The following is a 288,358-nucleotide window of genomic DNA, read 5'->3' on the forward strand; positions in this document are numbered from 1 at the left end:
ACATGTCAAATATAAAAGTCCTATCTCTTCTCAATCAAAAGTTATAAGGAAATATAACATATTTGAAAAGTAGGTTAAACTTCAAGGTCAATGTCACAGAGTCAAAAGTCATGATATATTTAGAAAGGTCTTGTCACAGGTAATATACATGTATAATATGAACGCCCTATCTTTTCTCTTTCAAAATGATCATTTGAAATAATGTTAAATTTTTTGAAAAGTAGGTCAAACTTCAAGGTCAAGGTCATGGGTTCAAAAATCATGGTATGTTTAGAAAGTTCTTGTAGGTAATGTACATGTGAAATATGAAATCCCTATCTCTTATTATTCAGAAGTTATGACCAAGGTTAAATTTATTGTGACAGACGGACAGACTGACAAACGGACAGACTGACAGACAAATGAGATTTAATGTCCCCTAGGTCCCTTTTGTGAAAACAGACGACAATAATGCCCTTGCTATTCATGAGAAGAAGATTTATGATGGAAAAAATCCCCTGCATTTTTCTATGTAAATCATTGGATCCCCATATGTGGCCCCATCCTACCCCAGTGGGTCATAATTTTAACAAATTTGAAGCTACACTGTCTATGTAAAGAAAATTTCAATTTTTTGGGCCCAGTCAGTGGTTCTTGATAAGACTTTTTTAAAATGATACCACCAAATTTTCACTAATTCTTGATTATCCCCCCTTGAAAGAGGGTGTGACCCTTCACTTGAACAAACTTGAATCCCCTTTACCCAAAGATGCTTTGTGGCTGGGTTGGTTGAAATTGGCCCGGCGGTTCTAGTGAAGAAGACAAAAATGTGAAAAGTTTACAGGCGGACAGATGAATGACAAACAAAATGTGATCAGAAAACCAGAAAAACTCAAGTGAGCTAAAAACTGATGATCACAAGTACTTGGAAAGAGTTACAGTATTTGAAAAGCAGTTTTTTTTTCATGCATTAATTGTTTTCAGAAGCTGAAAAGGTATGACTTGTATCCATGTTGAAAAAACTTCACATTTCAGAAAACAGTATGATTAAAAATAGTTAATCAAGGTGCTTTGAGTAGCAAAATAAGCTAAACTGGTATAGCTAATTCAACCACAGAGCTTAGTGAATTTTAAAATGCACAACCTTTTCAACTCTTAATCATTCTTAAAATATTTATATCATCATTTCTGATTCAAGGGAGAACTAGAGATATGATCAGAAGTATATCCATTGACTAATAAACATATGTACATGTATATTGTGTTTTTTAAGTCATTAATGTTTGTTTGTTGTTAAATGTCCCTCTTGGGAATTTTTCACTCATACGGAGACACCACCACTTAAAAATAATGAAGACGTACAAGTCGGATTTAAGGTTAACATTCATTTTAGGAATTTTCAACAATTAATTAAGACGTAAAGAGATAACTCCTTCCCCTTGCCCCTTCCCCTTCCCAGACCCCAGTTTGTTCATGTATGCAAACTAGTCTAATACTTTGGTTTGACATAAAAAAAATGTGAATACATACAAATAGTTTAATGGTCCATCTCTTTGAATGATTTTCATTCCTTATTCTAGGTTGACCCAAATTCATGAATGAAATGTCAAGTAATCTTATCATTGATGCACTTTTATTTAATTTGATGTAGTCATATTATGAACAAGAGAGTGGGGATGACCTCAAGGGTTCATAACCTTAAACCATTAGATGTACATAACATAATAACACAAGAAACAAAATTATGTCTAGTCAAATGGAAAAATTTTATTCTACTATTTAGGAGTCGCATGATCATTTGTCATTTCAGGGACAGGGAGCGGCTAGGGAGATTGGAACCCCCTCCCCCCCCCCCCTGGAATTTGCAGAGTTATTTAAATAGGACTATATACTGATTTACAGAAGCAAATAAAAAATGACTTTGGATGCCCTCCCCCTTTAAAAACATGGACCCCACCATCATTGTTTTTATTTTGTTTGTTTGTTTGTTTTTTTTTTTATTTTGCTCCTCAGGAAATTCTGGGCTGGAATTTTTTTGGACCGAGGTGTGGACCCCCCTCCCCCCCGGAAAAAAATTCCCGGATCTATGCCTGTAACTGAATGTAATGTCGACAACGGGAGATAACTCTTCAGAATGTGAAATTCGTCTATTGTGGCATCGATGATCCACTCTCTACGATCGGCTCATACATTCAGTGTCTGAGAGAGAAACGAACGACAACTCTGCATAGGAGATTGCCGATGATCTTTGATCCTTTTTAAACTTTAACCTAACCATTTGCATTTTGGTTTATTTTACCCCAATCTATACTTAAACTTGTACTTACCGACTGTCATAGGTCCTGTCAACTTCATGAAATATAATCCAATTAAAACACAAAATGAATTAATTTCCACTGATATACATGTAACACTGCACCATGTCACATGGCATGTGCAATCTAAAAATGATAATGGTAAAACTAGTACTAGTACTGGTAGGGTGACGCAAGCCCAATGTGATGTAGAAATTTTCAAAAAGGTGTTCACATACATGTACAGTACAAGAACAAATTTTAAATTATCATAACAAACGATGTTTTAACATAACTTTGCCATCTAGGCCTATTTCCAAAAACAGGCAAATTGTGTGTGTGTGTATTGGGGGGGGGGGGGGACACATATAAATTGATTGGGTATGGCTTTTCAAGGAGGTTTTTGCCTAATCAAATACTAAAAAAAGTTTGCACATTTTGATAAATTCATCAAAAACGCTTTGTACTAAAATAATATTATTTGTTGTTGAGAAGATAAATTTAATTTAAAAAGTTCCAATTATGGGCCAAAAATTTATATCCCCCCCCTTTTTATTAAAACCTAATTTACAACATTAATTAAATTCTGATATTTCAGACTGGTAATGAATTAAGTATATGAAATGCGTATAAGAGGTTCATGGGTCACATGGTCACCTGAGCATTTTATGCTCGATTTGACGAATACATGTACTGTGTAAATTATAGAATTATTTGGACTTTTTCCTTGGTAAGCCCAATATGAAGGAGTGTGCATTTAGAGGCAAACACCTTAGTGCGGGTATTACTGTCTCATGACAGCATCTAGTTTTATATTTATATTTAGTAAAACTATTTTTCTAAGGATTTTATAACCACGTGTCCGGTTTGGAGTTCATGCACACAGGTGTAGTTTCAAACCTTTATATGACTTGTACTTGCTTTGAATATTATTTTTTAAGTGAACCAACAGTGGTGTATGTACAACTCTCTTGTGATGAAAATGGAATATATGTACATATAGGTTTTAAATTATTTCTGTTTTCGAACGAGAGCCCCCCCCTCCCCCGATATTGTATCCTTCTGTTGTTTCAATAAATGGAAATGATGTATTCGTCCATATTAACTTCAATTGTACCAAATTGTAAATTATTTATCAATATTAAAATTATTCATGTGCCTGAATCATCTACAATGGTATCATCTACATTGGTATCAATCGTTTTGTTTTTATTCGAGGAAATGCGAACTGAAACTGTTTACAGTAAAAGATTTTCTCAATGGGGTGCAACCGTTGTATTAATTTCAGTAAATAAATTTTCACTGTTGATATTTACTTTAATTTGTATAAACTTTGGCTATCAGTTCTTGTGTTCCTTGCAACACACTATAAATGTATTTGTGTATTTGTGAGGGGGAAAAAACCCACAATTCTTCGGAAAACAGGATGAATAACTCAGCTAAGGGGAGGAAAGACATACACCTCTACATTTTTAGAGTTGTTTCTCTTTGATCAGTGATCTTCTAAAAACGGTTACTCTTTTTATCTTTTTTTTTCAAAGAAAAGAAAAGCAAGAAAATGTTTATTTTCGTAATATGATAATATTTAGACATACCGGTAATATTTATTCTCAATGTTATGCGGCCGATTGTAACGGGAAAAAGCAATGTAGAGTAGCAATAACATTTTTAGATTAAAACATTGCCTTTGTGTATATCATAAATACAATATTAAAGAATTAATTAACTAAGTTTAAATTAAAGAAATTTAAGGAACCTGTCTTTTTTATGGAGGGGGGGGGGGATTTATTGCAATTGTGCAAATGTTCAAGGATAGTATTTGGTATTCCTAAAGAAACCACAATAAAAACCTCTATATAATTTCTTTTTTTAAATTATTTACATCGGGATCGTATCGCTCGTCATTTTGACGCTTTGTTATTAACGTCAAATTTAACGTTATGTAAAACGTTTTGTTGAAATCGCAAGAGTTATCTCCCCCAGTGTGTTGTACGTCTTTAAGACTTTCAAAATAGGAACTTTATTATGCATTTTACTGGGTTATAAATTCAGGTCTAAATAAAATAAAAACGGGAATGGAAATCTGTAAAATTACGTTTCATTTGAATAAAAATTTTTCCAACGGATGTTCCATACTTTTTAATCATCACAAAAGTCAACATTCAGACGACAGACAGATAGTCCATCAACAAAAAGGATATGAGCTATATATCATAATTTTTGAAATATACTGCGATACAATGGAACCTGCGATATAATGAGAATTGAGGATACCTTACCTGTGACAATACTTTTCCAAAAATACGATGATTTTTTTTTACCTCATGACCTTGAAGTTTGACCTACTTTTCAAAATTTTAATATTACTTTTACCTTGGTCATAACTTTTTTGTTTAAAGAATATATTCATTCTCAATAACATACAAAAAAAATATTGAGGCAAAACTTTCGCAGAAGCCCTCTGTATTTTCCTCATCTGGGGTGCCAGGAGCTCCCTGGATCATTTTTTTTTTTTTCAGTATTTAATTTACAAAATTAAATACACTAGACGGAAAAAAAATTATCATTGTATTAATTGTGTATACGACACAATTGAATAAATCAAAAATAGTAATGATCAAAAAGATATATAAATTAATTTGTTTACATTTTTAGTTTAACGAATTCAACGTAAATACGACATTTCTGTAATCGGAGCGAAACATTTGGCACGAACCATCATGGAGCGAGACAGCGTAGGCGCGAACTATCTGAGGGCGAAACATGGCGCGAAACAGGCTGTCATCTTATTGCGGCTATTAGAGCACTCCGCGTTGTCATTTTGGAGTTTTACTGCTTTACTCTGCGACGGGCCACCATGGGAAAGATTTGGGTGTAAGTTTATCTGTTTTATGTTGTAGAAAACAAAGATTTATGCACACAAGCTAATTTTTAAGTCAATCATAGAACAGAATTACCATAAAAATGATCAACAGAAGTATAGGATTTTTTTTTAAATTATGCTTAGAGATGTTTCATTATTGTCTTTCGCACCGAATGTTAATATATTTGTATATTTTATTATTCGTATGATGTTTTTTTAAAAATTTATTTGATTACCCATGAAATCCTTAAGAGGTAAACCGTCAGTCTCTATATTGGTTCGATCGCAAGTCTTGCAGAACCGTTACCATTTTTTGACGGTCGTACTAATTAGATCTACAGCATGGGACTCCAACTCCATACCAACACTAGTTTGAACATATTTTATTGTATAAATAATATACAAACGGTTTGAACACAAGTTCTAACAACTTACGAGGTTCTCACCATAAATTGCTACAACTGTCAACAGGCCCGTAGGAAGCAATAATGAATTTCAGTTTGGGGGGGGCACAGCCATACATTTTCAGTTGAGGGGGCACTATCAACTGCCAAAAATTTCTTGACAAGCAAAAAAAAAAAGGTCATCAGACGTTTTTATGGAGGGGGCACAAGCATATAGTAGCTATGTTTTCTATTGTAATCTGTATATCGGCAAAATTATTGGGGGGGGGGCACAGCCCCCCGTGCCCCGCCCCCCGTGCCCCCCCCCCCGGTTCCTACAGCCATGGTCAAGGTCTATATATATATATATATATCATGTATATAGAAAAAAAATATTGATATACAAACATGTTTGTTTTAAACATACATTCATTACATGATAAATATATAACTAACTAGAGTTTTAGTGTAAGGCTGTAATAATTAATTGAATCTGCAAGAAATTGTACAGATTGAAAAATATATTTATTGATTTCAACACTGTCGCCGGGACATAAAAAATAAAATATATCATAAAAAATATAAAAACCTTAATGCTTAATTGTATATTTTTCAGTGAAAAATATTTAGTCAAAAAATGGACGTGAATTATATAGGTAATGCATGTCAAAGTCACTGGAAATGTATAGCAACTGCATGTGCATGAATCCTACAGAAAATCTGTAGAAAAATGAACTACTCTAGATCCACCATTGTAACATACCTGTACATGTCTCACTAAAGATGACAGATTTACAGTCTAAGAATAAACATATCAATTAGTGTTTTGATGTTTTATTAGGCTGTAGCATTGTTCTTAATTCATAAAAAATACAATGCAGGGTTCTCCACAAGGGGTTTTACCATGGCGGCCCGCCATGGTTAAATTTATGTGTGCCATGGTTAAACGAGCTGCGCCATGGTTAAAATCGGCGGCCGCCATGATTAATTTTTTATTGCATTTCAGTTTTGACACCTACTTTCCAACGACTTGAGTAGTTAATTGTGTTTATACTACGACTGCCATGCACCTCGCATACCTCGAGAGAAAGCGGACTGTGCTAAACAAACACGGTTGTTGATCAGCGAAGGTGCTGTGAAGCGTGACAATGGAGAGTCAATCAGTTGATGATTCAATTTTCTTGAGAGTTAATTTTCCTGTACACATGTAATTTCGGGAATTCAAACGTGTTCACTGTACGATTACAAATTTACAAAAGATGACATAACTAGCAGTAACAACATGATAATCGACAAGCATCCCATTCAAGTTTCTGTGCCCCCCAAAAAAATAACCCTTTCAAAATTTCCTATTCTTTGTATTTAATCAATTCCTCATGCTTGGTTTTTAAGTATTAAATTTTAATATCTTTCTGATAAAATGTACATAAGTGCCATTCGTCATCTTAGTTTTAGAGTTACCTCCCGTTTTTATGAAACGTCGCGTGGTGCTATTTTTAGCACTTGGGCACGTGGGGAAGTGAACAATGAAGGTAACTCGGCGAAAATGCAATATGTAAAAAAAAGAACGTTTAAAAAAAAAAAAAACAGAATAGAGGAAGCAAAATTACTGTTATGTCAAATATATGTTCCTGGTTATATTAAGTTACTTTTACCATGCATGCCATCAGTTAAGTTTTCATAGACCATGTAGTTAAAAAAAAACTTAGGACATCTGTTGGTAGGATTTCGGTGTTCGTTCGTCTGTTCGTTTGTGTATCTGTTAATTTTTTTTTCAAAATACTACCCATTTATCAGTTTTAGTCACATTTAAATAAAATGTTTCTTTTGGAATAATGTTGCCATGGTTACTCTATCAAAATATTTTTTTGAAATTCCTTCAAAATGTTCCTATAGTTTTTGGCCAATTTTGGTAAACATTTGTAAAGTAAGATACATTATCTTTTTTATTTTTATTTATATTTTTTAGCTTTAAAAAATATATTGGTTATTTCAACTTTTTGTGTTGCAGTGGTTTAGTTTTGTGAAATCAATCATTGATTAATGAAGGTTAGGAAGTCTAACACGCATTCGTGTTTTCGGTCACATTTCACCTTCGCGCAGCTTCCTCCATGGTCAAATTTTCAAATGTGGAGAACCCTGCAATGAACAATTTTAGCCGCAGATGGGCATTTGTGAAACTCTACACAACCAGTTGAGAAATATATGAAGAAATCAAGCTCAGAAGTCCATTGAAACAATACATATTGGGATTAGAGTTAACACAGACCTCTAAAAACATCGGAGGTGGGTTCAGGTGCCATGGAAGAGTAAGCATCCCCTGTGGACTGGTCATTTCTGCTGTGTGTTCCTGGTCGTGATCGGGAAAACCTAAATAACCATAGACAATTCAGTGTGAAAATTATGACCTAACAATTAGTATGAAAAATCTTAGTTGGCATTCGACCTTTTATTTGCAGACAAGGTCATTGTATCTACCATAGAACTTGCAAAATGATGACTTTAAACGAGACTTAGTATTCTTGTTTCATCAACTTGTTACTTGCCTTGTATTAGAAATTGTTTATTGGGTATTGCACGAAAGTGCAAATGTTTTATTGTAGCTGTGAGTGATTTATACTTTTACTATTAATTGTCCAAGTAAGAGTACATGATTTTGTGTCGTAAAAATAATATATTGTCCACTGTGCACGTTGGTTCTATTTTTAGATCGTACATACGATCTCACACATTGTATCAGTTATAAAATGCACAGAAGCAGAATGAAGTAAAAAAAAGTTTAAGAAGAAATGACAAATAGTCAGAAATAAAAATGATTAAATTTTATACTTCTTATCATGTAATGAAAAAACGAAAAGAAAAAAAACAATGATACAGGTTACAGCTTAAATACAAAGGTATAGTATTCGCTTCAGAAACGTTCCACGGTATAGACTTAATCAGTGATAATCGGACTATGCCATCTAACTTTCAAATATTTTCTGATAATTGCTTTTAACTGCAGTTGTGAAATCTGACCTGTTGTTGGCAACCTTATACCTGTTAAAATCGTTCATGCGTATCATTTAGCATGTGGATATGATGCAATCGGTCAAGTTTTGAATCAGATTATACTGAATAATTTAAAATAGTACATGTCCTTCTATAAATTTATTGCGTCCAGTGGGATGCACATTTATTGAAATAATGCATCCTTAGCAAAATTTGTGCGTAATTTACGCAGGACGCACACCAAAATGAATCACTGGACTCTCTAATCTGATTATGATAATTGACAAAATTTGACTAGCATATCATACACCATGGTAATATCAATGTGTACAATCATAAATAATTGAAATAAAAAAAAACTACCTACCTACCTACCAGCTTGATAATTGTGGGTCGGAGTCTAACAAAAAAATTGTTAATGATGGCCTTTTAACCCATAGGCCACCTTCTCTTTTTTGCAGGTAAAAACATGAACTATACAGTAAAACTCATTTAGTACAAACATACGAACATATACTGTATATAATCGCCTATAAGTCAGTTTTTTGGGAGTTAAATTTTGGTCCAAAACTATTTGTCCGACTTATAGGCGAGTCATAAAAAGATTAGTATTTTTCTGGATGGCGAAATGTAGTATTTTATAAACATTTCCCATGATTATCGTTGAACAAAGTCTGGATATATTATATCATTTATGTATTCTAAGTTTATACATAAAGTACAGGTATTTACTTATTTAAATAACTTTATTTTTATCTTAAGTGTGCATTATGTATATATTTCTTAATGATTTAAAATTCATTATTGGCGTCATTTCTAAAAATATTAATAAAAACCAGGTTAAAACATTAGAGTATTGATTTGAAATTGTCAACTGATTCTGGCAAAAAATTGTACTGGCTTATAAGTAGGTCAATGGCAAATCCCTCCAAAATAACCTCAAAAAATACAACCGACTTATAGGCGGACCGACTTATACGGGAGTATGTACGGTACAAAAAAACTTTTTGAATTGTCCAAGATAATTTTGTATTAGTTACTTCCCTGAACATGTTCCATAGTCATACTTGAGGAAAACATATATTTTAAAGACTTTGATATATGGATACAGCAAATTATATAACAATGTAACAATGTCACAGGTCCTTAGGACTTTGTTATAACCGAATTTTACTGTAGTGCTAAATTTGTTAAAAAAAAAAAAAAAAAAAAAAAGCGGATCATCTTTAGCTTTATTAGCTCACCTGAGCTGAAAGCTCAAGTGAGCTTTTCTGATCACCCATTGTCCGTCATCCGTCTGTCCATCCGTCTGTCTGTCCGTCTGTAAACTTTTCACATTTTTGACTTCTTCTCAAGAACCACTGGGCCAATTTTAACCAAACTTGGTACAAAGCATCCTTGGGTGTAGGAGAGTTTAAATTATAAAAATGAAGGGCAAAGTCCCCATCATAGGGGAGATAATCAAGATAATACAAAAATTGGGAGGGGTCATTAAAAAATCTTCTTCTCAAGAACCACTGGGCCAGAAAAGCTGAAACTTATGTGGAAGCATCCTGGGGTAGTGTAGATTCTAAATTGTTCAAATCATGACCCCCGGGGGTAGGGCAGGGCCACAATAGGGAATCCAAGTTTTACATTGAAATATGTAGTAAAATCTTTAAAAATCTTCTTCTCAAGAACCACTGGGCCAGAAAAGCTGAAACTTATGTGGAAGCATCCTTGGGTAGTGTAGATTCTAAATTGTTCAAATCATGACCCCCGGGGGTAGGGCGGGGCCACAATAGGGAATCCAAGTTTTACATTGAAATATGTAGTAAAAATCTTTAAAAATCTTCTTCTCAAGAACCACTGGGCCAGAAAAGCTGAAACTTATGTGGAAGCATCCTGGGGTAGTGTAGATTCTAAATTGTTCAAATCATGACCCTGGGGGTAGGGCGGGGCCACAATAGGGAATCCAAGTTTTACATTGAAATATGTAGTAAAAATCTTTAAAAATCTTCTTCTCAAGAACCACTGGGCCAGAAAAGCTGAAACTTACGTGGAAGCATCCTGGGGTAGTGTAGATTCTAAATTGTTCAAATCATGACCCCCGGGGGTAGGGCAGGGCCACAATAGGGAATCCAAGTTTTACATTGAAATATGTAGTAAAAATCTTTAAAAATCTTCTTCTCAAGAACCACTGGGCCAGGAAGGCTGAAACTTACGTGGAAGCATCCTGGGATAGTGTAGATTCTAATTAATCAAATCATGACCCCTAGGGTAGGGCGGGGCCACAATAAGTACTGGGGGGGGGGGGGGTTGAGAGAAATCAGGTGAAAAACAGCAAGGCCAAAGTTACTCAGGTGAGCGCTGTGGCCCACGGGCCTCTTGTTGATATCTTTAATGATGCACAGGTGACAAAAGCCTTGCTTGGAACACTCCAGTTAAATATTTGCTTCTTGGAGTTAATCTGCCATAGCTGCAACTACCCTTGCCCCCCTGTCACACAACATAAAAATCTAATATTTATTCCCATAAAAGTTTCAAAAGAGTTTCCACAAGGGAAGTAGTTAAAATGCTGCAAGGAATGCATTTTTAGTTACATTTAAATTCAATGGATAGGATCTGCTCCCACTTGCATTATTGTAAGCTCTTGAAAAGACAATGATGAAATGATGTTTGATTTCCAGAGAAAGAATTCCAGACGATACTTGGATTGGATGGTTCTGTGAACAGAGAGGACATGAATTCTTTGCCAAGGTGAAGTCTAACTTCATGATCTCAAACTCAGTGGGGCCAAGAAAAAAAACAGAGATAATTGAGGATGTTCATGGTTTGACAAAATTTTCTTTGATATATAAGTTAATATTAATGTCATGTAATCTACAATCTCGTAAATGTCAGGCTTCTCACAAGGACTGTGAAATTGAGGCCCAGTACTCAAGGTTTTTGAAAAGGTTGAGTCCCTGTTTAAGAAGATGGGCATATTTGGTGATCTGTAGAAATCATGTTTATGAAACATTTATGGTTTAATTGTCCATGATTTAGTCTGCTGACCACAGCTGGACACACTTTACAAAGTTACACACATAGGAAAACGTTACATTTACATTGAAATACCTTGTCAAATTGTAATATTTAAGTCCGCTGATCTTAAGCATGAACAATCTGAATCATTGTATTTTAATGGAGTCAAAGATTGGAACATGTTACCAGCAGAAATTAAAACTGTTTTAATTAAATACTGGAAATAATGTTGCTTTTAAAAGAAATGTCAAGAAATTTTTGTTAGATAGGGGAATTGCCTAGCATAAAAGTCGAGTCATATTTTATTAGTCTTAATTTTTATTGTTAGTTGATTACAATTATATTCATGTGAAGACTTGGTATATATACATATTAAAATTCATTTTTAATGATCTCTGTGTTATCAACTTGATCCCATCTTAATGTATAGTATTTTTTATTTAACATCTAGCATACTTGTATAACTATAAGGGCCCCATTGGAAATTAGCCCTTGGCTTTCATGGGTTATCCATGGAATACGAATGTAATATGTGTTATATTTATGTTTTTCAAAAAAACGACTGATTCCGATATATTTTAATTCTAATTCTAATGTTTAGTGTCAAACTTTTTATATATTTCTTAATTTTATCTTGTCAAAAATGTATTGTACCAACTTATGTAGTATACCAATAAATATCTATCTATCTATCTATCTATCTATCTATCTATCTATCTATCTATCTATCTATCTATCTATCTATCTTTCTTTCTTTCTTTCTTTCTTTCTTAATAGTAACAATAACATAGTAACACTTCACATAAATATTAAACATCAATAAGATAAACATGATAAAAGGATATAGCTAAATGCAAATATTGAAGTTTCAGTATGCTGGAAGAATTGCTTTCACTCACAGTGCAACTGAACCAAAATTTATCTATTTTAATAGATCCGTAAATAAAAACTGACAAACACTTCATTGTTTGTATAAAAAAAAAAAAAATAGACATTAAATGTGAGGATCAAACCAAAAAATTCTCAATTCCTGAATGCTCTAAACTAGAAACGTATATTGCATATCAGATATGAGATATTTATAAAACATTGACATTTTTCCATGTTAAACAGAAATGTTTTTGTTTTGGTACAGGTAGATAAAGCCTACATAGAGAACCTATGTAACCTGAAAGGACTTAAAAAACATGTTCCTCACTACCACGAGGCTTTAGACATGATTCTGGATGAAGGACCAGGTAAGTAGGAAGGAACTAACATGACAGGACTTCGAAAACGAGTCCCCCTTTACCCACAGGCTTTACACGTGATTCTGGATGAAGGACCAGGTAAGTAGGAAGGAACTAACATGACAGGACTTCAAAAACGAGTCCCCCTTTACCCACAGGCTTTACACGTGATTCTGGATGAAGGACCAGGGAAGTAGGAAGGAACTAACATGACAGGACTTCGAAAACGAGTCCCCCTTTACCCACAGGCTTTACACGTGATTCTGGACGAAGGACCAGGTGAGTAGGACGGAACTAACATGACAGGACTTCGAAAACGAGTCCCCCTTTACCCACAGGCTTTACACGTGATTCTGGATGAAGGACCAGGTGAGTAGGATGGAAATAACATGACAGAACTTGGACAACAGGTTCCTCACTACCGACAGGCTTTAGATGTGATTCTGGAGGAAGGACCTGGTGAGTAGGACGGAACTAAATGACAGAACTTAGAAAATGAGTCCCCCACTACCCACAGGCTTTAGACGTGATTCTGGACGAAGGACCAGGTAAGTGGTCATAGTGAAGGAAGCTAGCTCAAAATGAACGTTTTTGTAAAATGTTCCTGAATAAATGTCATGATGATCTTTAACATCTGTTACACATTTTAATAATAAACGAAAACTCTACTGCAGAGCTGTTTACTGTTACAGAAATTCTGTACTTGTCCTGGGTTTTAATTTCAAATACATATTTCGAGATTTACATCGAAATTATGCTTCCTGGTTATACACCAAGTTTTACTTTTAGCTCGATCACCTGAGTCTTTATGAGCTTTCCTGATCACATTTTGTCCAGCGTCCGTCTGTCTGTGAACTTTCACACTTTTGATTTCTTCTCAAGAGAATTATTAAAGATGCTATAGCTTCTGAGAAGGGCTGGATATCGGCTGGGAATTTTATATCGCAATATATTGGGATATTTTAAACTGTATTGCGATATGTATTACAATACAGTAAACATGCTCTTTTCTTAATTTATTAACCTCCATTTATAATCAGAGTGAATAAAACTACATGTGTATTATAGATTCGTTGCAGCCAAAAAAAGTTCTTGTCGATTTCACTTCAGTTCTGCAACGAAATACAACCATACAACAGCAACCTTTTTGCTTGGCATGGTATAAAGCTTTTCTGGCATCTTAAATTTCATATTTTACTTTAGGAATCCCAAGCTGAAGCAATTTACTAATACATGTATAGCGGTACTGGAAAAACGTATCTCAATACAATATTTTTTGTTAACGAATCGCACGCGATATACTGGAATATCGATATTATTGCGGTACAGGCAGGTAAATAGATTTAGTTTAATATTAGTTAAAGAGTACTAGACTATTATTTTTTTGATCCCTAATCATTATATTTCTCCAGGCAACTGTTTCAAAAGGGGAAGGGGGGGAGGGGGGGGAAGACTTCCCAAAATATCTGACAAGCAAAAACAACCTCTACTGACCAAAAAGTAGGGGGTGGGGGGCTTCCCAAAATAATCTGACAAGCAAATAAAGAAACTTGCTTAACTGTCCAAATCCTGGAATTTGCTGGTGTTTGGCCTTTCAGCAACAGAAAGTGGGAGGGGGGAGCAACCAGCATCTAAAGGAAAATTTATATCTATAGAAAAATACTATACCGGTTCTCAGAAAAAGTGGAGGGGGAAGGGGGTGGCTATACAGTGTTGTGTTATACTCAGCTGACCAATAAAATCCTTGGGTTTGTTTGTTTTTAGCTCTACTGGTCAGAGACCAGAAGAGCTTATGTAATAGTAAGGTGTCCGTCATCCGTCCGTCTGTCTGTCCATCCGTCTGTAAACAATTTCAAAATGCTACTCCTCCTACAGTTTTGGTCCGATTTCAGTTTAACTTGGCACACAAGTAGACTACACTAAGCTTCATAATTCTTTCAGTCAGTTTTTGATTTTGATGAATGGTGAATAGAAATTTTCTTAAAATACTTTCTAAATGCTACTTCTCCTACAGTTTTGGTCTGATTTCAACATAACTTGGCATACAAGTAGACTATACTGTTATACATGATTGTCTTCATTTTTTTTAGCTCACCTGAGCTGAGAGCTCAAGTGAGCTTTTCTGATCACATTTTGTCTGTAGTCCATCTGTCTGTCTGTCTGTCCGTCCGTCTGTCTGTCTGTAAACTTTTCACATTTTCGACTTCTCCAGAACCACTGGGCCAATTTCAACCAAACTTGCCACAATGTATCCTTGGGTGAAGGGGGTTCAAGTTTGTTCAATGAAGGGCCATGCCTTCTTCCAAGAGCTGATAATTAAGAATTGGTGAAAATTTGGTGTCATCTTTTAAAAATCTTCTCAAGAACCACTGGGCCAGAAAAGTTGAAACTTATGTGAAACCTTCATTACATAGTGTAGATTCAAGTTTGATCCAAATCATGACCCCAGGGGATAGGGTGGGGCCACAATGGGGGATCAAAGTTTTACATAGGAATATATAAAAGAAATCTTTAAAATTTTTCTTCTCAAGAACAACAAAGCCATGATTAGTCATATTGATATGGAATCATCAACTCAGGTAGTGTAGATTAAAGTTTGTTCAAATTATGACCCCCGGGGGTAGGGTGGGGCCACAATGGGGGATCAAAGTTTTATATAGGAATATATAGGAAAAGTCTCTGAAAACCTTTTAAAGAATAGGAAAGTCATGATTAGTTATATTGATATGGAAGCATTCCCAGGTATTGTAGATTCAAGTTTGTTCAAGGCATCCTCCAGTAGTAGGGTGGGGCTATAATGGGGGATGAAGTTATACAAAAGAACATTTATAGGAAACATCTTTAAAAATCTTTTTCCCAAGAACAACAAAGCCATGATTATTCATATTGATATGGAAGCATCTTCAGGTAGTGTAGATTCAAGTTTGTTGAAATCATGACATCTCCCCCCTACCCCCATTGCTAGGGTGGCAGACATCCTTAAAATTAGTTATATGAATATAGATGCATCCTCAAAAAGTTAAAGTTCAATTTTATCCAAAGCATGGCACCTTGGGGTAGGGTATACCTAGAACAGGGGATCAAAGCTTTACATATGAATACATGTAGATAGGAGAAGAAATCTGCTGACAAAGAACAGCAGGGCGATATTGACTCAGGTGAGCGTTGTGGCCCATGGGCCTCTTGTTTGATTTTGTTAAATGATGTTGCCATGCATTTCAGTAGAGGAAATATTAAACTTACAAAAAGGTACAGTATCAAACTGCAAAGGTTTTAAATGAAAATTAAAAAAAAAAAAACGACAGGAAACCCTTAGGCTATTTTTTTTAATCAAATGTGACACAAATAAGTAAATGAATTAACTTACATATCTAGATGCTTATCAGATTAGTGCATTTTAGGTGTGGACATAGACTATGAAATCAAAATTTCTGTAAAATTCTTTTAAAAGGTGACTCCTCCTACAGTTTTAGCCTGATTGCAATCTTACCACAAAAAGAGACTTAATCATGGATCATTATTCATTGCTTTTGCAAAGTTTGAAGGCCATGTCCTTTGTTAAACCAGTAGAGCTACAGTCTTGACAGAGACTTCTGGTTTTTTTTTTCAAATTGTGGACCTTGGTTTTGGGCTATTAATTATTGGGCATCAAAGGTTACATAATTTATATATACAGGAAGGATGTTTTTTTAATGCCCCCGTATCGAAGATTCGGGGGTATATAGTTTTTGCCCTGTCCGTCCTGTTTATCTGTTTGTCTGCAAAAACTTTAACCTTGTCCATACCTTTTGATTGGTTGGAGCTATGGATTTCATATTTCACATGTGTATTCCTTGTGACAAGACCTTTCTTTGGGTACCAGCATATTTGACCTTTTGACCTTGACCTTGGAGTTTGACACAGTTTTGCAAAATTTTACCAAACTTTAACCTTGGCCATAACTTTTGAATGGTTGGTGCTAGGGCTTTCATACTTCACATGTGTAATCTTTGTGACAAGACCTTCCTTTGGATACCAACAACTTTGACCTATGACCTTGACCTTGGAGTTTGACCTACTTTTGGAAATATTTAACCTTGGCCATAACTTTTGAAAAGTTGGTGCTAAGGCTTTCATATATACTTCACATATTTAATTCTTGTGAGAAGAACTTTCTTTGCATATCAACAACTTTGACCCTTTGACCTTGACCTTGGAGTTTGACCTACTTTTGGAAAACTTTAACCTTGGTCATAACTTTTGAACGATTAGTGTTTTGGATTATATATTTCACCTGTGTATTTCTTGGGAGAAGACCTTTCCTTTGGCACCATTAATTTTTAGCTCACCTGAGCTGAAAGCTCAAGTGAGCTTTTCTGATCACATTTTGTCCGGCGTCCGTCTGTCTGTCCGTCTGTCTGTCTGTCCATCTGTCTGTCTGTCTGTCTGTAAACTTTTCACATTTTCGACTTCTTCTCAAGAACCACTGGGCCAATTTCAACCAAACTTGCCACAAAGTATCCTTGGGTAAAGGGGATTCAAGTTTGTTCAAATGAAGGGCCACGCCCTCTTTCAAGGGGAGATAATTAGAAATTAGTGAAAAAATAATGGCAACATTTAAAAATCTTCTTCTCAAGAACCATAGGGCCAGGAAAGATGAAACTCATGTGGAAGCATCCTCAAGTAGTGTACATTCAAGTTTGTTCAAATCATGACCCCCGGGGGTAGGGCGGGGCCACAATGGAGGATCAAAGTTTTACATAGAAATATATAGGAAAAATCTTTAAAAATCTTCTTCTCAAGAACAGCAAAGCCATGATGAGTCATATTTATATGGAAGCATCCTCAGGTAGTGTAGATTCAAGTTTGTTCAAACCATGACCCCCGGGGGTAGGGCGGGGCCACAATGGAGGATCAAAGTTTTACATAGAAATATATAGGAAAAATCTTTAAAAATCTTCTTCTCAAGAACAGCAAAGTCATGATGAGTCATATTTATATGGGAGCATCCTCAGGTATTGTAGATTCAAGTTTGTTCAAACCATGACCCCCGGGGGTAGGGCGGGGCCACAATGGAGGATCAAAGTTTTACATAGAAATATTTAGGAAAAATCTTCTTCTCAAGAACAGCAAAGTCATGATGAGTAATATTTATATGGAAGCATCTTCGGGTAGTGTAGATTCAAGTTTGTTCAAATCATGACCCCCAGGGGTAGGGCGGGGCCACAATGGAGGATCAAAGTTTTATATAGAAATAATATATAGGAAAAATCTTTAAAAATCTTCTTCTCAAGAAAAGCAAAGCCATGATGAGTCATATTTACATGGAAGCGTTCTCAGGTAGTGTAGATTCAAGTTTGTTCAAATCATGACCACCGGGGGTAGGGCAGGGCTGCAATGGACTATCAAAGTTGTACATAGAAATATATAGGAGAAATCTTCTTCCCAGGAACAGCAAAGCCCAGATTGTTCATATTTATATGGAAACATCCACAGGTAGTGTAGATTCAAATTTATTCAAATCATGACCCCCGGGGGTAGGGCGGGGCCACAATGGAGGATCAAGGTTTTACATAGAAATGTATAGGAAAAATTTTAAAAATCTTCTTCTCAGAAACAGCAAAGCCCTTATTGATCATATTTATATGGAAGCATCCTCAGGTAGTGTAGATTCTATTTTGTTCAAATCATGACCCCCGTGGGTAGGATGGGGCCACAATGGAGGATCAAAGTCTTAAGTAGAAATATATAGGGAAATATCTTCTTCTGAAGAACTGCAAACCATGATTAGTCATTTTGATATGGAAGCATCCTCAGGTAGTGTAGATTCAATTTTGTTCAAATGATGACCCCCAGGGGTTGGATGGGGTCCATTGGGGGATCGAAAGTTTTACATAAGAACATATAGAGAAAATATTTATTCTCAAGTACAGGAAAGCTATGTTTAGTCATATTGATATGGAAGCATCCTCAGGTAGTGTAGATTCAAGTTCAAATGATGACCCCGGAGAGAGGGAGGAGCCACAATGGAGGATCAAATTTTTACAAAGGAATATATGGGAAAATTTTTTAAAAATCTTTACAAGTACAATAAAGCCATTTGTTATATTGACATGGAAGCATCATCAGGTAGTTTAAAATTCAAGCCCCCCCTCCCCCCCAAACCCCAGGTAATCTTTTCAATACTGAACTGATTTGTGCTTTTGCCTAGCCAATGTGCTCAGGTGAGCGATGTGGCCCATGGGCCTCTTGTTACCATTTGATCTTGACCTTGATGTTTGACATACTTTTGAAAAACTTAAACCTTTTCCATATCTTTTCAATGGTTGCTGCTAGAGCTTTCATATTTTACAGGTTTATTCCTTGAGACAAGACCTTATTTGGGTACCAACATATTTGATTTGCATTTGAGAAAGTTTAACCATTGCTATTAGTTGCCATACGGGGGCATCAGTGTTTCACAAACACATCTTGTTTGTCTTTAAAACAGCAAGGCCACATTGGTCATATAACTCGTATTGAAGCATTTCCATGTTGTGTGGATTCAAGTTCAGTTAAATTATCCCTTTGAGCTAGGGTGAGTCCACAATACAGATTCAGAATTTTTCATGAGAATATAGGGAGAAAAATTCTTCATATATTTTTATGGGAATAAAGAGGGAAAAAACCTTTTTTATCTTACGTGAGCTTTTCTGATCACCCGTTGTCCGTCGTCCGTCCGTCTGTCCGTCAGTCTGTAAACTTTTCACATTTTCAACTTCTTCTCAAGAATCACTGGGCCAATTTTAACCAAACTTGGTACAAAACATCCTTGGGTGAAGGAGAGTTTAAATTGTTAAAATGAAGGGCCAATCCCCCTTCAAAGGGGAGATGATCAAGAAAGACAAAAATTGGGTGGGGTCATTAAAAATTCTTCTTCTCAAGAACCACTTGGCCAGAAAAGCTGAAACTTATGTGGAAGCATCCTGGGGTAGTGTAGATTCTAAATTGTTCAAATCATGACCCCCCGGGGTAGGGCAGGGCCACAATAGGGAATCCAAGTTTTACACTGAAATATGTAGAAAATATCATTAAAAATCTTCTTCTCAAGAACCACTGGGCCAGAAAAGCTGAAACTTATGTGGAAGCATCCTTGGGTAGTGTAGATTCTAAATTGTTCAAATCATGACCCCTGGTGGTAGGTCGGGGCCACAATAGGGAATCCAAGTTTTACGTTGAAATATATAGGAAAATTCTTCTTCTCAAGAACCACTGGGCCAGAAAAGCTGAAATTTATGTTGAAGCATCCTGGGGAAGTGTAGATTCTAAACTGTTCATATCATGACCACGGGGGGGGGGGGGGGGGGGGGCACAAAAGGTATAACAACATAGGAAATCAGGTGAAGAACAGCAGGGCCAAATTACTCAGGTGAGCGTTGTGGTCCATGGGCCTCTTGTTAAAATTCTCTGAAGAACAGCAGGATTAAGGTGATTCAGGTATGCTTTGTGGCCTATGGGCCTCTCATCACCTGAGACCATAGTTACAGGTCTAGGTTGGGCTAATGTAGTTACTGCTTGAGAAACTTCCATGGGTTTCTTGTTTAACTATATTTATATACAGTGACTTTCTATTGGCGACAGAATCTGATTCTGAGAATTCCTGCCAAAATGTTCTGATTGAAGAAGCAGCTGAGAGGTTATATGGTTTAATTCATGCTAGGTTCATCTTGACAAAAAGAGGAATACATCAAATGGTGCGTATTAAACAATGAATTCTTCAATTGACCAATGATAGCAGTAAAAAATAGTAAAGGATTATATGACATCAGCTGACCACTGCATGATTGATTGAATCTGACTCTTTAGATATACAAATGGAAGAAGGGAGTATTCGGTACCTGTCCACGACAGTATTGTGAGAGACAAGGCATGATTCCAATCGGTAAATTAAGATAAAAGATATAGAAGTTTGCTTTAAACTTTCTGCTAGAAAACTGTTTAAAGTGATCGGTAATCAAGTCAAAGGGTATTATTGTTGCTTCTCATTGATGACAGGATTGTCTGATGTCCCTGGAGAGGCGGTGGTTAAGGTGTACTGTCCCAGATGTCAGGATGTGTATACCCCTAAATCCCGCAGCCATCATCACATAGATGGTGCTTACTTTGGAACAGGTTTCCCTCAGCTATTGTTAATGGTTCATCCAGGGTGCAGACCCAAAAGTCCACCCATTCTGTATGTACCAAGGTAGGAACACTTAGAATGTAAACCAGTCAAACTGTTGCAAGGTCATGTATCCTCTATCATGCATTTATTCAAATTTTGTCCCCCATTTTCACTTTAATTATACCCCTGCAAACGAAGTTTAGGGGGGGTATATTGGAATCACCATGTCCGTTTGTCTGTCCGTCTGTCTGTAGACAAGATTTCTTGGAAACTATTGCGTAGATTTGTCTGAAAATTTGTATACTTATTATTCACCATATGAAGGTGTGCACCTGGAATTTTCATCTTGATTGAATAATTTTTCTGCATTTTACAGGTGTTTTTTGCTTTTTTATTATGTGGTTTTGTCCTGACCTTTGCTCAAAGACTATTTCATAGAATTATATGAAAATTTGTACACTCAGGCCAAAAATAAAATTAGCTTTGTTTGGCGTTGCCGGCCGACTCACATAAATCAGTGCGGTCCGAAGAAATTTTTTTCAACCGATAGGATTCATATTTTTTTTTCTTGTTATATTCATCTGGATTTAGGATATGTAGGTTTGAGTAATATACAGGATGGGAAAGAATCATGTAAACGCTTGACTAATTGAACAGTTTTCATTTACAAGCATCTATGTGATGTTGAATAAAATGCGCATCATGAATCCAAGCAATGGCTGTCGACTCAGTATAACAGAATTTGATGGCATAACTCTATGGTAATGTGTTTCTAAAAGGCAAAGGTATACTGACAGACAAATATACCAGTTCGAAATAGAAATTTCATGGTACAATGTCCTGACCGATTTGCTAGATGAAACTAGCGGCCATGCTTGGATTCGTGCAAGTGATCATAAGGTCTGTGTGCTAATTTAATGTCGGAGATTTTTTAATATCATGTATAAGGGTAAAAACTAATAGGGCTTTTAAATCACTGACAAAAATGGGAATAAATTCGGACGGCGGGAAAACCCATGACTCTTGGATACTGGTACTTGTGCCATTTTTGAAATTGAAAGAGTTTTATCTGCTCTACTGTCATAAAATCTAGTCAAATTTGATATACAGATAGAATCTTTTTTATTGAATCTTACATTTCTATGGAATTTTCTTCTGTATATTTTCTAGAATATTGTTTGATTTGTTTTGTATATTTTATTTTGTTTTTGCGTCAAAAATATGGCAAATTTACTGAGTTATGTTCTGAAATAATTTTATAAAAATGGTAACTTAAAGTTTTTGTGAATATCAGTTATGTTAGATTAAATGTAATGCCATTTCCTGCTCAGAAAACAGGAATCAAATCTCAGTTCATCTTGCTTTATTCTTGTCAATGTATGAAACTGTATTAGTTGTCTGTATGATATTGTGTGAAATTTCCTCTCTGTTTTGACATATAGGAGTTGTTTGTTAACTTAAATTACAAAATACAATGATATAAAACATTTAATTTAACGGCATTAGTTTTTGTATCAGCGAAAAAAAAATATTTTCCCTACCTACCGACCCAACCGTTTAAAGACCTAGTCGGCAACGCCAAACCAACAATATTTTAATTGTGGCCTCATTATTTACCATATGAAGATGTACACCTGGTATTTTTAACATTATTTGATAATTTTTCTGCATTTTACAGATTTATTATTATTTTTTTATTTTTATTGACTTAGTCATTTTGGGTTTATTTCTAAGGTTTGAGACATAGAATCTAGAACATCTGTACAAAAATGTGAACTACAGCTTAAAACTATTCATTAAAACAAAAACAAAATCACCAAGTATTAAAAACAATTTTTACATTACACAGCAGATAGTGTAAATCCATTTGTCCCTTGGGAGTAATGAGTGGACATCATCCAGTTAGAGATAAATTAGTGAGGTCAGTGTGGGAAGTTGTTAGGGCATCTCTGATCAAGCATGTGTTATCTATATCTCCTGGGAATTTAAAGATCTCTGTTCTTTAATTCTCTTAATTGTAATTTATTGTCTGTCATAGTACATAGTTACTGGATGACCAGCCTTTCATTTTTAAAATGAATTTGATATAAAGTTATCAAGATTAATTTGATTTTGTAATTAATTGATTTTTTTTTCAACAATCAATTTGCAGAATGTCATGTCTCAAAAAGATGACAGATAGTTGCAATTTATTTTTTCAATGTATTAAAAAAACAATGTATTGGTATTGATGTTTTATTAGGTTGTTCCTTGGTTTCATTCATAAAAAAAAATATAATGAGCAATTATTTTTTCACTCTAAATGTTGATAAGAAAATTGTGAACACCTCTTAGTTCCATAAAATATTAGTGTTTGGCACCTCTGAAAAACCCAGCAGGGGGTATTTGTCCTTTTTGGACAGTTCTAGTTTGGGTCTGTCCCTCCGTAGGTTTGTCTATCTGTTATTCTGTCTGTGTGTAGGACTTTGTTTCTGGACAATATCTCAAAAAGCCTTTGAGCTTTTGCAATGAAATTTTATATCACAACTCTTTATGGCCGAAAGAAAATCCCTATTGTTATTGAGGTCCAAAAGTCAAGAACATAAATTCATACATTCTGTCTGTAATACTTTTGTTTTTCAGATGATATTTTAAAAAGAGCTTTTGCAATGAAATTTTACATCACATCTCCTTATGGTCTAAGGAACAGCCCTATTGATTTTGAGGTCAAAAGCTCAGAAATTCATACCGTATTTGGCTGAATATAATACGCACTTTTTTTCCAGAATATTTATTTGTGAGAAAGGGGTGTGTATTTTACACCACTATAGGATTTTGACCTGTTTTTTTCTTCCAGGGGAAACTGCAGAATTACGGTTAACCAGAGACATAGCCTATATATAGATCGCTTTGTTGTTGCTTACCGTTATATTTAAACCTTAGGAAATTATCTGCATTGTCGGATTGTATAATTGAAGGAAATAATTTACTTATAATGTATTGATAGTTATATTATTTTAAGGATGGATTCTTCTCATATTTCTTATAATGGCAGAATCTTGATTTTCTGAATACTCAACATTCAGACTGTTTACACTATTTTAACATCCAAAAACTTTGGTGTTATCGGCCTTGATTTTCAGTCAAGGTCATTTGAAAGTCAGTCCTAAAAATAGTACTTTTACACAGAGAAGTTTTGAAATTTATGCATATGAATAAATTTTGCTGACTGAAAAAATATCTTTCACCATAAAATTAAAGTTGTTACTTATTTTTGATGACTAATTCATATGAAATGAGCTGGTGAAAAGATAACATGAAATCCTTTATATTCAATAAATACATTTAATCCGAATTTCCTCGATATTTTTTCAAAATTCTCAGTTTTCATGAATTCACATGAAATTTCATCTCAATTTTTACAATTGACCATATAATGTCAAATATTTAGATTTTTGTCTGATGAATATTCAAAGGTTCAAGATTAATTTACAAGTTAAAAAACATATAGTAATCAGGCAAATTATCGAGAAAAAATAAGCCCAAATTTGCTCTATACTTTCTGAAATCTTCAATTTACATAGTGTTTTAATGTCTATAAGAAAGATTTTTAATCCCCAAAAATATATCAATTTGGTGTAATTGTGACATAAATACATTCATTTCTACCAGTTATACATTCTATTTTTATGGTATTTTACACTAATGATATTCAAAATATTCATTTCGAATTTCCTCTGTCATTTTTATGACGTCGAGCTCTTGGAGCTCGAACGTCATCTAGGGATCGGCCAAGTGAAATCGCCAAGGGATGTACGCGACCGAATGTGTCAGTGGATGCATCCGCAATAGAAAATAGCAATAGCTATAAACCAATTTCTTTTAAAACGCTCACAATGAATAATTATAGCTTGAAAATGAAATTGCATCAATTGTATCTACAATTAATTCTTTTACAAAATAACGATATTATGTTTTATTTTCACACAATATAAACGTGATGGTTGTTGCGGATGAATTTCTACAGAAAGGTGCGTCGAATGACATGAATAACATTTTGGAACGATAACCGTGGAACACAAACAACCCAACAGGCGGTTAAATAATTTACAAAATTACATAAACACGAATACTATAAGACTGAAAAGATTGAATTTGTAAATCTTAGCTTTACGTTTACAATCTTCTGACCAACTTTATCCTAAAAACCGATGATGTTGACCAGTATTACTGTATTTCTCTATTTCCTCCATTTCCCAGTATACCGTATACCACGCCTGATCGTAACTCGATCGTAATTGTAACAGAACAGTCTTGGTTGTAGTTTAGATGCAATCACTAATACAACGCTTTGACATTGGCAATAAGAAAAAATATTATATAAAATTATGAAATCCTTCATAGTTCTTCAACTGACTGAAAAGAATTTAGCATGAAACATGTTCGACGGTGTCTGGTCAATTCGAACCCTGCTCCATTCGGACCATGACATAAGGCCCCAGACTGTAATTGTGATATTTTGTTTAAAACTATTTTTTTTTATTATTTCTCCTGAGTCACTCACTTGACTTATTGCTATCTTCAAATTCAAAATGATCTTTTGAAATTGTTTTTCTTCTTCGACGTCATTGAAGCCTTTCAGGCTTTTGATATTCTTATGAATGTTATGTTTGACAATTTTATAAAATACATCAATTTTCTAGTGGCAATTACAGAAAAATTATCAAATACATTCTTCACATGCACAGGACTAATTCAAAGCAACTTAACCTTCAATATAACCAGGAATAAATAATAAACCTTCCAAAAAGTTATGAGAAAAATCATACATAAAATTTTCATAAACTAGAAAAGATTTCAATACATTATTTATGACATAAACATGAAATCAATATACATGTATAGTGAACATGCCATTCAATGCTTAATATATGAATATCAGAGGGACTAATATACATGCCTATACATGTATATGTAGTTATATACATATAGGTCCCTGGTATTATGTTATTATTGGATATTCTACAGTTGTAAACTGAGTTTTGAAAACAAGCGAATTCAAAGAATTGTGGTCCCCCGCTTTCGATGTCTTAGTGGATGGGATGCCATTATTTATGGCATATTGTAACTCTCTTGTTCATTTGTCCTGTCTTATCTGTGCATCATACAAAAAGACATAAATTATTGAATTAATAACAGTTATGGCAAAGACTATAGCTTCTCAAAACTACATCAAACTTCAAGATCAAGGTCATGAGGTCAAATATCATAATAAAATCCAAAAGATCTTCTCACAAGTGATGCACATATAAAAAAAATATCAGAAACCAGGTAATGCACATGTAAATGTAAATACCATATCTTCTCTCAATCAAATGTTATTAGCAATGATAAACTTTTTAAAAATTAGGTCAAACTTTAAGGTCAAGGTCATGGGATTAAAAATCATAGTACATTTGGAAATGCTTGTCACAGGTAATGCACTTGTCAAATATGAATGCCCTATCCTTGCTCCTTCAAAAGTTAGCAAACTGATGAAATGTTTGAAAATTAGGTCAAACTGGAAGGTCAAGGTCACGGGAATATCATAGCATATTCAGAAACATTTTGACACAGGTAATGCACTTGTCAAATATGAACACCCTACCATATGTCATTCAAAAGTAATCACCAAATATATAATTTTTGAAATTTAGGTCAAACACGAAGGTCAAGGTAAAGGGGTCAAAAATTATAGCATGCTCGGACACTTTGTTACTACTAATGCCCATGTCAAATATGAAAGCCCTAACTATTCTAAATCAAAAGTTATAAGCAAAGATAAAAATTTTGAAAAGTAGGTCAAACTTCAAGGTAATGGTCATGGGGTCAAAAATCATAGTACATTTAGAAAGGTATTCTTACAGGTAATGTTCATATTTAATATGAAAGCCCTATCTTTTCTCATTTAAATTTAATGACCAATTAAAAGAAATGTTAATTTTTTGAAAAGTAGGTCAAACTTCAATGTCAAGGTCAAAAATCATAGTATAATTTCAAAAGGTCTTGTCACAGGTAATGAACAGGCGTAATATGAAAGTCCTATCTTTTCTCATTCAAAAGTTATGACCAATTTAAGGTAATGTTAATTTTTTTGAAAAGTAGGTCAAACTTCAAGGCCATGGGGTCTAAATTCACAGTATATTTGGAAAGGTCTTGTTACAGGTAATGTACATGTGAAATACAAAAACCCAATCTCTTCTCACTCAAAAGTTATGGCCAAGGTTAAAGTTTTTGTGACAGACCGACCGACAGACAAATGAGATTTAATGTCCCCTCTTTTTCGCTAAAGCGAGGGACAGTAAATACCTACACACATTTATAAGTATATAGTTTGTTCAGCACCAATAAATATAACTCCTCAATGTGATCATATATTGCATAAAATTTGCTGGAGTTTTAAGATAACAAAAAAGCCATCTATGACAATCAAATGCCTTTTGACATCTTTGCCTGAAAATGACATCCTTGAACTTTGTAACAATAATATGCATGCAGCTATCAAACTTAATTTCACATTTAGATGCAAAATACTTATTCAAGGATGAAATTTCTTTTTGAGAATTTGTAGCACAAACATTTATTGATCAGTGTCAATAACTTGTATTGAAATTGAATTAAAAATTACCTCTTGAGGGTTTCTACTGCAAGTACATGTATATGTAGTTCATTTGTAAAAATCTAAATTTTAACCCGGCCACTACCAGCAATTTTGTTCGGCATGCTCTTGGCTTAAAATCACCCTTTAACTAAATGATCTAAAGCAGGCACATTTTATGCATTCCAGAACTGTATTTTAAGATTTTAACTGTATTTGAAAATGTAAAGCAACTGAATACATAGAGCTAGGTATATATCATTTACAAGTTGTTGTAATGCCAGTACATGTAAATCTTCACATTGTAATCTAATGAAAGATAATGCTTGAAAAATTCACTCTGGGAGTAAGATTTCAAATCTGAATCAAAGATTTTGTAAAGTAATCACATTCTACAAAGCGTGCACTGTATCGGGTACTTGAGACAAATAATTAAACATTATATAATTATAAATAAAACTATTTTTGACTGAAAGTTTCTGAAAAAAATCAAGAATGGAATCATGCAACAAGCAGCAGTGACTTTGATAACATGCATTGACTTCCACATTTCTACAAAAACATTTCTTTGATCAGATAAATATGTAATTCCTGCTTCTGACATGATATATTCTGAGAAAATCTCTTTTCCACAGACAGCCATCATTCATTTGATGTTAGAATTTCTTGCTGAACATGTGTCCACCTGGTGAAAGTCCAAATTTTTTGTTGACCTATAATTTTTAAAAAAGTAATATATTTTACATAGCAGCACAGATGCTGCATTACATGATAGTTAGATAAAGTTGTATCCATATTTCTTATACATGTACCTCAATAGTCAATCTGCCAGCACTCCTTGCTCAATCATCCTGCATTCTGACCTCCAGTCTTTTTTCTAGTCTAGGGTAAAGTAGGGTTGTTTTTCTCCTAAGAATTAAACATGAACATCTCTTAGACTATTTTTTTAAATTAATGGAATTTGATTATAAGATTAAACAACTTATCTCATCTGTATTTTATTTATTGATTTAAATGAATGAAGATATTTTAATAGATTCTACCACATGTATAACGTCTTATATTATAGTGTATTGGATCTAAATAAATAGACATTTTTTATCCTTACAGTACAGAAAAGTAAAAAAAAAAAAAAAAAAACAATAATATAAATAGTTTTTTAACAATAATGTTTCATTTTGCCCTATTTATTAGACAACTGTGTGTTTCAATATTATTTCCACATACAATATCAAGTTATTTTTCCGTTTGATTTGTGCCCAAGCGGGACACCTTACTTTTCTAATAACTTGATGATTGTTGTGTCTTGAACATAGTACCTAGTTAAAAATATAAAATTTGTTGTAATCATATACAAAAAATGCTATTTTTGTGAATTATTATTCATAAACCTGACGAACACACGAAATATATCCTCTTCAAATGCTGACAAGTCACGGGAATAAGCAGACGAAATATTGATAACAGATCTATAATTTCCGTGCGAATTCCCATAAATCAATACAAACCAGCATGTAATTGAATTCAATACCAAAATTATAAAAATCTTCAGACATATATAACTAACTTACATGCTCACGACATGACATCAGACGAGGCAACGTGGATCTGCAATCTTGCACATGTTTGTTACCTTCAAGTTCAAGCTTCCCTTTTGGCTGATCGGAATGCCTCGGGCATAAATAACTATGATTTAATGTGTCATAACTGTCCCTGGGCTTCTGCAATGCTTCAATAATGTTCACAGTTTGTAGATTTTACAAAACAACCCTCTCGGGGTTTTCTACGGAAAATGATCTGTACATGTTGACATTCGCTACCGAACTGCGAATATTATGGCGATTGTCGCAAATCAAAGAAAATATTACGAAAAATTTATTAATTTCAAAAGAAATAGATTCAACATTACTTAAACTGACAAATTAACTAATAGTTTTTCCTTCAGTTTAATTTAAATATGAATTTTGCATTTTACGACTTGCATAATTTATGGAGACCCATTGACGACGTAAAATGCTGACAAGAATCCATCCTTAATGCTTTAAAAATCTTCTTCTCTGCTCCTGGGTATTATTTAAACAAACTAAGTACATTAATTGTTATGATACGCAAGGATGCCTCTTCCAAAATTGTGAATTTCATGGCCCCAGGGTCAAGGGTTCTGGTGAAAAGGTGGGGGGAGAGGGGCTCTATTGATTTTATAGTGAAAAAGCAAAATTTCTTTGAAAATATTATTTTCTGCTTCTGGTTAAAAAGCAAAGAAGCTAAGTGTATAGTTATGATGAGCAAGAGTGCTTCTGCCAGAGTAGTAAATTTCATGACCCCTGGGTCAGATGTGCTGGTGTAAGGGTGGGGCTCTTGATAATATAGCGAAAATGCATTAATTCTCAGACTATTACATAATCCTGTCTGCTCCTTAGTGTTAAGCAGATAAACAAAGTGATTACTTATAATGAGCAAACTTCTGGTCCCAGGGTGAGAGGCTCTGGTGTTTCTCGCTGGGGAGGGGGGCTCTATTAATAATAGTGAATCTGTAGTAAAAATGTGTTATTTCTTTAAAAATTTTCTCTGCACCTGGGCATATCAGAGGCAAAAAGAGTAAAAGTTTTAATAAGGAAGGGTATTTTTACCAGATGTTTGAACATCTGGACCATTTGGTCAAGTGTTCTGGTACTGGCCAGGGTTCTATTAATTTGTACTAGATGAACCCCCGCACAAGCGCGGGGTCCAGGAATTGAATTTATACCACTACCGACAGAAAAAAATCCAATAATATACATAGACATCGGAACCGGGGGAGGGGGGGGGTGCTTAGCCCCCCACTTTTTCTGCAAAGATAGACATAATATAGGCATTGAAAATTAGGGCTTAACTTTTTTCGTTGGTTTAGCCCCCCACTTTCAATTAGCCACCCCACTTTCAATTTGCTTCCGACGCCTATAATATATAAATATATTTTAGTTTCTACTGACAGCCTACAGGCTTATAGCAGGAAGAAATACTTTGTTCAAAATCCCGCATGAAGTAGAAGTATGTTTCCACCCCACCCCACCCCACCCCCACCTCCTTTGTAAAACTTGATAACAATTTTATTAATTGACGTTTATTGTGAAACCTGTTATATACTATGTTATTGATATTGAATATACTATGTTATGGATATTGTACTTCAGATACTTTTATTTCATTTCCATCAAGAAATGCACATTTTACTGAGATACTGACTTTTTTTTTTTGGTAAAAATTCACAGGTACTTCGGTCTTGGTTTATAACTATGTATGTACCTTATTGATATGTAAAAAGTGTACCTTACCTTTTTTAGCTCACCTGAGCTGAAAGCTCAAGTGAGCTTTTCTGATCACCCGTTGTCCGTCGTCCGTCCGTCCGTCCGTCTGTCCGTCCGTCTGTAAACTTTTCACATTTTCAACTTCTTCTCAAGAACCACTGGGCCAATTTTAACCAAACTTAGTACAAAGTATCCTTGGGTGAAGGGGATGTAAATTGTTAAAATAAAGGGCCATGTCCCCTTACAAGGGGAGGTAATCAAGAAAAGACAAAAATATGGTGGGGTCATTAAAAAATCTTCTTCTTAAGAACCACTGGGCCAGAAAAGCTGAAACTTACGTGGAAGCATCCTGGGGTAGCGTAGATTCTAAATTGTTCAAATCATGACCCCCGGGGGTAGGGCGGGGCCACAATAGGGAATCCAAGTTTTACATTGAAATATATAGGAATAATCTTAAAAAATCTTCTTCGCAAGAACCACTGGGACAGATAAGCTGAAACTTATATGGAAGCATCCTCAGGTAGTGTAGATTCTAAATTGTTCAAATCATGACCCATGGGGGTAGGGCGGGGCCACAATAGGGAATACAAGTTACACATTGAAATATATAGGAAAAATCTTTTAAAATCTTCTTCTCAAGAACCACTGGGCCAGAAAAGCTGAGACTTAAGTGAAAGCATCCTCGGGTAGTGTAGATTTTAAATTGTTCAAATCATGACCCCCGGGGGTAGGGCGGGGCCACAATAGGGAATTTAAGTTTTACATTGAAATATATAAGAAAAATCTTTAAAAATCTTCTTCACAAGAACCACTGGGCCAGAAAAGCTGAAACTTATATGGAAGCATCCTGGGGTAGTGTAGAATCTAAATTGTTCAAATCATAACCCCGGGGTAGGGCGGGGCCACAATAGGGAATCCAAGTTTTACATTGAAATATATAAGAAAAATCTTTAAAAATCTTCTTCTTAAGAACCACTGGGCCAGAAAAGCTGAAACTTATATGGAAGCATCCTTGGGTAGTGTAGAATCTAATTGTTCAAATCATGACACTGGGGGTAGGGCGGGGCCACAATAGGGAATCCAAGTTTTACATTGAAATATATAAGAAAAATCTTAAAAAATCTTCTTCTTAAGAACCACTGGGCCAGAAAAGCTGAAACTTATATGGAAGCATCCTGGGGTAGTGTAGATTCTAAATTGTTCAAATCATGACCCCTGGGGGTAGGGCGGGACCACAATAGGGAATCAAAGTTATACATTGAAATAGATAGGAAAAATCTTTTAAAATCTTTTTCTCAAGAACCACTTGGCCAGAAAAGCTGAGACTTAAGTGGAAGCATCCTGGGGTAGTGTAGATTTTAAATTGTTCAAATCATGACCCCCGGGGGTAGGGCGGGGCCACAATAGGTAATCCAAGTTCTACATTGAAATATATAAGAAAAATCTTTAAAAATCTTCTTCTCAAGAACCACTGGGCCAGAAAAGCTGAAACTTATATGGAAGCATCCTGGGGTAGTGTAGATTTTAAATTTTTCAAATCATGACCCCTAGGGGTAGGGCGGGGCCACAATAGGGAATACAAGTTACACATTGAAATATATAGGAAAAATCTTTTAAAATCTTCTTCTCAAGAACCACTGGCCGAGAAAAACTGAAACTTAAGTGGAAGCATCCATTGTTGAAATCATGACCCCCAGGGGTAGGGCGGAACACAATAGGGAATCCAACTTTAACATTGAAATATAAGAAAATCTTTAAAAATCTTCTTTTCAAGAACCGCTGGACTAGAAAAGTTGAAACTTATTTTGAAGCATCCTGGGGTAATGTAGATTCTAAATTGTTCAAATCATGACCCCAGGGGGTAGGGCGGGGCCACAATAGGTATTACAAGGGGGGAAATTTGGTAAAGAACAGCATGGCCAAAGTTACTCAGGTGAGAGATGTGGCCCATGGGCCTCTTGTTTTTTTTTTTTTAACATATCAATAAGGTACATACATATTTATAATCCAAGACCCAAGTTTCTGTGTAAAAATTGGCTTTTATATAACCAAGTTGTACTTCGGGTTCGTTGCCACGATGCTCTCAGTGAGGAATATATACAAATTTTACCGATAAAGAGCAAAGAGCCACTTAGGGCCTTTTTTGGCCCTGTGAATTTCTGAAAATTCAAAACTGTATAGTTTAGGTCAACAAGGCAATAAATATTACTTGAGCACTTGGTGAATGAATATCTACTGAAAATGACGTAATTTTCTTTCTAGTCAATGCATTATGACGTCAAGAATAGCGTCATTATTCACATATCCTGAATATTTCTTCACAAATTGCTAAAATATGATGCCATTTTTCAATATTTCGTATACAGCACAACCTCCGATCCAAAATAAGTAAATATATTATAAAAGAACTGTTAATGAACATTACAAAACATATTTTAATTTTTGGATCGAGGGGTGTGCTCATATTTTTAGGTCACCTGAGTCACTCAGGTGACCTATTGCTATCTGTTTTTGTCCGTCGTGCGTTAACTTTTGAACATTTTTAACTTCTTCTCTAAAACCGCGCAACCAATTTCAACCAAATTTGGTATATAGCATCTATGGGTGAAGGGGAACATAAATTGTGAATTTCATGATCCCTGCCCCCCTGGGGCCTGAGGGGTGGGGCTAAAACCACCAAAATTAATGCAATCTTTAAAAATCTTCTTCTTTACTCCTGGACATCAAGTAGTCAAACTGTTGGCATCATTGTAATAAGCATGGAGCCCTCTACCAAAATTGTGAAATTCATGGCCCCAGGGTCAGGGGTTCTGGCCCCAGGGTGGGGCTATATAGATCATATAGTGAAAGTGCATTATTTCTTTGAAAATCTTCTTCTCTGCTCCTGGGTATTAAATAAAGTTACTAAGTACATAGTTATGATGAGCAAGAGTGCCTCTTCCAAAATTGTGAAATTCATGGCCCCAGGGTCAGGGGTTCTGGTGTTAGGGCGGGGCTCTATAGATTATATAGTGAAAAAGCATTAATTCTTTGAAAATCTTCTTCTTTGCTCCTGGGTATTAAATAAAGTAACTAAGTACATAGTTATGATGAGCAAAAATGCCTTTTCAAAAATTGTGAATTTCATGGCCCCAGGGTCAGGGGTTCTGGTGTTAGGGCGGGGCTCTATAGATTATATAGTGAAAATGCATTAATTCTTTGAAAATCTTCTTCTCTGCTTCTGGATATTAAGTAAAGTAACTAAGTACATAGTTATGATGAGCAAGAGTACCTCTTCCAAAATTGTGAATTTCATGGCCCCAGGGTCAGGGGTTCTGGTGTAAGGGCGGGGCTCTATCGACTATATGGTGAAAATGCATTAATTCTTTGAAAATCTTCTCCTCTGCTCCTGGGCATTAAGGTGATAAACTAAGTACATAGTTAAGATGAGGAGGTGGGCCTCTTCCAGAATTGTGAAAGCCATGGCCCCTGGGACAGGGGTTCTGGTGTTAGGGCGGGGCTCTATTGATTATATAGTGAAAATGCTTTAATTCTTTGAAAATCTTCTTCTCTGCTCCTGGGTATTATTTAAACAAACTAAGTACATGGTTATGATGCATAAGGATGCCTTTTCAAAAATTGTGAATTTCTTGGCCCCAGGGTCAGGGGTTCTGGTGTTAGGGCGGGGCTCTATTGATTATATAGTGAAAATGCATTGATTCTTTGAGAATCTTCTTCTCTGCTACTGGAGATTATTTAAACAAACTAAGTGCATGGTTATGATGCATAAGGATGCCTTTTCAAAAATTGTGAATTTCATGGCCCCAGGGTCAGGGGTTCTGGTGTTAGGGCGGGGCTCTATAGATTATATAGTGAAAATGCATTGATTCTTTGAAAATCTTCTTCTCTGCTACTGGAGATTATATAAACAAACTAAGTGCATGAATATGATAGACAAGGATGCCTCTTCCAAAATTTTTAAATATATGGCCTCAGTTTTTGGGGTTCTTGAGGAGGGGGGGGGGGGCTCTATTGATTATAAAGTGAAAAAGCATTAATTCTATTAATCATTAATTAATCCTGTCTGCTCCTTAGTGTTGAGCTGATAAATAAATTGCTTAGCTATGATGAAAATGGGAGCTTCGAACAGAATTTTTAAATCTTGTGGTCCTAGGGTCAGGGGTTCTGACATAACGAGGGGGGGGGGGGGGGCTTTTGATAATATAGTGGAAAAGTGTTAATTCTTTGAAGTCCATAGTTATGATGATGAGGGTAACTCTTCCAAATTTGTAAATTTCTTGACCCTTGGTCTTGGGTTCTGGTGTTAGGGTAAGGCTTTGTTGAATCTGTAGTGAAAATGCATTGTACCTGTGAAATTCTTCTCTGCTTCTGGGCATATTGGAAGCAAACTGAGTAAAAGTTTAAATGATATGAGTAAGCATATTTCTACCAGATTTTTAAACATCTGGACCATTGGTCTAAGCATTCTGGTCCTGGGCAGGGCTCTATTAATTTGTATTCTACTGAGAGAAGTTATTCCCCTTTTCCATTCACCTTTGATAATTAATCACTGTAAATAATGTATTTGAAAGGTTAATAGAATAAGATAATTATGCAAGAATGTTTATCGTATAATTAAAAAAGTACTTTCTTAGTTTTAATAAACAGGTAGACCTGTAAGTAATAGATAAATAAAAATGAGACATAAACAACTTATCTTATTAAAAGTTCTTCAAAGACCATAAGAGAGGTCAATGCTAGAGGTCTTAATATGGGTTTAAAAATAGTACAGAAGCACTAATAGTTTGTTAATAGTCTGCATAGTGTTAAGTGGGGGACAGATTAGAACTTAATTTATGAGTTGATACTGAATACTAGACTAATTATTTTGTTGATCCTGATCTTCCTACTTCTCTTGCTTTAGGGCAACAAAGCTTCAACTATCAGTGTATTTAACTTCTGAATTGTTGTATTATACTCAGGTGACCGTTAAGGCCCTTGGGCCTCTTGTTATTCTTTGCTGAAGGTTCTCTAAAACACTGTTTTCTGCAAAATTCAATAACATTGCAGTTTCAACCAACCTGTTTTTCAATGCCTGGACTCTTCAAAGGAAATTCTGTTGTATAAACTGAAAGCACTAAGTCTCTACTTTATAATAATGTTGAAAATGGTACACGGGGTATTAGTCAATAAATTGGTATATCTACAGGGCCATTTTATGCATAAAGTGAACCTAGCTCTTTATTAGGAAAACCTACTAAATATATGTAATAGTCTTTCGATATACAGGGTGTTTCATAATAAATGTTACATTTTGAATCTTCTATTTAACAAACACAAGAAAAAGATACACACAAGTGTTTTTATCAACTTGATGCATATATCCATAAGATTCATTATGTACAATTACCAACTAAAATATTAAATTTGGACGAAATCTCAAACATTAATGAAAATTAGTGAAATTTCTAAATTACGTCATTTTTGTAACGTTGAATTTCAAAACGTCAAAAGTCCACGTTACATGTTCGTAATGACCTCCACTATTACACCTACAAATGAAAGTTGCTTCTCGAAATTTGTATAACCTTGTCACACATTTTTGCTTAGACACTCCTCATTTGAAGGTTTGTTTCTTTTGAGCTCATTCAGTATCTGTTGTCTAGTATTGTAGACCCTGTTCCTAAAGACACCCCCCCCCCCCCGAAAAAAGCCCAAAGATTGAGATTGGCGAATGCAGAGAGCAAACTCTTTTCTTGGGGTATTGCATTATTGAAAATTTGTACGCTGATAACTTCATATCATATTTCAAAGTTCAATATATGATGGAAATGCTGATATTAACAGCATAAATTTCTGAAAACATCCGTCTGACAGTTTTCTCAGGAGTTTGCTAAACAATCTAAGAGTCTCCACTTCACCAATTAAATCTTCGGCTCTTGAAGTCCTTAGGCTTTCTGGAGTTATTGTGTCATTTATCGCATATTACCCGTCCCTGTCCTTTAACCTTGTCTAGCCTTCTGATAAGCATCCTGAAGAGCTTCCATTCTTTTGGAATATTTCCTTAATCAACTTCTGAATGAATATTGGCGACATGTATTGAAAAAAAAAACAGCTTTACAATTCAGCAATATGTTGATAAGTTAAGTCCATTTTGAAAAATATTCAAATTATGACATCGGCGTTTATGTCACAATTAATCATTGTATTACCATGATTTCCTTGACTTTTTCACGTGGAATAAAAATGCAGGATTTGATGTAAAAAATGATATATAGTTTGTAATAGAAATATGATAGGTAAGAAAAATAATTAGATTTAAAAATGTAACATATATTATGAAACACCCTGTATAAATATATTCACAACTTACAGTGTTATCAATGATTTACCATTATTTCAATGACCATTCACACGAAAGCTTTTTTTAGTTTAAAGCAGCTATTTTCTTTTTAACATCGGGCTCGATGCTATATGATGTTCTAGAAGCTTCCGTCAATATTACAATCGGTGAATGATGAAAATAATTTGCACATTTTCCTTTTTAATCGCTTATCACAACTTATTTCTTTAATATCATTTAAATCAAGTTTTGATTGAATAATTCAGTAATGACGTTTAATGAAATAAAAAAACGATTGCTTGTTACCAGTTTCATTAAAAATTGCCAGTAACTTAGATCCGCCAACTGGAAACGCCACCGTACTCACTTTTTTGCGATTTCGTGGCTGTTCATAGAAAATAAAAGTAGACTTTTAATTAATGTACGATACTTACAATGCAAGTGAAATCTAAATATAGTTTACGGACATCATCTTGTATCTAGTGTATTCACAGAGGAGTTGGTAACAACCCTGGTGCATTCGTTTCGGAGTTTATTTGCAAAATTTCTTAATTTATAAGTATAGATTCTACTGAGAGGAGTTATTCCCCTTTGCCATTTACTTTTGATAATTAATAACAGTAAATAGTGTATTTTAAAGGTTAATAGAATAAGAGAATTATGCAAGAATTTTTATTGTATAATACAAAAAGTACTTTCATAGTTTAAATGATCAGGTAGACTTGTAAGTAATAGATAAATAAAAATGAGACAAAATAACTTGTCTTATTAAAAGTTCATCAAAGACCAAGAGAGGGCAATGTAAGAGATATCAACAAGGAATTAAAATAGTGCAGAAGCACTGATAGTTTGTTAATACAGTGGCTTCCATTTTATCGGATAGCGGTTTAACGAATATTTCGGCTATTTCAATATAATATCAGAGCACAAAACCATTTCTTATATATTTATTAATAATTTCACCTGATATTCTGATGAGAAAATATTGGAATTTCATTTTATCCGATACAAAAATTTTGACTATCATAGTGTTTTTTGATAATCAGCACCTTGTTCACACCTCCAACTTCGTATGTGAAGCCTTTGTTTACACAGTTTGACACCAATTACCTTGACTGACTTGAGTACGACAATGAGGGGATTAGTTACGGCTGGACGCACACAGGCACCTTACCTGTGTCAATAGTGGGCATAGTAAATAGATATGTTTTGATTACAGTTGTGGTGATCAGCTTGGGTTCAATGATGCACTTGTTAATTATGACAATTATTTGTAATTTTTTCAGCGTGAAATTTTAATTATTGAACTGATTAGCTTGTGTATGACAATTTGCTTGGATAATGAAATAAGCCTATTCAATCGTTTAACTTGGTCAATTGGCTTAATATTTATTCACTTTTCAGTGCAAAATTTATAGTAAAAATCACAAATGGCCCATTCTATAAGAATACGTCTCAAAATTCACACCTGTCCATCTTTCTCCACATGGCTCTCAAAATTTCTCTTGCAGACAAGAACGAGACTGGTAAACTCACACACAGTATAAAATACGTAACCGTATTAAAGAAACAAATAAAAACGAAACAATTACATATATTTAATATTTTTGTTTATTTTTAATTTACAATCTATCCAGGAAAAATAGTTTACGGTTATTAGTCAAGCATTAAGTCTACTTCCGTTTCCAAAATGGCGACTATCGAAGAAGGAATGTAAACATGTGCTGAAGAAAGATGGCAATAACTATCAAAGAATATATTCTATACGTCAATTTATTTGAAAAAAAAATTCATATTCAATTCATAAGTAAGTGAAATGAATTATTTTTAGTAAAGTCATTTAGTAAACATGTCAAAAGAAAACGAAAGTGCAAGCTTGAAATTTGCTACGATGTATTATCAATACATGTAGCTCTATACATCTATCTTTGGACTCGGTATGGAGCAATCGGCTATTCTAACATTCGGCTATTCAGATAAAACTAGGCTGACAACTTGACTATTCGATAAAACGGGAACCACTGTATACTGTATGGTGAGAGTGATAAAAGGGGAACAGATTATAAACTGTTAATGAATACTAGACTTATTATTTTGTTGATCCTGATCACCCTATTTTTCTTGCTTTTGGGCAACAAAGCTTCACCTTTCAGTTCATTTTATACTCTATGGATTCTCTAAATTGTTGTATTATACTCAGGTGACCATGAAGGCCCTTGGGCCTCTTGTTTGGTATAAGTATACAATGTATTTAACAGAGACTATAGTTCTTCTACACTTTCCGCAAAAATGACCATGTCATCAGCATACAAAAGAACAAAAAGATTTAATTCTAATATTTGTAATGGAATATTACCCTTTGTTAAAAATTCCATTTTAAAATCATTCACATCCGTAATAAAATCATCTTTAGTGGAGGTTCTGGCATTTGTATCTCCCAATATAATAACTTTACCTTTTGGCATAAAATGGCTTATTTCTGTCTCTAATTCCAAAAAAATATCACACTCATACTGACGGTAAAATGTAGAATTATTAGGAGGAATGTAAACAATCCTCTATATATGTCGTCTCCTACATTATAAAATATATCCTGGATTTTTAACCATAAAATTGAGTCGCACTGGTTTTTAACAGAAATAACATTTTAATGGAATTTTTTCTTGACCAAAATCACTGACCCCCCCTCCCTGTATACTTCTACTCTTTTGTCTAGGAAAGTAATAGGAATCAAAACCTTCAATAGAACCATGGTAATCTTTTTCTAACCAACATTCGGTCAAAAGCACAATATCATAAGTAAGAATGAAATTTTTGAAACTCTTATCCTTAATTTTTTATGAAAATCCACCATTATATTCCATGAAATTATTTTCAAGTTGTCACAATGTTCATTTTCATGTCTGTCCTATCCATTATTTGCTGTGTCAACAGGTTCCGGAATATATTCCACACCATCTATGTACAGTTTGTCTCTTATCAGTGATGCTCTCTTTCGGTGACACCTTGCCTCATTCATTATGGGGAATAATTTACTTCTCACCTCTTGTATTTTTTTTTTTTTTTTTTGGAAACTGTTCTTGTATACTGAATGTGGTACCCACAAGTTTTGGAGCATGTTCCCGCACCTTTTCTCTCATTCTATAGGAGCTAAATTTTACTACAATTGGGCGTGGCTTCTCTCTCTCCTCATCCACTTTTCCTATTTTGTGCACCCTCTCAATACTTTCTCCAATGCACGGTAGATCCAGTTGTGTTTCACAGAAATCACTGTTTAAAGCAGCACAGTTCTCCCACCTGTCGCCTCTATATAGAACAACAGGTTTTCTCGCATGCTTCTACATTGTAGGTCAGTTATTGTATCTTCCATTGTTTTCTGCGCTTTCTCTAGTTCAAATACTTGACCTTTGACCTCGTCTGACGTTTTTTTCAGTAAGCCTATTGCCTTGCCCATATTTCCTGATGTTTTCTTAAGGTTAGCTAAATCAGCTTCAACTGTATGAACTTTCTATATGACTTTCTCAAGTTTGTCATTTATTTCGTTTATCTTGGAGAGTTTTTTTATCAATGATTGTGAGCTTTGTAAATATTTCCCTAACCCAAGTAGGTCACCCCTGTATGTTGTATGGGTTCGTGTTCGAATGGGCGGGTGGTGAATCTAATTTATTACACAACTGAATCAATGAATCATCACACTCACCACTGTCCGTATCTAGATCTGACTGTAGATGTATTTCCTCCTCCTCATTCTTGATATTTCCTTCTGAGTTAAGATCTTCTTCCATCATGTCAATGTTCATATCCACCACCTTGGGTAGCTCAGACTGCTCTGATCCTGGACTTTGGTATAGTTTGTATCTGACCTTTTTGTTTGGGTTACTGTTTTTCCGGGGTTTTTTTTTCGCACCATTGGTCTTAGTACCAGTCTGTTACATCAGTTTAAGGACGGTTTTCGCATTTAACATTATAAGAACTTACCAATATGAACTCACCCCACTACCACAAAAAGTTACATAGATGATATATCTAAGGATGCACACTACTGGACTTGCTTCAGATGCTGTATCTGACCTACATTTTCCTGATGAGTGACCAGCTGGTTAAAGTTTTTGGAGCAGGTCGATTGCCAAGAAACTATAAGGCCTATCTTAACCAAACATGCATGGATGATGCATCAAGGGATGAACACTCTCAAACTTGCTTCAGATGCTGAATTTGACATATTTACTGGATAAGTTCATTCCCAAATAACTGCAAGCCCTATTAGACCAAAATTGCATAAATGTTGCATCTAGGGATGCATACTACTAGATTATTATTTAGTGTGGGACTTTACCTTACTTTAAGGGTCCTCCACACACCCCCAACTTATGTTCTCATATTACTGAGCATTACTTTTAACAAGCATATCAACCTTTAAAAACTGGTCAACAATTGAAATATAATTTACACTGATTTTTTTAAAATTTAATTTCATAAGTTTTAAGATTTTTTCCCCACCGAGTTTCTATAAGTAGCACAACAAATTTTGTGTTCTCCTGGAATATATTATTAAGCCTAGAAAACAACCACAAAAACTTAATTTTATCACTGAGGATATTTTTTTTAAAAATTAATCAAAGCTATAAAAAATAAATATAACTCATTTACTCTAAAATTCATGGAGAAAAAATTATGGAAGATTCCTGATAGTATAGAAGAAACAATAATGAACTAAATTACAACAAAAAATTGAATCAAAATCAAATTTATTGAATAGGAAAAATTATTTTCAAAATCTGTGGTATCAAAGTTCCGTTTTGAGAGTTATCTTTCCTGTTACCCAGGACTCAAAAACTTTGGTAAGTCTCCGCATACGTCATCATACATGTATTCAGTAACTCGTTATTCACAACTGAACAGGACAGATATAAATGAGCAAAACTAGAAATGCACACTTTATCAATATTTATAAACACACAATGAGATAGGTATTATTGAAACGCACAAATCAGTGTACAATAATATCAACTTTTCACAAGAGTCTTGTTGACGATATTGCAATGGATTTATTAGCCTAAAAGTATAATAAACATTTTCGAGTAGATATACCTGTTATTTACGAATCATTATGCAACAAAATCTCAAATGTCTGCTGTTTTTTATTGAAAAAGATCGACACTTTTTCTTCTTTCGGTCACGGTGTGATCATGCCATGTGTTCATTGTTTATGTCATCAGGGTGTCGCTCTCGGTTGACTGCATACTCTTCCTTTGACAAAACCTTAATATCTAAAGCATTTGTAAGACTCTCTTACAGGCAGTGCCAGTCAAATCGTCAGTGCACAAACTATATAAAACCGGAAGTAAAAGTATTTTTTCTCGATATACGTCACAAGTCACGGGGTGTGGAGGACCCTTAAGACTACATTAATTTTGTTGAGGTGAGCTCTGTAATCTCTGATTACCTATGTTTTTTTCATGATATACTTTACAGCAATCTATAACAAATATAATGTTTCTTATGTGTCATTTACAAGAGATTATAGGGCTGTGTATTGAGCAAAAAATTTCGATACAATACGATATTTTATAAAGCGTTATGCGATATACTGTACGTGTACTTAAAAAAGTGGGCTTCATATTTTAGCGGCTTTTGCGCAGAGAACAATGCACTGAGTCACGAATACCGTTAATAAATCATTTATAAATACAATACGGCACGGATGTATGTAGTGCTAATTCATGATTACGCCAACCACTAATATCCTCGGATTACGCTAAATTTTGAATCCATCAATTTATGTACACACACAGTATTGGATTCTTTAAGAAGTCTATCAAAAAAGTCTTACCGTAAATCTGGAAATCTTTACTCTAGATTAATTTTTGCGCGAGCACTGCATTCGCAAAAATATTTTTTTTAAAAATAAATCAACAACAAAAAAGGTGAACAAAAATTTTGCTGACAGCTGGTGTTTATGCTTAACCCGATGAACAGGTGTTCGTAAGCAGTGGTCATTTTAAGAAATATTTTATACTACAAGCTTATTACCCATGATAATCTGTGCCTTAACTACATTCAATATCGTCCGATAGTTTGACAGGCAGTTGGTCTCTTAAATTATTTCTCCAAGAAAGAAAGGCCTGTTTTATCTAACAATGAATCCTTAGCACGACAGATTTTTAATAAAGAACTTACTCTCGTGTATAATGAAACCCCGACGAAAGAAAGGAGATTGCAAGTATATGCGTAATTCATTGTATGCACACACGTAACTTATAAACTGTTATGAAACGTTTAAGTGCTTTTTATTTTTAGCGCCAATGATAATTTGCAAAATTTTAAAACATAAAAATTAATCAACACCTTTTTGACCCAGATTCGCAAAAATATATCGACGTAAAAATTTCCAGATTTATGGTATAAGACGGTTAATGCATGAATTTCATAAAAACTAAGTGTTTTAAAACCCATCTCCAAGTTCTTGTTTCACTGTCATTACAAATTACACTTCAAATTCAAACTTTTAACGAATGTAAAATCAAAGATAAAGTTGTCTATGTATTTTGTAATAATTATTTAAGATGTGCTATTTCCATAAAGATTATATCATAATTGATCAGTTTAAATTCAAAACAGTAAAATATTATCTTTGATGATTGAAAATCCCAACTTTTTCACAGAATTATAAGAAAAACTGCCTGCCCAATACGTATTGGAAGTTATTTTTTTTTTTTATATGATACATTCTTGAATATCAGTACATATCCATATATGGACACAGCCCTACAAGAGAAATTCCACTTTTCCCATGGGTGCAATTATCAAGCAATGGTCAAGGAGAATTTTGATAACAGAAAATTGCATGTCAAATTAGAGATTAATTAATGAGTTTAGTGTAAGGAGATTCTGGTAGAGCATCTCTGATCAAGCAGATGCTATATCTCTTGGGAATTGGGCAGTTGATAGATTAAATATTTCTTGTTGGCAAGCCATTACTTTCAAAATAAATTTGGTGTAAAGTAATTAAAATAATCTAATTTGATATTGTATCTTGCATTTTATTTTAATTTTTATATCTCTATAACAATTTGTTCAAATTATGACCCTGAGGGGTAGGGTGGGGCTACATCTATAAAAATAAGGACACCTGGGGGTGTGGTGGGGTCACAACAGGCAGCAAAGTCTTACATACAGGAATACATGATAGAAAAAAAATCTGATGATGAAGAACAGCAAGGCCATAATGACTCAGGTGAGTGATGTGGTCCATGGGCCTTTTGCTAAGGTATCGTCTGGAAATTAAAACGTTATGCACAGACAGATTAACAGACTCAAATTAATATCCCCTGCTTTAAGTAAAAAGGGGACAAAATCATCACAGTAACTGATAACTTTGTCTAAATCATTATTTGTGCTTCCACAACCTTTGAAAACTGATGATCTTTTCAGGTTATTTGGTTTCAAGATTCACCCTTCAGCGTACAATGTACGGAAAAGAGCATTAAAAAGTGAAAGCAGTTCTTCTTCAGAAAAAGCTAATCTTCCTGAAAAAAGTGATCAGAATCAAAAACACGAAAAAGAACTTTTGTCAGAAGAGGAAAATGGTCATCACAGTGGAAAATGCAAAAAAGAACTTTTGCCAGAAGAGGAAAATGGTCATCACAGTGGAAAATGCAAAAAAGGACTTTCCTTAAAAGAGGAAAATGATCATCACAGTGGAAAACGCAAAAAAGATCTTTCCTCAGAAGAGGAAAATGGTCATCACAGTAGAAAATGCAAAAAAGGAAAATTCAAAGAAGATTCCTCAGAAGAGGACCATTATTATCAGAAAACTAGGAATATAATGGCCTGGATGAATGACCAGAAACCAAGCTGATCAGGTGGAAAGTTATCATCACAATGGAAAATGCTAAAAAAAAGAAAAAAACAAAAAACTATTCTCAGAAGTGGAAAATGGTGACTATGAACATTAAACAACGTAACCATCATCAGATAGGATCATCTCTAAGTCCGGAAGTAGTTTTTAAGGAGAACAGCAATAAATTATTGTTTATTAATTTTTGGATTTTACCCAATTTATGTTTTATTTGTAAAGAATGAGTAAAAAAAATACTGAATAGTAAATAAATGGCCATGAAATTCAAAACAAATCTTTAAAAATCTTCAGTAGGGCTATAATAATCTTATAAATATGCAAGCATCCTCAGTGAATGCTGATTCAAAATTGTTCAATTCATGGCCTCAGGGGGCTAAATATATAAGAAAAAATCTGTTAAAATCTGAAGAACCACTGGACCATGATTAGTTGTATGCAAGTATCCTCAGATAGGGCAGAAACAGTGGGCTAAATATATAAGAAAAAATCTGGTTAAATCTGAAGAAGAATCACTGGACTATAATTAGTTGTATTCAAGAATCCTCAGATAGGGCAGAAACCAGTTTGTTCAAACCATTGCCCCAGGAGGTTAGTGTGGGACCACAATAGGAGCTAAAATGATAGGAAAAATTCTGTAAAAAATCTCATGTGCAAGCATCCCAATAAAATGTAGATTTAAGTTTGTTCAAATCTCTAGTAGGGGCTAAAATCATAGGAGAAATTCTATAAAAATCTCTGAGAGAGTGATTAGTCGTATTAATTAATATTCCAGCATCCCGATGTTGTGCAGATTCAGGTTTATTCTAATCATGGAATGGGGGGCTAGGAATAAGCTATTCTATCTATAATAATATGGCACAGGGGACTAGGAACAAGCTATTCTATCTATAATAATATGGCACGGGAGACTAGGAACAAGCTATCCTATCTATAGTAATATGGCACGGGGGACTAGGAACAAGCTATTCTATCTATAGTAATATAATGAATATTTTTTTAAATTACTAATAATCTTCTTTTCAAGACCTGAATAGTCATATTGTGTAAGTATTGACAATCAGTACAAGTTTGTTCATCATGGAATATACAGGAAATGTAGAAAGTATCTCTTGAAATTGATAGACTGGTATAAGCTATTGAGACTGGTACATGTATAAGCTTTTGATAGACTGGTATAAGCTTTTGATAGACTGTATAAGCTTTTGTGGGAAGTTGGACTATATAGCCCAGATACAAAAAAAAATCATGGAAATAGCTTTTTGTGGGAAGCTGGGCTTTACAGTTGTGAATATCAGTCGGGATATAATAAACTGATGATATAGGTTTTTGTGGGAAGGTGTGCTCTATATTGTTGTGGATATTGGCCAAGATACAAAAGACTGATATATCATATGAGCTTTTGTTGGAAGTTGGCCTTTTTACGTTTAGTGGATCTTGGCCTGAATATGAACTTTTAATTTGCATCGGATTGAAATGTCGCATTTCCATTGGTTTAAACATAACACGTGACTGGCGACTATATTTCTGTCCGGCAGGTGAAATTAATATTTGGCAATATGGCCGACGCGTTGCGACGATATTGGAAATCAAATTATAAAGGGAACCACTGTTCGTAATAGTTTCTCTTTGAAATTAGAGTAGCGGCCCTTTTAAGAAATGACGTCCGATTTTTTGTGTTTGCATCACAAGTGATTGTAGCGTCGAGATTCGTTCAAACGAGAGGGGGAAAACATTTAAAATTAGGCCTGAACAGAAACTTTAACAACAAAATGTCTTTCTTTGGTTGTTAGTGCGGGAATTAACGTCGCAGCTGTTGTAGAAAAAAAAAACATAACCCGCTTAGGTTGATTTTTTTTCTGCAATAGCTGCGACGTTAATTCCCGTACTAACAAACAAAGAAAGACATTTTATTGTTTACATTTGTTATCTGTGTATAAAAAAAAAAAAAAAAAAAAAAAAAATTCAAGTAAAATTAAATACATTAATTTATGAAGGAGCCGTTGCTCAAGAATTCTATGCAGGTGGCTTGCCTAGTGGCGTTTACTGACTGATAAATGGCAGTGTTTTTATAAGAAATAAAGGAAAAAATATTCAATGGATGTATTTTATATAAATTATTAAAAGTTGACAAAGGTGCCTCAAAGATTTTTCTAGATAACTTGACAGTACAGGCCCGTAGGAAGCAATTTCAGTTGAAGGGGGTGGGGGGCACAGCCATACATTTTCAGTTGGGGGGCACTATCAACTACCAAAAATCCCTTGACAAGCAAAAAAAAAAGGCAGACATTTTTATTGAGGGTGCACAAGCATATAGTACGTACGTGTTCTATAGTATTCTTGAGCCCCCCTCCCCCCCCCCCCCCAGATCATACGGCCATGCGATATCATAGAAGGTGAGATTGATCATTTTGAAGAGTTTGATTGTACATGTATGAAAAATTGGACGGGACTCGATAGTCGAAATGTTGGTATATCTAAATTAAGAGAATTAAAATATATTGTATTACATATATCTTGATCATCACTTCCAGCAGGCTCGTGGTACTAATTAAGGGGGTGGGTGGGGGCTCCAACTGTTTTATGATTTTTTCCTTTGCTGTAGATTCTATATATCCCCCCCCCCCCCCCATGTACAAACACACACTTTCTAAAAATTGTTTGCAAGTAGGGTGGAAGGTCTGGTCCGCTTCGCCGTCTACGATTTTCATCGTATGTAATTGATCAATCGGATATATTTCTTTAGACAGTCGGTAACAATCCTAATTTGTAGTGTTAGCGGTGTATCTACAAATTTTGACCCGACAATAAGCACTCATGCAAATCAAAACAATACTTCAAACGAAAGCACGTCTTAATGTGGAGGTATCCCATATTACCTGAAGGTGAAATATCCCTCTGTTCCAAATTTCACCATTTTTTTTTTTTTTAAATTCCCAACATTGATTTTCATCAACAACAGTAGCATTAGATTCAAATGGAAAATAGTTTGAATTATGAAGCGTTGCTTACTTTTTCAGAAATGAATATTATATCTAATCATGATATGAAGAAAATTTGACATGGTAAGTAGAAAGGTAAATATTTTTCTATATCACAATAAAAATATAATTTAAGGTATATATAAAAATTATATTTACTATCATACCTATCTAATTCGCTTTAGAAAACATAATGAAGCGTTGCTGTTTAAATCAGAATATCACATTGTTTCCTGTGCTTGTAAAATAAAATGCATCCATCTACAAGAGTTATCTTTCCGTTATCGTTCTTCAAAATATTTTTAGTGAAAAAAATGTTAATTAATTGATTATAAGAATTCTGCATCTGAAATTTCTGTAACAATAAAAAGAATTATATGTTAAAAGATAGAGACATCTCAATTTCCTTAGTTTAAAGGAACTGAGTATAAATGTTTTAGGTAAACTATTAAAAGTAATTAATAAAAATATTGGCAATAGAAACCAATATTTGTACGATTGATTAGACTTGAATGAGTTGACTATAAAATGGTCCTCATAACGAGGATTGTCCGGTAAAATCGTGGACAAGTTGTCTATATTGAAAAATAATCATCACTGTGTTCTAAAACTTTCGCTACTTTTTAGTACATTTTTCATCAATATATATAGCAAATTTCAAATAGATATATGCTCAAATAAACAAAATATGAGATTTTATGTACTCGTATGGTATCGCCTTACGGCGCACGGATGATAACGTCAGTCTCTAAAGCAGTGTCACGTTTCCTCTTTGCTAAATAAAAGTTGGATAAGCCCCACTTAAATTCGGGGATTTCATTGATGAACATACTTGATTTTCCCTTTATTCCCCTATAAACAGTCGAGGAACCAATCTCGCACACACCTGGGACCTTCTGAAGATTTATTAGTAAGTTATGGACAGTGCTCTCACTATCATTCAACTAAACAGGTTCTCCTATATCGACGGTCTAAAGTGACAGCGTCTTTTGCTATTGCCAGTAGCTGTTTGTCCGTATGTTTTGTTCTACATATACCCGGAGACCCGATCAAAAAGCTTCCGCTTAGAAAACTCCCATTTACTCGCGGATAATCCATGACACTCCGGGCACCAAAATGAATAGTAAAATTTTAAAAAGTTCATATTAAATTAACAGTTCCAGTGAAATAAAAAGCAAGTTCATAATCACTAAATTAAGAGGTCCATTCACGGATTCTTTCTTGTCAGAGGTCTTGACGACAAAATCGCCGAGGGTTTTTTCATTGACTTTAACGTTACCGCTTTATAAAAGTGTGTTCGAATCGGCTCTTAGCTGATCACCCCAAGTAAATTGAATTCCGTTTAGTCAGGTTGAATTAATTTAAAAAAAAACAAACAAAAATAAAAAACAATATACAATTCTCGTAGACAACTGGTTTCTTAAGATGAATGAACTACTGCGAAAAATATAAGAAGAGTTCAAGGAACAAGGTTTTTATAGAAAAAAGCCCCAAGGGTGAAAAGGAAAAGTACGAAACATCTACAAGACATGACCAATCATATTCCAAAAGATGATTTGGCTGTTTAAAAAAAAAAATATGAGGAGTTAAGGGAACCAGCATTTGTAGAAAAACGTCTTTTTTTTTTTACCTCCAACCGCCCATGGGGTGAACATCGAAATTCCGAAACCTTATTGCACGTGGACAGGACACTCTCAGAGGTCCGTGTTTGCTCTGCTCCCGAGATGTATATTGTTTAGATGGACTTTGAGCTTGAATACTGTTCTCCATATTTCATCTCAATCCTATTCCAAAATATGAATTAATAGACTATTGCGAAAAATGTAAGAGTTCTGGGAATTTTTTTTTGAAAAAAAAGTTTTTTAACCCCCATTTGGCTCCTAGGGTTAAAATGAAAATTTAAATACATGTATCTTTCTACACAAGTTCAAGGCACCTCCAAAAGAAGTGTTGGCTTCTGATTAAAATGTAAGATTGGTTTGAGGAAGAATAGAGTGTGACTTACGAACCAAGATAACAATATACCCGAACTTTTTGAAAAGTTCGGTATAAAAAAACATTTTGCTTTAGTGTATAGAAGAGGGTCATTAAGCTATCTACCGACTAGGAGAATTTAGCATTAAACGAATACATACCGTTTTCCTCTCGAATCGGCCGCCATCATGTAAGTATAGACCACCCCTGATCGGGTTCACGACAGTGAATAAATTAGATGCTGTCATAGACCAGCTATACCTGAACGTTAAGTGTTTGCCTCTGAATGTACGCTAGCTTCCTTATACTTGGTAGCAAAGAAGCCACATAAGTTATTCTATAAACATAAAATATGCACAGATCTATCAAATTGAGCATAAAATGCACAGGTGAGCATATGACAATGGGTTTCTTATGTCAAAATTCATTACCGGCCTGAAATTAAATGTAATGAAGTAAAACAATAAAATCTTTCTTTGGTTGTTAGTTTGGAAATTAAATGTTTTTGATATCATTGACAGCTGCTTTTTCAATAAAAATGGAACTCGTAAATTTACATACCTTGTCATTGGTCATTTGCAAAATTATTTTGTTAAAAAACATTCTGATTGTACTCACAAGTACTCTGAAGTTGAGACGAAAAAGATGCTCGAGTTTCTGATTGACAATATCTATGTGGTTTTTGGAGACAAGGTCTTCCAACAATCTATTGGAATTCCCATGGGTACCAATTGCGCCCCGTTATTAGCAGACCTTTTTTGTATTCATATGAAGCAGAATTTGTCCAAAATCTTATACGTGAAAAGAAGAAAACACTTGCTGTGGCCTTCAACTCGACATTTAGATATATAGACATTTAGATATATTAGGCAATATATGTATTGTCAATTAACAATGGTTATTTCCATTCTTATGTCGATACGATATATCCTGGTGAGCTTGAGAAAAGAAGATGCCACAGAGTCAGACACATCTGTTTCATATTTGGATATTCTACTTGAAAAAGACGTTAATGGTTATCTAACAACCAAGCTTTATGATCAACATAATGACTTTAACTTTTCAATCGTCAACTTCCCTTACTTATGCAGCAATATACCTTCATCACCTGCATACGGGGTTTATATCTCTCAGTTGATTCGATACGCAAGAGCATGCTCTACGTATGTACAATTTCTAAAACGAGGTAAATTATTGACAAACAAGTTGATGAAACAAGATTATCAGCAGTCTCGTTTAAAGTCATCATTTCGTAAGTTCTATGATCGATACAATGACCTTGTCAGCAAATATAATTTATCATTGAGTCAAATGCTGACTGACGTTTTTCATACTAATTGTTAGGCCATTATTAACACACTGAATTGTCGACGGATTTTTCCGTTATTTCCCGATCATGACACGGAGCACACGGCGGGTGTGACCGATCGGCAGGGGATGCTCACTCCTCCATGGCACCTGATCCCAACTCTGATGTTTTGGAGGTCCGTGTTTGCTCTGCTCCTATTTTTGTATTGTTTAATGGACTTTTGAGCTTGAATACTGTTCGTTATCTCCATATATTTCATGTTGCAGAAAAAATACATAACCCGCATATGCAAAGGCGGATCCAGGGCCGGCGCGCCGAGCCCCCCCCCCCCCCCCCCCCCGTTTGAATTTTTTGTATGTAGAACTTGTTTGTCCTTTATCCCAAAATCAAGGAAAAAACATCTCTTATTTGTAAGAATCAGCTGACTTTGCCCTAGACTCACTGGGGGCTTCAATGCAGCCTTCAGACACCCCCCCCCCCCCGCCTTCTACTGCCCCCCCCCCGTTCTGAAATTCCTGGTTCCGCCACTGGTAAGCGCTTTTCTGCAATAGCTGCAACGTTAATTCCCATACTAACAAGCAAAGACATTTTATTGTTTATATTTATATCTGTATAAATAACCATATAAAGTGAACTGAAGTCCGTTAAATATTGTATGTTTCTTTGATGGAAGAACCGCTGCTCAAGAAATCTGTTCAGGTTGCTTGCTGCTTAGCATTCAAGGTCAAAAGCTAAATATGTAGTACCCCAAAGAAAGGATACACATGTGAAATATGAAAGTCATAGCTCCAACTAAGGCCATTCCAAGTTTTTATGCCCCCGTATCGAAGATTCGGGGGTATATAGGTTTTGCCCTGTCCGTCCGTCTGTCTGTCTGTTTATCTGTTTGTCTGTTTGTCCGCAAAAACTTTAACATTGCCCATAACTTTTGATTGGTTGGAGCTATGGCTTTCATATTTCACATGTGTATGCCTTGTGACAAGACCTTTCTTTGGGTACCACCATATTTGACCTTTTGACATTAACCTTGGAGTTTGACCTAGTTTTACAAAATTTTACCCAACTTTAACCTTGCCCATAACTTTTGAACAGTTGGAGTTAGGGCTTTCGTACTTCACATGTGTAATCCTTTTGACAAGACCTTCCTTTGGATACCAACAACTTTGACACTTTGACCTTGACCTTGGAGTTTGACCTACTTTTAAACTTTACCCTTGGCCATAACTTGTGAACCGTTGGTGCTAGGGCTTTCATACTTCACATATGTAATCCTTGTGACGAGACCTTTGGATACCAACAACTTTGACCCCTTGACCTTGGAGTTTGACCTACTTTTAGAAAACTTTAACCTTGGCCATAACTTGTGAACCGTTGGTGCTAGGGCTTTCATACTTCACATATGTAATCCTTGTGACAAGACCTTCTTTGGATACCAACAACTTTGACCCCTTGACCTTGGAGTTTGACCTACTTTTGGAAAACTTTAACCTTGGCCATAACTTTTGAACCGTTGGTGCTAGGGCTTTCATACTTCACATATGTAATCCTTGTGACAAGACCTTTCTTTGGATACCAACAATTGTAATCCATTGACCTTGACCTTGGAGTTAGACGTACTTTTGGAAAACTTAAACCTTGGTAATAACTTTTGAAAGATTGGTGCTTCAGTTTTCATATTTCACCAGTATATTTCTTGTGAGGAGGCCTTTCCTTAGGCACCATTATTTTTTACCATTTGACCTTGACCTTGATGTTTGACTTCCTTTTGAAAAACTTTAACCTTTTCCATATCTTTTCAATGGTTGCTGCTAGGGCTTTCATATTTCACAGGTATATTCCTCGAGACAAGACCTTACTTTGGGTACCAACATATTTGATTTGCATTTGAGAAAGTTTAACCTTTGCTATAAGTTGCCATACGGGGGCATCAGTGTTTCACAAACACATCTTGTTTCTATGTTTAGCGTACGTTCGCGTGCGCCTTGGTTTTTTGAACCCAATATCAGAAAAAAAAACAAACAAAATCAGAAGACCCGAAATTGATTGTTCTGGTCGAAATCTTTGAATTCTATCATTTCCTGTAATGATCTGTCTCCAATTTTTCATATGTGGTATTTTAAGCATTTAGTACCTTGATTTTGTTAAAGTATAGATCTAGAAAGGAGAAAACATTTTTGAAATCAAATCATTTGATTGACGTTACTTTTATTACTACGAAGTCCGTTTTCTTTTCTTTTCTTTTTTTTTTTTTTTTTTTTTTTTTTTTTTTTTTTTTGCGAAAAGGTAGGTAGGTTTTTGAAAGATGGGTGGACGCTAATCATAGAAAAAAACTTGGAATGGCCTAATCAAAAGTTATGGGCAATGTTAAAGTATTTGCGTACAAACAGATAAACAAACAGATGGACGGACAAGGCAAAAACTATATACCCCCGAATCTTCGATTACAGGGGCATAAAAATGATTTAGCTACTGGGTAAAATGTATGAGGAGTTCCTGTAAAAACATCTTCGACCCCCTTTTGGCCACATGATGAAAACATTGTTCAAAACCTTATTGCACATGTACCGGAAAACACTTATCATGAACTGGTTGCTGCTTAAGGACCCTCTATACCACAGGCACTTGTTTCGTATACGGGGCACCCCCTACTTATTTTTACCAGTGAAGTAGGGGGTGCCCCATATACGAAACAAGTGCCTGTGGTATAGAGGGTCCGGTAAAAATAAGTAGGGGTGTCCCGTATACGAAACAAGTGCGTGTGCTCTATACACTTAAGAAAAAGTTTTTTTGGACATTGAGAAAATTATAGCATGTAAAGATATAGATATTGAGCTTATCTTTTAATTTTCAACACAAGGTACCTTGCATTTACCCCACAGGAGTTCGCATACCTATCAATTTTACCGAAATGTTCAGTATAGATAAAAGATATGTAGTACCTAGGTATTACGTATTTTTTATTTACTAAAAATGTCGGTAAAATTGATAGGTATGCGAACTCCTGTGATATTATTATAGGTGTTACGTATTTTTTTATTTACTAAAAATTTCGGTAAAATTGATAGGTATGCGAACTCTTTTGATTTACCCCCAGGAAAAATGTCCAAAGACAATGAAGTACTAATGAACAGAAATCACTGTTGTTTACTTGATTGGACAAAATACCTGCAAACGAAGTATTCAATCTATCCACCTTGGCCTATTAAAATGTTATGAATGCTTGATTTGATCACAAATTATAAGAAATACACTGTACATTTCAATTTATTTTACTCTAGAACAGAAGGCAGATTATATATTCTATCTGAATACCACAAATCAAAACTCTAGTGTGCAGTGTATAGAGGGTTCTTAAATTGTAAGAGGACCTAAATAAACAACTTTCTGTAGAAATAGCGGGTATGAAAATGTAAAGGATACAAGATTAGAAAAGAAAAAAATGTGAACACCTCCGACGGGACTCGAACCCGCAATCCCCGGCTTAGGAGGCCGGTGCCTTATCCATTAGGCCACGGAGGCTTTGTACTACTTAACAGAAAATAGGAATATATACCTTAAATGATATATTAGAGACCTTTTAATGAGATAAACTCTTTTAAATCATGTACATTCAACTTTAATGTCTCATATTGATATCTTGAGGGTCTGTCTAGGCTATAAAAGGAAAATTCGATCGTGCAGATCGCGTTAAACAGAGAAGAACTCTTGTGCAATGGGAGATAGGATTAGTCGTGTTATTGGAGTTCGGAAGTGAAATGAAACTCTGGATATTGCTTCTGATTTTTATACCGTCGTGTACGTATACTTTCTAATTGTTTGTATAAATTACTGTATTAAACATATGCTTGTAACAGTCCCAAGTATGAAAAAGATCCCTCTGCTCTGTGGCCGACTGTCGAATGCATACACTTTCGCAAGTGAATATGGTGGCGTTCCAATATAAATAGTGTAACGTTTTTACTAATACAAATGATTATGGGTTGAGTCCGCTTAGATTTCCTTCCTGGGAAGCACGCTTATATTAAAACAAAACAATCTTAAATAACTAAAAAATGGCACTTATAGAAAACAGACCGAAATGTGTAATGTAAACTTTTTCCTTGGTCCTATCTGGATAATGATTGTCAAACAAAGCAATAACGAATTATAACAAAAGAATCAACTATAATTAAACTAAATCAATGATGCCAACATAACTTTAAAACTTATCCCTGTAGCTGCAGACTGACAAACTAACAATTCTGTTGTTTCCTGACACAGTCTGCAAGTACCTGAAGCACGTACACCCTAAAAAGCCACTGAGACATCTTTATTATTTTAGAGTCTCCAAGACACTAAAGAACTAGATGTTTGAGCTGAGTGTTCTAATTTACAATTCTGTTGTTTCCCGACACAGCCCAAGAACCTAGCCCAGAAAGTGTTACTCAACCAATGAGAAACAACCAAGTAAACGAAAACTAGACGAGTGTCCATATTTATACTATTTAGCATCTGCTTCATTAGTATTGATTGGTTAATAACTGTAAACATTTGGTTGGCAGAAATGTCAGTGCTAATTGGCTATATATATTTAATGATTCGATTGGAATTCAATCCACTATGATTATTCTATATCATTACCATAGGAAAAGGCGTAGACATATAGCAAACAAAACAAACAGTTTCCGAGTGAGTTATCTGGCGACATTATAACATGTATTGGTGTTCTTCCAGGTGAAGCATTTGTTCGATGCTTTAGTTGTTCCACGACTTACGACACACGCTGTGGAGATGCCTTTGCTTTTACAACAACAGATGCATCCCAATGCCAGGGCACCTGTGTCAAAAGAAGGGGCACACGAGGTGATCTTTTTTTAAAACGTATATTCAGATCCCAAGTTTTAGATTGGGATAATCCTTATATTGGGTAATTTTGGCATTGGGAATATCTGGTAAAAAATCTTTCATCAAAAAGGAGTTGAATTGGCATTTTATATTTTGGCAGATTTTCAGTTTTAATACTCAGTTTCTGCAGGGTTTTTAAGGGTTGTAGGAGGCCTGTATTCTGTCCCATTCCCCCAAAAAGTGGTGTGTTTTTTTTCCCAATTTCTGGGTCTTGGGTCCTCTGTATGTGAGATTGATGCCAGATATTCAGTGTGGTCCATTGTCCTATACAGAAGAGAAACAGAAAAACTTGTTTATCAAAAGTTGTTGCTTTTTATATACTTTTATGTGCATTTACAACATTTACAGCTAAATAAATTATCTATTTATCTATCTATATGCAGTGTTAACTTGGGAAATGTTATCCCAAACAGGCTATTATATCCCATTTGGGAATTGGTCTTAAGTCTTAATCTGTGGAATACATGTACAATGTATGGCCTGTGGCCAGTTTTTTGGGGAGTTGATGTACACTTAAGTCTAACATAAAAACATGTTTATACATGTACTGTTTTTTTTAATATTGATATATACTATTCAGTACATGTAGTGCTAATGATAAACATTCTTTATCAATTGTGGTATTTGGACCATGACTTGTCTTTCTAAATATTTTGTCAGTTTCATATATATTGACCCAATTTTTATTTTTTCAGACATTAACGGAGTAAGGACAGTTGAGATTACTCGCGGTTGTATTCCACAGACCACTGATGACTGTCACGACGGGAACTATAATGGGATATCCGTCTACATCTGTACATGTAATTCAGACTATTGCAATAATGCTCAGGGATCAAAATCGTCTACAAGCCTTATTCTGTTGCTCACAGTGCTTCCTCTATTGTATAAAATCATGGAGAGATGGTAGTTTTCTGGGTCGGATGAATTTAATAATTCATGTCACATTCTTGTATATGTTGAACCAGTTAGGTTTATGCATTATTAAATATTAATTGTTTTATGAATATGAAGTCATAAGGAATGTGTTACATGATTATTCTTTTAATAATACATTTTATAAATATATATAAAATTAATTAAAACATCATGAGCAGGCCCAGGAATTTTTCCCTGGAGGGTTCACTCCCTCTCCAGAAAAAAAATCTTATTTTGAAAAAGTACTTCTTCCATCTGTACAAACTTGGCATGAATAACTCAGACTAGAGATTCAAAAGTATTTATATGTCTACAAGTCAAGATCTACTTATGACCAGGGCCTTTAATTTGTGAATTCCACATTTTAGAAGTTACAAGTGACAAGTCTTGTTAGATCACCTGAGCTATAAGCTCAAGTAAACTTTTCTACAATTAGGATTTTTGAATTCTTCAAATGAAGTCTACATACAAGCTCTTTTATGGGGAGATAACAAAAGGTGACAATTTGGTGGCATATTTTAAAAATCTTCTCATGAACCACTGGGGCAGAAAATACAAAACTTTAGTGAGATCTTTTTCTTAAAGTGTAGAATCAAAATTAATCAAATCATGCCGTCGAAAGAGGGGGGGGGGGGGGGTCAGGCCACAATAGTTGATCAATCCTCTACATGGGAATATATTGGAAAAAATCTTTGATAATTTTTTAAGAACAGCAGGGCCGTGATTATCATATTTATATGTGTGCATCATTAGGTAGTGCAGATTCATATCATGGATATGTAACAAATTTAAAAAATTTCAAGTCAGTAGCAGGGCCAGACTAATCTTTAAAGAATGCAAACCATTCCAGTTGTGTAGATTCTTTTTTTTTCTTCAAATTATGGACCCTGGGGTTAGGGTGGGGATAAAATCAGAGATCCAAATATATTACATGTATAGATTTGTCATTACCCTATTGAGCTACATGTATGATGGGTCATAATATGGGTCAAAATTTTTCATGGGAATAAGGAATGACAAAAAATCTGTTAAAGAATAGCAGGGCTACAACAGTGTGCATTGTGGCCCATAGGCCTATTTACTCTTTTTAGGTCACCTGAGTCACTCAGGTGACCTATTGCTATCTGGTTTTGTCCGTCGTGCGTCGTCAGTCGTCCGTCGGTCGTAAACTTTTGAACATTTTCAGCTTCTTCTCTTGAACCACTGAACCAATTTCAACCAATTTTGGCATATAGCATCAATGGGTGAAGGGGTACAAAAATTGTGAATTTCATGGTCCCTGCCCCCCTTAGGCCTGAGGGGTAGGGCTAAAACCATCAAAATTAGTGCTATCTTTAAAAATCTTCTTCTTTACTCCTGGACATCAAGCAGTCAAACTGTTGGCATGATTGTAATAAGCATTGAGCCCTCTACCAAAATTGTGAAATTCATGGCCCCAGTGTCAGGGGTTCTGGTGCTAGGGTGGGGCTATATAGATCATATAGTGAAAGTGCATTATTTCTTTGAAAATCTTCTTCTCTACTCCTGGGTATTATTTAAACAAATTAAATACATAGTTATGATAAGCAAGGGTGACTCTACCAAAATTGTGAAATTCATAGCCCCAGGGTCAGGGGTTCTGGTGCTAGGGTGGGGCTATATAGATCATATAGTGAAAGTGCATTATTTCTTTGAAAATCTTCTTCTCTACTCCTGGGTATTATTTAAACAAATTAAATACATAGTTATGGTAAGCAAGGATGCCTCTTCCAAAATTGTGAAATTCATGGTCCAAGGATCAAGGGTTCTGGTGTTAGGGTGGGGCTATATAGATCCTATACTGAAGGTGAATTATTTCTTTGAAAATCTTCTTCTTTGCCCCTGGGTATTATCTAAACAAATTAAATACATAGTTATGATAAGCAAGAGTGACTCTACCAAAATTGTGAAATTCATAGCCCCAGGGTCAGAGGTTCTGGTGCTAGAGTGGGGCTACATAGGTCATATAGTGAAAGTGCATTATTTCTTTGAAAATCTTCTTCTCTACTCCTGGGTATTATTTAAACAAATTAAATACATAGTTATGATAAACAAGGATGCCTCTTCCAAAATTGTGAAATTCATAGCCCAAGGATCAGGGGTTCTGGTGTTAGGGTGGGGCTATATAGATCTTATAGTGAAGGTGAATTATTTCTTTGAAAATCTTCTTCTCTGCCCTTGGGTATTATTTAAACAAATTAAGTACATTGTTATGATACGCAAGGATGCTTCTTCCAAAATTGTGAATTTCATGGCCCCAGGGTCAAGGGTTCTGGTGAAAAAAGGGGGGGGGGGCTCTATTGATTATATAGTGAAAAAGCAAAATTTCTTTGAAAATATTCTTTCCTGCTCCTGGTTAAAAAGCAAAGAAGCTAATTGTATAGTTATGATGAGCAAGAGTGCTTCTTCCAGAGTAGTGAATTGCGTGACCCCTGGGTCAGATGTGCTGGTGTAAGGGTGGGGCTCTTGATAATATAGTGAAAATGCATTAATTCTATTAAATAATCCTGTCTACTCTTAGTGTTAAGCAGATAAACAAAGTGATTACTTATGATGAGCAAACTTCTGGTCGCAGGGTGAGAGGATCTGGTGTTTCTCACTGGGGAGGGGGAGGGGGGGGGCTCTATTGATAATATAGTGAATCTGTAATAAAAATGCATCATTTCTTTAAAAATCTTCTCTGCACCTGGGCATATCAGAGGCAAAGAGAGTAAAAGTTTTAATAAGGAAGAGTATTTTTACCAGATTTTTGAACATCTGGACCATTTGGTCAAGTGTTCTGGTCCTGGCCAGGGCTCTATTAATTTGTATTCTACTGAGAGGAGTTATTCCCCTTTGCCATTTACTTTTGATAATTAATCACTGTAAATAATGTACTTGAAAGGTTAATAGAATAAGAGAATTATGCAAGAATTTTTATTGTATAATACAAAAAGTACTTCTATAGTTTTAATGATCAGGTGTACTTGTAAGTAATAGATAAATAAAAACGAGACAAAAATAACTTGTCTTTTTAAATGTTCATCAAAGAACCAAGAGAAGCCAATGTAAGAGATTTCAACAAGGAATTAAAGTTGTACAGAAGCACTGATAGTTTGCTAATATACTGTATGATGATAGTGATAAATGGGGAACAGATTAGAATCTAATTTATGAACTGTTAATGAATACTAGACTAATTATTTTGTTGATCCTGATCACCCTATTTTTCTTGCTTTTGGGCAACAAAGCTTCACCTTTCAGTTCATTTTATACTCTATGGATCCTCTAAATTGTTGTATTATACTCAGGTGACCGTTAAGGCCCTTGGGCCTCTTGTTTGACCTAGAGATTGTGAATGTGTTTGTCTGTGATGTCATGGATTTTTTCCATTGAATCCATTCTCTTTTACAATTATGAATCAATTTTTTTTCAATGTTATTTTACTCTCTGTGATAATTATTTATGATACAAATTACTGACAGAAATCATGTTTTTTTTTTAATTTTATTTTTTGGGACATTTTACAATTGAAAAATGTATAAATACATGCACACAGTTATTCATATAAAGGTTATCTCTAACTTGTGTAATTGACAAACACAGGGATATGTATCAAATCTGCTTTTATGGTGAATGTCTCTTTATAAAATATTGAGTATTTTAATGAGTATCTTTGTCATTTGGATACTAAAATTAAATAATGCATTTTTTAATAACGTGAAAAATATGATAAATACTAACAGTACAAAACCAGAAATGAATGCTGTACGTGATGTATATAGTTTTTCTTTGTACAGCGTATCATTATTAGTACATTGTAGGATCAAAAGTTTGTCAGCTTGGTTTACTTTGCTTTAAGATTCCACAATAAAACCTTTTATTAAAAAGTACATGTATATCTTATCCACAAACCAAGCTTATTACTTGTCTGTTCATCTAATATTCCATTTATTTCTGTTTTATAGTAAAACTCGGTTAAAGGGAAGTCTTGGGGACCTTTGAATTTACTTCACTGTACCTGTAATTTGTTATATCTGTATAACAAATTTGTTATAGTATATACAATGTATATAACGAATTCATTATAGTATTTATAGGGAAGTTGCAAAAAAGATTTTTTTTCCCCTTCAAGTATAACTACCAAATGTATTTTGGGAAGTATTGAACATAAGAGTTACCTTGGAGTTCAAAAATTTTCAGATGAATTAAATTTCATATTTAAAATACTTAATACAAAAATATTTTCAGTTCAATACTTTAAAAATGAAATCTTTGAAAATTCGCTATAAAAGATGTAAACTTTGTTATTTTTAACCTGTTTGGGACAAAGAATCAGTTTGCTATGTCTGTAAATTCGCTATATCTGAGTTCGTTGTATCCATAAAAATTTACAAGGATTAAGAATTTTTCCAGGGATACCAAAAAACTTTGCTATATATGTAAATTCGCTCTATCCATGTTCGTTTTAACGAGTTTTACTGTAGTCCTCACTTTTAAGCATGCAGTGTTGATTCTTACATGGTTATTTATGGTTGTGATTGAATATTTTTTTACATTAAAAATCAGTTTTCTGTCTCTTGGTTGATAACTCTGAATGTATTGTTCATGTAAAGTTCAGTCATGATTTATATTCAGCAATCTGTATATACAGTATCGGTATATCATATGTAGTTATGTTGACTAATTGGTACACATTTGGTATTTATGTAGTTAGTCATTTTGACTAATTGCTGTATTATTGGTATCTAGTAGATAATTACCCTCTAATGAGTCATGTATAAGTGAAGTTTGGTTTAGTGTGATGATTCAGGGATCCAAGTGTATAACTATCCCTCAATTTATGTGCAGGCTTTAGTAGTAGAACTCAAATTTGTGTCTGAATTTGTCACACAGTAAGTTGGATATGGAGTGAAAGTGATTGCGAGATTATGAAGACAGCTCGATTGGATGAAGGAGAAATTACATCCTAATAGACCACCTCAAGAAATTCCAAACATGCTGAATTAAGGATTGTATACGAGGTCTATTTAATAACTCTTGTTTATAATTGTTTATTCATCAACATATTTATTGAGACATGAATTTATAATCACTTGACTATGTCATGTATAACACTTTATCAGTTTCATTAATACATTTTGTATTCACAGCCTGAGGCACTTTATTATATAAAACTCATTGGCAAATAACATATCATTAAATTTTACAATATACAATTTATATATATATGCTGATAAATAAAGTTATTTTTCTACTATATTTGTTTTTGAAGTTTGTTTTCCGATATTGAAAAGAAGCCCAACATACAACTATAGTAGCCTATAGCAGATGGAATCTTGAGTAAACAGTTAAAGGCAAAATTGTCTGATTACTAATTAGACTAATTAGTCTGCATTTATCATTAGTCGAATGTAATTTAATTGAATTTTTCAAATATGGATGAAATGATTTTTATCAAGCTGTTTCATAAGTACATTACATCATAATCCACTACATAACATTATATATACAAAAAGTGGAGAATTTGTCCCTGTTTATTACAAAATTAATAATAGTTGAGCATAAATGGAGAAGTTTAAATTATCATTTAGAAATAATTTTCTGTTTTCTGCACATAGACATTGCAAAATAGGAGCAGTTATTTGATATATTATGAAATCTTTTTTGTTGAATATGGTATTTTCCTCTCTAGTCCTGACCATTATAAGATTTCTGACAAGACAAAACATTCCTAGATTTTGTCTGTCTGATTACTCTAGTCACACAGGCTGATGATATGATCAAAATCATTGGACATTCAGACTTTCTATTACTTTTGAAGGTACGACTTGTGGATTTGGACACTTTGGTAAGGTAATAAGGGGAGCCCTTATTCTCCGACAATTGAAAAAATACTTTGGGTGCACTTACAGGGGAATTGTTTCTGATTGAAATCATAAATAAAAGATAAATAAAAACAATTATTTACAAAACCTCCCCCCCCCCCCCCCCCCGGCCTTTTCAAAACAAAAAAAAAATGTGTGAAATCAAAGATTTCTAAGCTTACCTTAGATACCAAATTTGGTTGAAACTGGTTCAGGCATTCTGGAGAATAAGCTGAAATTGTTCATAAGTTTACAACCGAAGACCAGGTACAAGATGACGTACTATAGCAATAGAACACCTTAGTGACTCAGGTGACCTTAAATTGTAGGTCAGATCGAGTTTCCCAAGAGTGTATTAGAACACCCTAGTGACTCAGGTGACCTAAAATTGTAGCTCAGATCGAGTTTCCCAAGAGTGCATTTCTAGATGCATCTTCCATGTAAATTTGGTCCTAATAAACTTCATAGTTATAACGTGGTAGTTGACTTCCTCCAAAATTTTTAACATGGTTACTCATCTAGGAAATGTAGGTCAAATCCAGCATCTGAAGCAAGTGTGGTAGTGTGTCTCCCTAGATGCATCATCCATGCAAGTTTGGTCCAGGTAGGGCTTACAGTTACTGGGAATGGATATGCCATTAAAACTTTAACTGGGACCCTGATGCCACTGTCAAAGAAAAGGCTATTAATAGCACAAGTCATCTTGACTTCATGACTTCTCGACTTCATTGAGGTGAGCTAAACATCTACAGTATGTAAAACATGGTTACAAGCTTATAATAATACACATTTACAGCTAAATGGTTTTCATTTTCATTCCCAATAGTAATAAAATGTACTATTAACTTGGAGATATTTTGAATTATGTTAGCACTTCACTAATAGCTTGTTTTATTGTAGTTTCAAACAATAAATGTTTTATATATATCAAGTCACTTTATCCTTTTCTTTATGTAACTTCTCCGTATAACTCAACAAAACTAAAAAAAATACACCCTAAAACATCACAAAGAACACACAATTTTCAGATTTTAATTTACATTGTTCATCTAAAGAGATTCTTTTATCCAAACTTAACAATGAAGTGTCACATTCTCTTTTCATTACATCTGTATGTACAAAATAAGTGTTCTAAGTAAAAATGTCTCCATTCTGAACCTTTATTGCATCTACATGTAAACTCTGACAACCAAATATATAACAAATCAGGAGAAAAGGCAATTCATTTTTATATCTATAAAAGTATACTTTAATAATAAATATTCAAAAATAATTATCTCTCCGTACACAATATCACAATCTTAGTGGCCCCTCTCTCGGACAGCCACTGGATCTAGTATATTCTCTCCTTCACACAACCATCACATTAATGTCTTACAATTTCTACCAGTTAAGTTGGATTTAGGACACTGAGGGAATTATCTTGGAATTAAAGAGAACAATCTTATAAGGGGCACCTTGCATAATTATAAATACTGTGATTGGAGACATACTGTAATAACATTTCTACTGTGATAGATGGAGGGACTCCTCCCTTAAAGATACTTGTAGATGAGTTAATTCTAAATGTTGATAATAGTTGAATTTTAACAAAGCAGGGTAGGTCTCAAACAGTTATGATACGCCAATCAAGATATGTTCTCTCTGATGCTTTCCTTATCATCTGCATCAATTGCACCATGGATCAATTCTTGGAAGCCTCTACTATTTTTCATTACTTGAGTCTTTCCTTTGAAATGACTGGGGTAGAGGCTGTTCACTACATTTTGTATTGCATTGAATGGTTGCATAAGAGAAGTGGATACAATTTAACTGTATATGACATTCCAACCACGGGTCTCGCAAGGAAAGATGTCATGAGTTTCCATCAGAGGGCGTTTCTAAGGTGATGGTTTGAGTTGTGTCTGTTTTTGCCTTGGCAACAGGAGAGGAGATGGGGGAGACAGGTGCCCCTGCTGCGTTAGCCACAGAGATCAGTTTATTGACAGTCTGTAGTACACTCACAGCTGCCTGGGGCTGGGGAGAGTTGGACCCTGGGGCAGACTTCTGCCCTGGGGGAGGTGTTATTATTCTTGCATAAACAGGTGGTGTTTTCCCTGGGGCTGCCTTGGCTTTGGCAGAGCTCTGCAGCAATTGTCCTGTATGAATCACATTAGCATTTGATTGTAGAGTGGGTTGGGATATGAGAATTGTGGCTTGTCCCGGTTTCAGGTTGGCCTGTTGACCTAACACGGTACGTACCACTTGTATATTTTGTCCTGGTTTCCCTCCTCCACCACTTACCAACAATGGTACACCACCAGCAATGCCTGAAATGGTTAACAGAACATATTTTCTAGTCATCAATATATACCATAATACATCATATTATTTGCATCTAAATTAGATACAACTGAACTTCGTTATCTTGAACACCGATATCTTGACTGTCTGAATAATAGGGATTTGTCGTAGTGATTTTGAAGTCCCAACCACTCTTTCTGAATATTTCTTTTAACCTTGTTATCTCAAATTTCATAAATCTTGAAGTTTAATCTTGACCCGTTGAGTTCAAAATAGAAAGTTTGACTGTATACTGTAAACGAACTTTTATTCGTATGCGAGAAATATTCGCGAGTTTCACGACCTACTTTAACTCGGGAATATTAATCGCTGCAAACCATTTATTTTGGTTTGTATTTGTAGAGAATGTTTCCTCAGTCGCGAAAATTAATCGTCGCGGATTGATTTCAAACTGTCGAGTCTTGAATAAAAGTTGGTGCAAATAATAGTTGGTTTACAGAATTATCCAATACTGATAATTTCCACAGAAATATACTCGTACCCTAAAAGCTGAAGTTTGATTTTAAATTGGATAATTTCTCCGTTTTTTTTCGTAATGAAACATCAATACATGTATCTTGCTAATTTTGGGACCTACTTTGTGCATGTGTGGTGTTGGTTCCTGTCAGGACACCAGAGGACTGCATGATGATTTGTGATAGAAGCCCAGCCTGTCCACCTGCCTGACCCCCAGGTACCACCTTACCCTGATTGGAGACAGGTAGGTTACCGGGCCTTATAGTCAGACCTGGGGGTAGTTGTGTCACCACAATGCCCCCCTGAGAGGGCGTGACAACCTTGGGTTGAGATGTGGCGGATGCTGGATTTCCCTGAGAGGTACGGGTGATTGTTTGTACAGTAGGACTTCCAGCTGCCCTTGGTTCTGAGGGAACTGTAATGAAAACATCAAAGATATTTAAATCTCAACAGAACACAGAATTTTAAAACTTAAGAACATTTTAATTTTTAGGGGGCTAATTTTCAGGTGGTTGCTATAAATTTACAAATTTATGGGGATGTACACTGTAATTTTGTGGGCAAGCATATATGGAGTATCTACAAAACCTATGAAAACTGACCCCCCCACCCAAAAAAAAAAATACATTGATAATTCAACAGTTGTGGTTACAAAAATGTACATGTACCATAGCTGGAGAACAAAAAAATAATGATATTCATAACAAAATTTAGTTCAGGTAATATAGGGGATACTTTACCTGGTGGTGTCCTTGACTGACTAAGGGTCATGACCCCTGCAGCTCCCCCTCCCTGGGGGATGATGCTGATGGGTAAGGCACCTTGAGGAGTCTGTATCAGCTGCTGCCCTCCTTTACCTGTGATCTGTACCAGCTGACCCCGGGCCTGGGTCAGAGGTTTCCCTGCCAGCTGTAGGGGTTTACCTCCACCCACAGGCTGTAGCAAGTTACCCCCTGTTAAAAAGCAATGCATCATGTAGTGTTTTTCAAAAAAGTTGACTTAAAACTTTAATCAGGCCAGGAGAAAGTAAGTCATTAGTCTGTTGATCTAATGAAGATTGTCAGGTAATTCTTTTTTTTATCAGTTTAAAATTCACACATACATGTAAAATCTAAAATGCATTATACACCTGTTAAAGAAGACAGGCTAGTCAAATTTGATTCAGACTAGTAACAGTAATCCTCAAATAGCCAAACTAAAAGTATATTTTGAACAATGTCCAGTCTACTTTATTTTCTCTCATTTAATTTACTGCTAATACATGTGTATCTGACTGTAAGTATACTTTGTGACTCAATAGACATCATTACAGAATGAATATAAAAAACTTTCCTCTAATTATTTTGGTTTTTTTTGTTGACCATTTGTGATATTGTTTTGCAATTTGACTTTTTTTTGCCTTATTAAAGCGTTGATCTTACAAACATGATAAAAATTTGATACAAATCCCCCTACCCTGTATCTTCAGAGTGGTGGGTACATTTCCACGTGGCCCCTGGACCCGCTGAGCAGCCAGTAGGTTACTAACATTGACCATCTGATTCCCAGACACCTGTTGGACCAGACGTGTCACCAGCTGAGCACTAGGGGTGCTGGTCACTGTAGTAGTAGAAGGGGCTGCCACGCCCACTTTCTCTGTGACCTTGTTGACCATTGTAGCACTAACTGTAGAGGGAGGAGCAGGGCTGCCAGAATTCTTACGTTGTGCCAGTAGTTCCTGACGTAGAGCACTTGTGATGTTTTGGGTGATGTTGGGACTAGCTGCTCTCAGACTCTGTAGAAGTCCGAGAGGCACAGACTGGGGAAGTCCGTGTGGGGCCTCACCACGGGGAGATCCCAGGGTTACTGTGGGAGACTCTGGCTTGCCTACAAAGAAAACATAAGGTATTTCAGCCTTACATATATTTATATTTTCCTGAACATGATGTAAATGTTAATGACTTTTTTTAATTTATGATACAATGTAAAATGTATGTGTACTTAAAAAAGTGGGCTTCAAATTTAAGCGGCTTTGTTGTGGACAACGATGCGCTAAATCGCGAATACCTCTAAGAAATCATTTATAAATAAAATACACGTCATGGAAGTATGTAGCGCTAATTCATGACTACGCCAACAACTCTATAGTAAGTGATTGCTCTAAATCTTGAATATGCCAATTTATGTACACGTCCAGTAACCTTATAGTTTGTTTTTGTATTTGTTTGATATGATAATATAACCTTTAAGTTTGTTTTGATATGATAATATAACCTTTAAGTTTGTTTTGGTATGATGATATAACCTATAAGTTTGTTTTGGTATGATGATATAATCTATAAGTTTGTTTTGGTATGATGATATAACCTTTAAGTTTGTTTTGGTATGATGATATAACCTTTAAGTTTGTTTTGATATGATAATATAACCTTTAAGTTTGTTTTGGTATGATGATATAACCTATAAGTTTGTTTTGGTATGATGATATAACCTTAAAGTTTGTTTTGGTATGATGATATAACCTTTAAGTTTGTTTTAGTATGATGATATAACCTGTAGGTTTATTTAGGTATTATGATATAATGAGTAGATTTGTTTAGGTATTATGATAACCTGTAGGTTTGTCTGTGTATTGTGATATAATCTGTTTTATGATATCACTTGTAGAATTGTTTGATTATGATATAATGAGTAGGTTTATTTGGCATTATGATATAACCTGTAGGTCTGTTATGGTATTACAATAAAACCCGTAAGCTTGTTTAATAATATAACCTGTGGGTTTGTTTTATGAGGTGTAGGTTTGATTGTAGGTTTTTCAATGATATAACTTGTTGGTTTGTTTTGTTATGAAGTGTAGGTATGTTTTATGATATAATCTGTAGGTGTAGGTCTGTTTTATGATACAACCTGTGGGTGTAGGTCTGTTTTATGATACAACCTGTGGGTGTAAGTTTGTTTTATGATATAAACTGTGGGTGTGGGTTTGTTTTATGATATAACCTGTGAGTGTAGGTTTGTTTTATGATATAACCTGTGGGTGTAGGTTTGTTTTATGATATAATCTGTGGGTGTAGGTTTGTGATTTAACCTGTGGGTGTAGGTTTATGATCTAAACTGTGGGTGTTGGGTTGTTTTATGATATACTGCAAACAAACTTTTATTCGCGTGCAAGAAATTTTCACAAGGTTCGCAAGAACCTCTTTGCAAGAACCTCTTCATCACGAATATTTCTCGCCGCGAAACAGTCTTTAAAGTCTCTCTTTCTATTAACAACAGATAAAAAAAGGCTTGATTGCGAAAATTTATCATCGCGAACTAGTTTATCCCCAGTAAATCGCGAAATAAAGTTGTCGCGAATAAAAGTTGGTTTACAGTAACCTGTGGGTGTAGGTTTGTTTTATGATATAACCTGTGGGTGTAGGTTTTTTTATGATATAACCTGTGGGTGTAGGTTTGTGGGTGTAGGTTTGTGATATAACCTCAGGGGCTGACAAATAGATTTTTAGGCACTTGTTCAAGAGCAAGTGTATGGTGAAAATTCACTTGCCCTACCTGAATTTTTGCTTGCCCAACCATAAATTAATACTTTATTTATATATATTTCAAAAAAAAAAAGGAAGAAAAATACTGAGTAGAACATGCAATCCCTGTGCCAAATATTAAATCTATGACTTAAATATTATTTTATTTTTTTAAGTCACTTGCCCCTGGGCAATGGGATTTGTCAGCCCCTGAACCTGTGGGTGTAGGTTTGTGGGTGTAGGTTTGTTTTATGATATAACCTGTGGGTTTGTTGGGTGTACCAGGTACAGAGGCTGCTTTCTGCTGAAGCTGCTGTTGCTGTAGATGAAGACGTATGGTGGCCCCTGGTTGAGAGTGGGGAATATTTCCCTGGGAACCTGGGACAGTGCCTGCACTGACTGCATTCTTCAGGGCCGCTATAGTAGCCTGGTTCGCCGTGGATCTGGGACTGTTACTCGACAGGCCTCTAGGACTAACCTGCCCAACTAACGGACTGCTACCTAAGATGATAAAATCTGTTGAATACTCACTGGTACACACATGATGATATTAGTTTATGTATTAATTTAAAAAAGGACTTAAACAAAAGGCCAATGGGCCTTAAAGGCCACCTGAGTATTAATACATGTATTTCCCAATATTCCCACATTTTTTTCCACACATAAAATGCTATGTCATGTAAATATGTATGTCTGAGATGATAAAATCTGTTGAATACTTTCTTGTACAAACGTCATGATAATATTAGTTGATGTAATAACCACAAAAGGACTTTAACAAAAGGCCCATTGGCCTTAAAGGCCACCTGAGTATAAACAGTACCCAGTATTTCCATATTTTTTCAAAACAAAAAATTCCATGTCATGTATATGTTCCCCTGTCATGATTTCATACCTAAAACAAGAAATTAATTCTTCCTTTGAGACTTTAACTTTGTTAAAAGACTCACTAGATCTTGGACTTTGAGTTATACTTGGACTCGCTGGATTGAGTGACACACTGTCGTCTAGGTTGAGTGTGTCTGTGCTGAGAGCTGATTTTAGACTCGGACTCGATACTGAGGTAGATAAGCTCATGGTTGCATCCTTCACCTTGCCCTAAAAACACATTCGATTGATAATCTATGTTTGTTGAACCATTCAAACTTTGAGTATCCTCTGTAAAACCTATTAAAAGTTTAAGGCCATATAAAACTGACATTATTGTTTCTCAGGTCCAAGTGCATTCAGTTTGAGGTAGCCTCATGGCAAATTTTATCGTATATTTGATAAAATAAGAAGTTGGTAATGCAGAGACCAATCCAAAAAAAGCCTCCCTCCCTCATCTTTTTTGGAGAAAATTGGCCTGAGAACCAGAGAATTAATTTTGTGTAGCCAAAATTAACTTACTGATTTTGTGTCTTTGGATTCTGTAAGGACTTTTTGGCTAGATGTAAACTTACTGATTTTTGTGTCTTTGGTTTCTGTAAGGACTTTTTGGCTTTCTGTGCAGCTCCATGGGCCTGATGAATTTTCTCTGTGAGGGGAAAAATATACAGCAAAATAAAGTTACATAATTACAGATACCTTATCATGCTTATGCTATATGAGCTCTCCTTTCTTTAAATTTACTCTATTAATTCTGTGATTCAGTTATAAATTTAAGTAACTCCTCAGCTTTTGTAATAGATGTACATTCATATTAAACATGATGTATACATGTACATGGCATGCAAATAAATTTCTCAAAAAACATGAAAAACAGATCTGCATTTTACATATAAGAAATAATATGCTTTATATTAATGGTTTTTGTCAAAATGAGGACAGGGATAATGTCTGTGAAATACAAAGGATAAGCTCATCTGAAATCAACATTGAATTAAAGAAAAATTTAATTAAAGAAAAATTCTCAAGGATCAATATACTGTAAGATTTATATAAAAGTACAGTTAAAGATTTAACAGCACAAATAAGGTGGAATCCCAGAGTTAGGATGGCCTTGACCTGAGATATACATTTAACCCACTGCAGGTAAAGATATGTTACCTCTGAATTCTTCATTATATTTTTGCTCATGTTAACCAATGCATGTTTTTTTTTAATTTAAAAAATAGAATTCTCTTAAAGGTTTAATATCTACTACTCTCCATCAAGTATTTCCACTCAGTATCAACAAAATAAACCATTACCAAATTCCTCCTCGGAGCGGCTTCGGTGTAGGTATATCCACAGTTTGCGGTTGACATCATACTTCACACAAGGATCTTTCTCCGAGTGTAATCTGTCTAAAGCACCACTGACCACCACATTTATCTGATAGGAAAAAAGAACATCAGAAGTGTAACACTTATACCAAGATAGTGCCATATTATTACCATAGCATTATTATAGAATTACCATAGCATTAACATAGTATTACCATATCATTACCATATCATTATCATAGCATTACCATAGCATTAACATGGCATTATCATAGCATTACCATAGCATCATCATAGCATTATCATAGCATTACCATAGCATTAACATGGCATTATCATAGCATTACCATAGCATCATCATAGCATTATCATAGCATTCACAAAAGTAGCATAATGTGCTGACCTAGATTCAAGATCACAACACACTTATGGGGCAAGAGGAAATATACATGATTGAACTTATTAAGGTGTAAAGAAATTATGGATATTAATTGTTGTAGTTAAACAACCATAGCAATAGCGTATTCTGGGTTATAGTCATCCCCATTTCATTTTGCTTATTTCATCTCAATTTCATCAATTAAAGACTGGGCTACTACACATAATTTAAAAAAATACACATACATGTACATTAGATTCTAGCCTGGAAATGGCTTTGATAAATCTTATATCTTTGTCAAAAAATAATTCTTTGCTCATTTGATTAACAATATGATTAACAATATCCAAGGTAAAAAAAAATTCCAGGAGAGAAGACGATATAAAGATATGGAAACACTACAAGTCAAATTAGTTCTGCCTGTCAGACTATTAGAGCATGTCTGGAGAAATAACTTGGGGGTTAAATATTTACCTGAGCATCTGAAACCCCTGGAGCTAGAAACTGTGAGTCTTTGAGAAGCTCACATATATCCCCGCGAGTCCCTTCACCATTCGGAAGTCTGGCAGCCGAGTCTCTCACTGTGAAGTAGAGACAACAAAGTAAATCCAAAACAAATACCTGGATAATGAGGCTAGTTTCTCTGTTTTTTATTCCTGGAACAACAGATTTGAATTCCTTGATAATGCTTCAATAGAGATCATTACCCAGTGTAAGAATGGTGACAAATGAGGGTCTGTTAGACACAAGTAATGCATGTTCTCGTGCCTTGTTGTTGGAATTATCCTTTGTGTATACGCCCTTAACAGGGCCCACCACTGACTCATAGTCATGCATCCTGTACATAAAAGCTTTGTGGGGGTTCAAAAATCGACGCGCCTCCTGTTAAAATATCAATATTTTTATGTTTTCTCTGATGAAGAAGTGCACTCATATCTGTATATCATTTAATAGGTTATGAAGAGTCCATAAAATTACAATTTTTGTCATATACCATGACAAAGCGTTAAAAATACCTGTTCTCTGAACTGGGCCTTTTCTTCATCTGTTGTGGCCTTTACAACATAACCAGTTTTACTAGTAATAAAAAAGCAAAAAAAAAAAATTTTTTAAAAACTCTTCCAAGGTTTACCCCCTCAACACAATCTCCGACAGGTACACCTACCTCCTTGGTGGCGGGGTTGAACCTGGTCCTCCATCATACATGTCACGAGTTCCTTCTTTACGATTTGTGATAAAGTGCTTAAATAAGGCAGCCATATTGTCATCTGAATCACGTCCAGCACCAATCCACCTCCATTGCTGAGCGCGTTCCTTGTAGTCTACATATGGCACAAAGTTGGGAGGAGACACATCTTTAAATGAGAAAGCCACAAAGTCAGTGTGCCTCAGTTACAAATCAGTGTGAAATTAACAGTTTTATTTTGGAGATTCCACAGATGTTATGATAGATATACCTATGAGATCTCCTGCAAGAAACTTGAGTGACTGAAGAACACAGTCCACCCAGCTAGGAATCAAAGAAAACCAGACATTCTTTGGTGCTGAACCGGACTCCTGCCATTCTCGGACTTTCTCCTCAAGCTGGAAAACAAACAACATAGCAATTATGCCATTAATTGTTCCTCAATATAAATCATTGGTAAAGTTAAAGTCTTAATGCATTTCTTACCTTGGCTGTGGTGGCATGCATTTCTTACCTTGGCTGTGGTGGCATGCATTTCTTACCTTGGCAGTGGTGGCATGCATTTCTTACCTTGGCTGTGGTGGCATGCATTTCTTACCTTGGCTGTGGTGGCATGCATTTCTTACCTTGGCAGTGGTGGCATGCATTTCTTACCTTGGCAGTGGTGGTATGCATTTCTTACCTTGGCTGTGGTGGCATGCATTTCTTACCTTGGCAGTGGTGGCATGCATTTCTTACCTTGGCTGTGGTGGCATGCATTTCTTACCTTGGCAGTGGTGGTATGCATTTCTTACCTTGGCTGTGGTGGCTTTCCCGTCTTCAAAGTCTGTTACCATATCACGAAGTAAACTGAAGAAGTTTGTGTATAAACCATACGTGGCGGGAATCTTTGGTAAAGCATTACTGGAAATAATTTCATAGAAACAATTCATTCTTTCATGTTTGAAAAACTTGCAGCAAAGAAAGAAGATAGCAAAGAATAGGCAAACTTTTGTCTTGAGACAAAGTTTCCTACCGCATTAGTCCCCCCTCCCCTCCCACCACCAAATTATAACTAATTATTTTTTCTGAGCTGTAAACCCTTCCAAAAATATCTAATTGCTTTAACAAAACTTCACATGTACTGCTTATGTACATATACATGGATTTAACTATGTTTTCAGTACACATACATGTACTTGACAATGTATCAGTAATTTATCACAGACAACCAGTACAGAATCTTACTCTTGTTGGAATATGTCAGGGAGGGGCTCCTCTTTAATGTCCAGGTTAATGGGGGAGAGGGATTCCTCATCACTGTAGACCAGGGGCTGGGAGGAAAACTCCAGTCCTTCCTTCTTAATCTTCAGAACTTTCTTCAGTTTCTTCTCGGTTTTGTCCTTGAGTTTGACTTTCTTCTTCTTATTTACAGATAAATTAGAATCGGTGGACACTGTAAAATAATAAACTTTATCTCACACACTTCTGTCATCTTCAAAGCTGAAAGAGCATAGCCTACTGTGATATCATATTTTTCTGTGGAAGGATGTTTGTGGGCAATCAAAATTTTACTGTTTCACAAGGACAAAATTTTGTGGTTAACTTGTATTTAAGGAGGATTTCTTGAATCAATATGTTGACAAAGTTATCTTTCATGAGGATGTACATTAACGGGTAAAGGTGACCAACATTATCCACAAATATTGGTCCCCCAATGATGATTCCACAGCATACACCTATGTCTTTACCTATCTCTTTTGGGCTGCTTCTATTGGTGGCCTGACATCGTGACATGATATCTTGAAGTGTAATAGAATCTGTGTTTAATTCTGGGTGATCCTCCTTAAAATAAAATCAATACCAGGTACTTATTTATAGAAAAATATTTACCTTTACATGCAACTTTACAAGCACCGATTAGCACTGAGAAGTCTTGTATCTTACAGACACAGATCACATTAAAAATATAGTTTTTTTTCTCTTTTAAGTCCAGTTGGACTTCACATCTGGAAAGCCAGTATATCAAATACAAGGGATATGTTAAATACAAGGGATATGTTAAATACAAAGAATAAGTCAAATACAAAAAAATATGTCAAATACATAGAATTTGTCAAAGTGTTGCTAAAGTTCCAACTATTGTTTGAATTTCAACTTCATTTTCTCCAACAATCTCATATCTTTACTGTTTATGTCAGTCCTGTCTAGTTCCATATTTTAAACTGTAAAATGACAGCATTTATAGGTCTAGCTTCAGCAGATCTGTAGCTCACTGACAAGTCTAGCTTCAGTTGATCTGTAGCTCACTGACAAGTCTAGTTTCAGCAGATCTGTAGCTCACTGACAAGTCTAGTTTCAGCAGATCTGTAGCTCACTGACAAAACTAGTTTCAGCAGATCTGTAGCTCACTGACAAGTCTTGTTTCAGCAGATCTGTAGCTCACTGACAAGTCTAGCTTCAGCTGATCTGTAGCTCACTGACAAGATTAGTTTCAGCAGATCTGTAGCTCACTGACAAGTCCAGCTTCAGCAGATCTGTAGCTCACTGACAAGTCCTGTGGAGGAACTTACCTCTGATTCCAGCTTCTTCCTTTTGTGATTCCTCAGCAGATTTCTATAATCCTCCTCAGTCACCTCTACTGGGCTGAATGGACGCTGCCTCTTCTGCTGTCCCTCACCAAAGCCTGATGTTAAAAACAACCAATGTATAATGAACATAAAGTTACCTAGATACCAACTCCATTAACAGTAAAACTGAACTAAATAATTGTTGTGCATGTACGCTGAATACGAATGGTAACAATAAATAAGATACCGGTGATGTCTCCATTGACGACCACAGGTTTGGATGAGAAGGTGTGGACCACACTTGGTATGGTAGGCTCTGGGGATGGGAGGGGGTGCATTGACTTAAATAGCTGCTTCCTTGTCTTCTGTGTTGACACTGGATAAGAAACAAACTGGGTTTTTCTCAAATGATTTGAGCAGAAAGCTTATGTAACCACCAGTCTGTATTACTGACCAACAACCACTCAATACTAATGAGTAAACCACTCTGTACTACTGATTACTGACCACTATGTACTAATGACTAACGACCACTTTGTTCCACTGACTTAGCATAGACATACCTGAGGTGTCCTCTTCTTCAGACGAGGTATCCTCCATTCCACATTCCTGTCTGGCTTCCTTCATCAACCTACCACAACAATCAGGTACTGTGTATATATTACTTTATCTGACAATGATCAATTTAATTATGAAATCTGTACAGATGAATAAGAGCAGGGAAAATACACTTAAGTTTCATCTGACATACTTCTTCTTAGATCTGACCAGTTCAATAAGGAAATATGTACAGCGGAATAAAAGCAGGGAACTAAACATGATGCTTTGTCTCACCTGACATATTTCTTTTTGGATCTGTGCTCCACAGAACTACGTTTTGTATTAACTGGAGGATTGTGGGTAAATTCCAGTTGTCCACCAGGGGGTACTTTCTGAATTTCATCATAGGCCTTCTACAGTAAGTCAAATAAAAATTTTTAAATCCCCATAGTTTATCAAGGTTGGAAGCACTTTCAGATCATATCAAAGATCAATCAGGTGACAGAACCTCTTTGTTTGCTCTGTCAGACCTGTCTAGAGTTTTTTTTAAAATCTCATACCCACCTGATAGCAGCTGTTTTTCTTATCATACTGACCTGTCTTGAAAGCAGAATGTCCTTCAACAATGTGGAATAGTATCTCTGCTGTCTGTGTTTATACTCCCGATATTTAATGTTTCGGCATAAGCTTGAATACTTTGCAATGTCTGGCGAACAAAACCCATCTGTAATTAAAATTGTATATTTGTGTCTAAACATGAAAACATACGGTTAAATTTACTTTTACTTTTCATCTCAACTCTGTGTTAAATTTTTGGAACACCACTTTATACATGTACTTCTAAATGATATTTTAACTCTTGATGGAATCAACTGACAATAACTCTTAATGGAATCACCTGAAAATGAGAATTTAATAACTCACCTCTCATTTTTGTCTGAAGTTGAGAAAGAGGATTTCCAAACTTGAAATTTTCATTTCCAAATAATTTTCTGAAAACAAGATCTCAACAATACAATTGAGTAAATATACAGGCAATAATTCTCTTTTTACATGTGATATATTACTTTGATATATACACGTATAAACACATGGGATTCTTCATGCTACCATTGACTGCTCTCTTAATTTTCTAGATTAACATTCAATAAACTGAAAGATAAATCATTTATGTTTCCTGAAATTTAAAGATTTGAAGTATGTCACTAAGAAACTTTTATTTTACATAGAGAGGTTGACTTACATTCAGTTATCTACATTGAGAGATTGACTTGCATCACTAAGAAATTCTAATTTATAGTGGCTTACATTGAGAGGATGACTTAGTGATCTATATTTAGAGTGACTTGGTGACCTACTTTGATTGATTTGCATTACTTAAAAGTTCTTACCTGAGGGACTCCTCCTTTTCAGCCTCATCATTTGATGGAAATGTCGGTAAAAGAGTCTGAAACAGTCACATTAAATTATTAATATATAGGTAAAGCCAGGAGTCACTTCAAAAACAGAAATGATTATCTAGATATTTTTGTTTACAGTTAGTTTTTTAACAGTATGTCAGTGTACAATTTTTACCAGCCAAACATCATTCCTTCCTTTTGTGTAATTTGAGAAAAATTTTTCATATACAAGTAATAACCTTTAAGTGTGTCCTTTGTTCCTCTGTTAAAACATTTTTCCAGGTATCCATACTCAAGACATCTCGAAAGATGTGGCCCTGAAACATTTGTAGTAAACATTAAGAAGTAAATATATAGAGGTTGTGGCTAAATACGTCGTGGCTCCTTCCAAAATCTATTATGTAAGATCAATGAATTTTTGTAAGAGAATACGAAAATATCAATGTTTAACATCCCACAGCTTTGACAGAGCCTGGTCTGCCCCTTCCCCTGCTGATGTACCTGTTCTAACATGGATTCTGGAAGAAGGAGTTCCAGCTTTCCCAGAAGGCACCTTTCCATCCTGGGCCCCGAGGAGGGGGTTGGTAACCCCCAATTATCATCCTCACTCTCCTCACTGCTAGACATCAAGTCAGTCCTCACAAATCCTTAAAATAGGACACTCATATGAATGTACAAGATCTCAAAAAGTCAGACGTGATCATGCATAGGACCTAAGTAGAATCACATCAATAAACTCATCTGACTACGTATTACCTACACTTAAATGGGAAAATGCATTCATAAATAAAAAAAAAAAATCTTCAAATTTTCAAGGATTTGAATATTGCCATATATTAAAAGGTAAAGGCATAATGTTTCCAGTGGATTTTCAAACTTTGTATTAATATAATCCTGATCAACATGTAACTCTTTGACTATCTGAGCAAATATCATGAATATACCTGAGTATTTCAACAAAAAGCACTACTTGAAAACTCAATAGCAGCTCAATCAACTCCAATTGCCAAAAAGGTTGGAGTACTTCCTTACAAAGCACATCTCATTAATGTTCTTAAGTTCTTAAGTTCACGTTCTATGTCCCTGTATGTACATAGCATTTATTTAAATACACAGTAACAAAGGTATAATAAAACAACAATATTAAAATTTTATTAAAGGCATCGTGTACAAAAGGAGTTGAGTTCTATACCATTTTTTAAATTTTATCACAGTAACTGTAACAATAGGATAGCATAACCTTTCTAAATGTGAAAGTTGTCTACAGGAAAATGTACTACTTTCATTTTGATAATCCTTCAAAAAAGTAAAAATGCTGTCAGTTAAAATGACTCCAGATTTACAGGGCATAGTAAAATAAAAGAGTTTACATTTCTTTCATGACTAATAAATATATATTTTTAACAAACATTATAAAAATAAAAACTTTTTAAAAAATTGACAATTTTGAAAATGTAAACAAATTGGCATACATGTTGTTCTCACTTGATTAGAATATGAAAGCATGCTGAAAAATATTAAATAGTGAAATATTTTCTTGAAAAAAGTCCATTTTACTGGCTACATTTTTTCGACACAATTACTGACATTCACACTTTTATCAAACTCCATGTGGGGTGAGCATGTTTTGACTTTCTGCATGGAAACATACACTGACCAGTGCACATAATACGGTTGTCAATACCCAAAAGATATTCTACGGAATTTCTACAAACTTTTGCTTCCCGACAATGACCTCGAAAAAACGCGTTATCGCGCGCATGATTTTATGCATGGAAATGAAAATGAGTGATCTCCATACAGTGGCAACCGACTCTCCATCTTAATCATCACCTGGAAGTTCACTTCTGGTGTCACTTACCCTTAATCAAGACCTTGAATTTTTCATCAATCGAAATACATATGTTTTTCCTCTTGAATAGTCTCAAAACCCCCGAAAAATGAGTTCAAGAATGTTCGCTGTCTGGGTGAAAAATCCAAACCGGAAGTTCATGATAGCCATCGTGCTCCTTGTTTGGTAGAAGACATTTGCAGGTGGTTGGATAAAAATAATTTCAAAAAATCAATTTTGAATAAATCTATACTCTTTGCGATATCTTTAAGAAAAATTGCCCAAATAATGCATTTTAATTGTTTAATTATTTTTTATTTCTTTAATTATGTATTTATTTTAACCAATATCGGAGCAGCTTTTTCTATCCTTCACACATCCAAGATGGCAGGTAACCTCGTGTGCCGGGTTCATCCGGTGGTGCTTTTTAGCATAATTGAATCCTTTGAAAGAAGAAATGAAGACGCAAGAAGAGTAATTGGAACATTATTAGGTAGCTATGTTTTTGGGTAGTTTTTGATGAGGTACTTCAAAGTACATATAAGAATCCATGTTTATACCATCTAATGTCAACATATTGCTAATAGAAGAATCTAAATTCTAACTAATTCTTTAAAACAGGTTGGGAACAATTGCCAAAATGGAATGTAATAGGCCTTTTGATATATAATATCCCTAACGGAATATAATTTGCAGTGCTAAAAAGTAGCAAAAATTATTTTGGCTATGTTATAAATCCTCCTAAACAGGTTGGGAACAATCGCCGAAATGGGATATAATAACCCGTTTTGGGATATAATATCCCAAATAGGATATAAATTTACAGTGCAGAAAAATGAAAATTTTTACTTTGGCTATAAATATCATAAATCCGCATCAAAATACTTTAAACATGTTAAAAGGAATAACTTTTGGCAAGCAAGTTTTTCTGCAACCCTACGGGTTGTTAGATTGATCCCCAAGAAGTTTACGAACTTCCGAGGGATCAATCTCTTAAACAGTGGTCATACAGAAAAACTTGTTAACCAAAAGTTATTCCTTTACAAGTATCTTGATGCGAATTTATGATATTTATAGCCAAGATAAAAATTTTAATTTTTTGCATTGTAAATTTATATCCCATTTGGGCGATTGGTCCCAACCTGATAAATGTGAGTACAGTATTAAAATTTTGGCAAGCAAGTTTTTCTATACTTTACATAAAGATTGATCCCAAAGAAGTAAAGATCTTCTGAAGGATGTGGGATCAATCATTCAAATGTTGGGGATTCATGAAAACTTCAAACTTAATTTCTTTTCACAAGATTGTATGTAGCCAGACGTGTACATGTTATTCATGTCTCTACTGTAGCATATCAAAGTGATTTTAAAAAAATCTAAACTGTAAAGCATAATCTATGACATACGGGCATATTTTTTAAGATGCACTGGAACGACTTGACTTCACCATTCCCCAGAAGAATGTGCTAAAATTTATTATTATACTTTCATGTTAAATACTAAAATCTGATTGGTTTAGACGCATTTAACAATCCGTAATGTTACCCTCAGCGTTAGCAACACACTTGACAACGGGTAACATTACGAAAATATCACATGCGTTCAAATCATGCGCGTACGGTTCACCGTAGAATTCTCAAAACGTCGGTTGTGCGTTTGAAAGAAGGCGAATAAACGACGTCAATAAAAGCTTGCGTCCGATGTAGCTTACTTGAAAACAACAAACGACAGACGAAATATCCTTGCGAGTGCAAACTTTAGATGATAAAGGACTTTTTGACTAGCAAACAAACAATAGAGAGGTTGGTAAATCTTTTCCGAAGCTTTCTTATTGAGAAAAATAGAAGCGGGGAGTTTGAAAGCTTTCTAAGCGTGAACTTAACGACGATCTCCGAATTTTTTTTATGACATCCGAAATCAATAAGAGATTCAGTATAATAAAATAAATAGTGCACGTTTTTGAGGGTAACAGTTGAAATTGACACCCCTCGGAAAACCATTGTCAACCTCCGCTGACGCGTCGGTTGACAATGGTTTTCCTTGGGGTGTCAATTTCAACTGTTACCCTCAAAAACGTGCACTATTTATATAATGTTGCTATAGGCAAATTCAATATATATGAGATTGTGTAAGCGGTTGAAAAAATGAAAGAATGAGGTTTTTGGCCTTTTTGACCCCCAAATCGAATTTTGTGGTAAAAAACTTAATTTGAAGTTTTTAACATCAAACTTAATTTGAAGTTTTTAACCTCATTCTCTTAAATCATTTTTTTTATTTATACTGAAAGGAAAAGAGGGGTAGCTTGATTACTGTGCACTAAAATCGATGTTCAGAATTACTCATCCATGAAATGTATGATGTCACGTAGGGAAAGTGGTAAAAAGCCCAAAACACTAGTATTTTGATGATAACAGGTTTGTCTACACATCTCGTAGTACCACCTGATGCATTGGAAGTACACACATCTTGCAATCAGGGTACAACTGATGGGAAGTCCTAGGAAGTCTGGCTGTTGCATTGCCATAGTAAAGAAAAAGGCAACAATAAGTTGCTGTCCATTTTTCCACCATGGAACATATTATTCGTCATCAAAAGAACTTGAAAGGTTTCCAACCAACTGTGATGATGAAGTTCACATATAACAATGCAACATCAAAATTGGGCTATTCATCCTGCCACCTATGTAATCCCCACCTCACTACCAAAGAAACTGCTTTTAATACAGTAGGCAATCATAATTGTCAAATTCTCCCCAAATCTGAAAGAAATCCGTTGCGTGATTTTGGTTTGTGATCTCGCTTTTACTTTATGTCGGTGTTCCTCTCACTAGCCCACAGGTGCTTCATATGCCTTATTTTTCAGCATGTTAACTTCTGGCCAAATGTATCCACAGTTTATCAAGACTTTCTTTCAAAGAATCACATTACCCCACTCGACTAGCCTTCATAAAGTCCATCTTTTTCTCCAATCGAACATTTGTGGGTCTAACTGGATGGTAGAGTTTGAAGATATCGGAATGCTCAAGCTTCTCTTGACCAAATATGGGCTACCTTGTTGGAAGTTTGAATAATATCCCTATGGGAAAGATAAATGCACTGATGAACTCCATGCAGAGGAGAATCAAGGCTGTGACAGATGCATGAGGGAGGCATAGAAGATAATAAGAATACTTTATTTTTACATTTTGGGGGTACCAGCATATGAGTTTCAATAAGGCCAAATAAAAAAATATGTGTGGTTCCGGTTACCCGACCATCCCTATTTTATACCCCCGACCCTAAACTTTTTTTTGACAATTTTCATATTTTTTCCAGAATTTCCCCCGATTTCCATCAATGGATCCAGTTTAAGTTTTAGTTTCAGCAATGACAGCCTCCTTGCAAAACATAGTGCAAGTGTTTAATAGTGTTTTAAAATCCAAAGCAAGCTAGCATGTGGGTGTCCCCTACCAATATTGACTAGTATATTATCACACCACATCTAAATGCCATTTGCAAAGCAGTGATAGGTATTATTTAGAAAAATTAAGGAAATCATTTTGTTAAAAAAAAAAAAAAAAAAAAAAAAAAATCCCTACCTACCTACCCTAATTTTTTTGGAAGTGTAACCGGAACCACACATATTTTTTTGTTTGGCCTAACTCATGAATAATTGGTCAAAATCAAATGAGATTTTGACGACTTGTTGATTAAAGATGAGTTCAAATGTTACATAATAGTACTGGAAAAATAATTTTAAAGAAATACCATTCAATCACTTCCAAAGTTTACCCTGATTTGCGGTATGGTTACAAGTTGACATGTTGGGTTCGAGTTGACTAGGTTATGAGTCGGTCAGGTTACCAGTTGACTTGATATCCTTGTTCCCAGTGTGTAAAATACTGGAAGAATTTATTGGGGAAATAAAGTGAAAACAAAGGTTGAAGTAAGGAGGGGGTTCAAGGTGGTATCTTCCCCATGTGTTGTTTAAGTAGTTGGTATGATTTTTTTTTTTTAACGTAATGGGAGCAAGCCCTTGGGGTATGACCTGATCTCTCTACTTCTATGTATTTTAATGTTAAGTGTATGTGACTGGATTGCTGGTTTACTATCTATGTGACTGGTTTACTTTCTATGTTACTGGAGTGTTGGTTTACTTTCCATCTGACTGGAGTGTTGGTTTACTTTCTATGTGACTGGAGTGTTGGGTTACTTTCTATGTGACTGGAGTGTTGGTTTACTTTCCATCTGACTGGAGTGTTGGTTTACTTTCAGGGTCATGTGACAAGGGAGCGGTTGATGTGACAAACTGTTTTTGCGTACCTCACAACGAGTCCGAGGATGAGGTATGTATGTAGTAATCTCAACTTGGATGTAAATTATAACCAGTATAAATCCAGAAATCTGAGAATCATGACATTCACTGATGATTTTTCAGGTTGCAGCAGATCTGGAGTATGCCAGAAACATGTATGAACTCCACAGGAAGGTCAACCCAGCGGAGGTTATTGTAGGATGGTAAGTATTCTATGTAGAGAAGTGGACCGACATGGTCTTCATACACTTCCCTTCAATACAAACCTTCTTGTTTTGACTAGAAAATGTGTAAATGTTGGAACTAGTGACTACTGACATTTTGACTCGGACATGCCTGTAATTTTGTAATAAACCTGTTATTTTAAGGTTCACCGATACTCTGATAAGAGAGATAACTCTTAATGACATAAATGTCTATTAATATTACTTTTTAAAATTGACGAGTTGGTGTGTTTTTTGTCCAATTTTGCCCCGCAAGCTATGCTATAATTGTTTGTATTTTACTTATCTTACTAAATCATTTCTTTTGGAAAATCATAACAGTTAAGCAAAATCTTATGAGTGAGCAAGGGTTTATGAACCTAAGCAACAGTGCATTAGTCACAATAAAACCAACACATGCTGTTATTACCACAAGCTGATCCTAACTGTTATTTACATACACAGGTATTCTACAGGCGCTGATGTGTCGGAGCACTCCGTTCTCATCCATGAATACTACACCAGAGAAGCAAAGACCCCTGTCCACTTAACTGTAGACACTGGGCTGAAAGGATCCAAGATGGACATCAAGTGCTATGTCAGGTAGATGACACATTTCATTAAGAAATTTTGTTTTTATTTTTCATGAAGTGAATTGTTTTGATGTAAGTGTATCCATGATCTTAAACAGACAAGAGAAGTATAGACTGATTTTCACCTTTTAAGTAATGAATTGAGGAATTTAAACGAGGTTAGTGTTGCAAAATCAGACCAAACCTTTACTATCTATTATCAAACTCATTTGGCAGCGTACAATTTATTATATAATCAGTAGTTTGAACTGTCAAGGTTGCTATAAATAAAGTAAACCATGCAATATTCGTTCCGAGAAGCAGAGGAAAATAATTTAATATTGAGGCAAACTCATAAATATGTTTTATAGTTGAAAAGCTTGTCCACCATTTGCATGAGAAATGGAGTAATGTCCCCAGGTAATATTGAAAAATAAACCAGTTTGTTAAAAAAAATATTTACAGAATTATTAGACACTACCGATATAAAAAGTATCTATCCATTTTCATTGGTGTACTGCTTTTGTCAATGATTTTTCAATAATTGACCACTATCGTAACAACACTACTGAAGATTAACAGTACTGCGATATATAGATCCATTAGATAGTGAGTTGCTATGAGATGTTATCATATTGCCATTGTAGTATCATGGAAGTATTTTTGAATTTCTTTACTTCTTAAGTTTACAGTAATTTATTTGTATAATTTCCTCATTGCAGGATAGTTAGTTTTCAATAAGAACATGATTATAATGGATTTCTGCATGTTCTGTGTCTCATCTTTTTTTAGCTCTTCTGAGCCAAAGGCTCAAAGAGCTAATGCTATGGCCATTTGTGCGGTGTGCATAAACTTTTTAGAATATGGGCCATAACTCAAGAACCCCTTGGCCAATTATTGTCAAATTTGTCACAGGGTATCCTTGACCCAAGGGCTCCCTTTTATACTAAAACTGGGGTTGTGACCCTTTAACAAGGGGAGATAATTAGGAAAATAGAAAAAAAAGTACTGGTTGCTAAAAAATCTTCTTCTCAAGAACCACTGGGCAGATTATCACCAAACTTACACAAAAGGATGAGGATATGTTGTAGATTAAAATTTGCACGGGGATTTACCCTGGGGCAAAGGGCGTGGTCTCAAGGTCACTTCAAAGTTGACCAAAAATTACATTTTATTAAAATGTTGATATTTTGCTTACTATAAGGACTAGGATCATCAAATCTTGTCAGTTGGTGCATCTAAGGACCTCATATCATGTTGACTCAAAAGTAGGTCACGGTGACCTACTTTTTAAATTTTGCGACCATTCTTTTTCAAAATGATTTAGAGGCATATTTTGAACAATTTAAGGCCTATGATCATCAAACTTTGTCAGTTGATGCATCTTGGGTCCTCAAAGTACGTCAACTAAAAAGTAGGTCACCTTGACCTACTTTTTGAATTTTATGGCTAATCTTTTTTAAAACAATTAAGGTCATTAATTTGAATACGGGGAGGCTTAGAATCATTAAATCTTGTAAGATGATGCATCTTGGGGCCATAAAACATATTTATTAAAAAGTAGGTCACAGTGACCTACTTTTTGAACTTTGCAGGCATTCGATTTCAAAGTGTTTTAGAGGCATAATTTGGACATTTTAAGTCCTATGATCATAAAACTTTGTAAGTTGATGCATCTTGGGTCCTCAAAAAAGGTCAACTGAAAAGTAGGTCACCGTGACCTACTTTTCAATTTATATGACTATAATTAAATATTTCAGGTACTAATTGGCTTAGAATCATCAAACTTTGTCAGTTGATGCATCTTGGGTCTTCGGAGTAGGTCGACTAAAAAGTAGGTCACCGTGACCTACTTTTGAAAATTTGTGGCTTTAATTAGATATTTCGGATACTAATTGGCTTAGAATCATCAAACTTTGTCAGTAGATGCGTCATGGGTCTTCGGAGTAGGTCGACTAAAAAGTAGGTCACCGTGACCTACTTTTGGAAAATTTATGGCTTTAATAAAATATTTCGGGTACTAATTGGCTTAGAATCATAAAACTTTGTCAGTTTATGCGTCATGGGTCCTCGGAGTACAACAACTGAAAAGTAGGTCACAGTGACCTAGTTTTGAAAATTTATGGCTTTAATCAAATATTTCGGGTACTAATTGGCTTAGAATCATTAAACTTTGTCAGTTGATGCGTCTTGGGTCCTCGGAGTACAACAACTGAAAAGTAGGTCACGGTGACCTACTTTTGAAATTTTATGGCTGTATTTAATATTTTCAGGAATTATTTGGCTTAGAATCGTCAAAATTTGTCAGTTGATGCATCTTTGGTCCTCAGAGTAGGTTGACTGAAAAGTAGGTCACGGTGACCTACTTTTGAAAATTTATGGCTGTAATTAAATATTTTGGGTAATTTTTGGCTAGAATCATCAAACTTTGTCAGTTGATGCGTCATTGGTCTTTGGAGTAGGTCGACTAAAAAAGTAGGTCCCCGTGACCTACTTTCGGAAAATTTATGGCTTTAATAAAATATTTTCGGGTACTAATTGGCTTAGAATCATAAAACTTTGTCAGTTTATGCGTCATGGGTCCTCGGAGTACAACAACTGAAAAGTAGGTCACGGTGACCTACTTTTGAAAATTTATGGCTTTAATCAAATATTTCAGGTACTAATTGGCTTAGAATCATTAAACTTTGTCAGTTGATGCGTCTTGGGTCCTCGGAGTACAACAACTGAAAAGTAGGTCACGGTGACCTACTTTTGAAATTTTATGGCTGTATTTAATATTTTCAGGAATTATTTGGCTAAGAATCGTCAAAATTTGTCAGTTGATGCATCTTTGGTCCTCGGAGTAGGTTGACTGAAAAGTAGGTCACGGTGACCTACTTTTGAAAATTTATGGCTTTAATTAAATATTACAGGTACTAATTGGCCTAGAATCATCAAACTTTGTCAGTTGATGCATCTTGGGTCCCTGGAGTAAAACAATTGAAAAGTAGGTCACTTTGACCTACTTATAAAATTTTATGATTATAATTTTAAAAAACATTTTAGGTATTAATTGGCTTAGAATCATCAAACTTAGTTGATGGGTCCTCAGAGAATGACAAGTGATAAGTAGGTCACCATGACCAACTCTCAGGTACTAATTGGCATAGAATCAGCTTGGGTTCTCAGAGTGTGAATTGGAATTTCAAGGGTTTATGTAAATATACAGGATACTTCAAAGCTTCAAAAGAAGTGATAGGTTGTACAGTTTATCAGAAGAGCGATTCAAGGCCCATGGGCCTCTTGTTTATTTTTTGTTATGCTAAATAGTCTTTGTTACTTAAAATAAAAGAAGGGAAAAAGTGTTTAATAAATATATAAGCACATACTTGTATATGTATCATGATACTTGTGATATCGCCTATCAGTATTGTGACAAATGAGGTAACCAGTGATGCCTAAGCTAAATGTTGATTTCTGTCTTTGTTTAGTGCTAATATAGGTGTACCTGGAAGGACAATGGGCTGCATGTTTACACCTGTCCAAGTTGAGGTCAACACATATGAACCAGAAAAAGTTGGAGGTGGGACATAACATTTTTATCTTCCTAAAATACAATGTATATTTGAAAAATTGAAAGAATTTTATATATTACTTCTTGATTTCTCAAAGTTAGTCCCCATCCAGAGTGTTTTCTCTAAAAACAAACAAAGCAAATTAACTCCCAAATTCTTTGGAACTTCCTCTTCTTGAATCTCAAAAACTCTTAAAAGTATTTTTCCAGATCCTGTTTTGGAAGATTGCTCTATGTGTATTTATTTGAATCCTGAAAAGAAGATAGACAGTATGAAGAATATAGATTTTGACTTGATGCTTTTAAATGTAGATACATGTAGATGTATCTATTTCAGTGGACCTTATCCAGCAGGGGAAGTATAATAACAAGAGAACAGTCAGTATGGTCAGTGATCTGACACAGGTCGAGCGAGCATGTGCTAACCTTCAGGAGAAACTCGCACTAGTCTTGGACTATGTGGATGATGTTCTGGTAAGCCTCCACTTGACCTTATGTTGATTCAGTTGTAAAATGGATGGGGATACTTCAGAAAGGAACAACTGTCTCTTGATTTTTTAATTTTATCAAATCAAAATGATACCAAAATTTGTATACTGTAAACAGGGTTATTTTCACCTTGTGTACCGTAATTTTGGCCTTATTTTACATGCAAATGATGTTGCCTTAGTTCAAATTCTCCCAGACATTGTTGTATTACAAGAAATCACCTTGCCTTTGTTGAATTCACCCTGTTTGAAATTTGTTCACTTGGTGAAAAGGGAGAGAATAAAATGGGTTCAAAAATTTCCATGTATACAGTATTGTATTCTGAAGATATTATAAACCTACCTGTAATGCCATTTTGCATCTTCAGTTTATGGCCCATTGACCTAAATTAAGGACATATCCACAAACCTGACATTTTCAATTTTCTTCAGATTGGTATTCCTAAGAACAATGCTATGACTTGTGAAAGTACTTTGAAGTATTATTTTATGCACCTCTTGATACTGTTTACCTTTGATGCAGTTTCAGACCATTATAATACAACCAAAAAGGAGATGGGCGAACATAGCGTGCAGAAAGCCTATAGCTTCAGGAATATAAAAATCATGTTCAGTTTGTGAATTTAATATTTAGAGAAAAGTTCTCATTATTGAAATTTATGAAATTGTCATAAACAAAACTTTTCTGAGGAAAATTTTCTCGGCAAAATTTATTCTTTCATTAAAAAAATTACTGTGGTATTCACGGGGTTCAAACCCTAGCAATAAAAATCCTGAGTATCATTTTCTTTCGAGACTAGCACGCTAACCACTAGACTACCCAAGTCCTGACGACCATTGGCATTTAAATCATGTTTGTGATATGACCCTTGACTTAATGGACTTCAAGTATTTCTCGAAAAGATGCGAATGTTTTGTCATAAAAGTATATTTTTAAGGTATAGTGGGTCATTGCTCCATATTTTTGGTAACCAAAAAATGTATATTTTTATGCAAACTTTGAGGATTAACTTTCAAAAAGGTGGAGCGAAGACCCACTCATATCGAAAAATAGTGTTATAGTATGAGAAAGTGACTCTTTTTGCCCGCTTTAGTGTGTGTCTAATATTTCACAGGCAAATAATTTCAATCTTTGAGGGATTTTTGCAAATTGTAGAGATTTTACATAAAGTATATTTTAATGTTAGATGAAATATCAAGGAAAATTTTGATGTAATTGAAATTTAATTTTTCATCTTCATGTTTGTCACACTATAGGCTTATCGCTCGTCATGTTCACCCATCTCCTTTAGTGGTAAATTAAAATCTAGAAGTCATTGATTACAAATACATGTACTGTGATCCATTTTGTCGAGTTGTTCAGCAAACATCTTACAAGTAACATAAACACCGTTATGTTGGTCTAAGAGGAATGAGTATTTATTCCTGTGAAAGCAAGAACTCCTGCTAGCTGTTTAGACCCCCAGATCTATTTGTTCTTATGAAATATGTGAATATAAGTCTTATTGTAATCTTTTGTGTAATGTTGCTAAATTTTGCGTATTCAATTATTCAGGCCAATAAGATCCAACCAGATACAACTATTGGACGATTTCTACTAGATCTGGTTAATAATATCCCAAAAATAGAACCAGAGGAATTTGAAACCATGCTCAACTCAAATATGAAGGTAAGAATTCTCACCAGTTGCTGGTAAAACATGATACGTGTACATAATACCATTAGGCCTTGTGAAGACAATAAAATAAATCCTCTACATCCTTCCTTTCTGGACAAAATCGATCTCCTTCACAAGGTATTATTGTAAAAAACCAAAAAAAAAAAAAAAATTAAAAAAAACCCATTAAAATGTGAAGAATTCATCATGAACAATTAATGCTTGGAGGAGAGACTGATCTTTATACGAGGGGCATTTGAAAAGTTCTGATAACTCTTTGATAAAATATTAACCGTTTAACGGTAATCACTGAGTTTGGTATCATTGGACAGATCACAAAAATATACACATATTGTGATGTCACTTTGTAAATTTTATAATGTAATAACTCCAAAAATGATGTCAGAAACTCGAATGTCTAGCATACTGACCATAAAAATGACGCAACAAGAGACAAAATTTCAGTGAAGTAAAATTTTAAAGTCAACATTTATTCATTACTCGGATGCACGCTAACGGACACAACTACCAGTTGGAAGAATGTTTACAAAAACTACAGTCTATCAGATGGAGGTTATATTCAGGAGCTTCTATAGTTCTGAGGTGGTTTAAGAGTGTCAAACATAGCATGTTATTATCGAATCTCGCGCAAAATATTGGGTAAAAAAGATGCTGCTGCGAGAAAAACACAAAGATTACAATCACAGGAAAATAGTGGACGGTGTTACAGAAATTGCTGGCATTAATTCGTCAGGTGTTATAACTAATTATGCGGAAACGATTAAAACTCAAGAGAGGTTAAGCTAAGGATGTCCCATACTTTCTCGTAAAAACCAAAATGACGCCGGTGTAGTTTTAACCCCACCATAACTTGATATGTTCAAAAATTTCAAATCATGGAAAATAAATAAGATTGTACATGACAATGAAACTCGGATTTATTTTTTTGAGTCGAAAGTCAAAAGCAATAGTGAGTTTTGGATTGCCAAAGTTGAAATAATATGAAAAAATATGCACAAAAACTTATCCCGGGGAAGACTTTTGTACGTCTTATTCGTAAACGGTAAGAGTCCTGATACTTAAGATACATTTGTGGAAAACTGCATTATTACACTTCAGTTTTATACAGAATATATTTTGTTTTGTACAGTGGAGAGCTATATAATAGTCCGAAAATCCAGCTATATCATATAAAAAAAAATCTTTAATGAATGCCTAAGATAACATTACTGTGCTTATTAACCAAACAAAAAAATAAAATATGGAATTGCTGATTTACCGTACCATTCTTGTAGTCTTACACTACGTCCATGCAAATTTTCTTTGAAATATCTTTTCAAAGAAGCCTTTGACAGCACTTTTTCGATTTCTCATATGGACCAAAAACGCGACTTTTCAGTATGCTAAACATTCAAGATTCTGATGTCATTTTTGGAGTTATTTTGTCATAAATATAAGAAAATGACTTTCGTATAAGTGCAAATTTTCTAGCTCTTTTCAATGGTATCAAACTTATTAACTTCTGTGAAATGGTTAATATTTTAGCAAGCAGTTCTCAGAACTTTTCAAATGCCCCTCGTATAGTTGTAAAGTTTCTGATGAATGGTAGAGACAATTTGATGAATGGTAGAGGCAGTGTCTGATGAATGGTAGAGATAGTGTCTGATGAATGGTAGAGACAGTTTCTGATGAATGGTAGAGACAGTGTCTGATGAATGGTAGAGACAGTCTCTGATGAATGGTAGAGACAGTGTCTGATGAATTATTCTTTGTTCTTTCAGGACTTGTTAATGGTAGTGTACCTTGCCAATCTGACCAGAACACAGCTAGCTCTTAACGAAAAACTGCAAACCTTGACAATTTAAATCATCTTTAGTCCTGCGATTTTATGGTTATCTGCCGTCATTGGATGATGAAGAACGTGAACGATAACAAATTAAATAATAAAGTGACAATTATTTATTGTTTTGAGATGATCATTAATTTTCTAATTAAAATATGCAATACTAGAATTTCATCTGTTTGTCATGAATGTAGGATTCCATGGAAAAAATTACCAGTAAGTCTGTAGAATACCAAAACATTTGCATGTACCAGTATTCAAACTCATTTCTATCATGTCACATGGATAGCCAAAGGATACTGTGGAATCATTTAAATTTGTGGGGGTCAATGTTCGTGGGCAAGCAAAATTTTATTGGTTCAAGGGGATGTAATTTCGTGGGCAGCTTGTTTATTTGGTAGATTTAATTAATCAGTACGTTGACAAAAAAATTGTTCGTGGGGATGTAAATTTGTGGGTAAGGGTGACCCACGAAATCCACGAACATTGATCCGCAACGAACAATGATGATTCCACAGTAAGTAAAAGCCAGTTCCCTTAAAGCCTTTTCCTTGGGTTTGAACCCAGAACCCAAAGGATCATTTACAATTTTGGTTGTTTTCATTGCTTTGCAGCACAGTTAGGGCTACAAAAAGGAGGTGGGGCCTAATCTATATGGGAAATGTTTACTATGACATCACACAAAAATACCATTATTCAAATTACCACAAAATGAAATAATTTGCTATTTTAAACTATAACTATAAACTACAGGTCAAGCTATAAACTACATCAACACTTACTATTACATGCAGTTATGTTATTTGTTAAATCCCACATGGCAAGATGTAAACAATTTACTGATTGCAATGCACTTGTCAATGTGACGTCATATTGTAAAAATTTGACGCAGATTGTATGCAGTGAGAGGCGGATCAAGTTATATTTTATACAATGAAAAATGTATTTTGTAATCAAATATTATTTGCAGATATTTAAGAGGCCATTAAATTGGATGTTATGTCACATCGACGATGATGAAAATGATTAGCTGCAATAGGTCATTCAGGTGACTCTGGTGTACTGTAAAACATTTATGTGGGTCAAATTTTCATGATTAGAGGAAATAATACTGGTTCAAGGGCATTTAATTTCATGGTTAAAGAAGAACATTATACTGCAATATGAAATTTTAACATTTTGTTGAGGATATGAATTCATGGGTCTCTTCATACCACGAAAACAATGAAAATTAAACCCCCAGGAAAGTTAGTGATTTCACAGTATTTTGCAGTCACCAATTTGTATCTGTTAGTACATATAGTATCCTTCACTACATGTATATCCAATACAAATAATTTAGGAATATGAGATGGTCAAAGAAAGGTCAAGGTAACCTGTGTCTCAGTTTATTGCAATATAGTTCTCAACTACATGTAAATGATTCATAAGCCAAATACGTTGAAAACAACAAAGTCACATGACAGGTCAGTGTTGCAGTTGATTAGTTCTTACCAATTTGTAGCTCTGTCAAATCATGTAGATCAATGAAAATACTGTGAAGTTCTGAAAATAATGACTTAGACAGATTGAAAAGCAGGCATATCCTCTATAAATGGCAAGGCACAAGGACAATGTAGGATCAGAGTTTAGGCCACCAGAGTTCCATGCCCTACTGGCTCTGATCTCATTTTCAGGAATTCTGGTTATGGTTGTGTATACATGTATAATTTAATATACTAATGAAAATATATGTGAGAATGAAATTTTCATGAGCAGACCATCGTGCACAATTATGCGAAAATAAAGTTGTCTCGAAAAGTGATTACAGTGCATTTATGAAAGTTACTGGCCCTTGGAATTTGAAAATTGTTTAGTTTTTAGCTCACCTGAAAAATTGGCTCAAGGTATCTTTGGGTAAAGAGGATTTTAAATTGCTAAAATTCCAAAGGGAGATAATCAAGAAAAGGCAAAAATAAGGTTTGGTCATTAAAATTTTTTCCCCAAGAACCACTGGGCTAGAAGTGATGAATCTTATGTGAAAGCTTTCTGAGGTAGTATGAATTCTAAATTCTTCAAATCATTGCCCCCCAGGGATGGGGTGGGGCCACAAAAGGGGTCAAAGTTTAAATTGAAATACATAGAGAAAACACTTCAAAAATCTTCAAGAACCACTGGGCCAGAAGACATGAAAATTAGGTGGAAGCTGAGATAGTGTAGATTCTAAATTGTTAAAATCATGGCTGCCAGGGGGAGGGAGGGGCCACAATATGGGATCAAAGTTTTACATTGAAATACATTGTAAAAATTCTTTTAAAATCGTCTCAAGAACCACTGGGTCATGTTGGGGTCCTTACTGGCCTTAGACTTTCAAAATTAGAATTATTCACCGTTTTTGGACCCATTTTATTCCTTTGCTAGTAAGTGATCAATTGATCCCTATTTTACGCACCTTCAGTATGTTGTGTTATAGACCACTGATTCCAGAAAACAAAAGCAGCAGTGTGATATTTTTTAGGCCTATGTCATTTCCACCCATTTTTATTTTCACACTCTTGGACTTTCACATATTTAATACTTGTAAGTCAGTGGGGGCATTAGTGTCACCTTGACACATCTAGTTTATTTCTATCTTAATTACTTTGAGCTCAAATTCTCCAAACATAGCCCAAAGCACCAGTGGTTAAAAGGATTCAAATCTGCTTCAATGAATAGCTGTCTTCTTCATTGGGCAGATAACTTTAACTAGTAAACATTCAGCAGGTTATTTAAACATTTCAAGAAGAAAAAGCTTTAAACTTTGAACTTTTGTTATTAAAAATCAAACCAGATTTTTTTTTTTCATTTATTACTACATTTCAGTATTCACATTTTAACATTCACAGTTCACTCATGTAATACAGCACCATAGAAGCACTTGATAAATGTGGTCAGTCAGGCTGTCAAACATCTTCACGTTCACAGCTTGGTAAATCAACACACAGCCTCATAAATCAACTCATACCTCAAATCAACATTCACATCTCCCTAAATCTCTCAACATTCACATCCTTGTAAAACCTCTGTAGATCACATTCTCTGTCATACATGCCCACTTCCTCAGTCACTCAGCATGTCAACCAAACTAGAACTCATAATGGCAGAGGACTCTTTAAGAATTAGCATGCTCCAAATGTTTCTGATCAAATCGACTCTTGTAGTTCTTGGCCATGTAAATAAAATAGGTTAAGGCCTCTTTTTCAATCACTGGAATTGACTTGAAATGTCTTGCTACATGCTGCAATGAGAAAATAATATTCTGCATATCACTTTTTAAATGTATTAAGAATTTCTTGTATGAAAAAGATTAAAACTTTCTTTCTTTGAATATCAAAAACCATACTAGTATTTTCTCCATAATTTATGCATATCTTTTAGGAATTTGAGAAGACCTAAACTGTCAGTGTGTATTAATTAATATGTTTATGAAGTATAAATCTCTACACCCTAATTGCTACATTGATGGATACCTACATCAGCTAACTGAGCTTTGTTCATCCCTGGTCTGGTCAGTAACTTGAAGTGTCTTTTGTACCGCCTCAGTGTATTCACAGGCATTTGGAAAAAGTCAATCTAAAATTGGTAGAACTGTTCAGCACTAGCATACACTGATATCATTCAAGGGTAACAATGTATGTACATATATGTAAAAGGCATTTAAAGGATGGAAAGAAATTTTTTGAAATTATCTATACAACGAAGTAATGTATAACTAATTATTATGGCATCCATGTCAAATGCAATGTTTTTTCAGCATATAATTTTTTTTAATAAAAGTCCCCTAATGACAAGAGTTTGTTTCAGAGTTTGAGTGTCTTCCATTCTGTTTATAGGTAACTATGTGTGACCCACCTCGGGTAAGTCTTCAGAACCATCAAGTGAACCATTCTCATCTTCACTATCTTTCCTCTTCCTCTTTGTCCTCACGCTCTGAATAACGTTTTTATGATAGTCACAGATATAAATATGTGAGACCTAAAGGAAACAATTATACAAACAAACAAAAGTGTTAACAATTTGGCTTACTTTTGGATTTGGTGAAATTTCTTCGCATCTATCTTTTGACTAGCAAGATTAAATTCTAATTGTATTGAGTTGGTATAATTACCATTAAGCATTTTTTTCTACATACTGGGAATGGTACCAACACGGATTCAATTGAGAATATAACAAATTAGGAATTTTCTATCATTTCAACAAATGATATTATTCTAAAATTAACAACTACCAATCCATATTTTAAAGAATATTCAACAATAATTCATTGTTTTATAAATTAATATCTCTTGTTTTCATGTTTTAAAAGATGTCAATTATGTCAGACATTTGTAATATATGCCCTTTGACTCACATCTTGGCACATTTAGGCTACTTTTGATGTAAGAGGAAGAGTAAGAGGAAAACGAATTCATACGTTTCATACCAAGTGAATTATGATGTCATAGTGGTATATTACAAGGCAGTTGAATTGGGATTTTTTATCTCAAAATTGGGAAAATTAACATTTTTTGGCATTGGGAGTGGTACCATTTATCAGTGCCAGATAAATAAAGAAATATAAAGAAAAAATGAAGTTGTTTGATTTTTGCCTTTCTGACTGGTTGACAATTCTGCGTAATTAAAAAGACTACTCCTCAGTGTGACAGTTTTGAATCAGAAATATTTCTAATTTTGCCCGAACTTTCATTTTATAACACCATCAGAAATATTAAGAATTCACTTAAATTAATGAAAGAATACAATCTATACCCTATCATCTCGTGCTAGCTTGAGTTTCCTCTGTTGGACTGTTTTTTGGATTCTTTTGCTGTAGCTAGCATTCCCGGCATTGTTATTACATCGCTCACCATTATCAATTAGACAACAAATCTGGTCGTGTCCTTGACGACTGTCATCCTCTGTGCTGAAACCATTCACAGACATACTGTCCCTAAAAACATTAAAATTGGGACTAATCATTCAAGTGAAATATCTTCTGATTATAGCCAGACACAAACTTACCTTTTAATTCATCTAAGAGATGAGAAGTTACAGATCAGAGTGAATTTCTCATTAAATGCCCTCTAACCTTGACCTTAGAAAGAGACCTTGAGTCAAGATCATCATATACCTTCATGTGTAATTCATAATCATAATACAATATATATGGTTTGACTTCATTCTTAGCTGTAGTTCAAACATGATTTTAGCATATCTCTGCTTTGTAATGATCTTGGAGAAAATACCTGAATTTGAACAAAGATCTAGAGAGTCTTATAAGCTGTTGACAACAAAAATTGAGTTTAAATTCATCTCAATCAAATGTAATAATAAAAATAATGCAGTATTAAAGTTACGACAAGATTACAATAGATCTCTGTGCTATGTGGCCTTGACCTTAAGGTCGGGAGCTCAAGTCAGCACTGTGCCAATTCTAAATAAGTACTAGACTCAGTGAATTCAAGCTTTTAAAAGGTGCAAAGTAAAAGCCTGCTTAAGATCTATAACAGATGGACTGCTGTGACATATCCAGTATGTCTTATCCCTTATTTAAGGAAAGCATAATATTAAGGTATTAGGGGTGTAATGGTCATGACCTTGAATATGACTAAATTCAGTTTAGTTATAATGGACAACACTTCAGGCAATATTTCCCAAAGTTTCATGTAATTCTGTCCAAACATAATTTTTCTATACTTATTTTCATGCCTGTACCCTCTAACCACTGGTGCACCTTTAATAGACAAAAGGTACAGATGTAATTTTTACCTCTACTCTAGTTAGTCGCAAACAGTTGAATGTTTCATGTATTCAGCTGCAACACTAAGCAGTACAGACTGCATATATGCATTCTTTTTAGTTCAAATTCATCAGGTATGATATATGAATACTTGTAATCGAGAGAACTTGTTTACTTTGAGTGACAATTTTGGCGATTTTTTTCATAAAACCGTTTGTAATATTCTGTCAAAGAAAAATATGGTAGGAAAAATCAATAAAAGAACAATATCAATTTTGTGTAAGGTGTGTTTGTGATAATATAACAACAACAAAAATTTATTCCATCCACAATATTTATCTATATTTTGTATCATAGCGATGTACCCCTAAAAATTTAACCCATTTTTTTTTTGTAAATGTCATGGGATATGTGATAATTAAAGAAATGATGAGCATATATAAACAACAGGTTATTGTCTTATTGAATACACTTCACTTTAGTCAGATTCATTTGTTCAGAAGATTGACCTCGTCACAGTGACCTTGACCCAGACAAAGATTTGCAAAATGACCTACATTTTTGCAGCTTCCATGTGCATGAAGTTCTTTACGGATCAAAACATTACTATACAATGTAGACTAAAATATATACTGACAGAAACACTAATCAAAAGGTAAAAAAAAAAAAACTTAATTTGTTCCCACATGTATATAAAAAATATCAATAAAAAATATTCAAACCCCCCCCCCCCCTTCTAAACAGTAAACTTATGTAAAAGTAAATAAATAAATTAATGTAAATAAAATAACAAAAATCACCCTAACCCAACCCAGAATAAATCATTTATTCCCATATCAAATATTAATTTTTTTCTTCAATGTTGTAAACATATTTAACGTTACATTCTATTTTTTACTGATATAATTTGAACATCTCCGATATTTTACGTATGGACATTGAACGTCACTTATAAATTGCAATGCTACCTATTACGTACATTTTTTCCCCTCAAACGGTTTGCTGATATTGAGAAAATCACAAGAAATCGCGATGCGAATGTAAAGTTTTGAAGAAAGGTATACTTCGTTCGTTAGATTCGAAAATGCTGCTATTTTTAGAAGTTGGAAAAATCCATGAAGTGTGTATTTGAAGGTATCATCGTTTTGACTGCATATTTTGTCTAACAAAATATATTAACGTGTTTTCTATGTAATATCATATTTATTCTCTCCTCCGCTAAGTTATATTCCTTTCCTTTGGTGTATGTTTTATGTTAGCGTCCTAGGACGTCTTGACGACACGCCATTTCTGTTTACGAAGTACAGTGTTCCGAAAACTGACGATGTCAGACACCTCGGTAAATGCCATCATTTTTACCGGAAATGGCATATTACACCTCTAATACCTTAAAATAAAGTTATCTTTTACACCCACTTAGATATAATACACTGCATAATTAATAAAACCAGTTACTTTCCAAAATCAAGCATTCCATATAACCAATGCATTACTTTAATTTTCTAAATTTCTTACCTCCCTTGCCCCTCGTATGGAGATGTTGGTCTTGGGTTTCGCTGCTTAGGTCTGTGAAGCCAAAGATTTGTTTTCCTTCTTCTCTTCTTAGAAGCACCTTGAGTCTGAAAAATGAACATATATCATTCTATGTGTTACATATAAGGTGAATACTGGACACTGTCATTAGTCAGACAAAGATGGAAACTAATTAAAAATAACTCCTATTAATTTTTAAAATCTTTACGAATGACTTTGTGAATTTTACTCCAGAATACATTACATTCCATTTACTCTTCTGGGTTGATCTGCAAGTTACTAATATTAAGGAACAATTAGTACTTACATCTGTATTACTGTCTGTGTTTTGAAGCTTGTCGTCTACTCTCTGACACTGATTGGGTAAGGCTGAATAGCTGTGCAGGGACTGACCCCCAGCAAACATCAGAGTATCACACAGATCTAGAAAAATGCAAAGAAAAAAACATAACAAACAATAAAACCGCTCCTTGGTTAGCCAACACTTATCTCTCTGTCCTCTTCTCCATATAATCTTATGTGTTCCAAAGCTATTGATGAAAAGATCAAGTTAAGAAACCGATTCTTTACGCCCATCAGAATACTAACAGCATACTCTGTTTGCATCCAAATATTCAATGCGTTTTTTTTCTTTTTGAAGCTTATTGCTGTTAGTGTTACACTTGAATATGAAGCGATGTTCTCAGGAAAATCGACATCTCACATTGCCCCCCTTGTGGGATCATAAAATATCCGCACTATTCATACAGGTTTACTTACCATGAAGAGAAAAGAGCGTGCACACTTTCTAGCTTTTCCGCAGTGGAGCTAGTCCTCACTGTCCTGAAACTGTTTTGTCTGAAATATGGCGGCTCGTGTTTAGGCTAAAAAGGTCAAAGGTTATATGACGTTCCAGGCCACGCCCCTTGATATTCCATAGAACGAAAATCATGAATCTTGATTTACTTCGTCAGATATTTATAAGAAAGCTGGAGAATATATAAAACAACAAATGAATTTATATTATATTTTTGCTTCAAACAATTTTAGATGTATTTTCTTAGAGTGCTAATCTTGATCACGTGGTTAGTTTGTTTAATGACAAACCCCTCATTTACATAAACGTCACGAGTAACACCTGTTTTGATTGGTTACACGAGACACATTGCCGACAATACACCAATCATATCTGTTGAACGGCAAGCATAGCTTCTCGCATAGTGGTAGAAAGGTAGCGTGGGTCTTTATACATTGGAAAACTAGGCTAGGGTAGTGGTAAGTAAAAAATTACTGTAATTGTACATTTACGTTAAGACACTTTCTGTAATTTTTTTGCAAATGTTGAAATGTTTTTCTATCCGATGCACATTTTTATAAAGATGCCATAGAAATCGTAGACAATGCTATTCCGTTGAATGTTTGACGATCGCAGGCGTTGATCTGCCATTATGACTGCCATAATGGATGTAAATGGGGAAATGTAGGGTCTGTTTCGTCGTCGATTTTTCGAAGAATCTTGTATAACAAGTCGAACAGATGTTTTAAAGTGAAAGTTTAATCATTTTTCTACGTATCAGACCTTTTTATAAGCAAATTAAATAATATTTAGTAGTATTTTACCTCGACCGAAATGGACCTCCTTTGTTCCATAAAGGCCGTAATACGCCATACAAGCCACAGCGCTTCGTTCATGTACAATGTTCTATGCCTTACTGTATTAACCCTATACTGTAGTATAATGTATAGGAGATACTAAAACAAAGTAGAATCTTTCATAAATCAAAATATAACTTTATTTTTCTTAGAAAACCTTGAGGAAGGGTTAATTTTAGGTGGACTTTCATTCATGGTATTGGAATTTGACATTGCAGGGTGATTTTTGAGGTCGTTCTTTGTCGGCGAGCGTTCAGTCCGCCATGTCTGAACGTAGTGTATGCATAACAGTATAGGGCTATATGGGCTCTGTCCATAGTAATATACTAGGACATTAGAATGTACATTTCCTTGACTTACGTCAAAATACTAAAATGCCTTAAATTATTCTTAAATTTTTACAATATTTACTGACTTTGATTCTAAAAATATGCCACATTTGCATATTTTATCCATAAATTTCATTTACTGAAAAAATCTTGTTTTTGAAAAAAAAATGTTTTTAAAAAGATGAAAACGAATTTTTTACAATTTTTTTTGGTAGAATTTGCAGTTAAATGTTAATTAAATCCAAAGTAAAATGGGAGGAAAAAATACTTTAAAAACATTTAAAACCAATTGCTGAATATTCACATATTTTAAAAACTTTTTTAAAAAAAATTTTAAGGGAAAATCTTTTTTTTTTCTTGGAGTGATAATTTATATTTCAACAATAATGCATCTCATTACTTTCTTTCTTTCCTTAGAGCTGACACTGTAAATCAAAATGGGAAGAAAAGACGGAAAACCAAGAGGGCGCATGTCTTCTTATGCTTTCTTTGTACAGACATGCCGTGAGGAACACAAGAAAAAGTGTCCTGATGAAAATGTTGTGTTTGCTGAGTTTACCAAAAAGTGTGCACAGAAATGGAAAGTGAGTTGTGTGACATTTACTGACATGGTTTCCTCTCCAGTATTATATTAATATGTTATTGGTATAAAATATTTCATAAAATGATGATTGACAATTATTTGTGATGTTTCTTTTCTGTCTTCTCATTTGTCTCTTTTAAAATTAATAAAATACAATGCTTAATATGCTTAAGTCCCATTTGATGAGATTGTTCTCCATCACCCTACAGGAAATGAGTGCAAAGGAAAAGCGCAGATTTGAGGAAATGGCTGAGCGGGACAAATCTAGATATGAGAAAGAGATGGCCAGCTATGATCCCCCTGCCGGTGCCTCAGCTGGCAAGAAGAGGAAGCGATCAAAGGATCCAAATGCACCAAAGAGGGCTTTGTACGTGTCAAAAACTGCAATCATGTCAAAAAGTGCAACCGTGTCAAAAAGTGCAATTATGTCAAAAAGTGCAACCGTTTCAAAAACTGCAATTGCCTTTTGTTGACAATAGTTTTGGTTATATTTACTTCTTAGAATGAACTTATAATGTGAGTTGAAAAGAGATGATTTTATAGAATTTCAGGTACAGCTGTACCTGATCAGACATGTAATAAGAGTATTCTGGTGATTTATCTTTTCAGGTCGGCCTTCTTTTTCTTTTGTGCTGAGGAGCGCCCTGATGTTAGAGCTGCCCATCCCGAGTGGTCGGTAGCAGAAGTTGCTAAGGAACTCGGAAAACGTTGGGAGAAAATGAGCAATAGATCCAAGTATGAGGCCCAGGCCGAGGCAGACAAGAAGAGATATGCAAGGGTAGGTAACTCAGGGCACATTGAAATATGCAAGGGTAGGTGACTTGGGGCATATTAAAATATGCAAGGGTAGGTAACTCAAGGCACATTAAAATATTCAAGGGTAGGTAACTCAGGACACATTAAAATATGCTAGGGTAGGTAACTTAGGGCACATTAAAATATTCAAGGGTAGGTAACTCAGGGCACATTAAAATATGCTAGGGTAGGTAACTTAGGGCACATTAAAATATTCAAGGGTAGGTAACTCGGGTAAATTATCATAGACAAGGGAGGCAAAGGCCTGAGATAAGATATATGCAGAACAATTTCCAATGACACACCATGGTTAAAGCGAGATATACGAGATAAACATTACAAGCCAAAGTGTCTAATGTGAGGTTTGAAACATAGGCTTCCAAAGGTAAACTGAAGTGGCAAGAATTTGGATTTCTTTCCAAAAATTTGTTTGAACAATATAACCTTTTGCAAGCAAACCCTTCAGTAAATGTTTCTGATTTTAGTTTTTACATGTTGCTTGTGATGTAAAGTTCATTTTTACAATTGTAGGAAATGGAAGTATACAGATCTGGTGGAACTGTTCCCACTAAGTCAAGCTCTCCTGCCAAGAAAGCCAAGGCTCCAGCAAAGGAAAGTGATGAAGACGATGATGATGACGAAGACGATGATGATGAAGATGATGATGAGTAAAGACCAAAGGAAAGAGAACTCTCTTTCTCAAAATTTTATCCGGCAAACACCATTGTCTCATTTTGGAACAAATGACTGAAGCCTTTTACTTGTATATAGACCTAAGTCTTTTAAGAAAAGTGCATTGGTTTCCAATTTTTTTCTCATTTGTGTTAGGTATTTCTATGTCCTGTGCTATGACACAGATATTCTGTGTTCGACTAATGCTGAAATTACTCTAGCCTTACAGAGATGAGATTTCAACCATACACACATACCGTATGTGCCAATGTGGGCTAATAGGTTTATCATGACATATTGTTCTTGAAAAATCAAAAAATAATAGTGATGATCCATTAAAACTTGTTGTTGTTTTGTTTTTTTTTCTCACTACAAATTGACTTTTACAGGATCTCATGATTTCATTTAATTCATTAAATTTGTCATTCTTTTATGTTCTTTAAGCCATAGGTTACATGGAAACAGAATCATTGTCAGATATTATTCAATTTTTTGTGAAGTTGTATAAAATTAGAAAAAAACTATTTATATTTCTTACCTTGTTCTGTTTACTATTATTTTTTAAATATTGTAAAATAAATGCAATAAATATATGTATATCTTTAACTTCAAGTTTGTAATTATTTTTGGGTGTCTAACACTCTTCTTGTCACATGTAATTGCCATTAAAGAGGTAATTTTTTTTTTTAAATACATTCCACAACTACATGGTTTCTTCATTGAAACTTTTGACTGCTAGCAAGGGCAACTGAATAAAACTTGACTATGGGTTAGGGGTAAAAGCCACAATACAGTAAGATGGATATAGAGACTTGCCAGGGAATCACTGGAGTGATTTAAGATACCCATTTTAAAAGCTTTTTCTGGACATATATTGGAAAAATATGGGTTGCCATGTATACAGTATTTTCATATCTGTGCCATGTACAAGATTCATAATGTATGTCTTTAAGAAGAGATGCAAAAAGAATTCCGATCCATGACACATATACGTTTTAGCATAGGTCTATAGTATTTTATCAGGTCTGGTTAATTTTTGATTTGAGTAAAATTATTGACAGCAGTGCTGTCCTCGATCCGTACTGTCTTGATCATACTACTGATCTAAATGTCGCTGGTAAAATTCTTGAAACTTGTACACAGTAATTATTTGAGTGATAAAAGATGAAATACATGTAGACTGCTAGTATTTTAAAATTATTTAATAGGGCCCCGCAAGGATTTGCGGGTGCCCTATAGTAATCACTCTGTCTGTCTGTCTGTCCGTCTGTCATTCTTCCGTCCACAAATTTTCTGTTTTTTTCCTAATAACTTTTTTTAGGGTTGACCAATTAAGTTCAAAGAACAAGGTTCACTTAGGGCCTTTTTTGGCCCTGCGAATTTCAGAAAAACTGAAATTGCTTGGTTTTAGTTGACAATGCATTAAATATCATTTAGATCTTTGGTGACTGCATATCTATCAAAAAGATGTATTTTTCTGGCTAGTCAATGCATTATGACGTCATGAATTGCGTCATTTTCCTCATATCCTGAAAAATTCTACAAAAACAGCCAATTTTTAAAGCTATTTTTCGATATTTAATATAGAGCGCAACCTCTGATCTAAAATATGAAACTATTAAATGATAGAAATATTTCTGAGGATTACAAAACGTTTTATTTTTTAGATCAGAGGGTGCGCTCATATTATTTTTCGTCTATGAAAGTACTCAAATATACTTGTTTTCCTTAAAATTCAAGAACATTGCAATTCCATGAAGCCTGTTTTCCAAGACCTTGGCTTTAAGAAGAAAATTTTTAGTAGGAAATGAAAGTACTAAGTCTCTACTTTATCTTGATGTTTAAAATGGAACATAAAGTGTTAGTCAATAAATTGGTATATCTACAGGGCCATTTTATGCATAAAGTGAACCTAGCTCTTTGGTGTGTTGGTTGAATAGGCAGTAAGACATATTTTGATGCTAAGTTTGGTTCTCTATGTCATCCGTTTTGGAGCTGGGGTGGTCGGGTAGATTCCTTAACTTTATATAAGAGTGAATGGGCAAAGAGAGATAACTGCTTAGAATGTTCCGATTCTAACTGAAAGGCTGCAATGAGTCTCTTGGGATTAATTAACTTTCCTCTTGAAGAAAATCGAAAGCATTTATCTTTACCTGTCACATTGAGATTAATTAACACCTCTGTCTGCAAATGAAGTTTGTTTCGAAGTTAAGGTCAATTCTGAGTAATGTTTACATTCTCTGAAATGTGGATTTAAATAATGTTGATACTTTACTTTGGTAAAATACACAATGAGTTATGATTTTATTGAATTCTAAAAACAAGATATAGATAAAAATATCTTTATTATTATTTTTTTTCTTTTTCTTTTCTTTTTTTCTGCCCTGTGTAAATATAAGAATACCATTTATTTTAACAGATATTCAGATAATAACCTCATTCTATCATTGCTGGAAAAAGTTCTTATTGTAAGCTTAGAAGAAAAGGTTGAGAGAGCAGTATAATTAATCCCCTGGGATTGATTATCTTGCTGGTTGCAGAAAATTTTAGAGGGTTATCTTTCTGTCACTTTAAGATTAATTAACACCTTTGTCTGCAACTGATGTTTGTTTTGAAGTTAAGGTCAAGCCTGGGTGATATTTGCATTCACTGAAGGCTGGCATTTTAGAAAACACATGCTTCATTCTTCTTTAAATATACATCTAATTGAGTTATTATAGATACGATGTTTTTTACTGCCTTATGTAAATACAGGGATACTATTTACAGGTTGTTGGATATTTAGCAGTTGGTCTTGCTTATTTTTCTCTATATATTTTTAAATTTTTGTAATCAAGTAAAATTCTCATCCCCTAATCTGCACCCTTATATTTCTACCCCCCGGTGGAGCCCTTGCTGACTGGTCAGATTTCTAGTTTAGGCAGATATTTCCCAGATCTCTACTTGTAAGGAATAAAGCCAATATATCTGACACAGTTTATTTTCTTTCATCAATACAATCATAGCAGAAACATATCGCTTATCATATAGTTCTGGGTGCAGTATTCAATCATAAAGTCACAGTTTAATATGTATAAGTCATTAAGAAAGTTAAAAATCCCCTAGTATATCTAGACAAGACTGAACATCATTACATTACCCACACCTTTTTTTCTTTGACTTAGTGCAAAAGTCTTGAAATCTGACTGTGCATCTACTACATAATTTGTTTTAAGTATTTAAAATAGAAAAAAGTCCTACATAAGGATGATTAATTAACAATAATACTTGGAGACATAGTATATACATGTACAAATACTGGAATTTTCTGAATGATGAGCTGGATAAAAAACTTTGTTTTAACTAAATAACATTACGCAATGATACAGACTATGAGGATGATGTTTCCATTTCCACTATGCTCTAATTTTGTTCTAACTTATTAGTGAGGGAAGTTCTCATGACTATTCAATTAGGCCTACATCAAAAATTTAAACAGACAATACACAATTTTCAGACATCTAAATTAGTAGGACGTCAAATACCCCTAATTTGGTGTAAAAGGGAAAAAAAATGACCAGGAACTTAAACAACAGCAATTTAAAATCCTCACATAGTGCAACATTTCAACCTCTTGAGTGTAGAAGTTCCATTTCTAACTCTAAATGCTTTTGCAAGTATACCATTGTACATGCACTATATACATATAAATTACGGGCCTGTAGTATGGGGAGAGGCCCACCTTTCACTTTTTTGAAGAATTGTCTTTTGCTGTAGTTTTAATATATTTGTAGTATTGAAATTAAAATAAAATTGGAGGAGAAGGAGTAACACTTGGAAAATATTTTTAGACACAAATCGACAAATACATTCAGATGGCAGACACATCCATCTCCAACCAATAAAACTAAAAATCATCTTGGATCACTTCTCAAACTGCAGAGAATATATTAATTACTTGCTTTAAACTATATTAAACACAATGACTCTCTGATATTCCTACTGTCAGACTTACAAATGCTAAAAAGCATTATCATAAACAGCTTCACAACAAAACATAATTACATGATGCAAATTATCATTAACAAACTGCTAAAACCTGAAAATATTAACAATAAATAATCTCAATAAATCATTTCTACTGTGTAAAAATGTCACATTATCTTGGCTAAGACACCCTAATTCAGGGTATATAAACATGAACTTAGTAATACATGTACTTGGAAATAAAATGTCAAGTTTTCATCCTCTGTGAAAAAAAAAAACAAAACAAAAGTTTTCATTCACAATTTTAGAGAGTTGAACAATTATAGAATGATTATAAGAAAAACAATTCAGGATTTGATTATACATGTACTAATACACAAAAAATGTCAATATACCAGAACAAGAACTAATACACTGACAATGTTCAATGAATATGTACTAATATACAACATCAGTATGTACTACTATGCTGACAATGTTATATATAAATAAACTAACAGACAATGTCAGTATAAATATACTGTAAAATGATTTACATGAAGAATGATCTTTTATAATCTAATTATGCACTCATTCAATATTGCACTTCTGTTTACATAAAGACATTAAGAAAATGAAAGTGTCCACGGAGTGGAAAATGTTTATTAGAAGTCTCGTACAGAATTCAGGAATGTGTAGTCAGTACATGTAATCAAGGAAAGATGATGAAAATGTATTGCACATGGTCCCTCAAAAGAGTTCCAAAGACCAGACACTGTAGACAATGGACCCACTTCACAGTGGATACTCCTAGAGGCTGTAGACACTTCACAGTGGATACTCCTAGAGGCTGTAGACACTTCACAGTGGATACTCCTACACACTGTAGACACCACACTGGACACTACTCCCCATAGCCGAGTCACTAAGGACCTCTTACAGCCCCTCTGGCTTACTCTTTGTTGAATCATAAACTCGTATCAGCTGAGCCTATTAAGTAATCAAATTATCATGTATACTATTTAGAATACATATAAGCTAACGTCACTCCTTAAAAAATCTAATGTCCCTACTTTGATCTTCTTATACATGCACACACTTTATCATGAATGTAAATTTATAATTTTCATGTACAATGCAAAGTATAGACCGATGGTTTTGTGAAAATGAAGGGGAGAGCACCTTACTCAAAATCCTGATATTTCAGTACATGTATTATACATGTAAAACTCAGCATTGTTGTCACTTTTTATGCAGCTGTCTTCTGATATGAGTATATATGAATCAATCCCTAACATCATAGTTTTATGTCAATGTATACATAATGATAGATATTGGCCTGGGTAGCGCAGTTGGTAGAGCACCTGTCTAGTGATGTAGGGTTCCCAGGTTCAATTCCCCTGATCTTTGCAGTACTTCAGCATGGTCTATATAAACTTGGCAGCTATTGGTACAAATCCATTAGAATATTAAGTCATGCACGGATTGGGGGGGTGGACCCCACCATCACCACCATGAAATAGGTGTTTTTCATGTTGAGAAATGGATTTTAGGCTCGTTTTTTTTTTTTTTTGCTTATTAAGAAATTTTCTGGGTTTAATATGCTTGGGAAGGGAATTAAATTTTTTTTGGGGGGGGGGGGGGGGGGGCTTGTCAAGAAATTTTTAGGTTGGAAATTTTTTTTTTTGATCACCCTCCCTTCCCCTTTGAAAAAGTTCCTGGATCCGCACCTATTACTTCATCAATTAATTAAGCAGAACTTTATTTGAGGCATCAAGAAGTCTTTTGAGGATATTTTCACATTGTATTTTTAAAATATCATGAATTATCCCCCTTACCTGAGTAAGAACTCCATGTTCTTCCTGAGAAAATGCAAACCCATCTGTAAAAAAAAAAGCAGAGATGATGAGAATTCATGTTAATCATGGAGATTAAAAAAAAAAAAGACTGATTTTATTAGATACTTTGTCAAAACCATACACAGAAATATGAATATTTATTTAGAGCATGTAATAAATGATTGAGACAAGATATTATTAGTCAAAATGATATGGTGGTGCAGGTAAAAATGTGAATAATCACAAAAAAGGCAAATAATTTGCAATTTCATATTCTGATAAAAGATTCCTTAATGCATATTATACTCTACATTGCTTAATCAAAGTGCAACAAACATACTTGTAATATTTATACTTGTTCATTCAATTAGTACAGTTATTTTAACAATTTTTTTTCTAAAATTTAAAAATCATTTTTTATTCCTTAAGATATTTTTTTAACTCTGAAATCATTGTTCATTCTGAATTTCCAATTTATTTTTTGACCTTCATTAAAACATAACCTACATTAAAAATAATGGAATGGCCAGATATAGTGCAGCAGTAAGTGACAATAAGTATATATACATAAAAGCAAAGTGATAATTTACAGTAAAATGTATTTCCAAAAATTTCAAAGATTAAGAATGGTTCATTCATTGTAAGGTGCAATTGTATTTCATGCATAATTGCACAGCAAAGTTCCAAATAATTCAGAATCTTCAATGTTTAGAGAATTTTTACAAACTGGAAGATACATATATTACAAATGATCATAGGAAGAGGAAAGCATCAAGTCAAAATATACTAGCTTCTAACACAAATTTGCAAGTTCTTGTGTAAGATTAATGCTGTATGCAATTAGCAATGATTGACTGGATTTTAGTTGGATAAGCTTAATTATTTTGATTGGATAATATGATTTGTGGGTGGGGGTTAGTGATCTCTGGTAAGGACTATGAATGCTGCAATACAAAGTCTGTTTAGAGATACTCCATTCCTCTAGGGGGATTTTTCAGGAGTCAGTTATCCCCCTTCAGTACATGCTATTAATTTCATTTTATATCATTATACAGTATTACCATCTGTTCTCCTGTAACTTCCTCTTACTAAAGTAACAACAAACATTTTTTTTTTTGACAATAAACATTTTCCATCTCCCATACATGTACCTCATACCATATACACAAAAATACATAGTAACACTGCAATTCATTTGGATAAAGCAGGTATAAATTGACTTCATCCACCATGATTCAGCAAATTCATGACACCCAGAATGTAAAAAATAATTGAATACAAATATTTACAAAGTTTGCAAATGAGAAAAAAATAATTTATCATTTGTGATGCATTTAACACAATTAATTTCATGCTCCTCTGCATAAAATACTAAAGAAGGTGATTGTTACCATTTTGTATCGAAAATGGAAAACCTAAATGCATAAAAAAGACTAGTAAAAGACACCAGTCTATGTTGAATTACTCTACTTGAAAATTATGTGAAGATTGGACAATAAAATGAAATCTGATGTTATTTTACAAAATTTTGTATGGTAAGCCTATACATGGAATATTAAATAAAAGCAGTGTTGACTGAATATATTTTTATTTCTTCACTTGAGAGTTTATATGTACATACAGTGTAAGTCACATCTATCCCCCCCCCCCCCCCCATCCACATTACTCTGAGACCCAGTTTGTTAGTAACAGCATGCACACCTAACTAACTGTTTACAATCCAGTAATTCTACCTAATTTATCTATAAAATCAGAAATAACTCTGCTATTGGCACAAACTTTATACTAAAAATAACTGCAGTCAAAATTCAGACAATAGTATACTTTTAATAAATCTTAATTTTTTGGACCCAGAAATCATCATATCATTGTTATTGAAAATATCAAAATCCCACAGTACACACTAACGTGTACATGTACATGGAATATTTTTATTATTGCCTTTATTAATGAAAGGTAGCCTGCCAAAGCACATGGTATTTTCTGAGTTGTGTCAGAAATGTTCCTCTGTCAGGAAAATCCCTGATACCACATACAGAGTGATTGATATGCTTACGTGACGGGGTGGGGGAGGGAGCTGTCATTGTAAGGAGTTTTATAGTGTGATTGAGTGGTCATTATTTTATAAGATTCTTACTTCTATTTCTTACTGCTAAATAATACATGATATAAAATCATTTTTGATGAAATAAATGATATTACAATAATTATAAAGAAGTGATGAACAATGAACACAGACAAGATTAAGCATCTCATAAAAATGCATTGAAAATGAAATACAAAATTACAACAAGACACTATATGAGAGCATTTCTTTATATCAATGAAGAATTTATGAGTGAACAGAGGATAAACTTACGAGGTTGTTCTGCGGCTGACTGCATCCTCGTGGACGATCGTGTAAACACATTTCTCAACAGGCGAGCTGTTTCTGTCAACCTGATAAAGGGAAATACTCCCTCATTCAATGTCTTTCATACAATTATGCTTTGTATGAACATTTATTTATTTTAGCTTTCAATGAATGTTAGAAGAAAAAAAATATCTTGTCTTGAGAAATGTTTCCTCTGTAATTAAATTGTTTACTTTCTCCCTCTGAAGTACAAGTAACATTGGAGAAAAAAGAAACTCCTTCTATGGCTACACAAGTATGAACATGTAGTCAAGTTTCTCACTCTTTCCTGCTCCTTTTAGACTCAGTAATGAAGTATTTGTACCTTTTCTTGGTCAGTCGGATGACGACAGGAGTCGGGTCCTCATGAAGCTTCTCTTTCTCCTGAACCTCCTCCTTCAGAGTTTTGTGCATCGTCCTCTTGTACCTGAATCAACAACAAAAAATAAAATATAACTTAATCGTCCTCTTGTACCTGAATCAACAACAAAAAATAAAATATAACTTAATCCTCATGTACCTGAATCAACGACAAAAAAATAAAACTTAATCATCCTCTTGTACCTGAACCAACGACAAAAAATAAAACTTACTCGTCCTCTTGTACCTGAACCAACGACAACAAATAAAACTTAATCGTCCTCTTGTACCTGAACCAATGACAAAAAATAAAACTTAATCGTCCTCTTGTACCTTAATCAACAACAGAAAATATAGCTTAATAGTCCTCTTGTACCTGAACCAACGACAACAAATAAAACTTAATCGTCCTCTTGTACCTGAACCAATGACAAAAAATAAAACTTAATCGTCCTCTTGTACCTTAATCAACAACAGAATATATAACTTAATCAACCTTTTGTACTGATTCAAAGACAGAAAATAAAGCTTAATTATTCATGGAATTTGATTTCATACAACAAACCAAAGTCAAATTTTGACAATGAAAACTACAGATATTGTACATGTATATTCTTACATCAGCAGTAATTTTTTGGGGGTGGGGGGGAGGGGGGGGGTGCTACAAATTTATTATTTTCTTTTCTTTAATAGCATTGTACTGAAATATTATCTGTATTAATATTGGTAAGTGAAGTCACTCTGGTAACAATATATCACAGAACATATCATTCTTTGTCTCCTATGGAAGGCTGACTTTTGACTTACGCTTTCCAGGCCACATCACGTATGAGGCAAATAAACGGAATCAGAATCAATCCCATCCAAAAGATGGAGCAGGTAAATATTATGTCCTGAAATAAATAACAGACAATCACATTATACTGAAGCTTTCCATAATTAACAAAATTACATGGTACAATTTGAGTGATTTATTGTAAGAATTAAGTATGAGGTAAGACTCAGTGTATGTACGACTTACCATCCCCAGCATTTCTGGAGCTAGGTCTACTATCATGTAAATATGACTGTACACTAGCAGAAAGAGGAACCAGCTGGCTATACTGCCCCATATAGCCAGGTGTGTCAGCTACAAATCACAATATCAAAGGTAAAACTCAAAGGTGCCAGTCAAAGGAGAGAAAATGTTATAGAATTCCATTTTTTCTAAGAAGGAGTCAAATAATTTAATGAGCATGTAAGATATAAACTAATTGATAATTTTTGCTTTCAAATTTACATAAATATGAATTATTCATGAGATTCAAATATGATACTGTAATTTTTGGAAATCTGAATTCTTACCCAGGTCCAAGCACTTGTCTCAAGACCAGCCTTTAAACATACTGTTACTACAACATACTGAAATAGGAAACAAAATGAGCAAAAATATTCTCCTTATCTACACATACATGTATGTGTAGATACATGTATATGATATTTTGTACCTTAGACTTATATGTAAAGCTTAAATTATGTTTGTTTTTTTCAATATATTCAGGTTTTGTTATGGAGTAAGTTAATGCAGCTAAATAAACTTCAGAAATTACACATATACATGAACAGTTTCACTCATTAAATGCATCACAGCCTCTTAATAATCAATTAACATGTACTTAGATTTTGTACAATATTTTACACAATGCCTTATATTTATTTGAATTCCCGATGTTAACAGTACAAATGTATATATACATGTATACAGTTTCCTAATACTTGAGTGAAAATACAAAGTTCTAAATATTTTACTGTACATCCATGTACAAGTTACTGTGCATACTTATAGTAAATACAAAGTTTCCTAATACTTTAATGTACATCCATGTACAAGTTACTGTACATACTTACAGTATATACAAAGTTCCCTTAAACTTTAATGTACATCCATGTACAAGTTACTGTACATACCTACAGTATATATAAAGATCTCTAATACTTTAGTGTACATCATATACAAGAGTTACAGTACATACTTACAGTATATACAAAGTTTCCTAGGAAGAGGTAACCCCCTGATTGTCCATTGGAAAACGCAATATCTGAAAGAAAAGGTCATTTTTGAAACACCTTTTTACATCGGATCATAGTGACAAAGCCCAACAAAGTATTCCCAACACTCTCCGTTATGATTCTATTATCATTTTTGACTCCTAGTTAACCACTAAAATGTTTTAATTTGAAAATTGATAATTTCTTCTTTAATCAGACTGGGAATTGCAATTTACCTGACATGTATAATTATGAAGTGATACCTGACATGTACATTTATATTTATGTTGCTATATCTGACATGTATAATTATGTTGCTAAACCTGACATGTATTATTATGTTGCTATATCTGACATGTATAATTATGTTGCTATATCTGACATGTATAATTATGTTGCTATATCTGACATGTATAATTATGGAGTTTCATCTGACATGTATTATTATGTTGCTAAACTTGACATGTATAATTATGTTGCTATACCTGACATGTATAATTATATTGCTATATCTGACATGTAAAATTATGTTGCTATACCTGACATGTATAATTATGTTGCTATATCTGACATGTAAAATTGTTGCTATACCTGACATGTATAATTATGTTGCTATTTCTGACATGTATAATTATGTTGCTATATCTGACATGTATAATTATGTTACTATACCTGACATGTATAATTATGTTATAACTGACATGTATTATTATGTTGCTACATGTATATCTGACATGTATAATTATGTTGCTATATCTGACATGTATAATTATGGAGTTTCAGCTGACATGTATTATTATGTTGCTATACCTGACATGTATAATTATGTTGCTATACCTGACATGTATAATTATATTGCTATATCTGACATGTATAATGATGTTGCTATATCTGACATGTATAATTATGTTGCTATATCTGACATGTATAATTATGTTGCTATACCTGACATGTATAATAATATAGCTTTCTTGATCTGTATAATAATATAGCTTTCTTGATATGTATACCTTACAGAGTTATATAACAGCTTACCTTGTCGAAGAGCACACACAGGAAGCCAGAAAAGAATAATTGAATGAAACAAAGAATTAAATATCCACATCCAGAATACCTAAAAAACAATATAAACACTTAAATCCACATTCAGAATACCTGCAATATAAACACTTAAATCAACATCCAGTATACATACAATAATTTGCATTCACAAAAATTAATAATTATACATATAGTATTATTATGAGAACATTTTAAATAAGAATACTGTAACATAACTGAGATTGTTCTGTACTTACCTTGGCATTGAAAAGCTCCGCATTCTGTGATGCCTTGTAGAGAGCTGGAAACTTCATCATACTCTCAGCACTACAAATACGATCAAACAGACCCATAGCTAGGGGAGGGGCTGCCGTGAATATCTGTATATCAAACAACAACACAATTATAGTCTCCATCAACACTACAAATACGATCAAACAGACCCATGGCTAAGGGAGGGGCTGCCGTGAATATCTGTATATCAAACAACAACACAATTATAGTCTCTATCAACACTACAAATACAATCAAACAGACACATAGCTAGGGGAGGGGCTGCCGTGAATATCTGTATATCAAACAACAACACAATTATAGTCTCCATCAACACTACAAATACGATCAAACAGACCCATGGCTAAGGGAGGGGCTGCCGTGAATATCTGTATATCAAACAACAACACAATTATAGTCTCCATCAACACTACAAATACGATCAAACAGACCCATGGCTAAGGGAGGGGCTGCCGTAAATATCTGTATATCAAACAACAACACAATTATAGTCTCCATCAACACTACAAATACGATCAAACAGACCCATAGCTAAGGGAGGGGCTGCCGTGAATATCTGTATATCAAACAACAACACAATTATAGTCTCCATCAACACTACAAATACGATCAAACAGACCCATGGCTAGGGGAGGGGCTGCCGTGAATATCTGTATATCAAACAACAACACAATTATAGTCTCTATCAACACTACAAATACGATCAAACAGACCCATGGCTAGGGGAGGGGCTGCCGTGAATATCTGTATATCAAACAACAACACAATTATAGTCTCTATCAACACTACAAATACAATCAAACAGACCCATAGCTAGGGGAGGGGCTGTCGTGAATATCTGTAACACAATTATAGTCTCCATCAACACTACAAATACGATCAAACAGACCCATAGCTAAGGGAAGGGCTGTCGTGAATATCTGTATATCAAACACAACAACACAATCATAGTCTCTATCAACACTACAAATACGATCAAACAGACCCATAGCTAGGGGAGGGACTGCTGTGAATATCTGTATATCAAACAACAACAACACAATTATAGTCTCTATCAACACTACAAATATGATCAAACAGACCCATAGCTAGGGGAGGGGCTGCCGTGAATATCTGTATATCAAATACAACAACACAATTATAGTCTCTATCAACACTACAAATACGATCAAACAGACCCATGGCTAGGGGAGGGACTGCCTTGAATATCTGTATATCAAACACAACAACACAATTATAGTCTCAATCAACACTACAAATACGATCAAACACAAACAGACCCATGGCTAGGGGAGGGGCTGTCATGAATATCTGTATATCAAACACAACAACACAATTATAGTCTCTATCAACACTACAAATACGATCAAACAGACCCATGGCTAGGGGAGGGGCTGCCGTGAATATCTGTATATCAAACACAACAACACAATTATAGTCTCTATCAACACTACAAATACGATCAAACAGACCCATGGCTAGGGGAGGGGCTGCCGTGAATATCTGTAACACAATTATAGTCTCCTTCAACACTACAAATACGATCAAACAGACCCATAGCTAAGGGAGGGGCTGTCGTGAATATCTGTATATCAAACACAACAACACAATTATAGTTTCTATCAACACTACAAATACGATCAAACAGACCCATAGCCAGGGGAGGGACTGCCTTGAATATCTGTATATCAAACAATTTGTAGATAACAACATAATTTCATACTTGACAAGCTTTCTTCTTATAATAAATAAAAGTTGTCTCAGTTGATTATTAATTACTGGAATTCAGTGTAGTAGATAAGAGAAGCAATTACTTTACATTTACATGTACTTTCTCTTTCTCCTTGCATCCAAACTTACCACATTGTAAAAACCTATACTCCATCTTTCAAACAGAATCTGTCCTGAGAAACCATTCATAATAGCAAACCAGAACTGAAAAAAGAAATGAGTAAAATTATTAATACCCCAAATGTCACAATTAATATGGATATGTATTAGTATTTATGGTTAAATTCATGTTCCTTTTCCAGGAAAACAATTAATTTTAATACCAATAAAAAATATGACAGATCCTTACCTCTATGACATAGAGACAGATATTCTTATAGAAGGAGTAGAGGATTAGTTTACAAAGGCGTGAATAACTCCAGGCTCCGTGGATCAGAAGCAACTTATTCAGAAAACGAAACTACAAGAAAACAATCATTCTGAAAGTCACCGATTTGTATGTATAAATGCTCACAATTTAAAAAGATTCATAAACATGTAAATAGTACATGAGATTTAATCAGATTTGATTTTTTTTTTTTACCTGAGCGATTGCGTAATCTGAAGCACATGCTGCCTGTAGTCCTTCTACTCCACTGATCCCTACCCCCACATGTGCTGCCTGGAAACACAAATACAGTGAACTCCTTAGACATGTAAATGTATACATCATAAAAAAGGAGATCACAGATACATGTATAACATACAGAAATATAGATAATACTATGTATATACACAAAAAAGATAAATATATATGTTAATCTGTTTCTTGGATATACCTGAATCATCCCTACATCATTAGCACCATCACCAATGGCCAGTGTGATTTTTTTGACAGAGTCTTTGACCAAGTCGACTATTTCTGCCTTTTGTAGAGGAGATACCCTGGAATTGATAATGTTTGACTTAGTGAACCTTTACATTCTAAAAACAATTAATGACACTGTAAATTTACTAATGAAATAAACACAAGAATAACGGCTCTGATTTCAATAGTTAGTCAAATTTTGTTAAAATTACAGAGAGCCTTAAGAAATACAAGAGGCTCAGGGGCCTTAACGGTCACCTGAGTACAATACAACTATTTAGAGGATCCATAAACTGATAAATGAAGCTTTGTTGCCCAAAAGCAAGAAAAATAGTATGATTAGCATCAACAAAATAATTGGTCTAGTATCTGTCTGTCCCCCATTTATCACTATTATCATGCAGAATATTAACAAAATGTCTTATTTTAAACCCCATATTATTACTTCTCATATTGGCCTCTCTTGGCCTTTGAAGATATTAAGTTATTTTTGTCTTGTTTTTATTCATCTATTATTTCCCATTCTACCTGATCATTAAAACTATGAAAGTACTTTTTGTATTATACAATAAATATTCTTGGCTGCATAATTCTCTTATTCTATTAACCTTTCAAATACATTGTTTACAGTGATTAATTATCAAAGGTGAATGGCAAAGGGGAATAACTTTGCTCAGCAGAATACAAGTTAATAGAGCCCTGGCCAGGACCAGAACACTTGACTAAATGGTCCTGGTGTTCAAAATTCTAGTAAAAATACCTTTGCATATTAAAACTTTTACACTGTTTGCCTCGAATATGCCCAGAAGCATAGAAGATTTCCAAAGAAATGCATTTTCACTATATTATTAAATAAATAAAGCCCCAAGTCTTACACCAGAACATCTGACCCAGGGGCCATAAACTCACAATTCTGGAAGAAGCACCCTTGCTCATCATAACTAAACACTTGTTTCTTTGCTTTATAACCAGTAGTAGAAAAAAACATTTTGAAAGAAATTATGCATTTTCACTATATAATCAATAGAGTCCCCCCCCCCCCCCTTCACCAGAACCCCTGACCCAGTCACCATGAATTTCACAATTTTGGAAGAGGCATTCTTCCTTATCATAACCATGCACTTCCTTTGTTTGAATAATACCCAGGAGCAGATTTTCAAAGAATTAATGCAATTTTACTATGTAATCAATAGAGCCCCGTCCTAACACCTGAAACCCTGACCCAGGGGCCATAAAATTCACAATTTCTGAAAAGGCAGTCATACTCATCATAACTATGTTCTAAGTTTATTTAATACCCAGGAGCAGAGAAGAAGATTTTCAAAGAATTAATGCATTTTCACTATATAATCAATAGAGCCCCACCCTAACACCAGAACCCCTGACCCAGGGGCCATGAAATTCACAATTTTGGAAGAGGCACTCTTGCTCATCATAACTATGTACTTAGTTACTTTACTTAATACCCAGGAGCAGAGAAGAAGATTTCGAAGAATTAATGCATTTTCACTATATAATCAATAGAGCGCTGCCCTAACACCAGAACCCCTGACCCAGGGGCCATGAAATTCACAATTTTGGAAGAGGCACTCTTGCTCATCATAACTATGTACTTTGTTACTTTATTTTATACCCAGGAGCAAAGAAGAAGATTTTCAAAGAATTAATGCATTTTCACTATATAATCAATAGAGCGCTGCCCTAACACCAGAACCCCTGACCCAGGGGCCATGAAATTCACAATTTTGGAAGAGGCACTCTTGCTCATCATAACTATGTACTTAGTTACTTTATTTAATACCCAGGAGCAGAGAAGAAGATTTTCAAATGAATAATGCACTTTTACTATATGATCTATATAGCCCCACCCTAGCACCAGAACCCCTTACCCTGTGGCCATGAATTTCACAATTTTGGTGGAAGGCTCAATACTTATTACAATCATGCCAACAGTTTGACTGCTTGTTGTCTGGGAGTAAAGAAGAATATTTTTAAAGATTGCATTAATTTTGGTGGTTTTAGCCCCACCCCTCAGGCCCCAGGGGGGCAGGGACCATGAAATTCACAAATTTTTGTTCCCCTTCACCCATAGATGCTAAATGCCAAATTTGGTTGAAATTGGTTCAGCGGTTTCAGAGAAGAAGCTAAAAATGTTCATATGTTAACGCACGACGACGGACGAAAACAGATAGCAATAGGTCACCTGAGTGATTTATAACCTAGTAATTAGTGTATGTAGCCTTCTAATATTTATTTTAATAGACTAAAATTAAAATCACAAATCACATGATCATCACATGACTTGATCTACATGTTGTACTCACCTACAACAGATGACAGCTTTACAGGAGATTGCTAAATCTAGGAAGTCTTTTCTGCAGTCACAAGACAGGCCATACTTCAATGTCTGTAAACACACAGAGGATTAAAGATTGGAAGAAAACAAGTGTAGCATTGTCCCTAAATCACATACATTAAAAAGAATTTTTAAAAAAATATCCTGAATATTGTAGAATGTTTATAATAAGAAAAAAATATGATTCCAACTTTTTCTCTGTTTACAAAAGTAAATATGCACCATAAATAAAAATAAGAATCTGGCAGAGAGTATGAAGATATCAGAATTCCTAGGATAACCCAATGTACTTCTGATGGTAATTAAATAAATATATGACTCTATGATGCAAAGGGTTGTCCCCCTTTCAAGCTCTATCTACATTAGAGCCTACTAGATTTGTATTCATCTAAAAAGTTTACATGGGCACAAATATGTAATGGTGAGAAATTGAATTAACATACATGATTAAATCTTACTCTAAGTCACATTTTGTCTAATGTGACTCTTACTATGAAAATAAGCTATACAACAGAGGAACAAAGCAGTCGGGCAACAACAGATTACCCCCCCCCCTCCCCTCCCCCAACCCCCAACATGCAAAAAACAATTGTTTCCTATCTCGACTTTATAACTTGAACATTAGACATTGCAATGACATTCTTCTTGTCTTTTTTCTTTTCTTATTTAGAATTGCCCTCCCCCCCCAACCCCCACACTTTAATCCCCAAATAAAAATTCCAATCTGAATCAACCTGTTTGTTGTTTAATATGGTTTATTTTATGGACTAACCATCAAAAATTTATATACTTTTTTAAACCAAGAAACTCCACTCTCCAAGTTAAATTAGTACAAATACTTCTGTCAATATTGCTAAATAATATATTTTATACCAATAAACAACAAAAATACACATTATCATGGGAATTCATGCAAATATTAGAAATTAGTATTGTCAACATGTTAAAGTTGATTGGTTAATATACTGTTTTTAACTACTGCTCCATTTTTGTATTATTAACAGTAAGATGATTGGGAAATCCTCCACCTATAATTGGTGTGAGTTGATTCATAATTTAACATTTATTTTTTATTGTGTACTTTTTGGTCTAATTTTGACCTGTGTCTCCCTCCTAATTATAATTAATGACCTCTCACATGTACTGTTTGACTACCTTTCCCTTCTTCTTTATACATCGCACTAAACAGTAATTCTCGAGGAAAATTTTTCTACCCAAGATGCTGACATGCAATGTAAAAACTTTAAGCTTGCAAAAATGTCCTCTGCATTAAACAAATGGCTGTTGTTAAACAAATGCAATTCAAAATCAGATTAATCAAGGACAAAATTCAATACATTTCAGAATTCCATCTGCCAGTGAAAAGGTAAAGGGAATCTAGGATGTAGCTGGTACATGTAACAGTTCTGCATAATGCACAAGACATTGTAAACAAACACTGAAAAAACCTTTTTTCTTCCTAGCCGCTTTTTGATTGGCTTTTTAAGGCATTCATGTGACGGAAATATAAAGTCCAGAGTCTGAAGAGGCAAATAAAAATGGAGACAATTCAAACTGTGTCAAGAAAGCAAGTGCTTGTAGAAGTCAGTAAATGATTAATTAATCCATTAAAATACAGAGCTTTAATATGGCTTCTGAGTTAATACTGATTATTTCTGTTAAATAAACATATCAAAACAATTTATATTAAGTTAAGAAATATGAATTAAAAAGAAATCTCCTGATAAATATCATCTATAATTAATGAGAATCAGTGCTTAAATGACATTAATTAACATGATTACACCTACTTAGTACATGTATAGAAATTAGAAAAAGTTTACAAAATAAAAAAAAAGGTCTGACATGAACATTTGAGAAAATTACCTTGATATTGTATGTAGTATGTACCTGGTGAGTAACTGTACCCAATATGCAAGATTTTATGCTAATATTAAGCTCTTTTAAAAATGGAACCAAATTTGTTGTACACATGTTTAACACAAAACACACAACAAAGCTGCTAGTGCATGTGGTAGTTATAAACAAGATGCATACTGGTCAACTAAACACTGCACACTTATAGGTCAGGGTCAAAGGTCACTTACCTGTCCATCAATAATAAGGCCTACATCATTCTCCTTACAGAGCAGGTCCCCAAAATCCTGGACATGCTTCCTCAGGGTCTCACGTGTCCCCTACATTTATAAAATAGGTTATAAAATTAATTATCCAAACTTTAATAATGCAAATAAAACATACATGTATATCCTTACAATTTTCCTCTGTAAAATTTGTAGCAACTTTGCCTCATTCTACCGTATAAGCAGAATTTTTAAGGAAGGATTTAATTTTGGCATCATTAGCGAGGGTTTTGAGATCGCTAAAATTGAATACCGCTAAAAATTCATTCCATATCAGTTGTTATAGATATCTTTCTTGACATTATAAAATCGCTAAAATTACTTCTCGCTAAAAATATATACCCATTTTTTTTTTTTATAAATCGTTAAATTTGCGTCTCGCTAAAAGTCCACTTATACGGTATATTGTGTAAGTGTATACTTACGTCCAGACTGTGTTCATTAATAATCAGGAGTGGCATCCCTTGTGTTAACAACTGGCAAGAGTATCCTACAAAATATCACAACTTATCAACATTACAATCATATGACAACTGGCAAGAATATCCTACAAAATATCACAACTTATCAACATACACAATCATAGAACAACCTACAAAATATCACAACTTATCAACATACACAATCATGTAACAACTGGCAAGAGTATCCTACAAAATATCACAACTTATCAACATACACAATCATAGAACAACCTACAAAATATCACAACTTATCAACATACACAATCATGTAACAACTGGCAAGAGTATCCTACAAAATATCACAACTTATCAACATACACAATCATATGCCAACTGGCAAGAGTATCCTACGAAGTATCACAACTTATCAACATACACAATCATAGAACATTCATTCTACTAAGATTATTGCAAAGATCAGAGAAATGCAGGTGCCATTATTCTCCAATAAATCACAAATGCCATCAACAAATTATCAGTAGATTTAAATCTTTTGACTGCTCACTAGAAAAAGGATCAAAGTATTTCTTGATTGTGCCAAATATTGGTGGGAAAAAGTTTACTTGAGTTTCAGATTACATCACACTTTTTCGAAAGTGTGAAGTGCAAATGAATGAGGAGTAGCATTCAACTGTGACTTCATAAGACACTTCTGTTGACCCTGAAATCTAGCTTCTCCATTTCTCTATAAAGGAAACTACAAATTTGCCATAGCAGATACAAATAACTCCCTTGTTGTTGGCATTGTTGGAGAATATACCCCTCGGTCTCAAGATTTTGTTGGAAATTAAATTATCATTATAATAATTTTCCACATTTACTTTGCAAAGAAAATAGTGATGATATACTGACAGCAAAACAAGACTGGGATTTAAAGCCAATCTTTCCTGTTGTTTATGACTGTGATTTATAACCAGTCTTTATTGATATTAATGACAGATTTATAAGCAGTCTTTACCTATATTTATGGCTGTTTCTTGTTTGTCCCCAGTAAGGACCCAGATTTTAATATCTGCTTTGGCCAGATTGGAGATAGTTTCTGGAACACCCTGTATTACAAACATTTGTAAATTAAATACTGTGAAATCATTAATTTTCATGTGGTTAATTTTTCACTGTTTTTGTGGAAGTAAGGGACCCACAAATTCATGTCCTCCACAGAATGTAAAAATTTCTAATATGCTACAACTCGACATGTTTTCATCCACCAAATCAATTCCCTACAAATCAATATAATTATTTTTCTCAAACCACGATAATTTGACCACATGAAAATAAGTGACTTTACCTCATATACTAGAATCACTATGTAAGAAAATGAATTTCGTTTTAAAGTCATCAGAATCAAATGAATCTTCTTGTACAAATTACATGCAGTATGCTTGACTTAACTAGCTTCAAAGTCTAGAACAAAATCTTCAATATTGTATCCATATACCATATCCAGATACAAACCTCCTGAAGTTTATCTTCAATGGCTGTAGCACCCAGAAGATGGAGATTCTGAAAGAAGAAAATTTAATATTTTACAGCAATTTTCATGTTTTTTAATTCTACCTAGTTAACAAATACTAAAGTAACCTATGCAATGGGCCATTCTTGTAACACTGTACATATTACTGTACCCTCTCTATAAGTATTGAGGTAACCCATGCAGTGGGCCATTCTTGTAACACAATACACATTACCGTACCCTCTCTATAAGTTCTGCTGCCTCCTCGAGTTTTTTGTCTCGGTTCTGTAGTGAGGTACTGGCTTTGTAATATGTGTGCTTCCATTCATCATAGAATTCCTCTGTCACATCAGTTGAGGCTATACATAATGTGCGTAGACCTGAAAATAAATCAATTTACAAGTACTGTACAATCTGGCAAATGTCAAATGCTTCCCAGTTTATAAAGTGTAAACTGCCCTAACCCAGTTTATACCGTATAAACAAAAGTTCTACAGCAAGATTTTGGTATAAAGTTATACTGAAATACACAAACATTTACTTATGAAAATTTGAACAAAAAATATTACAAATAAAAATATGAACAAACCTAAGGATGCAAACTCCTCTAGGTGTTGTATAGTAATATCTCTGTACATTTGTTTATCATCCAGTCTCTCATATATAACTGTATCCTACAAAATATTAACATCACATATACAGTATACAATGTAGTACACTGTTAAAAGCAAGCATGCAAAAGGCAAGTACCTGTTTATAAAGATCATACTTTGTCAGGAAATACTAGTGAGTCATGAGTATATGGCTGGAAATATTATACAATTATTGCTGTTTTTTTTAGTCAATTCAATGATTTAGCTACCTGAGTAGTACAATATTCACTGAGCCCAAAGGGTGAGGTAAATATTGTACATGAAGAGTTGCTAAAATCATTATATTGACTATAAAACAGCAATAATTGTTTTTTTATATGATTCAATGAAACAAACTTGTTAAGCAAACTTTGCCATCTTTCTTGTTTACATTTTTTGCAATCTACTCAGCGAGAGCGTAATACTTTAATTGTAATCCAATTCATACAGTCTAATTATGTAAATGTACATTAACCAATACTCATGAATGTAAATCCTAGATGGATTAAGATATAAATCTGTTTGTTTTTCTGAATCCTTTATTTATTACTTGTTGAGATTTAACTGTGATACATACTGCTCCTTTACAAAGGAGTTTGATTTGTCCTGAGGGAGTCCTGACTACCACTGACATTCTCTTCCTTGTGCTGAAGGAAATTATAAACAAAATACATTAAAATCTGGAAATACTTGTACTATGTACCAAAAGCTAAGGAATCTCAAACCCACCTTGTGAATTCTAAAACATTCAGAATCTCATACACTTCATCTTCTCCATCCTACAATGAAGCAGAGCAAGATCTTTTTTTTTGCTTATATACAGTACATGTTCCTACATTTACACTATACATGTATGATTTGATGCTTATTTTCTGAACATGGAATCATATGTCTGTAATGAATAAATATATATCATTGTAAGACAGATTTTGGCCTTAGTCACTGACCACTTCTACTGTAACAGTGTCTGGGGTCCTAGTTTTGAAGAAGAAGCCCAGTTCCCTAGCACCCTTCACCAGAGCTCCCTCATCTACAAGGAAAAAACAAAATCATGCAAACAATTTAGAACAACAAATATACATGTAATTTAGACAGTTTACACATCACACTTGCAAGACCAATCCTATACTGCATGCTAGTAACTAGATCAAGAACTGGTGCTGTTAAACATCTTTTTGAATGAGCTTTAACAAAGCTTGCATGTTTACTGCTTGTTATCAATACCTGGAGAAGAAGCCTGATATTCCACAGAATTTTTGTCTCCATTTTTATTTTCTGGTACTACCGTGTGACACACTGCCATTAATGTCAGGAATTCCCTGATGACTGGAGCTGTGACCTGAAGAAATTAATTCATAAACTACACCAATGAGGGACTTAGAAATTACACTTCTACACGTACGAGTAATTAATGATTATTAGCTTCAATAAAATGTATTCAGTGTTAGACTCACGTGGTTGTTTTTTAAGTTCTCTATAAGGGTGTGGTCCTTGAAGCCTTCTATGTCTTCTTCATCACTTCTGGACAAAAAAAACAATAATAAAACACCAGTTGTGCAATGAGAAAATGTTAATACAGCTTTATCAATCAACATAGATTAAGGATAGAGTTATGCAGCTTTAGCGAACACTGTCATAAAATACCTGGTAGTATTTACTTACCCGTATGGTACACCAGCTATGCTGCATTTTTTAAACACCATAACATTCCGAGTCAGTGTCCCAGTCTTGTCAGAAAAAATGTATTTCACCTACAAACATCACCAGGAAAAGAGATGAACAAAAGTTTCACACTACAACTACCCTCAGCAAAAGAGAGTCAATGTCTGAACATGTAACAATGTCATAACACAAACACGTACAATGTAATAACAAGTAACATTGACAAAACTTATTTTCAATAAATAACAATCCAGATACAGAATATGTAATATGTGGATTACCCTTCAATTGGTATTGTTTTTACCCTGATAAGGGGATTGGGAGGGGGAGGAGGGGAGGAATACCTGTCCTAGCTCCTCATTGAGATTAGATGTCCGAGCCATGGCGGGGGTATCAGTCTCCTCATGGTACATGTCCAAATCCTGGAAATAAACATCAAATGTCAAATCTACTAAGTGTCAACTACACAAAAAAGATACTCCATGGCATCCAATGTAATTATAGGAATATCTTAACATGGTATAAAATATTCTGTAGATAAAATATTTGCACAAGATAAACACTTGGTAAAACTATTTCTCATGTTACTTAATAATGGAATAAACTAATCAGAATTTAGAACTGAAGGGAAAACTGACCCAGTTGATGAAGATGGCCTGGATGAACTTGACGACCTCTAACGTGACCTGGAGACTGATAGGGATGAGGTTATTATACAGAATGATGAAGGTCAGAAAGTTATAGCCAAAGTTACTGGGTGGAGAATCTGAAAAGGTAATAATGCCTAATTATACAGTTCATTAATATTGTAACCATTATCAAAACTGCTTAATTGTCTCCCGTGAAGTATGTCATACCTTGGTAAGCTAAATACCAGTCTTTGTTGACATGCCATGACGTCCATACTTTGTTAGCTATGGTGCTGGCAAGGGCGAGGAAAATCAACACTCCAAACAGAAAGAGGATCTACAAGTAGACAAAATAGACAGGATCTACAAGTAGACAAAAATAGACAGGATCTACAAGTAGACAAAAATAGACAGGATCTACAAGTAGACAAAAATAGACAGGATCTACAAGTAGACAAAATAGACAGGATCTACAAGTAGATACAATTGAAAGGATCAACAAGTAGACAAAATACACAGGATCTACAAGTAGACAAAATACACAGGATCTATAAGACTAGTAGACAAAATACACAGGATCTACAAGCAGACAAAATACACAGGATCTACAAGTAGAAAACACAGTCAACGTGGACACCACAGCTTACAAAGTAATATGGTGATGATGACAGTGGTAAAGAATTATATGATTGCTTCCAGAAGCAAATATAAAGCTTTTTCCTGTATGCTGGTGACTTTTTTATTCTCTATTTTACCTGTATGTTGGTGACTTTTTTGTTCTCTATTTTACCTGTATGTTGGTGACTTTTTTATTCTCTATTTTACCTGTATGTTGGTGACTTTTTTATTCTCTATTTTACCTGTATGTTGGTGACTTTTTTTATTCTTTATTTTACCTGTATGTTGGTGACTTTTTTATTCTCTATTTTACCTGTATGTTGGTGACTTTTTTATTCTCTATTTTACCTGTATGTTGGTGACTTTTTTTATTCTTTATTTTACCTGTATTTAGATGATTTTTTTATTCTCTATTTTACCTGTATGTTGGTGACTTTTTTATTCTCTATTATACCTGTATGTTGGTGACTTTCTCTACGTGAGATCTCTTCAGAGGGGCGGATGTGGAGTTGAGCATCAGTTTGCTATCATGACCAGTGTAAATGACAATGCCTTCAATATAAAACATACAGTTACCATGAGTAAAACATACATGTACCAGGTTTCAATAACAGCTTACAGAAATTTTGGTGAAACAGAGTGCCTCCTTAAAATAAACTAAAGCCTGAACCTTGGGGCCATGAATGTCATTATTTGGTAGAGGGGATCAATGTTTATCACAATCATGCTGACAGTTTGACTGCTTTATGTCCAGGGGTAAAGAAGATTTTTAAAGATTGCACTTAATTTAATTTTGATGATTTTGGCCCCACCTCTTAGGCCCCGGGGAGGCAGAGACCATGAAATTCAAAAGTAAAGTTCTCCTTCACCAATAAATGCTATATACCAAATTTAGATAAAAATGGTCCAATGGTTCAAGAGAAGAACTGAAAATGTTTGAAAGTTAATGATATTCTCAAGATAAACGACGCCAGACAATAACAGACTACAATGGTCACCTGAGTGATTAAAAAGTACAATATATAAAAACATAGACCTGTCGTGTCTTACCAAATATCCATTTTGTGTTTCTCAGCATGGCTCCTCTTAACAGGAGTTGATCTGGTCCCAGAGGAATGGCCCTTTAAAAGAAACATCACACAATTTCAGGGGCAGGGGCTTATTTATACATCACTTCTTATAATCAAAATAAAGATATGCATGCTTGGAAATTGATTAATAATTGCTCTGCCAATTAACACAATCTAATTGCAAGTAATTGCAATTTAATTGCAAGTAAAATGAAAACTTGGTTTTAATTCTCTATTAGATTAACATTATAACTGTCTACAATACCATTCTTCAATTTTTTTAACTCTTAAATTCTGAAAAGCACATTCTTTATTTCTCAAAAACAAGAATTTATTTTTTTTCTGAAACTGCCTTGATAACAATATCCTGCCCTTGACCTGGTCCAAATTACACTGGGTCAGTCCAAATTACAATGGATAAGTCCAAATTACAATGGGTCAGTCCAGATTACAATGGGTCAGTCCAAATTACAATGGGTTAGTGCAAATTACAATGGGTCAGTCCAAATTACAATGGTTCAGTCCAAATTACAATGGGTCAGTCCAAAATACAATTGGTTAGTCCAAATTACAATGGGTTAGTTCAAATTACAATGGGTTAGTGCAAATTACAATGGGTCAGTCCAAATTACAATGGTTAAGTCCAAATTACAATGGGTCAGTCCAAATTACAATGGGTTAGTTCAAATTACAATGGGTTAGTCCAAATTACAATGGGTTTGTCTAAATTACAATGGGCTAGTCCAAATTACAATGGGTTAGTTTAAATTACAATGGGTCAGTCCAAATTACACTTGGTTAGTCCAAATTACAATGGGATAGTTCAAATTGCAATGGGTCAGTCCAAATTACATTGGGTTAGTCCAAATTACAATGGGTCAGTCCAAATAACAATGGGTTGGTCCAAATTACAATGGTTAGTTCAATTAACAATGGGTTAGTTCATATTACAATGGGTTAGTTCAAATTACACTGGGTCAGTCCAAATTACAATGGGTCAGTCAAAATTACAATGGGTTAGTCCAAGTTACAATGAGTTAGTCCAAATTACAATAGGTCAGTCAAAATTACAATGGGTTAGTTCAAATTACAATGGGTCAGTTTAAATTACAATGCGTTAATCCAAATTTCAATGGGTCAGTCGAAATAACAATGGGTTAGTCCAAATTACACTAGGTAAGTCCAAATTACAATGGTTAGTTCAACTAACAATGGGTCAGTTTATATTACAATGGGTCAGTTCAAATAACACTTGGTTAGTCTAAATTACAATGGGTCAGTCCAAACTACAATGGGTCAGTCGCCCACATGACGCAGTGGTTAGAGCGTCTTCTCTAGGGTCGCAGCATAAGGAGTTGATCCTTACATCGTGGGTTCGCAGTAGGTGCTGACACGAAAACGATCCCTAACTGCTCAATGGCCGTAAGTGCCGAGTATAGGACAAAATTTGCAGCTCTCCACCAGCAAGTGGTGGCGTCTACATATGAGTGAAAAATTCTTGAGAGGGACGTTAAACAACATTCAAACAAACAAACAATGGGTCAGTTCCGACAAATTAATCTGAAGATACTAGTCAAAATGTGTGTCTGATTCTATAAAGTTTGACAGAAAATTAACAAATATTTTCAGAGACACAAAAAAATTGTGAACTGACAGATGGACAACCGAACAGCTAGATGGACAGGGTGATCCCAGAACCTCTGCCCCACCCAAGGTTAATTATGGAAGGAGGATGAAAGAGGAACGACTCCCAACCACGGTAAATTATGGGAGGGGGTGATGACTCCCATCACTTACATTCTTCCTGAGGGTCGGATGTTGCCCACAAAGTCATAAAGATGTCTGTTTGGCAGCTCACATTCCACCGTTCCCGCTAGATCTAGAAGGTCATTGTGGGTCAACAGTTTGGAGGTCTGAGGCAAACCCTGCACAAAAAACAATTTACACATGTTCAATAAGACAAAGAAGACCATTTAATGCTCAACTTAGATGTGCCATTACAGGCCTCTAAGTCACCTCTAAAATTTAAGTGCCTTATCAAAAAAAATTAGTCGCCAATGCAAATTTTTAGTCGCCAGGCCATTTTTCTAAGGCACCAGCTTTAAAAGTTAATAGAATATAGGGACCCAGGACATGCCTAAGAAAACACGACATGTCCATTGCAAAAAATAATGTCCTCTTCTTTTAAATTTCTTTTCGCTTTTTTAGAAAAATTGTTAAAAATGGGAAAATTTCCAGAATTCGACGATCGCCAAGTCAATTTAAAATGGTCGCCAATTTGGCGACTTATGGAAAAATTTTTAGGCGCCATGGTGACTAAATTAGTCGCCAATTAGAACCCTGCATTATCTTACAGCAACTTAATTTTTATTTTATTTTATTGCAACAGCATTGACAAACCTCCTTTGGATGTGACTGACTTACACGAATGTCATAAAGATGTGGCAATAAATATAACGCTTGTTGCAGCGATTAAGTAAATCAGGATTGGGTTGTACAAATGATAGTTAATTTAACTTTTAGCTAAGTCCCTCACTAGCTAACCATAAAATTAAGATAACATGCAGATTGACAAATTGCCAGAGAAACTGTGTTTTAATGACAAAATAGCAAACAAAAGAACCGACTGGTAGTCACAAAGGAACACAGGTTTACAGTAAACAGAAAGAAGAAATAAGGAATACACTGTATCCCACAATGGTAACAGTGAGACTTATCAAGATTTATGTTCACTACCCAGTACCTGTCTAATTTTGAGATTCGTTTCCCCATCTAAGTTTGAGGTTTCTATATAACACATCGCTTGTGGTTCACTGTAAAGAAAAATTAATAAAAGGTTAAATCTGGAGCTTGGGCATCACATGATTATCTTGATATTGATAATGGCATGCATGAATGAATTTTTAAACTATTATGTCAGTATATGCAGTATTATACCTTGATGACAACAATATCATGTCAGCTGGGAAGAACTGACCACTAGTGACCTTGACAAGGTCACCCACAAGGATGTCCATCCAGCGGGCCCTTGTCCAAACTCCATTGCGTAAAACTACAAAACAAAATCATTCACATCTACATGTATATCACAACTGCATCCACATCATGACTGAAATTCATAAATAAATTCTCTGTTTAAAGGGAAATTCTAGACAGTTTGTTTTTGCAAATTCTCCCCAAATGACCAAAAGCATCAAACAGATTGTTTCTTAAGATTAATCTACTAGGTAACACCATTTTTAGATGTCAAATCAAAATACTTTGAGATATATCTATCCAAAAGTTGTAGATATTGAAGTTGAGACTGGTATTCATTATATTCGACTTATCTGTGATACTAGACAAAACTGTGATTGAGATATAGAGGTACATGCTGCATTAGTTAAGAACATTATTACCATTCTCTACAGCTCTTAAAATCAGAAACTGGGTCCTAACTATATTTCATATTGTGTTTAATTACGAAGTATTACCTAAAACTTCCCTGTTGTTTACTTCATCATCTTGTCTATGTCTTTTCTGAAAAAACCCAAGAACTAAATGAACATAAAAATACCTTAAAAATACATAGAAACAACAAATTCATTAAAAAGAATATTTCTTATCTGAATATTTTCATTTTGCAAGATCATCCTCTACCCAATAGTCCACTTTGTATTTTTAAATACTGAAGAATTTTGTGATAGGTCCTACTGGTCATGCATGTTTTAATAAAATTCTAACAATTGAGTGCTTGGAATTTGCTAACAAATCGACTGATTTTTTATAATGATTGAACACCACTGTTCACCTTTCCATATGATAGTACTTACATAATCCTCAATAATTTCTTTGACAGCTGAGATACTAAGAATGACCAGTAGAGGGACTGCTGTGGTGTATCGTCCTGTAGGGGACACAGTGGGAATTTGCTACAACAGTACTTTTTAACTTTACTTTTTAAACAAGAATAAGAAAAGCATTCATGTTGCTATATAAATATATATTCTTGAGGGAAAAAAGGATTCTTTCAATAGATCAAGAAGTCAATAAATGTTACCTTAAATGATTTTGATTCAAGAAAATAATACCCAGTAGATGTATTAACCTTTCTTATATATCCTGGTTTGAAAGCTTTTAATAGTTAGGAAATAATTTACCTGTAGCAGTGAGATGAAGAGGAAGAAATAATTTACCTGTAGCAGTGAGATAAAGAGGAAGAAATAATTTACCTGTAGCAGTGAGATGAAGATCAGGAAGAAATAATTTACCTGTAGCAGTGAGATAAAGAGGAAGAAATAATTTACCTGTAGCAGTGAGATGAAGAGGAAGAAGATATTGGCATATTTCCTAAACTGCTCAAAGAGGAACTTGGGAAGGAAGGTTAAAAAACTGTATTTGGCTGTACTGTTTAAAGAGAAAACAAATTAATGAGTTTTAGCAATATTGACAACAGCTGTGTTGTAACAGACATGATTGTACTATAGCACTATTAGACTACTGCCCAATATAATATGAAAGCATACCAGATTTCATTCTTGCAATACTTCATCAAATCAATTTTGTTGTGCTTATATTTGACCTGTATCTTATTTCACTGTTGCAGTACACTGTATTTGACTCCATGTCTGATTTTATGGAAGCAAAACATGAAAAGTACCTGGTTTATTATCAGCAGTATTTGACTAGTACCTGATTTTGTTGTAGCAGTATTTGACTAGTATCTGATTTTGCTGTAGCAATATTGGACTTGTACCTGATTTTTTTGTAGCAGTATTGGACTAGTAACTGATTTTGTTGTAGCAGTATTGGACTAGTACCTGATTTTGTTGTAGCAGTATTGGACTAGTATCTGATTTTGTTGTAGCAGTATTGGACTAGTACCTGATTTTGTTGAAGCAGTATTGGACTAGTACCTGATTTTGTTGTTTCATTTTTTGACTAGAACCTGATTTTGATGTAGCATTATTTGACTGGAACCTGTTTTTGTTGTAGCAGTATTTGACTAGAACCTGATTTTATTGTAGCAGTATTTGACTAGTACCTGATTTTGTTGTAGCAGTATTTGACTAGACAGTACATGATTTAGTTGTAGCAGTATTTGACTAGACTTTTTTTTGTTTTAGCAGTATTTGACTAGTACCTGATTTGTTTTAGTAGTATTGGACAAGTACCTGATTTATTGTAGCAGTATTTGACCAGTAGCAGTATTTGTGGTAGCAGTAATTGACTAGTACCTGATTTTGTTGTAGCAGTAATTGACTAGAACCCTGTGTAAATTATGCATGAATTTTGCTCAGTACGCATTATTTCAATAAATGTGTATCCAAGGGACGCATTTAATTTATAAAATGAAAGTTATTATTTTTAAATTATTTTAGCCGATTGCATCATATCCATGTGGTAAGCGATATGCATGAGCAATTTTAACAGGTATAAGGTTGCCAACAAGGTCAGATTTCACAAATCACTGTTAAATTGCAGTTAATAATGAAACGATTATCAGAAAAAGAAAGTTCAGTTTTGTCTGCTGTGGAACTTCAAACATTTCTGAAGCGTATACTATACATTTATATTTTAGCTGTAACCTGAATCATTTTTAATTTTTTCCTTAGATGCTAATAAATATTTGATCATTCTTCTTTCATGCTATTTTTCTTTTTTTTTAATAAAGAAAACTTTCTTTATATCATTCAATAGTGCATTTTATGACAGATACAAATTATGTGTGAAATCGTATGTACAATCTAAAAATAGAACCAAGGTGCACAGTTGACAATATATTATTTACATGCCACAAAATCATTCATTCTTACTTCCAATTGATAGTAATTATAGAACAAACCACTCATAGCTTCAATAAAACAACTGCACTTTCGAACAAAACCCATTTCTATTTCACCAGAATTTCCTCTGTAATATCTAATAATTTAATTTTGTTTGTATTCTAGCCTCTGATTGGTTAATATCCAAAAAGGAACACAAATTATTTCTGTATAACCTGGTTTGGTATGGGGACACACCCCCCTGACAACCAACTGAATCGTCTGTATCCATGCAATCATCTCATTTCTAGTCCTCGGGATTCATGGAAAATTCCAGATTTAATAGATGTACCTTTTACTTCGAACAGTAACTCGGATCTTACCACATGTAATCAAACAACATGGCTGCTAGGACTATGTATCAGTTTTTACCTCCCCTCGCTTCCCATCACTTCCGTTACTACGGTTGTATTATTGAGCGGCAAATTTGAAATAATAAAAAGCAACGAAATTTTACAACCACAGTTGTTTAATGAATTTAAAATTAAATTATAAGGAATGACTCTAATTCTTGGCCAAATTATTCGAGTATAACCTGGTTTGGGTCAGTTTACGCTGTTTTATAATCCGCTTCGCGGATTATAAAGCGTAAACTGACCCAAACCAGGTTATACTCGAATAATTTGGCCAAGAATTAGAGTCATTCCTAAAATATACGGTGTAATTGAGCATGTTGAGTACTCTTGGATTTGGACACAATGGTTTTGGCATGGGACTCATTGTTGTCAGTAAGAGGGGTCCTTTGGTTCAATGATAACCATTTTCAAAATGAATCACCGAGTAACTGATTTGTTGTAGCAGTATTTGACTAGAATCTGATTTTGTTGTAGCAGTATTTGACTAGTACCTGATTTTGTTGTAGCAGTATTTGACTGGAACCTGTTTTTGTTGTAGCAGTATTTGACTAGTACCTGATTTTGTTGTAGCAGTATTTGACTTGTACCTGATTTTGCTGTAGCAGTATTTGACTAGACAGTACATGATTTTGTTGAAGCAGTATTTGACTAGACTTTTTTTTTTGTTTTAGCAGTATTGGACTAGTACCGGATTTGTTTCAGCAGTATTGGATTAGTACCTGATTTTGTTGTAGCAGTAATTGACTGGTACCTGATTTTGTTGTAGCAGTATTTGACTAATACCTGTTTTTGTTGTAGCAGTGTTTGACTAGTACCTGATTTGTTGTAGCAGTGTTTGACTAGAACCTGATTTTGTTGTAGCAGTATTTGACTAGAACCTGATTTTGTTGTTTCATTTTTTGACTAGAACCTTATTTTGCTGTAGCACTATTTGACTGGAACCTGTTTTTGTTGTAACAGTATTTGACTAGAACCTGATTTTATTGTAGCAGTATTTGACTAGTACCTGATTCTGTTGTAGCAGTATTTGACTGGACAGTACATGATTTTGTTGTAGTAGTATTTGACTAGACTTTTTTTTGTTTTAGCAGTATTTGACTAGTACCTTATTTGTTTTAGTAGTATTGGACAAGTACCTGATTTGTTGTAGCAGTATTTGACTAGTATCTGATTTTGTTGTAGCAGTATTTGACTAGTACCTGATTTGTTGTAGCAGTATTGGACTTGCACCAGATTTTGTTGTAGCAATATTTGACTAGTACCTGACTTTGTTGTAGCAGTACCTGATTTTGTTGTAGCAGTATTGGAATAGTATCTGATTTTGTTGTAGCAGTATTTGACTAGTACCTGATTTGTTGTAGCAGTATTGGACTAGTACCTGATTTTGTTGTAGCAGTATTTGATTAGTACCTGATTTTGTTGTAGCAGTATTTGACTGGCTGGGGGGCATTGATGTATATCACTCTCTGTTTCTGGGGTTCCACCTCCTCCGTTGTCTCTGAGCCAAGGCCATCATTCATCGGGTGATATTCTACAAAAAACAGAGGTCTGTCTCATTCTAGATGAATCATGGCTATTCATTTGATCTCAGCAGTGAATCCATTATTTTTTTTTCACAGTTGGCATTGACACAAAGATAAAATTCCATAGATGGCATCTATTATTTCTAATTTTTATCATAGGGAAATAATTAAAACAGCCAGCAATTCTCATATGGATTGACTATGATTAGATTGTAACAATCAAAGATCAGATGTATATAATTAAACAAGAGTTTTAAATAAATTAATTAGCATTTCTATTTTTAGGATTAATGTCCTGTTACATTTGTTTACAGCAAATTTCACTGGTAAAAAAGAATATATGCTATATTATCATGAATCTAAAATCTTTAGAGGCATGCAATTACATTTAAAGTACATGGATAAAATGTTACAAAGAAACAATTTTAAGTAGGCTGAAGTGTTCTAGGATATTATGTAAAGGAAAGTTATCATTTTAAGTGGACCAAATATATGTACTGAGATTACGATACAGGAAACTGAAGTTACATACTTGTATGATTTAAGGAAAGACCAGGACTTTTGTACAAAATGAATATACATCAAAATAACAACCGTCATTATAAAGTAACCAGTACCAAATTTATACATTTTGTTTTTTATTCTTATATACAGATTTTCTGCAAGTTGTGTTTGGTTCTTGTCTATTAATCTACGACAAACATCTGATCACTGGGGTGGAGGTATGACCAAATGTTCCTTAAAAATTGTATGCTTTGAGGAATCATTATAATAATCACAACCATATTATATATTAATACGTAATATAAACATTAAAATTACACCATATTATATATTAATACTTAATAAAAACATTAAAATTACATATGATATCCTTTCATCTTGATAATATTTCACCCACTTACTGAACAATATGTAACTGTTTATAATAGGGTAAACAATTAACTAGTAAGTAAATAAAATATCACCAGTAAGTCAGAAGAGACCTAAGTAATTGTCAAGTAGCCTATACAGATACTCCATATAACACTTATCATCAGCTGATCAGCGAAATTATATACAGATACTCCACATAACACTTATCATCAGCTGATCAGTGAAATTATCAGCTGATTATAAGTGTATGGTATGTATATAAACACAATCTATCCAGAAAAGGAAAAAAAGTAAAAAAATATATAATTATATATTAAACTTCCAACTTTCAGGTATGTGGGAGATTTGTTCATGATGTTTAAGAATTTGTATTGATTTACAAATTTTCTAAAACTTGTTGATTGCAATAAAGATATTTGCATTTATCAATAGAGAAGAAAACATTCCACATCCTATTCGCAGTCCTATCTTGTGGATTTCTCTGGGATGTGTAATTTTCAGGGAATTTATACATAAACAATGACCGAGTTGTTCCCCCTAATAAGTAGATTTAGCTACTGTATACAATAAATACTAGATCTGTGTATTACTGCAATGCACACACACACACGCTGGCTAGTTTTCCCACAAATAACTAATGTATGAGGACACCTAAATGTCACCTGTCTGTACATGTAAATAGATCATTATGGCTGGTGTATGCATAAAACATTATTTATCAACATGTTGACAGTTCAGTGAATCAATAGTTTATTAATATTTTCTCCCAGACACCACCTCATTAATTTAAGCAGTAATTACTTAGTACAAATGTTATTACACATTGCTATTATTATAATTCAGGACTCCAAATTGAATTAATTTAATAATACCATGTAACAAATAAACAATTAAAACAAGGAGTCTCTTCTGTTCTTTTACTTAGGACAATATAAAACTCTTGTCATATGACAAACACTTTACACTGTACAGACATTAAGATTTTTATATAAGTTGTGACCAAGTTGTAGGACAAGTCACTTACGGTCATATACATATATATAATTATAAACCACTCTCCTCACTATTTTACCAGGGGTCCATGTTTTCCAAGGGGGTCTGAGGTCATCTTTTTCCTCCTTTACCAAACAAATTTGAAAACTGAAAATTCTGAAAGGGGGGGGGGGGATATATAAAAATGTCTCTGCTAGATCTTCACATTTTCCTATCAATAATAACAGTCTCTTTGTGTTCTAAGATTTTTGTCTATCAAATACATGTATAACTGTTACAACTACTGCTTTTATGCTTTAATCAGATCACGTTAATAAGTCTTCAAAAGCTGATGTATATAGTCAATGTATTCATTAATTGATCATTGTGATCACACGCCTGCGACAAACTAGTAGCACAATAAATACACTATTCATGAACACACTATGATCTACCTTCACTGGCCCACACATCACATGAACACAAGATGCACCCTGTATTAAATGTGCTGTCACAGTTAATGGCTCTACATGACAAGCCCTGTACCAGAGCTCAGCCAGTCTGGTAATAGTTTACCTATAAAGGTGAATTAATCTTCCTCTGCTAGGTCTGGTAACAGTTTACCTATAAAGGTGAATTAATCTTCCTATGTTAGGTCAGTCTGGTAACAGTTTACCTATAAAGGTAAATTAATCTTCCTATGCTACGTCAGTCTCAGATTCAACAGCAGAAGAGACGCATAGAAAGAAAAAAATACAAGGAAGAAGAAATGGAAATTATATTTGGCTCAGAATGCAGCATTATTTAATTATAATTATACTAATTTCTCCCAGCATATATGTATACTTTTGGCTACTTGTACCACTGCAACATTTATATAACATGATGATTTTTAATCAGGACAGTGAGACAGTAAATGCATCTGATATAGCCAAGGAAGATTCTATTGAGTCAATATAATACACAAACACATATGTATTTTATAAAATTTCTTGCTTTTCTGATTATAATCGATACTAAGTTAGCTACAGAAAACACATCATACATTATGAACTCCTTACCGACTCCTATTGGTTAGGTCAGTACTAATAAATCTCTAAGATTCTACATGGCAGTCTATATTTGGTCAGTAGCTATGAGTCTCTAAGATTCTACATGGCAGTCTATATTTGGTCAGTAGTTATGAGTCTCTAAGATTCTACATGACAGTCTATATTTGGTCAGTAGCTATGAGTCTCTAAGATTCTACAGACAGTCTATATTTGGTCAGTAGTTATGAGTCTCTAGGATTCTACATGGCAGTCTATATTTGGTCAGTAGTTATGAGTCTCTAAGATTCTACATGACAGTCTATATTTGGTCAGTAGCTATGAGTCTCTAAGATTCTACATGACAGTCTATATTTGGTCAGTAGCTATGAGTCTCTAGGATTCTACATGGCAGTCTATATTTGGTCAGTAGTTATGAGTCTCTAAGATTCTACATGGAAGTCTATATTTGGTCAGTAGCTATGAGTCTCTAAGATTCTACATGACAGTCTATATTTGGTCAGTAGCTATGAGTCTATAAGATTCTACATGGCAGACTATATTTGGTCAGTAGCTATGAGTCTCTAAGATTCTACATGGCAGTCTCTATTTGGTCTGACAGTCTAATGATCTATATTCGGTCCATTGGTACAGTAATTGATTCTGCATGGCAGTTTATGTGCATCACATGTAGTTTTTCTATGCAGGGTCAATACTTAATGGACAGCTCTACATGATAGAGTTCCTACACTAAACTAGTTGTAAGTCCCCAAACTGTTCAGTATTTTAGCCAATGATAGAGGTGTAATCCAGTACCGGTATTTGTATTATCCAATTCAATCAATAATTTACCACAATAGTAGGGCTATCAATATATTACAGACCAGATATTCCCCCGTTTCTTTAATACACAATTCAATGCCATACAATACAGAATAAGAATGTATACATAACATGAAAGAAATCAATTTGTATTCTATAGTGAGTGTTCACTGCATCATGTCGAGGAAAGTATCACACATATAACACGTTTATTATATATAGGAAACATTTCAAATAATATACAGTACATCTACGTAAAAAAATGAGAACTCTAAAACTATTGCATTAAATTACATGAATTATTATAAGTATCGTACTTAAGTAAATCCTTCCTCTTCCTTACACGGCAGTGAGTTTACATTTCATTCCAACATATGAAATTTACAGAAGAAATTGCCAAGATGCATCATTAAAAAGCTGTGTTTATCACCAGTCTTGACACTTAATTATACAATTCAAAGACACAAAACTTAGAATTTTAGGCTAATTTGTAATTAATCCTACAGAATATTTCTGTATACTTCATCTACTAAAAGGCCTATCCATCCCCCATACCCTCCCACTCAAACACCCTGGTAAAGTCACCACTCAGACACTCTGATAAAGTCATATATTTTCAATATTAAATAGATCAGAATTGAATACAAGAGAAAATAAACTAGAAAAAGAGTGCAAAGCACAATTTTAAGGATTTTTTTTTAGCTTACGTCTCAATATCCCCTGGAGATGAAGGTCCACAGAAGTCATGGTTAAAACAGGACAGCGATTCAACAACTCCTAATTCCTCTTTACCGCTGCTGCATCCATATCATGAACAGACACTAACTTTCATATATTTCCACATTTCACAGAAAATCCATGATCATGCACTGACCATTAACACATAACAAAGCTTAAAGGCTGACCTAAAACAGGCATTCCATTGGAATTTTCCACTGATTATCAATATCAGATTAATTAAGTGACAGACTATAATACACGGAACATTAGCACAAAAGGACCATTTCAACAGCTTCTTCTAACATTGTCTGTCTGTAGGTCTACTGTAGTTGTTTGGTGCCTCTCATCATAGACCCAGTCAGCAATTAGAATCATTTTTCTTTCTGCCCATATGGAATATAATGACACTGCATGCCTTAATGTCTAATTTAACCTGGGCTGCAGCCAACATCAGACTCAGGGAGCCATTATTTACAGAGAAATCAATCAATAGTCATGTCATAACAAGTTTTATTTACTAAGTTCAAAAAGAAAGCAGGCTCCATTAATTATAAGCAAGTGGGAGGGGAGTTTGGTAAAAAAAGACAAAGCTTTTTTCCGGCCTACATGTCAATAACAGCTCCAACATTGGCCCTGCAGATCAATAGCTACTGATAATTTGCACCACCATTCCAGTGCTTAATTTCTTTGAGAATCAATACAACTGTCTACGTGAAGCTAAAGCAGGTGGTGGCATAGGACTGTCTCCGAGACACAGAAAGGCAACATCAACATTCCACATAGGAAATATATATATATATATATAGACCCAAGACAGTGTCTCAACAATCTGTAGAAGGAAAGTAGGGATTTGAGACACGAGGAATCAGTTACAGTCTTTCAAGCAAAATATGGACCTGATCAAGGCATCAAGGAGCTGTATGGAATGCTAATACTCATCAAATGAGATATGGACCTGAGACAAGGCATCAAGGAGCTGTATGGAATGCTAATACTCATCAAATGAGATATGGACCTGATCAAGGCATCAAGAAGTTGCATGGAATGCTAATACTCATCAAATGAGATATGGACCTGATCAAGGCATCAAGAAACTGTATGGAATGCTAATACTCATCAAATGAGATATGGACCTGATCAAGGCATCAAGGAGCTGTATGGAATGCTAATACTCATCAAATGAGATATGGATCTGAGACAAGGAATCAAGAGGATTGAGACATGCAACAGTCTAGATACGAAATTTGATAAACTGAGACATGGAAAGACAATGCTTTTACATGCGAGATATTAACCTTGGAAAGTAGGTAAATTAAGAAATAATTAATGTATCAAATGAAAGTTCCACACAGAGGATTATCTACTTGAAAGAGTATCACAGGTCTATTTAAGTGAGATATAGACCTGAGATACAAGGGATCTGTATGAACATTCTAACAGAGGTATGGACTTGAGTCTATAGCTATGGACCAGACACATCGAGTGGACAAGCAACAGTCTATACTTATTTAGAATGATGCAGATCTGAGACATAGAAATACTCTCTGTATAAGTGAGATACTAACCTAGAACAGTCTATAGAGGAGCTGGACACAGAGGGGATGTATCAAAGTTCTACACATGAGAGATATATACTTGAGACATAGAGGGAGTGTATTAAAGGTCTACAGAAATGAGATATGGACCTGAATCAGTCAAAGATAATTCTACTAAAACTGGGCTTCAAAGAAGATCTTAGTACCATTCACATGATGCAAAGCTCTTTGTTTTTACCAAGAATTTTATTCTTTTCTATTATACATCAATTCATCATGAGAACGTTTTGCAGATAGCTTTATTTTTCATTTTTTAAAATTTTAAACTGTACAATAGTGATGGTGTATTGAAACTGAAGAAATCGTCATAAAGTCTTCATGAATTATAAGCATTTATGTCTATGATACAGGGTCTATGAATTCCTTTTCATTCTTAAATGCCCACAATATAAGACTACATAAAAAATACTACATGTACTCCCAAAGACTGCAAATACTGTCTATAAGATGCATGTCTCTTGATGTAATAAACTGAACTGAAGTATTATCCAACACTGACCCAGAACACAATAGCAAGCCCAATAACATGTCCATTTACTAACTACAACAAGTTAAAATTATAAGTTGGCCTATCGGTATTTACAATTTATCCATATTATCATGATTACGATAGCCATTGATAAGACATAATATGCCATTAAGGTATTTAAAAAAATGTTTTGAAATAAAATTAATACATGTATGTAATAAAGACAATTATAATTGTAGTATTTTAATTTTAATGCATTTCCATTTATTGGAAATGACTAATCAATGAATTTATATGAGTGTTATGAATAATCAATAAACAGACTTGTTTTATTTATTGCATTCTGGGAAGTTTTCACTGTGTCACTGCCAGTATATGGCATTATTAAATGTATATTGTACTCCACAACAGGAAGCAACAGTGAATAAACTGGAATCCTGGAACCTGATTTCAGTCAAATCCACATTTAAGTTTTACTTATTTCTGATTTATTTTCTTTTAAATTAACCAACCAAAATCTCATGAACAGACCTACATAATGAACCTACAAGGTAAAGGGTACACATCAAGAAGGACCATAAATAGTAATGCAAGACTCTGCATACAGCTAGCAGTCAATTATACAATCCATATGTTGACCCCAGGGAAAAAACTGCTACAGGGCTTGTTGTATTTATAGACCTTAGAGCAAATTTCCATGGCTCTGATTAACATGATTAGATTGAAATCAAATCTTATAGTATCTGATAGCTTCCTGTTGCCTAAATACTTGCATTTTCTGATTTCAATGATTCTTGGATTAATCAATTAATGAATGAAATTAAATTTCATTTTTCTTATTTCTTGATACATTCAACTGAATAACAGTTTTTCATACCTATATATATACTTATCTCAAGATTTACCCCAAAATATTGTTTTAAAGAAAAACACTGACCACGATTCACCTCCCCTGTACTTGTACATATTGATATTTTACCTTAGGATATACATGTAGTAATAACAAAGAAACTCGGCTGTAATTAACTTTGCAATACAACAAAAATTTTGATTTACTATACGTAATTGTCAAGTTTTAATAAGAATTTCATATGATATTTACATCATAAACTTTGGCAAAAATAAACATTTTCTAACTAGTTCAATCGTCATGATATTTTCCTTACATTTTGATGTTTTAGTATACATAAATGCATCTTATTATCACCTTATAATTAATATTGGTTGATGTAAAGTGAATGCGGAGACATATTAATTGTTATGTATATGCCTGCATTCAGTAAAAATCGATAGTAAACTACTTAATTTTACATCATTTTGAATATGGATTTATGTACAAATGAAAGCCTATTTATAAAATGTAGAAATGTGCATTTTAAAGACATTTTCAATTTGAAAAAAAAAACAAAAAAAACCAAGTACAATTTTTCAAAAAAAACATCTCTTATTTTAAGTGAATGCATGTACAAGGACAAAATATGATGGACATATAAATTAGGAACTGTACGTTTTCAAATATTATATGCAGGACGAATACGCAAGGAACTATGAATCTAGATGAATCTGACGAAAATCTAATGCATAGAATTAATTCTGCTACAGTACAGGGAGTGGAAAGACTGACTCATTACTGATCAGTGAGGATGTTTCTCTCTTCACACCAAAAATGGAAAAACAAATACCTTCAATTCTGCTCCCAAAGTCAGTAAAATCCTGGCTTTTTTCAGCCATTATCTGTCACATACTCATTCACTTGTCTGTCGGCATCTTCTATATCGTCCGTGACTATACCGTGTAGCTCTTCTGGCAAGGAGACGCACAAGTCAACCGGAAGTTAAGTTTGTGAAGATAAACACATGTGTATGAAATCAGAAAGCAATGTAAAGGGGTAAACTTTTCGTTCGAAAAAGCATGAGCAATTTTTCTTAACATCAGAAAAATGAGAGACACACCATTATCAGCCTGTGAAAGGCTCTTTATAATCAAAGCTTTAAGCGATAAAAAGGTATGAATTGGTGACACTGATAAATTTTAAAATCAACACGAAAAATTATTATTAATGAAACTACTTCTATTTGAAGCAAAACGTGCAGATTTTTCTTTAATTCTTAGTAAAAAAAAAATTAAGTCATTTTTTCTCCATGTTTTGCAGAGATTGGATGGAAGACAACCATATGATTACAGAAAAATTAAAATTACATTTGGTGCGGACAGGGGCTGTTGTAAAGTGAATCTTGGACAAACTGTGTAAGTCATATTGGATGAATCCATGCAATAAATGTGCAGGATACTATTATGATAACAACTGATGGCTTCTATTTCGGAAATATCTGCAGGGTTGCAGATAGTTAAAGTAGTAAATAATTGTGTCTTTTGACAAGCTGGCCCTTAATTACTGCGGTTAGAATGTGTCCTGTTTTAGTTGTAACGGTATCGGGGTCCATTCACCCTATCTACCTGTTCACATGATCCCTTTTCCCAAAGTCCATTTGCCATGTACCTCAATGGCCATATGTCTTGTTCGCCCTATTGTGAATATTAGTATATGTAAAAATTTCTGTTGAATTTTGTCATTTCTTATTATTAAATTGTTGGTTAATAGATCTAGTATACAATATCTATATTTCCTTTTAATTAATAGATTAACTTAATTTCCAATTTTTTAATGATTATCAATGACATAATTATTTAATTGTTGTTAGCTCACCTGAGCCGAAGGCTCAAGTGAGCTTTTCTGATCGAAATTTGTCCATTGTCTGTCGTCGATGTCATAGTTGTTGTCGTTGTAAACTTTTCACAATTTCATCTTCTTCTCCAGAACCACTGGGCCAATTTCAACCAAACTTTGCACAGAGTATATTTGGGTAAAGGGGATTCAGTTTGTCGAAATGAAGGCCCATGCCCTCTTCCAAGGGGAGATAATTACAAATTAGTGAAAAATTAATGCCATCCTTTAAAAATCTCCTTCTCAAGAACCAGGAAAGATGAAACTCATGTGGAAGCATCCTCTGGTAGTGTAGATTCATATTTTTCAAATCATGACCCCCAGGGGTAAGGTGGGGCCACAATGGACGATCAAAGTTTTACATAGGAATATATAGCAAAAATCTTTAAAAATCTTCCCAAGAACAGCAAAGCCATGATTGGTCATATTTATATGGAAGCATCCTCAAGTAGTGTAGATTCAAATTTGTTCAAATCATGATCCCTGGGGGTAGAGTAGGGCCACAATGGACGATCAAAGTTTTACATTGGAGCATATAGGGAAAAAATTTAAAAATCTTCTTATCAAGAACAGCAAAGCCATGATTGGTCATATTTATATGGAATCATCCTCAGGTGGTGTAGATTTAAGTTTGTTCAAATCATGACCCCCGAGGGCAGGGTGGGGCCACAATGGATGATCAAAGTTTTACTTAGGAAGATATACTAGAAAAAATCTTCTCAAGAACAGCAAAGCCATGATTGGTTATAACTATTTGGAAGTATCCTAAGGTAGTGTAAATTCTTTTTGAAAAAAATCATGAACCCCTGGGGATAGAGTGGGGCCACAATTGATGCATAGGAACACATAAGAAAATTTTTAAAAATCTTCTTCTCAAGAACAGCAAAGGTATGATTGGTCATAATTATATGGAAGCATCCTCAGATAGTGTAGATTCAGATTTGTTCAAACTATGACCCCCTGGGGTAGGATGGGACCATAATGAAAGTTCAAACTTGTAGGAAAATAAGCATCTTTAGTTAGTATAGTTTCAATTTTGTTCAAATCATAACCCCCCTTCCCCCTCCCCCTTGTCCCTTTTTAGGGGTAGGTCGAGACCACTTATCATGTTATGCGTTAAACCTTTTCAATACTGAACTGATTTTTTGCTTTTTTCCTAGCCACAGTGGTCAGGTAAGCGATGTGGCCTATGGGCCTCTTGTTAATTTTCTTACTGTAAATTAGAGAACACCTTCTTTGTTTTTTTAATATTCATGTACTGTTTCGAAAATAATTAAGGAAATTGAGACGTTAACAGGTTAATACTCCATTTTGGGGATTAGCAGTGTCTGAGCAGAGGTTATTCTCAAATTAATATAACGTTAACTTTATATAATGTTACTTATAAATTAACAAGTACATTTATCACACATCGATTACTACAGTTAAAGCATGTTAAAATCATCGATTAAAATTGTTTATTTTATCCTTGGAACCCTCCCCCCATCAATACGTGCCTGGTCGAATGTAATAAATTATAATTCATACAGAAAAATTCATGAAATTTAATAAAATCAAAATAAATTAACCAACTAATATATTTAGGATAAACAGACTTTGGTTGAACAAGTTTTAGAGCGAATGGTGTCAAGGGCGAACATGTTTTAGAGTGAATGAACATACATTCAGTTGCAACATAGAAAAAGACTGGATTGCATGATTTCAGAGAAAATAAATGAAGCTGCATCAGAGACTTAAATAACAGACTTTTGCAATGCAATCTTCTGATTCTCTGAAACTTTTTTATAGGAAATGAAAACACAAAGTCTTTATATTAATGTTTGAAATGGGACATTGGGTCTTGGTCAGTTAATTGGTTTATGGGCAGGGCCATTTAATGGATAAAGTGAACCTAGCTCTGTTCAACTTTAATATCAGAAAAAATGAAGTTTCTATATATGTATTACAGAGTATATATGTTTTTGTATGATTAAGTTTGTGACCGTCTTTCAGAGTTTTGGCACAAGTTTCGTGTGAAATAGTGTCTCCCAGAGCAGTGAGGCCCTCAGATGGAATCTTGTTTGTAAATGTTGAGTTGTCTCCCATGGCTTCACCAGCCTTTGAAGTGGGCAGGTTTGTTAAAACTGGAAACTTATTCTAGTTTTTGAGTTTTAGATTTGTTATTGACATCACACCTGAGATAATATTATATTCTAAATCATTTGAAAGCTTTTCAATCTTGGATATAATTCTTTATATTCTTCTCTTCTGACTGTAATTTTCTGATCAGAGGAAATGCCAATAGAGATGTACCTCTGACTTAACATGGTGTCAACAACTGATCCTAATTATATGTAGTTTGTAATTTTCACTATGTTTGGATGTTGTTTTAGGATGTCTGAGTTGGGCGTAGAAATCAACAGACTGTTGGAACGCTGCCTTAGAGAGTCCAGATGTGTTGACACAGAGTCTCTATGTATTATTTCTGGTGAAAAGGTTAGACGCAGAGTATATGTACTACATAAGCAGATAATATTTTAGTACCAAAAACATTCAGAATCCTTTAGTTCAGTGGCCTGAAATCAATGCTTCATTCTTTTAAAGAAATATTCATTTGAAGAAAAGGTGAAAACAAGTCTCATTGCTGATTTATTCTGAATAAAAATCACAAAAGAACATATTAATAGAAAATTAATAACAATGTCCTGGATACTTTAATTTATTTAAAAATCACAAAGCCTTGACTTTTTTAGGTCTGGCAAATTCGTGTCGATGTAAATGTGATGAATCATGACGGAAATATTGTGGATTGTAGCAGTATAGCAGCTATATCTGCTCTGGCACACTTCAGGTTTGTATACTGATGATATTTTGTAGCAGTATAGTAGCTATATCTGCTCTGGCACACTTCAGGTTTATATTCTGATAATATTTTGTAGCAGTATAGCAGCTATATCCACTCTAGCACACTTCAGGTAAGTACTGATGATATTTTGTAGCAGTATAGTAGCTATATCTGCTCTGGCACACTTCAGGTTTGTATACTGATAATATTTTGTAGCAGTATAGCAGCTATATCCACTCTAGCACACTTCAGGTAAGTACTGATGATATTTTGTAGCAGTATAGTAGCTATATCTGCTCTGGCACACTTCAGGTTTGTACTGATAATATTTTGTAGCAGTATAGCAGCTATATCTGCTCTGGCACACTTCAGGTAAGTACTGATGATATTTTGTAGCAGTATAGCAGCTTTATCTGTTCTGGCACACTTCAGGTTTGTATACTGATGATATTTTGTAGCAGTATAGCAGCTATATCTGCTATGACACACTTCAGGTTTGTACTGATGATATTTTGTAGCAGTATAGCAGCTATATCTCTATGGAACAATCAGGTTTTTTTGTTTTGATAATAGCATGTACAACTGTACACGTAATTTAGAGTGCTTTATTTAAAAATAATCATAGCACTTTAGAGCTGTGTCAATAACATTAAATATGTACATAAGTATCAGAAGTGTTAGTGATAGCCATTATAACAATATATATCCAAACTAATCTCACTACATACATGTATATCTAATTGTAACCAAATATTTTAAGCAAAAAGGCACAGAGTGCTACCATCTGTATATGTACTTAGCAGAGTTCAACTGTTACAAGTACATGTATCTAGGTTTTTAGAATGAACTTTAATTTTATGTTGTATGCAAGTAGCTGTCTCCCTCTCTTAGAATGTCCTCTTTTATCACAAGATGTTACCATATGTGTACTTACATTAGATCTCAAGTATTCATCACCTCTACCTAAATCTGTTCACCCTTCTTCATATATGTTCAACATAAGCTCATATATCATACCTCTGACACACAGTAGACCTTGAATTTCTGGAATACTCATTTTTTTTATGTTTAAAATAAATCAATATTATAATAAAGATAGTGGTATACCACTATAGTAATAATTAGCTTCATGTATACATGTATTTTGACACATTAACACACTGTTTAATCTGGCAAAAAATTTACAAAACTGCCAATGGAAAGTTTAGAGAAGTTTTACTGTAGATCTGAAAGCTTTCCTCCAGGCACATCAGTTTTGAGATATCTCTGTTTGACTGTACATGAACTTGCAATTTGAAACTGATATATAATTGTAACACATCTACCTAAATTTACAGACGACCAGATGTCACAGTTGATGGAAATGAAGTCATAGTGGTGAGTTACTCCAGGTTTTTTTCTCTTTTTTTTTGGGGGGGGGGGTATTTTTTAATAACTATGTTTTGAGAGGAGAAATAGATTTTAAAATACTTTTGTTGATAAAAAAATATGACAAAATAGATTAATTTATTGATTTAGATATACCATTTTGTGGGGTAAAGATCTCACCAATTTTGCACTAGTACCAGTAAATACAATTTAGGTATCTTTGCCCTTAGGAAAGGCATTGATTACAACTTAAAAATAAGAGGGTATTCATTGCCAAATCTTATCACTGATTTTTTCTTTATGACTTAGCATCCCAGTGATGAAAAAGACCCAATACCTCTGAGTGTTCATCACATGCCCATCTGTGTCACCTTCTCCTTCTATCAACAAGGGTAAGATACTTTAAAAACTGAACTGTTATAGGGAACTAATACCTTAATATATATGCATTAAATGCATGTATATACACTCTGAAATGTTGTTGGGAACTAATACCCTAGTTTATATGCATTTTATACATGTATATACATCTTAAAATGTGGATGGGAATAAACTCTACTTTTTATGCCAGGGGTATTAGATGTAACAGTAAATAATTAAAATATGAAATATTAACTGGATTTTTTGAGAACACAGCATAGTTTGCTTCAGTTGTTTTTATTACTGGTTTATCTTTCCTGATTCAAACCAACCATACAAGGCCAGCCATTCATATGGCTGCTGTAATATATTTATTGAATTTTTGTTGCAGTTTTATTGAAGACTGATTGGTCTATTATATTTTTTAGTTAACTTCCCTGTTCAGTGCTTTTTAAATTACTTTAAGGAAATTTTTATTGGTGGATCCAACAGATAAAGAGGAAAAAGTTATGGATGGAAAGATGGTTATAGGGATGAACAAACACAGGGAAATATGTACCTTGCAGGTGTCAGGGGAAATGTTACTGATGAAAGATCAGGTAAACTAATGTACAGGGGCCCGTTTAACAAAAGAACTTACGACTAAGACAAAAAAACTTAGTTGATTGTAAAATTTTGTAAAATTGATGATTCTCTTTAAAATTGCTAGCGTAAAAATATCTTAATACAGTCTTTTGAAAAAGATTAAAACCATTTTAATACAATGTAGATTAAAAAGTTATAAACAGAATTAAATTTTGGTCTTAGTCATAAATTCTTTTGTAAAATAGGCCCCAGGTGTCTGGGGATATGTTACAGATGAAGGATTGGATAAAGTTTTGATATCTGTACACTTGAGGGATCAGGAAAATTTCAAATATTAATATTTTTTTGAAATCAGGTGGAGGATAATGTAAAATTCTGATATCATACTTGTTAAGTGTTAGGTGAAGTGATATCATACTTGGTAAGTGTTATGTGTCTTGTTAAGTGTTAGATGAAGTGATATCTTACTTGGTAAGCGTTAGGTGAATTGATATCTTACTTGGTAAGTGTTAGGTGAAGTGATATCTACTTGGTAAGTGTTAGGTGAAGTGATATCTTACTTTGTAAGTGTTAGGTGAATTGATATCTTACATGGTAAGTGTTAGATGAAGTGATATCTTACTTAGTAAGTAGTAGGTGAATTGATATCTTACTTGGTAAGTGATAGATGAAGTGATATCTTACTTGGTAAGTGTTGGGGTAATTGATATCTTACTTGTTAAGTGTTAGGTGAAGTGATATCTTACTTGGTAAGTGTTAGGTGAATTGATATCTTACTTGGTAAGTGTTAGGTGAAGTGATATCTACTTGGTAAGTGTTAGGTGAAGTGATATCTTACTTGGTAAGTGTTAGGTGAATTGATATCTTACTTGGTAAGTGTTAGATGAAGTGATATCTTACTTAGTAAGTAGTAGGTGAATTGATATCTTACTTGGTAAGTGTTAGATGAAGTGATATCTTACTTGGTAAGTGTTAGGTGAATTGATATCTTACTTGGTAAGTGTTAGGTGAATTGATATCTTACTTAGTAAGTGTTAGGTGAATTGATATCTTACTTGGTAAGTGTTAGATGAAGTGATATCTTACTTTGTAAGTGTTAGGTGAATTGATATCTTACTTGGTAAGTGTTAGATTAAGTGATATCTTACTTGGTAAGTGTTAGGTGAATTGATATCTTACTTGGTAAGTGTTGGGAGAATTTATATCTTACTTGGTAAGTGTTTGGTGAATTGATATCTTACTTGTGGTAAGTGTTAGGTGAAGTGATATCTTACTTGTGGTAAGTGTTAGATGAAGTGATATCTTACTTGGTAAGTGTTAGGTGAATTGATATCTTACTTGTGGTAAGTGTTAGGTGAAGTGATATCTTTCTAGGAAAACTTGCACTTTTTCTTCACTGTGGTATACATGCATGTATTTTGATTAGTAGAAACATGAATATTATAAACAAGTGCAAAGAACCTTTTGACTATTTATTTATTATTAGGTAATCTTGGTTTTAAGAGAACTTTAGCAATGAAATATTTCTGGCATGCTATTAGAATGTGATATTCAGTTGATGTCAACACACCTATAAGGGTTATAATGTGTACATGTATGTAAGATATATGTATAATGAGGAATACAATTTCTGTTGCAGGTGTTGAGGTGTTCCAATATAGCTGTTGTCAAAGTAACAGAAATCACAGAATTGATACAGAGAGCCCTAGAACATGACAGAGAAGCAAGGTCAGATAACTCTAGCTATGACTGTAGTTTTAAGAAAATTTAGTTTACTTCCACATAAATTCTGTCTTCCATATTTAACATGTATGCACTCAGAAACTATTATTTGCTTAAATTTGTTCAGCAGAAAGAAATGTTTTCATTAAAAAAATGTGTCATACACTTTGTAGTGTTAGTGAGTGAAGTTGACAAATTTTCATCATTCTGTTTTTGTGATGCCAGGAAAAGTCTAAAGAGACAGGGTTTTAACCCTATTTTTTCCATCATCTAATGCTTCTTTATTGTTTCAGACTGAAGGGAGAGAAATTTGGTTTTGCTGAGTCTGAGTCCCCCACTGAGAGTATACTGACGAACCACAGAGAACCAGAGGAAATTCAGACTACAGAGGCCCAGATAAATGGAGAATCGGATGATGAGATGGATATGAATGGAGACTTGTATCCTTTATTGGGAAATTTACATGTAGTTTAAGTTATCAACAAGACTGCTGCTTAGAGCAATATTCCAGAACTTTCAAGTTGATTGATTTATTAACTAAAATATTAAACAAATACCCTGTTCTTTTACTTAGATTAGTCTAAATCAAATTAATGATGTATAAAGTGAAAAGTGCAAGTAGTTCTTCAAATGGAAAGGAAAAAAACCCCCACAATTTTATTGCTAGCGCTCTCGAGCGCTAGCAACTACGTTAGTCTATATTTCTGGAATACGCATGCTCGACTTCACGGTCGGGCATTCTGGGAAAACTACTGTAGATAGACTGTGCGATAACAATTTCGTTTTGTCATACAAATATAGATATGATCAGAATTTACACTAGCCTTTCCTGTCTGATATGTGCGATATACATTTCTTACGTTAGAGACAGGCAATACCAGTCTAGATCCGGATTCTGATTTTTTTTTTTTTAATTTATTGTCTAACCTACACATAAAAGTACAAGAAAAACTTAGGTCATATAATGCCAAGATTCTAGACATCTAGCTTTCCTCACAGTTATACCACCTTCCTGGATAATTTCGGCAAGCTCGGAAAAAAATCTTTTCAGAGTATGTCGGAAAGACATGTCAGTTTAGTTTTTATCATCTGAAAATACATATGATCTGAAGTTTCGTGTTTTGTTGTCTATCCTGCACGTAAATGAACAAAAAGTAACAGTTACTCGGGTCTTATAAAACGAAGACTGTTATTTCTAAAATTGTAATGAATACCTAGCTTTTCTAATCTACCTTCATTGATTTTTCCGGCAAGTTCGGAAAACTGCGGCAACCTCGGATATGTTTACAGAGCTTGCCGGAAAGTTCCGAGAAGATGCGATTGCTAAAAAACAGTACCACACTGGAATATTTTAAACTAGTGCTCATTGGTTCTACTGACCTTTTTTTCACCTCCAAATTGAAATTACAGTAGAATACAGAATGCTTAAAGCACAGTTAGGAGTTATGCCATTGCCGAAGTGAACCCCATTCTTAGATTCACCATTCTGAATTATGACCCCCCCCCCCCCCAGTGCTCCAATTAATGTGCCTTTTTATTAATAATTAATCGATTCAGCAAATTTAACAAATGGTTCAGGTATCTTCTGTATTTTATTATGCTACAGTGCTAGCTCACCAATCTTTTTAAAAGATAAGCTTGTAATAATATTAAAGGACTTTCTAATGCATTTAATTTTAGATTTTAGTGTCTTTTATGTTTGAAAAAAAGTATTTGCATGTAAATTAAAAAAAAAAAATTTAAAATCTCCTACACAAATAAGGTGACTAAAAAACCAAATAACACTGTGATGAATATTCAAGCATTCCCAGTTTGGAAGGGGGGAGTATACCATCATATATGAAATTAGCATTCATGTGTAACAAAAGTAAGCAATTATTTTTTTTGTTTCATGTCCCTATATTGGTGTTGTACTTTATACCTTGACTGAAAAAAAGAAACAAAGAAGAGAAATCACAGGTTAAAATTCTTGTAAGTAAAAGTCATTCACTGCTTTGAATAAGAAAAGAACCAAATTTATTTATAATGTTTTAAGGAGGGATTCTTCTCATAAGAACACTTATTTCTTATATTTAAAAAATCAATGAAATTTTCACAGAATCAAGAAGACAATATCACTAAGTGATGGTATCAGTTAGATTAAATTTGACCATTTTATATTAGAGGCAAGGTCAGGTCAAGGTCAGTACCTTTTCCCTGGACATTAAGAATAAAAAATTACTGTTGCCAATCATGCGATGACTACTTCTATTTCAATAAATTAAATGTTTTTCTTTTTGCATAAAGAGATATTACCATATAGGGTCTGTAAGATGATATTACCAAATTGACATAAATAATTTAACTAAAATGGATATTGGCTAATCCGAATTTTCTCTACTTTTCTTAGAATTTTAAAGATATTTTAGTTATTTTTATATGCTTCCTATATTTAAATTTTTCTTATTTTCACATATGGTAAAGTGTCACATAAATATACAAAATTTTATAAAAACAAAAAGTTTTGACTGTTTACTAACTAAAGAGAGAAAAAACACTTTTTACCAATTTTTGGATCAAATCTGAACTTAGATTGGAAGCTTTTAAAAGCTAACGTAATTGTCGTTTGTTTGGAAAATCATATTTATTTGATATATTTTAAAACTTTAGTTCCTTATCATTAACTTAACTTACATTTAAAATTTTTCTCCAAGTCTTTGATTGTGTAAAAATTATAACTAAATTCATTGTTCTATAATTATTTTGAGAGGCAGAAAAGAAGATATTTTCATATGCCGCCATTCCGCCAAAAATATAGTTCCTGATAGATTTCAAACTCAGTTTACCATTTCTATTTAAAGTTGTACAATTTTGATGAGGAAAGAAAAATATGATCTTTTAAATCTCTTGCATCTAAATATATACAAGATACAAGCAAATATACTTTGAATATTTCATCTAGTCAGAAACCAGACAAGAATCCCTCCTTAAATTAAAACTCTTAAATATTAATTTTAAAAAGTATTAAACAACCAAAGAACTTATTTATAGAGGACTGTGAAGAAAAAGACATAAATTCTGGTGCCATTTGTATATGTCTCTTTATAGGATGAAGAAAAAAACCTAGATTCTGATGGTACATGTATCTTTTTGTATCCGTTTTGTAGGGCCCGGGAGTTGGAATGATTGGGGAGGGTGGAGCCAGTACCTGGGATATTGAAGATGAGGATATGATAGAAGAATTACAAAAAGAGGCCAAGGTCACAGGAACTAACCAGAAGGACATATCTCACATTACAGGTAGGATATTCTCACACTACAGGTAGGATATATCTCATACTACAGGTAGGATATACTCACACTACAGGTAGGATATACCTCATATTACAGGTAGGATATAGTCACACTACAGGTAGGATATATCTCACACTACTAGTATGTAATAGATGTACATACACCAGGATATATCTCACACTTCAGGTAGGATATATCTCACACTCCTAGTATGTAATAGATGTACATACACCAGGATATATCTCAGACTACAGGTAGGATATATCTCACACTACAGGTAGGATATATCTCACACTACAGGTAGGATATACCCACACTACAGGTAGGATATATCTCACACTACAGGTAGGATATATCTCACACTACAGGTAGTATATATCTCACACTACAGGTAGGATATATCTCACACTACAGGTAGGATATACCCACACTACAGGTAGGATATATCTCACACTACAGGTAGGATATATCTCACACTACAGGTAGTATATATCTCACACTACAGGTAGGATATATCTCACACTACAGGTAGGATATACCCACACTACAGGTAGGATATATCTCACACTGCAGGTAGGATATATCTAACACTACAGGTAGGATATACATCACACTACAGGTAGGATATACTCACACTACAGGTAGGATATATCTCACACTCCTAGTATGTAATAGATGTACATACACCAGGATACAGGTAGAATATTCTCACACTACAAGTCGGATATATCTCATACTACAGGTAGGATATATCTCACATCACAAGTAGGATATATCTCACACTACAGGTAGGATATACTCACATTACAGGTAGGATATACTCACACTACAGGTAGGATATATCTCACACTACAGGTAGGATATATCTCACACTACAGGTAGGATATATCTCACACTACAAGCAGGATATATCTCACACTACAGGTAGGATATATCTCACATCACAAGTAGGATATATCTCACACTACAGGTAGGATATACATCACACTTCAGGTAGATATGCAAGGATAAATCTTACACTACACATTTGTAATAGAATCTTATATATGTTAAGAAAAAATTATTTCTCCCAAATACGGATCAATTAGGTTTACAAAGAACTAATTAATAATATACATGTATTAACCATATTTCACAGAAATGCACATTTAACAGTCTCTGAAAACTTTAATGACACTAACTTTTAATACAGCAGTTGATCTAGGTAACAAAATGTTGACCCATGATGTTATTTAAACAATAAAATGCTTTCTTTGGTTGTTAGTGCAGGTATAAGCGGCAACATTAATTCCTGTACTAACAAACAAAGCACTATTTTTGCCAGAAAAATGAAATTTTTTGAGTGCAAAAAGGTCAAATAATTGAACATGCGGAGTAATTTGAAAATTTTGTCGTTGTCACAAATTTTAATGTGTCTATTCAAGATGAAATAAAACTGTGTTTGTTCCCATAATTTATTTGAATAAAAAAATATTAGAGGAAAAACTTTAAAAATTGATTTATGTGTAAGACGTATTTACAGTGCAAAAAGGTCAAACTAAATGCTCTGTAGCACCAAAAGAAGTGCAGTGACCCCCCATCTTTTGTTTTGATTTTTAATTAAGCTATGTATATAAATTCTAAAAATATACTTGATAAAAAATTCTCATTACTTTTGATGGCAGGATCCAACCTCCTTAAGGGACAAGCAAAGTTGCATTTTTATATCCACAATATCTTTAATATACATTAATCTGGGGAGGCATGTTTTTAACATTAATATGTTTAGTATAAAGAGTTTTCACTGTGAGATGTACATGTGTAATCAAATCAGACAATGCTAAACAAGTGTGTAAGAAGTACTTTATCAATAAGAAGTATAGAGTCCTGTGTTTATTGTACAGTCATGTACAAATTGGTCTTTCTGCAGATTAAGTCTCTTTTTTTCTGAAAAAAGAACATTTTTTTTGAAACAACAAGTCAATTGTGAGGAAATTAAAAGACAGTTATTCACTGATTGTGTGACCTATCAGTGATCAGACAGTGTTTTTAAGGGAAGAACTAACACACATGTTGACATCTATTGTCTTTAGAGAAGTGGACAGGCTTTCGCCTGGATGTAGGCGAAAGCCTGTCCACTTCTCTAAAGAGAATAGTTGACATCTACTGATTGATACTGCATACATTAAGTTTACCTGGAGTAACATTGTTATAACAACCTAGACTAATACATCTTTTATTGATGCATGTAGTTTTTGTGGAATTCAGTCATACCATAGATGATCTGAAAGTGGGAAACTTGCATTTAATGCACACATGTCCTGTAAAAGGCTGAAGTAGAGTATTTCTCTCAGTCTTCATTCCAGCTGTCCAACATTTAGCTCAATCAATATTTACATCAAATCTCATACACAGACTGGTGAGACCATTTCAACTGTGTCATCATTTTCTGACCTTCATCTATGTTATATTGGCCTCACTTTTTTCAAGGATTGCTTCGTATATCTCTATACACAGAAAAAAATCTGAATGGAGCAATTTATGGTGCTCTAGAAATATGGCCTTGACCTTCTTTAATCTTGCATATTCAATATCATGTGAGTTTCTCATTTCATAACCATTGAGGATAACTTGTAATAACCTTACACAACACTGAGCAGATTCATCTTGGAGGAAGAATTTGAACTATGCTCACATTCACTTTCTATAACTAACTTCACAGTTCCTAATTTTGCATTAATTTAATTTTTTAATAAGGAAATGAGCAGTTGACACAAGCATTTCACCGTTGGCATTTGGATTATACCAATTTTTTGACTTTGACCTTCTATATAATTTTGCTTGGCTTTACTTGACTCTGGAGGACAAAGTGGCCCACATTAAGCATTCTGTGGAAATATTTCTACTGAAGAAATTTTCAGATAAAATTTTCATTAAGAAAGTCTTGACTGCATTTAGACAATGAAGTTTAAGACAATCTTTCATGAGTTTTGATTGTTAATATTAAAATCCAAATAATGTGGTTCAAGGTGGAATTCTTCAATATGTTTTGAAATTTGACAATGAATGATGTTACATCTCTTTGGCCTGAGTGACCACAAGAACAATGGTTGATTTCAGATGACCAGCCTGCTGTCACCAATGTGTGGATTGTAGGATCGTCCATAGTGTATTGGGCAGAAGCTCGAGCCAGGGCTCGCAGAATTCACAATCTGACATACAATGAGAGGGAGGTGGATATTTACTGGGATGGTGTTCGGGGAATGAAGTGGGACAGGCTCATGTTTAACCTACAGCGAGATCTCGCAGTATTCGACTTCCCAGATCCCAGTGTTCTGATGATTCATCTGGGATCTAATGATGTGGCATCATGGGATACCAATGAGTTAATTAATAGAATGAAAACTGATCTGAAGAAGACAACAGAAATGTTCCCGACAACTAAGCTCATATACTCAGAGATTCTGGCTCGGCGTGAGTGGAGGGGGATGTCGCTGGAGTGTGGAGAAGCTAAGAGGCAGCAAATCAACCATGAAGTAGGTCAATATGTCACAGAAATTGGGGGAGTTGTCATGCCACATGATAACATTATACACCAGAATGTCTCGCTATACATCAAAGATGGAGTCCACATGAATGACTTTGGCAATGACATATTGTTAGATGATATTATGAACTGTTTATTTGCTGTATTAGAGAAACCATTTAAACAAAGAATCAGAAGAAAAAGTGATGAGGTCAGATGAGGTCATTCTTACAAGTGCAGACCTAGATGTTTGTTACACTCTGCCACTGAGTAAAGAAGATCGTGAAAATCTGAAAGGAAGTTTATGTCACGTGGGGGAAATGGATGATTTTGGGGAAATGGATGATTTTGAAGTTGAATTCAAATTAAATGAATAAGAATTTAAAATGATATCGATTTTATGAACTAGTCTTAATTGGTATGAAAAGACAGAAAAATTGTGCTCTTTTCTTGTTTCAATTTGTTAAAATTTGTTATTAAAGGTTGTTTTGTTCAGAAAGATTTCATTTGCATTGTTTAGGAAAGTTTCCAAGATTTCTTCAGTAGGACTGAATCCTTTGGTTAGATGAGGACTCTGATCGGGGTCCCATTCCTGAACTGTTGAATACTGCTCCACTATGATCCCTTCCCCACAACTTGTCATCAATTTATCCTCCTCCATCACCCCCTTTGATGTTTTCTGAAGTTACTTAACTTTAGATATTAGCATAGGACTTTTGTCCTGTTTTGTGAATAGAGGGATACAGGATACAAAGTGATTCAAGTTCAAGCCCTTTATTTCTAGGTGGAAGCTCTGTAAATATGATTGCATTTCTCTGCCAATTAAACCTTAGTTTAATTGGATGTAAATTTTATTACACCCTGCTCTACAATTATGTATTCATATGAATCAGACATTGCTGCAGTGCCTTCCTTCAACATTGAGATGCTTCTTACAGAGTTATAAGTAGTGTATTACAAGTATATGGGTTTGAATATTTGGTAACCAGCTCTGAGTTCTGTGTTTCATGTGTAACTTTTCTTAGCTCTCTCGTCACTACTGTCTGTCACAGTTTTATCATTCATATTTAATGTAGTTGTCAGTCACAGTTTTATCATTGAAATATAATGTAGTTGTCTTGCATGAAACAATAATTCTGATTTCCTAAAAGTCAATGTATTAACCCCCCCCCCAAGTTTGGGTCACATGTAAGATTCGTCATGCACATCTGTCTACCTCCCCACTTTGTAAAGTTTTAGAAATGTCAAAAATTCATACTTGGTAAAATGGCTACACATGATATAAGACTGCATTGTCAGAATCATGATTTTTTTTTTGTGATGTACCCTCTACTATTATTAGTTTAGAAGCTCGCCTGTCTCTAAGGTTACATTTGACCTCTGGTTTTATCAAGGTCATAATTAAGCTCACAAACATGAGAAATGTAAATTCTTCAACAAACAATAACTGTCCACACAGAGATTGTAGAAGGTAATACTTGATAGAAAATATTTTTTCATGACCTTTGAGTTTGTCATGACCCAAGTACAAGGTTATAAGGTTAGGTCAGAGTTGAAAGTGTAAATATTTTTCTGATCAAACATTGTAATTCTGGTATTTTAGGTCACTCCTACTGAAAAAAGGTTACATTAGATCAGAGAATATGTCATAACCTACTTGAAGGTGACCACATAATGTGGCAATATAAATTTCTGAAAAATGAGGAAACAACAATTTTTCTGGATCCTATTTGGAGTGTTCTCCTTGGGGAGTTTAAGCCTGGGCAGCTATACTTGTTTTGGGGATACAAACTTTGCTTAATACATCAAGGATTCACTATATTCTGTTCCTTAAAAAATGTGTGCAAAGCACTTGATATGACATAGTAATAACATAAACTGTTGAATTGCTTTTTCCACCATCTATTTTGTACATACTGGTATTTTTATACGCCCATCTTTAGACGGGACGTATTATGATATGGCATTCATGTCCGTCTGTCTGTCCGTCTGTCTGTCTGTTAGCTTTTCTCGTGTCCGACTCATAACTTTAATACTATTAGGCCTAGGATTATCAAACTTTGTCAGCTGATACTTCTTTGGTAGAAGGTGTGTCGCGCACTAAAAGTAGGTCGCTCTGACCTTTCATTAAGATGCTATGGCCAAATATGGAAAAATCCTGTTCGGCTCATAACTAGAAAACTATTTGACTTAGAATCATCTTAGGTAGAAGGTGTGTCGCGACCTATTTGAAGGTCACTGTGACCTTTAATTTAAGTGAATTTTAAAAATAAAACTGTCTTTTTATGCCCCGGATCGAAAGATCCCGGGGGTATATTGTTTTTGTCCTGTCTGTCTGTTTGTCTGTTTATCTGTTTGTCTGTTTGTCCGTTTGTCTGTTTGTCTGTCTGTCTGTTGTCAACTTTAACCTTGCCCATAACTTTTGATTGGTTGGAGCTATGACTTTCATATTTCACAAGTGTATTCCTTGTGACAAGACCTTTCTTTGGGTACCATCATATTTGACCTTTTACCTTGACCTTGGAGTTTGACCCACTTTTGCAAAATTTTATGAGACTTTAACCTTGGCCATAACTTCTGAACGGTTGGTGCTTGGGGTTTCAAACTTCACATGTGTATTCTTTGTGACAAGTGGATACCAACAACTTTGACCTTTTGACCTTGACCTTGGAGTTTGACCTACTTTTGAAAAACTTTAACCTTGGCCATAACTTTTGAACAGTTGGTGCTTGGGGTTTCAAACTTCACATGTGTATTCCTTGTGACAAGACCTTCCTCTGGATATCAACCACTTTGACCCTTTGACCTTGACCTAGGAGTTTGACCTACTTTTGAAAAACTTTAACCTTGGCCATAACTTTTGAATGGTTGGAGCTAGGGCTTTCATACTTCACATATGTAATCCTTGCGACAAGACTTTCCTTTGGATACCAACCACCACTTTGACCTTTTGACCTTGACCTTGGAGTTTGACCTACTTTTTAAAAACTTTAACCTTGGCCACAACTTTTGAATGGTTGATGCTAGGGCTTTCATACTTCATATATATAATCTTTGTGACAAGACCTTCCTTTGGATACCAACCACTTTGACCCTTTGACCTTGACCTAAGAGTTTGACCTACTTTTGAAAAATTTTAACCTTGGCCATAACTTTTGAATGGTTGGTGCTAGGGCTTTCATACTTCACATATGTAATCCTTGTGACAAGATCTTCCTTTGGATACCAACCACTTTGACCTTGACCTTGATGTTTGACTTTTATTTAAAAAACTTTAACCTTCGCCATAACTTTTGAACAGTTGTATCTAGGTCTTTCAAATTTCACAGGTGTATTCCTTGAGACAAGATCTTTCTTTGGGTATCAACATTTTTTATCTTTTGGCCTGGATTTTGACTTGCATTTGAAGAAACTTTAACCTTCGCCATAAGCTGCCATACAGGGGCATCAGTGTTTTACAAACACATCTTGTTACTATTAGATTACACAATCCCAAAAAATGCAAGAGTGTTGCAGTATCCTTATTAAAAATATGTTAAATCAAGAAAATACTTATTTTTATGCCCCCGGATCGAAAGATCCAGAGGGTACATTGTTTTTGTCCTGTCTGTCTGTTTGTCCGTTTGTCTGTCTGTCTGTTGTCAACTTTAACCTTGCCCATAACTTTTGATTGGTTGGAGCTATGACTTTCATATTTCACGTGTGTATTTCTTGTGACAAGACCTTTCTTTGGGTACCATCATATTTGACCTTTTTACCTTGACCTTGGAGTTTGACCAACTTTTGCAAAATTTTATGAGACTTTAACCTTGGCCATAACATCTGAACGGTTGGTGCTTGGGGTTTCAAACTTCACATGTATATTCTTTGTGACAAGGCCTTCCTTTGGATACCAACAACTTTGACCTTTTGACCTTGACCTTGGAGTTTGACCTACTTTTTAAAAAACTTTAACCCTGGCCATAACTTTTGAACAGTTGGTGCTTGGGGTTTCAAACTTCACATGTGTATCCCTTGTGACAAGACCTTCCTCTGGATATCAACCTCTTTGACCCTTTGACCTTGACCTAGGAGTTTGACCTACTGTTGAAAAACTTTAACCTTGGCCTTAACTTTTGAATGGTTGGAGCTAGGGCTTTCATACTTCACATATGTAATCCTTGTGACAAGACCTTTTTTTGGATACCAACCACGTTGACCTTGACATTGACGTTTTACTTACTTTTAAAAAACTTTAACCTTTGCCATAACTTTTGAACAGATGCAGCTAGGTCTTTCAAATTTCACAGGTATATTCCTTGAGACAAGACCTTTCTTTGGGTACCAACATTTTTTATCTTTTGGCCTGGATTTTGACTTGCATTTGAGAAACTTTAACCTTCGCCATAAGCTGCCATATGGGGGCATCAGTGTTTCACAAGCACATCTTGTTTCATTATATACTTTACAGCAATCTATAACAAATGTAATGTTACAAGAGAAATTCCACCTCTCCCATGGGTGTAATTATCAAGCTTTGGTCAAGGAGAATTTGATAACAGAAAATTGCATTTCAAATTAGAGAGAAATTAATGTGTTGAGTGTGAGGAGCTAACTGGTAGAGCATCTCTGATCAAGCAGGTGTTATCTATATCTCATGGGAATCACCTGTTGGATTAAATATTTGGCTAGCCTAACTTTGAAAATGAATTTGTTGAAAAGTAATTAAAACTTATTTGATATTGTATAATAAATTAAGTTTATATTGTATAATAAACTAATTGATATTGTATAATATAATTAAAACTAATTAGGGGGGGGGGGGGGGGTATTGGAATCAGCATGCCCGTTGTCTGTATGAATTGCAGCTTAAAACCAGTCTGACATTAAATCTAAAAATAATCAAGTATTTAAAAAAATGTTTTAATTATGGTAGATAGTCCCTACAAATCTAAGAGTAATGCAGGAACCTTATTAAAAATATTGCATCAAGATTACACAAGTTTTTTTTTCTTTTTATAAATGTTTGTAACAAATAATAAAAAAAAATCTTTGTTTTCAAATTTAATATCAGAATGACATAAATATGCATTTTTATTGCACTACAAAGCAGATAGTATGTATAGATCCATTCATCCGTTGGGAGTGATGAGTGGACATGCATCCAGTTAAAGATTAATTAATGAGTTCAGTGTAGGAAGGCTAGCTGTCTCAATCATTTCTGTTAGAGGATCTCTGATCGAGCAGCTCTTATCTGTATCCTTTGGGAATTAGACAGAAGAACTGCTTGTCAGTTTATAGCATATGTCATTTGATGGCCAGCCTTTTATTTTTGATATTAATTTGATATAGATTAAGTTGTTAAGACTAAATTGATATTGTTTAATATGATATTTTTAATTAATTTTTTGAAAATATCAACAAATTCAGAGCATCATGTCTCACAAATCTGAAAGCTGAAAGGGGGGGGGGAGGGGGGGGGGAAGCTGCAGATGGGAATTTGTCAAGCTCTAACACAACCAGTTGAAGATCTATAATGTAATATTTGTTATAATTAATGCCTACACCACAGGAAATGTATAAACAAATATTATGAGGAATGCAAAAATCATTGAAATCCTTGTATCAAGGTTGACATGATTTTTTTGCACTCTAAACTGTTTATGACAATTGAACAATATTTGACGGGCGTATCATGCTGTGGCAGGGCACTTTATTATGGTTTTTAGATGGTAACCTAGGAGACTGTTTATTTGGTACATATGTTATGATTTTTAGATGGTAACCTAAGAGGCTGTTTATTTGGTATATGTGGGTTTTTTTTTTTTAATTTTTAGATGGTAACCTAGGAGACTGTTTATTTGGTACATGTGTTTATGGTTTTTAGATGGTAACTTAGGAGACTGTTAATTTGGTACATGTGTTTGACTTTTAGGTGGTAACCTAGGAGACTGTTAATTTGGTACATGTGTTTGACTTTTAGATGGTAACCTATGAGACTTTTTATTTAGTCCATGTGTTAATGGTATTTATATGGTAACTTAGGAGACTGTTTATTTGGTACATGTGTTTATGACTTTTAGATGGTAACTTAGGAGACTGTTAATTTGGTACATGTGTTTGACTTTTAGATGGTATAAACCTAGGAGACTGTTTATTTGGTACATATGTTTTTTTTATTTTTAGATGGTAATCTAGGAGACTGTTTATTTGGTACATGTGTTTATGACTTTTAGATGGTAACCTAGGAGACTGTTTACTGGTATTTGATACAGTGTTTTATTTTATTTTTAGATGGTAACCTAGGAGACTGTTTATTTGGTACATGTGGGTTTTTTTATTTTTAGATGGTAACCTAGGAGACTGTTTATTTGGTACATGTGGGTTTTTTTATTTTTAGATGGTAACCTAGGAGACTGTTTATTTGGTACATGTGTTTATGGTTTTTAGATGGTAACCTAGGAGACTGTTTATTTGGTACATGTGTTTATAGTTTATAGATGGTAACCTAGGAGACTGTTTATTTGGTACATGTGTTTATGGTTTTTAGATGGTAACCTAGGAGACTGTTTATTTGGTACATGTGGTTTCTTTTATTTTTAGATGTTAACCTAGGAGACTGTTTATTTGGTACATGTGTTTATGGTTTTTAGATGGTAACCTAGGAGACTGTTTATTTGGTACATGTGGTTTCTTTTATTTTTAGATGGTAACCTAGGAGACTGTTTATTTGGTACATGTGTTTATGGTTTTTAGACGGTAACCTAGGAGACTGTTTACTGGTATTTGATACACGTGTTTTATTTTATTTTTAGATGGTAACCTAGGAGATGACAGTGAGGAGGAGGAAACAGTGATGCTGAATCTGGATGAAGTCAAATCAGAAAACCCCCTCAAGTAAGTTACATCATAGAGCATATATACAGTCTAAACAAGTAAGCCCTCAAGTAAGTTACATCATAGAGCATATATACAGTCTAAACAAGTTACCTCTCAAGTAAGTAACATCATGGAGCATGTATACAGTCTAAACAAAGAACCCCTCAAGTAAGTTACATCATTGAGCATATATACAGTCTAAACAAGTAAGCCCTCAAGTAAGTTACATCATAGAGCATATATACAGTCTAAACAAGTTACCCCTCAAGTAAGTAACATCATGGAGCATGTATACAGTCTAAACAAAGAACCCCTCAAGTAAGTTACGTCGTAGAGCATATATACAGTCTAAACAAAGAACCCCTCAAGTAAGTTACATCATAGAGCATATATACAGTCTAAACAAGTAACCCCTCAAGTAAGTTACATCATAGAGCATATATACAGTCTAAACAAAGAGCACCTCAAGTAAGTTATGTCATAGAGCATATATACAGTTTAAACAAAGAGCACCTCAAGTAAGTTATGTCATAGAGCATATATACAGTTTAAACAAAGGACACCTCAAGGAAGACAGGTCATAGAGCAAGTATACAGTCTAAACAAAGAACATCTCAAGTAAGTTACATCATAGAGCATATATACAGTCTAAACAAAGAGCACCTAAAGAAAGTTACGTCATAGAGCATATATACAGTCTAAACAAAGAGCACCTCAAGTAAGTTACGTCATAGAGCACATATACAGTCTAAACAAAGAACCCCTCAAGTAAGTTATGTCATATATATACAGTCTAAACAAAGGACACCTCAAGTAAGACAGGTCATAGAGCATGTATACAGTCTAAACAAAGAACTCAAGTAAGTTATGTCATAGAGCATATATACAGTCTAAACAAAGATACATCATAGAGCATGTACATGCATGTTCAAACAAAGAACACCTCAAGTTAGTTGAGACATTCTTTTAAGTGTAGATAGGGAACCTGTCAAGTTAATTGTATCATAAAAGTGTAGTTAGAGTATATGTATTACAATCAGAGAACTGATTTATAAAGTGTAGATGTAATTCAGCTTACCTAGACCTAATGGTTAACATGTATCTGTTTTCACTGATGCTTAGCACATCAATCAAATCCTCTTCTTAGTTTAGATGAGTCCTTCTGATGACCCTAATAAGCTACACTTGAGTCTGTAGGTAGACTGTAGTCGGCTGGTTCCCTGTGTAACCAGCACAAGGAGATATGTCAATTTTCACATTTCTGTTCAAAGCTGCTATGCACTTTATTTTACTGTTAATACAATTAATGTGCCAATGCTTGGTTATGCTAACTGCAGATGTACTCGCAGAAAAATGTCAGAGCTCTTTCTCTTTTGTTTTAAGGAAAGAGACATCACCAGTAAAGGAGAGGAGCCTTCATACAAACAAGAAGAAGAAGAAGAAGAAAGGGAAAACCTGAACAAACTTCACAGTCAAACTTAATCAGTGTATATAGATCATCGTAATAAACATTGAACGGACATCACAGTAGTCGTCTTTATCAGTGTATATAGATCATTGTAATAAACATTGAACAGACATCACAGTGGTCGTCTTTATCAGTGTATATAGATCATTGTAATAAACACTGAACTGACAATAGTCGTCTTTATCAGTGTATATAGATCATCGTAATAAACATTGAACGGACATCACAGTAGTCGTCTTTATCAGTGTATGTAGATCATTAGGTCTTTCCACCTTTCTGTGGAAAGACCTCTTGAAATGCTTATGTTTATTAGGTCTTTCCACCTTTCTGTGGAAAGACCTCTTGAAATGCTTATGTTTATTATTATTATTATTATTATTATTATTCTTTTTCTTCCCGGACTTTTGAAACCGCAAGACTTATCGAGAAACTTTATAGTTCATGATACTGGACATTAAAAGTTATTTCGAAAAACGACCCCCCGTGTTTGACCCATGACCTCTTACGAAGTTATTGCCCCCTTCGCAAGAATAGTCTGTTATCGCTACTCCTTCGAAACCATAAACCGTAGAGATACAGAACCTTCACCAATGTTTTCGACTACTCGAGAGGACTTTTCAATCTTTTCATGGCGAAACGATTTGTCGAGCCCTTTTATAAATTACTGCCCCTGAGAGTTTTTGATGTTTACGAATAATGACAAAATTCTCTAAACGATAAGTCGTAAAGACATGGGACCAACTGCATTAGATTTTGTGACCTCTGACCTTGAAATTTTTGTGAAGGTCAAAGGTCAAGGTCATTCAAAATATGAGAAAATTAGCTTTTTTAATATCTCTTTTGTCTTTCAACATATACTGAATATCTTTGCATCTATAATATGTCCTTCTAAAACTATTTCAAAGACTTCATTCTTGTCCCCCGAGCTTGACCCATTCAAAAGTTGTCACCCCTTTTGCAACAAAACCTTGTTATCGCTACTCCTCCGAAACCGTAAACCGTAGAGATTCCAAACCTTCATCAGTGTCTTTGACTCATTTAGTACTCTCTTCATTCTATCATTGCGAAAGCATTCTTTGGTCCCTTGTATGAGTTACTGCCCCTGAAAGTTTACGCTACTTACATTTAATGAACTTATTTTAAAAATGGTGTATCCTAGAGACATGGGACCAACTGCATCGGCATATTTGACCTTTGACCTTGAAATATAGGTCAAGGTCAAAGGTCAAGGTCATTTAAAAACATAAGAAATCCCTTATATATGTGTAAAATATAGCAATTCACCAAATGACCTTGAACTTTGACCTTGACCTTTGACCTTGACATTGGGTCAAATAGAAAAGTTAGGACATGCATCCAGCTCCAGTATCAGGTAAAAATACAGAAAGTAAAGATTTCTTCTTTCTTTTTTTTTTTTTTTTTTTTTTTTGAATGACCTTGACCTTTGACCTTTGACCTTGACTCAAAGGTCACAATAAGGCTTAAGGATGTGGAAGTAGTTACAATTCGTAGTTTAAAAGAGGCATAAAATAAATAATTCCCCCCCCCCTTCTTAAAAAAAAAAAAAAAAAAAAATCACATCAACAACAATGTAGCATATTACTCTAGAATTCAAACCAGACCTCGGATCGACACCAGATTTGGTACAAATGTAGTATAGACCTCAGAGAAACTTTCTGGAGAGTTTTACGGTGAGTCTTATAAGTTTATAGAAGTCATGAAGTTTCACGGCAAAAACTACAAGTTCTGTTGTGTTTGAAATTTAAGTGCAGGTGAACGAAGAAATGATCGAAACCTTTTATCGGCTATTTCTTCAGATGTCGTTAGTAGCATTTAATTCTCCTGATATGATACGACATTTTAATACCAAGCGTTCTCTCTTTCTTTTACATTTGGAATTTATTTGATTTTTATTTAGAATTAATCAGTTTCCAGAAATAGCGATTTTCGGTATATTAAAAACAATTCTCGCTTTCATTGTCGTGTTTCCCTTCTAAAAATGCATGTTGGGAATTTAATTTGGTCTACACATATTTAATTAAACCCAAAGAAATGCTGATTTAAATGTTTCATATTTATTTCAGGATATTCAGTCAGAAATGTTAAAATCCGAACCCGATCTTTTAAGCTTACAACGAAGCTATTTACAAAAAATTCAGCATGCTCACAATATCGATGAATCGGGCTTACAGTCCATTGATACATTTTCATTAGGGAACAGTGTTAACGTTTTCTCACGCAGCCCGTCCCTTGTTATTTTATATACTGCTTGCAAGTTCAGGAACTATTTCCTTTTACGGAACTTCTTTCTTCCCCTACCGATTCTAAAAATACGCTTGCATTTCTTTTATAGTCTTAAACAATTAACTTACGTATGTTATCGAAATGCGTGGCCGAATGGTTAGCGCACCTGCCTTTCAACCCAAGGGTTTTGAGTTCGAGCCCAGCTGGAGGAGCATTTTTTTTTTTTCTTTTTTTTCATTTTTTGCGTTTTTCTCCTTTTTTTCAACCCAAATGACACGGAAACACTTAAAAAGGTGGAAAGGCCTCTAATTGTTCTCTGAACAATTAGTCTCCTAGTTATTATTATTATTATTATTATTATTATTTTTCTTCCCGGACTTTTGAAACTGCAAGACTTATCGAAAAACTTTATAGGTCATGATACTGGATATCAAAAGTTATTCCGAAAAACGACCCCCCGTGTTTGACCTATGACCTCCTACGAAGTTATTGCCCCTTTCGCAAGAATAGCTTGTTATCGCTACTCCTTCGAAACCATAAACCGTAGAGGAACGGAACCTTCACCAATGTCTTCGACTAATTGAGGGGATTCTTCAGTCTTTTCATTGCGAAAGTATTCGTCAACCCCTTTTATGAGTTATTGCCCCTGAAAGTTTATGAAACTTACGAATAATTAAAAATTTTCAAAATGATAAGTTGTAGAGAGATGGGACCAACTGCATAAGATTCATTGACCTTTGACCTTCAAATATATGCAAAGGTCAAAGGTCAAGGTCATTCAAAATATGAGAAATTAAGCTCTTTTTATAGATCTTTTGTCTTTCAACATATCCTAAATATCTTTGCATCATTAATATGTACTCTTAAATCTATTTCAAAGATATCATTCTTGTCCCCTAAGCTTAACCCCTTTGAAAGTTATTGCCCCTTGTGCGAAAAACATTGTTATCGCTACTCCTCTGAAACCGTAGATTGTAGAGACATCAAACCTTCACTAATGTCTTCAGGGTCTTTAGACACAACTTCAATCTATTCAGTGCAAAAGGATCCGATGACCCCTTATATGAGTTATCACCCTTTAACGTCTTTGCGCTTACTATTAAACCTTGTAACTTTAAAACTAAAAGTCGTGGAAGCATGAGACCAATTGCAATGTGATTCATGACCTTTGACCTTCAATATGCGGAAAAGGTTAAAGGTCAAGGTCATTTCAAAATTTTTAAAATTTTCATTTTTTTATCTTTCAAGCCTTTATGGATTCTTTTTGGATAAAAATTAACTTTAGAGAGAATAATATATAAATTAAAGAAACCTAAAGAAGGTGGAAAGACCTCTAATTGTTCTGTGAACAATTAGTCTACTAGTTGTAATAAACATTGAACTGACATCACAGTAGTCGTCTTTATCAGTGTATATAGATCATTGTAATAAACATTGAACGGACATCACAATAGTCGTCTTTATCAGTGTATATAGATCATTGTAATAAACATTGAACGACATCACAGTAGTCGTCTTTATCAGTGTATATAGATCATTGTAATAAACATTGAACGGACATCACAATAGTCGTCTTTATCGGTGTATATAGATCATCGTAATAAACATTATTATTATATCCCCTGCTTGAAAAGTGGGGGGGGTATATACATGTAGTGATGGGGGTGTCTGTCTGTTCATCCATCCGTTACGCTTTGGGGTACCCATCTATGGCACGCCAATTTCACAAAAATTAGCGAAACTTAGTTTCACAGTTGATAAACTAGGTTTATCGACTGTAAATTATAGTTTACAAACCGTGAACTATAGTTAACGATTCGTTAACTATAGTTTTCATCTGTAAAACTATATTTAACGGTTGTTAACTATAGTTTACGAATGCTAATCTAAGTTTATCTGTCTGTAATTAAACGTTAACAATAGATTTTGTTGATAAACATAGATTCACATCTGTAAACTATAATTTACAATCGTGAACTATAGTTAAGAGTTGATAATAATAGTTTCACAAATCGTGAAACTATATTTATCAGATAAACTATGTTTTACATTCGATAACCATAGATTTCGGTTGTAAACTATAGTTAACTGTCATTTATACTCACAAACTATATTTAACAGACGTAAACTATACTTATCGATCGTAAACTATAGTTTTGAGAGCTAAACTAGGATCCACATTTGCCAATCATAGTTTATCGTAATAAACTATAATTCACACTCGTAAACTATAGTTAAGAGTTGTTAAATATAGTTTATGAATCTAAACACCTGTTAACGATAGTTTTCAATTCGAAACTTCGCGGCACCAATCGCGAGAAGCAATAATAGGGTATAGGTTTTATCAGTGCGGAGAATATTAAGGACACGTGTTGGGCATTATCTAAAGCAAAGACCGAGTTATATATAATCAATATTACTTTCTCTATTTAAACAGGATTAATTGTATTTGTTTTAAAATGTCGTGTATATATACATTTCCTATGGGGAAATTTTTAGAAATATGATAAAATTTTAATTTTTTAAAAGACAGAATATTACGAGATTTTTGCTCAAGCAGAGGAGGGTGAAGCGCGTTTTACAATGTGCCAAGCATTTTCCCGCCACATCTCATCACCAAAACAAAGAAACTGAAAGAGAGGAAATGCAGTGGCGAATATAGATAGGGTTGTGGGGTTTCAACGTCCTCCTTTGAATTTAAGAGAGAGAGAATGAGAGAGGTCCCAAATATTTGTTGTGTTTGTTCCGTGAAAGGCCACTTTTATTTATGTATGAAGAAAATTCGGTTGTTGAAAAATAAATTCCGCGCCTGCAATGTTACATGTACTGTGTTATGTCTTTATTTACAGATGAATATAAGATATACATGTATTTTATTAATGACAGATCACGCATTTCGGTCTCTATTTTTCTCTTTTAAATCAAAAAAATAAAATTTTAATCAATAATTTTCCAGTCATTTTTCTTTTTATTTCCAACTAGATTTGCTTTAAAATGATAGAACATTTACTTATAACGCCAACAAGAAATATACATGCATATATATTTAACAACAATTGTCGTTACATAGCAAAATCTTATAATGCTGTAACTAGGATTAGCCGATCTATAATTTACAAAAAAAAAACTATTGTTAACTATAGTTTTGATCGTAAACTATGGTTTAGAGTCGTGAAATTTAGTTTCACAGAAAATTGTGCATCTCCGATACAAAATAAGAGATTCTGTTCCTAAACTGGCATTTTTGTGAATTTGGCGCTTTGTATGTCTGTAAAGTATACTTTACAAAGCCTAAACTATAATTTACATTTGTTAAGTATAGTTTAGAGTTGTAAATCATAGTTTACAAATCGTGAAACTATATTTATCAGATAAACTATATTTTACAGTAGCAAATGATTTTTTTCCGTGTTAATTATAGTTTACGCTTGTGAAACATAGATTATCGTGTAAACTATGGTTTACATATGTGAAATATAGATTATCATCGTTAACTATAGTTTACGGTCTGTAAACTATAGTTTACAGTCGATAAACCTAGTTTATCAACTGTGAAACTATGATTAGCTCATTTTTGTGAATCTGGCGTGCCATACCCATCTCTTATCCGCAACTCCTTTTAAACCACAATAAAAGGAGATGGGTGAACAAGGCGCGCAGAATACCTATAGCTTCAGATGCATAAAAATCATAATCAATTTGTGAATTTAGTATTTAGAGTCAAGTTCTCATTATCAGGTCGGGTGCACTACCTTATATGGAATACTATTTTCAACACGTGACGATGTCTTCGTCACACCCGTTCTCCAATCAATTGAATGAGTCCCAAAGCATGACAGTCTACGGTATATGTTTACGATTCAATAGCGACACGTGGTTTTCATCGGTTTACTGCATAATATTTACTTCGTCACCGGAAAAACCGTAGAGCTTCTTTTTCACTTTATAAGGCCAAAATTGAAAGATTGTATTTCAAAGACACTGCTCCATGCTCACATTTAATATTGGAGTTGTTTTAGATGATTAATAGTTTCTTCAAATACCGTACAAACGCTTTGACGTTTGCATGTACATAACAACTTTTTGATAATATTGAGGGGTTAAATAATAATTGCGCACCTTGTACTGCTGTCTAAAACTATGTACACGTATATCACGTGGGGAAAAAAAACTCGATGCTTTATCGACACGATAGCACCTACGTCTCTTTGAACAATGGTTTAGGCCGATGTATTATAAGTTGATATAAGGCTTCGTAAAGCAAATTTTGTAAATGTGAGCATGGAAATGAAAGATTATACATCATTTTAAAAATTTCTTTCATAAATCTCAAAAAAGAATTGAAAATGAGATTCCAATGGACAATTCAAGTTGCCCTTTATTTTCAACACAACTGAGTACTTGTAGTAGCCCACAATGCATTGCGACTCATTCATCAGTGGGTAAAGTAAACAGATAGCTAATTTACATGCAAATTTATGCTGACGTCAGAAAATCTAGTGGTTTCGACCTGATTATTGAAAGTAATGAAATTGTGATAAACAAAACTTTTCTGAGGAAAATTTTATCGGAAAAAATTATTCTGTTATTAAAAAAATAATGTGATATTCGTGGAGTTCGAACTCTAGCAATAAAAAGCCTGAGTATCATTTTCCTTTGAGACTAACACGCTAACCACTATGCTACAAAGCTCCTGATGAATTGTGGCATTTAAATCGTGTTTGTGATATGACCCTTACTAAATGGACTTCCAAGTATTTCCCGGAAAAATGCGAATGCTGTGTCATAAAAGTGTATTTTAAAGGTATAGTGGGTCTTTGCTCCATGTTTTTGCTGACCAAAAAATGTATATATTTTGGCAAACTTTTAGGATAAACTTTGAAAAATATGGAGCGAAGACCCACTCATATCGAAAAATTGTTTTAGCATGAAAAAATGATCCTTTTTGCCCTATCTCGTGTGTGTATGCTATTTCACAGGCTAATAATTTCAATCTAAGTGAGATTACTGCAAATTGTAGAGATTTTACATAAAGTATACTTTAATTTTAGATGAAATATCAAAGAAAATTTTATAATTGAGATTTAATTTTTTATCTTCATGTTTGTTGCACTATATGCATTGCGCTCGCCTTGTTCACCCATCTTCTTTAATGATACTTTCACAGAATCTTTTTGATTGAACACATATTTTGCATTTCCAATAGCAAAACATAGACACTGACATTCTTTCTATAACATTTAGGGGTATCCATCTCTTATCCGCAACTCCTCTTATACCGCTTAATAAAATTTAATGATACTTTCCAGAATCTGTTACATTGTGCACCTCCTATTCTACTTTTTGATCAGACATATTTCGGGTCTCCCATAGAAAAACATGGACTTTGCCATTATAACATTTACGAGTCGGGGATATCATTTTTGTGAGCTCAGTGCTCCCAGTACCTCTAGTCAGAATTGGTTTCTAACATCCAATAAATTGTAAGTACTACAATGTACTGAAAATTTTCAATTTATTTCAATTTCATCACAATGGTATAAAATCAAAGAATTTAAAACACTTCTGTGTAACTATTTCACAGAAACTATTCTCTACTACCGACACCATAAAAACAAGTAAACACGCTGTATTATTGAATATGCTTCATTTTATGAGTGATCATACAATAATATAAATCATGATATATGCATAAAATCCTTGCAATTTAAAACAATGATTGCATTTTCACAACAACCTTTAAAGAATTTCCTGCAAGATTTATAAAACTTTAACTAATAAAACAGAAAAAAAAAAAATAGAAGACAGATTAAGAATTGAGAACAGGTAAAAAGATGGGAAAGTATTAAATAAAACATAAAGGTTGTTGAGGCTTCAAAATAAATTAATGTCACATATAAAAAATTCAACATGCATGAAATAATTCTGGAAATATTTACAATGATAAAAAATGTTTTCACGTTCAGCCACTGCGGTACCTCTCACACTAAAATAAGCGTCTATTTTTGGTTTGGGACATTTACACAAGTGAATCTGCTGCCTGACTATTGCACCGAGTTACTGGGAATATCTGTCACAGGGCGACTTCCACTGTCTGTAGACGATTCAGTGAAGCACTAACGCGGAATTACTTTGCAGTAGTTACTTTTAAAGTTTGTGTCACACGTACTGTAGAGTTAATGTTGCCAGTGTTAAAGCATAAAACATTTTAAAAACAGGTGACTTTTCAAAGATTGACTTTTCCTATCACATAACAGTTAAAAAGCAGGTGCTCATTCCAAGAAATCGTCTGTCAGAATAAATGTTGGCAACATTAGCTGTGCAGTACATGATGACCCAACAGTAAAGCCGCCCTGTACTGGAATCAGTCCATCTTCCCAGATTCTTTCATTATAACACTACTCGATGATAGCTTTAATATGAAAGACCTTTGGTATGGCCGTAGAATTATTTTTCTTTATGACATGTAGGGCAAAGATGAGGGTGGGGGGTGCTTCTGGAAGTCTGAAACCTCATGGAACCTAGGAAAGGAAAGACAATAATGATAAAATATAATCGTATTTCTACTCATATTTATTTGATACAACTATTCGCAGACATGTATACAAAATCACGCTTTCTCCTTGCCTTAGGCAAGTGGAAAGTCATCTCTGGAAACCTAGTTATTGTGTCAAACTAACAGCTCTGGGAAAGGAATAAAATCTAGAAACAAATCTTTAATATCTTACTTGAATCAAAATATGAATCAAAACTTCACACAAAAAGGTTAATTTCAATAACTTTGGCAGGTTGAATTTTTAAAATTAGTTTACCACTATTTCACAGCCAAAAATAAGATTGGAAAAACGAAAACATAAACAACACGCTAATGCAATAACACTAATCTCAGTAAAATTATGCATGCATAAATATCTCTAAACATGAAAACATCTTACATTTATAAAAGAATTAAACACAAACATGTAATGGATTTTGTGTTTTAACATTGATTGAAATGATTGGTGTGTGTGTGTGTGTGGGGGGGGGGGGGGAACATTGTTCAGAAATGAGCAGTAGTTAATAATGCTCAAGAGTTTTTATAAATCACATTTTATTTTCTCCTATGGGCAGGTGAATTTAGAAGATGGCTAAGTGAAATTTCAGACATTGCTTTTCCATGGGCTAGTAGCTTGTAATATACAATTATGGAATGGCTAATGGGGAAATAGCATATTTATGGTTCCCTGAGGAAGGCAACCATTTCCCAAGGCGGCAAAGCTGCCAAGGGAAATAGTTTCCTGCCTCGAGAAACCATAAATTTGCTATTTCTGAGTATCCATTCCATAATTGTTTTCTTATACCGAACCAATATAAGGAGATTAACTGAACCAGATACTCAAGATATTTTTAGACAATATAGAGGTATACAAATAAGCACAAATACATGTAACTAAAATTTTGTTAGATATCTAATGCATCAATATTGAGGAAAATACATTTATGTACAAACACAGCATCGAAATTTTTTCAGGTACCTCACCTTGCCAAATTGACAGTAGTGTATTTGGTCACATTTTTTCTTGTCATAACATTTACAGTAATAAAAAAAATTCGGAAGTTCTTTCCTTATTTTGGGCAACCAAGTTTTGCATTCGGACAAGTCAAACTTTGAGATCACTTGCCCGAAGGGCAAGTAAATCTGAAAGTTAATGTCTATCCCTGCTATACCCCTGAAGTGCACTATACATTAGGAAAGTTTCTTGCTATATTTATTACACAGTGCCAAAATTACTTTCATTTTACAGTTTTATCTTGTCAAAACTTCAGTAAGGCCTTCAATAATGTAATTGTTTCTCTGCTTTTTAAATCAATTTATCTGTTGGCTTGATTAAATTACATGTACTTACTTGGAAGTTTTGTATTTTTCTACCAGGGCTTGCTGGGGATGTTTGTGTGCGTTACAGTAGGTCTGATGAAGTTCTGTCAGACAGCTGGCAAACTGACCAATTTCATACTGGGAAGATTGAGACAGACTGACAGGCTGTAAAAAATCAAAATGATTACTCCATACAAGTTTCAAAATAACTGAACTACATGTATTTTATTTTACAGTGTGATGTACATTCCACAGTATTTTGTTTGTCATGCACTTCTCTATTGTTTGAATGTATAGGGTCATAAAAATGAGTTGTTACTAATTCAAAAAAAAAAAACCCACACACACACAATTATTTGAGTATTTGCCTTTCAGTTTCCAAAATTTCATTTATTTCAATAGTCTCATAAAACAAGCATGAAATACTATTTTGTGTAACAAGACTTACCCAGGCTTCCTGTCCCAGGGCGTACCTGGCCAGAAACACAGCTGATGATGCTATCACACTGGGCAGGTATTTCAGGTAAATGTCAGCGTCCACCAGGGTCAACTCAGCCAAAAACTGAAAAGTTAGATTCACATTAAATCAAAATCTTTGCACTTTCCTCATAAATGGCATCATTATGAAAATAAGTTCATGTAAACAATATATTAAAAACTTACCATGGCTAGAGCCCTTGTCTTTTCATCAGCATCACATTCCTTCAGCAGGTTGTCACAGAACCAGTTGGTGGTGGGTACAGCGACATCAAAAGACAGAACCTTCAGAACCAGACTCTCCATCCTCAACACCTGGCACAAATAAAACATACAAATTTACAAATTACATTTTCAGTGATTCAAACTTTTATTTAAAGGAGGAGAAGTGATAAAGAAAACTGCATTTTTATCAAAGGTTTCTCTTAGGTAATTTAACTAATTAATTTAACTAATTCAAGTTCAAAATGTACCATCAGCTCACTATTTAAGCATGGCATGTCAGGTGAACTTATAACTGATAAGTATTGTAACAAAATAACTATCTTTGGGGTACCTGACACGATGTTAGTAATTTTTTTCAATCTTCTGAGTCAAATACTTCTTGTATTCGTGACAAAAAAATATCTGTATGTCAAGACACACAGTCAACTACTAATTTTTCTGTGACTGTCGCATGCATAGTAAGCAGAAACATCGAAATGGTAATTCTAATGTTTCTCTGCCTTGTCAGCTTATGTGGATTGGCTACTCCCTATGCATTAATTGTATTTACTAATGTTTATGTTCATTAAGATATTTTTAAAATAAACAGTACCTGTTTCTTGGTGTAAGTGTCATCTGTGATGTAAGAAAACTCTCCCACATCTGGAGGATAGATTTCCTCGTACTTCCTACAAATACCAGAACACTCAATTATAAACTAACTCAGCACTTCTTGACCATGAAATAAATAAATAGTGAAATCTAGAATCATGTCTTGCTGACAAACTTACGATGCTAGGAACATGCTGGCAGCTCCCACAAGTTGGAGTTTGCTTCGTTGGACAGACATCTGCGAGAGGAACCTGTCGATGTAGTTAACGGCTAGGAACAATGTCTCCCTGTGGAGCTTGTATTCCTCCGATACCTCCACCATCCAGTCTACCAGAATGCTGCGCATCGAGTTGGTGATATCCTGCTGCTTCTTCATGTACCCAGGCTTAGGCCGGTTCTTCAGCTTTATTTAACACAATACAAGTTACTGTACAAGTTTACAATGAAATAAAATTCTTTTTTAAAGAAAGATCTAAACTTTAAAAGTAAAACATGTTTTTTTGTTCAATACCATTATTTATATTTACTTCAAAACAAAATGGACAATGTATCTTTTTTTTTAAATAGGTTAATTATGGGCATACCTCTGCCTCTCTGAGGTAGGAATAGATTTCTTTAGCATACTCTGGGACAGTGGTTATAATGGATTCTCTGTCAAGAGGTCTAGTCTCTTCAATTTCTTCTATTGTGGAATCCAAAACCATTGGTGAATCTGAAAATATAGTCAAGCAAGATTTTTATGTAATAAAACTTGTCTATCTATTAAAATTTACTCCATTATAAAGCAAAGAATATTAGTCTGTTTCATAAACAATGTTGTAATTTATTTTTCTTACCAAATTCCACATCTTGGCATACTGCCCCATCTTCTGTGGCTGTTGAGATGGGTCCCAGTGGAGGTCGGACCAATGATGTGATGTCACAGAGTGTGGCAGCGGGTTTTGTCACATTTGTAGACCTGGTCACCGCTTTCAGTGGTTGTCTGGCAGGTTGCTCTTCAACAAAGATGGAAAATGGCTTGTTCTCTTGGCCTCCAAATATCTTTGCTGGTTTGACAAATGCGTTCTCATCTTGACCAACATTTTCTACTCCAGTCTATGAAAAATATGATTTCTTTGTTTCAATTGGCTTAATTGGTAATTCAAAGTTTCACCTTTTGCAATTTTTGAACGTTGATTTTAATTTCATAGGCAGAGTGTATGTTTTTATAAATTATGTTTTGGTCATTCTATTTTTGGTGAAAAGGATTCAAATTTTTGAATTTTCAAACATACCTTTGCTGCCCTGGACGGCTGGACCCGTATGTTGTTTGATATACTTCCAAGTGCTGCCCTTTTTGGTGCATTTCTTGTAGTCAGACCAGTGTTCACTTGTTTTACACGCCTTGGTCCAAGATTCTCCGCATCTTCACGGTTTACGTTATTTCCAAACACAAACGAAGACATCACTTGGCAGCTATTGTTCGAGCGAAAAGGAGAAATATATTGGATATACTTCTCAAATCTAGCGAAATAAACAAAGTTGCATTGACGCAAGTCTTTGTGTGCAGTGAAGACGGCGAAAAACCGTGCAAAGCTGATTCTACGTGCAAGCCTCAAAATGTATTTGAACTGCTCTTGGTTTTACAGCTGAGCGTGAAATGAACTTAAAGCGAGGCAAGCTCGTTAAATTCCCCGCTAGGTTAAATTGTCCAATCGCAATCTAGCATTTCTAGGTCACATGATACACAAGGTTTGCTTTCGGAATATTTCGTCACGGACTATATCGTACCGTAGAAATAAAAGGTGTAGAAGAATATCGAAAAACTTGACAACTATCGATCCCGAACCAAATATTATATAGGCCCTGTTTATAAAAAGAATTATAAAAAGAAGTCTTTTCATAAATATCATGACTATCTGTTATTTTTGCGGAGTTAGTAAATAAATCGGTTATTATTTAAAATTGTTGATATCTTTGAAACGCGATTGATTTAAATTGTGTAATTTACAGAAAAGTCCTATCTTTATATAAAGTAATAAAACAAGTAGGAAATAAATCTTTTAATTTTAGTTATCTGAACTTATAAAAAACACGCCATATATGGCTTTAAATTTATGCTGCTAGATTTTGTTGGCTAAATTACAAAACAAAATCTAGCATGCAATCCAATGCAAAAATGTAATCTGATTAAATAAGACCTTCACTCGCTTCTTCCTATTTTGATTGTCGTAACAATCAAGAAGAACAGAAGCAAAGAAAGGACTGATTTTAATCAGACTGAGAAGTAGAGTGCAATATTCTTATATAATTAAGTCAATTAAACGTAACACATCAGAGTAATCAATATAGTGAATGTAATTATATATGCTTATTATAACATAAATATTTTCCGATAGCACAAAGTTGCTTTACATTTTATAAGATTAGAAGTTGAATTAATTTAATAGTCAATTAATATAAATGCTGCATGTTAAATAATTTATTTATTGATTTTACCAAACATGTTGGCAAACAGTCACACAAAACATAATATAAAGACTAGGATGTGAAAAATCAATATGGTGCACCATATCACAAGTTTAAATCCAACCTGATTAAAATCAGATTTCTAAGATCCGCGCCGTATACACTCTGCGCAGAGTGTTTACGGCGCGGATCTAAGAAGTCTGATTTTAATTAGATTAAGTTTATATCATGGCTATTATACATATTGTAATCTTTAAAGCACTTATATTCACATTATTTCCTAGCTTGGACAACACAATTAGATAATTAACTATACATACGGTTTTACTTCAATATACTATATTTTTTTAATCATCAATTGATAACACACTGTGCTCAGTTTCACTGTTGTATAACGTTTGACGATACAATAAATTCTGTTGAAAGTTTAACACTGTATTTAAACAGGGACCTATAGTATATATAGTATATAGGTCCCTGATTTAAATACAAGTTTCGTAGGAAGCAATTTTAGTCGGGCCGGGGTGGGTTGGAGTGAGAGTACCTAAGAGAAATTTTTCACAAGCAAGCCAAAAAAAAAAAAAAAAAAAAAGAGTCAACAGACGTTGTTTTTGAGGGGAGGGGGATCGTAAATTAGATTTGTTTTTCTAACGTATATGATTTGCTGCCATAATTATTGAAAGGGTACAATTGTAAAATAGCTTTTCCCATTGGTTCAAGTTCAAGTTCATTTATTCACTCAAAACCATCTAAAATATATGGTACACGAGGACAATGAAAAATATTTACAACATATAAATTCCGGTCAGAGGTACAAGTATTTGATATACTTATTACTTATGAACTTGAACTTGCTGCCATAATTATTGAAAGGGCACAATTGTAAAATAGCCTTTCCCATTGGAAAGTACGAGTATATACAGGCAACATTATTATTCCCCGGTTTAAACTACGACCCTGAATAAAATATGAACAATCTAATTAACACGCTTTCTCCAGAATGGAATTTTGATTAATATATATAAACTTGAATTATATTGCAACGTAACATTCAATATATAATCACAGAGGTGTATTTTTAGACATGTACGTACGTATATTGTGAAAAAAACACACACGCACACACACAGAGATACACACACACACACACACAGAGAGAGAGAGAGAGAGAGAGAGAGAGATTACATGAAAATACAATTTCTCAGACAAAAAAGTTATGTACCGGAAATTATTTCAGGCCCGTAGCAACGGTTTCAAAAGTGGGGGGGGGGGACAACTTCCCAAATAAACTGACAAGGACCCCCTCAAAAAAAGCTAATTTACTGTACAAATCCTACAATTTGCCAGTACTCGACCTTACAACGTCAAAAAAGGGGGGGGGGGGCAACCAGCATCTAAAGGAAAATTTACTATAGCAAAATACTATACTCAGAAAATAAGTGCCACCCCCGCGTTCTACGGGCCTGTATTTTGACATGTTAATTCACATAAAGGTAATTAAGAAATGCATGATTTTTTGGAGTATATGTCAATGCAATGTGTATATTATATTTATGGAAAGTTCTATTTTTATGATTGGTGACCAATTAATAAACAAGTACAGACACCCAGGGTCCCAGTATTGACACAAACAGGAAATATACTCCCAGATGTGCGAACACGACTGATCTCGTGCTGTGAGATGTATTTTTTCCCGTACCAATTTTACTGTCCACATCAAAGACTATGCACTTAAAATAATTGTTAATAAAGCCAGGTAAGTCCTATTGAGTTACACCTGTCTGGCGAACGTTATTGTATCCCAGCATGCGGCTGCTTACGCGTGTTGCTCGATTATACAGTACTGTACACCACGGGCATTTTGTTATTCTAATACGGGGTTATAAAATCAGTTCCCACACCTATACACATAAAGTACATGTATAAACAATTCAGCTTGGCACGGTGGATCATCATGCTTATTGTTGAACCTCTTAACCTTTTCTTAATACGCAAAATTAATTTATACTTCTTAAGCAATTTTAGATGCAGAAGATGGGAGCGAGGAGGTCTAGATCACATTAATTTATTTTAACTTTCATGTTTTTTGAAGTTAGAATGATTCGGACACCTCCTTCGACGACTTTAATTTAAGATTCTGTGATACCAGGCCCGTAGGAAGCAATTTCACTTTGAGGGGGCACAACCATACATTTTTAGTTGGGGGGGGGGCACAATCAACTACCAAAAATTCTTTGACAAGCAAAAAAAAAAGTCATCAGACGTTATTATTGAGGGGGCACAAGCATGCAGTAGCTATGTTTTCTATAGTATTCTATACATCGGCAAAATTATGGGGGCACGCCCCCCGTGCCCCCCCCCCCCCCGGTTCCTACGGCCATGGATACAGAAATGATTGGTTTGAACAAATTTTATTGTAATTTATAAATACAATGGGATTGAGCACAAGTTCTGAAAACTTATTAAGCCCTCTCCCTACATGTAAATTACACATTTAAATCGTCACAGTTAAACATGAAGTTTTAAAGTATACAATATTTGCAAAAGTTTACAAATCGATGCATTTTGCTGATATATAGATACACTTAATTTTGTACAAATCATATACTGATACATTAATTAATGCTAACAAGGAAATCTACCAGAATGTTTAATAAATGTTTGAACAAATTGAATTGAATTGAACATATTTTATTGACAAAGTCAAAAGGATCGGACACAAGTTCAGAAACTTAGATAGTCTTCTCCTGGTACAACATTTTGTAAAATTGCCAAAATAAAAACATATATACATATGGTCTACTACATATACATCGTAGTAATAGAAAGAACAAAAATAAGTTCTTTAAGTGTACAAGTATAATTTGAATTGGTAAGAAGAGAAAAAAAAAAGAAAAAAAGTAAGCCTATTTTGAAAAACGGCCACATTCATTTAAGAAAGTTTGAATAATTTTGAAAAGTTCAGCATTTTGTTCAATAGTAAGAGAATCATCGCCCCATAGCATTAAATGTACATCTATAACATATAAATAATTAAATGACAATAGCTTATTCATTAAGGAATTCCTTGCTTTTACATAATACTTACAAGCAAAAAACAAATGATATGCATCTTCTAGTAGTCCACAAGAACAATTAGGACTGGTTATTAGGTTACAGCAATATAAGTCAGAATTTAAAATACAATTATGTCTTAATCTTGTATGAATTATGTTCAAAAACCTTTTTCCATATGAAAAATATTTCTGAGATTTTACAATACTGTTGTGCAGATAGTTTTTAAAGATTTTGATAGAAGTTGCCTCCCTTGTTTTAAGACTAAGGGAATTCCACTTTCTAACAGTATCAGGAATAAATGATTTATTATATAGTTCTAATCTGTATTTTGGCAAAGAATAATTTAAGGAATTCCTAATAGTGTATCCTGAAATATTGCCTCTTGTATCAGGTACTAAATTTTGTAAATAATTAGGTACTAAATTATTGTGCATTTTATACATTGTTATTAGTTTTGCTCTGTTTCTTCTGTATTCCAACGGTTCCCAACCTGTTTCCAAATATAATGAATTTCTTGAAGCAATAATTGTAAGCCCAGTAACTATTCTTGCAGCAAATAATTGTACTTTTTCAAGATTCTCAATGTCTGTTTTTGTGCATCCAGACCAAACTTCAATAGCATATTCAAGTTGTGGTCTAATAAAAGATATATACATCTGGGATAGAATATCTCTTGACACAGTAAATTTTAGTTTTTTAAGAAGCCCCCGTTTTTGTATGCTTTCTTTATAATGATATCAATATGATCAGACCATCCTAAATTGGACGACAGAAGTATCCCAAGATGTTTGTGTTCTGTAACATATTCCAATTGGCAATTGTCACAAAATAATTTAGGAAACTGCTGCACATTTTTTGAATTAAAAAATACAGCTTTGATTTTCTGTGGGTTAAATTTCAATAACCATTTCTTTGAACATTCATCTAGTATTCTAAGATCATGGTTAAGATTTTGTTCAATATGATTAATATTATCTGAACATTGTTGTAAGGAATTATCATCAGCATATAATCTACAAACAGATATCATATTTTCAGCCACATCATTTACATACAATAAAAATAACAAGGGACTGAGTACTGAGCCCTGAGGAACTCCAGCTTTTACATGTCCTACAGAGGAAAAGTGATTTCTATACATGACTTGTTGTGTTCTATTGCTTAAATAACTATCAAACCAATCTAGCGTATCACCATTGATTCCATACATTTTTAGTTTGTAAATTAAGCCTTTATGCCAGACTCTATCAAATGCCTTGGATAAATCACAAAACACCATACAACAGAATTCACCTTCATCAATATTTTTTGCTATAGAATGGTATGTTTCTAAAAGTTGATATACTGCATGTGGAATGACCTGGTAAAAAACCTGCTTGATATTTATAAAATATATTATGTGAATACAAGAAATTGTATACATGTTTAAAAATGATTCTTTCAAAAATTTTGCTTATGCAGCTCAGCAAAGAAACTGGTCTATAATTTGTAGTGATGGAAGGGTCATCTTTCTTAAATAGTGGAAGAACATGTGCTAGTTTCCAGCAGTCTGGAAAAGTTTTTAGTGTTAGGGATTTGTTGAATAGTGATACACAAAGGTTTTGAGATAGTGTCTTTGCAAGATTTTAACATTTTATGGCTGATGCAATCAGGACCAACTGCTTCATTAACAGGAATAATAAAAATTAAATCAATAATTTCCTGTTCTTGTATTTTTATATCCGGAAAATTATCCTTACATCTAGACACTATATTTGGGAGCTCCTGATTACTGTCATCTAAGACTGTGATTGATGTGAAATATTTGTTCAATAGTTCAATTTTATCTATGTCTGAAAATGCAAAACTTTCAGTGCCATTGTTGGCTGTAAACTGAATAGGTGGAATTTCATTTGTTGGTTTAATGTGAAAGGTGTCTTTCAGTAACTTCCAGTATAGTTTTTGATTGTTCAGACTAGCATCCTTAAGATGAGAATCTATATTGTCATAAAAGTTTTTGATAGCATATTTTCTCATGTTATTAAACTTATTCCTTACCTTCCGAAAAGTTTCCAAATCAGATTCTCTTTTTGTTTTTTGTGCCATTTTTCTTAGCCTATTGCGGAATACGCAAAGTTTTCTTTAGAAGAGAATCCATCCATGGTTTATCGTTTGGCCTTATGGTTACAGTTTTTTCGGGTACGCATTGGTGAGTAATAGAATTAAATTTTTCCGTGAAGTTTGCTGTTGCAGTATTAATGTTTTCTGTAGCATCAATAAGGCTATTCCAGTCACATTGTAGGATTAAATCATTAAGAAGTTCTAAATCTGCATGCTTATAGTTCCAAATTTTACGTTTATATGCCGCATTAACATTGGTATTCTGGTGAATATATATATAAGTTGCTCTATGATCACTAACTGTATTACTAACTTTTAATGTTCCAGAATCATGTACATGTATATTGTCACTAATAATGATAGGATCTATAAGGGTTTCTGTATTGTAAGTAATTCTTGTAGGTTCATGTATGATATTTGTTAATCTACAGCTGTTCATAATTGTAAGAATCTCATGTGAGTTGTTAACTTTTAAGAAATCAGTGTTAAGGTCACCAAGTACTACAATATTGCTGGAGATATCACAAGTTTTTCAAAGGACCAAGATAGTTTTTGCCAGAAGACACTATTAGTGTGTGGTGGCCGATAAATACAGCATATAAGTAGATTTCCCTTTACTTGTGGTATTTCTATCCAAATGAGTTCAGTGTCAATGGGTTCTAAATCTTCTCTTCGACTAGCCTTAATTAAATTTGAAACATAAATCATTACACCTCCACCATAAGAATTGCGATCTTTTCTGAAAATATTCTTAAAACCTTCTATGAACAAACTTTCATTTGTAACATGTGTGTCTAAATGAGTGTTTGAACAAAAGAAAAGAGACGTTCATTTTCTGCAGCATTCAATGAATCTACCCCCCATAATAAGACATGTGTATCAAGAATGTGGATCTTGTCAGATTGTAAAAATTTATTTAAAAATTCTTTTCTGGCTTTCTCATACTTTGGACATACAAAAAAATAATTATATGTATCCTCAACTTTACCACACGAGCATAAAGGACTTGATATTAAATTGCATCTATAAAGGTCGCTATTTAATACGCAATTATGCCGTAGTCTGGTTTGAAGAACATTTAGTCGTCTGTTGTCGTAATCAAAGTATGATGGTGGAGCAGATTTTGTAGTACTAATTTTAGATTTGAATTTTGACATTGACTGTATATTTCGAATTTCGAGTGGAATTGAGTTCCATTCATTAACTACTGTCGGAATAAATGTAGACTTATAAGTTTGTAATCGACATTTTGAAATATCATAATTTTGAGAATTTCTTGTAGAGTATATAGATGTGTTACAGTGCATATATGGAAGTATGTCCATTAAGTATTCAGGCACTTAATTATTATGAAGCTTGAACATAGTTTTTATTCTAGCTTCTTGTCTTCTACAACTAAGAGGTTCCCATCCCGTTTCAAAGTATAGTGAATCTTTAGAAGCTATAGTTGTTAACCCTGTTACAATTCTAGCAGCATAAAGTTGCAGTTTTTCTAACTTATCGTTATCACTATGTTGACAGCATCCCCATACCACTGAAGCGTATTCAAGTTGCAGTCTTATAAATGACGTATACATGAGTGAGAGAGTTTTTCGATTTACTTTGAATTTTAATTTTTTCAAAAGAGATAATTTTTTGTAGGCATTAGACAGTAGATTTTCAATATGCAGTGACCAACTAGCGTCGTGTGAAAAAAAAATACTCCGAGGTGTTTGTGTTCAGAGATGAAGTCCAATTGACATTGTTGAAAAAGAAGCTTAGGATATTCTATGTTTTTCTTTGTACTAAATATTATTGCTTTAGTTTTAGAGGGATTAAATTTCAATAACCATTTTTTAGACCAAAATTCCAGAGCATTTAGATCTTTAAGTCTCTTTCAATAATTTTCATATTATGAGAAGAATGCTGCAAAGAATTATCATCAGCAAATAATCTACAAAAAGTAACCATATTATCAGCAACATCATTCACATAAATTAAAAACAAAAGTGGTCCTAAAACAGAACCCTGAGGAACACCAGCATATAAGGGTTTGGGTGTTGATAATAAGTTACGATACATCACCCGTTGATATCTACATTCAAGATAATTCTCAAGCCATTTATACAAACTACCAGAAATTCCATATGTTTTAAGTTTAATTAATATACCTTTATGCCAAACACGATCAAACGCTTTTGAAAGATCACAAAATACCATACAACAAAATTTCCCATCATCAATAGCTTTTACAATATTGTCATATGTTTCTATTAACTGGTACACTGTTGAGTGACCAGGTAAAAAACCAGCCTGATATTTATAAAAAAGATTATTGTCATGAAAATAATTATAAATATATTTAAACACAACTCTTTCCATGATTTTTCCAACACAGCTCAACAATGAAACTGGTCTATAATTAGACATTACAGAAGGATCTTCTTTTTTTAAAAGAGGAAGTAAATTTGCTAATTTCCAACCGGAGGGAAAAATACATTCATTCAGAGATCTATTAAACAATAAACAAAGCGGTTTAGCAGTAGCAAACTTTGCTGATTTTAACATCTTGTGGCTTATATTATCAGGACCAATAGCTTTGTTTGTAGGAAGTATTGTTACAATATCAATTATTTCTTGCTCAGTAATACATATACTACTAAATTCACTGTTACATACATGATATGCCTCAGGTAATTCTGAACCACTATCATCAACACATGATACAGATGTAAAATAATTATTGAGTACATCTATTTTCTCTTCATTTGAATAAGCAATATTTGTACAACCAGTATCTGTTATATATTGTAATGGTGGAATATCAGAGGTAACTTTGGTTTTAAAAACATCCTTCAATAATTTCCAGTATAGTTTCGAGTTGTTTTTGCTAGCGTCAGTAAGATGTAATTCTAGATTATTCTTGTAATTTTCAATTGCATGTTTTTTCATATTATTAAACTTATTTCTCACTTGTTAAAAATTTGTCCAATCAGAGTCTTTTTTTGCTTTTTTGGGCTTTTCGTTTAAGTATATTTTTTATACGAAGAGTTTTGCGCAATGCGGAATCAAACCATGGTTTATCTTTCGGCCGTATAATAACAGATCTTTCAGGTATACATTGTCTAACTATATTCATGAATGCCAAAGAAAAGTTTTCAGTTGCCTGGTTAACAGAAATGATTCTCCCATATTTACTATAAATATATCTTTTCCTGCAGTAGTTTTTTCCTTGTTACCCTTGCCTGTCTGACAAGTGGAAAACTATATGGAAAACAACAAGAATTTAAAATGTAACGCGTCATCCAGTTATAATTAAGTATACTTAGTGATCGAGTGGATCTAATAGCCGTACTTTTACTGTTATTTTACGTAAAACATGCTCAAAACGCAGTGCTTTGAACATATATCAGCGCTGGTAGGAAGCAATTTCAGTTGCGGGGGGGGGGGGGATCAACCAAACATTTTCATTTTCGGAGGGCAATACTAAGCAAAACTTCCAAAGGAATTTCAGATGGGGGGGGGGCGCTACAAAATATTTTCAGTTGAATGGGCACCACTAACACAAAAAGGGTAAAAAGAAAAAAAAGACAAAATATTTCATCAGAGGTACATCTTTAAAGTATAGTTTTATCTTATATACTTTATTATTTACATATCGGCAAAATTACTGGGGCCGGGTGGGGGGTATGTTGTATCACTGGCAAATTTAAAAGTTGTAATTAAGATAAAAGGAGGGTGTTGTCTCATTTAATCCGTCACTGCCAATTCCTTATTGCATGCAAATATCGCAGCATTACTAACGTTTTCTTCAGAGAGAGAGAGAGAGAGAGAGAGAGAGAGAGAGAGCAGTTTAATTATTTTTCTCTACTGTAATTGTGCCATTTCCTTACAAAAAAAAAACTTGTCAAAATTTCATTTTTGGAAATTGTAATTTTTCATTTGTTGTCCTACAATCTTTGTCGGTTCGGTTGTAGTAGTCAGCAATATGTACATGCATCACCAAAACTAAGTGTTGTCAGCTTCATCTCCATGTAAATAATAATTGTTAGTGGGGATTGTATTGTGCTTTACCCTGTTCACATGCGTCTTTCAATAGTACTATATGCGCGTACTTCTAAGGTCTATTATCTGTGCCAATACTTATAGGCTATATTGGACATAATTTCTTTAATCATCTACATAAGAAAACATCAAAATTATGGAATCGTCCCAAGTAATGTTTTATATTTTGATTTATTGGAAATGTCATTGTACCCTTGCCATTTACGATAATAAGATGTGATTTACAATTACGACTTTCGTTTTTATTTTCCATGTATCATAAAATGTACTTCTCTTAGACTCACCCACCCAAACCCCCATCTTCTCTTTTAATTGTTTAAATGAAAGGGATGTTTTACACACAAGTGTAATAGTGTTATAATGGCAGATTTCAGAAAAAGGGATGGGGGGGGGGGCATAAGTGAAAACAGTATGCAATTCAATTCAAGAGACCCATAGGCCACAACGCTCACCCTAGTCACCTTGCCCCTGCTGTCCTTCAGATAATGTTTTAAAAGATATTTTCCCTCTACATTGAGTATATTCCCATGTTGTCCCAATCTTAGTCCCATGTAAGAGGTATATATATATTAGAATCACACTACAAGGAGATTCTGAATATCAATATGACTAACGTAAGGAGAATTTATGTAAAACTTGATCCTTTGTTTTTTTTAGCTCTGCCTTAGCCCCGGTGAACAAAGGTGAATCATATATTTGCATATCAACATGATTGAGTGTCGCAGCATGGAAATATGAATGCACTAATAGGGGATGCTTGCATATCAGTATGGGTCATTCTTGTACTACTATTATTGAAAAGATTTGTGAGGGATCTGATCTTATAAATTCTCTGTGAATATCTGATCCTTTAATGTGTCCTTAAGCCATGGTCATCCTTGTTATGATCTACATTATGATCCTATTTTTCTTTGTTTGTTTCTTTTCCTTAATATTCACAAAAAAATCAATTACATTGAGTGATTATCTAGTTAAAACTTTCAGAAAGATGCAATGCCATAATTGTCAAAACACAACTAGTTAATTATTTTCATGTTAGTATGATATTGAAATTGTCCATATACACGTCTATACACCATATCTGCAGTTATATGCACTTGATTGTCGTATCTAATGCACATCTTGTTGGAACTTTGTCTCTTCTCAGCTGTCTGTACTGATAATATGAGGTTTTAAATGACTAGAAGTTAATGGTTAACCAACAACTAAACTAAATGATAAAAAGGATGACTTCAGCTTTCCATTGTCAATCTCTCCTGCATTGGCCAATAGTACGCGGGAGAGGGCACTTTTTCTGAAAATAGTCTTTTGCTGTAGTTTTTTTTTCAATCTAAATTTTGATTTGCTTGCCCCCCTCCCCTTTCATTGCTGTACAGTAAAATATAGGCCAATTCCTGCATTTGAAAAAAAATTAACAGAAAAGTTAGAGACTCCCCTCCCTCCCCCACCACACACACAAAATAGGGTTTTAGAGTTTGGATGGTTACCTTTTTTTTGCTTGTCAACTTTTTTGTTTTCAGAAGGCTGCCCCCTTTGATGTTTATGTAGTATTCTACTATCACCTGCATGTGGTGTTTTATTCAAAACGCAATAACATGTACCAGTAGATTTATTTTTTAAACCGAGACAGGGTAGTGACTAGTGACAAATAATTTGATGTTACAGGGCTTTCTACAATATCATATTTTTACATAGGAATATACCAGTATATGGAAATATCGTTAAATATCTCCTCAAGAACAGATGATTAGTGATATTAATATGCAAAAATCCCTTTCAAAATGTTCTTCTCAATAATATCAGGATTGTGATTGATCATAATATGCAAGCATTTCCATCAAGTACATATCTAATTTCTTCAAATCATGACCCCAGGGTTGGGCAAGCATAAAATATTTTATTTTTTCATAGAAATATCTTCTTACCAAGAACACAAGGGCCATAATCAATGACACTAATATGCAACCATTCTCAGAAAGTATTCCAAACATAGCCCCTGTGGATAAGGTGGAGCTACAATAGGGGATCCAAGTTTTACATTTCTATGCAGATGAATTAAAATATGCATAAGTGCTATACCTCTTACACAAAGGTTAAAAGAGCCATAGCTGCCTTACCGACGACACGGCCGACTCAAGAATTTAAAAGGAAATCACTTGTTTCTATTTATAGATATACTGTACCTTTTCAATTCATGAGCAAACTATCTAATATGATTTGAGGACGAGTGTTGCAAGTATGTCAAATGACAATCATTTTACTTGTTCAATACTCTAATTCTGAGACAAAAGATTTACGCAGAAAATCAATAAAAATAAAACAAGTTGCTATGAATTTGCAAACTTAAATAAAATAGTTAAGGACTGTCTTTTCCCGAGATACTTTCAAAGTGTAATGTGTATATTATATCTTTCTGAAATTGTGTATATTATAAAACAATAAAAAAAACGTAGGAAAGATACACAAAGAAAAAAAAAATTTAAAAAAGCAAATGGAAAAATGTGGGGCTCGAACTCGCAATCACCATATTTACATTCCAGCAATCATACCGCTGCGCCAACGAAGTCAATGATGTCAAGTTGATAAATTTAAGACAGATAACTAATCTTACGATTATATGAGAAGAAAAATTTAATATATATTTTCATCATTTTCAATATGAAGACCACCTTTAACCAAAATTATCTAAAGGGAATATCCAAATAAAATTATTCAAAAGTTGTTTTTCTGGTAAAGGGTGGTCTTTGGCAACAGTTTGTCATCGTTAGGTGGATACCTCATTATTTACTATATATTCTATACAAACTGGATAATTTTCAAATTTATCATATGAGGGAACTATTAACATTTAAATATTGTGTGATTTGGTTTTACGCATGTATAAACTAAGACTGTATGATAAAATTTTGGTTAAAAAATGTATTTAAGAAATCACTAGTAGAGTAGGCGAAAATGCCTATCAAATGCGCTATGGCTCTTTATTTTCTAATACATAATTAGTACCCATGACATATTGTAACTAGTATGTATTATGACGTCATTGTTCTTTCCTACCCAAGATTATAAAACATATCAACAAAACAATATGTACTGGCTATAACATGCCACAGGTACCAAGTATGTATAAGAAAAGGAATTTCAACTTTTTCTGTATCATAAATGTATCACTTATCCATTTTTATTGGCTCATTTGCATAGAAACACCTATACCTAGTCTTAATTCACATGCGTAAAGTAAAAATCGATGACAAAATGCCTTAGGCACAAGATTGCCACACTGTATTTACTCAAGCCACTTTAACCTTTGTGAAAACAGATCATTCATAAATTGAAAGCCAATTCACATTTTTTTCATATTTAATAAACAATAATCAGCTAACAAAAAACATTTAGCACAAAAAGTCCATTCAGATGGGATTCTTCTCTTCCATTATCTGCTGAGCAGATTGTCCAATTTCAATTGTGTTAATCATCCATTTTTGGCTGTGTAAATCTTCCATTATCTGCTGTGTAAATCTTCCACCTTGGCTTTTACCAATTTTGAGCAAGCACTGGAAAATATGTATGAACACTTTAGTGAAAATTGCCTCATTAAAATGAAAATAAACAACTTTGAAAGACAGGACTCAACTGAATATGTATTTACATGAACATGTAATATACACCTATTAATATTTGTTTTCCTGATGGACTGACTCCGATATTTGCTTTAATTTTGATTTTTTGGTGTCAATCATTATCCTTACTATATTGCAGTATTGTCATGTCTGGAATGTATTGTATCAGATGTACAATGTATATGGTGAATCAAATAGATACTTTATAACAGCTATGTTGCACTGTTTTTAGAGTGAGTAAGGAGTGAGGTTGTCAACACTCACTTGATATCTTTTCGGACTTTCCAGAACTCGTCTACGTAATCTGATCTCCCTAGTAACTCCACGAAATCCTCGTCGTGTGTGATGACAACCAACTGGAAGTTCTTCTGGCTAGACCGAGACTTAATGATCCTACATAAGACATGAAATAAAGATCTGTATCATATACAAAAGCTTGCAATGCAAGATAAAATGCAAAATTAACTGTACATCTGACATGCTATGCATGCAAGGAGCAAACTCTCGGTTTTGGTGAAACTTACTCTACAAGGGCGAGGGCCAGACTTTCTATGTTTTCTCTATCTAGATTTGTTGTTGGCTCATCCAGTGCCAGGATGCCACAGTTCAAACAGAAAGTCTCAGCCAGGGCCATTCTTATTATCAAGGAAGCAAGCACCTGTCAACAAAATCATGTAGAATTAAACAGTCACTTCATGTAACAAGATGCCCATGGTCCACAATGCTCACCTGAGTAACTTTAATCTTGCTGTTCCTCCTCAAAATTTTAAAAGATTGTTATATTCCCATGAAAAATTGTGACCCCATATCATGGTCTAAAAGGTCTCTGAATCCACACAACATAGGGAAGCTTCAATAAGACTAACATGACCTTGCAGTTATAAAGAAGAAAATTCTTTTCCTGTACACATGCAGTATGTTTAATTTTATACCAATTTAAGTCAACTCTAACCCAGAATCATAACTAGGGAAAAAACTGAATCCATACATTTTGGTAATGTTTGCAAATTAATGGTTATACTTCAGTTCTTAAGAAGATTAAATAAAAAAATCTAATATAGCTAAATGTAAAACTTTGATCTCCTATTGTGGCTACACCCTATTTTCACATTTCACTTAAGTTTCATCTTTTCTGGTACAGTGGTAATTGAGAATTCCAGATTTTTAAAGTTTTTTATATTTCAATGCTAAACTCTGATCCCCTATTGTGGCCCCACCTACCGCCCAGAGGTCACTAATTAAATAATTTAGAATCTACATTAGAAAGATTTCACATAAGATTCATTTTTTTCTGGTCCAATGGTTCTTAAGAAGAATTTTGAAGATTATTTTCATTTATATTTCAATGTAAAACTTTAATTCACTATTATGGCCCCACCCTACTCCCAGGTACAACAATCTGAATATTTTAGAATCTACACTACTTTAGGAAGCTTTCATGTAAGTTTCATCTTTTCTAGCCCTGTGGTTCTTGGGAAGAAGATTTTTTAATGACACTTAGCTTTTTTCTTATTTAAACCTTTTCTTGATTATCTGCACTTGGAAAGGGGCTTGGCCCTTCATTTGAACAATTTAGCATTCCCTTCTCCAAGTATGCTTTGTACAAACTTTGATTAAAATTTGCCCAGTGGTAATTGAGAAAATTTAAAAATGTGAAAATTTTACAGACGGCCTGAGAGATACATGGGCAGACACACAAACAGACGCCATCAATGGGTGATCAGAAAAGCTGAGGTGAGCTAAAAATTCGAATATATACCTGGTATGCGTTTAGTTAAAAATGTTACTATGCAATTAAAGAAGCAAAGATACTTCACATACAATGGCTCTTTTAACTACACTTTAACATGTACTTGTAACAGGACAGATTGATTTGAGTTTTAACATAGTAATAATAGAAAATTGTTGGTAACTTTTCCATGATTAACAAACTGTGACTGTTGACCTTTTGACCTGCACTGCAGCGCCCCCTCATGTCTAGAGCTGTGTCTCCTTTTAACATCACAACCCTGTAATTGTATGTCCTCCGTGTTTTTGTAAGACCTGCATCATCGTCATCAGAACGAATCTCTATTGTTTCAATATCTGGCAAGTACACAAATACATGTACATACAAAATAAAATCTATATAAAGGCACTTACAGAAATCCCTACACAAGTACACACATACACACAAATTAAAATCTATATAAAGGGCACTTACAGAAATCCCTACACAAGTACACACATACGAGGGGCATTTCAAAAGTTCTGGCAACTGGTATATAAAATTTTAACTACGTTACGGATTAAAATGACTCTGATACCACTGTAAAGCTTAGGCAAATATGCATTAGTAGTGACGTCATTTTACATTCAAAATGACGTATAGGTCTGCTAAAATGACGTCATAATTAGGTATACTCTGTATACAGAGCGTAAAAATGACTGATAAGGAGAACAATTTTTTTGTTGAGCAAAGAGCGTATTGCGAAATTCGCTCATTGCTTGGCTGAAATTCGCTCATTGCTTGGCTTTACGGCAACAGAAAAGCCGATTTAGATGTAGTATATAGAGAGCATGCTCTTTCATATCGAGCAATAGCAAGATGGGTAGTTCAATTTAAAGAGGGTAGAAAATCAATTGAAGATGACCCCGGGGCGTCCAGTTTGTGCATATGGCGAAAAAGAAATCGTCGCTGTTCAAAATACGATAGCTGATGATGCTACATATACAGTTGAAGAAATAGCAGACTTAACAAACATTAATTCGTCAGCAGTTTTTCGTATTTTAAAGGAAAACTTAAAGCTTAGGAAAGTCTGTGCTAGATGGGTGCCACATCTTCTCTCGGAAGAGCAAAAGCGCATCCGGGTAGAAATGGCTTCACAGTTACTAACAATTTATGAAGATTGTGACCAAAGGCGAATAAATGAGATTGTAACTGGTGATGAAACATGGATATATTTTTTTGAACCGGAAACTAAGCTCAATAGTAAAGTTTGGATCGGTGAAAATGATACAAGGCCTCAAATTGCACGCAGAAACCGGTCTGTCCGGAGAGTAATGTACGCCTTAATTTTTGATTCTAAAGGCCCTGTTGCTCAAGTTCCGGTTCCAGAACACAGCAGTGTTACTGGTCAATTTTATGCAGAGAATGTCTTGTCTCAAGTTGTAGAGCACTATAAAACGACCCGACCAACAACCAGTACTAGAGGAATAAAGCTCCTCCATGACAACGCTCCTGCCCATAGATCAGAGGTAGTAACCAAATATTTAAAGGAAAATGGTATTGCCGTTTTACCACATCAACCCTACAGTCCTGACCTAGCTCCATGCGATTTTTGATTGAATGTCGTTATCAAAGAAGCCCTCCGAGGACAGCGATTTGAAAGTCGTCATGCAGTCGGAAGTGCCGTATTCCAGTGTATGAAGCGTATACCGAAAGAGGACTATAGGGCAGCATTTTCCACGTGGATTTCAAGACTGAAAAAGTGTGTCCAGGTCAACGGAGACTATTTTGAGGGATTGATATAATTTAATTTATGATAATGATGCTCATTAATTTACCGCACACCAGTTGCCAGAACTTTTGAAATGCCCCTCGTACATACAAATTAAAATCTATATAAAGGGCACTTACAGAAATCCCTACACAAGTACTGTACATACAAAATAAAATCTATTTAAAGGGGGACTTAAGGAAATCCCTACACAAGTACACCCATACACACAAATTTATATAAAGGGGCACTTACAGAAATTTAATCATATGGCAATAAACATTATAATTCATTATCTTGTGACATTTGCTCTCCTAAAATTATTATTTATTAAGATTTCTTTTACCCATTATAAGGTACTCAAGTTAGATCTTTTTCCTTAATTTGTGGGTAAAACACATCACTGTGTACAATTGTACTTCATCAGAATCCCTACATATGTACACCGTACTTGTATGATAAATTCCTATTTTTACCGTTTCCTCTATAGGTATTCCTCCAGAGCTCTCGGATTATCTTGTTGATTTCATCCATCTTCATATTGTGGTAACTCATGATGGCTCTGAATAAATAAAATTAAGTTAATATCACTACTACTTGTATACGTTGAGGAAGAAATTCATGAATTCAAAGAATAAAATGAAGCTGATTTTACACAAATACATCTGTGGTCCTTTACACAAAATACCTTAAGAATAAGACAAAAAATGTTCCAATTCTCCAACAAGGACATGTATCTAAGCCATAGTAGGCAACAAAAAATCTCATATTTCTTTTGCATTTGAATATATTGAACATAATCTTTTTAAAAAAACATTTTCATAAAACAAAAAATTACATCATTGTGAAATTTTCATCTCAGTCATATGATATTTTTCGAAGAGGGTTACTGATCTTTTCATAATAATAAAAAGATCTCACAACCATTTGGCAAATTACATCTTACTTGTCGAGTGCCTTGTAATATTTCTCCAAGTCACTGCTGGCTAATTCTGTTGTCTGTAATGTGAAAAAAAAAAAAAACTAAATAGAATGCCTCTTATAGGATCAGAATATGTCTAAGTCAATTAATTATTCTCTGAACCTGCATAATCAGTAAATTGTAGCTAAGATATGGTACCTGTTTCACATATAAACAATTATTTTTGTTACTGATTTTGGACATTTGAACACTTTTTGAAGAAAATTGAAGTTTCCACAATCTGAAAGATCATCAGAGCAAAGCACTGCACCTTCTGCATACAGAGCTATTTTTTGCCCTTTCACACTTGCAAACAATTTTTCCATTTTAAATTTGCCCAGTTGCAGTTTTGTTTAAGAAATTATACAGTCTCCTTTGAATTTGCCCCATCTTATATTTGCCCACTTGTGTCTAGGGGCGAAAATAATACAGAGGAAATAATTTCCCTGTATACAGTATTATGTTTAGAAGTGTTCCACATTAGAGGGAAGTGCCCTTTACCTTCAGGATGCTAACAGTGGGTGGTCCCCCTACCTTCAGGGTATGAAATGCTCTCACATTTTGTATATTAAAGGAAGTGCCCCATACCTTCCAGATGTCGTTCTGAAGTACCTTTTACCCTCAGAATAAAGCAGCAGAATTTCCCCCCTACCTTCAGGATAAAGCAGCAAAATTGCCCCCTTACTTTCAGGATAAAAGTGGCAGAAGTGCCCCTTATCTTCAGGATATCATTCAGAAGGCTCCCTACCTTCAGGAGAAAAGAAACAGAAGTGTCTCCTACCTTCAAGTTATTAGTCGGAAATGCTCCTTACTTCGAATTTTAAAGTGGGAAATGTCCTTACCTCAAGAATATTACAGTCTGATGTGCCCCCTACCTTCAGTATATTATATATGTCCTACCTCGGGATATATCAGTGAGACACGCCCTACCTCGGGATATTTCAGTGAGACACACCCTACCTCGGGATATTTCAGTGAGACATGCCCTACCTCGGGATATTTCAGCGAGACATGCCCTACCTCTGGATATGTGAGAGTAAAATGTCCCTACCCTCTGAGGTACACACCTATTTATGGGAGAATTGCCCCTACTCCCTGGATATTTCAGTGAGAAGTGTCCCTACCTTCAGAATGATCATCTTGTCTCTGTACTTCGTAGCAGCATTCTTGTACATCTCTGATTTCAGTTCATTTGTGATGCTGGAGAATTCACCATGTAAGGCAATTCTACGATTCTCAGACATTTGTTTCTGTAACACAATCCCACATGAATACATTATTTAACCTTGAACTTAGGAAAAGAAATCAAAGCCATTACTTGAATGGTTTTATTTAATGCTCTTCTTTCTTGCAAGTTCTACAAGTTTAACTTGTTTTTAAGAAAATCTTTATATATCTTAAGTCAGTGAAAACCTACTGTAAATTTTCAAAGCTTCTTTCTCAAGAAGGTCACACCATTTACAACTGTACCCCCTTCTCTCTAGGACAAGTTATATATATTATATACATTATATTCTTCCCCTTACATCCTGAAAAACCTGCTTTTCTTCTGTATATTGTACATTTCCTATTGTATACAGTACATTTGCTATTGTATACAGTACATTGTATATTTCTTATTGTATACAGTACATTTGCTATTGTATACAGTACATTGTACATTTGCTATTGTATACAGTACATTGTACATTTGCTATTGTATACAGTACATTGTACATTTGCTATTGTATACAGTACATTGTACATTTCCTATTGTATACAGTACATTTGCTATTGTATAGAGTACATTGTATATTTCCTATTGTATACAGTACATTGTATATTTCCTATTGTATACAGTATATTGTATATTTCCTATTGTATACAGTATATTGTTTATTTCCTATTGTATACAGTATATTGTTTATTTCCTATTGTATACTGTATATTTCCTATTGTATACAGTACATTGTATATTTCCTATTACCTCTTTTTGTAGTTCTTCCTGTTCCCTGAGCAGACGTCGTCTCTCTCTTTCCAGATGTTTGGCGTCAATCCCTCCCAGTTCCTTTTCCTGCTCTTCAATGTTCTCTTTCACTTTCTCAATGTCTTTAAGATGTCGTCGGAGTCTAAGATTGTCTGTCAATTCTCTCTCCCTCTCCTAAATATACACAATCAAGCAAATATTATTGCCCTTCAAACCAATAAACTTCCATACCATGCTAAAACATAGGTAATCAGAGATTACAGAGCTCACCTCAACGAACGTTGTCTTTAAGTAAGGCAAAGTCCCACACTAAACTAATTATCTAGTAGTGTCCATCCCTAGATGCAACATTTATGCAATTTTGGTCTGATAGGGCTTGCAATTACTTGGGAATAGACTTATCTGAAAACTTAAAACTAGTCACTCATCCAGAAAATGTAAGTCAAATCCAGCATCTGAAGCAAGTTTGAGATTGTTTGTCCCTTGGTGCATCATCCATGCAAGTTTGATTCAGATAGGCCTTATAGTTACTTGGAAATGAGATCCGCTCCAAAAACATTAACCTGGTTACTCATCTGGAAAATGTAGGTCAGATCCAGCATCCGAAGCAAGTCCAGTAGTGTGCATCCTTAGATGTATCATCCATGCAAGTTTGGTCAATATAGGGTTTATAGATACTTGGAAATGATATCTGCTCCAAAAACTTTAACCTGGTCACTCATCCGGAAAATATAGGTCAGATTCAGCATCCAAAGCAAGTCCAGTAGTCAGTATCCTTAGATGTGTCATCCATGCAAGTTTGCTCAATATAGGGCTAATAGTTACTTGGAAATGAGATCTGCTACAAAAACTTTAACCTGGTCACTCATCCGGAAAATATAGGTCAGATCCAGCATCCGAAGCAAGTCCAGTAGTGTGCATCCTTAGATGTATCATCCAAGCAAGTTTGGTCAATATAGGGCTTATAGTTACTTGGAAATGAGACCTGCTCCAAAAACTTTAACCTGTTCCAAAAACTTTAACCTGGTCATTCTTTAGCCGAAATTGCAGCATCTGAAACCTTGACTGGTACAATGAAACACACTAGAAGCATCCTCCGTGCATCTCTGACTAATATAGGCCATAGAAGTACTTGAAAAGAAAACTGCTCCAAAAACCTTAACCTGGGACGCTGACACCGACGCCGAGGGTATTACATAAGCTCCCTCAACTTCGTTGAGGTGAGCTTATAAAAAGGAGAAGCAAAAATAGAATGATTTTCCATCTTTCTAAGCTTTGTACATACTTCAGTAATTTTTTTTGCCAACTTATCAACTTTTGCAATCTCTTTTCTATGTACGTTTATGGGTATGTTTTGCCAGCATGTCATGTATCTTGTTCAGAAGCTCTATGGTATGTACAGACTTTGGGTAGTTTTGGCCAGCTCATCACATAGCTAGATAAGACTACTCTATGTACAGACTTACAGTATTTTTGCAAGCTCGTTGTGAAGCTTGTTTACTCTCTATGCTATTTGAAGATTTACCATATTTTTGGCCAGCTCTTCACGTAGCTAGTTCAGACTATTCTATACAGACTTACTGTATTTTTGGCCAGCTCGTTATGTAGCTTGTTCAGACTCTCTATTCTATATACAGACTTACAGTATTTTTGGCCAGCTTGTCTCGTAGCTTGTTCAGACTCTCTATTCTATATACAAACTTACAGTATTTTTGGCCAGCTCCCTGTGTAGCTTGTTCAGACTCTCTATTCTATTCAGACTTACAGTATTTTTGGCCAGCTAGTCATGTAGCTTGTTCAGACTCTCTATTCTATACAGACTTACAGTATTTTTGGCCAGCTCATTATGTAGCTTGTTCAGACTCTCTATTCCATACAGACTTATAGTATTTTTGGCCAGCTCGTTATGTAGCTTGTTCAGACTCTCTATTCTATATACAGACTTACAGTATTTTTGGCCAGCTTGTCTCGTAGCTTGTTCAGACTCTCTATTCTATATACAAACTTACAGTATTTTTGGCCAGCTCCCTGTGTAGCTTGTTCAGACTCTCTATTCTATTCAGACTTACAGTATTTTTGGCCAGCTAGTCATGCAGCTTGTTCAGACTCTCTATTCTATACAGACTTACAGTATTTTTGGCCAGCTCCTTGGGTAGCTTGTTCAGACTCTCTACTCTATACAAACTTACAGTATTTTTGGCCAGCTAGTTGCGTAGCTTGTTCACTCTCTATGCTATTTTCAGATTTACCATATTTTTGGCCAAGCTTGTCACATAGGTAGTTCAGACTCTCTATTCTTTACAGACTTACAGTATTTTTGGCCAAGCTCATCACGTAGCTTGTTCAGACTCTCGATTCTATTTACAGACTTACAGTATTCTTGGCCAGCTCGTTGCGTAGCTTGTTCAGACTCTCTATTCTATTTACAGACTTATAGTATTTTTGGCCAGCTCATCATGTAGCTTGTTCAGACTCTTGATTCTATTTACAGACTTACAGTTTTTTTGGGCAGCTTGTCGCGTAGCTTGTTCAGACTCTCTATTCTGTTTACAGACTTATGGTATTTTTGGTCAGCTCGTTGCGTAGCTTGTTCAGACTCTCGATTCCATTTACAAACTTATGGTATTTTTGGCCAGCTTGTCGCGTAGCTTGTTCAGACTCTCTAATCTGTTTACAGACTTAAGGTATTTTTGGCCAGCTCATCTCGTAGCTTGTTCAGACTCTCTATTCTGTTTACAGACTTACAGTATTTTTAGCCAGCTCATTGTGAAGCTTGTTCACTCTCTATGCTATTTTCAGATTTACCATATTTTAGGCCAAGCTTGTCACATAAGTAGTTCACACTCTCTATTCTATTTACAGACTTGCGTTTTTTTTGGCCAGTTCGTCTCGTAGCTTGTTCAGACTCTCTATTCTATTTACAGACTTACTGTATTTTTGGCCAGCCCCTTGTGTAGTTTGTTCAGACTCTCTACTCTATACAGACTTACAGTATTTTTGGCCAGCTCTTCACGTAGCTAGTTCAGACTATTCTATACAGACTTACTGTATTTTTGGCCAGCTCGTTATGTAGCTTGTTCAGACTCTCTATTCTATATACAGACTTACAGTATTTTTGGCCAGCTTGTCTCGTAGCTTGTTCAGACTCTCTATTCTATATACAAACTTACAGTATTTTTGGCCAGCTCCCTGTGTAGCTTGTTCAGACTCTCTATTCTATTCAGACTTACAGTATTTTTGGCCAGCTAGTCATGTAGCTTGTTCAGACTCTCTATTCTATACAGACTTACAGTATTTTTGGCCAGCTCATCATGTAGCTTGTTCAGACTCTCTATTCCATACAGACTTATAGTATTTTTGGCCAGCTCGTTATGTAGCTTGTTCAGACTCTCTATTCTATATACAGACTTACAGTATTTTTGGCCAGCTTGTCTCGTAGCTTGTTCAGACTCTCTATTCTATATACAAACTTACAGTATTTTTGGCCAGCTCCCTGTGTAGCTTGTTCAGACTCTCTATTCTATTCAGACTTACAGTATTTTTGGCCAGCTCGTCTCGTAGCTTGTTCAGACTATTCTATACAGAATTATGGTATTTTTGGCCATCTTGTGTAGTAGCTTGTTCAGACTATTCTATACAGAATTATGGTATTTTTGGCCATCTTGTGTAGTAGCTTGTTCCGACTCTCTATTCTACACAGACTTACAGTATTTTTGGCCAGCTCATCGCGTAGCTTGTTCAGACTCTCTGTGTAATCCCTCTGTTCCTCCTCTTTCTTCCCTGCTTTGTCCTCTATCTGGGTCAGACGCTCTTTGTTCCGTGCTAACGTTTCTGCCTTCCCTGACTGAATATAGCTGTGACAAACAGAAAGTATCAAAACAATTGTCAAATTATCAATAACAGATAAAAGCAAACGTAAACTTTTTGTTAAGCTGTGGTTGTAAAACTTCGAATCATTTGCATTTACATATATATGCAATATGGCTAACTGTAACTTTTTAGCTGGTCGTTCAGATTTGAAGACTATGAATTTTATGGTGTTTAATACTACACTGCATATCAACAGAACAAAGCAATAATGGAGGAAACACAAACCTTTTGATTTCCAGGTTGATATTTTTTACTTTTGCTGTATCATTCTTCACTTTATCAACCTTCAATGTGAGAAACATTCCAACATTTAAAGTCAGGAAAAATCATTTTACGTTAGATTCCATATCTGTTTCATTTTTTACCGAAACCATTGCTGGGTTCCATAGCAATAAACAGACTCATACTGCCAACATTAACATTTTGTATGAATAACTTCAGTCACTACTCTCCAAAATTTTATAGCAGTGGGTTACGTTGGATATAAATCACCAAAATCTTATAATCAAGATTGAAAATATGGGGAATTTGCTTCTGACAGTTAATTATACATCAAAATTACGGGACAGATCCACATGTACATATACAGGGTGTTTCAACAAACATGTCCAGACTTTAGATGTCTTCTTTTTGCACAATATTAAAATATTTACAAAATTATCACTGTATTTCATAGTCCATTTTCCGGCTATATAATTTAAGAGATGAATTTAATTTTTAAGAATTCATGAGGACATGAACTACTACGCTTCACGCCTGCATACTGCATGAAGCGCATTAGCGCTTCAGGATAAATATGCAGGCATGAAGCATCGTGGTTCATGTACCTCATGAATTCTCAAAAATTAAATTCATATCTTATATTTGGGTGAATTAAAAAAAAATGACCACCAAACTGAATTTTTTTGGCAAAATTCAACTACTTATAACATATTTTTCACTTATGTCATCAGATTGCAAATGCATTCTAGTTTAAAATCCTGAAGTGGCAATAGAATAGACAACTGGATTAAATAGTTTCAGAATTTTTATTAGAAAAATTTCTTTTGAAAAAAGAAAATATCATTACACCTTAAAAGACTTTCTAAAATACATAATCACAAGAAATTATAGTTTTTTATGTTTCAAAATGGTAAAAGGGGTATAAATGATTAAATCTAGACCTTGAATGAGTATCTTCTCTTGTACATGTGACAAAAAATTGGCTTTTTGATTGTTATTTTATATTATTTTTTCAATTCTGGTTTGAAAAGTTTTAATATGAAAAAAATATGAAGCAATAAAATTCCCCAAAATTCACTTTTTTGTCCGTTCAAGTCAATTCTTTAAATCTAAGCCAAAAAAGAATTGTTATATATGAGTTCTCTTACAAAAAATACCAGATTTTGAAGTGACCCTATGTTGCATTATTGTGTTGCACTCCTGACATCTGATATGTATTTTATTTAACATTGTTTTAAAAATTATAACACACAATAACCCGTTATTACTTTGTAAATCAATTTGTCGTGTTGATATTTTTCATCGTTTACGGCAGGTTTTTCATATTTTGAAGACCTTAATACATGATTATTTGCAAAGTGTAATATATATAAATTTTATTTAAAATAAATGTGAAATGATGAAAACTATTCCCTGAATTGACTGTAAAATTTCTGTAATTTGTTGATAGACATAGTGTTTTAAACATCAAATAGTATCAAACATTTTTTTTTCAACTTATTTTTTAGTAAAGGTAGTTAAAAAGCATTGGTAATTATAAAGCAGTTTTGTTGCACTCCTGACTGCAGTAAAGTTTAAAATTAAAACCATAGAACACAAAAATTTATAAAGTGTTGGCAACATCAAGTGGTAATGAAATTGTGCAATACTTTTAGTCCAATACTTCATTATTAAAACAGATGAAAGTATTTAAAGTTCACATTTTATCTGGAATTATACCCTATTTTATGCCAAAAAACTAGCTTAAATGTATATTTAGAAGATAAAATATATTTTAAAGCATATTTTCCTTTAGAGGACAAACACAGTAACCCACCAGAAAAAATTCTACTCATCATTTTTTCTTTATTTTTATTCTTATTGGATGATTTATAGTTCTAACATATTTGTTGCACTCCTGACCAAAAGCATTGGGGCCTTTAAAGTAGAATTGTGAAGTGAAAATTACACAAGAACTTGTTCTGTTGTTTCAGTGAAGTTGAGGAGGAATAACTTGAATTTAATGACAATGTTTTAGTGTGTTTATTTTTAACGTTCATTAAAAAAATCACAAAAAAGACAAAAACATATCTGAATTGATAAAATTGAAAAAGGAAGGATTTTAATAATAAAACTATCAATAATTTAGCATTAAATTATACAAAAAGATCATTATTAATTAATGAATACCTCTAAGCATGAATAGAAGTCTTTTCGACACACAACTTGAATCTTTAAAAAAATGTGTTGCACTCCTGACCATAGAAATATGGATCTGAAGCACAGACAGATCCTGTAATTGATAAATCTTTTTGGTAAAAATGTTCTTTGTGTCTTTATTTTCCAAAATAAAAATCAGAAAATCATATATTGATAATAGTTTTTTCATGCTTGGGAGCAAAACATCAAATGTTGCACTCCTGACATTTCTGGGCTAGCACATATACTTGACTCTCATTAATGCTGCTTATGATTTATGTAACATTTTTAAGTTTAAAAATGTATATCAGTTATTATTTTACACTTCCAAAATTCTTTTTTGTCTTAATTTTCTATCAGAATTTTACAACTGATGTTTTTTTGGCAACACTACATTTTTTCTGTTGCACTCCTGACATGGTATAACATTTTTTTAAACATCAGCCATGATCACAACTTGATTAAACAAAAGTTATGACAGTCCACATTTAAAGCTCAATACTTGGAATATTATCAGGAAAGTCTTTATTTTCAACATGAAGCATTGTTTTTTATTTCACAGATCTCCAAAAAATATTGAAATTTCAAAATGTCACAAAAAGGTGTTGCACTCCTGACAATTTTAGCATCATTTTTGGGCATAACTTTTTTGTTAATCGAGATATCAATGAGATATTTGGCAGGTATATAGACACTATCTAAAGACATATGCTGAGACATAGAAATCTATTTTTATTGCCTGTATTTTTAGTTTGGGTTGATAAATATGCATTTGGTCATTTTTTTTGAATTCACCCATTTACATTATTTTTCTGATGACTTGCCACATATTTTTGTCATTCAACGATCACTTTTGAAAAAAAAAGTTTGCACTATTTTTTGTCTTCAGTCACATCACAATGGAAATATTCTTACTCCCCCCCCCCCCCCCCAACTTTAAAAATGCCTGTCTTAAAAATAAATGATTAAGCAAACTTCAACTTTCATATTAATAAAATAAATGATTAAGCAACACTTGAACTTTCATAATAATAAAATTGTTTGGTTATGTGCTTTACATTTTTGCAAAAAAATCTCCTTACATTAATACTGCCTAATTTTTTATTGAAACCGCAAATTCAGGACAAGTTTGCTGAAACACCCTGTATTTTTAATATCCATGTACATCTTTAAAAATTGGAATTTTATCATGCCTATTCCTGTGAATTCCCTGTACCTCATTCTTCATTTGCTCCATGTGTTCTTCCTTCTGCTGTAGAAGTTGATCTTTCTCTTTCTTTAGTTTCTCCAACTGAATCTGATAAGGAAACAAAACACAGTATATAAAAGCAAAACACACACGATTTTTTGTCAAAAATATTTACATTATATCTACAGTAAAACATGCTTATAGCAAAGTGTTAGGGACGAACAATTTTGATTTGTTATAAATGTAATTTGTTATATCTGATAAGTCAATAATAAATTTTAGAAATATGAGGAATAAAAATCACCTCGCTGCAAGTATGAATTTGTTATAAGCATGTTGGCTATAACTGTGTTTTACTGTATCTTTGTTTCATTTAGTCATTGTTAAGTGTCTAGCTTACCTGTAATGGCCTTATCTGTTCCTTTGACTCCTGAAAATAACGAGAAATATCAAGTGTTGCTCTACACCACTTCAAGAATATTTCTTTCACAATTGAAATATACAAACTGCATTAAATCTTCTTTTACTAAATGCAGTTAAATCTTACAAGTTCAACTGAAGATGAATTATAAGAACAGTTTATGGTTGTACCATTATCTCTTTTTCATGTTGATCATTCTCATTCAGTAGTGTGGCCTTGTCCTCCTCTAGTTTGTACCGCTGTTGTAAATCACTGTCAATCTGAAGCTTTTCCTCCTTCAGTCGATTCACCTCAGACTTCAAACGCTGCACTTCATCAGAGTGAAGATTTAGTTTCTGTCTCAGACTGTCCAGCTGCTTATTGCAGGAATCACTGTATATGTATATATCAGATCAGGTGTTAGTGTATATAACACTCAGATTAAATGTAATTTTTATCTACATGTCTAAGTTCTGAATGATCTTTCATAGACTCTGCTGACTAACACTTTCATCTGTAAATCTTTACTTAAATGTAAATCTTTTGACTTACACTTTCATCTGTAAATCTTGACTTACATGTAAATCTTTGACTTACACTTTCATCTGTAAATCTTGACTTACATGTAAATCTTTGACTTACACATTCATCTGTAAATCTTTACTTAAATGTAAATCTTTTGACTTACACTTTCATCTGTAAATCTTGACTTACATGTAAATCTGTGACTTACACTTTCATCTGGAAATCTTCAACTTAAACTTTCACCTGTAAATCTTGACTTACATGTAAATCTTTTGACTTACACTTTCATCTGGAAATCTTGACTTACATTTCCATTTGTAAATCTTTGACTTACACTTCCATCTGTAAATCTTTGACTTACACTTTCATCTGTAAATCTTGACTTACATGTTAATCTTTGAATTACACTTTCATCTGTAAATCTTTGATTTACACTTTTATCTGTAAATCTTGACTTACATGTAAATCTTTGACTTACACTTTCATCTGTAAATCTTCCTTTTCATTAATCACATCCTGGAGTGTTCTGTCAGAATCTAGAAAGACAAAGTTTAATTGTTCTTAACACAACCCCCTGTCATGTTTTTCTATCACCAATGTGTTATGATGAATAAGATTGTACCAGATTTACCTCCCCCTGAGAGTTTAGCACTCTCTGTAGCAATCTTCTTCTCTAACTCAGTAACCTCCCCTTGGTACCGATCCATCATGACAATGTCTGGCTGGATCTGTTTGGCCATCTCATCGTCCTGCTCCTGGATACTCAGTTCCTCCTCTTTCTGTTCAAGGTCAAATTCACAATTATTTTAAAAAATGCTTTTCTCTGTAAACTAGACAAAAATACTACCCCACTACATTTAAAAAAAATATTACATTGAATGCTTCTCTTTTACAAAGTCATGGATTAGTTGATTCCTAACCCCCCCCCCCCCCCCAACTAAAAAAAAATATCTGTATTTATGAGAATAGGTAAAAATAGTGACTTACTGTTTGAATATCTTCTCTAAGCTTGGTTATTTCTTCATTAATTTGCTTCAGTTTATTCTTCAGCTGTGGCAATTCTTTGTTTTCTAACACTGCAATCTGAAACAAGTAAGAAATCTACTAAGTGCTGGTTGTTGTTCTTATCTGAGGGGACTACATACATGTAGGGGACTACATACATGCAGGGGACTACATACATGCAGGGGACTACATACATGCAGGGCATCTTTAACTTACATTTTCTTTAAGAGGCTTCAGTTGATTCATGGCATCATACTTTGTACGATATTCATCCAAGTCCTTCTCCGATTTCTGTAACTTGCTTGGTACCATCCTCAACTTGTTTTTCAACTAAATAAAGAAAAACTTTTACTTTTCACTCCAGTTTAAGATGAACAATGAATACAAAGAATATGTAGATGTATATTTCCATGGCTTATAATTACCTAAAGCAATAATAGGGGTATTCAAATCTTAAAATGTTTATTCTAAAAAATTTATTTCAAAAGTCAACACCAACCCAACCATTAAGTGCATCTCTCCAATTTCTACAAAACAATTCTGACCACTGACCTCAATAATGAGTTCCTTGACCTCTTGATCTGTGTCAAATTCTCGATGACAAAGTGGGCAGCATGGGTCCTGTTTCTCCAGGTCACTGACATACTTCTGGAAGAAATGCTCCGCCCCCAACAAAGATCCCCTCTGACTGTAAAGAAAACATTCTGTCAAGTATTCTGAAGTTTTAAATCAGTTTGTAAACTGTAAGATTACAAACAAATGTACAGATGACAGCAACTTCCTATATTATTGTGTGGAAGTACTGTAGATTCTTAAATATATGTGAGGAATTAATTATCATATAATTTCACAAGAAGCACCACTCGCAAAATAAAATTACTCTCTTTTATGGTGCTGAAATCAATGTAAAATCTCTTGATTAACCGTCCACTCACAAATTATTGTTCTCGCGATTTGATGTTAACAAGCCACTTGGCGATAATAAGTACTCGCGAAAAATAAGGAATCTACAGTATCTGTTATCAACACACTTCTAATGCTTTGATTTTTTCTTTGTTTATCAAATGAATGCAAATAATTTTAAACGGTATATTTATGGAAGCATTAGTTACATCTTTAATTAAAATGTTTTCAGAAAAGATATGCCATACCTGCATACATGTACATGTATTGTGAAATTTTTTTTCAAGCTTGCAGACTGCTCTGTAAATTCATGTCTTGTCTATCAATACACTTGATTTTCAAAGTAAATAAATAACCTTGCATGTATATGCATAAAGTCACTGAAAAGAAGCGTTTTCTTGAGACACTTTAAAACAATTATACTTTGAAGCAGTTTTCTCTTACTCTTGTGCTGTGGACATTTTCTCTTGTAGAGAAGCCAATCCCTCATCAAAGTTCTGACTCCCACACACAGAAAAGATTCTCTCCTCCACATCTACAGACAGATAATTGTTGATTACTGTATGTGTACATAAAAATACTGGTAATGCTTATTCAAAATGCCAGAGAAAAGTCCATTCTACACTTGCTCTAAATTTTAAAAATACTAAAGGACAGTTCTTGGTCAAAATTTTCTTGTCATTCTATTTAAAAATCAGAAGAATTTTGACCTACTTTTAAATTCTTCTTCCTTTTTCTTCAGAGTTTCCCTGGAAAAGAATAATACTTTATGTCACTACATCTTATGAGCAACTAATATCAAAGCAGAATACTCAGCATTACATGGATACAGAAGCCTCTGATGAAGGACATTACCCAATCATTTTTTTCTCTGCCTCTTTACTGGAGAGCTTGCTTTTGCTTGCCTGTATTTCCTGACTCAAACGCTTCACTGATTCAGTCTGTTCCCTGAAAAATAACAGCCATTTAAATATAAAATAACAAGACTTGTGTCCCCTGTCCTGATTTGTTTTATCTATGATCTACATTATGCAGATCTAGAACATACATTTTTGGGGAGTATGAAATAGGAAACACTTTGAACACTTTACCCTATATACTCATCCAGCTCTCCTCGTACATTCCTAGCAGGCATGTGCCCCAGCAGGTGTTTCAATGTGTCTTCCTGTTTGGCACGCCTGTAAACAACACACATGTAGTTAAAATCAATACCCATTCAAAACAATGCAACAATTACTGTAGTTATTTTCATGTAGATGGTGAGGCAAAAAATTGCTTTAATTTCATATTATAAAACAAGTAAGAGTTCTCTCCCTTGGTCTTGATAATCTAAGTCTCCATTAATCATTATCAATATGATGTTAGAGTTATGTCCCTTGACACATACAATCTGCGGATCTGTTCCTCTTTAGCTGTCTTGTCTTTCTTCAGAACCTCCAGCTGGGCTCGAGCGCTGGACTGAAGGTGAAGCCGGTTCATCTCAGAACTGAAAAAAAAATCAAGTTCATAAACAGGAACACTTCATGTAAAATAGCTTTACAGAATTCCAGCTGGTTGTAAACAGACCTTAGATCACTGATAATGGCATCCAGTTTAGACTTCTCCTTGGACAGAGACTCAATCTTTTCTTTAATTTCATTTACATTCACTGACTTCTCTGTTGTGCTTAATTCATGTTCCTGAAATTTTTAAGTTATCCAACACAATTTTAAACAAATAACATATCAAGTTTAGTGAGCTTATTTCAAAATGCTGATAAATAAAGTTGAAGGATGATGCATTTATAAAGAAAACTAATCTGGTAGATAGTTCACAAATGAACTGCATCCTCCCTTTTTTAGGAATAGAAAACAAAATGCCCACGGACCACAACTTGTATCTAAATGAACTGAGCATTCTATCCTGGCTAGGATTACTATGTAATAGTTGAAACACTAAATTGTGCATAAAAGTGAAAGCCCAAAGTTCCCACAATTCTTGCCACCAGTATACTAATGTTTGATATCAGGTTTACAAATTTGAAAAAGCAGATATTCCTTTTAGAAGTCTATATTTATATTGTGACATGATCCTTCGACTTCAGCAGGACTGATTCAACATTGCATCAGGGTGCTTGGACATTGATATGTAAAATGAATACTTTCATGCATTTTTTTTCTAAATTTTTTTTCATGAATCTTTACAATCCTTTTTCACCACAAATCTGTGTTTCACCTGTACACAAAATTATACAATGTGAAGGATAATGTACAAGTTCAATTGTAGCTATGTAGGTCTGTAGAGCTGGAAATTACTCTATATACATGTATTTCAAAAACTTCGGCAACTTACTATAGCCCCACCTTGGTCCCAGGGCCATAGATTGAACAGACTTATGGGACTGCTCGTATTTAAATTTTACTAACTTTAGCCTTGGTCTTCTCCAGATTTTTTCAAGTTTTCTCCTACACTTTGTACATTTATACCTTACACTTTGGTCCCTACTGCAGACCCATCATCGGGAGAGCAATGTTATGAACAAACATGAATCTACACTAAATGGGAATGATTTCATATCAATACTGTGGTCCTGTCATTCTTGAGGTCCAACATAAAACTTCAGTATTTCATATTGGGCATCAATTTGGTATGATTTGAGAAAACTTGGACGTACTCTTCTATCATCACTTCTGAAAAGATTTTCCCAAAGAAAACATGCAGTCCTTCATTTGAACAAACCTAACTTCTCTTCACCTAAGGAGGCTCATTGGGAAAATTTATAAAAACTAGTCTGACTAGTTGTCATGCAGAAATAGTCAAAAGTTTACAGACAACAGGAAGACAGACTCATGCAAATTTTTCAATCAGAAGAGCTCACTTGAGATTATGGCTCAAATGAACTGTGGAATTATTATACATTCAACGATTTTAATAGAGTGCTAAAAATTTTTAAAATGTTATAGGAAGAAATTTTATGGGCAAACCTTTTTATGTAGCCTATAGTATGTATCAATTTTTGACAATAGTTTTAAGCTTTTTGGTAAGGGATACCCATGAAATCCACAAAATTGACCCCTCCTCCCCAACCTTTACAACCCCCCCCCATGAAATTGGATAATTCCCCAGTAAGTTTGTTGGTTTAACTGACCGCTCGTTTGAGGTCCCTGTTGATCTGGTCCCTCCTTCCGGCCGAAGCCTCCACCTCACTCAGCTTTTTGTTGATTTGCTTAATCTTCTGTGTATTCTCTGTCTGGAAAATAAAATATCACATGTCAACATGGACAACGGAGATAATTATAACATCACGTCATCACAGACGACGGAGAAAAATGTTACATCATGTCAACACGGGCAACGGAGAAAAATATAACATCACGTCAACACGGACAACGAGAAAAATGAAAATCAAGTCAACAAGGACAACAAAGAAAAATATAACATCACATGTCAACATGGCCAACGGAGAAAAATATAACATCACATGTCAACATGGCCAACGGAGAAAAATATAACATCACATGTCAACATGGCCAATGGAGAAAAAAATAACATCACATGTCAACATGGCCAACGGAGAAAAATATAACATCATATGTCAACATGGCCAACGGAGAAAAATATAACATCACTTGTCAACATGGCCAACGGAGAAAAATATAACATCACATGTCAACATGGACAACGGAGAAAAATATAATATCACATGTCAACATGGCCAACGGAGAAAAATATAATATCACATGTCAACACGGACAATGACAACAAAGACAACAGAGAAAAATATAACATCACATCAACACGGACAATGACAACACAGACAACGGAGAAAAATATAACATCACGTCAACATGGACAACGGAGAAAAATATAATATCACATGTCAACATGGCCAACGGAGAAAAATATAATATCACATGTCAACACGGACAATGACAACAAAGACAACAGAGAAAAATATAACATCACATCAACACGGACAATGACAACACAGACAACGGAGAAAAATATAACATCACGTCAACATGGACAACGGAGAAAAATATAACATCACGTCAACATGGACAACGGAGAAAAATATAACATCACGTCAACACGGACAACGGAGAAAAATGTAACATCAGCATGGGCACTTAAGAAAACTTTTAATGCTTAAAAGAAACACCCTTCAGCTGACAAACAAGGATATCCATCAGGACATCAGCAAGCTACGAAAAACACTTTTATATTATCTGAACAAACTTTTACAGCAGCCTTGGATACCAAACCCATAAATTTTATGTCCTGTAATACTGTATGAGCAGAATTTTTAGCAGGGATTCAATTTTGGCAAGAGTGTTGAGATTGCTAAAATTGAATATGGCTGACAATTCATTCTGCATTGGAGGTAACAATTACATTTCCTGACACGATAAAATTGTAAAAAATTACTTCTTGCTAAAATTCTAAACCAATTTTTTGGGACAAATTGCTAAAGTTGTTTCCAGGGCTTTCACACCACTTTTTGGGACTGGGGCCAGGGCCATACAATTGGAAAAATTAGCGATCTTTTGGGGGGAAATCATATCAAATTATAATCTTGTTTCATTATCAACAAAATTTCTATTTTTCAGTATAGAGAAATACGAATAACAAGTTCATCTATTGTACGTGCTGTATCTATCTAAATTTTTGGGGGAAAATAATTATTGAGAAAATAAAAACATTCAATTGGGAAAAAAGGTCTTTTTTGATATTGCGAATGGGGCCTACAAACAACCCAAATAATGACATTTGAGAGCCCTGGTATCTCACTAAAAATTCCACTTATACAGTGTAAATTGTTGGCATTAAAGAAAGCTATCTCCCAGTTTTATTAATAACTATTCTTCACGGGTTATATCCTTACCATAAGGTTTGTCTTGAGTCGTTCGTTCTGTTCTAGTTTAGTTTTCTTGTCGCGAACCTCATCCAATCTCTGCTGCATGCTGGTGTCCTTCTCCTCATAGTCTGCCTGATAAAACAATGAACAGCTATCATGTATTAGAGGACACTCTTTCTGGTTCATTAGTAGAAGAAAACTCACAAAGTGTTTCTTGTTGTGATAAATGTACGTAAAGACATTCATTTAATTGTAACAAGTCATCTACACTATTATTTTAAGTTAGAAAACAATGTGTCAACTCCATAGTAGACTTACTTTGACGGTTTTTCCATCCTCCAGTAAAGTTTCTATTTTTGTTCTCATGATGTCCATGAATGCTCGATACTGTTCATCAGACATCTCCCCTCTACTGTATCCTAATAACAAAGAAATTAAAATTTCAAAATTAACTAGAAAACTAATGGTCATACTAAGAGTGCCATTGTGCTTGTGTAAATAGCCTTGAACTCTGGTTCTTGAAATTTGACCCCAAAAATTCAAGACACTCATGCTCATAAACTGATGACTTGTACCCCATTCATACGACGAAAATTTGCTTATGTGTGCAAATTTACAGATGAGTAAATTTACACACACAAGTAAACGTTAATTTGCCATGCGTTCAGATGATATTTATGTACCGTAAGTAAATCCTCAAATTGTCATTTAAAATAAGGAGATGGACTGCTTCAGACTTGTGAATTTTCACAGAATAAGGGTACTTCTTTACTATTTGGGTATAGGACTAACTTTTGGATGTTCCTCAAAGAAACTAGAAGAAAAGTCCGATCAAATGATTGATACGACAGAACCATTCTTAATGACTTAAAGAATGACGATTGGTATGAGAATTTTCGAATGATTAAGGAAAATTTCGTAAAATTTTGTGAGAAGTTGGAAAATGCTTTGGTCCCGGCCCAAAGACTGTGGAAGAGCTGTTGGATGTGAAGGTGGCTGTTGCCATCTACTGGTTAGCATCTTCAGCGGACAATGAGGCAAAGATAACACAGTTTTTCTTACGAATATACCTTTAGTTCATAGGTTTAGTAATTTTAAGATTTTTGCCCTTATATTTCTGCTCAAATACCAGTTTGATCTCCAAGATGGCAGCCAAGGGAAATAACTCGAAGGGAAAATGCGTCATATGAAATCTATCTATTTACTAAATGCTGACTTGAAACAAGACGTTGAAATCCCTGTAACATCAACTTATCTGTCAGTAGTCTGCCTCAGTTTAAAAACTGAGAAGGGATGAAAGTTATCAAGGGCTAAACTGTTTTGGAGCAACTGATGGCACGCGTATCCTATTATAGCTCCTAAGCATTCACACGGAGAATACTTGAACAGGAAGAAGTTCTACTCATTGAATCTGCAGGGTGTTTGCGACCACAGCTATATCTTTAGAGACATAAAGCATTTTTGCCATTCGAAAATTTATTTCAGAGGAGATAATGGCTCCTTGTGTTTCCAGAGTGGAGAAAGCAATTTGAAGAAAGTACTATGCTAGTCTCAGCGACCCAGCATATATCCTTTGAAGACTTGGCTTTTGAAGCCATACACCAACAGATCTACCCTTACAGAAACTCAATTCACTTTCAAAATTTGTTTACGTAGCGCAAGAATGACCGTTGAAAATCCACGTTTTTTAGAGCCGCCATGTTTACCGACTGATATTTTACATGTCAATGCATATACAATGCTTAAAATGGAGATTGATGCAATACACGTGACGAAAAAACTTACTTAAGTAAATTTGCTGTATGTTCATACGACAAACTTTACACACAGGAGCAAATAATTTGCGACGACGTGTATGCAAAAGTTAATTTGCACCTTGTCCTGACCAGGTGTAAATTTACTCAACTGTGCAGAATTTGCATATGAGCAAATCAGTTCATACGACAAAATTGCACATGTAGGTATATTTACATATGTGTAAAATATACTGAGGTAGGCAAATCGTGTCGTATGAATGGGGTATTGGTAGCCAAATGACCCCAGCTTATAAAAAAATCATTTTTTTGGCATCAATCAATATTACAATATCATACTTTGTGAACAAGTCCACTAACCTTCAATATGGTACTTTGTGAACAAGTCCACTAACCTTCAATATGGCACTTTGTGAACAAGCCCACTAACCTTAAATATGGTACTTTATGAACAAGTCCACTACCCTTCAATATGGTACTTTATGAACAAGTTCACTAACCTTCAATATGGTACTTTGTGAACAAGTCCACTAACCTTCAATATGGTACTTTGTGAACAAGTCCACTAACCTTCAATATGGTACTTTGTGAACAAGTCCACTAACCTTCAATATGGCACTTTGTGAACAAGTCCACTAACCTTCAATATGGCACTTTGTGAACAAGTCCACTAACCTTCAATATGGCACTTTGTGAACAAGTCCACTACCCTTCAATAACATACTTTGTGAACAAGTCCACTAACCTTCAATATGGTACTTTGTGAACAAGTCCACTAACCTTCAATATGGTATTTTGTGAACAAGTCCACTAACCTTCAATATGGTATTTTGTGAACAAGCCCCACTAACCTTCAATATCATACTTTGTGAACAAGTCAACTTTTCAATATCATACTTTGTGAACAAGCCTCACTAACCTTCATTGTCATACTTTGTGAACAAAGTCCACTAACCTTCAATATGGTACTTTGTGAACAAGTCCACTAACCTTCAATATGGCACTTTGTGAACAAGCCCACTAACCTTAAATATGGTACTTTATGAACAAGTCCACTACCCTTCAATATGGTACTTTATGAACAAGTTCACTAACCTTCAATATGGTACTTTGTGAACAAGTCCACTAACCTTCAATATGGTACTTTGTGAACAAGTCCACTAACCTTCAATATGGTACTTTGTGAACAAGTCCACTAACCTTCAATATGGCACTTTGTGAACAAGTCCACTAACCTTCAATATGGCACTTTGTGAACAAGTCCACTAACCTTCAATATGGCACTTTGTGAACAAGTCCACTACCCTTCAATAACATACTTTGTGAACAAGTCCACTAACCTTCAATATGGTACTTTGTGAACAAGTCCACTAACCTTCAATATGGTACTTTGTGAACAAGTCCACTAACCTTCAATATGGCACTTTGTGAACAAGTCCACTACCCTTCAATAACATACTTTGTGAACAAGTCCACTAACCTTCAATATGGTACTTTGTGAACAAGTCCACTAACCTTCAATATGGTACTTTGTGAACAAGTCCACTAACCTTCAATATGGTATTTTGTGAACAAGCCCCACTAACCTTCAATATCATACTTTGTGAACAAGTCAACTTTTCAATTTCATACTTTGTGAACAAGCCCCACTAACCTTCATTGTCATACTTTGTGAACAAAGTCCACTAACCTTCAATATCATACTTTGTGATCAAGCCCCATCAACCCTCATTGTCATACTTTGTGAACAAGCCTACTAACCTTCAATATCATACTTTGTGAACAAGCCTACTAACCTTCAATATCATACTTTGTGAACAAGTCAACTTTTCAATATCATACTTTGTGAACAAGTCAACTTATCTTCAATATCATACTTTGTGAACAAGTCAACTTAACTTCAATATCATACTTTGTGAACAAGCCTACAAACCTTCAATGTCATACTTTGTGAACAAGTTCACTAACCTTCAATATCGTACTTTGTGGCAAGCTTCTTTATTTCAGCATCCCTTTTCTTCATATTGTCTTTGTATCTCTGTTGGAAGATATTCAAAAACCCATAACATGAAAAGCCTTACATATAATACTAAAACTCTCTACAGCATGAATCCAAATATCCTTTTTCCTGCAGTGACCTTGGTTTTGTGGTTTTTATCTTTGGATCCGGTTGATATAGAATATGCCATGGATATGAACATTTATTGTGTAAAAAATAAGTCTGATTCAGAAATGGACTACTGACAGAGAGTAATGGATAAGAAATAAATTTTTACTCTTATTTTACAAAATTAAAGACATTTTCTTAGTTCAAATGATTTTCAGACCGAGTCAGAAAATAAAAGCGCATTAACATATGCTTTTATGAAATCAAAACTTTGACACACTTAATCTAAAAGCTGCTACATACTGTAAACATACTGTAAACATACTTATTACAGCACCTTTCCCATCATGTCTTACATGCTACTTCATGTACAGTACACATTACAAGAAATAGAACTTACACACTGCCATTTTTAAAACTCAAGTGGACTAATTTATATGAGCTATTTAATTTCAGAAAAAAGATTGCACTAAATTTTGAGTGCTTAAATGTATGACTGTTTACAGTGTTTATCAAAAGTAATATTTTCATTCTCTATCTCTGGCTCTATAACTTGCAATTCACAGTAGTCAAGAGACTGAAATTTATTCCTTATCAAGTGACAGGATCTGAAGTATAGATACTCTACATACCTCGGACTCTTGCTCCAGTTTTCCCACTTCCATCAACAAATTCCCTCGCTCCTGACCAAGTTTTTCCAGCTCCTTGTTTAATTCTCTTTGAAGCAACTGAAACTACACACAGAAAAAAGATGGCTCAATAATTAAAATCTCACATAAACTGCTTTAAACTTTCATGTCCTTTAAATTTACCTTAAAAAAATGAAAAAGTTTTTGCTAGTTAACTATATATAAGGTTTTATTACATTTTCAACAGTGAAATACTGTGATTTTTTTATTGAATAAAAGTGATATTCTCTCACAGTGTGAAGGGATACCAGTGATATTTTCTCACAGTGTGAAAGGATATCAAAGTAAGTAAAAAAAAATTCTGGCCAGTCGTAAGATATTAACTAAACCATCTTGATAGAGACTAAAACTGCCAATATTTCTTCCCAAGTATGTTGCTAAAATCCATGTTACAATGTTTTCAATCTCACAATTGCTAAGATATGACGTCTCAACTGCTCAACTATAACGTCACAGCCTATGTCACTGTGTTAAGAAAAGCCAGAGGCAAAGAGAAAATCATGAGACAGGATTTTTTGATATTTTCACTCGTGCTTCGCACTTGTGAAAATATCAAAAAATCCTGTCCCACTCGTGAAATAAATTCCATATCCAACTACAAAACATTGAATATCCTCTACATATTCACCCTGTGTTATTTTTGCCCTTTCACACTTGAAAGCAATTTAGCTCCATTTTAATTTCCCCCAGTCACAGTTTTGTTTAAGAAATTATACTATTTTCTTTTAATTCAGCCTGTCTTAAATTCACCCACTTGTGTCTAGGGCGAAAGGGGCAAAAACAAAACGGGGGCAAAAATATCCCTGTATACAGTATCTAAATTTGTAAAAAAAAAAAAATGACTCTAAGAGCTAGTCACAAAACACTGGTATTATTACTGCATAGCTATATATAGTAAACTAGTCAAAACCAGTCATTAACAATAACCATTATAAAAAAAAAATCACCAGACCATACATCTTGATTGGAGAAAGATTTAGAAATGAGCCTACCTGTTCCACCGTCTCTTGTCTCTCTTGTACCATGTTCTCAAACTCAGCTATTGCCTTCTTTAGCTCCTCCATAGAACCTGACAAATAACACATACACACTCGTCACTCAGAAATAACCTAATATCACAGACACAAAAGCCATATCATTTCTCTTTTTCTTCCTTCATAATAAATTTACATGTACATGTATATGTGTATGAACATATTTTAAAAATCATTAATACGAACCTTGAAATTCATTTTTGATTTGACTTCTGAGTTCTGTTGCTGAATTCTCCATCATTTTCATTTCACTTCTGTACTTTTCTATAATATACATGTTAATACAAATACATCAAAAGGTCTGTGTTACTAAAGATAGGATTAGCTCAATATGTGAACTTTTTTGCATATACTGCATTTAGTACATGTTTAAGACAAATACTAATTCCGGGCCTGGGAAGGGGGGCACACCATGTGCCATATGCGCATAATGGCGAAAAATTAGGCAATGAAATATTGGTGCAGTGCACCATGTGATGCGCCCTGCATAATGCAGGCAGGCATGATTTTCTGGTTTGTAAGTTCGTTGCAGTTGGCACTATCAGTATTCTTCATTGAAGTTAGAGGAAATCTGTGATGTATCATATAATAAAATAAGAACCACCATTCAAAAAATTCTGATATCCACTGGCGAAAAAATGGAAAATTTTCCTGTCTGCCGTCCAAAACCACTTGACACTTAGGAACCACAAGGGAGTGACCACCTCTTTAAATAAGAAAGTCATGCTCATGAAAATATTACCTGACAATGAAATACAATATCAATGAATTCTATCTATCTTCGCCTGTCCCTCGTTCTCTTAACAGAATCTTTTTGGTGCTTTTGGTTCAGATATAATTTTTCTAAATACTTCCTGTGTTTTATGATGAATGTTTTATGAAGTTCTTTGAAACAGAAAAATCATTTCCACCAGACAATGTCGGATACATATGCGATGACTTGTCAATTCCTATCGCTTCCCCCCCCCCCCAAATTTTGTTGTCAGAGTTATATGCAGTATCAAAGCATCATACTATGATATATTTTAGAATGGCCCCAATATATCTTCTCATGGCCCCTTGAATTTCAAAATGGTCCACCTGTTGTTTGACCTTCCTAAGCCCTGCAATTAAGGTAAAAAGGAGTTATTGTAATTCATACTTGTCACCTCTAACTTTAAATTTATACATGCCTATCTTGGTCTGTATCCTGTAAATTTTGTCCGACTGATTCCCAATTTGGTCTAGCTTCTCCTGCAAACAATATTGTATTAATGATGAAATCTTTGTAATCTCTGTGGAATTGTTAACAAAGCAAAACTGAATAGAAATACAAAATCTGATAATCAGTCAGTGAAGTTAGATAAATATCAAAAGAAAAGGAATTTCATTGGTAAAGTTACAGACTTATTGCAACTAGGTGTAATTTACTAACTGTAAGCTACTTGAACTTACAGTTACTATCATGATTGTACCATTGTAAGTTACCAATTAAAAAAATGTTTATAAGTTATCTACTTACTTCATTTGGTCACATTCTACTGACTTTATAAACTGACTGTAAGTTACAGACTTAACTGTGAATGACTGTACTGTATTGATTTAATTTACTTCACTATATCCCTAATTCAGCGTATCCATATAACAAATTCGTTAAAATATACATTGCAAATTCCCAATAAAGATTTTTTTCCTTCAAGTATGACTACAAAATGTATTAAGGAAAGTATAAAATACAAAATTTACCTTGGAGTTCAAAAGTTTTCGGTGAATAGTTTCAAATATATAAACTTACAAAATTAATGTCAGTTCAATATTATTAAAAAAATTATATCTTTGAAAATTCACTGTAAAAGATGTAAATTTTGTTACTTCTAACTTCTAGGGGACACAGAATCAGTTTGTTATAACTGAAAATTCGCTATATCCGAGATTGTTATATCCATAAAATTTAATAAGAATTGTTAAGAGTTTCGCCAGGGATTGAAAAAAACCCCCCACTATATCCGTAAATTCGTTATATCTGTGTTCGTACTAAACAGGTTTCACTACTGAAGTAACTGATACTTACTATAACTGGTTGTAACTTGGCCTCAATCTTCTCTACTGTTTCCCGACAGGCCATCATTTTTGTTTCTCTTTCATTTTTGTCAGCTTCAAGCTACAGTATAAAAGATGAATAATAATGACAATGGGTTTTCTCCCTTCATATAGAGGCCAATAGTAAAATTACTCTGGAGTTGAAAGTCTAACTTTTATAAAAAAATTGACCTGTAAATATGTTTTTTTTCCCTTTCTCTATTTACATGTACATGTATACACATATATCATAGGTAGAAAGCTGCAAATGGATTTTCTAAAATATTAAGACTGAAGTACAATATACTCTTCCATGAGATAACATTTCTTAAAAGAAATTCAAGTCTGTGAAACAGATTTCAGAGTTAAAAATTCATCCCCCCCAAAAAAAAATTTAAAAGCCATTTCAGCCCCTGAATTGCATCTTTTATGGGACTAAATCAAATTCCATGAGGTGTTACTTTTAAAAGATTAAAAAAAACCCCTGTTTTTATCTTAGTTTACTTTCTTTGAGTGAATTCTGCAGCCAGTGTCATTGTGCCATTCTCTATAAATGACTAAAGCTGTTGCTCAACTGGCTGAAAAAGTCCAGTCTATTTATTTTCTTTCTTTGGAATTACTCCTCCCCAACAAGAGGCATATGGGCCACAAAGCTCACCTGAGCAAATTATTCCTGCTGTTCTTCAGTAGATTTTTTACCAGATTTTTCTCCTTTATTTTCCCACAAAATATTTTGGCCCAATCCTAGCTCTAAGAGGTCTCTTACCTCAAAACATGGGATGCTTCAATATCGATATAACTAACACACTCTTGCAGTTCTCAGCAAGAAAATTCTTTCCAATTTTATACAAGCATTGTGTCAAATTTAATCCTGATTTTAGCCAACTCTAACCCAGAGTCCATAATTTGAACAAAAGAAGAATCCATACAACTTGGAAATGTTTGTAAATTTATTTAATGTTTCTATTGTAGTTCCTGAGAAGATTCTTAAAATAATTTTCTTATATAGCCCTATGTAAAACTTTGATTCTCATTTGTGGCTTAATCCTTTAATCCTACACTTTAAAATCTACAAGTCTGAAAAATTTCTCACAAGTTTCTTCTTTTCTGGTCCAGTGGTTCTTGAGAAGAAGATTTTAAAGATGTTTTCCTATATATTTTTGCTACATATTCCAATTTAAAAATTTGATCCCCTATTTTTCACCCCCCAGAGGTCATGATCTGAAAAATATAAAATTCAATACTACGTAAGGAAGCTTTCATATGTTTCATCTTTTCTGGTCTAGTGGTTCTTGAGAAGAAGATTTTTTCCTATATTCCAATATAAAAAAATCATCCCTTATTTTCTTCCCACCCTACCCCCACGGGCCATGGTTTGAATAGTTTAGAATCTGCAATACCTCAGAAAGCTTTTCCAAGTTTGATCTTTTCTGGCCCAGTGATTCTTTAGAAAAAAATTTAATAACCTCTTCTTAATTTTTTCCTTGTCTTGGCCCTTCATTTGAACAATTTAGAATACCCTTTACTCAAAGATGCTGTGTGGCAACATTGGTTAAAGCTGGCCCAGTGGTTCTCAAGAAGAAATTGAAAATGTGAAAAGTTTACAGACGGACAGACAGACAGACACCACACAGTAAGTGTTCAGAAAAGCTAACTTGATCTTTCAGCCTGGTTTACAGCATATGGAGTTTATGTCTTTCAGTTGATTCAATACACAACAGAATATTCTACATACGAACAATATCTAATCAGGCAAGCTATTGACAAATTAGTTGATGATACCAGGATAATTAAAAATTTTCTTTAAAGTCAACATTTCGCAAATTCTATGGTAGATAAATGACTTAGTTGAAAACACAATCTGTTGTTGAGTCGAATGTTTACCAATATGCTAAAAAAAAATTGTTAGGACATTATTTTCACACTGAATTGACTATGAATTTTTCTATTTGCCCAATCATGACAGGAGCACGCAGCAGGTGTGACCAGTTGACAGAGGATGCTTACGCCTCCATGTCACCTGATCCCACCTCTGTTTTTAGAGGTCTGTGTTGGTTCTGCTTATCATTTGTATTGTCTAAATGGACTTTCTGAGAACGACCATTGTTCGTTGTATTCACATTTCATTTCTACATGTGTACAAAATTTTAACCAAAAAAAAACAACTTTCTATAACCAAAGTGTTTTTTTTTACCTGTTCTGATTTATCTTTCAGCTGTTTAAGGTGGGTCACTTCCTGTTTGTAAAGTTTAAGTTCCTGGTCCTGAGTCTGTTTTAACTTCCTGATGGTTTCCAGAGCTTTGACGTATCGGGTGGAAGCAAATATAGCATCAAACTTTTCCTTCAGAGCCTTTCCTTCACTCAGAGGCCTATCATCAAAGCAAAGTTTTATGTCATTATGAATAACCCTCAGCTAAATACACACAGGTCATGTAATTTGTTTGAAAAAGTATTAAACAAATGTATATTCATATACAGTTGAACTTCAGTATCTCGAACACCGATATCTCGAATACCATAGATATGTTGAAGTGATTTAGTAGTCCAAGCCACTTATTCTTGGAAGTATTTTACTCTCGATATCTCGAATCCTCTGATATCTTTAAGTTTTTTCTCGGTCCCATCCAGTTCGAGATAACAAGGTATGACTGTATGTCAAAACATACATTATTTTCAATAACTAGTTAAGTTCTCATGATTCTTATTTACATAGATAACTAATTATGTTGAATCTGGTTTACCTGGATGACTTGTTATGGTACACTTTGACTTACCTGGATTGACTCAGGTAGAGTTTGGTTTATGTTGATGACTTGTAATGGTACATTGTGACTTATCTAGATTGACTAGTGGTAGATTTTGATTCACCTGGATGATTTATCATGTTACATTGCGACTTAACTAGATAGATTTGTGGCAGAATTTGACCTACCTTAATGACTTATGGTAGATTTTGACTTACCTAGCTGATGTATCATGGTACATTGTGACTTTCCTAAATGACGTATTATGGTACATTTTGACTTTCCTTAATGACGTATTATGGTATATTGTGACTTACCTAGATGATGTATTATGGTATATTGTGACTTATCTAGAGGACGTATTATGTTACATTGTGACTTTCCTAAATGATGTATTATGGTACATTGTGACTTTCCTAAATGACGTATTATGGTACATAGTGACTTACCTAGATGACCTATTATGGTATATTGTGACTTACCTAGAGGGCATATTAGGTACATTGTGACTTACCTAGAGGACGTATAATGGTACATTGCGACTTACCTAGAGGACGTATTATGGTACATTGTGACTAACCTGAGGACATATTATGGTACATTGTGACTAACCTGAGGACATATTATGGTACATTGTAACTAACCTAGAGGACGTATTATGGTACATTGTGACTTACCTAGAGGACGTATTATGGTACATTGTGACTAACCTGAGGACATATTATGGTACGTTGTGACTAACCTGAGGACGTATTATGGTACATTGTGACTAACCTAGAGGACGTATTATGGTACATTGTGACTAACCTAGAGGACGTATTATGGTACATTGTGACTAACCTGAGGACATATTATGGTACATTGTGACTAACCTAGAGGACGTATTATGGTACATTGTGACTAACCTAGAGGACGTATAATGGTACATTGTGACTTACCTAGAGGACGTATTATGGTACACTGTGACTTACTTACCAGTTGGAATCTTCCTGGTGACAAAAGATGACATTCTCCAGAACTGGTTTGGAAACACCCAGAGATGTAATCATCTGAAAAAAATATTCCAGTAATGTGAAAGACAATTCTTTAAACATTTTATGTTGAGCCTTTTATCTATCTCAGCACATTATTAATGTGAACACACTTTTCTCTTAGTGCGCTATTAATGTGACCACTCTATCTCAGAACACTATAAATGTGATCACTCTATCTCAGAACACTATAAATGTGACCACTCTATCTCAGAACACTATAAATGTGACCACTCTATCTCAGAACACTATAAATGTGACCACTCTATCTCAGAACACTATAAATGTGACCACTCTATCTCAGCATGACCACTCTATCTCAGCACACTGTAAATGTGATCACGTTATCTCAGCACACTATAAATGTGACCACTCTATCTCAGCATGACCACTCTATCTCAGTACACTATTAATGTGACCACTCTATCTCAGCGCGCTATTAATGTGACCACTCTATCTCAGAACACTATAAATGTGACCACTCTATCTCAGCACACTATAAATGTGACCACTCTATCTCAGCATGACCACTCTATCTCAGCACACTATAAATGTGACCACTCTATCTCAGCACACTGTAAATGTGACCACTCTATCTCAGCACACTATAATTGTGACCACTCTATCACAGTACACTATAAATGTGACCACTCTATCTCAGCATGACCACTCTATCTCAGCACACTATAAATGTGACCACTCTATCTCAGCATGACCACTCTATCTCAGCACACTATAAATGTGACTATCTCAACACACTATAAATGTGACTATCTCAGCACACTATAAATGTGACCACTCTATCTCAGCACACTATAATTGTGACCACTCTATCACAGTACACTATAAATGTGACCACTCTATCTCAGCATGACCACTCTATCTCAGCACACTGTAAATGTGACCACTCTAAAAGACATTTTATAACCAATTCAACATATCGTGATACAAATCGTATCGTGGTTCAACTATCTCAGCACACTATAATTGTGACCACTCTATCACAGTACACTATAAATGTGACCACTCTATCTCAGCATGACCACTCTATCTCAGCACACTATAAATGTGACCACTCTATCTCAGCACACTATAAATGTGACTACTCCATCACAGCACACTATAAATGTGACCACTCTATCTCAGCACACTATAAATGTGATCACTCTATCTCAGAACACTACAAATGTGACCACTCTATCTCAGCGCGCTATTAATGTGACCACTCTATCTCAGCATGACCACTCTATCTCAGCACACTATAAATGTGACCACTCTATCTCAGTACACTATAAATGTGACCACTCTATCTCAGCGCGCTATTAATGTGACCACTCTATCTCAGCGCACTATTAATGTGACCACTCTATCTCAGCACACTATAAATGTGACCACTCTATCTCAGCACACTATAAATGTGACCACTCTATCTCAGCACACTATAAATGTGACCACTCTATCTCAGCATGACCACTCTATCTCAGCACACTATAAATGTGACCACTCTATCTCAGCACACTATAAATGTGACTACTCTATCTCAGCATACTATAAATGTGACCACTCTATCTCAGCACACTATAAATGTGACCACTCTATCTCAGCACAATATAAATGTGACCACTCTATCTCAGCACACTACAAATGTGACCACTCTATCTCAGCACACTATAAATGTGACCACTCATCTAAGCACACTATAAACAGACTTGTCGAAATTTTGAAATCACTGTCAGACATTTGGTCTGACAAAGTCAAATGTTCTGTCGGACCGGACAAAGTTTTGTCAGACCAGATACATGTACCTTATTTTGACGCTGAGAAAGGAAAATAGCAGCACCAAAATGTCCTTTAATATTTTCAACAGCCTTCAATCTCACAAGTTTCTTTACTTAGGATAGAGAGTCTTTAATAAGAGACATAAATAACATATTTTATGTCTTTTCTGTAACAATTTAAATTGACCATCGTCACTACGCCACGCACACGGCCATCTCTTCTTTGTTTGCGACCTTCAGTTGCGCATCCCGATCCCGACCTTTTTTAAATTTGCGTCACGCTCACTATAATTGTGACCACTCTATCACAGTACACTATAAATGTGACCACTCTATCTCAGCATGACCACTCTATCTCAGCACACTATAAATGTGACCACTCTATCTCAGCATGACCACTCTATCTCAGCACACTATAAATGTGACCACTCTATCTCAGCACACTATAAATGTGACTACTCCATCACAGCACACTATAAATGTGACCACTCTATCTCAGCACACTATATATGTGATCACTCTATCTCAGCACACTATAAATGTGACCACTCTATCTCAGCACACTGTAAATGTGACCACTCTATCTCAGCACACTATTAATGTGATCACTCTATCTCAGTTCACTATAAATGTGACCACTCTATCTCAGCACACTATAAATGTGACCACTCTATCTCAGCACACTATAAATGTGATCACTCTATCTCAGCACACTATAAATGTGACCACTCTATCTCAGCACACTATAAATGTGACTACTCTATCACAGCACACTATAAATGTGACCACTCTATCTCAGCACACTATAAATGTGACCACTCTATCTCAGCACACTATAAATGTGACCACTCTATCTCAGCATGACCACTCTATCTCAGCATGACCACTTTATCTCAGCTCACTATAAATGTGACCACTCTATCTCAGCACACTATAAATGAGACTACTCTATCACAGCACACTATTAACGTGACCACTCTATCTCAGTACACTATAAATGTGACCACTCTATCTCAGCACACTATAAATGTGACCACTCTATCTCAGCACACTATAAATGTGACCACTCTATCACAGCACACTATTAATGTGACCACTCTATCTCAGCACACTATAAATGTGACCACTCCATCTCAGCACACTATAAATGTGACCACTCTATCTCAGCACACTATAAATGAGACTACTCTATCACAGCACACTATTAACGTGACCACTCTATCTCAGTACACTATAAATGTGACCACTCTATCTCAGCACACTATAAATGTGACCACTCTATCTCAGCACACTATAAATGAGACTACTCTATCACAGCACACTATTAATGTGACCACTCTATCTCAGCACACTATAAATGTGACCACTCCATCTCAGCACACTATAAATGTGACCACTCTATGTCAGCACACTATAAATGTGACCACTCTATCTCAGCACACTATAAATGTGACCACTCTATGTCAGCACACTATAAATGTGACCACTCTATCTCAGCACACTATAAATGTGACCACTCTATCCCATCTCACTTTTATACTGACCTCTCTGTCTATCTCAGCACATTTGGAGCTAATGCTCTTCTTTTCTCCATTAACATCATAGCGGGTAATCACACCATCTAGCGTTTTCATTTCTATCTTTTTTAACTAAAACAAAAAAAACATTTGAGAATTCTTTATACTTCATCAATTATAGTTTTTTTGTGTTTTTATTTTCTTTCAGAGTTTTATAAACTTCAATCTTACTGACATTTTTTAGTCCAACATGTCTACAGTCAACTCATTCATTTAGAGATAGGGACAACAAAAGAAAAAAAATGAAGATTTATTTGTTTTCTTAAGGAAGCTCTAAACACTAACAAAAAATGCTTTTTGGACTTGGAGAAAAATATATTATATAAAAGTGTGCATATTGAGACCATTTAGTTCATTTTCAACATAGGGTACCTGCCTTATCTCCACAGGAAAAATGTTCAAAGACAATGGTCTAATTCATGAACAGAAATCACTATTGTTCACTTACATAGGGAAAAATATAGAAAATAATGAATTCAATTACTTATTCTTAGTCAGATATAATGCTCAGAATATTTTAATCTATAATAAATAGTGTAATGAACTGTAAATAACCATTTTTTCTATTTTTCTTCTAAGGGCAGATCACTCTAACTGCATAAAACTACCCTACAAGTAGAACTCTTCAGTGTGCAGTGTTTAGAGCTTCCTTAAATCTTCGAGTCTGTTCTTTATAATTAAGTCTAGCCTTATTAATCTGAATGCCTATGTTCCCAAGCAAAGTGTCCAGATTAGCATGATAAATGAAGATAGTGGATTACTGTACGTTTTGTAATTGAGAGATATAAATAAAAATTCTGTTCCCCCCCAATTTTGTATGGAAGGTGAGGGGGCTTGATTGTACACAAAACTCTTTACCTTTTGAGTGGCCTCCATAATCCTCTGTATGACCATGCGATTATTTGTCACGTCCCGGAACTGCAGTCGGATCTGTGCCTTCACCTGACGCTCCTGGGCCACTTTAGGATCGTGAATAAATGCGCCACCTTTACTACCAGGGGGCATAACTCCTGTTGTCATGTACTTCAGGCATTCAATGATTGTCTGCAGAAACAGCTCTACTCATTTACTCAAAGAAGCTTACCTGAGCTATAATAAACTCAAATTTATGATATAAATGTACTGAGACAATGTTTTCAAGAAAATTAATTTAAAGTGATGAGATGTTGTAATGACTAACAGCTTTCCCCGTTCAATTGGGGCCCAGAATCAGAGTGAGCGGTGTAAAGTGATGAGATGTTATTATGACTTACAGTTTTCCCCGTTCCACTGGGGCCCAGAATCAGAGTGAGCGGTGTAAAGTGATGAGATGTTATTATGACTTACAGTTTTCCCCGTTCAATTGGGGCCCAGAATCAGAGTGAGGGGTGTAAAGTGATGAGATGTTGTAATGACTTACAGTTTTCCCCGTTCAATTGGGGCCCAGAATCAGAGTGAGGGGTGTAAAGTGATGAGATGTTATTATGACTTACAGTTTTCCCCGTTCAATTGGGGCCCAGAATCAGAGTGAGCGGTGTAAAGTGATGAGATGTTGTAATGACTTACAGTTTTCCCCGTTCAATTGGGGCCCAGAATCAGAGTGAGGGGTGTAAAGTGATGAGATGTTATTATGACTTACAGTTTTCCCCGTTCAATTGGGGCCCAGAATCAGAGTGAGCGGTGTAAAGTGATGAGATGTTATTATGACTTACAGTTTTCCCCGTTCCATTGGGGCCCAGAATCAGAGTGAGCGGTGCAAAGTGATGAGATGTTGTAATGACTAACAGTTTTCCCCATTCCATTGGGGCCCAGAATCAGAGTGAGGGGTGTTAAGTGATGAGATGTTATTATGACTTAGTTTTCCCCGTTCCAGTGGGGCCCAGAATCAGAGTGAGGGGTGTAAAGTGATGAGATGTTATTACGACTTACAGTTTTCCCCGTTCAATTGGGGCCCAGAATCAGAGTGAGGGGGGTAAAGTGATGAGATGTTAATATGACTTACAGTTTTCCCTGTTCCATTGGGGCCCAGAATCAGAGTGAGGGGTGTAAAGTGATGAGATGTTATTATGACTTACAGTTTTCCCCGTTCCATTGGGGCCCAGAATCAGAGTGAGCGGTGTAAAGTGATGAGATGTTATTATGACTTACAGCTTTCCCCGTTCAATTGGGGCCCAGAATCAGAGTGAGCGGTGTAAAGTGATGAGATGTTATTATGACTTAGTTTTCCCCGTTCCATTGGGGCCCAGAATCAGAGTGAGGGGTGTAAAGTGATGAGATGTTATTATGACTTAGTTTTCCCCGTTCCAGTGGGGCCCAGAATCAGAGTGAGGGGTGTAAAGTGATGAGGTGTTATTATGACTTAGTTTTCCCCGTTCCACTGGGGCCCAGAATCAGACTGAGGGGTGTAAAGTGATGAGATGTTATTATGACTTACAGTTTTCCCTGTTCCATTGGGGCCCAGAATCAGAGTGAGGGGTGTAAAGTGATGAGATGTTATTATGACTTACAGTTTTCCCCGTTCCACTGGGGCCCAGAATCAGAGTGAGCGGTGTAAAGTGATGAGATGTTATTATGACTTACAGTTTTCCCCGTTCCATTGGGGCCCAGAATCAGAGTGAGCGGTGTAAAGAAGCTTATGATTCCCTTGTCTGAATCCTCGGGGCCGAAACTTCGGATCCCTTGGATGGACATCTTCTCAATTCGAGACATATTTTTAACTTATAACCAATTAAGCAACTCTGCAGAAGTCTGAAATGAAAAATGTCTTTAAAATCAGACCAAATGATTTATATATACTGAATTCTCATTATATCATGGGTTCCACTGTATCGCAGTATTTTCCAAACATCTGGATACACAGCACATATCCTTTTTCAAGTGTTTTTGTTAATGGACTGTCTGTCTGTCGTCTGACTGTTGACTCGTTTGATGAGGGAAAACGTATGGAACACAAATTGAAGAAAAATTTATTTAAATAATGAGTAATTTTACAGACTCTCATTCCCTTTTTTTATTTCTTTTTTAAGACCATTGAATATATAAACCTAATAAAAACCATAACAAAATGCATATTTTTGAAGTCTAAGTTGTTATTGTCTAGCTTTCATGTAGATTCACATGTTGAATTAAATAATACAAATTATACTTCAAGAAAGTGCCAAGCCTTTATGTATTCCAATACTGCGATACAATGTCAGTGCCTCTCCAATTTAGAAGGTAAATAAGACTTCCTGTTTTAAAAATAGACTACAAATAGCTTGGAAAATAATTTGCCAATAAAAAAGTTAGCTCATTGTTAGTTTTCTGAAGAACTTTTGACGAAAAGTTAAAGTAAGAATTTGGAATAACTTTTTTTACAGAAAAGGAATAAGTACCGCAATATTACGAGATAATAGCATACTAGTACACCTAGATATAAAGTGTAATGCTTGGAAAACGTAATATGTTTCCTGTTGCTGACATATTTTATTCTGTATATCAGGGGCTGACAAATCCCAATGCCCGACGCACGGGGCTAGTGAATTTTAAAGGTGGTTAAGTGAATTTTCAATAGGCACTTGACCATGGACAAGTGACTTTAAAAAATCAATCAATAAACATTTTTAAAAATGTCATAGTTTTACATGAATTCGAAACTATTTTGTCGTAAGAGTTATCTTCCTTTGCTTGTCACACTTTGTAAGTGAACCAGTTTAACTGTGTCATCGTGTATCTTTAATCATGTTAATTAAGTCTTACTGACAGTTTTAAGTATTTAATTGAAAGTGACAAATTGGCATTGGAGAAATGGAGAAAGTTTTAACAATTATGAGGCAGAAAAACGATCAGAAGCTGATGATAAGTACATAGTCAACACTGGTCAGTAACGATGTTAGCGAAAGAACCACAAAATGGACTAAGCTTATTAAGTATGAGAAAGAAAAACAACGGAAACAATTATTCCTACCAAATGGCAAAAAGCATGACTATGGGTGAATTACAATAGCAACAGAATGGTATGGTACTTAGTACTTACTGGCGGTAGTTTTCAACTGTCACCAATATTCAGAACAAAACATTCAAGGTTGCAAAATTTTCTGATTTGGTGACAAATTTATTCATTAGGATGAATATGAAGTGCTGGGTAGTAAAAAGAATGAAAGGAAATATGTTTTGTTGTTTTAGATGAAATCGAAATTATTTTGACACAAGAGTTTTCTTTAATTTATAGTTTATCATGTTTATGGTGGGGCAAGCAAAAATAAAAGTAGGGCAAGTGAATTTTGAACATGCACTTGCCCATGGGCAAGTGCTTGAAAAATTTATTTGTCAGCCCCTGTGTATATTGTATTTCTATGCATAGAAAAAGCATGAAAGATAACTGCGGGAAATTACTGCATACTTAGGTTTGACACTGCAGTTCTGATATAAATAGTAACAATGTCAATCATGTAATTAATATGCAGTTATTACATAAAGGTAGACTTTTACAGGCACTAGTAACTTCAATAAATTTGTTTGCAAAAAACTAATGTTGCACAAGTCACTATTTCAAGGACACCACTTTGGGTTATTATTTTACATGCACATGTTAGGTTTTTCTGACAGGTTAACTTCTGCAAGAAAATTGAAAGGAATTTGGCATGGAAGCATCAAATGGAAGCATAGGCATGGAAGCATCAATTTTTCGCGGGAAATGTAGATCTATATGTTAACCTTTACCTAGCTGCTTAACAACTTTTATCATAATTACCTGATTGATCCTTTACGTTAACTACCTGAATCACCATCCATTTTTCTACTCAAATATGCAACTTCTTCATAAATAATAAAGGACTCCAAACTTTACTTCAGTTGAAAATGAAAGTTTCACGCTCAGAAATTTAGAATTCTTAAAATATCGAACCCGATCATAATTCATCCCTTCGCATTTGCTTAGTTAGATGTCGAGACAGGCTCTCGCCACACAGGGGTTCAAGATCATAAACTGAAAAAATATATAAATCAAAATGTTGATACTGAGTATCTTGATATTTATTTCACATATGTGTAGGTTTGTGCAATATTACAATACAAACACGCGATGCAAATTACGCGAACATAGGCGGATCCAACAATTATTGGAGGGGGGGGGCATCAAAACATGTAACTATTCACAAAATAAATAAATAAATAAATAAATAAATAAATAAATAAATAAATAAATAAATAAATAAATAAATAAATAAAAAAATAGAATAAAATATTTTAAAATATGAAATTCCATATACGACATTCAACTGCTTACTGCCAACTGCCAGTGCTCATAGATGATATTGCCTGTTTTGTTATCTTTAATATCTTTAATACGCATGCTTGAATAAATCCTATGATAGCAAGAATATTTTTATAAATAAATAACAAAAATTGGCGGATTCAGGAATTTTTAAACGCTAAAGGCGAGGAAGGAATTAATAGGAGGAAGGAGTATTTCTTCTTAAATACAAAACATCTAATTCCCACATTTCCTTACAGGCAAATAATTCAATAGCTTTTTTGGCGGGGGAGAGATTAAAGGCTTATATAACGTCAGAAAAATGCGGGGGGGGGGGCTTTTTGTAGGATCCTGGGTAACATTTGTTGGCAGCATGTTATAAGCATTTATACCAGAAATACTAATAAAAAAATCTTAATACAAGGCATTAATTTTACTCTATGTAAAAACAGTTGATCTTAGACAAGAAAGCAATATCAGTGGGGGTGGGGGGTGGGGAGGGGGGCACACAACCCAACATAAATACCTTGACAAGTAATAAAAAAGGTCACAGGCGTGATTATTCAGGGAGCACTACTGTATATTATATGTTGGCAATTTATTGGGGGACCCCCCTCATCACTACCACCATTGTCTTTACAGATCTAACATTATTAGCCATTAAAAACGATTAAATGACACATACAAAAATTCTCAAATACAGGTACTTTTCATTGGGTACAAAGAAACCTAAAAGATATTGGTAGATATTTTACCCTCGGCAAAAGTTATGTTATTATAATTTTCAGTATTATTTCTAGTATAAATACATATGCCAACAAATGTTTCCCAAGACCCCTCTAAAAGTTTGTTCTTTTATCGTATGTGACCCCCCCCCCCCTTCCCTCGCGACAAAAATTTTTGAATTATTTATACCTGCAAGGAAATGTGGGAATTAAATGTTTTACATCCGCCATTTTTTATTTTTATTGTAAGAACTACATACGCTAACTTTCGATTTCCGCCTACATTTTACATCCATTTAATGCAACATAAATGGCACTTTGGCCATTAAAACTTGTTTGAACGCAAAGAAAAGTTCATTAGTAATGAATTAATAATTTTAAAAACCAGAGTCAAAAACTGAAAACTCTCCGTTTGTTTATCTTATGTAAAATTCAACATATCAGATTCATGAGATTGATAAAGTACATTTTTTATTTGTTATCTTATTTGAAGCAGTGAGCAGTTGGCAGTAAGTAGTTGGCTGTCGTACATGGAATTCCATAAAAAAAAAACAACAAAACAAAACAAAACAAAACAAAACAAAAAGCAAATAAGTAAACAAAAAGACCATCCCCTAAAAACTAAACTGGTGTGCTCAAACACGAAAAGCATATTTTGTGAGGGGTTGGGGTGGGTATAGGGAGGTGGGATGGTGGTGTTCGACACCTCTCATGGACGAGCCACTGTTCTTCGTATTTGTATTCCTTCCTACCAACTAACCAAAAATCTGTGTTCCGGAGGGAGGGATTCCAAGTTAAGTCTTCTTTGTTTGGTTCCTGTAATACATTTAAAAAAAATACTATGAAAGTCGTAAGGGGTTCGTACCCCCTGACGCCTACCCCACTGGACCCGCCTATGAGGATGATACATGTGGTGACTACTGTTTATGCTTGGGATTGTCCATATTACCATTTGTTTTTGGATGAGTGACCAGTTTCATATTTTAATGGCCTGTGATTTCGAACTTATTTTAAGAAGATGGACAAAAAAACTGGGAAAAATGCCCATGGTTCGACATATAAGAAAGTCAAAAATTAAATCTCATTTATAAAACAAAATTCTTTAATATTTCAGTTAGCATTAATATAAACTTCTGTAAAATCTCCACATTTTACAACAATCTTACAAGTATTGAAATTATTCGTCTATGAAATGTCAAGCACACACCGACCAGGGACAAATGATCATTTCTTCATAGTACTAAAAGTCTATAACACAATTTTTCTATATGAGTGGGTCTTCGATCCATTTTTTGAAGGTATATGATTATCAAAGTGTGTGTAAAATCAGACATATTTCGGATAGCAAAAACATGGGTCAAGGACCCGCTATACTTCAAAAATACACTTTTATGACTACATTTGTATATTTCCCAGAAATATTTCAAATCCAGTTATTCAAGGGACATTAAAATGCCACTTCGTAGTATGAGTTAACGTGTCAGTCTCCAAGAAAAAAACCCTGATACTCAGGATTTTTATCGCTTGGGTTCAAACTCCCAAGAAAACCGTATCTTTTAACCCCCCCCCCCTAAAATAAAATAGCATGTAATGCATATAATTATACTTAAATAAGAAAAAAAGCGTGTCGATCTCAGATTTAAAAAGAAAAAAATGGAAAGGGGGATCCATGACCCCAAGTGTCTGTGTGTTTTGCAAGGAGCATATAAATACTGTTTTCAGGATATTACAAGGGATTAAAGAATTAAGTTTTAGAGACGTATTAACAACAGTACTGTACGTCAGTATTCCTAGCTTTCCTATTTCTTTTATTAGCTCACCTGAGCCAAACGCTTTTCAGATCGCAGTTTTTCAGAAATCTGTCCTTCTGGGATCTGTCGTTTATTACTAGTAACTGAGTGCATTTTCAACCTTCTTGCCCAGATTTTCTGAAACTTTGAGCCAATATAAACTAAACTTGTTACAAATTGATTTATCCTTAGTATAGGTACAAGTTTATATAATAAAGTTACTGTACTAACTGTCCCCTTTGTAAGTCGAAAAAAAATGATACATGTTTAAATTCTGACGGGATCATTAAACTCTAATGCACTGTATGAATTTTTGAAAATGCATCATTTGTTCAAGGACATTTATGATTATTAGAGTAAATTATCAGAGTTATCTACAGAAATTCCGTGTCATGATTAATATACATGCCAATCATAATCATCATGAATTAACTTATACACATGTATATACTTGTGAACATTGCATGCTATATGTTGTATTTCAGATCACCATTCTCTGCAGGCTTTGCATTTGGTGTTAGTCCAGACTGTGCAACAATTAGAAAAGTACCCCAGCCCATCCCTCTCAAATTACCCCCCCCCCCCCAAAAAAAAGAAAACAAACAAAAATAAAACAAAATACACACACACACACACCCTCACACACACACACACCATGACAAAGAAAAAAACCGAAACCAAACAAACACCCCCCTCCCAAAATGAAATTTAAAAAAACACAAGAAAGAAAGTTTTAAAACATAAACTCTAAATAAAATCGTTCTAAACATAAAATCTCCTTCGCGCAACAGAATTTTCTATACAACAGTTTCGCATATTTGGTATTGTCAATGGAATCTGATTCCCATCTTTGCACTCTGCATTCAAATACTACATAAAGGCATTGCAGTTTGTAGGTACAGTATACAAATAAGATACATGTATGTATTAAAAAGTCTGAAATTTATAGCCAATGACAGAGAAGAAAATCTGCTTCCCTGGGTACCGGCACGTAACGAGATATCGTCCCCGGGGAGGCCCAATGTTATCAACTGACTTTAGACCAAACACGGACCATTGGCATCGCAGTCCCTAGATATTGTAGTTTATTTGTGTGTGAAGCTGACAGCTCTCCATTACCTCAAGTTCCATCCTTCTAACAATTATTTTGTCATTTAAACTTATGAAATATTCATTTTGAAATCCTCTTTGGGTCCATTCTAGGAGGCTGGGTATATATGAAGACTTGAGTATGATACCGGGCCCCACCACACAATACCTAGTCTTGTCGATTTACTTGACGAGGTTCCGCTTTCAATATGCTTTCTCCATCAATTATTCACAGGTAGTTCTTCAGAACAGGAGACAGGTGTATCAATTAACCAGCTCCACTGAGCCCCATTCAACAGTTTTATGTCTGTAATTTACAGCCTATCAAAATAAAATTAACACACTTTTCCGGGAAAATGACCTAAAATGGATAGAGAGACAAGACCTCACGGGATACCCGCTGTGTATAGAGCTAACGGGACTGCTCTTTTTATCAAAAATTGTTTAATGAATATTTAAATTAATCAATAAGCATTCGTCAATCCTATTTTTTTTTTTAAAATTTAGCTTTTAATTTCTAGCCACGTATGATGTAAAATAAAACCGGTGAATCAAGTGCTTTACTTTAGAATTTCATGGCATTCAATTCTCCCAGTTCATTTCCTAGCAAATAAAGTATGTTGTTTATCTTTTAACCATTCCAATTTCCATGAATTATGAATGTACTACAAACAAGCAATAGGAGAGCAAGCCTCCCCCCCCTCCACGGGTCTAATTCTGAATAATTAAGATTATAAAATTTTATTTATCCCAAAAATGCATTCTCTGGCATTTATCGTTTGACCACAAACTGTCCTACAATATATCTATGGCACAGGGGAAACAGTCGAATGAACAAGTCCGGTGATAAGCCAAAGGTTCGAATCAATTCGGATTCCCATCAAAATCTGAAAAAATGGAAGAAAAAGAACGATTTTTCTCTGGCTACAATAGTCTACAGAAAGTTATCACAGATAAGAGATTGTTTCACTGAAAAATAAGCCTTTTTTTAAATCTAGTTTTTCGAAAAAAAGAAGATGATAAATTCAAAAAGAGAATACTCAGAACTATGTCAGGGTTTCTCCTTGACATGGAGGGATGAATTTCGAACACCATAGGGAAATTTTATTACTTCGGAACCACTTGTACATTACATGTACTTTGAAATTAATAAATAAATATAATGAGCAAAATATATATATTTTTTCTTAATTTTCATCTCACTTGTCAAAGGGAAAAGAACATCACTCTTAGCATAAATAATTAATGTAAATTAACTCTTGGTTGATAGCAGTTTATTTGTTCCTTTGTCCATATGTATGTATATGTAAAGTGGCATCAAAAACATACTTTATCATTAACAGCACTCCTGAGAGACAAATATTTAAGAATTAACTGGCAACTTAGCGCTAGTGATCATGGGCAGTGTTCCGGAATAGACTTCCGATCCTATCGTGACTCGCCTGTTTCCGGACTCACTGAATAGGACCGGAGATACACTGATAAGATCGTAAGGCAATGGTATATCTGGGACCTATGAAATAATTAATAAGTTAGATTGAAACTATAGAGTCATTCCTCGCTTCAGCAATATAGACTCTATACCCGCTTTTAAGCCAGTTTTAAAATCCAATTCACTTCTTATCAATATTAATAAGCTCTATCTTCAAATCCTGAAGGTGTTGCGGATGGTGAGGCATGGACATTTCAGACAGAAAAATTTGAAAGCAGAGTAAAATTTTCTAAAAGCAACTTGGCACATCTTATTTATAATTAATAACCGAAAAAAAAAATTCAAACAATTTTTGACTAGCGAAGCGAGATGCAAAGAACAGAAAGTTTTGATGGTTGGTAATGAACGATCAATTTGCATTTAACAAGCGATGAGAGAATTTTTTTGCGAACATAAAACTCTGAACAAGTCCTGGGGGTATTTTCAAGGTTACTGTGGGAAAAAATGTAGGTTCATGGAGGATACAATGGTTCTACTTGCAAAATTATACATAATGATGACAAAATCAAACTGTTTAGGGAAAAAAAACCCTCTTTTATTTTCAAGATTAAATGAACCTTTTTAATTAGAATCATTTTTAAATAAAAAGGTTCATTTCTTGAGAGGAATTTTAATCAGTTAAAGTCGAAGTCTTCAAGTGTTATATATGATTGATAAGCCTTAAAAATTCAAGGAAATGGCTTATTCAATTCCTGAATTTCTTCCAACAAAATCACCTTGTTGAATTTTTAAACACTAGGAAAAAGAGGCTTCTTTAAATAGACACGCCGCCAGTTTACTTTAATATTTATATGTTATTAAATTTTCAGATTTATCAATTTTAGATGTACCCCGGCTTTATTCACCTGTTCATTATAGAAATTAACCTGACCAGGAATGTACTGTTTCTTCTGCTTAAGAATGGCCAATTTATTTACATTTTTGGACGTAGAAGTTTTTTCCCCTCGTAATATTTTTATTTATAGGTAAGTCTATTTTTATTCTTTCTTCTTCAATTTTATATATTAGATGCAGAAAACAAAATATTCTTTATTTTGTATGGTGAATTTCTACAAATTATTATAAATGTAGTTACTAGAATTAAGTTACAATGCAATCAAACAGAAGAATTGCCCACGCCATCATGTTTACAGGCATTTCGAAGTGAAATAGACCGTGAATCAGGGTTAAAAGTTATGTTTATTTTTTTTCAAAGTCAGGAAATTTCGGAACCATTAAATTAGAAATTAAATGTTTACACAGAATCAATGTACACATTTTGGTTTGTACACGTGAGGAATAACATTTTTGTCTTGATGAATACATTTCTATTTAAATTTAATTTTGGGAACAAGATGTCCGAATACACGTCCCGCTACATACCTTTAATTACAAATCGACACAGCAATATATCAGTCTCTTTATTCAATACAAGGCATTACCATTCATACTGTGGCCCATTTCATTTTTTATAAATAGCTTTTTTGACACCATAGTTCATGGCAGTAGGAACCGGGGGATGCCCCCCCCCCCCCCCAATAATTTTGCCGATATATAGAAAACAGCTACTATATGCTTGTGCCCCCTCAATAAAAACGTCTGATGACCTTTTTTTTTTATGTTATTTATTTATTTTTTTTTTTTTATTTTTGAGGAATTCCTGGTAGTTGATAGTACCCTCCCCAACTGAAAATTGTTGATGTAAATATGTTGTTATTGTTTTTGTTTTTTTTCTTTTTTTTTTTTTTTGCTTCTCAAATCTACAAATGGAGAAAATAAAGATTGGAAAAAATGAATGACTCTTTATGTAGCATCAAATTACTTAGTATTTTACGACCAAATCATTTTTTATCTAAAAGCAAAAATAGATAATAAATAATAAGAAATTAAAAAAAAAAAATAAAATAAAAAATATATATAATATTTGCTGATCAACAGTTAAAAAGCCGAATATCTTGTATTTAAAAAAAAAACTGTATTTTTTTTTCTCGTCCTGAAAATGGATAATTTGTCATCATTTAAACTTAATTTACGCACTATTTGAAATTTTCCTGTGCTTCATGTAAAAATTACTTTTTTCAGTAAATATAATAAATAATAAGAAATTTAAAAAAAAAAAATAAAATAAAAAATATATATAATATTTGCTGATCAACAGTTAAAAAGCCGAATATCTTGTATTTAAAAAAAAAACTGTATTTTTTTTTCTCGTCCTGAAAATGGATAATTTGTCATCATTTAAACTTAATTTACGCACTATTTGAAATTTTCCTGTGCTTCATGTAAAAATTACTTTTTTCATGTTAAAAAAAAAGAATACAATAACCAGTTTTATCATGTAAACATTGAATTGATACCTGGTTGATGCATTAAAAAAATTTAAAAAATATATAAAAAAAGAAAAAACGAAAACAACCCTCCCCCAAAAAACATGGGTGTTAGGACTTCAAGTTAACGTACTGGTACCTGTGGTTAGCCCCTCCTCCCTCCCCGCACACACATATCGGGTCAGTTGTAATTTTAATTAATTATATTTCTAAAACATATTAGCAATGTATTCTCACTTGAAGAAAAAAAGAAGTAGAACAATCCCGAAACAGTCATTTTATTACAACTATGTGCAACTGAACATTAATATAGATGTTATGCAGTCAATGTGTATTTTTAAAAGATTGTGTTGAAGGATTTTTTTCACGTGGAATACATTTGTCATGTTGTAAATTCAAAATTTACAACACGACACATAAACGTGTGCATGGCAAACAAAGTTGAAGGACTTTCATTAATTGTTCGATCATTATTCAATGAAAACCTTTTTCTTTTTCGGTAAACAAAATTATGGATAGATGCATTGCTAATATTAGCAAATTTTTCAAATATTATTTACAGGATCAATTAAATGAAAGTAAATTGTTAAATTATTTTCATTTAGACCGTTTTCATGTAATGTCAATGTATTACCGAAATTTTTGAAAACTGGTCGGTTATTGAATTTCCGAAAATTACTTTCTTTCTCTTCCAAAGAATATTATATATCATTACCAAAAAAATGAAATTTCTTTTTGTTTCTGACATATGTTTCTTGACATACGATACAAATAATTGATTGCAAAGCTTTGGTAAGCAGGATGGCTGCTAAAGAAAGTTTGCTACTGCATCCAGAAATACAGCGACTTAAGCTTACTAAGCCTTGTCTTTCCTACCAGGGTGTACAGGAGTATAATCTGTTATAACTGATTTATTAATTATGATTACTGCTGATTTTAAAACAAATTGATGAAGCTTATCCTTCTGAAAGCCCCCTTCCACTCTTGGTGAGCAGGGGGCAACAGCACCACAACCTGACTAAAAGAAGAGATTTCGGAAATGCTATATATTGATCCGAATATTAACTTATGGAAATTTCGGTAATGAGATATTTAAATATTCTTGGTATTGATAAAAAAATTTTGGTAATGCATATCGATTTTTGGAATTGCAAAACTGGACTTAAATATGACTTGATTCGCAAAATGCGGTCAAATAGATATAGGATCTCCCATGATTTGTAGTTGGATATGATTTTTATCCGAGTTGTATGTTTTTTATCCCCGAGCCTTGGCGAGGGGATAAAAACACACAACGAGTTGGATAAAAGTCATATCCAACTACAAATCATGGGAGATTCTTTTTATCCCATGTTTAATACTTCACATCCAATGTTTTACACTGTTTTATAGAGGACTCCACTTTATTTTACTTCATCACTCTAACGCAAAAACCATTGTGACGTCACAACTGCACTTAACTGTGGAATATGAAAAAATTATCCAATGAGTCATATCCACGGGATAAAGGGGTTAAACATGGGATAAATGTATTTAAGTTATACATTGTATTACTGTTATGAAATTGCAATCTTCATTAATTAAATAAAAAAAATCCTGATTTGCGTTAAAAAAGTTTACAATTCAGTCTCTAAGTGTCTGCCGATAAAATTTAATGTGTCCTTGAAATTGAAAAAAAAAAATCTTAATCCTATGGTGCCTTAAATGAAGGTTGGATTTTACTTGTCGAATTCAGAAGGATTTTAAATTTAAGCATGTCTAATAGGATGAAAATTGATTGGAATCACTTCCTCGCTCAACTTCTTCGCACGGGCCCTTAGAATTCCTGGCCACCATGTTCCCGTGATTAATTAAACTTCACAAATTCTTTCCGGTTTAATTAAATTGTAGACACCTTCAAACTATAGGGCCGTTCTTTTATGTACTGTTTTAATCAATCTCTATCACAGACAGTAATTTTGTTAGCTTTCCTTATTCTCTGTCCATTTCGCCAAGTCACGCGAGATTTTACGTTCTCACTCCTTTATCTTTCCTACCTGGCTTCTTTATTGACAATAAGACTAAGATGTTCCCCTACGATCACGTGACATCAGAATATTCTCTAGGCAGAAAATCTTAAACCTTTGCTTTTTTTTGTATTGAAGTGCATATGATCATGCTTGCCGATTTTATTTTCAAATGGACGTTTGTTTAATGTTTTGAGCGTTTTTGCTTTTTTGTTGGTCACAAAACACCTTCCCATATGTAATATGCTACCCCCTCGTTGATAGGAGGTACAATAAGAAAGTAAAGTTCTATAGCATTCTATTGATAAATCGAGTTCCTGTGATATAGGAAAGGGAAATATTTTCCCGATATTGTATTTTGATTTGCTTATATATGCCTTGAAATATGGCTAGATGGATCATTTGGTACAAAATGTTACATTTAAATACTTTTTTTCTATAAATTTGCTACGTCTGGGTCATCTTTCCACAATACGTGTGCACCCAAAGATAAGAGCAGACATTTCTAAAGAAATGAAGAGAAAACCCAGGGACAACAAAAAATGAACTTTTTCCAAAAATATCACATTGTGTAAATGCGCTGCTTCATTGTCGTTTTAAAGCCAATTTTTAGCTGTACTGGCCAGAGACCAGAAAAGCTTATGCGATAGTAAGGTGTCTGTCGTCAGTCCGTTCGTCTGCAAACAATTTTTCAAAATGCTATACTCCTCCTACAGTTTTGATCAAATTTCAATACAACTATATACACACAAGTAAACTACACTAAAGATATACAATTCTGTATATCGCTGTTTGATTTCGATATACGGCGTTGGCATGGTTACTAAAAATAGAAAGAAATTCTTCCAAAACGCTACTCCTCCAACAATTTTAGTCTAATTTCATTATAACCGGGTACACAAATAGACTACACTTAGAAACAGGATTCTGTTCATCGGTTTTTGATTTATTAAACAGTGTTGTCATGGTTAACAAAAAAAAGAAGAAGAAGAAGAAGAAATTTCTGTGAAATTCTTGTACAATACCACTTGTCCTTCAGACAAACGGTGTTGCCAGTTGATTTTTCTGTAAATTCTTTCAAAATCCTACTCTTCTTACAAATTAAATCTAATTTCTGGTGTGACCGGTCGGCAGAGGATGCTCACTCCTCCATGGCACCTGATCCCACCTCTGATGTCTTAGAGGTCCGTGTTTGCTCTGCTCCTATTTTGTAATGTTTAATAGACTTTTGAGCTTGAATACTGTTCGTTATCTCCACATATTTCATTCAATATAATGGAGTACACAAGTAGACTACACCATGATACGTAATTCTGTGTATCGGTTTTTGATTTCAACGAACGATGTTGCCAAGGTTACTAAAAATAAAATTCTTTCACAATGCTAGTCTTCCTACAATTTTATTCAGATCCCAATATAACTGGATACACAAGTATTCTACACAAGATACTTAATTCTCTATATCAATTTTTGATTTCGTTGAACAGGGTTACCATGGTTACTAAAAATAGAAATTTCTGTGTGTTTTGTTTAAAAACGCTACAATTTTGGTCGGATTTCAATAATCTCGGTACACAAGTTGACTTCACTAAGACACTTAATCCTGTTTATCGTTTTTTTTATTTTAACAAATGGTGCTATCATAGTAACTAAAAATAGGAATTTCGGTGAATTCTTTCAAAAGGCAACTCCTATCACAGTTTCTGTCCAATTGCAATTAAACTTGACACAAAAGAGACTAAACCATGGATCATTATGATATTCAATGCTGTTGCCATACTTTTAAGTCCAAGTGCTACTTTTCTCTGTCTTTGTAATGTAAAACCAGTAAAGCTACAGTCTCCTTAGAGACTTCTGGTTAGAATCTAAAGTTGCAAATGCTACCTGTCCATAACAATGAAGTATCCATAAGTTTTTGATTTGATCCTCAAATGGAGTATATAGTTTTTTTAAAGGAAGCAATCAAAGCTTTTGTCTGTTTCATTTAATTTACTGGTTTATATAAAAAAATTAAAATAAAGTTAAATTTTGATTGTATTGCATTAAGATCGAAAGCAATTCTTCCCAACCACTAAAAATTTAATATATTTGTCATCTAAATAACTATATCCTACAATCTTATAGCTGTTTGTTTTTAAATTATATGAAATGATACTGTAATATCGTAACTGTTAATTTAGGTAAGCAGACTTAAATGTTACAATATTTTGAGGAGGTACTTCTATGTAATGTAATACTTTCCATTAAGTTATAAATCTGAAGCAAAGGATTATCATAATCAGATTTGGTTTCTTCTTTTAGGATAAATACGACTGGTACTGAACGATTGATGGTTCTTTGTGATTTATTGCTTACCCGCTCTATTTTCTATGTCCACTGACCCAATTCAGGAGATCATGTCTTCATCAAATTTTCATGATGAAAAGTTCCCTTCTCTCTCTCTTTGTTTTTTTTAAATGGTCAACCATATATGTATCTTGTATTTCAAGGCATCGTCCTTCATGCATCCATTCTTGAGTTTCAAAACGTGTATTTACACGTCATCATCATTGTTTAAAAAAATTCTCTTGGATTTCCACTGAATTGGGTGATTAAAGAAACAAATCATCATATTCTTTAAGAAGGCTTAATTTGTGAAGAAATCTAGGGTATCATTTTATAAAGAATTTGTCAAAATTTTATAAGGGAATATGTACATGTATAATGTACATAAACGTATCAGACGTATCAAAGAACTGTAAGTACTGAAGGGAGGCAGGCACGGATCCAGGAATTGAAGTTAGAGGGGCGCCAAAAATAGGCAGGGGGTCTGGGGGCCGCCTTGAGGCCCCCAGTGGGTCCAGGGCGAAGCCTCCTGGAAGCTCCTGGATTCTAGAGATTTTGTAGGGTAAAAATGAGGTCTTCCGAGTAGACATTTTTACATTTTCTCAACGAAACTGATTTACGCTAACTTTTACAATTCTAGGGGGGGGGGGGGCGCCGGGTGCGCCCCCCTTAAATCCGCCACTGGGAGGTACATAAAATCTAGTACACCTGTAGCAATAAGAATTAACCGTTTGTTACTTATGACGTTGACTTTTGTGAACATATATAATTATAAATGGACTTCATTCAAAATATTCCAGGATTAATTTTCTACCTTTCAGTGCTATTTGGAGTGAGAAACAATCTAACTTGAGATCTCAAGCCCTGCACACCAAATGAAATACACGCTTATTTGTTATACATGCATTAACAAATACTGTAAAAGACGAATACATTGCGATGGGTTTAATTTCACTATGTTCGCGAACAAATATTTTTACGCCAACAATAAGCCATCGTGAATATTGTCCACATATCAATGTAGCATTCAAATATGAAAGACATATCTTGCACTTTAAAGGTGCTTAGACACAGATTTGAAGTTAATATTTTCTCAAATTTTCTGTATAATATCACGACTTATATATTGCAATAGCATTTCACACGAAAATATAATTAAAAACTTATTTTATCTAGAAATTATTGGAACTACTAATTCCTAGACGCGTTTGATTAGCACACCATTGCACTTTCACAAATTTTATCTTTATCCTTAATATTTAAGAAAAGAAGCGATTTTGTTGTGTACTAATGAAAAACATTACATCTATAATTCAGAAAATTCAGAGTAGAAATGTGCGAAAGCAAACCCTCTCACTAATATCGTCAGCCCGTGCTCAGTGTTGTGTACAGAGCTTAACAAATTGAATACACCCGTGAAACGTAAACTGTTTTTGTAAACAGGGCACGAGCTCTGTTATTGTTAATGTTTACGATTCACCGGGTGTGTTCAATTGTTAAAGTCGGCACACACCACTGAGCACGGACTGACAATACTGTGAGTGGGTTTTGCTTTCGAACATTTCTACTCTGAATTTTCTGGATTATAGTTCTAATATTTTTCATTAATACACAACAAAATTGCAACTTTTCTTAAGTATTAAGAATAAAATTAAAATTTGTGAAAGTGCAAGGATGTGTCAATCAAACGCGTCCAGAAATTTGAAGTTTCAATAACTTCGAGAGGAAATAAGATTTTTATTTTATTTTAGTATGAAATGCTATAGCAACATATAAGTCATGAAATTATACAGAAAATTTGAGAAAATATTAACTTCAAATCTGTGTCCAAGCACCTTTAAAACCCTAATAGTTTAATGGTAAATGATAGAAAATCATTCAGTTTGGAAAGCCAAGGTAAATAAAACGGGAGTTATAGTTAGTTACCAGATATTTTATGAATAATTTACCATTTCTTTGTTTTTAAAAAATAATTTTTAAAATAAGTATTTGGTCATGAGAAATTCAATTACCGTTAAATTAAAACCACCGTGAAATGTGTCAACATAGAAAATCGTGAAATATTAAAATTTAGAATTGAAGACATATTTCATTACAATATTTACTTCCTTAATCGTAATTCCCATAGGATGCCTTTAAATATTAAAATTGTCCTGAAATGGCAGCAAAAAGTTATCAGTATGTTTTTTTCCCTTAACACCTTAACCGATAATAAAATTTACACGTTGTGACCTACATTAAATTGAATGAACAAAAAAGAAAATGAAGAATTGTCTAAAATATTTCAAATAACAAAGAAATATGATATATGGTAGTGAATAAAAGGTCGCCATTTTTGTTGACCTCTGACATAGACGTATTGTACTTAGAGAAAAAAAAAATGAATACAGTAAAGTACTCTTTATTCACAAAAACATTATGATAAACTAGAACCCAATTTATTTAAGCCAAATACTGTGGGTTAGTAAAATTCTGAAATCTGATCTCAAGTAAATACGTGACTTTGGTCATTATAGGACTTCGTCCGTTGTGTTGTAAGGTCATTTCTGGTAAATATCGTGAGAACCGTTCAGCGGCTATTGCCACCCATATCTTCGACAGAAATCTTAAGGGGTAACGAATCAAAAGACAAATCTAATCTAGAAGATTCAATTCTCTTCCCAGAAATCTAATTAAGGTACTGACACAGGTAGATTGTAATACCTGACGGAGAGAAATTAACAGGTAACCAATCAAGGGATATTGGACATATGTTGTAAGATATGACGATTGAGTTTCTACTCGGTATTGCCGAATTACATGAGCATAAATGTGACAATTTCTCATATACCACCCAAAATTTATTTCGCAAATGTGTGCATGTTCTAATTAGTTTCTAACAAGTCCTCTCTTCAAACATTCGACCATATTATGTAATAACAATCATATATGTTCATGATAAAAAGAAAAAAAACTAAGACTGATCAATATTTCTTATTTGTTCAAAAAATTGTCCGCGGAAATACGCGTAATGAACATTTTTCAAACATTGCAAAAAATATATTCAGTCTAGAGGCGTTTCACTCCGACATTGGCCATTTCGAAGTGATTTAAAAAGATTCTGAAAGATTTTGAGTTTTGATATTGGCCCATAACGTTAGGCCCATTTCATATGTAGTACAGTTCATGTATACAGTCATGTCTTGTGATGCTACTGAAGCTGTAAAATCACGAATATCTACAAATGATCGGGTCGTCTAAAACCCTAAAACCTGTAGGGGTTTTATGATTACAAATAAACTAACAACCCCAATACGGTTCTATAAATGTTTTACCGTGACTTCTCTCTGTAATATATATAAAAGGTGGATGTAAAACAATTCAAATGCCTTTTTTCTTGTTTTACAATGCAAAGTTATAGATTGTGACTGTTGAAAATGTAAAATGCCTTATGATGCTAGATGATAAACACTCTTCAAACTTACTAACTTACATATCACATTTGACATTTTGGCAAAGTAAAAATCACTTGCAATCAGTTAAATTATTGGTTTAATTCCACATCATTTTAATATTATTCATTCTTTGTAGCATATGGTGGCATATTTCTGCCACCTAAATATGCAAGTTATATGTCTACAGACTATGTCGACATAAAAGATAGTTATGACAACATGCAACATAAATATGTCAACTACGTTGACATGACATGTAGTGATGAAAAATGAGGTATAGTATAGTATAGTAGTAGTGACTGATAAGTTTAAACATTTGTCATGAAATATCTAATATCGCCTTCACGCGACATGTATGCGTTTTATTAATGAGGACTTGCAACTTATTTATGACGACATTCAACTTACTTTTGTTGATATGCAACTTATTCAAGTCAGATTATGAGATTTTTTATAATTTGTCATTGAGAAAAAAACTTGAAGTTGTTGAATCTTATCATAGTTAAGTTGCATCTCAACATAATTACACCACTTGAGCAAATAAAATTCAAAACTTTTGTAATGTTTTTGAAATAAATAAATAAATTAATTGACTACATGTATAATGAATTTCAAAATCACAAAAACCTAAGGATATATATCGTGTACGAATTACTGCAGTTTCACCAATGAATCAAGGGGTATTTTTTATTATTGGTGATAAAATCTGTTTCTGCAGCAAGAAGAGTGTGCAATAGTATGTTTTATGTGTGTGGTTTGCTATGTATAAATTATTCAGTACAGTTACGGTCCGTGACAGGTGTCTGTGACAGCTGGCCAATATCTTATCTACTGTATACAGTTACACAAATTGTTATTATTCACCTAACACCCGGTCTATACGAAGATTTTTATTTTACAAACATTTCACAATTTATTGATACGTTTCTGGACTTCAAACATTCGTACTTTGACAGTAATGTGAACTAATTTTTCCTACTGACTGTGTCACATAAAGTGTAAAGGTATTTTCAGGTCTGCATGAAAATAGTATGAAAAAGAAGTTGCCTCGTCATCCATATTTTCATAGGTTAGACCTACTTCAAAAAGGGTGATCAAGTCTAAATAAAAACAAGGGCACCGCAAAGCGGAGCATCCCCTCGCAAAAGAAGCAAGTAGATTATGATATAAATTATAAGTTTGCGTAATTTAACTTCCCTGACTCACGCACTTACCCACCCTCCCACCCACAAGCGCGGAGTTACTATACTCCCTTCAACTTTGTTGCGAGGGGACAATAAATTTAAGTGGGAAAGGTGTTTATTAACGTTTACATAAAGATTTATAGTTTAAATGTTATAAAGGCAGAGAAACATTTTCTCATTAAAAGAGCTAGGTTCACGTTATTTATAAAATGACCCTGCCCATATATTAAGTAACTGACCAAGATCCAATGTCCCCTTTCAAACATCAATATAAAGCAGAGATTTGGTGCTTTCATTTCCTATAAAAAATGTTACCTATGAGAGCCCAGGTATTAAAAAACAGGCTTTGTGAAATTGCATTTATCCTGAATTTTGCAGAAAAAGGGTGTATTTGACTACCTTCAACAAAGAATTAAAATATGAGCCCACCCCTCGATCAAAAAAAAAAAAAAAAAAAAAAAAAAAAAAAAAAAAAACAGTTAAAAATAAATAAATAAATAAAACATGTATTATAATCTCCCGAAACAGTTTTTTCGTTATATAATTGTACATTTTGGACCAGAGGTGGGGCTCTATGCAAAATATACAAAAATAGCTTACATTTTTGGTCATTTTTGAAAAAAAAACTTTCAGGATTTGAGGATGATGATGCAATTCATGACGTCATAATACGTGGACTAGCGAGAAAATTACGATATTTTTATGTAGTCACCAAGGACCCAAGTGAAATTTAATGTATTTTCAATTACAACTGAGCATTTTTGATTTTTTGGAAATTCTAAGGAAACCCCCCCCCCCCCAAAAAAAAAATTGAAGCTAGTCTTTAATTGAAAAAAAAATATATAATGCTGGTAATAATATTAATGAAAATAAATACTACTATCACTACTAATTAAAATAAATAAATATTTATTTGAGATAAAAAGTACAGTGATATATATATATATATATATATATATATATATATATATATATAAAATAGAGAGAGAGAGAGAGAGAGAGAGAGAGAGAGAGAGAGAGAGAGAGATTTGCCGACGTTATAAAACCATCACACACACAAGAGACTACCATTAATATTATATGTAGATACTGTGTGAGTTTCTCACTGACGATATCAAATATTTAAATGCGAGGTAAATCTTTTTCATTCAGGATTTTCATTCAGAAATGAAAATACTTCAATTTTTAATGATGTGAAATTAATGAGTCTCTATACACTTCTTCAGGAGTTTTTTTTTTCTTTAAATATATCTGAGCTGAAACACAGAACATGATTGAAATATTCTAAAAGGAAGGGTTGGGATAAGGTGGGTGGGGTGTAAATTTCAAATCCATTCATAAAATTGCTAAAGTTGTTTTAAAGAAGTTGAAACAAGCAAAAAGTAATCTAACAAAGCTGAATAGAAAGTAACAATAAAATGAAAATGTCTTCATTAATATAATAGAAACAGGTGGGCGCCCAGTTAAGTTAAACATGTACACTCGATCTCAAAGCGTACCTGCTGCCGGTGCGTCTTCGTTTCACATATAATTAATTAGTTTCTCTTAGTTAACTGTGCAAAAGCACTTAATGAAGAAAGTGAAAGATCTGAAAAATCACCAACGCTTATCATTTATTAATTCAAAATACATTTAAGGAAAATATTTTATGTAAATGGTGACTGATGGGACAAGTACTTCTCATTTCACATATGTTAAACGGTACCAGCTTCCAGGTAACGGGAGCCAGAACGAGGCTGTTGTCTTTGAAGTGTTTCAGGTAATTCCGTGTTCCCGCCTCCTCCCTGATTCCGCAGACTCTGAACACCAATCACAGGCATCCATTTCACATTGATTTACAAAACCAACTTATTCCATTAATGTAACTTAAAAATATGGTCAAAACCCTCTAAGTCATAATTTTCACGAAAGCGGCTTAAACTTAAAGGTTGCTTTAAAGAATTTCTGATCTGAGGTAGTCTTTTTATAAATCTGACATACTGATTTTGGCACCATTCTTGAGGTCCATTACCTGTTACTGAAATGTCCGGATATGGGCTCTATCATCCACACTCCCAGGTAAGACCAAAATAACGATTTTCTTTCCACATTCCTTTAATCTTTAATGTCAAGTTTATTCTCCGCTATAAGATTTTGAAATATTAAACGTGGATTACCCTTGTTAATTTGGCCCAGAATATTGAATGACATCCGCCATCGGTTTCCTCATAGTTTATGGATGAGACTTTGCAATTTTTATAATTTTCCGACACTCGATTAATTTGTATACTATAACTTCAGTTATAAGATGCTTTACTGGGAAAAGGTTCCAACTTTGACTGGTTTACTCGGCATACTGTCCCATAAATTAAAACATTTTAAGTGAGTCTTTTTTTTCTGCAAATTTTTTGAAGGTTTATGTTTATATGGCAAGGGATTAACAGCAGTTTTTTGGGATATATGTTTATACTTGTGCGTCTTAACTTGAAAAAAAAAATCTTTTGCTGTTTTTGTTCGTCTGTTGAAGAACAAGGAATTCTAGGAGCAGGAATATTGAAAAGATACATTAAGAGGAATCGAACAGAAAAGAATTTAAAAAAAAAAGAATTGCAAATTTTGAGCGATATTCAACGGAAATGGACTAGTTTCTTTTTGTAAGAGGACGAGGCAGACCTTTATCAGAAAGCGACACGTTTTGCTACTATCGTATTTCGCGGCTGGGAAACCAACAAGTTGTTGATGTGAAAATTATTCGAAACTCAATCGTTAATTAAGTTGTAAAAATGACGACGATTAAATGTCGAAATAACGTGATTTCTGGATTAAGACGGTTTCAATTTCCGATTAGATCCTTAGATTTATTTAGAACGTAGCCAATTAGATTGAAATTAACAGATAGAGGGCGGGGAATACCACTTAAAACAGAGAATTCCCGACACCTTAAGGGCGCCGCACGCGCGTTACCTACCAAAGGTGTCAACACGCAATCTGCAGCAAAATTTATCCAGGTTTAAAATTAATTCCAGTGAAATAAAATGTGCACTGTTTTTTTCCCGTGGATTTGTAAATAACTAGGACCTGTAATCAATCTGTCGAGTTATTTGTATAAATACGCTCAATGAATTGTTTGGTTTTTTGTCCGCTGTCCCTTGCGAGTGCTTCAGATGACAAGAGATGGCTTCTATATAAATAATCCCTAGATTACGCCAAACGATTCAAGTCTTTTGTGGCATTTCTACTAAAATTAATAAACATCAGTTTTGCACACTCGATCTGACTTGACAATAAACCGGTTAAACAAATTCAAATAAGAAGCAAATTTGAAAATCGTTATAAAATGATTAAGATGATATGAAAACTGTTCGGGAGAAATCACAATCAAATGAAACAGCGCTTAATCTTTGGCCGCAGCATTAGAATTATTGGACAGTATTTACCTATAATTGAGACAGATTTGTCGGAAATATCACCGAAGAAATCAAATCAACATTCATTAATTTTCACGCTACGGTAGCAATTTTGCAACATTGCGTCATTTTTCTTGCGGCAAAATTTATCAGGTGCGCCGTGATTTTGTCTAAAGTCTCGAGAGACTTGCTTAAAAAATACTCTATTTTTTTTTTCCTTTATGGTCTCTTTATAGGACATAAATTAAAAGTGATTTGTGTTTGAAATAATTAAATATTTTGCTGGATTGCTCATGTGGTATTTTTTCAGAACATAAGATATTGCCTTTTAATGACAGCGGCTCATTAAGAGAAGTGCCTAACACCATTTAATAATCCTCGACTTCAAGGTCGCCATAATTTCTCTCCTTTCGATGATTTTTTTTTTAAAATTTCATTTGAGAATATTGAAAATATCAATAATTTCTTTCTAGTTGAAATGGATCTATTATCTCTATGTAGAAATTATGCTGCTGCTTAGAGAGCAGCCTTAATATTTCGAGGTTTCCAAAAACAAAAAAAAGAAGTTTTTATGCAAATTCTAATTAACTAATCACTTAAATTTTAGAATAAATGTAATATCTTTTCCCCTTGGGTTTATTGTAGCAGTGGTGCACATTTTACTTCTCTAAATGACACAATTTCAACAACAATAAAACTTTGCCTTGAAAGATAATTATTGAGCAGTAAAATATTATAAGATATCTGCAGGTGCATATAAATATAATTAGTTGCCGTCACATTGGAAATGGTTTTACTCACAGCTGAGCGGACATACAACAAATTTCAAATTGTCAAATTTTAACACGGATGGTGAATTGTTATTATTGTTGTGTTATTTAGTTCGATTAAGACGAATAACATAGTTTTAGCGAGTAAATGTAAATCGGCTATTGTCTAGAATTATAACAGTTTCGTGTTGACATTTGTAAAGCGTGTGCCATGTTACCTGTTCATATTCTGTTGTTATGTTTTCTTTTTTGAATTTATACCCAATAGAAGAACAGGAGGCATTCCTGTTCACGATTACCGTTTGATCAATTAATCCCAAATTGTAAAATATTCTGGGTATGAAGTAAGGTGATATATGTCGCGCGCGCGGGGCGCGTGCCACCTGTCTTCTGCTTACCTGTTGTCGTCTGGTCCCGAGAGGTCATATCAAAAAGGGGCTCGTTTAACAAGATCCGATCAGATCAGATGATCTTCATTAAAGAGTACCGTTAATTTGTTTGTTGACAAAGAAAAGGCTGTAGTATAAAGCTAGGTTATCCCTGTTTCTTTCCATTCATACATAACCACTAGACGAGACACACGAGAATGAAATATTTTGAGGATTTTGATAATGTCGAAAAAGTGGTGAGTTTCATCAAATTTTTAATAGGCAAGGCAAGATAATTGCATGAAATTAATTTAACTTTATTAAACCTATTATAAACAGGAATACTCTATCTTAAATTAACATGAAATAATGTCGCCAGGTTAGAACCGCAATTGCTAAAATTTTAAACTGCGTCTGCAGTTTGAAATTGATAGTTTTTAACCATTTACCAAAAATACGTTCAGGAAATTCAGAGTTTAGAATGGACTACGTTTTGTTGGATCATTTTTTAAAGCAATTTTAACAAACAACACATTTAACTAATTTTTAACCGTCATATAATTACTCTCGCTTATTGATTCCATAAAAATGATCATAAAAGGTAGCGAAATTTCAAAAAGTCCATTAACAGGTGATAGTCGCCAGAATTTTGAATTTTTATAATAATATTGTGATGCTATTGGATATTTTACACCAGGTTTATTAGTCACAATGAATTCACATGAAAGGAAAATTTTAATTATCATAATCCATGTGCATAAAGTGTTGAAAAAGCATATCACGTGAAATCGTTACTTTTTAATAACTTGTTGATTTAAATTAGTTTAATCAATGCACTATTCCTTTCGTTTGCATGCGCTTATATAATATATTTGCGACAAAATTTTAACATTCCATAATAATAATAAAATCAGTTTTATTAACAAGAAAAACCAGAATTACCTAAATCAATTAGTAGAAACAAGTTATATGGTACTTAACTGTGAATTTAGATCAAGCTTCATTGTCCATCTTCAGGTAGATCTATACTCTACATACAAAAGAAATTAGCTGAACAAGGTCAAAAAGCATTATTTGGTTTAAACCGTAATATACAGAAATTTGAATTCAACGTCGAAACCCGATGTCAACTCTTTGATACATATGTTGGAAGTGTTATCTCGTATGGAAGCGAAATCTGGGGTTTTCATAAATCTCCGGAAATTGAAAGACTGCATTTATCCTTTTGTAAAATTACCCTCGGTGTTAGGCGCAATGTATGCAATTATATGATTTATAGAGAATTGGGACGATATCCACTTATTATACAAAGGAAATTGAAAATTATGAAATTCTGGTGTAAATTATTAAAAACAGAAAACTGCATTTTAAAATCTTCTTATGAATACCTTCGATATGATGCAGAGAATGGGTCGGGAACAAGTATAAACTGGGCGCGTGATGTAAAACTGGAACTATTTAGATTGGGTCTGGGAGAATTTTGGATAAAACAGCAAGCAATAAACTTTGCTCATTTTATGCACGTGTATAAAAATAGAATCCTAGATATATACCTCCAAGAGTGCACTGCATTTATGGATAATTCGACAAAATGCTTTCTATATAAACATATTGTCCAATCTGACTTCTGTAAAATGCAATCCTATTTAACAAAACCTTTTCAGAGTAATTTAAAAAAACATATTTCCCGCATTAGACTTTCGTCTCACTATCTTAACATAGAATGCGGAAGGTACCAAGGCAAAAGTAGAGAGGATAGATTATGCGATGTTTGTAATACACGTGAAATAGAAGACGAATTTCATTTCATTCTTCAATGCCCTAGATATCTAAATTTAAGAAAAAAATATATAAATGAATATTATTACAAATCGCCAAGTACTTTTAAATTAATCCAATTGTTGGGTACCAACCGCATATCTACTTTAGTTGGTTTAGGGAAATATATTCATTATGCTCTAACATTACGCAACGAAGATCAATCAGGTTAACCTAATTTCTATCTGTGTAAGGTTTATATTTTCAGATGTCTGTACATTAAAACATCATTGCTACACATTGTATTATAACTTTGAATTATGTATTGTGCTGCTTATTGTATTGTACTTAATTTGTTCAATATATATTATTGTATACTATAAATGAGTGGAACTGTGGGACTGAGGAACACTTGACCAGGGGTTTCACCCCCCAGTTTAGGCTCACTGAGAGTCTTAAATTTTGTAATATATCTTATTATATGTTATTTTTTGTAAACTGATGGGCTGTATTGCCCAAAGTTATATCCTGAATAAACTATTTATTTATTTACTCGGCAGCAATTAGACTCAGTCTTCAAAAATTCTCTTTTATAACATAAACGATCATAACAATCATTCCAGTAATAAATAAATAAATCACACTTTAAATAAATAAATAAATAAATAAATAAATAAATAAATAAATATATATATATATATATATATATATATATATATATATATATATATATATATATATATAAATTCCTTTTTTTCCCTTTGCCATTGCCTATATATACCGCAAAGTCAATTATTGATATAATTTCTTCTATAAATAATATTTTTTTGACAATTAAAGTTTGACTGGCTGTCCATTTTCAAACTTTCTTCAAGTGTATATCAACTGAGGAAACGAGGGGAATACTTCACAAAAAAAAAAAAAAAAAAAAAAAAAAAAATTATGAATCTGTCAATTGGAAACAAAAGGACATCGTTATTCTGTGCACTTATAAAAAATTAATTATTGACAACATTAATCATTCAAGAACAAGGGTAAAATTTTATGATCAATTGTCTTGTATTTCAGACACTGACCACACTGGGACCCCCACGTGACTTCGGAGGGGACCACGAGCAATATCCCGTAGTGTGGAATAAAGTAAGTCCCCGTGTTTTATGTTCTATGTGTGGTCATTTCACCAATTGTATACTCAATACGTGTGTGTGTGTGTGATATGTGATTGAATGTGATTATCTATTACATGTGGTTTTTTTTTGTTTTTTTTTTTAATCTTTTCATGTGAAGCTCTAAGAAACAATTTTCTCCACTTTTGAAAACAAATTCGTATTGTATTTAATACATAAGACAAACCTTTATATTGAGTAATAATGTTGCAGCGCCTAATAAAAATAAAATTCATCGTGGTGTCCAATAGTCACATACTTCAGCAATAAGTTGAGTATAATTCAATAGGTTCATAATGTGGTAATATTCTCAATAGGTATTGCAGATCCAGTTTCCATTTCATTCCCCTCTCAACAAAGCGCGGAAAAGGTGTGCGCAATTTTCCGTTTCATTCCATCTATTATTAAATCAGTCACCCCCCTAAAATAGAGAAAATTATGACGAATGATTATTATAAAAAGTAGTTTTATCTCTGTTTTATTTAGCTCAATTTATCGAAAAAGAATCTGCCTTTTCCAAACCACAAGTCTCGTTGTTTGTATCGTGACTATGAATTTATCCGGATATTGAGTATTCATTACATTAAGTTTGGGAGAATATGATACGTACATGTCATACAGGAAGGATTTCGTAAAACAAACACCATTTTTCTGTAGCACTGTAAACCCCGACAGCTGTACATCGAAGGACACGTTCAACCCAAGCCACAGACCAGGAAATGTGAATTCGTCTCTAAATCTTTTTATCGTGATCTTTGTTCTCGCTGTCGTCATCAAGAGTTGTCTCGCTTTGCTTAATAATATTGCTGATGGTTGGGAGTTGATCAACTTTAAATTCTCTGTGTCATACGACACATCAGAGTACAAAGTAATAACTAAAACATAAAAACATTAAAATGGATAATAATATGAGAGTGAGCATATTAAATAAAAGGCAAGTGGATATAGATATATATATATATATATATATATATATATATATATATATATATATATATATATATATATATATATATATGCTTAGTGATAAGAAAAAAAATGAAATTATATAAAGATAAATAAATAAAACACATTTCCTGAGAAGAGTCTTGGACGTTGTTTCTATATTCTAATATATCTTTTTGAATAAAATTTCATCAGAAAATCGATCTAATTTGAGGATTGAACTGTTAGCATAAGTAAAAAGAAGATATTTATATTTTAATATTTCTCCAGCTTCAAGAAAAACTGCATAAGCTGATGAAGTTTATAGTTTGTATTCATTGTAGCATAATCTTCTTGCGATCACACATGCAGGCTTTTCTGTTACATGTAAATAATGATCCAGTTTTTATGTGTCTGTCACCTGTTTAATATATATATATATATATATATATATATATATATATATATATATATATATATATATATATATATATATATATATATATATATATATATATATATAATGATTTTTGTCTCTTGTAAAACTTAACAAAAACAATTTAATGAGAGAATTGAAATATTGCATTTCCATACAAGTATATTATTATAATTATTTCAATTAATAATTAAGTTTTGATTATAAGTTATATTATATGCATAAAAGATATAAAAAAAAAAATTTTTTTTGAGACATGAAGGAACTTTTGCAAGCAATAAAAGGTATCGCGAGACTTTTGAGGTACGAGACTTAAACATACCCCGACGTGTGTCAAATCCTGCGTGCCGTGTCTGATAGCGAAACCATTAGCGGATGAAGTACACACTTCAGGAGAATTAATTCCATCAATCGCTCTATAATCTATTCCCAAGGTACAAATTCTCCAAACTTTTACCCGCAAATTAATATCACTTTGATAGATGCGTGCAGTGCACTATGTTTTCCTGAGCGCGACAGATAGATGAAATGCAGAGGAAAAATTCTCAGTGACTAACAAAATGAAAATTAATGTGCAAATTTTAATCTTCTCTGAAGAAATATATGTGCAATGTCTTCACGTGCTTGAAATATGTTGGAAAACATTAAAATTTTGTATTAATGTCAATTACAAGTTTCTGACAAATGTATGAAATTTACTCTTGTGTGTACTAGTGAAACTGGCTCGTTTCATCACCTTGATGTTCCTTCGCTTTAAAATACGTGTTGTAACCACACCTCTTCATGAAATCGTAACAGAAATATCGACATAATTGGCTGAAATCGCAGCATTAAGGTAGTTTCTGTCTTCCGATTAAAGGTTCAATTGCTAGATTTTTGACTTCATTAACTCACGCACGACTTTTTTGTGTCGGTTGTGATGTGCACGTGCATGCACGATGAGGTCTTAATTATTACACACAATAGACGTTCATATAAATTGCTACCGTATCAAATTCGTCCTTGTTTGCAAACCCAGAACACGTGCAAGCAAAGTTTAGATTTGCAGTTGACGAGTAAACTAGACCACGTGATTTTGTACCGGAAGGAAATTGACAATTTGACTGACGTTAGATGACTAATTCAGAATTTCCTCTCACTTCCGATGATGAACTCAAATTGAAAATGAGAAAACAAATTAAGCAGATAACAGCAGCATTGTGGCTGTTGATTGGCCACAAAACAAATGGTTCACTTTCTCTTTGGACAAACTTCAATTCCATTTCAAAAGAGAAGTTCCTCCTCGTTTACAAGAAATAACATCAATAATTTCCACATTGTCTAACGTCATCTTAAGACATTATTTACTTGGTAATTAGATTTTTTTCTTGACATTACTTTTAGCAACGAGGGAGCAGGTGTTTCGTAAGCCGACCATCTTTTCCCCAAACAACATTTCTGTTAAAAAAAAAACAATCAATTTTTAGGGGAAAAAAGATTATATAATACTTTACTCCATATTTTCCCTTGAAATTTCTTGAAAGTGTTAACATTTCCAATTTAATCGTATATGTTGCTTGATTTTTTTTAATTCTTAATTTTTACACAAATTTCTAAGCAAAGGACGAGGGAGACTGAAAGGAAATCAGAATCCAATCACATCAACACAAACACATGTGAAATGCTTCATTTTTTATGAGCTTGTCTGCAAGAACTGGGGTAGAAATTAAAAATTTATACTGATCTGTTGAAATAGCGTTCATTGACCATTTCCTGCTTACAACCAGCAATATGTAATCGATCTTTACTACAAACAAATTTCCTTTGAATCGCTTTGAAATAAAACATATGCACTTAAAACAGGGTAGCGAGTGTTCCAAAAGTTTACTTAATGTTTATACAGCGTATGTACTTATAAAGAAAATTGATTTTCCAGTTAAGGAAGCTTTTAATAAAAGAAAGAAATAATCTTATTTAGTTTAAAGGATCAGAAATCAATTTTTAAATATTTTTCTTCATCGATCAAAATTAAGAATTAGGGCTATAAGAGAGAAGAATAAAAGGCAAACAAGGAAAAGAATACGGTTCCAGAAAAAAAAAACCCCAATAAAAACGGCAATGTAATATCATCAACGCTTCAAATAAAGAAAGGCAATAATAGGGGAGTTGACATTTAATGAAAATGTCGGGGACCATCTCTCCAATTTCAGTAGAGACGGTCTCGAGCGATGTCGTACTCCGCTTTTGTAATTTCTGGGGATATAAACCCTGTCCTGGCCTTCAGAGACCTCGACTCCCCTGGTGTGTTTTTCCTCCTCCATCAGATAACGGTCCATCCCCAATTCTAAAGCTGTCGTCCAGCTAATGAGAATAAATTATCCCCTGTCTAAAAGGCTGGAAAAATCCTCTGAAGATTCCTCGCCACCTTTGATAAAAAAAATTAAAACAAACCATTAATTTTCTAGAAACAATGTTAAAAGGATTCCTAAAGACAAAAACTTAGAAAAGTTAGCCGAGTAAAGGAAAAAAAAAAAGCTTTATGATTTTGAGATACCGAGGAAATGAAGTCGTTCGAATCGAAGATCAGCCCCCTGGCATTCGTAGAGTTTGTATCGGAGCGGAGTTTTATTGGCTACAGCAACTTTTATGTTAATGAAAAAGAATCATTTCTGGCTTAAAATATAATTTGTCCATAATAGTGGCCTTTTAAAGGGAGCATGCGCTTCTAGTTGATGAATTAGTAAACCCACGTGACTCAAAACAACAGAGAACAGGTGCCTCGTGAATGAAGCGCTCAATAGTAAAATGTAATATCAATTTTCTCTGCCATAGACATATCCCTCTCTCTCTCTCTCTCTCCGTCGACTTCAGGATCGTAAAAGTTATATTGGAGTAGCACAAATCCAGCCAGGCCGCTGGTCGGCCTATCCAGAATCCACGGAGTGCCAAACAATGATGAACACTAAGCAAGGAGTGGGATTATCCTCCCTAAATCCCGGTCATGTCACGGGAGGGAGGTATTCCCCACCCTACAGACCCCCCGACCGTATGCGCTGTGTGACGGGATCTACGGTACGTGTTAGTCCGACCTCTTGAATTAATCGCACGTTAATGGAGGCTCCTATCGTTTGACATGTTTCATATTTTATGAAGCTTGTGTTTTTATCTTGACATTCTTGTTGTATTGAGAACTAATTTACCTGAGTACGAGATATCAATAAAAGCTGGGACCAATGTGTTCCTGCTTAAACACCATCAATTATTTATCGCAGCCATTGATACTTATAAAGACATTACTTTAAAATCATTTCATTTGCTTGGGACTGATGTTATAAAAACAGAGAAAAGAGAAATCTTCCTTTTTAAAGGTATGTTTTTAATTTTTTTCTTTCAACATGTCTTACGGATGCATTTTTTTTTCCAGGGTAACTTTTTCGATGATGGCATTCTGTCGCGAGCAGAGGTTTTGGCGGCTGTGGACATTCCAAAACAGTCATCACAAAACTTAATGAAACATGATGGACTCTACGGCCACACAGCCGACTTAGGGGGACATAATGTCACCCCACCTCGACATCAAATGCAAATGAACTGTCACACGGGCTTTGGTCCCGGGGACTCGATGTTAGAACAGTTAACAACAAACCATGGGATGTCGCTTGGTGGAATGCCGGAGAACCACTACAGCATCGCCAATTCTATACCACACAGCCACCACCAAATGTTCCAGCCAAGCGTCTGCACCAATCTTAACGCAATGGGAGGCCACCACACATTTCCCGGACACCACCCTGTACACCACGCTATACACGACACGGAATGTGATCCGCGCGAATTGGAAGCATTTGCTGAAAGATTCAAACAACGCCGTATCAAATTAGGGGTCACACAAGCGGACGTAGGGTCTGCATTGGCTAATCTTAAACTTCCAGGCGTTGGATCTCTAAGTCAAAGCACAATTTGTAGATTTGAATCACTAACTCTTAGTCATAATAACATGATAGCACTGAAACCTATTCTTCAGGCTTGGTTGGAAGAAGCCGAACGACAGGCGAGAGAAAGAAAGGAAGCGGAAGCTGGTGGTCTAGCAGCTGAGCGGAAGCGAAAACGAACCTCGATAGCAGCTCCGGAAAAACGATCACTGGAAGCGTATTTTGCGGTGCAGCCTAGACCGTCTGGGGAAAAAATCGCCCAAATTGCAGAGAAATTGGACTTGAAGAAAAACGTTGTCAGAGTTTGGTTTTGTAATCAAAGGCAAAAGCAGAAGCGTATGAAATTTTCGGCCGTGGCCCCTCATTGAAACATTCTATGAATTTCAAAATTGACGCTTCATACGCATAAAAAACTACGGGCACTGGTTGCGTTTAAGTTTTGCAACTAATATTTTGCTGATAATGTCCACCGGTCTCCTCCTGGGATCACTTCTGGTCACGGTCAGTATAATGTGCTGAAACTTTAAAAAAGGTTATTCCGGGTACTGATATGAATTGTGTGAGTATGCTGGTCAATTTTATAATATTTTAATACCTATAAAATTTGATTTTTACTTGGTAATATGTTGCCTGAACAACAAGCAACACTAGGAGTGAAAATAAGGTATTTTGTCTCTGTGTGCTGAGAGTGTCACATTTTTATACAAATGTTTCGACGTATTGTTTATTACTTAAATTAATACACCTACTTAATAATTGAATATTTATTTTACGTTTTAATGATTATCGTAAATATTGTGTGATATGTTTTAGAAATGTTATTTATTTTTTAAATTTGTTATATTTATTTACTTCTTATTTATTACCTTTGATTCTGTCTCATTTATTGTCGAGAGAATTTAGAAAAATCAATTTTTTTTTTACTAATGGCGGAAACGTTAAAACATTGATTTCTTTTTCTTAAAAAAAAAAAATAGCGAATCGAACAAGTTTTAAGAGATGATTAACTATGTTCATTAGAAAGAATAGGTTATTCATAGAGAAATGAAAGCGGATGGAAACATTAAATTTTTGTTTTTCAATTAAATCTTAACCCTATATTTGAAAGAAAGTGTTTTGGATAATTTTAAATACAATCATTATGATTATTTTTTTTTATATAAAAAATCATATGATATTTGCTGAAAATTACACCGTTTTCTGATATGATGAAAGAAAACCTCGTATGTTCAAAAGAACTGGATTTTTGAAATGAAATTTTAAACCGTTAGTAAATTGAGATGAAGGTAAAATTGCCGTTAGTATAATGTCTTTGATGTCGGCATTAGAAGTCAAAGTCGACTTTCCAAGCTATAAAGCGAGTTTAATTCTGTTATTAAGTGACTAGAATCCCCTATTTCGCTAACACAAATGGAAACAATATCATTAAGAGCGGGGACATTAGGGGATTGTTGTATGTTTCATTGTCCAGAAGTACAACATGACACAACAGACGCCGTACCCCCGGGCGGGCACCTGTCTACAATCACACTGATCTCCTTCAATTCATTCTTATTTGTTTGTTTTTGTTATGACAATTGTTGGTGTACAAATGAAAACTAATTTCATTATCTGATTGTGTATTTCATTTGTAAAATAAAAATGAGAAACGAAAATTTTTTTTCTTCAATTAAAACTGCAGTAATGTTTACTTGTGGTCTTTAGAGCGGGGTAGTATTCCACATGGCTTATTCAGTTAAATTTCTTACATACACACAACTTCTAGTCTGAACTTCCCAGAATTAAACTTTTTATCAGAGTAGAACTTGATTACATTAATGTATACACTGAAATAACACACATTAATTTTGCTTTTTATTAATTATTGTTTCAAGTTTAGAATTTTTTTTTCTTCTTAATAATTGAAAAGAATAGATAACGGTTTAATTTAAAATAATGTATATACGCAAAGGATTAGAAACACGTTCTTAAAACATATATATTTGTTTACAAGAAATATACATTGATATACATCTGCTTTGACTTTTTTAATAAAGAGAATATTATTCTTTGACTTGTAATATCTTTTGAATAGAAAAAAATATAGGGAAAAATTAAAGAAAGTGTAAAATTATCTTTAAAATCATTATAAAAATTGCTTTTTGAAAAATTCCATTTGAATAATTTTTTTGGTTTAATTAAAAAAATTATTTGAAGAAGAATACAGCAACAATAAAAGCCAGAATGGAATATATGGAGATAAATTCAGATATTAACTACGTGATGTTTTGTATTCATTATATGGAACGCAGAACTATCAAGTTTCTGAACAAAGGGGCCAGGTCAATTTATTAAGTGAAAACATGTGGAAATTTTTAATGTGTTATGGACTTTGTAATGATTTTAAGCAGTTAATTCAAAATTAACAAAGAACTAAGTTTTAAGACCCTGTATCAATAAAATATGTTCAAACAACAAATCACAGACAATGTTACATATGCAGATACTGGAATTTTTAAATAATGAATGTAATTTTTGCCCAAAAAAGATGACTATGCGATCCACGGAATTTTTTAAAAAATCATTTTATGTTAATTTCAAAAAAGGAAATACGAGGATCAAACGAGGATCAGAAATGTCAATATTTGTACCGACTTTCCACAAAAGGTCTCCAAAACCCCCCCCCCCCCCCCCTGAAACATTCGTTTGAACGTGCCCTTAAAAAAAATTGTAAACTTTTGGAAACAGGGGATTGAACAAATCAGATTTGTCAGACAAAGACGTTTGATTGTTTTGTTTGTGTTGTATTTATACCATTCACACCAAAGATGAGAGTGTAAATAAACAATTACACAAATGTCAACAGGGCCAAGTTCAGAATCAATTCATAGTCTCAGAGCCATCGATTTCCATTCCTTCTCAGTGGGTGGGCGTGTCCTCATATAGTGACGTAAAGAAATAACAGATACATCGTACGAAAATTATAGCTTTCTTACACATTATATAATTTTAAGAAGGTCTAATTATTAAAAAGATTATCGGATATTTTTTAAAATTGTTAAAATATATTGTATTTTTACTCTCATTTGTAAATGGCATTTTTGTACATTATTTTGAAATAAAATTCATTTTATAATAAGTTAATATACAGATACAAGACGTTTAAAACTACATGTAATACTTCGTCAACATTTCGCTAAATCTTATCTATCTCTACATTAGTATCTAGTATTATAAGGTTGCCTTATGCAAATTAAAATAGATATAACAAATTATCGTTTCTTCATAGACCGCTACAAGGAAGAAAAGAATAATTAACTTTAGCCGTTCAAAATATATCTAATAATTAATGACGATGACTGACTTTTATTTTTCTTTCTTTTTTTTTAAGATGAAGTAAATTTGTTTTTCCCGGTAGTTTAATGCTATCATGAAATCAATAACATACAAGTATCGATTGTAATGACTAAAATGCGATTAAAAATATAGCTATAATACATCACTGCATACATAGATGACTTTTCTTCCCTTGTTACTTAATCTATTTCAAGTATGAAAAGTTGAAACAGACTGACAAATCCAATAAGCAAAGGCAAAAAAAAAAAAAAAAAAAAAAAAAGGACACCCTGGACACGGTGCTGAGGAGTGAGCGTCCCCTGTCGACAGGTCACACCCACAGAAAGCCCTTGTTTTGATCAAAAGCATCGGTTGTATAAAAGATTAGGTTGTTATATTCTAGTCTTTGCTCTTAAACCCTGCTGTAAGAATATGGCAGATCCCGTTTCCCTATAAATGCTTTAATATCTCTCCTTTTGGTATTAGACATGGATAAGAGCTGATCACTCTATAACAGGATTTTATTCCTTTTTAGTTGCTGAATTAACCGAGGATCTGTACAGCAGATAAGAAAGTTATAATAACACATTCTTTTTTTAACTGTTACAATTTAAATTACGTACATCATGCAAAACATGATGCCCTTTTCAAATTTTTATAAAATTTACTTTACTGGACGGATGTCAATAGATAGATAGATAAATAAATAAATAAACTTTCCCGTCAACAGGTTTCAGCTGGAAAAAAAATGATAGAGATTATTCATTTTTATTCTGCTTCTTGGACCGACTTTTCTTTTTCTTTTTTTTTTTCTAGAATGAACACTATAAATCTTTTGTAGACCTGCTGTATGTCACACATTTTAAAGCTGTTATGATGGGAAAATATATATGAATGGGTGCACTTCTGGAGTCATCGCAAACACCTGTTTATATAATTTCCAATGTTATTGATTTGATGGAGGAATTAAAAAAAGAAACCCAATGGTTTTGTTCATCTATGTAAATCGAATTGGAACATACACCGCCTGCAATATGGCGGCGGATAAGAAAAAATCGATTTCTTTTTGTTTGTTTGTTCGTTTGTTTTAAATAAGCACAAATACTGAAATCACAAATCACCTTTTCATATAACATATCGTGCTGAATTGCTTAACCGCTTAAAATTTTTGGTAGAGAAAAAAGAGATTGACTTGCGCTTACCATAACATTTTTATACATTTTACTTATTATAGAAATATGATCTTCCATTTCAGCAATTTAACCAGAGACCATTGAAAGCATTCATAAGAGATAAACTGTAAACACTTAAAACTGTTGATGTTCATTTGTGTTAGTCATTATTGTTTTCAGCATTTAAACATTTTTCTAACAAGATTATAATACCATAAACAAAACAATTCATAATTTTATATATATATATATATATATATATATATATATATATATATATATATATATATTCAAATAATATTAATCTCCAAATAGAAGATGATATTGGTCATCCTTGAATCGCTGTCTCTGTGATGAGACAATTAACATGCTGAGGTTTACAAGACAGGGAATAGACAAGAAGAAATCCTTATAACCGCAGTCCCTGTATGTTATTATACTGACGAAAATAAATCCGGGATTGTTCTGGCAGCGATACCCCAGGACGAATTGATTTATGAAAGAATTATCCACTAAAGGCGATAACACTTTATAAAATTAAACTTTTTCTTATTTCTCTGGAGCCTTAGATGCGTAATGTTACTGTTCAGAAAGCAAATTTAAATTTGTTGAAGCGACATATCTTGAATTGATGAATGAGAAACTTGAATATTCATCATATTCCATTTCTTACAAAATTAAGGATTACTTAAAAAATATCTATTTAAAATTTTAAAAAATTGATGTATCTTTGTTTCATATCATAATGATATAAATGTTTAAATTTCATTCTGATGTCAGTTTTGATAGTTAAAGGTGGAATCAAATATGTGCACGAAAACAAAATCAAGAATTTTTTTTTTGATTTTGATTCTTTATTATTTTGTGTGTGTGTGTGTTTTCAGGGGATGGATGGGTTCCAATAGTGTTAATTGTTTCTAAACCATGTAGAGATTTTGAATGATATTCTACACAAGCAAATATAAATGTCGACCAACAACCGAGGAACAATTTGAAACTTAAAGGAAACATTTTTGTGTGCTTTTAATGCTAATAGATTTCAACAATTTCTATGAATACTTTCAATTGTCATTAACACAGTTATAAAAATTAACAAATGAATTAGAAAAGAAGAAAAAATTTGAATTGTTGTCAGTCAGATAACGGAATTTCCTTTAGAAAGACATTCATGAATACATCAAAAGATGGCGATAAGGAACCTATTATCGCTGAACCGCAAAAACTTAGCAAATCGATTGAGTCCTGGCGATCTTGTTAAGTGGGTAGTGTGTGTCAACTATAAGATGATAGGCTTTGTAAAGTGCTCATTTCGTGTTTATCAGATAACAACAGACATATGGCGGATTGTCCAATATCTCATTTGTTCGCGCGCCGGGTGCGGGGCGGTCGCGTGCCAGGTTTCAATCGGGTAAGTTCACTGGAGCGTATCCGGTCTGTAACATATCAGCGATACTTGAATTACTCATATGGAACGCACCCAAAAACAAAATGTGCAGCACATTACTTTCATCACTGAGCAAGCATATAGATTCGGTACAGTCAGAATAATTATACTACACTGTGTAACCGTGGATATTTTATGGGCACCTGATTAAACATAACCTCCTTATAAATAAGACATAACATTCAGTAGAGGAATAGAAGAGGTCATTTATTTAGTAAAATAAATGATCAAACAAGTCTTGTATATGTAAACACAAGTAAGACAAAGCAAAACATACTAAACATAGTTATCAAACAATTATGCAATATTTATAAAAAATGTGATGTACATAATAAAGGATACTTCCATTACTACAGTAAACTAGTTGTTTACAGCATCTCGATGACACATATTGCATCATTCTCGGGGCGAGGGACAAATAACAGTATATTTAGATTTTGATACCAAATATCAAGCACATTGCAAAGAAAGTACTATCGCCATACGGTTTTTTTTTTGACAAACAAAGATATTTTCCGGAAGAGTTGCCTACAGTTTAACAAGATGTTAGCGGTGGTCTCGATTGTAGAGTCAAACAGAAACCTGGAATTTAAGAATTTTATTAATAAAGATGCACATTTTAACTTCAACTTGAATCCTGACTTTACTGACATTTTAATATTGTAACTATTCTTCGGTAATACACATTTTAACATATTAGTTGGGGTAAAATGAAATCTTTTAAATAGTTTGAACATGGATATCGATATAAAATTTACACAAACAACCGTTTTGCTGACTATTTCATCCATTCCATTTCCTGGATATGAGAACAATGAACATGTTTAAAATAAGTCTTTATCCATGCAAGTTTAACATTTAAGTATAAAACTGTGCTGATAACACAGGAATGTTCTCTGAAAAAAATTCTATCCTCCGGAAGGCGGATCTCGATATTGTGTCCCTAGGGTCCACGTGACGACAAGGCAATTCGATTTCTCTATTGTGATCGCTGTAATCCAGCAATATTTTACCCGACAGTTGACAAACACACTGTATCTTTACAATACCTTTTACTGACGCATTTGATCCGAGGCAATTCTCTCCTTTGGGAGCGCTGCCTTTGGTGACAGTGCTCTCTTTCATCATATTATAACGAGATTCAAAGTATTTAATGATAGTGAACCCGTAAATCTTTGTAATATAACTGCTACATTTTTAAACAACAAATTCAACATAAAACAAAGTCTTTGCTGCTGCACAGAAACACGTATATTGGAGCAAATGTTTCTAAAAAAGTTTACATTTCAGAACAGACCACTTAGAAATACAAAGGTCTTACATGTGATATAAGTGCAACTGAAGATGTGGGCAGTAGTTGACCTAATGCAACCATTAATGTTTTTAATCTTGATTATATTGTTTTAATTGTACATACCCCATGGGGGCCCTTGATTGTTGAATAAATATAATAATCATATTTTTCCTATAAAGAAAAATTAACTTTACTCTCATTGGATGACACTGGTAATACTGGTAAAAAGAGCAAACATTGCTGTAAAAGGAGCATATATTGCTGTAAAAAGAGCACACATTGCTGTAAAAGGAGCATATATTGCTGTAAAAGGATCGAACACACATTGCTGTAAAACGAGCATACATTGCTGTAAAAAGAGAACACATTGTTGTAAAAAGATCGAGCACACATTGCTGTAAAAGGAGCACAATGTTCACATGATAGTGATGAAAAGAACATACTGATCACAAAATAGTGGCAAAAGACCACAAACAAGTGGTGAAAAAAGTACAATGACCACAAACAAGTTTAAAAAGAGCACACTTTCAACAAGAGAGTGGCAAAGAGAGCACACTGTCGACAAGAGAGTGATGAAAAGAACATAATGACCAACTACAGTGGGGAAAGAGCACATTCTGCACAAAAGGGGCGAAAAGAACAAAATGACCACAAAAGAGTGTGAAAAGTGCTCAGTATTCACAAGACAATGGTAAAAAGAGCATACTGACCACAAGTGAGCGGTAAATAGAGCATACTGACCACAGGTGAGCGGTAAAAAGAGCACACTGACCACAAGTGAGCGGTAAAAAGAGCATTCTGCACCAGAAGTGAGCGGTAAAAAGAGCATACTGACCACAAGTGAGCGGTTAAAAGAGCATACTGACCACAAGTGTGCGATAAAAGGAGCATACTGACCACAAGTGAGCGGTAAAAAGAGCATACTGACCACAAGTGAGTGGTAAATAGAGCATATTGACCAAAAGTGAGCGATATTAATTTGGGTCTGTCTGTCTGTCTGTCTGTGTGTAACACTTTCTTTTCCAGATGAAATCTCAAGAAGCTTTTGAGCTCTTGCAATGAAATTTTATACCACAATTACTTATGACCTGCAAACCCTATTGATTTTGAGGTCAAAATATCAAAGGTCAAGGTAAAAATTCATACATAAGAAATAACATTTTTCCAGATGATTAGCTTAGTTTTCTTTGAGCTTTTTTAAATAAAATTAATATCACAACTTCATATGGCAAAAAAGAAGACCCCTATCGATTTTGAGGTCAAAAGGTCAGAGGTCAAGGTCATAAATTCATACATTCTCCTTGTGTGTAACACTTTCGTTTCCTGGCGATATCTTTAAAAGTCTTTGAGCTTTTGCAATGAAATTTTATATCACAGTTCCTTATGGCCAAAAAAGACCGCTATTGATTTTGAGGTCAAAAGGCCAAGGGTGAAGGTAAAAAATTCATACCTTACAAATAACATTTTCCAGATGATAACTTTAATTTCCTCTGAGCTTTCTTCAATAAAAATCACAACTCCCTGTGACGTAAAGAAGACCCCTATCGATATTGATGTCAAGGTAATAAGTTCACACCTTCTTTCTGTATATCTTTTTTTTTTCCCAAACTATATTTTAAAAAGCCTTTGAGATTTTCCAATGAAATTTTATATCAAAACTCCCATGGCCTTAAAACCATATTTATTTTAAGGTCAAAAGGACAAAGGTCAGGTCAGAAATATATACTGCATTTATTGTTTTCAGATTATAATAATTTTAGCTTTTGCAATTTATGCTACTTCAATTTATATATACCATAGCATTTTCCTCAGGACGCAGTCATTTATAAACGTCATTTTGTCTCATAACATTGCAACGTCATCCTTTGTCCTCGGCAATAAATGCCGATGTAGACAGCAGATAATTTCTCAGACTTAGAGGGAATCCTGGCACTTTTAGATGTTGGCGACAAAACCTGTCAATGTTGACGACATATCATATTATCACTGGCAATTGTACAACACCACAATGTCCTCACTCAGTACAATACATTACTCTTATAAAGAACTATGGTAAACAGCGTAGATTTCCCTCTGTTTATAGTCATCTACTCTGCCGAATTGAAATTAAAAAAAAATGATTATATATAGATATCTAAAGGCCCTCATTTCTTCAATTTTGAAACGACACGGATACTTGTATTGTCAAATTGACTATCCGGCATCTTGTTTTCCCCTAGACTAATTTGTTTTGCAGTGATAAAAAATGTAAACTTTAAGTTGCTCTAAAGATGAAGATTCCCACAAAATAATTTTATGTGCAGAAATATATACTTGTTTAAAATAAATGAATGAAATGTTTGCTTTTCTTTGAATTTTAACTGATTTCGAGTTAATCTTGGGGATTGTAATTTTCAGTGCTTCCTGTGTTTTGTTTTGGAACGAACAGTTTAATAGATATGTTTTTGAAATATTTGGTTCCACTTACCTTTACTCCGGTAACAATACACAGAAAGAAGGTATGAACTTATTAATATTCTAATTGAGACTTATTAAAAGAAAGTTCAAAATCAGCTCATGAACGTTTTATTAACCAAACTTGAGTCAATTATCACAATGTAGAAGTTTATAAGTGTTGAAAATTACTTTTTATTATTTGCTGATCATTTGTTATTATTTCTCTCTAAAAGTTTGTTTTTATACACAATTGAGAAACACATTGTTTGTTTTGAATACTTGAGAGAAAATAAGTCCCTAGTGCTGATTTTTAAAAATATAATTACTCTATTGAAATGATTTGCTAATGAAAGAAAACAAAGATTTCATGTGTAAAAAGACTTGTTTAAGTAATGTCAGCAGGGGAATCAAAATAAACAAAACATTGGCATAGCTATTCAAAAAGAGCACACTGGAATCAATACCTGTGAAAATATCGACAAAACTCTGTTCAAAGAACAAGTATCAAAATTTGTAAACATAAAATTGATGAAAGAGTTCAGAAGAGCATGTTGTCTTAAGAATAAAGATACATAATTTGTCGACATAAAAAATGATATACTATTTAGAAGCGTACAATGTCTAAAAAAAAAAATAAAAATAAAGGTATCAAAGCGTGTAGACACAACACTGACAAAACTTAAAATATAGTATCAAAACCTATAAACATATAATTGATAAAAAAGTTCAGAAGAGCTTACTCTCTACAAAAATTAAGTGAAGGTACCAAGGTTTGTAAACATTACATTGACAAAATAAATTGCTCAAACGAACATACTTTCTACAAAGTAAAGGTATCAAATCTTGTAAACAGTACATTGACAAAACTGTTCAAAAGAGCAAACTTTCTTCAATATGAAGTTTTCTTCAAAATAAAGGTTTTAAAGCTTCGCTTATTTATGTAGCATTATACCATTATCACCTGCATAAAGAGTATATGTCTATCATTTGATTGATCCGCAAAAAAACTATGTTCTACGTACGAACAATTTCTAAAACGAGACAAGCTATTGAAAAATATGTTGACGATACAAAGAAAATCAACGATCTCGTTTAATGTCAACATTTTGCAAATTCTACGGTCGATACAATGACTTTGTTAGCAGATACAATCTAATGTTAAGTCTTATGTTTACTTTTTCATACAAAGTATTAGGCCTCTATTTTCACACTGAATTGTCTACAGATTTTGCCGTTTGCCTGATCATGAAAGGAGCACACGGCGGGTGTTACCGGTCGACAGGGAATGCTTACTCCTTCATGGCACCCGATCCCGCCTCTGATGATTTTAGAAGTTCGTGTTTGCTATAAATTTGTCCTGTTACTGTTCGTTATCTTCATATCTAATTTTTATGCTAAATATGGCTACGGAATGTTTCGTCTACTTGATCAAAACATAGGGCTCACGGCAGGTGTGACCGGTCAACAGGGGATGCTTACTCCTTCTAGGCACCTGATCCCACCTCTGGAATTTCCAAGTGTTTTACGCCCTCTTCACATATTTGTATTCTTCACAGATTTTTTTTTGAGATCGATAACTGTTTGTTATCTCCACCTTTTTCATTCAGTGGATTTCTGAGCTTGATTGTTGTTCCGTTATCTTCACCTTTTTCATTCAGTGGATTTCTGAGCTTGATTGTTGTTTGTTATCTTCATCTTTTTCATTCAGTGGATGTCTGAGCTTGATTGTTGTTTGTTTTCTTCACCTTTTTCATTCAGTGGATTTCTGAGCTTGATTGTTGTTTGTTATCTTCATCTTTTTCATTCAGTGGATTTCTGAGCTTGATTGTTGTTTGTTATCTGCACCTTTTTCATTCAGTGGATTTCTGAGCTTGATTGTTGTTTGTTATCTTCATCTTTTTCATTCAGTGGATTTCTGAGCTTGATTGTTGTTGTTATCTACACCTTTTTCATTCAGTGGATGTCTGAACTTGATTGTTGTTTGTTATCTTCATCTTTTTCATTCAGTGGATTTCTGAGCTTGATTGTCGTTTGTTATCTGCACCTTTTTCATTCAGTGGATTTCTGAGCTTGTTTGTCGTTAGTTATCTGCACCTTTTTCATTCAGTGGATTTCTGAGCTTGATTGTTGTTTGTTATCTTCACTTATCCTTGTAAACATTACATTGACAACATTTTTCAAAAGAAGAGTGTCTACAGAATGAAGGTAAACATAACATTGACAAAACAGTTAAGAAGAGCATACTATCTACAAAATGAAGGTATCAAGGTTTTTAAACATAACTATGATACAACTGTTTCTACAAGATGAAGGTATCAAGGCTATAAAACATTACAATGAAAAATCTGTTGTCTAAAAAATGAAGGTATCAAGGCTATAAAACAATACAAAGCTTTTGTCCACAGAATGAAGGTGTCAAGGCTAAAAAACTGTTGCCTACAAATTAAAGGTATCAAGGCTTTTAAACATTACAATGACAAAACTCTTGTCTACAAAACGAAGGTGTAAAGGCTTGTAAACATCATTGACAAAACTGTTCAAAAGAACTCACTATTCCACAAAATAAATCAGCGAGATGGATACTTACCCTATTTTCTTCTCCAGTACTCTTGTCTGCTTTGTTTCTTTATGTTTTTGTTGTTGTTTTTTCCTTTGTTGTATCGTTTTGAATTATGATTGCTGAATTCAAAATGTTCTGTCATGCTAATATGTGTAATTTTCCAAATTATCAAAACAGAAAACAAAATCTTGATTGTCCATATATTATACTTCAATAATTGATAGACAGAGTGCAGATAGTTCTTAATAGTTAAAGAAATTGAAGCTTTTTATTTATCTTTATGTTTTGCAGTAACATTTCATTTTTTAAAAATCCAAACAATCAACCTTTTCGTAAATAGATGGAGAAATTCGGGATCGTTGGTTTCTTTTTTGCTTAAAAATTATGATGATAAGATTATTTGAGTTATTGGTATTTTTTTGTGTTTAATATATTTTATCTAGAACCTTTCGTCTACAGCTGAAATTTAAGTTTGGAAAGAAAAAGTGTAATGATCTGTGGGTAAAATAAGAATACCAACAATTATGAATTTTTTGAAAAAACCCTTCCTATTCATAAACACTTAAAGATCAAGGTCTAAAAATTTTCAAAATTTAATTTGCTTAAACTTTCCATTGTCAGTTTTTCATATCATTTTCTTTAAAAAGTTGCTTAACATTAAGAAAAGCTTCACATGTATAGGTTATTTTGATTGTTTGAATAAATTGAATCTTTAGTTTTGCAATACGAGGAAAATATCTTAAAAAAGATGTCAAAGTAACGACGGAAGACCGTTGCTGTGTGTATGTAGGACCGTTATGTAGGAAAAGGTCGGGGTATCCCGACTAGCCTTCAGTATCCCCTGCTGTATTGCTGTGTATCACACAACATCAAAAGAAGACAATGACCGCTATGTACTGTTAAAGTCCCTTGTCTTTGTTTGCTTTATTGCAGGATAATGCCAAGTTAGATCACAAACCCGGATATAATGTCCCAAAAGACGTGTAATCCACGGGGTGCTGAAACACATCATCAAATATTTATAATCAATCAGTGCCCGTTCGGGTTTACCTTCGTAATGTATAGATTGGCCATGGCAAGGAGCCAAATTCCTCCAAGACATTGTGTTTAAAACAGGCTCTATTTGGTTATATCAAAGCAAGGAATAGGAAATACACTCACTTAAAGAAATATCAGGATGCTTTCGAAAGGATAGAAGATTAAGACGCAAGAATTCTCTTGAGCCCTGAAACCTTAGCACGAAGAGGTTTTAATGTGGTTACAAAGACACTAAGAAGTTAATAAACCATCATAATTCTGATTTATATATGATATTTAAGAAAAAAAAAAAACATTAATTCCATAAAACTGTAGAATTTTATATGAAAACCTTATCTATAAAGTTATAGAATTGAGGACTAGGGGGAAGTTTTTATGCACATTTTAAGGACGGACATTAACTAAACCATTCCGACAAAGTTTTAACTTCTTTCAGGGCACAAATTGGACAATTAGTTCTTTCCTGCCTCACTCCAATCACACCTATTTGGGTTCAAATCCATTTGTCTCTTGAAAACACTCCAACTACTTGCGAAAGTAATTCAATTACAGAAAACTTAGAAACGCCAAGAAGACGCAAGCTCGATCACAAAATGGCGCCGTGTCAGACGAACGAGAGGAATCCTCGTGTAATTGATGTGAAATGGCTTGAAAAGAGCGCTGAAGGTGTAGAAATCAATGGAACCCTGCTGGCAGGTGGAAAAATAACATATGCCCAGATTTAATCGACATGGCAATAGAATTTTTCCGACAATAAAAAAATAGATTACAATGCCACCCGATATACTTTTTGTGTACCAATCATTTCATGCATTCACTAATTTCTTATTAAGTTTGTAATTAGAAGGATGAGAATGAGTTTACTCAGTTGGATTGTTAAGAAAAAATAAACTGGGAGCAAAAACTTTAAGGTCATTTGATTGTGACGTAAAACAGATAGGAGTTTTGTTTGACTGATTTTTTTATCTACAGGAATTGGAAAACCAAATTTATTTTGCACCAAGCAACACAACCTTCACAAATGTTTCCATGACAGAATTATATAATAAGCGAATTTACCAAAACAATAGGACAATATAACGGCCTAAGTGACTAACCCCTGAAACGTCTTAAGCCCCCCAGCTGGTTCTCAGAAGCAGAAAAGGGCATGACATTTTGTTGAATTCTCGAGAGACATCGATAATGTAACATATATAATACACAGAAGAACCCCTCATCTTCCCTAATTAGATTTGTAAAAAACTTGTGCCGGATGACGAAGTGTTAAAACTGCAGAAGTTGTTAAAAAGAGAACGTTTTCTATGTCTGACGGGAACTCGAACGGATTTTATTGCAAACCATGTTTCTACATCTCCGAGAAAATATCAAAATAATCTGATAAAATTTATCCTATTTCCATAGTGAAATAGCTAATTGAATGATTTGTTTTCTAATATGACAAGCGAAGTGACAGATTCAATGTTTGCAATACTATCCGATAATGGTGGAAATAGTGAGCTCGATGCCACTTCGTAAAAAATGGGAAAAAACAATCAAAACTTTTTAAACATTGTTTTTTATAGATCTTATTACATAAAAGAAAAAAAACCAAAGCATGAATAAGAAAGACCCTTTCATCAATGGCATGTACTTGGTATAACAATGTATAAATAGTATGTGTCAGGGAGGAATTCGCTGGAATTCCAACGGGAAATTATGTAAACAGCGGGGTTGGACTTTCACTCTTTTAAACCTAGCTAAGGTTTTGAAAGTTTGTCATTTAAGTAAAATATAACAATTAAGTACTACTCGTGTCTTTAATTAGTCATAAAAGATAATTTAGAGGTAAAAAATATTTTAAAAGCGGCAATGAGTTGGTCTTAGTGAAGTCAGTAGAAATATGATGTGTTGATGAAGGGTTATATACATTATTTAAACATTCATTAGCACGTCGGGATGGCAGATAATGGTATTCTAAAACGAGAACGACAGATCACATCAAGAATTCATGTCCCTGCATCCGTGAGAGGAGAGAACGCATCTGCCCTTTTTGAATTATTAAGTCCTTTCCACAATGTCTCTAACTATATAATAAAGGCTTCTACTTTTTCGCCATTTGTTCGGTAAACAAGATCAAATCGTCTTCATTCGTTTCCCCCTTTTTGTTTTGTGCTTCTATTCTCTGATTTCTGGATATTTTTGAAATTTACTTCCCGAAAGCCATTGATATGTTCTGGAAACTCCAGTGAAGGAAGTTTGAAAGTGTTTGGTATAGAATTCTTGATTATGTGATGTTGCTGATGGAATTGCTATAGACTGTGGATTGCGAAATTCGGTTGGAATTTTCATTTTTAGATATTCTTAATGTGCTTATTTGAATTATGGTTTTACAGTTTGTTACAATTTTGTAATGACAGGCAAAAATATACATTGATACATAAATTTGGCTTTTCGTGAGTAGTGGATTTAAAGCAGCCATAAACTAAGACATATTTTTTTGTGAAACTTTAGTAAAATATAGAATATACTAAATATTTTTCAGAGCATATCTACATGAGATTGCTCGCTCTTTGTTTGAATAAAAGCAATAACCTCGTGTAATTATGTAAGCCAAAAATATTTGGAAAGTTACCATTGCTGATCTTAATCTGGGAGGTATATCTAATATCAAAATATCTTTGTTTAGGAGTTCTTTTTTTCCTCTGAAATAGTTTTAAAGCTGATCACAATTGAAGAGGTCTTGTATTTACATTACAATTTAAACTTAAATACATCTAGATAAGAATTCACAGGCTTGATTTTGTATGCCTTAATTTGATAGAACTTCATTTACAGTATTCGAAGAATAATACAGGGGTTTCTACAATGTCGTTTACAGCATTCCATAAATTTTTATGGTTACTATAAAACTCTTGTAAATGTTTGTAAATAAAGTCTATCGTAGGGTCGACTTTTGAATGTTATGTACCAATTGCTATATAATTGTTTTCTTACTAATTTTGTTTACAAAATATTTCATTCACCTGATCAATAAGAGGTTCAAGTATGTTGAATATAAAGTACGTAGCAATAGGTATAGGTAGAGATAAAACCAGTTGTATATTTATAATTAGTACAACGAACAGACAATTCTAAGTTTTAAATTATCTTAACTAATTTGTCTTTCAAAAAGTCTTTCAACAGCAAATGGTGCTCTTCAGTTTGTCATTCTAATTTTACTTCATTTGAAAGAAAAAAAAATAGAGCTTCATTTTAATGGAGGATTTCTATTGATAGGCTGGAGTAGAGGAGCCAAATTTCTGCAGTCGGTGTCAGGAATATCGACTTTCTACAGCCCTGGTCATGAATATTTAACGTAATGTATCTGTCTGCGAAAACAAATTACTGAAACAATTCTAATAAACACGACAACCAAACAAAATAACACCATATTTCAGAGAAATTAAAAAGAAATACCTATTTTTTTATATTAGAAACTTTCTTTTCATTTTATGTCATGCACAAAATTCGGATTCTGTATAACTCCAGGAAGTTACTGAAAAGTAATCGGCTGTAGATAAAATGTCATACATGTATTATATCATTTGTATAAAACTACTAGGCTAGAAATTCAATACATGTACATGAAATGTGAAGATTACGAAGTTATCATGGTCAAAAATCAAGTAAAACAATGCAAATTGTGAGAAGAGGAAACACGGACCTCTGAAAACGGACCAGATCAAGTACCATGGAGGGGTGGGCATCATTGGTCAACCGGTCACACCTGCCGTGTGCCCCGTGTCATGATCGGGTAATCCTTAGATAATTCAGCGTGAAAATAATGGCCTGCAATTTGTATGAAAGACGATAGTCAACATTCGAGCTAAAGAAAGATTGTATTTGAAGCAAGGTCATTGTATAAACCATAGAAATTACAAAATGTTGCCTTCAAACAAAATTGTTGATATTTTTGTATCATTAACTTATTTGTCAGTAGCCTTTCTCCTTACAGAAATTGAACGTTCGTAGAACATTCTCTTGCGTTTCGAATCATCTTGGAAACACAAACCACATTTCAAGTGATAGTGGTTTATTTCTACATAAATTAGGGGACCTGACGATAGAAAAGTTGGAATCATCACGTTTATCGTAAAGTTTTAATTGTTAGTTTGCCATCGGTGTCCTTTTTTAGTAAAACATTCAAATATGAAATAGATTTGTCAGACTCGATGGTCTCTTTTATTTCGGGTTCAGTGGGCTATACTGAATCAACGTAGGAATGAAAATGAAATTGTTTATGTATAAAACGTCGTCGATATATTTAAATGTCGAATTGAAGGCCACAGCAAGATAACTTCTTCTTTTCTTGTAGAAGTTTTGAATAAATTCTGCTTCATAAGAATATAAAATCAGGTCAGCTAACAACGGGACAGAGAATTCTAACAGATTGTGGAAGACCTGGTCCCAAAGATTATACGGATACTCAATTATCCTTCAAATATCAACCTGGGGGTGCTTGTATGTAGAAATAAAATGTTTTTTTAACAAAATAAGCTTGCAGATGACCAATGACAAGATATGTAAATTTACTTGGTCCATTTTTATTAAACAAACAGTTGCATATGATGTCAAAAAGCCTAATCTTTAATTTATCGTGGGAAATTGTTTAACAAATAAATAATAATTGTTTAATAAAGTGTTTAAAAGGCACACTTTTTAATGCTATTGATTATGGTAATTTTTTTTATTTAATAATCCACATCTGATTAACATATCTTCTCAAATATGTTGTGCAGTACTCCAGAATTTTCTCATTCATTTTCGTGAGGAGTAAAGAAAGAGGCTTGGTAGAACATGTATCAGATTCCACTACGTATATTTGTTTGTAACGATTTTAATGAGGTTTTGGAATTAGTAAAGGTATAGTAAATCGAGCTCAATTTGGTTGTTAAAGATATTAAAAATATTTAAAACTGACATATAAATTTGAAAAAAATTCATCCTTAGAAGAGAAACATGAGTATGAGTTGGACAACCACTTGTAGTATGAAAAATAGGTGAAGCTAACGAAGAAGATAACGAAGCTAACGAAGAAGATTACGAAGAACGATCGATCTCAAAAGGAACCTTATATTTTTAACCCAGTGTCAAAATCTTGGATTATAGTGTCTCACCAAGCGTCCCGATATTTGATTGTCACCGAGCAGGAAGTAGTAAGATGTTGATGACAATATTTTGTAAACATTAAATCAAATTGTATAATATGTTAGAATTAGATATAAACACGATTCATTTTCACATAAAATCACATTCTTTTTTAATATCTTTTATTGGATTTGAATTTTGATAATTTAAAGTTGGAGAAATGTAAGTTATGACTCTTTTTTTGTCTTCTTTGTGATTATATCTGCATGTTGGTCTTCGAAATAAGGTCAGGATTTTGTTGACAAGTTAGCTGTTTGGAGTGTGATTTTTAAGGCAAATTTAAATGTAAACATCTTGGATAGGATATATAAAATCATTAAATAGCCTTCATAAAATCTAGAGAAAGAGAACCTTTTTACACTTTATAGGTATAAAAAAAAATCTGTCCAGATTTGTAGTCTATATTTTGTGGACATCCATGGCATAATTATTTGCAAACTGATCTAAATAAATCTGAATCTATTTTATGTACCTTTTCTTTACATTAAGGTTGATATACGTTTTGAAAATATGGATCATCATTGTCAAATTCTTAAGAATAAATTTAATGCAAGAGATATTATTGTGAATTTTATCAAATTTCGTAATACCAAATTAATTTAAAGTCAATATTTCGCAAATATTCTGGTCGATACAATGACCTTGTTGGCCAATACAATCTATCGTTAAGTCGATGGTTGACTGGCGTTTTTTATAAAAAAAAATGTTAGGCAATAATTTTCACATTGAATTGTCTACGGATTTTTCCGTTTGCCCGATCATGACAAGAAAAAGCATTTTTGCGAGTTTGACCGGTCGACATAGGGGATGCTAACTCCTCCATGGCACCTGATCTCACGTCTGATGTTTTTACAAGTCCGTGTTTGCTCTGCTCCAAATTTGTATTCTTCCTGGACTTTTGACTTTTTCTATTCGTTATCTTCATATTTCAAGTAATTATTTGTGCAAAATTTGTTTCATTCAGGATAATATATCATTTGGAGGCTCAAGATATTCGAGACCAGTAATAAATTTTAACAAGCACATTCTGGTTACAACTTAAATTGTTGATGTTCGAAAAGAGTTATATTTAGAAACTATATGTATGTCCAATACGTTTTTTTTAAAATTGAGTTTAACTATGGAAGGATCAGTAATAAACAACTATAAGAAAAAATACTGTGTGTGTTCATTATGATCTTAGAAAATGACTGGGTAAGAAATATTAGTGTTATTTCCTTTATTTTGCCTATTTTTGTCAATGAGATTTATGATTGAGAAATTTTTGAAAAAAAAGTTGGAGAAAAAATAAAAAGCAGAGAAAACCCGTCTACTATGCACTGTACAGGCTCTCTCTCTCTCTCTTACACACAAAAATCATTTTTCGATGCAAAATAGGGAAGTTGATACCAAAAACCGAACAAATAAATTAATTTAATTATAGGCCATTTAAGAACGTTGTTCAATATTCCTCGACTTTTAAAAAAGATATAGATTGAAAATTCTGCACTGGAAATAGTCTTTTTTGGTGTTTGACAAAAATGCATTGCGTGTGCAATATGATCTAGGAATATGATTAAGAAATAAATATGTATTATTTCTTATATTTTGCCTATACATGTATTTGTCAATGTAATGTAACTACAAAGCATTGCTCAGTTTCATTCAAAAAATTTTTTTTCGACGTGTAAGTTGAAAAACTTCATATAAATGACTATGTAAATGTATAAACACTTCGTCTTCTTCATTGAAATATAGTTGAAGTTATGAATCAAGCCTCTAATGTAAAGATATAGAAAATTAATGAGACATACAAGTTTTCAAATGGGAGAAATGAATTCCTTTAATGATGCTTAATGTCTATTTATGCTTGACTATATTTTAACGTCTATGCTTCTTTACAAATGGGAATTTACTATATAGTGATGTTAAATGAAGCAAACATTTTTACATGTATGGGTCACAATTAAAAATAAAATCATACAAAGGATCACAATAATCAGTGGATCAATTAATACATATAGAGATTCATATATACGACAATGTGATACAAAATAAGTAAGAACATATATACATCATATGCATTGAAAAACAAGTTAAACAAATGAAATGTATTTAAGTATCATAAGTTGTTGAAATGTTTCACGTGTTAGGGAATTAGATGTGGTTTTTGTATTTCTGAAAATTATATGCAATTTTCCTTCACTGACCCTTCAGCTTCCGTTTAAGTCAAAAAAAAAAAAAAAAAAAAAAAAAAAAAAAATTAAAGAAGCGACTTAAACTAGAGACAAAAATAATTTTCTTTATTTTGACAAACTTGAATTTGCCAACTACGTATTTCCTTTTTCAATGACAATTCATCTTATTGGAAGGGTGAAAATAGTTGAGCAATGCATTACAGAAAATATAAGGATATTAACTGGAAACAATTTCTTATGAAACAAATGATTTTTAGAAGAAAATCCATACTTAATGTAAAAAGAAGACTATTTCACTACTTTAAGCATTAAAAAGTTATTCAATTACAGTCGATTTTAATTACTTCTAACGATTATAACATGTCTGCCTAACATATTGTAGACTCAATGTATTCAAATCATGATCTCAGGGAGGGGATGGATCACAATTTGGGATCATACTTTTACATGGAAACAAAACAATTTGTTGCACTTGAAAAATCTTCAAAAATTTTGATATGCAAGCATACTCAGATAGTGCAGTTTGTTCAAATTATAGTCTCCACAGGAAAAATTGGAACACAATAGGGGAGCATTTTACCTAGGAATATGTAGAAAAAAAAATCATTCTTTTTTTCAAGAACAACACGACCGAAAATTATGGAAGTATTCTCAAGTAGTGCAAAATCAAATTTATTTAAATCATAGCTCTCGGACTTTGATGAGGCCAAAATAAGGGTTCAATATTACTTGGAATATATTGGAAACCCCCCCCCCCCCCATCAAAATCCCTATTTCGAAGAAGTGCAGTGCAGCAATGACTGAAATTAATATGTTAGCATCAGAGATGCAGATTTGTTCCATTCATGGTCCCTTAGCCAGGAAGAGGTTAGATTTTATATTCAAAATATTTAGGAAATCTTAAAAAAAGAGTAGCCTCTGTTACACAAAGTTGATATATAAATTTTTCCATATGGGTCCAAATCTATTCTAATTATGAACACTGGGATAAGACCTGGTCTAAATAAGGGATCGAAGTTTTAAACAATGCATGTACAATGGGAAATAGCTTTTAAACAAATCTATTCTCCAGAAAATGAAGGCTACAGAACTCATGTCTTAATCTGGCAAATTATGCAATGCACATTTAAATCACAAAAGACCTAAAGCGTAAAATGCAAAAAACACCATCTTACCATGAAGGAAGCAGAGCATATGATGGACAGACAGCATTTCATCATCATGTAAACAAAATTATTACATTTTCAACAGTGAAGTACTGTGATTTATCTATTGAATAAAAGTGAGATATTCTGTCACAATGTGAAAGGGTATCAAAGTTAGTACATGTAAAAATAATTTCTGGCCTGTCAGAAGATAGAGATAGTAACTAAACTGTCTTAATAGAGACTAAAACTGCCAATTTCTTCCCAAATTTATTACTAAAATCCATGATACATTGTTTTCAACGTCAAAGCCGTCTCAACCGCTCAACTATGACATCAAGCCTATGACACTGTGTTAAGAAAAGACAGAGGCAAAGGGAAAATCAAAGAAAATGTAATAAACAGGAAATTCAATGTTTTGTAGTTGGATAAGAAATTTATTTCACTCGTAAGAAAGGATTTGTTTTAATATTTTCACTCGTGCTTAAAATTTGCACTCGTGAAAATATAAAAAAAATCCTGTCCCACTCGTGAAATAAATTCTATATTCAACTACAAAACATTGAAGATCCTCTATGCATATTATGCAAAAGAACCATCTTACTATGAAATAACCACAGCATATAATTCAAAAGTACTATCTTATCATTGGATAATAATTGCACATAATACCAAAGCACCATCTTATCATGAAATAACAACGGCAATAAAGCAAACACACCATTTTACAACGAAAGAACAAAAGCATATAATGCAAAAGACATCATCCTACCATGAAGGAACCACAACTACCATGAAGAAACCATAGACTGTTGAGAATCTGTTACCTTAAAGTTTGAAACTCAACAGTCTCAGCTTATCAATATGAAAATGTCTTTTGCTTTTTACCTACATCTGTTAATCTTTCTTCTTTGGTAATGATACAAACAGCTCATGATTAACTTATCTAATTGTTCTCATCATTTATCATCATTTCCAGTTTACCTGGACACGGACTTTTTTACTGACATAAAAAATGTGAGAGGAATACAAAACTAGGCAATTACTTCGTCAAAAAATGTATATAGGTATACATGTATAAATTATGACGGAAGTGTATACAAGTATACATACAGAAATGTATATAGGTGTACATGTATAATCATTACAGAAATGTATATAGGTGTATATGTATAATCATTACAGAAATGTATATAGGTGTACATGTATAATCATTACAGAAATGTATATAGGTGTACATGTATAATCATTACAGAAATGTATATAGGTGTACATGTATAATCATTACAGAAATGTATATAGGTGTACATGTATAATCATTACAGAAATGTATATAGGTATATATGTATAATCATTACAGAAATGTATATAGGTGTACATGTATAATCATTACAGAAATGTATATAGGTGTACATGTATAATCATTACAGAAATGTATATAGGTGTACATGTATAATCATTACAGAAATGTATATAGGTGTATATGTATAATCATTACAGAAATGTATATAGGCATATATGTATAATCATTACAGAAATGTATATAGGTATATATGTATAATCATTACAGAAATGTATATAGGTGTACATGTATAATCATTACAGAAATGTATATAGGTGTACATGTATAATCATTACAGAAATGTATATAGGTGTACATGTATAATCATTACAGAAATGTATATAGGTGTATATGTATAATCATTACAGAAATCTACATAGGTGTATATGTATAATCATTACAGAAATGTATATAGGTGTACATGTATAATCATTACAGAAATGTATATAGGTGTATATGTATAATCATTACAGAAATGTATATAGGTGTACATGTATAATCATTACAGAAATGTATATAGGTGTACATGTATAATCATTA

At 33.9% G+C, this 288,358-nt stretch overlaps 11 protein-coding genes and 1 non-coding gene across 23 annotated transcripts; 6 read left to right on the plus strand and 6 right to left on the minus strand.

The window, feature by feature from the left end:
- Positions 1–5,043: 5,043 nt before the first annotated feature.
- On the plus strand, positions 5,044–45,216 carry LOC133174299 (casein kinase II subunit beta-like). Its single transcript, XM_061309396.1, has 7 exons — positions 5,044–5,147; positions 11,180–11,249; positions 12,652–12,754; positions 20,345–20,457; positions 20,570–20,645; positions 20,759–20,948; positions 44,527–45,216. The coding sequence occupies exons 1-7, from the start codon at positions 5,131–5,133 to the stop codon at positions 44,951–44,953; spliced, it is 996 nt and encodes a 331-aa protein (XP_061165380.1). The 5' UTR covers positions 5,044–5,130; the 3' UTR covers positions 44,954–45,216.
- On the plus strand, positions 11,478–103,468 carry LOC133174302 (high mobility group-T protein-like). Of its 3 annotated transcripts, none has more exons than XM_061309401.1 (5): positions 11,478–11,487; positions 101,516–101,680; positions 101,889–102,046; positions 102,289–102,457; positions 103,006–103,468. In XM_061309401.1, exons 2-5 carry the CDS (start codon positions 101,534–101,536, stop codon positions 103,144–103,146), a joined length of 615 nt encoding a protein of 204 aa, XP_061165385.1. In that variant the 5' UTR covers positions 11,478–11,487; positions 101,516–101,533; the 3' UTR covers positions 103,147–103,468. The 3 variants fall into 3 exon arrangements, with proteins under 3 accessions (XP_061165385.1, XP_061165383.1, XP_061165384.1); XM_061309399.1 differs by lacking the exon at positions 11,478–11,487 and adding an exon at positions 100,254–100,393; XM_061309400.1 differs by lacking the exon at positions 11,478–11,487 and adding an exon at positions 100,296–100,389 and having other exon boundaries at positions 101,514–101,680.
- Positions 54,661–54,733, minus strand: Trnar-ccu (transfer RNA arginine (anticodon CCU)). The gene has a single exon. It is a non-coding gene; the product is annotated as a tRNA-Arg (tRNA).
- Positions 54,961–57,629, plus strand: LOC133174304 (uncharacterized). The gene is made up of 3 exons (XM_061309402.1): positions 54,961–55,009; positions 55,928–56,056; positions 56,794–57,629. The coding sequence occupies exons 1-3, from the start codon at positions 54,970–54,972 to the stop codon at positions 57,006–57,008; spliced, it is 384 nt and encodes a 127-aa protein (XP_061165386.1). The 5' UTR covers positions 54,961–54,969; the 3' UTR covers positions 57,009–57,629.
- LOC133174367 (nuclear factor related to kappa-B-binding protein-like) lies at positions 63,897–79,444 on the minus strand. Its single transcript, XM_061309485.1, has 26 exons — positions 79,284–79,444; positions 77,924–78,069; positions 77,662–77,739; positions 77,414–77,469; positions 76,947–77,014; positions 76,619–76,746; positions 76,317–76,435; positions 76,046–76,113; positions 75,730–75,858; positions 75,486–75,598; positions 74,664–74,757; positions 74,161–74,368; positions 73,728–73,836; positions 73,205–73,331; positions 72,913–73,102; positions 72,764–72,824; positions 72,455–72,629; positions 72,222–72,328; positions 71,354–71,477; positions 70,625–70,698; positions 70,133–70,280; positions 69,444–69,683; positions 67,135–67,545; positions 66,420–66,632; positions 65,801–66,094; positions 63,897–65,189 (listed from the first exon to the last, which is right to left on the minus strand). The coding sequence occupies exons 2-26, from the start codon at positions 78,047–78,049 to the stop codon at positions 64,735–64,737; spliced, it is 3,915 nt and encodes a 1,304-aa protein (XP_061165469.1). The 5' UTR covers positions 78,050–78,069; positions 79,284–79,444; the 3' UTR covers positions 63,897–64,734.
- LOC133174230 (eukaryotic translation initiation factor 3 subunit F-like) lies at positions 79,628–92,034 on the plus strand. The gene is made up of 8 exons (XM_061309305.1): positions 79,628–79,746; positions 83,507–83,577; positions 83,670–83,749; positions 84,215–84,352; positions 87,795–87,886; positions 88,215–88,351; positions 89,921–90,034; positions 91,804–92,034. The coding sequence occupies exons 1-8, from the start codon at positions 79,638–79,640 to the stop codon at positions 91,885–91,887; spliced, it is 825 nt and encodes a 274-aa protein (XP_061165289.1). The 5' UTR covers positions 79,628–79,637; the 3' UTR covers positions 91,888–92,034.
- LOC133174300 (histone deacetylase complex subunit SAP30 homolog) lies at positions 94,680–99,986 on the minus strand. Its single transcript, XM_061309397.1, is given in 8 exon segments — positions 94,680–95,021; positions 95,023–95,121; positions 95,358–95,456; positions 95,736–95,858; positions 96,633–96,813; positions 99,118–99,221; positions 99,443–99,558; positions 99,895–99,986. Coding segments are annotated over 7 exon segments (783 nt in total). The 5' UTR covers positions 99,542–99,558; positions 99,895–99,986; the 3' UTR covers positions 94,680–94,943.
- Positions 103,469–106,108: 2,640 nt separating the features above from the next.
- Positions 106,109–144,571, minus strand: LOC133174297 (probable phospholipid-transporting ATPase IA). Of its 7 annotated transcripts, none has more exons than XM_061309388.1 (43): positions 144,477–144,571; positions 136,200–136,320; positions 132,916–133,015; positions 132,442–132,540; positions 132,103–132,148; positions 131,567–131,681; positions 131,373–131,442; positions 130,427–130,554; positions 128,610–128,680; positions 128,014–128,111; positions 127,170–127,278; positions 126,951–127,078; positions 126,657–126,734; positions 126,313–126,401; positions 126,105–126,168; positions 125,875–125,989; positions 125,598–125,680; positions 125,380–125,429; positions 125,228–125,297; positions 124,608–124,692; positions 124,259–124,398; positions 124,021–124,068; positions 123,524–123,614; positions 122,527–122,591; positions 122,066–122,155; positions 121,427–121,498; positions 119,947–120,029; positions 117,594–117,699; positions 117,359–117,436; positions 117,125–117,235; positions 116,905–116,979; positions 115,008–115,130; positions 114,745–114,823; positions 113,698–113,759; positions 113,026–113,082; positions 112,703–112,810; positions 112,489–112,574; positions 111,647–111,748; positions 111,289–111,368; positions 110,321–110,344; positions 109,991–110,017; positions 108,930–108,973; positions 106,109–108,081 (listed from the first exon to the last, which is right to left on the minus strand). In XM_061309388.1, exons 1-43 carry the CDS (start codon positions 144,523–144,525, stop codon positions 108,028–108,030), a joined length of 3,573 nt encoding a protein of 1,190 aa, XP_061165372.1. In that variant the 5' UTR covers positions 144,526–144,571; the 3' UTR covers positions 106,109–108,027. The 7 variants fall into 7 exon arrangements, with proteins under 7 accessions (XP_061165372.1, XP_061165371.1, XP_061165377.1 ...); XM_061309387.1 differs by having other exon boundaries at positions 126,105–126,171; XM_061309393.1 differs by lacking the exon at positions 121,427–121,498 and having other exon boundaries at positions 126,105–126,171.
- Positions 144,572–144,691: 120 nt separating this feature from the next.
- On the plus strand, positions 144,692–159,459 carry LOC133174298 (exosome complex component RRP45-like). Its single transcript, XM_061309395.1, has 13 exons — positions 144,692–144,799; positions 144,947–145,041; positions 147,512–147,631; positions 147,892–147,994; positions 148,252–148,349; positions 149,681–149,720; positions 150,021–150,103; positions 150,538–150,670; positions 152,296–152,384; positions 152,672–152,818; positions 154,316–154,349; positions 155,525–155,657; positions 158,751–159,459. Exons 1-13 carry the CDS (start codon positions 144,734–144,736, stop codon positions 159,374–159,376), a joined length of 1,767 nt encoding a protein of 588 aa, XP_061165379.1. The 5' UTR covers positions 144,692–144,733; the 3' UTR covers positions 159,377–159,459.
- A 15,765-nt stretch (positions 159,460–175,224) lies between these two features.
- On the minus strand, positions 175,225–180,527 carry LOC133174142 (G2/mitotic-specific cyclin-A-like). Its single transcript, XM_061309199.1, has 9 exons — positions 180,149–180,527; positions 179,711–179,969; positions 179,459–179,586; positions 179,054–179,277; positions 178,876–178,951; positions 178,245–178,373; positions 178,030–178,143; positions 177,613–177,746; positions 175,225–176,247 (listed from the first exon to the last, which is right to left on the minus strand). Exons 1-9 carry the CDS (start codon positions 180,317–180,319, stop codon positions 176,184–176,186), a joined length of 1,299 nt encoding a protein of 432 aa, XP_061165183.1. The 5' UTR covers positions 180,320–180,527; the 3' UTR covers positions 175,225–176,183.
- Positions 180,528–193,862: 13,335 nt separating this feature from the next.
- LOC133174305 (DNA repair protein RAD50-like) lies at positions 193,863–233,168 on the minus strand. Its single transcript, XM_061309404.1, has 38 exons — positions 233,007–233,168; positions 231,306–231,491; positions 230,415–230,519; positions 227,037–227,110; positions 225,512–225,686; positions 223,310–223,399; positions 222,432–222,492; positions 221,446–221,523; positions 221,218–221,294; positions 220,169–220,270; positions 219,398–219,467; positions 215,994–216,094; positions 215,703–215,807; positions 213,966–214,067; positions 212,405–212,517; positions 212,226–212,324; positions 211,930–212,016; positions 211,694–211,786; positions 211,553–211,587; positions 211,283–211,373; positions 210,488–210,623; positions 210,152–210,265; positions 209,918–210,013; positions 209,562–209,709; positions 209,409–209,466; positions 208,597–208,798; positions 208,406–208,435; positions 208,033–208,113; positions 204,642–204,700; positions 204,253–204,400; positions 200,547–200,720; positions 199,705–199,830; positions 198,566–198,618; positions 198,096–198,181; positions 196,086–196,225; positions 194,665–194,798; positions 194,405–194,533; positions 193,863–194,074 (listed from the first exon to the last, which is right to left on the minus strand). Exons 1-38 carry the CDS (start codon positions 233,133–233,135, stop codon positions 194,023–194,025), a joined length of 3,939 nt encoding a protein of 1,312 aa, XP_061165388.1. The 5' UTR covers positions 233,136–233,168; the 3' UTR covers positions 193,863–194,022.
- Positions 233,169–241,699: 8,531 nt separating this feature from the next.
- Positions 241,700–265,650, plus strand: LOC133174259 (inhibitory POU protein-like). 4 transcript variants are annotated; one of them, XM_061309341.1, is made up of 3 exons: positions 241,700–241,720; positions 259,361–259,432; positions 264,222–265,647. In XM_061309341.1, the coding sequence occupies exon 3, from the start codon at positions 264,306–264,308 to the stop codon at positions 265,095–265,097; it is 792 nt and encodes a 263-aa protein (XP_061165325.1). In that variant the 5' UTR covers positions 241,700–241,720; positions 259,361–259,432; positions 264,222–264,305; the 3' UTR covers positions 265,098–265,647. The 4 variants fall into 4 exon arrangements, with proteins under 4 accessions (XP_061165325.1, XP_061165324.1, XP_061165323.1 ...); XM_061309340.1 differs by lacking the exon at positions 241,700–241,720 and adding an exon at positions 253,945–254,068 and having other exon boundaries at positions 264,222–265,648; XM_061309339.1 differs by lacking the exon at positions 241,700–241,720 and adding an exon at positions 256,562–256,791 and having other exon boundaries at positions 264,222–265,649.
- The last annotated feature ends 22,708 nt before the right edge of the window (positions 265,651–288,358 follow it).

The sequence above is a fragment of the Saccostrea echinata genome, unplaced genomic scaffold, assembly GCF_033153115.1.
Source record: "Saccostrea echinata isolate AGI-Se365-2 ecotype Australia unplaced genomic scaffold, CSIRO_AGI_Sech_v1 ptg000057l, whole genome shotgun sequence".
NCBI lineage: Eukaryota > Metazoa > Mollusca > Bivalvia > Ostreida > Ostreidae > Saccostrea > Saccostrea echinata.

Excerpts from the sequence above, each read along its gene's own strand:
- LOC133174299 (XM_061309396.1), top strand. Across the intron at positions 20,458-20,569 it reads AAAGAGGAATACATCAAATG|ATATACAAATGGAAGAAGGG; the intron begins GTGCGTATTAAA and ends CTGACTCTTTAG. Across the intron at positions 20,646-20,758 it reads ACAAGGCATGATTCCAATCG|GATTGTCTGATGTCCCTGGA; the intron begins GTAAATTAAGAT and ends CATTGATGACAG.
- LOC133174304 (XM_061309402.1), top strand. The coding sequence starts at position 54,970 with ATGAAACTCTGGATATTGCTTCTGATTTTTATACCGTCGT. Across the intron at positions 55,010-55,927 it reads TCTGATTTTTATACCGTCGT|GTGAAGCATTTGTTCGATGC; the intron begins GTACGTATACTT and ends GTGTTCTTCCAG. Across the intron at positions 56,057-56,793 it reads CAAAAGAAGGGGCACACGAG|ACATTAACGGAGTAAGGACA; the intron begins GTGATCTTTTTT and ends TTATTTTTTCAG.
- LOC133174367 (XM_061309485.1), bottom strand. The coding sequence starts at position 78,049 with ATGTCTAGCAGTGAGGAGAGTGAGGATGATAATTGGGGGTTACCAACC. Across the intron at positions 77,015-77,413 it reads GAAAAGGAGGAGTCCCTCAG|AAAATTATTTGGAAATGAAA; the intron begins GTAAGAACTTTT and ends TCTTGTTTTCAG. Across the intron at positions 67,546-69,443 it reads TACACCCAACAAACCCACAG|GCAAGCCAGAGTCTCCCACA; the intron begins GTTATATCATAA and ends TTTTCTTTGTAG.
- LOC133174230 (XM_061309305.1), top strand. The coding sequence starts at position 79,638 with ATGGCAGGTAACCTCGTGTGCCGGGTTCATCCGGTGGTGCTTTTTAGC. Across the intron at positions 83,750-84,214 it reads GCGGAGGTTATTGTAGGATG|GTATTCTACAGGCGCTGATG; the intron begins GTAAGTATTCTA and ends TTACATACACAG. Across the intron at positions 88,352-89,920 it reads ACTATGTGGATGATGTTCTG|GCCAATAAGATCCAACCAGA; the intron begins GTAAGCCTCCAC and ends TCAATTATTCAG.
- LOC133174302 (XM_061309401.1), top strand. The coding sequence starts at position 101,534 with ATGGGAAGAAAAGACGGAAAACCAAGAGGGCGCATGTCTTCTTATGCT. Across the intron at positions 102,047-102,288 it reads AATGCACCAAAGAGGGCTTT|GTCGGCCTTCTTTTTCTTTT; the intron begins GTACGTGTCAAA and ends TTATCTTTTCAG. Across the intron at positions 102,458-103,005 it reads ACAAGAAGAGATATGCAAGG|GAAATGGAAGTATACAGATC; the intron begins GTAGGTAACTCA and ends TTACAATTGTAG.
- LOC133174297 (XM_061309387.1), bottom strand. The coding sequence starts at position 144,525 with ATGGCTGAAAAAAGCCAGGATTTTACTGACTTTGGGAGCAGAATTGAA. Across the intron at positions 122,156-122,526 it reads TTAATGAACACAGTCTGGAC|GGGACACGTGAGACCCTGAG; the intron begins GTAAGTATACAC and ends TTATAAATGTAG. Across the intron at positions 112,575-112,702 it reads CTCCAGAAATGCTGGGGATG|GACATAATATTTACCTGCTC; the intron begins GTAAGTCGTACA and ends TATTTATTTCAG.
- LOC133174298 (XM_061309395.1), top strand. The coding sequence starts at position 144,734 with ATGAGAGACACACCATTATCAGCCTGTGAAAGGCTCTTTATAATCAAA. Across the intron at positions 148,350-149,680 it reads TCTGCTCTGGCACACTTCAG|ACGACCAGATGTCACAGTTG; the intron begins GTTTGTATACTG and ends CTAAATTTACAG. Across the intron at positions 154,350-155,524 it reads AATCACAGGTTAAAATTCTT|GGCCCGGGAGTTGGAATGAT; the intron begins GTAAGTAAAAGT and ends TCCGTTTTGTAG.
- LOC133174142 (XM_061309199.1), bottom strand. The coding sequence starts at position 180,319 with ATGTCTTCGTTTGTGTTTGGAAATAACGTAAACCGTGAAGATGCGGAG. Across the intron at positions 179,970-180,148 it reads AGCCGTCCAGGGCAGCAAAG|ACTGGAGTAGAAAATGTTGG; the intron begins GTATGTTTGAAA and ends TATTTTTCATAG. Across the intron at positions 178,952-179,053 it reads GCCAGCATGTTCCTAGCATC|GAAGTACGAGGAAATCTATC; the intron begins GTAAGTTTGTCA and ends TGGTATTTGTAG.
- LOC133174305 (XM_061309404.1), bottom strand. The coding sequence starts at position 233,135 with ATGTCTCGAATTGAGAAGATGTCCATCCAAGGGATCCGAAGTTTCGGC. Across the intron at positions 222,493-223,309 it reads CCAAGTTACAACCAGTTATA|GAGAAGCTAGACCAAATTGG; the intron begins GTAAGTATCAGT and ends TATTGTTTGCAG. Across the intron at positions 208,114-208,405 it reads AACAGATAAGGCCATTACAG|ATTCAGTTGGAGAAACTAAA; the intron begins GTAAGCTAGACA and ends TTTCCTTATCAG.
- LOC133174259 (XM_061309338.1), top strand. The coding sequence starts at position 263,750 with ATGATGAACACTAAGCAAGGAGTGGGATTATCCTCCCTAAATCCCGGT. Across the intron at positions 263,870-264,221 it reads GCTGTGTGACGGGATCTACG|GGTAACTTTTTCGATGATGG; the intron begins GTACGTGTTAGT and ends TTTTTTTTCCAG.